The sequence below is a fragment of the Salmo trutta genome, chromosome 21, assembly GCF_901001165.1.
Source record: "Salmo trutta chromosome 21, fSalTru1.1, whole genome shotgun sequence".
NCBI lineage: Eukaryota > Metazoa > Chordata > Actinopteri > Salmoniformes > Salmonidae > Salmo > Salmo trutta.
In genome coordinates, this window is record NC_042977.1 from 32,356,731 (window position 1) to 32,616,358 (window position 259,628).

Consider the following 259,628-nt stretch of genomic DNA (forward strand, 5'->3'; position numbering starts at 1 on the left):
CAGTTCGTCTTTGTCTACATTGATGACATCCTCGTCTTCTCCCGCTCCCCCCAAGAACACGTGCTCCATGTCCGGCAGGTTTTTCAACACCTTCTGGAGAATCAGCTGTTTGTGAAGGAGGAGAAGTCGAGTTCCATCGCTCCACCATCCCCTTTCTGGGTTACATCATCTCTGCTGGGAGTGTCCAGATGGATACCGGGAAGGTGAGAGCTGTGGTGGATTGGCCTCAGCCTACGTCCAGGGTGCAGCTACAATGTTTCCTGGGGTTTGCTCCAGGCTTGCCTGCCATACGGGCTCCCGTCGGACCCTGGCCTTCGTGCGACAACGCTTTTGGTGGCCTACTATGGTTCCGGATGTCGCCGCATTTGTCGCCACCTGCACGGTCTGTGCTCAGAACAAGACTCCTCGGCAAGCTCTGGCTGGTCTTCTGCAATCACTGCCTGTCCCTCACTCTCCCTGGTCCCACGTATCCCTGGATTTTGTCATGTCAGTGTTGCCCGTCTGAGGGCAACACTGTCATCCTGACTGGGGTCCACCGGTTTTCCAAAGCCACCGACTTCATTCCTCTCCTCAAACTACCCTCGGCCATGGAGACGGCCCAGCTCAGGGTGCAGCACATCTCCCGGATCCATGGACTGCCCGTGGACATGGTCTCTGACCGGGGTCCTCAATTCTCGTCCCGGTTGTGGAAGGCGTTCTGCACCCTCATTCGGTCATCGGCCAGCCTGTCCTCTGGGTTCCACCCCAGTCCAATGGCCTGTCAGAGCGAGCCAACCAGGACCTCAAGACCACCCTGCGCTGCCTGGTCTCCACCAACCCCACCACCTGGAGCCAGAGCTTGTGTGGGTGGAATACACCTGCAACACCCTTCCCTGCTCTGTCACGGGCCAATCGCCATTTGAGTGTTCCCTGGTGTATCAGCCCCCACTCTTCCCCGAGCAGGAAGAAGAGGTCGGCATACCTTCTGCCCAGATGTTTGTCCGCCGCTGTCGTTGTACCTGGAGGAGAGCCCAGTTGGCCCTCCTCAAGAGCACCTCCAGGTATTGACGACAAGCGGATCGCCATTGGACCCCTGCTCCTAGTATCATCTTGGGCAGAAGGTATGGCTGTCCACCGGGGATCTGCCCCTCCGGGTGGAATCCCGCAAACTCTCCCGCCAGTTTATCGGCCCGTTTCCCATCTCCAAAATGATTAGCCCCTCTGCTGTTCGTCTTCTGTTGCCCCGTACTCTTCGTATACATCCCACCTTTCATGTGTCCAGAGTTAAACCCATGTCTCACAGCCCTGCTGTCCTGTACCTTTGCCCCACCTATCTGGATTACTGACCCCTGGCTTTCCTTGACCTGTCTTTTGCCTGACCCTGTTGGATTAATAATCTGTTGTTAATTCGACGTTGTCTGCATCTGGGTCTTACCTTGAAACATGATAGTTTTAAAACATGCACTATGTAATGAGATTAATGACAATGTTTTCCCTCATTATTGATTTGAGAATGCCCACCCGCAAATTGCTCTTCCCCCAAATGAGTGCTGAAACAAACCCCTAAATAGCTAAATAACATTTCAATACATCTTAGAGATAACTGGTACTGTTTAAAACATTCCACTGACATTGCATTCCCTGACTACTGTTGCTAAGGATTAATATAGAAGCATTTGTCTACTAGATGTCCATGTCTAAATTGTGTCAGTAGTCTCTTGCAGTTGATGACTATGATTCTGATATACTCATTGTACCATTTTACCTTTATCTTATGTATGTAATGTTTTCATTTTATAGCACAATTGCGTATTCAATGCACATTAGTACCCCTTTCGGTATTCTGTAAAATGTTCTGTATTCTGGATGAAAATGAACAGGGTGCTATTCTGTTTGTACATGTGCCCTAGTGTTAGTCTTGCAAAAGGGCTGGTGATCAGGTTTGTCAAGGTGAAGGTGTGCAGTGCAGTTCTCAGTCTAAGCATCTGTCTTCCTGTAATCCTAATGCACTCTGTTTCTGGCTCCTCCATTCTGGTACAATGGCACTGCATCATTCTGGGCATAGAGGACCATCCCAGTCCCTCTATCACTGTCTGATGCCCATGCTGCTCTCAAATGTCAGATAGTTTACCCTTTTACAAAGTCACCCACTGGGCCCCATTGGAATGGGGTCTAATGCATCCTCTGAGGCTTGGGGCCTGGGCCAGCTCTCTCTGCAGTTTGATTTGGTTGGGCACAAAGTGTGTTGCTTAGCTGATCTCGAAGGCTGTGTTCAGGTGGATGAGTCAGTACATAAGTCATTATAGGGAGTCTGTTTTTGTTTAGTGTAAACATAAATGTTGAGATATTTGTGTATGATGATGAATACTGATTGATTTATTGATAGGCTTACATTGCCAACAAGAGCACCTGCTATTCATGGTTAGAGCACTGTGTTCATTACTGACCACATGCCCTGACAATAAAAAAACCTTACAAATGAGATGAGAATTCATCAGTTTCAATAAGAGTAGCATGACTAGCCCAAAAAGTAGGGGGACATAGTCATTGTTGACAGGAGCTTCTGAAGACAGGAGACGGAGCCATAATAACAACAGACACAAGCAATCTACATCAGGTTCATGAGTTTAATAACAGTATACAAAGAGGTCAGAAGGTCAGAATTAAATACTGTGGCTTGCGAAAGTATTCAACCCCTTCGGCATTTTCCCTATTTTGTTGCCTTACAACCTGGAATTAAAATGGATTTTTTGGGGGTTTGTATCATTTGATTTACACAACATGCCTACCACTTTGAAGATGGAAAATATGTTTTATTGTGAAACAAACAATAAATAAGACAAAAAAACTGAACTTGAGTGTGCATAACTATTTACCCCCCAAAGTCAATACTTTGTAGAGCCACCTTTTGCAGCAATAGCAGCCGCAAGTCTCTTGGGGTATGTTTCTATAAGCTTGGCACATCTAGCCACTGGGATTTTTGCCCATTCTTCAAGTCAAAACTGCTCCAGCACCTTCAAGTTGGATGGGTTCCGCTGGTGTACAGCGGATTCTCAATTGGAAGTCATACCACAGATTCTCAATTGGATTGAGGTCTGGGCTTTGACTAGGCATTCCAAGACATTTAAATGTTTCCCCTTAAACCACTCGAGTGTCGCTTTAGCAGTATGCTTAGGGTCATTGTCCTGCTGGAAGGTGAACCTCCATCCCAGTCTCAAATCTCTGGAAGGTTGAAACAGGTTTCCCTCCGAATTTCCCTGTATTTAGTGGCATCCATCATTCCTTCAATTCTGACCCGTTTCCCAGTCCCTGCCAATGATAAACATCCCCACAGCATGATGCTGCCACCACCATGCTTCACTGTGGCGATTGTGTTCTCGGGGTGATGAGTGGTGTTGGGTTTGCACCAGACATAGTGTTCTCTTTGATGACCAAATAGTTCAATTTTAGTCTCATCTGACCAGAGTACCTTCTTCCATATGTTTGGGGCGTCTCCCACATGCCTTTTAGTGAACACCAAACGTGTTTGCTTATTTTTTTCTTTAAGCAATGGCTTTTTTTCATGTCACTCTTCCGTAAAGCCCAGCTCTGTGGAGTGCACGGCTTAAAGTGGTCCTATGGACAGATACTCCAATATCCACTGTGGAACTTTGCAGCTCCTTCAGGGTTATCTTTGGTCTCTTTGTTGCCTCTCCGATTAATGCCCTCCATGCCTGGTTCGTGAGTTTTGGTGGGCGGCCCTCTCTTGGCAGGTTTGTTGTGGTGCCATATTCTTTCCATTTTTTAATAATGGATTTAATGGTGCTCTGTGGGATGTTCAAAGTTTCGGCTATTTTTTTATAACCCAACCCTGACCTGTTTGAAGAGCTCCTTGGTCTTCATGGTTCCGCTTGCTTAGTGGTGTTGCAGACTCTGGGGCCTTTCATAACAGGTTTATATATTGAGATCACGTGGCAGATCATGTGACACTTAGATTGCACACAGGTGGACTTTATTTAACTAATTATGTGACTTCTGAAGGTAATTGGATGCACCAGATCTTATTTAGGGGCTTCATAGCAAAGGGGGTGAATTCATATATATGCACCACTTTTCAGTTTTTTATCTTTTAGAATTTTTTTGAAACAAGTAATTTTTGTTCATTTTGCTTCACCAATTTGGACTATTTTGTGTATGTCCATTACATTAAATCCAAATAACAATCCATTTAAATTACAGGTTGTAATGCAACAAAATATGAAAAATGCCTAGGGGGATGAATACTTTTGCAAGGCACTGTAGAAATGACTGAATCGTCTGGGTGTGTTATTGGAAATGTAAAAGAGGCAATGGCATTTTATTTAATTACACGAGGAGGAATGGAATAGTTATTGGACCATCAAATGTTCTGGTGCCTAAGATTTGATTTCTTTCTCGAAGTATTCAATAGAAATTAGGAACCCAATCATTTCCTGGCCATGCTTGGCTGTTCTGGATAGCACAGATGGTGTTTCTTTGGGTAGGTTTGTGATTGAGAGGATGACTTTACAATTGCAGATACCAACAGAGCTGGCATTTGAAAAGAGCAAGAGGGATCTTTAGAAAATTCCTTGGCTGGAGAGCTTAGATTTGTACAATAGCAATCCTAAAGGACTGTAGTAGAACAATATGTAATACACCAGATGAGTACTTTAGAGATGTAGACCAGGATTCATTCATGTAGACAGGCATGAGGGGGTTGGTGTCACACTTTTGGCACAGCCCCAGCTAACACACCTGACTTCAATAATCAACCATGATCGTCAGTTTAGAATGTGATTAGTTTAATCAGCTAGGAATGGGGGAAAAAGTGTGACACCACCTCGGTCCCGGAGGACTGGAGTTTTCCTTCCCTGTTGTATATTATAAATTACAAGTTATGTTGTTTCAATGCAGTGGGCTAAATCAGGGTCACACAGAGTGTTTCTTGGTTTTAAACAAAATATACACTACCGTGCAAAAGTTTGGGGTCACTTAGAAATGTCCTTTTTTTAAAAGAAAAGCACATTTTTTGTCCATTAAAATATCATCAAATTGATCAGAAATACAGTGTAGACATTGTTAATGTTGTAAATGACTATTGTACCTGGAAATGGCTGATATTTAATGGAATATCTACATAGGCATACAGAGGCCCATTATCAGCAACCATCACTCCTGTGTTCCAATGGCACATTGTGTTAGCTAATCCAAGTTTATAATTTTAAAAGGCTAATTGATCATTAGAAAACCCTTTTGCAATTATGTTAGCACAGCTGAAAACTTGTGCTAATTAAAGAAGCAATAAAACTGGCCTTCTTTAGAGAAGCTGAGTATCTGGAGCATCAGCATTTGTGGGTTCGATTACAGGCTCAAAATGGCCAGAAACAAAGAATGATTTTCTGAAACTCGTCAGTCTATTCTTGTTCTGAGAAATGAAGGCTATTCCATGTGAGAAATTGCCAAGAAACTGAAGATCTCGTACAACGCTGTGTACTACTCCTTTCACAGAACAGCGCAAACTGGCCCTAACCAGAATAGAAAGAGGAGTGGGAGGGCCCGGTGCACAACTGAGCAAGAGGACAGGTACATTAGTGTCTAGTTTGAGAAACAGACGCCTCACAAGTCCTCAAATGTACCTGTCCTCTTGCTCAGTTGTGCACCGGGCCCTCCCACTCCTCTTTCTATTCTGGTTAGAGCCAGTTTGCGCTGTTCTGTGAAGGGAATAGCACACAGCGTTGTACGAGATCTTCAGTTTCTTGGCAATTTCTCACATAGAATAGCCTTCATTTCTCAGAACAAGAATAGACTAACGAGTTTCAGAAGTAACTTTTCACACAGAAGAAACTTTTCACACAAGAAACTTTTCTTTGTTTCTGGCCATTTTGAGCCTGTAATTGAACCCACAAATGCTCCAAAAGCTCCAGATACTCAACTACTCTAAAGAAGGCCAGTTTTATTGCTTCTTTAATCAGAACAACAGTTTTCAGCTGTGCTAACATAATTGCAAAAGGGTTTTCTAATGATCAATTAGCCTTTTAAAATTACAAACTTGAATTAGCTAACACAACGTGCCATTGGAACACAGGAGTGATGGTTGCTGATGTATGCCTATGTAGATATTCCATTAAAAATCAGCCGTTTCCAGCTACAATAGTCATTTACAACATTAACAATGTCTAACCTGTTTTCTGATGAATTTGATTATATTTTAATGGACAAAAAATGTGCTTTTCTTTCATAAACAAGGACATTTCTAAGTGACCCAGAACTTTTGAACGACAGTGTGTGTATATACATATATAAAAAAGTAAAAACTTTATTTCACTCGGCAAGTCAGTTAAGAACAAATTCTTATTTACAATGACGGCCTTCAACTCTATACACCTCGCACACGGTAAAAAAGAAGACACCCTTAACATATCAGATATAAAGTTGAAATCTATTCAATTTTGAGTTTGCATCCCATATGTATACATCACAGAAGACTGAAACATAACAAAACCGTTTGACATAGAAACACCAGATTTATATATATTTTTTTAAATAATGTTGAGTAATTATGAAATTATGAAAAATATTAATAACATTTCACCCATGAGGCCACTAGAGTGCAATTTGGTCATTTGACTGCAGGAAACGTTTCCTTCTATTGATTACACCATAGAACAAAGACATCACCTGCTACGTCCTGACTTGAGGTACTCATGTGTGATTCAAATTTCAGCACATATCTTATATTGAAAATGTCACAAGCTACAATTTATTCCTGTTGTAGGACTATCTAGGTTAACTAGCCAACAAACCTTCACCACTCCATCAGTATAAAGTCAAATAAATCATGATTTAATTTATCCCACTAGGCCCTGCAGCTATGCAGAGTACTGGACATAAATTATAAGCTGTATCATTTTAGCTGCTTCCCTTCCACTTTCCTTGAATACTGAATTGACCAAGTCAATATGAGGATGACTCTTTGCATTTACAAGCATTTCTCTGAACTAGTAGAAAATATGAAGACATTTATGTGATGCATCGTGCATCACAGTATAAAGCCTATCTTTGGTGCATTGTGCCGTATGAAGACATGTTTTTGGTGCATTGTATGTAGGAGCAGACTTTTGTTACATTTAGGTTGAGCTGTATAGCAGTCAGAGAGACATAACTGTGTCTGTATTTGCTGTAGTTAGTGACAGGCACACACATTCAAAAAGACCCACATAAAGAGAACCATTTATATATCGCTTAGGAGTGAGTGCTTCAAATGTTTCTCTTCCTATTAATATTCACTGCATTATGCCTCGCAAATCACCAGCCACTTGAAAGCCAATTACTAAGGGAAAAGTCCACCGTTTTCCCCTCTACAATCTGTAACAAGCATGAATGCAAAAACTTTAACCAGTTTGATTTTGTATAATCTGTTTGTCTACATATAATGTACTACAGTAGTACAAGTAAAATGCAAATAAGGGCATAGGCTGTAATTTTGTTAGTTATTTGCATTTCTTGAATACGTTTGTGGAGTTTAAATTATTTAGATGAAAATCTAGGCAAACATGGTGAACAAATTGCAGTTGACAACTGAGTACCTTTATTGATCAGGCCCCTATGTCAAACTTAGGCACATATTGTACGGACATGTTTATGTGGTACAAATGGGATGACACGATGGATTGTCATAATGATCACAGATTGCTTATTTAAAGCTTTTCACTAGGTCTCAAAGCCCTTTACATCAAAAGGGGGAGTAAGGGGGTGACTTCATGCAACTCCAAGGAATAGCACCCACCTAAGTGATGGGTGACAGCTATTTTGTGTCAGAACACAACACTAACAGAACATTGGCTATCACTGTGGGGAGGATTTTTGGTGTCCAAAAGTATATGAATGACTAACCAAGATGTAATTAGAATTTTAACCCACATTTTTCTTCATACTTTATACCTTTACACCCGTAGCAGGGTGATGGTTGTGTTTTCCAAAGAAAATGTCTTAACTTGTAATAAAAAACAAAAGCAGAATAAACAGAGAAATGTAGAATGTGGACATAAAACCCAAATTGTCTTATCACTCCAGGCATCATGTTGTGTCTTCCTCAGAGTGTTTTTCAAATTGCTATTTCTATTATGCCAATATCAATTTGACAAGTTGATGCATGACCGGGTATTTTCTGTATTATCTCAATAGCACGACTGATGAAGTTAGTATCGCGGATGGGTAATGGTTGGTTGCTATGCTGTGAGTGTGAGCTCTTGGTTACCAGGACATATATATTGATTTAATCCTCCAGGGTTGTGGTCATATCCTTGGTAATTCATCTATTGTTATGATAATAAGGCTTCTCAGGGTGAGCCAATGAGTGATCATCTTGTTTGCGCTTAAGAATAATGAAAGGGGTTTCTCTTTAGGACGAGATTAACTTTTAACCCCAATGAAAAGCCCAAGCCAATTATTATTGGTCAAGCCTTGAAACCCTGGACCATATTTGGAGCAATAATTATCAGGGAAAGACCCTCCGGGGGTTGATTGGTCCCCTGGCCCAAGGCGGCAACAATGAGCTCTGGGGATGTAGGACCCGTTAATACTTACCAAAGTCTAACAGAAATGAAATGGCAGCCAATGTGTTCACTGCACTATCCTATTAGAAGAAACCAAATACTCCTGAGAAAAATACTACTTTCACCATGAGAAGATCGAGGGATTCAGTTCTGCAATGTTTGGATCATTTATTTGACTTGTGTCTGTTAATATCAAATGGAGACACATGCTCTCAGCTCTTGCAACCACATCCCCTGTTACAGATAAATCATACTCTTTGTGGCTATGAATTTTACATCCATATCTACATGCAACCTGTGGAATTCCCATACATAGTAGGAGCTATCACTGGATTGCAGATGACAGACGCTGACTGTTAGAACATATTAGAAAACCATAACAATAGTGAAGTTACCGGCAGCACAGAATGAGAGACTCCTCCTGTGAGCACAGACACACAGGCAAAGCAGCCATTCGGCAGTAGGATGGATCCTGACTACTAAAGAGGTAGGGAAAGGGGGGGGAGAAAGAGTGGTGGTGGGAGGGAGCAAGAGCAGCAAGCGAGCAAGCTAGGGAGCGAAAGAGAGGGAAGAATAGAAATCTGTATGTTGAGATCAGGAGAAACGCTAATGGTGCTGAACAGGCTTTAGTGGCTCGGATGGCGAAGGTGGCCGTAAAGCATCAAGATGTGCATGGGCTTCCTTGCTAATTGTGGATGAGAGCGAAGCAAGGAAGTACATACCGTGGAGGCTACCTACCAACACTGGGCTTGTCTGTCAACCACACAGGAGAGGTGGGTTAGTGGGAGGTCTATGACCCCCCTCATCATTTTCATCTGGAGAAAAGAGAGAATAGAGTGACAGAGAGAGAAAATAAAGTAAATTAAGGTGGCAGCGAGGGATAGTGAGCCATCTCTCTCTTTATTCCTTCCCCCATTCCAAAATCCATTGCATCCCTTTATCACCGAAATGTAGTGGCGTTCATGCCGATTGGAGGAGGAAGGGTCCCATTGACTGTTGAGGCTGAACCCCTCTCTTCAGCCCTCCGCAGCCCTTTCATTACCAGTCCCCATCTCTCCCTTTCCTCTCCCTCACTTCCGACCGTTATTTTCTCCTGTTTCTTCTTTTCATTATCCTTTTCACACTGCCCAGGGTACAGAAGGCATTCCCTTTTTGGTAGAAGTGGGTGTTTCTGGAGCTGTCATTGTGCTTGGTTCTGCTACAAAAGACAGCAGAGCGGGAGAGAGAGACAGAGTGAGCGCTAGAGAGAAAGAGAATAGAAGAGGAGCTTCAAAGAAAAGGGGGGACCTGGGACTACATGGAAGAACTAAGACCCTCTGGAAGGCGAATTGTTATAAAAGAGAAATTGTAAAAGCGGCTGACAACCATTTTAAGATAGCGGTTATAATTTGCCACTTGCAGATTATCGTTGGAATAAAAGGCTCAGGTTGCCGCGCCAAAACACTGGCGACTGGTTGGTTTATGCTACGTTCTGTTGCTAAGCAAGTCTCTCGAACCTGAAGTTCTTGTTGAGGAAATACTAGTGTCTTGAGGATCACTCACCCAACCTGCAACCATGAAGGGGGACTCAGAGGAAAGCATCGAGAGCATCCGGCCCTCCAACCTGCAAGCATTCGCCAACATGTCCACTCTACATGGCATGAGCCACATATTTGCCTACGGGCACATGACGTTTCGCCGCTTCCTCTGGACACTCTCGTTCCTGGGCTCGCTGGCCTTGCTGATGCTGGTGTGCATGGACCGCGTGTCCTACTACTTTGAGTATCCTCACGTCACTAAACTGGATGAGGTGGCGGCGCCTAACCTCACCTTCCCTGCTGTGACCTTCTGCAACCTCAACGAGTTCCGCTTCTCCCAGATCACCAGGAACGACCTGTATCATGTGGGGGAGCTCTTGGCCCTCCTGAACTCCAACTATCAGATAGCCAACACTCACCTGGCCGAGCCCGAGGTGCTGGACGCCCTCAAGGATAAGGCCAACTTCCTCAACTTCAAGCCCAAGCAGTTCAACATGACAGACTTCTACAACCGCACGGGCCACGATATCAATGACATGCTGCTGCATTGCACCTTCCGGGGATCGGAGTGTTACCCATGGAACTTCACTACCGTGAGTCTCTTCAAATCATTTCTGGTTATGTGGTTTGGGGTTTGCCTCTGGGTTTGTGTTAGGTGTTCTTTTCCAGACTTAACAAAGTTTGGATTTCAACAGTTTTAGTTAAGTAGTTTCTATATTAATTGAGGCTTGAGAGGAACACCTAATATCTTGATTCAGAGAACTTGGAACTAATTCACTGTCCCCATAGAGGCAGAAGTGGACATGTTGGTTTTTGTGTAGTCCTAAGGCTCCCTCAAGATTCACATAAGGCTTCTGCTGAGGATAGAAATTGATTGTCACAGTAACTTTGGATTAAAACCAAAAGCTTTCATGCTTGTGTTGTTACAGACAAGGTACAGTTACTCACCTGAGACATGCTGTGGTGTTGCTGTGCTGAAAGTTGTACATGTTTAAAGGTGATCCATAGCCTAAAGGGAAATCCAGAATTGGACATGACGGTCACATTAATAATATTGTACACTGTCAATGTAGCCGAGCCATTGAACACTGTCAATGGCTAGCTGTAATTATATTTTTTGTAGATGGTAGTCTACTGTAAGAAAAGCATTAGTTGTGGTTCAGGCTACTCTAGTGGTCTTGGTAAAAGACGGGGGGAGCAATGAGAAACTCAGGATGCACAGTTAGAGACATGCCCTTAATTTCTCTAAGCTGTTGTTTTCGTGAAGAGAAGTAATGATACATGATTAAATCCATACATTTTAGTAGCATGGAACAGACGGTGATATACGGTAGAAGTTGGGATACTCTGCCCATGAGGTGCCATCTGCAGGTCAAATTATGATCTAATCTAGACATTCATGAACAAAAGCACAGTATTGTTCAAACATTGTGAAGGGCATATTGTTATTGGTTATACTATCTGGTTTTGGTATTGATTCAATCATACAGTAATAAAGTCACTTTACACCTACCTACCATTCAAAGGTTTGGGGTCATTTAGATATTTCCTTGTTTAAAAAAAATAAATGTGTCTATTAAAATAACATATCAGAAATACAGTGTAGATATTGTTAATGTTGTAAATGACTATTGTAGCTGGAAACGGCAGATTTTTTATGGAATATCTACATAGGCATACAGAGGCCCATTATCAGCAACCATCACTCCTGTGTTCCAATGGCACGTTGTGTTTGCTAATTCAAGTTTATAATTTTAAAAGGCTAATTGATCATTAGAAAACCCTTTTGCAATTATGTTTTCTCAGCTGAAAACTGTTGTGCTAATTAAAGAAGCAATAAAACTGGCCTTCTTTAGAGAAGTTGAGTATCTGGAGCAACAGCATTTGTGGGTTTGATTACAGGCTCGAAATGGCCAGAAACAAATAACCTTCTTCTGAAACTCGTCAGTCTATTCTTGTTCTGAGAAATGAAGGCAATTCCATGCGAGAAATTGCCAAGAAACTGAAGATCTCGTACAACGATGGGTACTACTCCCTTCACAGAACAGCGCAAACTGGCTCTAACCAGAATAGAAAGAGGAGTGGAAGGGCCCGGTGCACAACTGAGCAAGAGGACAAGTACATTAGAGTGTCTAGTTTGAGAAACAGACACCTCACAAGTCCTCAACTGGCTGCTTCATTAAATAGTACCTGTAAAACACCAGTCTCAACGTCAACAGTGAAGAGGCAACTCCGGGATGCTGGCCTTCTAGGCAAAGTTGCAAAGAAAAAGCCACATCTCTGACTGGCCAATAAAAATAAAAGATTAAGATGGGCAAAAGAACACAGACACTGGACAGAGGAACTGGTTGAGAGAATGCCAAGAGTGTGCAAAGCTGTCATCAAGGCAAAGGGTGGCTACTTTGAAAAATCTCAAATATAAAATATAATTTGATTTGTTTAACACTTTTTTGGTTACTACGTGATTCCATATGTGTTATTTCATAGTTTTGATGTCTTCACTATCATTCTACAATGTAGAAAATAGTAAAAATTAAGAAAAACCCTATAATGAGTTGGTGTGTCCAAACTTTTGACTGGTGCTGTATATAACAAAACAATTATTTTATCATGCTCTCTCTTGTCCCTCTTCAGCAGACATACTGTATAGTGAGCAATTTGTTTGGAACATCAAATCGCAATAAAATTGCAGTATCAAATCGCAATACATATAGAATCGTGAGAATCATAAGAATCGTGAAAATCGCAATGCATATCGTATCGGTACCTAAGTATCAATGATTGTATCTTGAGGTCCCTGGCAATTCTCAGCCCTAAATATAGTGTGGGGCATTAACAAAATAGGCCTACCACCATATTCAGTTAAATTCAATACAACTGTATTTATCCCCCTAGGGGTAATTACAGTTTAGGGGCAAGTTTTGAAACCTCCTGGCCAGAGTATAACAGTACTTTATGTGTACTTAAAAAAAAACGGTGTAAATCTAGTACTCATAACGATGTAGATAGTGGATTACATACTGCATGTGCCCTTGGCAGCAACTTCCAAAAGCATTACCATTGGGTATGCTGTAGTTGTGTAACCTAACCTATATTCATTGGTGTTTTATTATGTGTTTTTTGATAACTGACTATGATTCATGGAATATTTGTTTGAGAAATTCTGATGTACATTTACATTGTGACGAAGAAAACCATTATTTTATTGTGAAATGTGTTGTCAATCATGACAGCTACTCTGGTACATGTGGTACATGCTGTATGTATGAGAATAATTATTTGTGATTTGACATATTGGAAAATGTTTTTACATTTAAAATGCCTTATCAACACACTGGGCCAATTTTACATAAGGCTGTCAGATATAGCAGAATAAAAGAAAGGCCTTGGTCCTTGTGCCTTCTCACACCGCTGAGGTGTGCGGTAATTCCCTGGCAAGGCACAGTATGTCGTGTGTTAATGCATACTTATATTCATATTCCATTTAGTTATGCCGCCAACCAATAACAATAACCACGTTTTTATGCGAGTAAATCACAACAGCTGTGATTGCAACAGGAAGTTTCAGTACAATTTTGAATGCCAACAGATAATTTGTTCGTATGACATGATGGGATATTTTTGTGTCGGTAAAATAGTAATGCGAAATAGCGCAAATATTGATATAAAAAAATCACTACAACTCGGGAAACCATGCAGTTTATTAGGTTACAGATGAAATACAGTAACTTATGATGTTTACATGAAAACTTAAGCAAAAAAGTACATTTTTGTGTGCACTACGCCAGTGTTTCGCAACCCTGGTCCTCCAGTACCCCCAACAGTACACATTTTTATTGTAGCCGTTGACAAGCACACCTGATTCAACTTGTCGAACTAATCATCAAGCCCTTAATGAGTTGAATGAGGTGTCTTTGTTAAAGGCTACAATGAAACTGTGTACTGTTGGGAGAACTCGAGGACCAGGGTTGGGAAACACTGCACTACGTCATCATCAAATCAAATCAAATGTATTTATAAAGCCCTTCTTACATCAGCTGATGTCACAAAGTGCTGTACAGAAACCCAGCCTAAAACCCCAAACAGCAAACAATGCAGGTGTAGAATTTATCATGCACAGATTGTTATCTGCAACAAGTCAGTTTGGTGGAAACTCACCAATGGTGGGAAAAATGTGCATGAAAATCTATTGCCAATTGGATGGAAACCAACTACTGATTAGTATTTGTTTAAATGATGGACCAAGTTCTTCTATTGATCTCACAGTTCTCTAAGGAATTTATTTTGATCCTGTGTGAATGAGAAAAAAAGTCTTCCTCCAAATCAGTAAGCTCATTAGGTAGTGTCCTAAATCTTATACTTTGGTCAAATAAAACTGACATCTCACCAGATGAGACTTTTAGTATTCTGGTTAAATGTCACCTACGCCTATGATGTTACCATTATGGTCAGGAAATGGAGACAGCGTGTGATGATGCTATGTGTGTGATTGAAAAGGAAATTAAATGGAAACAGTTTAGCTTACAATTTGGAGCCTAAGATGGCTTCATATAATTTTATATAAAGACTGCATGTGTGCATTGCCAGGATTTAGGCTAGGCTAATCATAGTGCTACAGAAATGGAATATATTTCCTTTGCCTAATGATTTCTGTTTCAAGTTATGTGTGAGTGCTGCCCCTCCCCTGTGCACCTGAGGGATAATGAAGTGATGAGTTGAAATAGAAACCCTCTATTAGTCCAGATGATATAACAGAGCTGTAGACCCAGTACCTGTAGCTACAGTTGACTGAGTCATAGGTTCTGCTTTAAACTGACATCTACATTATTAGTACTTCAAGACATTGTGAATATGGTGGCGATATGAGGTATTGGTTCAGGGAAATTCTAATTTTCTCACCCAATAGTTTTGATCTACAGTACACTGGTAGGCTACTTTAAACTTTCAAAAGTTTGAATCTTGACTGGTTTGAATTTGATTTTGTGCCTACTCATCATCTTAAAAACCTCAGCTCTCATATTAATGGTTAAATTAATATTCTTCCAAACAAAGAACTAAGCAGGTATTATTTTCACTGGGAAAATCCTTCGGACACACTGATATCAATATCACAATCAATCTGACACAATACAGTACAGATTTTACCTAGAAAAGTGTCTGATTAAGTCAGTGCTTTACTAAAACTTTATATATTATATTTTATATACAGTATTTCTGGCAGTACTGTTGCAGCAAGCAGAAATGTCTCTCAAACCCTAAATGTGACTCTGCAGAAAGTACTGTAGACTACATTCCGAGAGGGCTCATTAGTTCTCTCACATCATGTATGTCATTCCCCTATGCCCTCTCAGGTGGAACTAGAAACACTTCGAAGCTAGTTGCAACCTTAAATTTGATCAGGTGAAATGGTTTTATTTCCATTTATTTTATTAGAATGATTCAATGATTCAACTGATTTTCCCCAGGCATGGCCCTCTTTATTGGATTGCTTTGCAACATTCTTCTGACGAACATGGCATCATATGCACCTGAAATAGCTATATAGCGCTTAGGACTGGTTTAGGATTAGTTTACAGTACTGCTGGTAACATTCCAACTCTTTATACATTTCAAGTTATGCTGCAAAATGTAACAGATAACGAAGTTAGTCAAATAGTCTTGGAGCTATTGGATTGTGGCGCAACAAAAACACATTTTAGAAGGTTTATTGGAACACTGATTCACTCATAGCATTTCTCCTCCTATCGTGAGTGCTTGGATTGGTAAATGAAGTAAATGGAATTCTCTCCCTGTTTCAAAGTAACCTGGTCCATAACGTTGTCCGTTCTTTGTTGTATTCCTCTGAGCCATGTGTATGCTAATGGTCAAAAGTATCACGGCTCAGGAGAAGACCCAGATGCAGACAGTTCGAAGTAACAAAAGTTTACTACAAAAACAGGGGGCAGGCAAACGACAGGTCAAGGGCAGGCAGAGGTCAGTGATCTATAGCAGAGTCCGAAAGGTACAGAATGGCAGGCAGGCAGGCTCAGGGTCAGGGCAGGCAGATGTCAGTAATCCAGGGCACTGTCATAAGGTACAGAACAGCAGGCAGGGTCAGGTCAGGCAGAATGGTCAAAACCGGGAATACTAGAAAACAGGGAGTAGAGAAAAACAGGAGTATGGGAAAACTGCTGGTAGGTTTGACGAGACAAGCCTGAACTGGCAACAGACAAACAAGGAACACAGGGATAAATACACTGGGGAAAATGGGGAAGATGGGCGACACCCGGAGGGGGGTGGAGACAAGCACAAAGACAGGTGAAACAGATCAGGGTGTGACAAAAAGTCAATTTGGGGTTTGACTCTCAGCAGAGACGGAGTAGACTTACTGTATCTTAAGGATTACTTTACCACCAAACCAGTGGCTAGCTTATCAGAAGAAGAAGAAGAAGCAGGTACACCAATGTGTAGGGTTCTGTTTCTATCACAGACTTTCATATTCACAGCAATAGAATCATGTAACTTCGCTTTTACAGGTTTTGGGAAGAGTAATATTTGGCCATTGACAAGTGAGTTTGTGTGAACCAACTGCATGTGGTCATTCAGAAGACATTTTGTGTCTTAAGAGTGTTAACGCTGTGCTCTCTGTAGACCTTGAAATAGGAACTTGGCACATGGCTTGGCATATCCAGTGTGGGCTTATATGATTAGACTGTGACTGTGATTTGGTATTCTGGTGAACTCTCTTGTCTAAGCAATGGGGCATTTAAACTGAAATCCCACATTGCTTGTGAAGTAGTCACAACTGTCATTTCAATTGCATGTTCCTTCTTTGTATGAAATGGAAATATCTTAATTTCCATGTTTCTTGCCAAGCAACAGTCTTTGCCTTGGAACAGCAAATCTTTCATCAGTAATTTACATTGTAATGCTTGATTGAAAACACTTGCCAGGTCAAAGACCTGGTTAAGGTAGTGCCCACTTGAGCCCATCTTTGTGAATGCACATTCCATTGGCGCTGGTGGTTGAATGCACATGTGGTCTTACACATTCCTTGTCATACACCATATCTGATAATTAAATGATTGTGTTGAAGCACTAAACATCAGTCAAACCAACAGTATCAAACACACACCAGCAATCAGGTATTGCTGTGTTTTTATGGAGTGAATGAAGCATCGCCACAATATACTACATCATGCACCCCCATGCAGAAAAGCATTTGTCACTGTTGGGCTGGATGCCAGAAGGACTACATACTACTGATCCAGAAGTGAGCTCAGTGCTACACTACATCTATCCCATTAACCCTCTTTGGGGGTAACCGCTCTGTTGAAAACCTGCTATATGGCACACTGTGATTATGCTCAGAATTGTGCATAACACATGTGAATCAGTCATGATTAATTATGACATGATTGAATTAGATTCCACCCTTACGTCATTTGATGCATTTCTTTTAATTGTGATAATGTGAATTTGTTTTTTGTTAAAAAAAAAGCAGTAGGCTTATAGACCAATATTTAGAGAAATGCCTCAGGAAACATTCAATTATTCAAATGCCCCTAGAAAGGTCTTGTGAGAGAGATTTACAATGCAAAGGATTGTGGGAGGGATGAGCTTTGACCTTGAGTAAACGAGGAAGGAATTACATTAAGTCTGGAGTGTGACACAATGGAGCTTGGAAATCATTAAAATTCACCTTAAAGTAAAAAATAAATAAAAAAAGATCACAATTTACATTTTCAATGTCATTCAAAAAATTAATTTGTAACCCCCACCACCCATCATACAAACCTGCTGTATATTCGAAAAGACACAGAAAATAAACACACAGAGTTGCCCAGACATTAGTCTTACGGTACTAGTTCCTTCATCTATCCCCATATGGTTTAGCTAATAAAATAAGCAAAATCAAAGCTGTGCTGCTCTGCAGTGCTAGTCTGGAGAAGAGAGCCTCATCAGTTCACAGGTGAAGGCTGCTGTTCACACATCGATTTGGTTTCGGCTTTGGCTTTTTGTGACCTTCCTCATTTCGCTACAATGTTATTTCTGAGTTTAATTTAAGTGTGTCCAAGAGCTGGTGTTGAATAGGTTTCAGCTAAAGACTACATTATGGGGCCTATCTTCCAGGTTCACTTGGAAATGCTCAGCAATGTATGAGTGCTTATAGTGTGGTCTAGTCCTGCAATTGTGGTCTTTGGATTTGAACACATGCCACAACATACTGCAGGAGCACTGTCAATACCACTGATTCAGTGGTAGTGGTAAAGCCAGGGCATTTCTTGGTCTGGGGGCTACAGTACTTCAGGACTCAAGAAGGCAGTAGCGTTGTTAACTTAGCCATCTGCTACACTTTCAAAGGACAAAATCCCATTGGCTGTGGAAGTGACATTTCTCTGAAGAGGTCTCTCAATACAAAATCAAAATTAGTTTTGATTTGGATCATAATTGTCATGTCCACATTGGGGCAGTGGTTTAATAGCACTGAGCCCATTGAGAGATCGAACAAATAAGAGCCAGGCCTAATTCGCACATCTATCAAGTACTTAAGAATGCTTTGCAATTGAAATATTTATTGCATAAAGCTTTCCACTTGCAAACCCCTTCATAATATTTCCTTGTAATCCTGAAATGCCCGCTAAGACATTTTCTTTTCAAGATCAGTGGGAGAGCTACACAGTAGGATTTTATTTTAATAGAATTTTATTGCAAGGCTTACCAATTTTTTACTCAGTTGAAAAAGTGGCCTATTCCATAATACTTATTTAGAAGTTTTGAATGCTTTGAGAATGCTTGTTTGGCTATAATTTGATTTAAAAATCAACTAAATATTTATGCAATGCTCTCTCACAGTTGGAGAGAAATGTTGTTTTGCCGTATCCTGGAAACCTCTGTACATAAGGTTTACTTGAATACGCCCTATGACTGTTATCTTTATTAGATTATAGGCCTATGCTAACTATTTCAAGGACAATTGTCCTACTGTGGTTTAAAGAGTATGGTGAAATGATCATGTTTTCCTGCCAAAGATGAGGCTGTTATCGATATGTATCTATTGGCTAGCCACCTTCAAGAGTCTATGCCCAGCAGAGCATGTAAATTGTTTCTCACTCTTTGATGGACTTGTCAGCTATAGTGAGCAAGAAGTTGATTATCATAAACTGATAGCACTGAGGTAATACTAGAGTCTTTATTCTTGACAGGTCATGACAAGTCCCTCTAGGGTACGCCTTACCCTGGCATTTTCTCACACATAGATCTGACTGCGAATAAACAGAATCAGTATTCATCACTGCATTTTGCTGAAGCTCAGTGTTCTTCTTTAAGACTTGAAATCGCCTTTCATCTTGAGTGTTCTCCATGACAGCAGGTGTCGAGGGAGTGAGAGACGTATCTGTGATAGGTCGCTAGCTGGTATTACTGGGGCTGATTGACATAATGCTATGTCTAATGGATTTAGCTATTACCACGGCACCCACTGAGCATGTAAATCTAAGAGCTCCTAACAAGCACTCTTTAGCACCCTATTTCCTATATAGTTACAATACTTACCTGGTCAAAGGTAGTGTGAATAGGGTTCCATTTTGGAGGCAACCATAATATCTTATAGCAGTGTTTCTCCTTCTTGGTCCTAAGGACACAAAGGGGTGCACATTTTAGTTTTTTCCCTAGCACTCACCAGATTATATTAATCAAAGGCTTGTTGGTGAGATTATTAGCTGAATCCGGTGTGTTAGTGCTAGTCTAGGGCAAAATGAAAAATGTGCACCCCTTTGGATGCCCAGGACCTGGATAAGAAACAATGTCCTATAGGATAGGGCTGCACGATTAATCAAATGTTAACCATTTTGCAAGAGGCTGCGATATTTTCAAATGTCACTTTTGTTTTACTTTTGATTTATTGCTCAAGTTCTCTCTGTTGCTCCTCTTTGGCTGCTTCCCAATCCCACACACACCAAGCCCTGCTCCCTGTCACTCAAGCAGACCAATTCCTCATGCTCGAGATTCACTCACAATGACCAAACAGCATGCAACAGATTTTTCCAAACAAGAATGACGCAGCTTTCCACTTTGCTTATTAATATGAATCCACATGTTTTTCATATAATACTATTTGTCTGTGTAACTTGCTTTCTGCAAAACACTAGCTTGTTGGTCTTAGCAAGCTGCAAAAACCCTTTTAGGTCTATGATAGCGCCGAAGGAAATGGCTGCATCGTGACTATTTCTTAAGAAACTCTGCAGTATTGTGTTTGTTTATGTAATTTTTTTTTACATTAGCTCAGGAATTGTTTTGTGTCATTACATACAGCCGGGAAGAACTATTGGATATTAGAGCGGTGGTAACTCACCAGAACTTCCAACATTACGACCAGGATTATGACTTCCCTGGAACAGAACCTTTATTCAATCTCCCCAGAGTAATTTAACTTATTTCAGAGGCTGACCCAAAACAATGCCGGCGGAGGAGAGGTACTCGGGGCGGTCTTCTGGTCTGACTTAGGAAGCGTGCATACCACCCACCTATCCTGAGTATTTTACACGCTAATGTCCAATCTCTGGATAAGAAAGTTGATGAGCTCAAGGCGAGAGTTGCTTTTCAGAGAGACACCAGTGATTGTAACATACTCTGCTTCACGGAAACATGGCTCTCTCGAGATATACTGTCTGACTCTGTAAAGCCAGTTGGGTTCTCAGTACATCACGCCGACAGTAACAAACATTTCTCCGGGAAGCAGAAGGGTGGAGGTATATGTTTTATGATTAACAACTTATGGTGTAACTGTGATAACATACAGGAACTCAAGTCCTTCTGTTCACCCAACCTAGAATATCTCACAATCAAATGCCGATCATACTATCTCCCGAGAGAATCTTCGTCAATAATAGCCACAGCGGTCTATATCCCCCTTCAAGCTGATACCACGACAGCCTTCAAAGAACTTCACCGGACTTTATGCAAACTGGAAACCACATATCCCGAGGCTGCATTTATTGTAGCTGGGGATTTAAACAAAGCAAATTTGAGGAAAAGGCTCCCGAAATTCTATCAACAAATGGATTGTTGTACTTGCACTGCTAAAACTCTCGACCATTTGTTGTACTACCTTCCAGAATGCATATAAGGCCCTCCCCCGCACTCCATTCGGCAAATCTGACCACAATTCCATCTTGCTATTCCCTTCCTACAGGCAGAAACTCAAACAGGAAGCACACGTGGTAAGGACTATTCAAAGCTGGTCTGACCAATCGGAATCCAAGCTTCAAGATGGTTTTGACTACAAGGACTGGGATATGTTCAGAGTAGCTTCAGAAAATAATATCGACACATATACCGATACGGTGAATGAGTTTATTAGGAAGTGCATAGAAGATGTTGTACCCACTGTGACTATTAAAACCTACCCCAACCTGAAACCATGGATAGATGGGAGAATTTGCGCAAAACTGAAAGCGCGAACCACCGCATTTAACCAGGGAAAGAAGACTGGGAATATGGAAGAATACAAACCTGTGTAGTCATTCCCTCTGCAAAGCAATCAAGCAGGCTAAACGTTGGTATAAAGTTGAGTCCCAGTTCAATGGCTCAGACACGAGACGTATGTGGCAGGGTCTACATACAATCATGGATTATAAAAGGAAAACCAGCTACGTCGCGGACACCGATGTCTTGCTTCCGGACAGGATGAACACCTTCTTTGCTCGCTTTGAGGATAATACAGTGACACCGACGCGGCCGACTATCAAAGAATGTGGGATCTCCTTCTCCATGGCCAATATGAGTAAGACATTTAAGTGTGTTAACCCTCACAAGGCTGCCGGCCCAGATGGTATCCCTAGCCGCGTCCTCAGAGCATGCGCAGACCAGCTGGCTGGTGTGCTTACAGATATATTAAATCTCTCCCTATCTCAGTCTGTTGTCCCCACGTGCGTCAAGATCCCTGTACCTAAGAAAGCGAAGGTAATTTGCCCCGTAGCACTCACCTCTGTCATCATGCTTTGAGAGACTAGTAAAGGATCATATCACCTCCACCTTACATGCCACCCTCGACCCACTTCAATTTGCTTACCTCCCCAATAGATCAACAGACAATGCAATTGCCACCACACTGCACAGGCATACCTATGTAAGAATGCTGTTCATTGACAATAGCTCAGCATTCAACACTCATCATCAAGCTCATCATCAAGCTTGAGGCCCTGGGTCTGAACCCCTCCCTGTGCAACTGGGTCCTGGACTTCCTGACAGGTCGCCCCCGGGTGGTGAAGGTAGGAAACAACACCTCCTCTTCACTGATCCTCAACACTGGGGCCCCACAAGGATGCGTGCTCAGCCCCCTCTTGTACTCCCTGTTCACCCATGACTGCGTGGCCAAGCACGCCTCCAACTCAATCATCAAGTTTGCAGACGACACAAGAGTAGTAGGTTTGATTACCGACAATGATGAGACAGCATACAGGGAGGATTATTATTTTCCTGGGAGTGTGGTCCCAGGAAAATAACCTCTCTCTCAACTTCAACTAAACTAAGGAGATTATCATGGACTTCAGGAAACAGCCGAGGGAGCACCCTCCTATCCACATCGATGGGACCGCATTGGAGAAGGTGAAAAGCTTTAAGTTCCTCGTCGTACACATCACAGACAAACTGAAATTGTCCACCCACACAGACAGTGTGGCGAAGAAGTTGCAACAGCCAAAACCCTCACAAACTTTTACAGATGCACAATTGAGAGCATCCTGTCAGACTGTATCACCATCTGGTACGGCAACTGCACCGCCCACAAACGCAAAGCTCTCCAGAGGGCGGTGCGGTCTGCCCAATGCATTACCAGGGGCAAACTACCCACCCTCATGGACACCTACAGCACCCGATGCCATAGGAAGGTCAAACAGATCATCAAGGACATCAACCAACCGAGCCACTGTCTGTTCACCCCCCTATCAACCAGAAGGCGAGGTCAGTACAGGTCCATCAAAGCTGGGACCAAGAGACTGAAAAACAGCTTCTATCTCGAGGGCATCAGACTGCTAAACAGCCATCACTAGCACATCAGAGGCGGCTGCCTATAGACATAGATTAGAAATCACTGACCACTTTTAGAAATGGATCACTAGCCACTTTAATAATGTTCCGTATCTATCATTACTCATCTCATATGTATAAACTGGACTCCACACTATTCTATGGTATATTAGTCACTATTAAATTGTGTTTACATATTGCATCACCCATCTCATACAGTATGTATTTACTGTATTGCATTGTATACTACACCACTGACTGTTAAACAGCCACCTCCAGCACATCAGAAGCTGCTGCCTATAGACATAGATTAAAAATCATTGGCCACTTTAAGGAAATGAAACACTAGCCACTTTAATAATGTCTCCATAACTTGCATTACACATCTCATATGTATAAACTGTACTCTATACTATTTTATGGTATTGAAGTCACTTTAATTGTGTGTAAATATTGCATCACCCATCTCATATGTATATACTGTATTCTATACTATGCCTCTGTATCTTAGTCCAATGCCGCTTTGACATATATGTATATATTCTTAATCCATTCCTTACTTAGATTTACGTGTATTTTGGGTATATGTTGCGAAACTGTTGGATATTACTTGTTAGATATTACTGCACTGTCGGAGCTAGAAGCACAAGCATTTCGCTATACACACAATACCATCTGCTAAACACGTGTATGTGACCAATACCTTTGATTTGATTTGAAATGTGCCTAAAAAATGTGTGTTAGTGCCTAATGCTAATCACTATAGCTAGCTAGCTGGGTAGCTAAAGATAAGGCAAATCTTGCTAGCAAACTGTTCCTCTATTACAGGCTGGTAGCAGTGGGGGAGTATATCAGCATTGTTTGTGCAATTAATACTCTAAAATCTTCATCTGAATGTACCTATCTATTTCAATATATATAGGGTCCCATGGGAAACACTGTCCAACACTTTGGTTCCTACTCTGCCACAACCATCTCCTCTATTAACTTTTTAATTCGTTGCCATGACAAACAAAGTTGCATTTCAAGTGCCCACTGTATTCCAACCATAAAATTAGAATGATTATTTTATGTATATGATTCCAACAGTCTATCCAAGTGTTTTGGTCTATAATTGCAGGTAAAATCACAATCGCAAGGTTTGGTTCAAAAATCGCAATACATTTATTTTGCCCATAGCGTGCAGCACTACTATAGGATTATTTAACTCCAGAGAGCAATTGATACATAAAATAAGAATGGATGATTCTGTTTTTGTAAAACAAGCACCTAGTCCTTGCTCTGGCGTAGTCGGTCGGTGGGAAACCAAGTACTAGTTTTATTTAATTTTTATTTAACCTTTATTTAAATAAAAATAAAGCCCGACTAGCATCGCTACTCTGGACGGTTCTGACCTAGAATATATGGACAACTACAAATGCCTAGGTGTCTGGTTAGACTGTAAACTCTCCTTCCAGACTCACATTAAGCATCTCCAATTCAAAATTAAATCTAGAATCGGCTTCCTATTTCGCAACAAAGCATTCTTCACTCATGCTGCCAAACATACCCTCGTAAAACTGACTATCCTACTGATCCTTGACTTCGGTGATGTCATTTACAAAATAGCCCCCAACACTCTACTCAGCAAACTGGATGCAGTCTATCACAGTGCCATCTGTTTTGTCATCAAAGCCCCATATACTACCCACCACTGCAACCTGTATGCTCTCGTTGGTTGGCCCTCACTACATATCCGTAGCCAAACCCACTGGCTCCAGGTCATCTAAAAGTCTTTGCTAGGTAAAGCCCCGCCTTATCTCAGCTCACTGGTCACCATAGCAACACCCACCCTACTTCAATTCCCGGGTATCGATTGTTGATGCAGACGGTGCACAACCCCTTTAAGTTCCCTATTCGCTCCCTCTCCCCTCCCCTCCCACACCCACACACTGAAATAAAGTTTTTTTTTTTTTTTACATAACATGGCTATTAACAAGATATCAAAGAAATAGCATGTAAACACATAAGGAAGATTTATATTATGTAGTTACAAAAACTTGACAAAATAATGTTATTGTGTACAAATCATTAAAATCCAGACAGAAAATATTTACACAAGAAGCAACCTAATATCACACAGTCAAACTCTCATTTCATTTAGTAAGTTCACCATTCTGCCATTCTCATTGTTAAACATCCATTAAACAACACCCACACGCTCCAGCAGGTATATTGCACTGGTCATCCCCAAAGCCAATACTTCCTTTGGCCGCCTTTCATTCCAGTTCTCTGCTGCCAATGACTGAAACGAATTGCAAAAATCTCTGAAGCTGGAGTCTTATATCTCCCTCTCTAACTTTAAGCATCAGCTGTCAGAGCAGCTTACCGATCACTGTACCTGTATACAGCCCATCTGTAAATAGCACACCCAACTACCTCATCCCCATATTATTACTTACCCTCTTGCTCTTTTTCACCCCAGTATCTCTACTTGCACATCATCATCTACACATCTATCAATGCAGTATTAATGCTAAATTGTAATTATTTCTCCTCTATGGCCTTTGTATTGCCTACCTCCCTACTCTTCTACATTTGCACACACTGTACATAGATTTTTCTGTTTTTCTTTTCTATTGTGTTATTGACTGTACGTTTGTTTATGTGTAACTCTGTGTTGTTGTTTTTATCGCACTGCTTTGCTTTATCTTGGCCAGGTCGCAGTTGTAAATGAGAACTTGTTCTCAACTGGCCTACCTGGTTAAATAAAGGTGAAATAAAAAATACAAATATTTTTTTAACTAGGTAAGTCAGTTAAGAACAAGTTTTTATTTACAGTGACAGCTTACCAGGGGACAGTGGGTTAACTGCCTTGTTCAGGGGCAGAATGACAGATTTTTACCTTGTCAGCTCAGGGATTTGATCCAGCAACCTTTCAGTCACTGGCCCAACACTCTAACCACTAGTCTACCTGCCACCCTAAGTATGCCCTTCCATCTGCACAAATGCTTTTTCCTATTAAACTACAGCAACAAAACAAGTGGAGCTCAAGTAAATGTCACTCTAAAAATCAATTCTGCCTCATTCCTACACGTTCTGGATGTTTATTAATCCCCTTAAATTCGTCCCGGAAAAACAAATAACTCATTGGCGCAAGAAGCTCTTAAGAGCAGCAACTTAGGCCAGTCCTCAAAATACATTATGTCAGTGTACCCTCACACATCATGACCAACCCACGCATGGTGAAACTAAACGAGTAAAAGTATTTTTACCTGCCACTGACTTGATTGCAGTCGGTCTTGCGTAGTCAAAAGGGGCGCAGCGGTTCCCGACTCATTTAAATTAATTGGCTGCAGTTAGGTTTATCTTTATGAATGGCCACAATGGTGGATTACTGAGCGTGAGGCCAAATAATTGTACAACATGTTCTACCGCACATGTCCTATTCATGAAAGAAATGAACCTAGTCTGAGGTCCATTTTTATGCAATGAGAAGCTGAATAATGTTGTTAAAAGGTTGCTTCGTCCTGTATAAGTTGGCCTTCCAGCCTCCTACTAGGAATTGCTGTGATTCAATTTTGGTCTTTCACCAGTGTGCTCTTAGGTCACCACAATGGTTCAGAAAGACCTGAGAGTTTCCAATAAAGGTAATGGGTTTTTCTTCTTCGTCATCTTTTAAAAAGCCAGCTGTCATTCTGTCAATGTTCATATGTGATCCAGTTCTGTTGTCCCACTTGACTAGCTGACTGTTTATGCTGACTATTATAATGCTGTGAGCAGCTTTGTTAGCATTTCATGACTATTTAAAACCCGTTGTCAGCTGTGAGATACAGTAGAAGACAAAGGATCAAAAGACATGTAAGAACCGGCTACAGATTTTCCGATTCTAGATGTTTAAACAACAATGCCCAAGTGTTTTTCTTAACATATGTTAGCTGTGTAATCTGAAGACTTGGAAGAACATAGGAAATGTTTTCTTCCACCAACATCTCAACAAATAGAGTTTTGATGTGGCGTCGGTTTTTCCCTAAGAACTGGATGCAAGTTTCAAAGTTATTTTTAATTTGTGGATCGTGCCTTTTCATCTTCTAGACGTGAGATAGCTTGAAGTTTGAATTCTTTTTTCTTTATGAAATTAATCTCAGAGAGAGAGAGAGAGAGAGAGATTGGTGTGTGTGTGTGTCTCTAGCTTTTCACTGGCTCAATTAACGTTTGTTCACCCCTAGAATGAATCTTGTTTGTTCTGGGTACCGACTGACTAAACGTGCTCTGTCATGCATTCTTGCCTCTGAGTTCTCCCACAAGAATCCCTGCTCAGTACTATTGTGGTTTTTAAATGATAATTAATTTGGTAATAATTGAATATTTGTTCCAGGCCTTCCCTGCTCTTTGTATCATGCCCTGGGGTGATACGCATGGCACATTGTATAACTTGCAATGCTGTTTTGTAACGTATTTTTTTTTATAACGTATACTTATATCTTACTGTATTCTGATTGTTCCATCAATAGAACCCTTGAACGCTCTGCATTATTTTTTTCATCCTATGATTCTGTTACACCAATGGAACTCAGTGGAGTCAAGGTTTGTACAACAACTGTAACTGAGAAGGCTTTCAAACTGAATTACAAATGCAGTTGCAGCAACAGCAGTCACCATGCAGTCAAAGAGCACACTGTAAGTAGGCCTGACAGACACTAGAGCTGTTAGATGAAGCGAGACGCACTAGCCTGTGACGAGAGCATGAGGTCATACACTGTATATCCAGTCAATGTTTGTGTGCACGAGGTTAACAGACCATTACAATGTTTCCATGTGAGTGTTTTTGTCCCCTTAGGTAACTTTATGGCTTACTGACAGCAGGCCTTTTCTACAGAAACCACACTGCAGCAACAACTGATGGGAGAGGCAACCAAACTATACAAAAGGAAACTCCTTTTATTATCAACTGCATTTAAATATTTAGTTTGGGTCTCCTATGACATCTTTAAAATGTGATAGATGTAGTTTGAAAAATGGAGAGAGATTTTTATTTATTTTGGGGGATTAAGATTGTGTTTATTCTCATAGATTTAATTTCTGGGCATCAAGAAAACAAATTAATGAAATACCAATAAAACAAAGAACTTGACTGACATCATTAGTAGAGTCTAATAATGGAACCAAAATGTTATATCCACACACACACACACACACACACACACACACACACACGCTTATCACAGAAAATATAAAAAAGAATTACTCCCAGAGTATAATTCATTATGACCTCCAATCAGCTGAGACAAAATTATCATCAGTCAGTGAACAGCAAAGCATGTAATCCATCATTTAATCCATCATCTATTGACCACATTTCTTATTAAACTTTAACTAAACAAATCACCTGGGAAAACATGCTGGCATCATCAGATGAGAGTATAATTCTGAAATCTTCTAACCAAACAATAATGTCAAAGCTAAAGAAAGTATAACCTGTATAAGCCACAATGTAGTGTAGAGCTTTAGATGCATATGTAGGCTATACATGTACCCTCATGTGCTGCTGTTGTACCTCGAACCCATTCATAGACATTGTATATGTAAATATTCAAGGTATTTAGCGCAATGTAAAGTGGTATGTTGGATCAGTGTAGCCGTGCATTCTATACTCTAGCAGCATGATATTGGCATGTTGGATTTTCATGAATTCAGATTTGTTCAGGGTGTTCTTTTCTCACATCTGAATTGCAGTATCTTCCCATGCTACCGCGGGCCAGTCTGTTCTGTTGCCATGGCAGTAACAGTGTCTCATCTGTGATTGCATGGCTCTTCTGGTATTATCAAAAGCAGCAGATTGGGCAACACTGGGAATACTTAAATTGCCACTGTTTTTTTCACAGCATGTAAGATTTCTAGGTATATTCAGTAGGTTCCCTCTTATATTGTCTGGTAACTTTCCTTTATTGTGTAGATTCTAAGGCCATACTGAACTGTACATGGTCCTTTCAATTCACATTGTCCTCGAGTGACATTTACGAGACAGCTGTAGTCTATTTATTCATAAATGTTTCACAGCATAATGAGGCTTGGCCCATTCACTATTGATAGACATGCAGGTTTGAAGAACATTTTAAAATACGAAGGACCACTTTTTGAGTATGTTGGGCCTGAAATCGGGACCACATTTTGTACTTTGAAAATGTGATTCAATAGTCTAGGCCCAAGGCATTCGACTAGTGGAATACTTGGAATTTTTCCCACTGGTTTCATTGTTCGTTCTATCCTCCAGAGAGACCAGTGAAAGGACAAAGGGGCATCCATTGTTTTTGTTCATGGTCCCTCAATATTTCACTCTGTTATTTCGTATGCATTTGAATTAAATCCAAAGTATATAAATGTGCATAAGGCACATTGATAAGAGCTCTTGAGTCCAACAGAGTATAGCATAATGTCAGCCCCAACATACTCCAAAAGCAGTAGTAGCCGATGATGTCAGGTTAGCAAGATGGCGCTGACAGAGACAGTACATTGTTAGCCCTGAAAATCTTGTGTTATTACATACAGCCATGAAGAACTATTGGATATAAGAGCGACGTCAGCTTACCAACATTACGACCAGGAATACGAATTTCCCAAAGAGGATCCTTTGTTCGGACCACCACCCAGGACTTTGGATCTAATCCCAGAGATCTAATCTCTGACCCAAAACAACTTCGCCGCAGAAGAGGTAGACGGAGCGGCCTCCTGGTCAGACTTCGAATGCGTGTCCACCACCCACCGCTTCCGAGTATATTACTTGCCAATGTCCAGTCTCTAGACAACAAGGTGGACAAAATTATGGCAAGGGTTGCCTTCCAGAGAGACAGAGATTGTATCAGAGAGATTGTAACATTGTCTGTTTCATGGAAACAGCTCTCTCGGGATATGTTGTCGGAGTCGGTACAGCCACCGGGTTTCTTCATGCGTCGCAGCGACAGAAATAAAAATTTCTCTGGGAAGAAGAAGGGCGGGGGTGCATGCTTCATGATTAACGACTCATGGGGTAATCACAACAACATACAGGAACTCAAGTCCTTCTGTTCACCTGACCTAGAATTCCTTAAAATCAAATGCCGTTTTATTATATTATCTCCCAAGAGAATTCTCGTCAGTTATTGTCATAGCTGTGTATATCCCCCCTCAAGCAGATACCACGACGGCCCTCAAGGAACTTCACTGGACTCTATGTAAACTGGAAACCATATATACTGAAGCTGCATTTATTATTTATTTTATTTATTTTGCTCCTTTGCACCCCATTATTTCTATTTCTACTTTGCACTTTCTTCTACTACAAATCTACCATTCCAGTGTTTTACTTGCTATATTGTATTTACTTTGCCACCATGGCCTTTTTTGCCTTTACCTCCCTTATCTCACCTCATTTGCTCATATTGTATATAGACGTATTTTTCTACTGTATTATTGACTGTATGTTTGTTTTACTCCATGTGTAACTCTGTGTTGTTGTATGTTGTCGAACTGCTTTGCTTTATCTTGGCCAGGTCGCAATTGTAAATGAAAACTTGTTCTCAACTTGCCTACCTGGTTAAATAAAGGTGAAATAAATAAATAAAATAAAATTGTGGCTGGGGATTTTAACAAAGCAAATTTGAGAACGAGGCTACCTAAATTCTATCAACATATCGATTGCAGCACTCGCGCGGACAATACACTGGACCACTGCTACTCTAACTTTCATGATGCATACAAGGCCCTCCCACTCCCCCGTTCTCAGAGCATGCGCAGACCAGCTGGCTGGTGTGTTTACGGACAAATTCAATCGCTCCATATCCCAGTCTGCTGTCCCCACATGCTTCTAGATGGCCACCATTGTTCCTGTACCCAAGAAGGCAAAGATAACTGAACTAAATGACTATCGCCCCGTAGCACTCACTTCTGTCATAATGAAGTGCTTTGAAGGCTAGTCAAGGATCATATCACCACCACCTTACCTGCCACCCTAGACCAACTTCAGTTTGTATATCGCCCCATCAGGTCAACAGACACAATGCAATCTTCATCACACTGCACACTGCCCTATCCCATCTGGACAAGAGGAATACCTATGTAAGAATGCTGTTTATTGACTACAGCTCAGCATTCAACACCATAGTACCCTCCAAGCTCACCATTAAGCTTGAGGCCCTGGGTCTCAACCCCGCCCTGTGCAATTATGTCCTGGACTTTCTGAAGGGCCGCCCCCAGGTGGTGAAGGTCGGAAACAACATCTCCACTTCGCTGATCCACAACACTGGGGCCCCACAAGGGTGCGTGCTCAGCCCCCTCCTGTACTCCCTGTTCACCCATGACTTCGGGGCCATGCATGCCTCCAACTCAATCATCAAGTTTGCAGACAACACAACAGTAGTGGGCTTGATTACCAACAAAGACGAGACAGCCTACAGGAAGGAAGTGAGCGCACTCGGAGTCTGGTGTCAGGAAAACAACCTCTCACTCAACGTCAACAAAACAAAGGAGATGATTGTGGACTTCCAGGAAACAGCAGAGGGAGCACCCCCCCTATCCACATCGACGGGACAGTAGTGGAGAAGGGGGAAAGTTTTAAGTTCCTCAGCGTACACATCACAGACAAACTGAAATTGTCCACCCACACAGAAAGTGTGGTGAAGAAGATGCAACAGTGCCTCTTCAACCTCAGGAGGCTGAAGAAATGTGGCTTGTCACCTAAAAACCTGACAAACGTTTACAGATGCACAATTGAGAGCATCCTGTCGGGCTGTATCATCGCCTGGAACGGCAACTGCACTGCTCTAAACCGCAAGGCTCTCCAGAGGGTGGTGCGGTCTGCACAACGCATCACCGGGGGCAAACTACCTGCCCTCCAGGACACCTACAGCACCCAATGCCATAGGAAGGCCAAATAGATCATCAAGGACATCAACCACCCAAGCCACTGCCTGTTCACCCCGCTATCATCCAGAATGCGAGGTCAGTGCAGGTGCATCAAAGCTGGGACCGAGAGACTGAAAAACAGCTTCTATCTCAAGGCCATCAGACTGTTAAACAGCAATCACTAACTCAGAGAGGCTGCTGTCTACATACAGACTCAAATCATTGACCACTTTAATAAATGGATCACTAGTCACTTTAAATAATGCCACTTTAACAATGTTTACATTACTCATCTCATATGTATATACTGTATCTTATACCATTTATTGCATCTTTCCTACGCCGCTCGGCCATCACTCATCCATATATTTATATTTACATGTACATATTCTTATTCCATCCGCTTAGATTTGTGTGTATTAGGTAGTTGTTGTGGAATTGTTAGATACTTGTTAGATATTACTGCACTGTCGGAACTAGAAGCACAAGCATTTCTCTACACTCGCATTAATATCTGCTAACCATGTGTATGTGACCAATAAAATGTGATTTCAATTGATGAATGTAATATGATTGGTTATGGCATCTAGCCATAACCAGCCCCACAATTAAACTGCATCTACAGTGGGGTAAAAAAGTATTTGATCCCCTGCTGATTTTGTACGTTTGCCCACTGACAAAGAAAGGATCAGTCTATAATTTTAATGGTAGGTTTATTTGAACAGTGAGAGACAGAATAACAACAAAAATATCAAGAAAAACGCATGTCAGAAATGTTATAAATTGATTTGCATTTTAATGAGGGAAATAAGTATTTGACCCCCTCTCAATCAGAAAGATTTCTGGCTCCCAGGTGTGTTTTATACAGGTAACGAGCTGAGATTAGGATCACACTCTTAAAGGGAGTGCTCCTAACTGCAGCTTGTTAACTGTAAAAAAGACACCTGTCCACAGAAGCAATCAATCAATCAGATTCCAAACTCTCCACCATGGCCAAGACCAAAGAGCTCTCCAAGGATGTCAGGGACAAGATTGTAGACCTACACAAGGCTGGAATGGGCTACAAGACCATCGCCAAGCAGCTTGGTGAGAAGGTGACAACATTTGGTGCGATTATTCGCAAATGGAAGAAACACAAAAGAACTGTCAATCTCCCACGGCCTGGGGCTTCATGCAAGATCTCACCTCGTGGAGTTGCAATGATCATGAGAACGGTGAGGGATCAGCCTAGAACTACACGGGAGGATCTTGTCAATGATCTCAAGGCAGCTGGGACCATAGTCACCAAGAAAACAATTGGTAACACACTACGCCTTGAAGGACTGAAATCCTGCAGCGCCCGCAAGGTCCCCCTGCTCAAGAATACATATACATGACCGTCTGAAGTTTGCCAATGAACATCTGAATGACTCAGAGGACAACTGGTGAAAGTGTTGTGGTCAGATGAGACCAAAATGGAGCTCTTTGACATCAACTCAACTCGCCGTGTTTGGAGGAGGAGGAATGCTGCCTATGACCCCAAGAACACCATCTCCACCGTCATACATGGAGGTGGAAACATTATGGGACATGACAACTTCACCGCATCAAAGGGACGATGGACGGGGCCATGTACCGTCAAATCTTGGGTGAGAACCTCCTTCCCTCAGCCAGGGCATTGAAAATGGGTCGTGGATGGGTATTCCAACATGACAATGACCCAAAACACACAGCCAAGGCAACAAAGGAGTGGCTCAAGAAGAAGCACATTAAGCTCCTGGAGAGGCCTAGCCAGTCTCCAGACCTTAATCCCATAGAAAATCTGTGGAGGGAGCTGAAGGTTCGAGTTGCCAAACGTCAGCCTCGAAACCTTAATGACTCGGAGAAGATCTGCAAAGAGGAGTGGGACAAAATCTCTCCTGAGATGTGTGAAAACCTGGTGGCCAACTACAAGAAACGTCTGACCTCTGTGATTGCCAACAAGGGTTTTGCCCACAAGTACTAAGTCATGTTTTGCAGAGGGGTCAAATACTTTTTTCCCTCATTAAAATGCAAATCATTTTATAACATTTTTGACATGCGGTTTTCTGGATTTTTTTGTTGTTATTCTGTCTCTCACTGTTCAAATAAACCTACCATTAAAATGATAGACTGGTCATTTCTTTGTCAGTGGGAAAACGTACAAAATCAGCAGGGGATCAAATACTTTTTTCCCCCACTGTAAATGTATTCACTGAATTCCAGTGGCAATTTGGATTTCTATTCGATAAAGTTCCATCCATCAGAATGCCTGGTACATCCCTGAATTCAAACCATTCAAGCTTCTTCATTTAGTGTACAAGAGTCACGGTAATGAACATAATTGTCGAGTGTAAATTAAATTAACTGCTGCAGACTGTGTTAAGGCAAAATAGATTGCCTTATTTACAGTATACTCAATCATGTGCATTTCATGACTGACATGTAGGCTAAAGCTACCTCAGATATGTGCCTTGTCATGTATGGAAATGTAAGCATTTTCCTTATAAAAAGGTTTAAAATTGTTAGGCCCTTCTATCCTCTATCATCCTCTATGTGATCGATTCACAGCAGGACAACTGCAACAAGTTCCATTTTATTATTGAAACCTTCTTCCGGTCTCCCTTTGTGTTTGGTGGAAGACGATGACTCTTATTAGCCAGCCCTCCCCCGAGACTCATTATGACTGAAACTGGAGGATATGAAATAATGGCTTCACAGGAGACTTTGAGCCCCTCAAACCACAGCACGTCTTTGAATTAAGAGAGTATGGTAAGCAGTTTGTCTCTGCTGTCCCTATCAAGGTGCTCTTTCTAGATCTGCTATCACAGTGTGGACACTTGATAGGCATATCTGTATGCATGGTCAAAGCCATAACACTTTACAGGCAGCCACTGCATTAGGTTACATATGGTTACGGTATGTATTGTCCGTTGGTTGGTTTGTACATCAGAATGAATACTAATGAAAATCCCCCTTCAGGATGTCAGTGGTTCAGTCAGTGTGTGTGTGTGTGTTAGAATCATGATCAGGCCTCAGGTTATTACCAGAGATGGACTAGTGTATGGTCTAAGTGTACAGAACCACGCTCGCATTATGACTCACCTTGCTTGTCTGAGACCTGAAGATTTGTGTTGTCTCCCCATGAATTAAATAGAACTCAGTGGTTTTGTTACACACCGAAAGTACATGCAGGACAACAGTGTTGTTATCTGCTATTATAATATCCTTAAACTGGAATATGTTGTTTTTACCTGTGAAGAAGGAGATAGTGTGGTGACTCATCTGTTTTCCATTGAGTTTTTGGGTTCTGTGTTGCCACTTATCTCCAAGTGTCTGAGCACTCTCGTCTGAGTGCCAGAGCGCAGAATAACTGCTGAATTTACAAACACGAAACACTGTTGAATATGGCCAGTGTCGGTAAACTTCAAGCGTAATTCAATTGATGCCAGCAGCACAGTTACAGTTACCAATGCTCTGGATAACATGAAAACAGCCTAACAAGCTCTGCAAGGGTGAGTAAAATGGTCAGTGAGGTGTTCTCTCATTTGTTTCTGGAAGTAGCTAGCAAGCTAGCCAACGTTAGCCAGTTAGCTTGGGTGCTTGACTGACTCAGATCAGATCAGATCAGCCCTACTCCTTGGCCAGAGTGTCCAGTAAGCACTCTGAATGTTCCGAGAGCGAAACGCTCTGAATTCACGATCTGACAATGCTCTGAATTTACGAACGCCCAGAGCACACTCTGAGCGCACTCTGGCACTCCAGATTGAATTTACGAACACAACCATAGAGACTCCACTTGGCTTGCTCCCTCTCTGTTTTAACCAGAGAATGTAAATGTTCTCAGAATATAATCACATATTAATTATTATTGATGTGGGCAAAATTAATTGTGCTTCCTCTTTTGTGTGCAAACTGTTCTTTCTGAATCAGTCACTCAGTTTACTGAATGCAAAATGAGTCTAACACAGAGAAAAAAGAAGGCATGTTTACCAAATCATAGTCTTCAGAACTACAGTTATAACCACATTAGGCCCAATTAGACCACTGTGCACCACCTTCATTTTTCAATAAAACACTCAATTTCCATGTGTATTGAAGTAAAACTGGGCTATTGAATAATGAATCGCTATTACAATGACATTTGGGCTGCCTGAGAATATACTGATTACTACGATAATGTAGTGCAGCACTTATCCTCTTTGCCTTGAAAGTTGAACCAACGCAGTGGTTCATATAATAAATGTACCTTAGGAATGTTCAGGGCGACCCAGTGGAATCTCTCTCCTCAGTAAAGGCTGCTCTACACGCTCCTCTTTCTGTCGCATCTTCCAATAGATAGAGCCTATTAGAGACTCTACGTCTCACAACCACAGGGTTGCACTGCTTTTTGAAGAAACTTTAGCGCCGCTGAACAGTTATTGAGGAACAAACAGTTTGGAGTGTTCTACTCAGAAAGAATCGTCTCTGAAGGAATGGGTATGCATCACGTTCCTCCAGACACTGTGTAATCACATAACGTTACTCTTTATATTTACCCTTATCATACCCGATTCTCTGTTACAAGCAGTTCTCAGTTGGCCATAATAAAGTGAAGTCAAGGCTATTCTTACCCAATTTGTGGGAGACCTACGTACGTATTGGTTCCAGTGCTAGCAGCACCAGGGTTGTCCGTTTGAATCTAGCATGTGCCACCTAGAGTGAATAAATGTGTCACTATGAACTGTAAGTCAATTTAGAAGATAAAAATATCCTCTTATTTACCACAGACTACACTATTAGCTCCTTCATCAGCTGACTACAGAATGTACAGAATGGAAGAGGTGCTGCTCTCATTTCCCCTCCAACCCACATCGATCATGGCCGTGGGAAGGTTCGCTGCAGTGTTGACAAGTCAATGTCTCTCTCCCATTCCCTCTCTCAATCTTTCTCACGCCCCTCTCTCTCTTCCTCTTCCTCTCTCCCCTTTTCTCTCTCCATACTGAGTCAGGTCCAACACGGAGAGAGATCACTCCACTGTATATAAATTAAAGGAGATAATTGTCTTGTTGCTTTATTATCTGCTAGCTCTGCTGAGTGCTATTTCAAAACTTCTCACGGTGATGTGCCAACACTCGTTTCAGGGGCTAATGATGGAAGATTTGAACTCATTCACATGTGTCATGCAGAGCAGGGGATGAGTAATGACAATGTGAAGACAGCATCTGTTTTGTTGGGCGGTGTTGCAGTAGGTGACACGACTGCTGGTGATTCATTAGGATTACACGTTGGACAGACTTGTTTCATTTTTCATTAAACAATCTTGTGTTGTTGACACTTGGAATATTCTGCACATGTACAGTACACATTGTCTTCTTTCCAATAGTAAACAATGTCTTGATGTAACGATCGTCGCCTGGTGACGAAGAAGCGGACCAAAACGCAGCTGGGAGCGAACACATGTTTATTGAACACACTGGAATTAAACATGTACACAAAATCAAGAAAACTGTCGATACGTTATGTGCTCAAAACAAAGAGACAACAACCCACAAACATCGTGGGGGAAAAGGAACTTAAATGTGATTCCCAATCAGACATAACAAGCGACAGCTGTCTGATTGGGAAATCAATCCGAGCCCAACATAGAAATAAAACACAAAGAAAGGCTATAACCAAAACATAGAAAATAAACCATAGAAATGCCACACCCTGACCAAAATAGCAGAGTTCACCTGGTCAGGGCGTGACACTTGATTCTTTGCAGCCCACACCCGTCATTAACAATTTCAAAAGATTTTCTTTTAATAATAATAATAATAATAATAATTATAATAATCAATAGATTTTTGGTAAAGATCAGTCATTATTCAGGCTAGACGTTCCCGTTTTCAGAGCTCTAACATGCATTTTCAATGGCAGCTATCTTCACTACTAGGGTGTTACATGTTGTTTACAAGATCCTGCATTTCAGTTCTCCCAGTAACTGGCTGGTATCTGTATTCTCCAATTCCATGTCTTCTCCGGGCCGATGTGTTTAGTGTTATCTGTTCAAACCATTTCCCAGACTGTGTTGGGGTCTTGCTAATCTAAATTGCTTGAGTCTAAACTTATACAGGACTTTAAGATAGTGAAATAGTCAATAGTGATGTATTCTCTATCTTAATTGAGTCATTATAGGGCTGATAATTGTCTTCCTTGGACAAAATTATTGGAAAATGTGTGTGTGAATTTTTCTGTGAATACGACAATGAGGATCCTTAATTGTTTGCTATATTTCAATAACTAAGATAATAAACACATAGTAATAATCGATTTTTATCAGAATCATTATTTTTTGTCGCAGTTATGTTGACAATGGCACAGATGTAAGGCATAAACCAATACATAGATGTGATTGTGAGTAACTATAACTTGTTACCATACTGTTTTCATAATATTTACATTTTATTCAGTGCTGTAATTTGAAGTTCCATCTAGCTGCACATAGTCTACCAAACAGCCGCACATCAATTTGGGCCCTGAGCCATGGATGCGGTGCAGAATGCCAGTTGTAATATAATATGAGGTACTGTTCTCATCATCTGTCTGTCAGACTCCCAACGTGCTGCTGTGTGGTGTAACGGAAGCAGCAGTGCCTGCTCTGCTTTCTGATGTAGTGTGTGTGTGTGTGTGTGTGTGTGGGGGGGGGTGGGGGGGTCTCTTTGGCTGATACAGACAGGTCTCTCTTAATTGGCTAGGTTAAGGCTGGCCTCATTCGGGCTTGTCACTGAAGATCGCTGCTCCAGACCCTTTAAAGAGGATTTTGACTCAAAGCTCCTTGACCCCCCGCCACCCCTAATCTCATTTACCACACCAATTTCCTCCACTTGTCTGGAAAGTGTGAAATGTTTAACGTCTTGTCTTGTCCCTGCCATGCATGTGAAAGTCAATTTCTTGTCATTTTGAATGCATAGCCTATAGGCCCAATCTATTAAGTTGGACAGAAAATTTGGACTGAGAAGCTATAAATAGTTTCTGACCAGCACCTCATCATCAGGCTCTCAGGACATGAACATAAGTACAGTAAAGTACAGGGCCTTTAAAATGCCTCAAGACCGAGTTTCATAACAATCAAAGTCGCTCTCGTCCCTCCCAGACTTGGAGAAAGGCCCACGTTGCCTAAGGCCTGTGTTTGGCAGGATGAAGGGCCTCAGCTTGTACCAGGGGGTGAGAAGCGCTCTGCTCGGCTTCCTCAGCCAGCTTCACAATGTCCTCCTCCCCTCCAGTCTCGCTGTGTTACACCCTCCCATCCAAGAGCCCCCTGCTGTACGGCCACCTGGTTCTTTGTAGAGAGCCCAGTCCCACCCACCCACCACCCACCCATCAGGGAGCTGTAGATACACCACCCATCCATCATGGAGCTGTAGATACACCACCCATCCATCAGGGAGCTGTAGATACACCACCCATCCATCATGGAGCTGTAGATACACCACCCATCCATCAGGGAGCTGTAGATACACCACCCATCCATCATGGAGCTGTAGATACACCACCAATCCATCATGGAGCTGTAGATACACCACCCATCCATCATGGAGCTGTAGATACACCACCCATCCATCATGGAGCTGTAGATACACCGCCCATCCATCATGGAGCTGTAGATACACCACCCATCCATCATGGAGCTGTAGATACACCGCCCATCCATCAGGGAGCTGTAGATACACCACCCATCCATCAGGGAGCTGTAGATACACCACCCATCCATCATGGAGCTGTAGATACACCACCCATCCATCATGGAGCTGTAGATACACCACCCATCCATCATGGAGCTGTAGATACACCACCCATCCATCATGGAGCTGTAGATACACCACCCATCCATCATGGAGCTGTAGATACACCACCCATCCATCATGGAGCTGTAGATACACCACCCATCCATCAGGGAGCTGTAGATACACCACCCATCCATCAGGGAGCTGTAGATACACCACCCATCCATCATGGAGCTGTAGATACACCACCCATCCATCAGGGATTTGTAGATACACCACCCATCCATCAGGGTGCTGTAGATACACCACCCATTCATCAGGGTGCTGTAGATACACCACCCATCCATCAGGGTGCTGTAGATACACCACCCATTCATCAGGGTGCTGTAGATACACCACCCATCTATCAGGGTGCTGTAGATACACCACCCATCCATACGGGAGCCTGGTGGTCTTATGAGGCAGTAGGACTCCCACCACTAAGCCTCAAAAGGTGCAAAAACGGACCCTGACAAGACCTCATATGCCATGGCATGACTTCACAGCAATGCAGTGCTGGGCAAAGCTAGGCTAGTGAGATAACATATTTTAAACAGTTGGGGAGGTACTACCTTAACTTGTCCAGTTAGAACACAGATTTGCATTTTCTGTTGCAAACTGTTTTGCTATGGTGTGCCTTCCCTGCTTTTTTCTGGTACACTGTAAAATCAAATTGAAGTAATGAGTGGGAAAATGATTGAACAGGTGTTTACTAGACATTCCACTGAGTGGCCATTAAAGGGTTTCGTTGACTGGAAGCAATAGCTGGTCTTTACGTCTGTCAACATTCTATGAATAGCTTCTGTTCAATTTGGTAGTGAAAATCTCAGATAATAGCTTTGGATTTAGATTTCTCTTGCACTACCTTCTTTTTAGTCAAAAATGTTAGCAGAATTACTTATAAAAGTTGGAGAATTTGAGGAGATTTCAGTTGATTTAAAGCATTTAATACTGGAGCCTAAAGCAGCAAAGAACAGTTACGGTATTTCCTCATTCAGTATGAGGAGTGTTAATGTGGATGCTGACCTTTTTAGATGGAATTTCCCCTAATTGCCAGTGATCAAATTTAAAGTCTTCATCTTGTAAATGTAAACTCAGAGCCCTTCTGTCCATCTAATTGATTCAGTAAACTTCAAGCACCAGGAATCTCGCAAGCAAATTCCCCTTGAAAGCTGCAGTCCCCACCATGCCACTTCCCAGCCTCTTCTGGGTCTCATGGATGCAGAATACTACTGATGAGTGGTATTTGTATTTAAACGGCTGTAACATTTCCTTTAGTCAAACAGTCATTGTCCCAGAGCAGGTCGGTCGGTTAGGGTTAGGGTTAGGGTCTCCCCACAGCATGTCAAAACCATGCAGATAGAATATTAGTGTTTGTGATTTGCCCTGCTGTCTATCAGGCGATTACATTTTTTTATAAAAAACCTTTTCTCACAAAAGTTGTGCACTGGGCCTTTACTAGTATTAGCGGACCTATATAGATGTCTGTAGAGCGGGCCACAACAGTTTTTCAGCATAGAAGCTTTGGCAAAAATGTAATTGTATAATTAAGAACAGTATCTTGCAGGATTCACTTGCTGGAATTGTAAGAGTTGTTGCTCTGTCCCTTTCTCTGTGATTGTCATTCTAATGGAATCCAGAAAGAACAAAACCCTGTCCTTAAATATTTACATCAAAAGGTGCAAAGTTATGGACAAAGACACAAAACATCCACAGCAAATAAAATATTTTTCTTGATCAAATAACATGAAAAACAACCCCTGTGTGCAGTATTAATTTACTATCCTTACATACCATTTAATGTAAATGTACATTACTGTATTGTACATAGGCTGGTCATCTAGGGTTGTACCTGTAGACTTTCCATCACCATGAAGAAAAACAATACAATAATTGAGTACATTGAAACATCAAGTGGTTTGTTATCATGTGATATTATGATGTGGCTCAGTTGGTAGAGCATGGTGCTTGCAATGCTAGGGTTGTGGGTTTGATTCCCACAGGGGACTAGTACAAAAATGTTTACACTCACTACTATAAGTCTCTCTAGATAAGAGCATCTACTAAAATGGAAAAGGAATGAATAGACCATTTCAGTCTTCATTTCAAAAATGAATTATTTCAAGAAACTGGAAAACATACAGATGATTATCACACTCAATTTACAAATGCTGGTAAACACTCAATTACATTTAGTTAAAAAAATATCACAAAGGTAGTGCACTGGGCCTTTATAGCGCTGGCAAAACATTTTTCTCCACCCCCCCAGCATCTCATCATCATCAGGCTCTCAGGAAATGAACATAAGTACTACTTCGGCAAAAGAATTGCAGTGTCCCCGCTGCCAAACTACTTCCCGCAGCTATGCCTGTTTGATGAGTTTACAATGTCTGGAAATGTTGCAGATTTTCTTGTATTACTTTTCCATTTTTTTATTTGTATAATTTATTTAACTTTAGTTTATTTTGTAAATATTTTCTTAATTCTATTTTACTTGAACTCTATTGTTAGTTAAGGGCTTGTAAGTAAGAATTTCACGGTAAGGTTGTATTCGGCGCATGTGACAAATCAAATTTGATTTGAGATGCTCCACTACAGACTAAAACGATGAGATAAAAAAATACCAGCTATAATTCTGATTGCTTTCGAATCAGGATCGATACCAGAACTACCGATTTTGAAATGAAGTAATTTTAAACCTCCACCATTATTGGAGATGTTTTTTTTTATTCATTGGTCTCAGTGTAATGCCTTTCACTGTAAAATATGGTAACATATGTTTTTTAGTCAGCTTAGCTATTTATTTGACCAGACCTGAGTTGAAATAGGATTTGTTTTCTTAAAAATGGCATTTGTATGAGTATGTCTGCACTAGAGTGCCTGATGTCTGTCATTCTTACAGGTTATTTTCCTATGTATTATCCCATAAGTTTGGGAGCAGCAGTGGGAAGTGATGGCGGTTCAGTAGTGCTGTCCTCTCTGTACAGTAAAAGTGCCAAGCCACGTTATGAGGTCTGATGAGTTGCACTGCTCCACATTGCGTTTAGGGTGTGTGTGTGTGTGTGTGTGTGGCGGATGGTGGGTGCAGACTCATGTCAGTGGGGGAGAGAAATAGGGGACACACTCAGTTAATTTCCCGTCGGCTGTGTGCCATGGAGGCCAGCTGTACCCGGGAGCTTCTCCTCTCGCTCGACAGACAGACAGACAGACAGACAGACAGACAGACAGACAGACAGACAGACAGACAGACAGACAGACAGACAGACAGACAGACAGACAGACAGACAGACAGACAGACAGACAGACTACATCAGAGAGCGAAAGGTGCTATCGGTCCTTTACAGCTGGATCTAAGCAGTTAAAACACACTTTAGATTGATGGCCAGTTGGATACTAAATGAAGGAAAGAACCTTAGAGTTACACTTTCAACCAAGTGCAGTCAATGAAACCATGTGGGATGGAATGAAGTTGGACTAAAGTAGGGTAGGTAACCTCACTACTCAACCTGAAATGTCTCAACCAGTGCCATCAAATTGCTAGCTTTTCAGTAGCACAGCTGGCTAAGATGTTGTCAAGAGGGTGGTCAAGTGTGTTGGCAGGATCCAAGATCAAGGACCGGTAAGGACTTGTGAGTTAGGAAGGAAGCTATACTGTTAAGCAAGCAGTGTGACATCTGCCGCAAATGTCTTATTCCTGCATTTTATGTCCTTGTATAATCTCTTGTAGAGGTGAATGTTATTCATCTAAACAGGTGTCCTATCTTCATTTGATTAGTTTCTCACAGCAGGAAAATAATCCTGCAGCAACAGGAAATATTCGTTAGGGCAAATCAAGTCTGACATTTTTAAGTGGAAATTGCAAACTTTAGAAGACTTTTAAAACCTTGAATATACTACAAGATTGCATTTTCTGCTGTGCAGGAAAATTCTGTGCAACAACAGAGTGATCACGATAGCAATTTGCAGGCATACCTCCTCGGTGCTCCTGGAACCCTTTGAGATCTATTTTTACATCCAGCCAATGTGCTCCAATGGGAAACAGACCTCACCCACTGGGTGAGGCATTTTCACAGAAAACAATAGCTGACAACATCAAAACAATGTTCCTAAAACCATGGCTATATCTTCATACAGAGAACCAAGCACCATACATCATATCTCTGTAGAGTGATGCATGGTGGTCCATCCCAGGTCACCTAATCTTCAGGAAGGGATCACTGTCATGTCTTTGGTCTTTTAGCAATGTCAGAACAGGGGAACTGAGAGGAACAGAGAGGGGAACAGAGAGGCATGGGGTGAGCAGAAGGTAACAGAGAGGGGAAGAGAGAGTGGAACAGACAGGGGGAAATGGGGTGAGCAGTGGGGAACAGATAGGGGAAGAGAGAGTGGAACAGACAGGGGGAAATGGGGTGAGCAGAGGGGAACAGAGAGGGGAACAGAGGGGGGAACAGAGTGGGGAACAGAGTGGGGAACAGAGAGGAAACCATTGGGGTGGGCAGAGGGGAACATAGAGGGGGAAATGGGGTGAGCAGAGAGGAACAGAGAGTGGAACAGAGGGGAGCATGGGGTGAGGTGATCCAGAGCCAGTACTGTAGCAGCCTAGTCTTTTCATTTTGTTCCAGTACAGGAGTAGTGTCTATAGACACAGACAGAGAGAGAATAGAGTGCCGCTGGTGGTTTCTCTCTGAGTGTCTGGCTGGCTGGTTAGTGTTCTAGCAGCGAATGGTGCTGTTATTGCAGCGTTGGTCCACAGGCTCTGAAACATCAGTAATTATCTGGTGCTCCTGTCCCTGGAATTATGAGAGGGTAAAAATAGCACAGCGATGGCAGAAGGGGAACCGAGTAGAATATATACGGTATACTCAGACACACTGTATACTCAGACACACACTGCATACTCACACAAACTGTATACTCAGACACACACGCACACACACAACCTAAGCATGGCTGTTTACATTTGGAGCTATATGTCGAATGCAGACAGTGTCTGCAGAGTGTGTGTGCTTGTGTGCCTGCGTGTGATGACGAGTAGAAATGTGAGGGCAGAATTTCTCTCTCCGTCACTACTGGCTATATGCTTTTCAATACACTCTGTCTGGCTGTTGATGCATTGTGGTGGTGTGTTTGTGATGGATTGCAGGCGGGCTGTGGCTCTGATGGCCACTGGTCTGTAAAGTCAAACTGTCTTTAGTGTCAGCTGTGTTTACAGAGGTCTTACGAGGCTATTTCAATCACAGACATGCCGCCACTCTTGTCTTCAACACCCCCATTGACCAACCCCATGTTGTCATCAGACCGCTGTTGTTTGATGTTAGGAGAAAGAAATGTGTCTGACCCATCTGAAGCTTGGATGCATCTCAGTTCTCTAAAGTGGTTTCCTCTCCTCACCTCCTTTCCTCCATCTTCACTGACTTTAAAGTTAACATTCAGGTAAATTCCTGGTAGGTATTCTTCATATTGCTTTAATAATGCCTAGGTGATCACAATTGTGTAGATGAAAGAGAGGAGATGAGAAGGGGGAGGCACAAGTATTGAAATTCAGTGTTTCCATAGCTCTGTTGTCATGGACAGCAAAGATCATATCAGGGTAAAATGGGGTTATAAACTGATGATTGGATAATGATTATAAACAGACAACTTGTTGGGGCTAGGAAGTGGTTGCCATAGCAGCATTCCTAAGTTACTCTATCCACCATAGACATTGAGACTGAATGTTTTATGCACCATTTCATGTTTGCTGCGATTTTGCCAAATTGAAAATGACTGAGTGATACAGTGGAGAGCCTTGACATGTCATGCAAATCACAGCTACTTGACAATCAAAGAGGACACCTGACTTTGATAAAGGTTTGGTTACACAGAAGAAAATACAGATGCGCAGGCATGCACCCACACACAAATACATGCATGCATACACACGCACACACACACACGCACATGCTCACACACACACACACACACACACACACACCAGGGTTGTGCTCAATTCAGAATTGAATTGAGAATGCCTCAGAAATTCCAATAAAATTATTGAATTTGAATTGAATTTGAATTTAAGTAGTAAACAAGATACAGAATTGGAATTCAAATTTGATTTAAAGGAAATATTATTTGATTCAGTGAAATTCAATGAAATTCAAATGCAAATATTTTTGATAGATTGCACCGTACTGCATGGCTGCTGTCTTGCGAACTCCGACCCAACTTGTGACATTGATCTTAACTTTTTTTTTTAAGAAAATGTATCCAATATAATTTCTTATGATCGACAAGAACTTTTGAACATCAGCTTGGCAGTTATTAACATTAGTTCCAGCTTCAACTTCAACTGCCCTGGGCTCTTTGTGTTATTCCAAACCAATTTTCAGGCTTCCCAAGAGGAACCGCCGGCATTACAGAGGCAGGAGAAGGGGCAGGCGAAGGGAGAACCTGACACCTCTTCCTTGCGTTCTGAAATTTTTAAATGTTCTTTATTTCAACAATAACAACCATCTTCCTTCCATTCTATTGGCCAAGTCACTTGATAATAAGATGGATGACCTTCGATCGCTTCGCTATCAACGGGACTCTCATAACTGCGATATTCTCTGCTTTTCTGAAACATGGCTTTCGGACTATCCATCACATGACTATCCATCTCGATGGATTCTCCATTCACTGCGTGTACAGGACATTGGAATCAGGGAAATCAAGAGGGGGAGGGGTATGCCTCTTCATCAACAGCAAATGGTGTGCTGCCTCTCACGGGCAGTGGAAGTCTCGACCCATTGTTCACTCGTCTTGGAATACTTGATGGTCAAATGCCGACCCCTCTACCTCTCGAGTTTTCAGCTGTTATCATGACTGCTGTATATATTCCACCTCAGGACAAGAAAAACAACAAGCTGCCACTTAACGAACTGTACGAGGCTATATACATGCAGGAAATCATGCACCTGGAGGCTGTTCTTGTTGCCAGTGATTTTAATTCTGCGTCATTAAGACGTGATGCCCAACTTCCATCAAATTGTCTCCTTCGTCACTAGGGGTGATAATGTTCTAGACCACTGTTACTCTACCCACAATCAAGTATACAAGGCCCTTCTCCGTCCCCCTTTCGGCAAATCAGACCATGACTCTCTCTATACTCCTGCTTACTGTCTACAAGCAGAAGTCCAACCAGGAAGTACCCCTGACATGCTCCGTCGAGAAATGGTCCTCCGAATCGGAGGCTATGCTACAGGACTGCTTTACTAGCGCTGACTGGAATATGTTCGGGGACTCTGCCCATAGCATTGACAAGCTAACCTCCTCCATCCACGGCTTCATTAGGAAGAGCATCGCCGACGTTGTCCCCACAGTGAAGGTTTGTTTTTCCCCCAATCAAAAGCCCTGTATTAACACTGAGGTTGGCGCTAAGCTAAATGACAGGGTTACTGCACATTGGGCTATCACAGCCAATCCCGAGGCTACGGCTGAGGACATGAACAAGTGCAAGAAGTCCTGCTACGATATCAGCAGAGCCATCAAGCAAGCAAAAGCCCAATATAGGAACAAGGTAGAATCCTATAACACGGCCGCCACATGTGAAGCTGCTATAGTCCATTACAAAGGAAGACCCAGCCATGACCTGACCAACGATGCCTCTCTATCAGACAAACTCAATGCTTCGACAAAAACAACAAGATGTGCAAACATGTCAAAAGTATTTGCTTTGTCATTATGGGGTATTGTGTTAGATTGATGAGGGGAAAAAAATTTGAATCCATTTTAGAATAAGGCAATAATGTAACAAAAGGTAGAAAAGTCAAGGGGTCTGAATACTTTCCAAATGCACTGTACGCTGCTACTACTCTGTTTATCATATATCCTAATGCCTAGTCACCTTACCACCATCCATATCTACCTCTATCACACCAGTATCCCTGCACATTGTAAATATGGTATTGGCACTGACCCTGTATATAGCTTACTTATGTACTTCTTATTTCTGTTTCTCATGTGTTTCTGTTCCACTTTACTTTATTTTATAATATTACTGACATCACATGAGGGTTGGTAGGGGGAACGGGCTTGTGGTAATGACTGAAGAGGAATTAGTGGAATGGTATCAAACACATGGTCACCAGGTGTTTGATGCCATTCCATTTGCTCTGTTCTGGCCATTATTATGAGCCGTTCTCCCCTCAGCAGCCTCCTGTGACTGACATTGATTACTGCATTGTTGGGAAAGAGCTTGCAAGAAAGACATGTCACTGTACTTGTGCACATGACAATAAAACTTCAAACTTCATGAATCACTTAAAGCTGCAATATGTAACTTTTTGGGCAACCATACCAAATTCACATAGAAATGATAGATATAGTTATAGATATGTCACTAATTGAAAGCAAGTCTGAGGCATTAGATTCTGTTCTATGTGCACTATTTCTATGCTTCCGTTCTTAAGTTACGTTTTTGCGTCTTTTACTTTCGGTTTTGTACACCAGCTTCAAGCAATATTTTTGGTTACGGAAATGATATTTCACAACGGTTTGGTACAATGATTCTCTAAACTAGACTTGCTTGTTTCGTCACAAACTGAATTTAAATGTAAATGTATTTTAATTTATTTAAGTTTTATTTAAATGGAAAAGTCAGTTAAGAACAAATTCTTATTTACAATGACGGCCTACCCCTGCCAAACCCTCCCCTAACCCGGATGATGCAGGGCCAATTGTGCACCGCCCTATGGGACTCCTGATTATGGCCGGTTGTGATACAGCCCGGGATCGAACCTGGGTCTGTAGTGACGCCTCTAGCACTGCCTTAGACCGCTGTGCTACTCAGGATTAGGCAAACTATTAGTGTCACACCCTGATCTGTTTCACCTGTCTTTGTGATTGTCTCCACCCCCCTCCAGGTGTTGCCCATCTTCCCCATTATCCCCTGTGTATTTATACCTGTGTTTTCTGTCTGTTTGTGCCGGTTTGTCTTGTTTATTCAAGTCAACCAGCGGTTTGTGTCTCAGCACATGCTTTGGCCAGTCTCTCTTTTCTCACCCTCCCGGTTTTGACCTTTGCCTGTCCTGACTCCAAGCCCACCTGCCTGACAACTCTGCCTGTCCCTGAGCCTGCCTGCCGACCGGTACCTCTGCCCCCCTCTGGATTACCGATCTCTACCTTACCTTGGCCGCTGTCTGGTACCATTGCCCCACCTCTGGATTTCTGACCCCTGCCTGCCTTGACCTATCTATTGCCTGTCCCTGTTTGGAACATTAAACTATTGTTTATTCGACGTGGTCTGCATCTGGGTCTTCCCTTCATACCTGATAATTAGAATTTTACCAACTAGGAAATGGCGTCGTTATTTCCGCATAGTGTACCTTTTAAATGTTGTTCAACATGAGAAAAATACTACATTTCCCAGAATGCGTAAGTTTTAACCCTCAAGTTAACCCTAACACCTTTAAAAAGAAGCCAAACAAATACAATTTTTAGAAATATAATTGCATAATCTAAGCACAAAGGTTAAAAGAGTATGTGAACATTGTTTCCAGAGAAAAGTTATATATTTTTTGATATCTGGAAGTGTGAACTGTCAGATTCAATTAAACTCATGTTCTATTGAATTGCACTGAATTAAATTCTACTTCCTGTCACTCAAATTCAAGTTCTACATTGTGTGGTAAATTCAATTTTAATTTCAACTCATAAGAGGAATGGGAGTCAATTTCTGAAATACACACACACACACACACACACACACACACACACACACACACACACACACACACACACACACACACACACACACACACACACACACACACACACACACACCTTGGCTCCTCAATACCCTCAACCTAACTTTAAAAAAACTCCAAAGCTCTGTCTTTAACTTTTATTCCTTTTAATTTCACTGCATATTAACTTATTTTATTGCTCTGTTCCAGACTCAAAGGATTATCCTTTTTATTTATACATTACTGTTATCTACTAAGCATTAATGACTATTGCTTTGCCTGTTGTTTTCATTCTGGTGGCATGTACCGCCAAGTGGCAAGGGATTATGGCTTGTTTTGCCTCAAGGATCCCTCACTTCCCCCCTTACCCATCTTCCTTGTGACTGGGGGGATTTGGGGCTGTACGTGTAAAGCAATCAAACATCTGAATTTTTTGGGACGAAGTTGACAAACACCTGCATGTTGCTATCAGTTCAAGTCATGAGGAAGGGGTGGAAGATTGTAGGTTCCTTAAAAAAAAAAAAATAATAGTGAATTTCTTTCCTTTTTAATGCGTTTGAGCCAATCAGTTGTGTTGTGACAAGGTAGGGTTGGTATACAGAAGATAGCCCTATTTGGTAAAATAGCAAGTCCATATTATGGCAAGAAAAGCTCAAATAAGCATCAGAGCGCGCAACAGAACATTGTACTGTCTACACTCAATTTGTTGTTTATATTAAAACATTTTAATGAAATTGATTTTAATCAGAACTAAAGTTTTGTTGCTAAGGATTCCACAACACGGTTAGCCTTTACGGCTGGGACTGCAAGTTTGTGTTCCTGAGGGAAATTGACGAGTACCAACAGCTTTACGCTATGGAGGAACAACATACTCCATCATGGAAAGATCTGACTAACCCAACAAAAAATAGAAAAACAGATTAATCTACAGACACGGACAATTTACTTACCATTGAAGTAGAGGCTAGTGCTCTGGCTGGAATCCATGCAACACTGGAAAAGTTGTGTGAGGAGGTAGCAGGGCTGAGGGGGAGTTTGGAGTTTAGCTAGAGTGAAATTCTCACACTCCAAGTAGAAAACAAGGCACTCACAGCCAAGGTAAAATCCACGATTCCTACATGGATTGTCTACTCAGGGAAAACAGGGTGATGAAGGAGTCGGTACTAGACATACAAAGTCATAGCATGCGTGAAAATCTATTTTTTTCTGGGATTCCTGAGGACGCATCCAATAATCCAGAGGGCGCAATCAGAGCATTCATACAATCAGCCTTGAAACTTCCTATAGAGACTGTAAACAAGGTGGCTTTCCACCGAGTACAGACTTCGAGCTCGGAGCGACAAGACCAAGGGTCCCCAACCGATTATTGTAAAACTTGAACACTACCAACAAAAGGAACTGATCAAAATCAGGGGAAGGGAGCTTAAACCTGTTGAGGACAGGCATTCCGTTAACATCCAATGGAACAGCAGGGTGCGAAATACAAAAAATCGAATCATTTCAATTTCTCAAACATACGACTATGTTACACCATTTTAAAGATACACTTCTCCTTAATGTAACCACATTGTCCGATTTCAAAAAGGCTTTACAGCGAAAGCAAAGCATTAGATTGTGTTAGGAGAGTACATAGACAAAAAGAACCACACAACCATTTTCCAAGCAAGGACATGTGTCACAAAAACCCAAAACACAGCTAAATGAAGCACTAACCTTTGACGATCTTCATCAGATGACACTCCTAGGACATCATGTTACACAATACATGTATGTTTTGTTCGATAAAGTTCGTATTTATATCCAAAAGCAGCATTTTACTTTGGCGCGTGATGTTCAGAAAATGTATTCCCACCAAAAACTTCCGGTGAATGAGCACATCAATTTACAAAAATACTCATCATAAACGTTGACAAAATACATAACAATAATAATAATTTGTGTTTGTTGTTTGTCTATATTTTTTCATGTATTTGTCTACAAGTTTATATATGTTTACAATAAGCAAGGGGAAGATATCAGAATAGCAGCATTGGGGAATAATAACATACTGTATGGAATACATTTGTACTGTAGTGAAGACGTCTCTAGAGTAATGCAAGGTCTTTTTCATGATCTTGCGAAACGTCAATTGCTATGGAAATGCTGGAATGTGTTTTTCAATTATGTAAAGGTAATTATGATGCAACTATGACGGTGATACGATATGGATTACAATTACCATCATGTATATTAAGGCTATAAGCACTACATGTTACACACATAGACACTCAACCATGCAAATTGGCAGAGTTATTATTTATTTGGACATCACACATTACAGTCTTACTCTTATACAGACATCGTACACTCACTAAATCACATCCAATATCATACACATCAACCTACTCAGATTTACTACACACATAATATCTTGTCTCAATTTTCTAACATCTGTGGAATTGGCTCACAGGCAAACAGGCAAGGGAATAAAACAAATTTTGCTAGAACCTATTTATTGAATTCTAAATATCAGACATTTGAAAGCTCTAATTTTGACTGTCATAATACCTCTGATGGCAGTAACTTTACAAGCACTAAATCATGGTAAATTTAGACAGAATAGTATCTAGTTATGGTAAGGGGTGAAATAAGTATAGCCAGTTATAATTGTAATGGTTTATCAGATTATAAAAAATAAGATCTTTACATGGCTGAAGGAAAAGCAAAATAACATATACTGTTTACAGGAAACTCACTCTACATCCTTAGATGAAGTTGTGTGGAAAAAGGAATGGGGTGGTGAAATAATTTTCTGTCATGGACAAAGGAACTCAAAAGGTGTGATGATATTAATTAACAAAAATGTCGATCTGAATGTGCAAATAGTCAGGAATTATTAGCAAGGAAGGTGGATCTTTTTGAATATGAAAGTGGACGAAAAATTGATTTGGCTCATTAATCTATATGGTCCAAATCAGGATGATCCATACTTCTTCAAAAACATTTATACCAATTTATTGAAGTTACAGGCAAGAAATTATCAAATCATTACTGTAGGAGACTATAAGACAGTGTTAAGTACCTCAATGGACCGTAAAGGTAATCACTCTATAAACTATCATCACCGTGCCCTTAAGGAAATCACAGATATTATGGACACATTAGAAATTGTGGATATTTAGAGACTAAAAAACCCCGACCTATTGAGATATACATGGAGGAGACTTAATCAAGCTAGTCGTCTTGACTACTTTCTTGTCTCTTTCTCTCTTGTATCAAAGGTTAAATTTAAAAAATATATTTAATAGGAGACAGAATGTGATCGGATCATCATATAATTGGCATTCACATAACGTTTATAGATTTTCCACGTGGATGGAAATGTTGGAAATTTAATCAACGTTTACTGGAGGACAACTTATTTTTAACAAAGACAAAATCATTTATAACTGAATTTTTCCAGTATAATATAGGTTCAGCAAATCCCCTTCTTGTTTGGGATACCTTTAAATGTACCTTCAGAGGTCATTCAATTTGATATTCATCAATAATAAAAAAGCAGTTTCTGGCTAGAGAGAAGACTAACAAGGGAAACCCATGAACTAATAGTACAGGTAGATAGCAATAAAAACGATACTACAGAGATACAAAATAAGTTAGAGGAAAAACAAAAAGAACTTGAGGAACTTATTCAAGAACGATCTAATGTAATCTATTACAAAAATAAAGCAAACTGGATGGAATATGGAGAAAAATTTACATTTACATTTACATTTTAGTCATTTAGCAGACGCTCTTATCCAGAGCAACTTACAGTAGTGAATGCATACATTTCATGCATTTAAATTTTTTTTGTAAAATGCTCCAAATGCTCCAAATTCTTCCTAAATCTGCATTACAGGAACGCTAACAAAAATAATTTGCAGAAACTTGTTACTGAAGATGGAGTCAACTATGATTCTCCGAATTATATTTTAAAAGAGGAAGCTAATTAATTTAGGCAGATGTTCTCATTTCCGTCTCATCCTCTCCCACTGAATGAAGATTACAGTAAGGAATTCTTTCCAAATAATAAAAAAAATTGAAAATTAAGAAATGTACAGAAAAATCAGTGTGAAGGCCAAATTACAGAGGAATAACTTTTTGAGGATATTAAATCCTTTCAGTCTGGAAAAACACCAACGTTTGATGGCATACCAGTAGAGGTATGTCAATCCTTTTTTGATATACTAAAAGCTTCATTGTTAGATTGTTTTAACTACTCCTATAGAAATGGTAGTCTGTCAGGTACTCAGCAGGAAGGTCTGATTTCTCTATTATTAAAACAAGACCCAGATGGCAAATATAAAGACCCAGTCTATCTAAAAAACGGGAGGCCCCTTACACTTCAATGTTGTGATGCAAAAATACTGCCGAAATGCATAGCACTCAGAATTAAAAGGGTTTTACCAGGTGTTGTTCATCCTGATGAGACAGGTTTTTTTACATGGACGATACATTGGAGATAATATTCGACAACTACTAGAAATAACAGAACATCATGAAACATCTAAGAAGCCAGGCCTGGTATTTATAGTGGATTTTGAAAAGGCATTTGATAAAGTAAGACTGGATTTTATTTATAAATGCCAGGATTTTTTCAATTTTGATAATGCTCTTATAAAATGGGTATAAATAATGTATAGCAAACTCAGGTGTAAAATAATAAATAATGGCTACTTCTCAGAGATTTTTTAATTGTCAAGAGGAGTTAAACAAGGGTGTCCGCTGTCACCATATCTATTTGTTATGGCCATCGAAACGCTAGCTATTCAAATCAGATCCAATAACAACATTAGAGGATTAGAAATCCAAGGCTTAAAAACAAAGGTGTCCATGTATACCGATGGCTCAAGTTTTATATTAAGTCCGCAAGCAAGATCCCTTCAATGTCTCATTGAAGATCTAAATAACTTGTCTGTACTCTCTCGACTAAAACCTAATTATGATAGGTGTTGTCACGGTTGTCGTCGGTTAAGGAGGACCAAAACGCAGCAGGTATGTGCAGGCTCATCTTGATGTTTATTTACTCTCAAAATGAACGTACAAAAAATAACAAAACACGAACGATCAACAAAAACAGTCTGGTAAGGCACAAGGCGAAACACAGAACAATCACCCACAAATAACAAACAAACACACCCTAATATATGGGACTCTCAATCAAAGGCAGATAGACAACACCTGCCTTCAACTGAGAGTCCCAACCCCAATTAACCAAACATAGAAACAGACATACTAGACTAAACATAGAATACCTGAAAACCAAACAGTGCCCAAAAACCCCGGAATACTTAAACCAAATGCCCCTTCAACAAAACACACCACCCCGAACCACATAAAACGAATACCCTCTGCCACGTCCTGACCAAACTACAATACTAATTAACCCTTATACTGGCCAGGACGTGACAGGTGTACAATATTATGTATTGGATCTTTAAAAAAATACAACGTTTACATTACCCTGCAGTTTACCTATAAAACGGGCTAATGATGAAGTAGACATACTTGGTATTTATATCACAAAATATATAAATAAGCTCTCCCTATATGAATTTCAATAGAAACCTTGTAAAAATAGACAAGATCCTCCAACCATGGAGAGGTAAATACCTGTCTATTTATGGAAAAATTGCCCTGATTAACTCCTTAGTCATATCTCAGTTTACGCACTTACTTATGGTGCTGCCTACACCTGATGATTCGTTTTTCAAATCATATGAGCAAAAAACATTTTGCTTTATCTGGGACGCTAAACCAGACAAAATAAAACGTGCCTGTCAATATAATGAATATGAATTTGGTGGGTTGATATTATTAAATATAAAAGGACTAAACCTCTCTCTAAAAGCTTCACTTATTCAAAAGTTTTACTTAAACCCTAAATGGTTCTCAAGTAGATTACTAAGAAAAGCTCATCCATTGTTTAAAAATGGCCTTTTTGCCTTTGTGCAGATTGCCATGTCTCATTTTCGATTAATTGAAAATTATACTTTTTTCAAAGTATCTCTCTTTTTCAAACAAGCATTGCAAAGCTGGCCACAATTTCATTTTCATCCCCCTGAAAAGATAGAACAAATATTACAACAAATATTACAACAAATATTACGGCTGAAATCAAATGTGCTGGTTGACAAAATACCTGTATTTATGGGAAAGATGTTCTTAAACGATATTGTAAATTGGAATGGTAGAGTTATAACCTTCATGGAGTTATCAGAATTGTATGGGAAGGTCTGCTCAATCCAAGAGTACAACCAATTGATTACAGCTTTACACCAAAAATGGAGGAGGCAGGTGGCAGCAGGAGGAGGTAGGGAACTGGTCTGTCTGCCCAATATAAAGGATCAAAACTGACAGAGAAATAAAAATAGCATAAATAGAAAAGTATACCAGTTTCATTTGAGGACCAGGATGTTGACAACTGTGCCATACAGATTGCAAAATAGTTGGGAAGAGATTTTTGATGTACCGATTCTATGGTACAGGGTGTATGAATTGATATATAAAACCACAGCAAGATTTAAGACTTAAAATTGTTATATAGAATTCTTGCCACCAACAAAATGTTGAGTGTTTGTCGCATAAAATCATCGAAGCTCTGCAGATTTTGTTGTGAGGATACAGAATCAATAGACCATTTATTTTGGTATTGCCCTCAGGTAGCCTGTTTCTGGTCTCAGGTTCAGGAATAGCTGAAAATGCATAGCATTGATCTAAAATTGACCCTAGAAATAGTACTGTTAGGAGATCTGGAGAGACCTGGTCAGTCAGTTACTAATATACTAATACTGTTAGTAAAAGTATTTATCTTCAACTCGCAATCTGTGGATTCTATTCGATTAGATAGATTGAAATTGAACGTTAAACATCCCAGCATAGTTGAAACATTTGTGTTGCGTAGAAACCCGAAGTGGGTGGCCAGCAGAGATAGATGGGATGGGCTGAGGGTTGGTATGTGGAATTGGAGACAAGTGGGAGTGGAGTTGCTGTGCGGGAGATAGAATGATGGTCTAAGATATAAGTTAAAAAAAGTCAAAATAAAACATAATAAAAAGTACATTTGAATGACACTAAGGGGCAGTGTTTTTACAACTAATGCCGGTTTGCCTGAGGCTGAGGATGATGCCGTGCAGGTGTTGTACACATGCATATACACACACTCTCATTCAAATAAACACATACAAGAACACACACATACATGTAATAGTGCCAGACATGCACACAAACATATACAGTTGGCATTGCTGTTATACTTTTAGTAGTCGTTGATGTCCTTTGTTTTACATTTATTTATTTATTTAATATATATTTTTGTCGCATTGTTGTTTGCTGTTTTCATCTGTCTTTTTCTTTTTTCTCTTTAGTTCATTCTCTTGGTTGTTGGTGTATTGGGGGGTTATTGGGGTGGGGAATGGAATTAATTGTATTTTTCTTCTTGGGCGGGGAGGGGTCTCGAATGGTTGAGGGACAGCTATTGGGGAACTGTGGGGGGATCTTGGAGTGCTCAGGTTCACGTTTTTGGCCTGGTGGGAGATCTGTCAATGTGCCCTTGAGCAGGGCATTGACCCTGGATGCTTCTGTGTGTCGCTCTGAATGGGAGTCTGTTGGATGACTGGTATGATGTTGTTGTTGAGCGGCTTCACTGCAAGTATATTGTATTTTTCGGATACTCAATAACAAAATAAAAAATACATTTAAAAAAAGAAGTTAGAGGTAGGTTTGCAAGTCAGTGTTAACTGGCGTTAACTAACTAGCGCTAGCTTAGCTAGGGGTTCACAAACTTTTTCACTCGGGGCCCCCTTCCAGCATTGGGGAATATCCTGCCGCCACAGCATTCTGCAGCAATATGCCATCCCATCTGATTTGTGCTTAGTGGGACTATCATTTGTTTTTCAACAGGACAATGACCCAACACACCTCCAGCATGTGTAAGGACTATTTGACTAGGAAGGAGAGTGATGGAGTGCTGCATCAGATTACCTGGCATCCACAATCAAGCGACCTCAACCCAATTGAGATGTTTTGGGATGAGTTGGACTGCAGAGAGAAGGAACAGCATTAACAAGTGCTCAGCATATGTGCGAACTCCTTCAGGACTGTTGGGGAAGCATTCAAGGTGAAACTGGTTGAGAGGATGCCAAGAGTGTGCAAAGCTGTCATCAAGGCAAAGGGTGGCTACTTTGAAGAATCTAAAATCTAAAATATATTTTGATTCGTTCAACACTTTTTTGGTTAATACATGATTCCATATGTGTTATTTCATAGTTTTGATGTCTTCACTATTATTCTAGAATGTAGAAAATAGTGAAAATAAAAAAAACCTGTCTGATTAGGATGAATAATATCCGACAATACCTTTTTAAATCAATGCGCTATGCATTTTGCTAGAACACTGAAGTGTAAGGGGCCTCCAATTGTTTAAATGGACCGCATCTTTATATTTACCACTTTGATCCTGTTTCAGTAATAATGAAATCAGACTTTCTTGTTGAGTATCTGATAATATAACATTTTTGTAGAAGTGGTTAAAACATGCTAATAACAGTCCTCTGAGTATATCAAAAAAGGTTTGGTATACCTCCCTTGGTATGCCATCCAACCCTGGAGTTTTCCCGGACTTAAAGGCTTTAATTGCATCAAGATGGTACTCCTCTGTAATTTGGCCTTCACATGGGTCTTTCTGTACAGCTGTTAATTTTACATTATTAATAGAAAAAAATCCGTACAATTATCTTTGGTTAGGGGAGATTGTAGGGTACTTGTAATAAGTGGTCTGGTTGTTTCTAGATGTGATGAAATTATCATGATTTGTAGGATGCAATTAAAGGAATAAACATGTATAGTGCCGTGAAAGAGTATTTGCCCCCTTTCTGATATTCTGTATTTTTGCATATTTTTTATACTGAATTTTATCAGATCTTCAACCAAAACCTACTATTAGATAAAGGGAACATGAGTTTACAAATAACAAAAAAATATATTCTTAATTTATGTGTTTCATTAACAAAGTTATGCCCCCTTACAATGACTGGTTGTTTCACCTTTAGCTGCAATGACTGCGACCAAATGCTTCCTGTAGTTGATCAGTCTCTCACATTGATGTGGAGGAATTTTGGCCCACTCTTGCATGCAGAACTGCTTTAACTAAGCGACATTTGTGGGTTTCAAGCATGAACTGCTCGTTTCAAGTCCTGCCACAACATCTCAATTTCGATTAGGTCTGGACTTTGACTAGGCCATTCAAAAATGAAAAATGTGTTTCTTTTTAACCATTTTCATGTAGATTTGATTGTGTGTTTTGGATCATTGTCTTGCTGCATGACCCAGCTGCTTAAGCTTCATCTCACAAATGGATGAGCTGACATTCTCCTGTAGAATTCTCTGATACAGGTCCTGAGGCAGCAAAGCATCTCCAAACCATCACACTACCATCACCATGCTTGATCGTTGGTACTAGGTTCTTACTGTGGAATGCAGTATTTGGTTTTTGCCAAACAAAATCATCCAATAACATTCAGTAGAAAAAAATATGAAAAGTAGAGAAAATTTGAAAGGCAAATACTTTTTCACAGCATCATATGCCTTTGTAGCGTTACAGTATTTTAGGCTTTCTAAAAGTAGCTGCACACACTATTCCTTTCAACGTACAGCAGGGTCATCATGCATCCCAATAATCTGAGGAGGTACAAAGTATGTGAGGATGGCTGCGGGGTGTTCCGCAGTTGGAGATTTTAGCATTTTTCAAACACCTGAAAAAGCTTTTTCCTGCAATCTAGAGCCATAATCATTATACTTAATTCTATGTCTCTTTTTCTGCATATCTAAGCACAGCTCTTGAGCTGTCTGTATCCTCCAGACTGGTGGTTATTTTTAAATAAACAAAATATGCTTCTCTGCAACTTCTCTGTGTAACAGTACTCTTCTTGCGTTGTGTTATGAATAATCATCGACAAGGACTCCAACATGTAGCACCAGTCATGGGTTTATTATCTGATAGGGAAACAGCATGGATAGCACGCCATGCAATGCAGCCATCACAGATCATTCTACTCTCCATTCATGCACCCTGGTTTGGCCCTTGTTGACTGGGGTAACCATAGCTACCAAAAATAATACAAGTTTATCACAACAGGAATACATGAAAATTACAATATACTAATAATTGTACAAATGTACTTGATAGGGAAACAGCATGGATAGCACGTCAAGCAATGCAGCCACCACAGATAATTCTACACTGCATGCACAATTGTTAGGCAAATTGTATTCCTCGGGATTAATTTTATTGTTGAACAAACACAATGCTCTCAGTCAATCCAAAATGTTATTGAACCTCAAACCTGAATGTTTAACAAAGGAAAAGTGAGTTTTGTCTTTCTCAGGGAAATATATAAGTGTGCACAATTTAGGCAACTATTAGTGTGCAGAATTATTAGGCAACTAAATTACAAAAATAATTTCTCTCAACTCACTTGTTGATTCTCAATTTTTAGAGTAAGTGTAACAGATAAGTAACACTAAATGACAATTATATAACATTTTTGGCCTTTCAAAAATATTCAGTGACCAATATAGCCACCCTTATTTTCAAGAACTGCCATGAGCCTTCCATCCATGGAGTTTGTCAGTTTCTTGAACTGTTCTCGATCAATTTTCGCTGAAGCAGCAACCACAGCCTCCCAAATGCTGTTCAAAGAGGTGTATTGTCTTCCCTCACTGTAAATCTCACGATTGAGAAGGGCCCACAAGTAGGATTTAAGTCAGGTGAGGAAGGGGGACAGGTCGTTATTCAGGCATCTTTGAGGCCCTTGCTGGCTAGCCAAGCAGTGGAGTCCTTGGATGCATGTGATGGAGCATTGTCCTGCACTCTGTTCTTCCTCTACCACTATTTGATGAAAGAATCTTCCAGAAACTGGCAGTAGGTTTGGGAGTTGAGTTTCAGTCAATCTTCAACCCGATAAGGTCCAACTACCTCATCCTCAATGATAGCAGCTCATACCAGTACCCCTCCTTCACCTTGCTGGCACCTGACTCAAAGTGGTGCTCTGTGTCCATTACTGATCCATCCATGGGCCCATCCATTTGGTCCATCAAGAGTCACTTTCATTTCATCTGTTCATAAAACCTTTGAAAAATCTGTCTTCAGGTATTTCTTTGCCCAATCTTGATGCTTCAACTTGTGAATCTTATTCAGTGGTGGTCTTGTTTCAGTCTTCTTGACCTTGGCCATGTCTCTGAGCACTTGACACCTTGTACTTTTGAACACTCCAGGTAGGTTGCAGTTCTGGAATACGGTGGCACTGGAGGATAATGGGTCCTGGTAGTTTGACGTTAAATTATTTTCAAGTCTTTTGCAGTTAATTTGCGCCTTTTCTTCCCCATGCGTTTTTTGTGCCCCAGTTGACTATTCGCAACAAAACGTTTGATTGTGGTCACGCCTCAATAGTTTAGCTATTTAAAGAGTGTCGCATCCGTCTGAAAGGCATTTTACATTTTTGGCTTTTCAGTGTCAGTTAAATCTCTATTTTGGCTCATTTTACCTGAGGTAATGAGGCTGCCTAATAATTATGCACACCTTGATATAAGGTGTTATTCACTTTCTCCACACCCTCCCTCATTACACAAATACATATCACCTGAAAATGATTAAATCCAATAAGCATTCAAGTTTATATGGTTTGGAGTTCGAAAATGTGAATAGAAATAATGATAAGATCAGAATACTCACTTGCCTAATAATTGTGCATGCAGTGTACTCTCTGCACGCGCTTTACAAAATACATAAAACACCGCCAGACACAGTGAATAACCAGTTAGCATTAGCTGAAATTATATTGGACAAAATGCACCACAAATATTTACAATGTCATGTGCAATATTATAGAAATGTTTACAAACAAATGAATATAACCTGTACATTCCATTCTGCACGTAGGAGTATAAAAATACCTTTAATTTACCGCTGGCTTGGCACTTGTTGATTGGGACGATTCTAACTCAAACACCGCCCCTCATAAGCAAGCCACTCAAACCAGCCAGTAAGATTCTATGTTGAGTAGGAATCACCAATAATAACTCTGTTATTAATCTGCTAAAATCTGAGTAAAAGATTGATTCAGTACATTTAGTCATTGATTGCTTTTCAAATGTCTACCAACCTTGCCAGCAGGCATGCCAGCTAAGATATATTTTACAGGACAAATCTGAAGGGGCACGTGCTGCTGTGCCCTCTATGGGCATGACGCCTCTGTCATACAAATATATTTTTGATATACATATATTTTTTTTATACCGTTGTAGGCAGTGGTTTGGAAGATATCAGGAAATGTACTTTTGTCTGGTGGCAACCAGATGTGTCTTGCTGTTATTCCACTATGTAGGCTGACTGACTCCTCCTCACAGATGAAACTGCTGAGCAGGCAGCTTTACATTTGGTTTGGGATTTTAGCCCAAATTTAACAGATACTGTATGCAGTGGAGATTTAGGAGTTTTTTTCTCTTTCATTCAGTCTAATTGTTTATTCCAATTTGAAGTAAGCTCACTAGGTGGCATGTGTATTGAATTGGAAACATATTCATCTCCCGCAGCGTTGTATACACTGAGTGTACAAAACATTAGGAACACCTTCCTAATATTGAGTTGCACCCCTGTTTTCCCTCAGAACAGCCTAAATTCATTGGGGCATGGACTACATTCTACAAGGTGTTGAAAGCGTTCCACATGGATGCTGGCCCATGTTGGCCCACAGTTGTGCCAAGTTGTCTGGATGTCCTTTGGGTGGTGGACCATTCTTAATACAGAGGAGAAACTGTTGAGTGCGAAAACCCCAGCAGCGTTGTAGTTCTTGACACAAACCGGTGCGCCTGGTACCTACTACCATACCCCGTTCAAAGGCACTTTATTATTTTGTCTTGCCCATTCACCGTCTGATATCGCACACATACACAATCTAAATTGTCTCAATCCTTCATCAATCTGTCTCTTCCCCTTCATCAACACTGATTGAAGTGGATTTAACTGGTGACATCAATAAGGAATCATAGCTTTCACCTGGATTCACCTGGTCAGTCTATCTCATGGAAATATGTTTTGTACACTCAGTGTAATGTTTTGTACACTCAGTGTATACCTCTTTATTTCTGCAAAAACAGGCTACAGTAGCCTTTCAACGTGTTCTTGTAAAGGACTAAAGTAAGATAATTAATTTACCTCTGACAGCTAGACATGAATGAACATATGAGGAGGATAATCAGTTTTAAGACTTTCTTTAACCTTGAAACGTGGTGTTGTTAAATCTCAGTGGGTTACAATGACAACAAAGTAATACCTATAATATGTCATCTTCATCTACTTACTGAAATGGTTGAAGACTAAGAATAATTATCCAGGCATTTTCAATTGTAACCAATCAAAGCCAACAGCAAGCAATGTACTCAAAGTCAGACAGGCAGCACGACTTTGAACTACTGCCCTCTGGGCCCAAGTACTGTACAGGGCATCTGCTTGCAGAAAAAAATGGACAATCATTTGTGCCATGAGCAATATCCATCCTTAACAACTGGGGTTGGTCTTCACATACCGCTTATTCTGTGTATCACTGTTATCAATTTGTATTGTGAGTTTGTTGTTGACTGTACAGTATGTATTGTTCTTTTTCTTTTTAACACCATTTTAAATGTGTATTCAACATTTTCCCACTGGGACAATAAAGTCAGTAAAGTAAAAGTTAAGGTTGGGGGAAACAAAGCTACAGGCCGTGAGGCACTTCCGGTATATACAATGATAGGGGAAACACTGAATATACATCACCTTCTTAATGTGCGAGATCGGTAGACAGAGCGGTTACCAAGGCAGAATGTAGAGAGCCATACACCAACCCAGACGTGGAAGGAATATTTGCAGTAATTTCATATCTCAGGGCCTGTTGCCAGCCGTCGTTGAATGTGATTTTGGTGCAACCCCGAGTGGTTGGGAATTGCATTGTCGATAAAACTGCACCATAAATCAGCCACTCCATTCAGCAAAGTTAAGATAAAGCCAAGTGGAATATTGACTGAGGCCTCCTCAAACACCACAGGTATTAAAATGCACTTGTCCACTCTAATGTCTCCTTAATGTCTCTTCTGCCATGCAGGATGGTGTTACGTTTGAACCCTAAATAGAACCAGTCGGTTCTATGAGAAGCAGTTGGTGGTTGGCTCAGCCGACTTGTCAAGAGGAAGTTGAAAAGGTCTGACCGTAGTTTGTTTACCCTGGACACTAGAATAAACAACAACAACCTCCCAGTGTACAATGAAAGAGAATGGAGCAGTGTGTAGGCCTGTCATGAATGCATACAGGATCCTGGTGTCACGACTGCCGCCGAAGTCGGTCCCTCTCCTTGTTCGGGCGACGTTCGGCGGTCGATGTCAACAGCCTTCTAGCCATCGCCCATCCACTTTCATTTTCCATTTGTTTTGTCTTTGTTTACACACCTGGTTTCAATTACATGTTCATTATTTAACCCTCTGTTTTCCCCATGGTTTTTGTGCGTGTTTGTTTTATGTATTTCGGTCCTTTTGTGTGGGCTTGGTAATTCTACATGTATTTGGTAATTTTGAGTAAAAGTTACTTTTATTACTCATCTCTGCTGTCCTGCGCCTGACTCCTCTGCACCAGCTACACCCAGACCTTTACAGAAACACGCACCTAAAAATGGAGTCAGCAGGTGCAAACAACACCCCTTTCGATGTCGAGAAGCGCGTCCAGCAGCATGCGACCATGTTACAACATCTCGGCACCGCCATGGATCGCGTGCTGCAGATGATGGACCGACATAAGAGAGGAGGAGTTCTGCCAGCGCCTCCACCGGCACCACTACAACAGCCACCACCGTTCACCCCTCCTTCACCCGGTCCCAGTGGGATTCGGCTCACGCACCCGAGGGAGTATGATGGGACAGCTGCCGGATGCCAGGGGTTCCTACTCCAGCTGGAACTCTACCTGGCGACCGTCCACCCGGCTCCTTCGGGACATGAGAGCGTGTCCGCCCTCGTCTCCTGTCTCTCAGGGAAAGCCCTGGAATGGGCCAACGCCGTATGGGCTGAAGGTGAAGCGGTGTTGGACCATTACGCGAAGTTCACCCGTCGCTTTCGAGCAGTTTTGGACCACCTACCTGAGGGTAGAGCGGCGGGTGAACGTCTGTTCCACTTGAGGCAGGGGACGAGGAGCGCACAGGAGTTCGCCTTGGACATCCAGACCCTGGCCGCCAGTGCGAGATGGAACGACAGGGCCCTGATCGATCACTACTGGTGCAGTCTGCGTGAGGACATCCGTCGGGAGTTGGCCTGCAGGGATACTACTCTGACGTTTGACCTGTCCATCCGGCTGGATAACCTGCTGGCTTCCTGAGGATGTCTGGATCGGGGCCTGTCAGTTCCATCCCCCAGCACCACCGCTCCGACGCCCATGGAGCTGGGAGATGCTGCGCTTAGGGTGACCGGAGGAGGGGCCGTTCCCTGTACCATCTGTGGCCGCAGAGGGCACACTGCTGGTCGGTGCTGGGGAGGTTCCTCTGGAAGTCGAGACGGCAGGCAGGGCACTCTCGTGTCACCCCAGGTGAGTCGGCACCAGGCTCACTCAGAGACCCCTGTTGCTCACATGTTTTTGTTTATACATTTTCCAGAGTTTTCCCCGCATTCCCAGCATAAGATGCTCGTAGATTCAGGCGCAGCTGGGAATTTTATTGACAGAGGATTTTGCCCATAGTTGAGGGATCCCCATTGTTTCTGTGGATATGCCCTTCCCTGTGCACACCCTAGATAGTCGACCATTAGGGTCAGGGCTAATTAGGGAGGCCACCGCTCCACTGGGCATGGTTACGCAGGAGGGTCACAAGGAGAGAATTTGTTTTTTCCTTATTGATTCTCCTGCGTTTCCCGTGGTGCTGGGCATACCCTGGTTGGCCTGTCATGACCCCACTATTTCGTGGCAACAGAGGGCTCTCAAGGGCTGTTACGAAAGTGCTCGGGGAGGTGTTTAGGGGTTTCCGTCGGTGCTACTACGGTGGAAAGTCCAGACCAGGTCTCCACCGTGCACATCCCCTCTGAATATGCCGATTTGGCTCTCACCTTCTGTAAGAAGAAGGCGACTCAATTACAGCCCCATCGATGGGGGTATTGTGCAATAAATCTCCAGGTAGACGCTGCACTTCCCAGGAGTCACGTGTATCCCCTGTCACAGGAGGAGACGGCGGCTATGGAAACATATGTCTCCGAATCCCTGGGACAGGGGTACATTCGGCCTTCCACTTCACCTGCCTCTTCAAGTTTCTTTTTTGTGAAGAAGAAGGATGGAGGTCTGCACCCGTGCATTGACTATCGAGGTATCAACCAAATCACTGTGGGGTACAACTAACCGCTGCCTCTCATAGCCAGAGTGATAGAGTCAATGCACGGGCGCGCTTCTTCACAAAATTGGATCTCAGGAGCGCTTACAACCTGGTGTGTATCCGGGAGGGGGACGAGTGGAAGACGGCATTTAGTACCACCTCAGGGCACGATGAATACCTCGTCATGCCCGTTTTGTTTTCACCCTGTCCTACAAACCAGGTTCCCAGAATATGAAGGCAGACACACTGTCCCGGCTGTATGACACAGAGGAGCGGCCCATGGATCAGACTCCCATACTCCCGGTCTCCTGCCTGGTAGCGCCGGTCGTGTCGGAGCTGGACGCGGACATTGAGCAGGCGTTGCGTACAGAGCCCGCTCCCCTCCAGTGTCCCGTCGGGCATCTGTACGTTCCGTCTGCTGTCCGTGACCAGTTGATCTATTGGCCCCACACGTCACCCTCCTCTGGTCATCCGGGGATCAGTCGGACGGTGCGCTGTCTGACTGTGAAGTACTGGTGGCCCATCTTGGCTAAGGACGTGAGGGTTTCTGTTTCCACCTGCTCGGTGTGCACCCAGTGCAAGGCTCCTAGGCACCTGCCCAGAGGTAAGTTACAACCCTTACCCGTTCCACAACGGCCTTGGTTGCATCTGTCTGTAGATTTCCTGACCGATCTTCCTCCCTCACAGGGTAACACTGCGATCCTGGTCATTGTGGATCGTTTTTCTAAGTCCTGTCGTCTCCTCCCTTTGTCCGGTTTCCCTACGGCCCGACAGACTGCGGAGGCCTTGTTTACACACGTCTTCCAGCACTACGGGGTGCCTGAGGATATAGTGTCTGATCGGGGTCCCCAGTTCACGTCGAGGGTCTGGAAGGTGTTCATGGAACATCTGGGGGTCTCGGTCAGCCTTACTTCAGGTTTTCACCCCGAGAGTAACGGGCAGGTGGAGAGAGTAAACCAGGATGTGGATAGGTTTCTGAAGTCCTATTGCGAGGACTGGCCGGGGGAGTGGGCAGCATTTGGGCAGAGATGGCCCAGAACTCGCTCCGCCACTCCTCCACTAACCTCACCCCCTTCCAGTGTGTATTGGGGTATCAGCCGGTTCTGGCTCCTTGGCATCAGAGTCAGACCGAGGCTCCTGCGGTGGACGACATGTTCCGGCACGCGGAGGAAACATGGGACACCGACCATGTCCACCTTCAGCGCGCCGTGCTGCGCCAGAAAGTGGGCGCAGACGTCACCGCAGTGAGGCCCTGGTGGGCCCGGGTTTAGCTCTCGACCCGAAACCTGCCCCTCCGCCTGCCCTGCCGGAAGCTGGGCCTGCGGTTTGTGGGGCCATTCAAAGTCCTGAGGAGAGTGAACGAGGTGTGTTACAGGTTACAGCTTCCCCCCGATTACCGTATTAACCCCTCGTTCCATGTGTCTCTCCTCAGGCCGGTGGCGGTTGGTCCGCTCCAGGAATCTGAGGTACGGGAGGTTCCTCCGCCCCTTCTGGACATCGAGGGGGCCCCGGCGTACTCTGTTCATTCCAACCTGGATTCGAGGCGTCGGGCGGGGGGCCTTCAGTACCTCGTGGAGTGGGAGGGGTACGGTCCAGAGGAGAGGTGCTGGGTTCCGGTGGCGGATGTGTTGGACCCTGAACTGCTGCGGGAGTTCCACCGTCGCTGGCCGGATCACCCTGCGCCTCGCCCACCGGGTCGTCCCCAAGGCCGGTGTCGGCGCGCCGCTGGAGCCGCGCGTCAAGGGGAGGTGGGTACTGTCACGACCTCCGCGGAAGTTGGCTCCTCTCCTTGTTCAGGCAGCGTTCGGCGGTCGACGTCACCGGCTTTCTAGCCATCGCCGCTCCATTTTTCCATTGTTCCATTTGTTTTGTCTTGTTCCCTGCACACCTGGTTTACATTCCCTAATCACACTGCATGTATTTATTCCTCTGTTCCCCCCCATGTCTTTGTGTAAAATTGTTTTGTTACGTGTTTAGTTATGCGCCAGACTGGTTTTTCCCCCGGTATCGTATTTTGACCCGTTGTATGTATTTGTCATACATTTCTATATTTGTGAGTGTTTTCGCGCTTAATTACTTTTACCTGTGGCTGGAGGATTTTGGACGCAGTTGTGTCTGTCTTTTGTGCTTCTGCCAAATAAAGTGCGCCTGATCACAACTCACTGCTCTTCTGCACCTGACTTCGTACCAGTAGCGCACAACCTTGACAACATCTTCAATTTAAGCCTACTAGAACGTGTGTCATCCCGCTACCTAAGAATAGTAAAACACACTTTACTGGCTCAAATAGCCGACCAATGAGCCTGTTACCAACCCATAGTAAACCTTTGGAAAAAATTGTGTTTGACCAGATACAATGCTATTTTACAGTAAACAAATTGACAACAAACTTTCACAATGGTTATAGAGAAGGACATTCAACAAGCACAGCACTTACACAAATGACTGATGATTGGCTTATAGAAATGGAGGATAAAAAGATTGTGGGGGCTGTTTTGTTAGACTTCAGTGCAGCTTTTGGCATTATCGATCATAGTCTGCTGATGGCAAAACGTATGTGTTATGGCTTTACACCCCCTGCTATATTGTGGATAAAGAGTTACATGTCTAACAGAACACAGAGGGTGTTCTTTAATGCAAGCCTCTCCAACATAATCCAGGTAGAATCAGGAATTCCCCAAGGCAGCTGTCTAAGCCCAATTCAATCTTTACTAATGAATTGCCACTGGCTTTGAGGAAAGCCAGAGTGTTTATGTATGCGGATGACTCAACACTATACATGTCAGCTACTACAGCGACTGAAATGACTGCAACACTTAACAAAGAGTTGCAGTTCGTTTCAGAGTGGGTGGCAAGGAATAGGTTAGTCCTAAATATTTCTAAAACTAAAAGCATTGTATTTGGGACAAATCATTCACTAAACTTTAAATCTCCACTAAATCTGGTCATAAATAATGTGGAAATTGAGCAAGTTGAGGTGACTAAACTGCTCGGAGTTACCATGGATTGTAAACCGTCATGGTCAAAACAACAGTACCTAAAATGGGGAGAAGTCTGTCCATGATAAGGCGCTGCTCTACCTTCTTGACAGCACTGTCAACAAGGCAGGTCCTACAGGCCCTAGTTTTGTCACACCTGGACTACTGTTCAGTCATGTGGTCAGGTGCCACAAAAAGGACTTAGGAAAATTGCAATTGGTTCAGAACAGGGCAGCACGGCTGGCCCTTGGATGTATACAGAGAGCTAATATTAATAATATGCATGTCAATCTCTCCTGGCTCAAAGTGGAGGAGAGATTGACTTCATCGCTGCTTGTATTTATGAGAGGTATTGACATGTTGAATGCACTGAGCTGTTTGTTTTAAATACTTGCGCACAGCTCGGACACACATGCATACCCCACAAGACATGCCACAAGAGGTCTCTTCACAGTCCCCAAGTCCAGAACAGACTATGGAAGGCACACAGTACTACATAGAGTCATGACTACATGGAACTCTATTCCACATCAAGTAACTGATACAAGCAGTAAAAAAATAGATAAAAATACACCTTAAGGAACAGCAGGGACTGTGAAACAACACAAACATAGGTACAGACACATGCATACACACACACACACACACGCACACATGGATTTTGTACAGTTTATACAGTATGTGGTGGGGGTGGAGTAGGGGCCTGAGGGCACACAGTCTGTGAATGTATTGTTATGAGTACACAAGGTATGAAATTGAGCACTTAACCACCGCTAACCAAACACAGGTTGACTCACTTAGAGAAGGGAGGATTATGCCTTGTCTTCTTTGTAGAATGGTGGTCAGGTTCAGACGGAGGGCTAGGGTTTTGACAAGAATGAAATTAAACAGTCAAATTCAATCATACTTCACCATAGCATCACTGGAAAGTTAGTTAGTTTCCCTCAGAAAACTTTCACAGTGCAAGAGGTTAACTAATAAAAAAATTTGACACAAGAAGTTAGAAGCAAGGAAGACCACTCAAGGGAGCATGAGAGACAAGCTGAGAGAGTTGATCAGCGTCAGAACTTTCATCTGTTTGAAGCTGGGGACTAAAATATGTGGAAAGGTCACACTCCAGACTCTGAGAAAAGACCTGTGAGACCCCACCCCCACACACACACACACACACACACAACCGTAACCACATTGTGTTAAATGTTAAAAGCGTTTATGTTAAAAGCCAACCTGTCTTTTAAGACTGCATCAGAAGCTCTTTGAAGCATTTGCTCTGTTCCCTCCATAGAGTTTAAAGAAAGCAGCTGGTCTCAGACACAATGAAAGAGAGAAAAATAGATGTTTTGTGCCTATACTGTATTTTGATGTAGCAGCTACAGTATGCAGTGACTTGATTTAGGTACAGTAGTGTGGTATCATTTCAAGTTGCATACAAATAGATTTTTATTCAACCCAAGGCTGATAGTTGCATGTCATTTGTCTTGTCAACACTGCACCTGCTATTATTACTTCATTTTGCAATTGATGTTCAAATGTTATGTTGTTAATTGATGTTATTTATGTGGTTTAGATGTGGTTTAAATGTCTCACATTTGTTGAAACGTGTCTTACTTCACAAGGGACTGATGGGCATCAATTTCTGGCATTAGATGACCTAAAAAAGAAATCAAATTTAAATGTGATTCTCTAATTCAGTTGAGTAATCAATAATGATAACTTAAACCTGGTAATTTGACAGAGTAATAACATCTTTCCAGTAATCATCTGCAAACATAAGAGATTTGCGTCTTGGGGGTCTGGTTTGATGTTGGTGTGTTATGTTCGCTATATTATATTCAGGCAGTTACGGTTGTTTGTTCCTCTTCACTCACCAAATTTGAGTTGTCTTAAACATTCTGAGCCACCATACTATCTTTGACTTTGGCTAAAGGAATGATAGTTGTCTTTGTGATGCTAACGTTAACTGACAAATGTGTGGATGTTTGAGTTGGATAAAAGCCCAGTCTCGTTCTTTCAACATAACATTGGCGATGATGTATTGTATCTATGTCTCGTTTGTGGTCTCATGTCAGTCAAACAAGTCCAGAGGTGTTGTGTGCTAATGACTCAATTGGGTTGTTCTGCTGTCTGTAAAGAAATGGGTGGGCTTTAGGTTGATTCTGCTCCTACGATTGGATAGCGTGCGGCTGTGCAGCATGCTCAGATGTTCTGGGTCCCCGTGGGCATGTGGGCATGATTGAAATCTAAACCCAAACCTAAATTATTCTATGAAATTGGTGACATCCTCGATTCCATTTCACAAAACACAGTTACTGATTTTATGACCAAAGATTTCCTTACTTACACTTTTTAGTCAAATTTGGAACTATATTTTATGTTAATGACTACTTTTGATGCCACATAGTCCCTGTTCAACAAAATAAGTCTTATTTTGTAGGTTCAGCTTCTCTTTAAGATATTTGTCACAAACATGCATCACCAAACCTGTTAATTCTCTCCATTTATTTTGGTCATGGCCACATGAATGGTCCCCTTCTACGCTACTGTCTCTCTCAATCTGATTGGCCAATGATTTATCCTTTGTCTATACAATTGGTTTGTTATTTGTGTTCTGATTTGACAGCATGGGTTCAGAGCCTCAGATTACTCTCTTCCCATTCGCTAAAGCCCTGTGTCATCCCAGCTCAACTCGTTTTTGTGGCCGAGGAGAACACAGAACAGCGCAGATTCTCGATCTGTTATCTCTGTTTAGCAGGAATGTCTCCTAATCAAGCAGTATGTAGCCGGGACAGGTCCACATAAATCATCTTAATTCAACTGCTCCACTGAAGCCTGCTGGAACCAGAGCTGAGCAAAGCAGACCAGGGCTCCACTGTTGCGTTGAGATGTGTTATGCATACTCTCCTCTTCCTTAATTTCCAAAAATGGATTGCTATCTTTTTTATAGTTAATATTCCACAGCACCATTCATATTGTTCTCTGGCTCAGTTCGGCTGCCACAGTTCGAAAAAAAGTTGTATTGTGTTGAATCCTCTCATTTCCTTTCCTTCATTTAAAAAAATATCATTTTTCTACATTTCATATTGCACAGAACCATTAGTATTGTCAATTCTATGTTAGCCTGTAACAGTTGTAAAGAAACAACGAAAAGTTTACATTAATCCTTATCAGCAGTTTTTATTTCACGCCAGATTTCTGTTTCTAACTCAAACAGCTGCAATCCATGACTCATGTTGATATTTTGTCACGTTTGTTTCACACCGACTGTCTTCAAAGTTCTCCCTTAGGGGCTACAAAGCTAGATATGTGGTTCTTCATGGTTCTGGTTTGATTGATGAAGCTACCCTCCTGCTGTGTCTCCATGCTTCTGTGTGTGTGTGGCGTGTTCACAGTGGTGATGGAGTGAAAGGGCACCCCTGTGCAGGTTCCTGTTGAAAGCTGATCACAGTGACTTTCCTGCAGTTGTTCCTCCTCCTCACCCCCTTTTCCTATCCTCCTTTTCCTTCCCCACGAGTACTCTCTGGTGTTGTATATGTGGTTTGTTGGTATAAAGGGCCAAATCGTGGGGTCGCTTTAATCAATCCCCATGTATCATATTTCTCTCTGTGTTTCTCCTAAGACATAGAAGTATACATCTGGGACATAAAGACAGATGTACAGTCAGGTCCAGAATTATTGGCACTGTACAGACTGTATAAAATAATAATCTAAATACTGAGCTATATTGTACACTAATAGATTTGCTCAGAGAAAGACATTTTGTTTTTGATAGGATAACGACACTAAGCCTTTTTCTAAAATGTTTTATGAGATTGGAGAACACATGGGGAGAGATCTTCGACCATTCCTTCACATCTTTCCAGATCCTTGATATCATTCGTCTGCTCTTATGGACTGCCCTCAAATTCAAACCACGGGTTTTAATGGGGTTCAAGTCCGGACACTGAGATGGCCGTTTTAAAATGTTGATTTTGTGGTCAATTAACAATTTCTTTCTGGATTTTGATGTGTGCTTGTAGTTATTGTCTTGCTGGAAGATTCACTTGCATTCAAGTTTCAGACCACTGGCTGAAGCAACCAGGTTGGTGTGCGTGGCCAAAGAGCTCTATTTTCATGTCATCTGACCATAGCACCGCCTGGAGTTTGCTGAACAACATTGGTACTTGGATTGGAACGTGTGCTATGGTTATGCACACCAATGGTTTGGTGGGTGGTTTGGGCCTTTCTTTGTATTATTTATTTTATACAGTCATTGCTCACCTTTATCAAGGGCGTCAATTATTTCGGCCCCCACTGTAAATGGGAAAATATCCATAGAACATTCCACAGAGGTCAATCTCCTGTTGATTAATGTGAATGAATAGGGGTGGAAATTATTACCATTGGACAGATATAACGAACACCACATGGTTTACTGTCCCAGGTGGACATGATCTGGGCTTGTGGGTTAATGTAGACCAGCTGTACCTGTACGTAGTCTCCTCTGAGCCACTAACAAGCTGGTGGATGTTATGTCTCCTGTCTATGGCACTGAAGCACAGGAATACCTGCTGTTGGCTATTGCTGTAGGAGCTATGCCCTTACAGTGAGGGGTAAGGGGATTCCCCAGTGTCATTTGGCACATACTGAAGTGCCTACACAGATGGATCAAAGGCAAGGCCAACATGAAGTACATTGCATAAAGTGTGAATGACTACTGTACATTATGCCCCCTGCTGTGACACAGTAGGGCTGCTTGGATTTCACACTGGCCGTTCAGCATTCTAACATTCTATATTTCTGATCCCAAAGAAAGCGTTCACATTGTGCAACTACTGCTATTGACAATTCGGGGATGTCATGAAGTCTCAGGGTTCCATGGTTGTGAAGTTAACTGACTGAAAAATAACGTGTTGTTTTTCATCCTTCGTTTACTGTCTCTAGCTGGCGGAACATTGCAATGTGAGGAATGGGAGATAGAACTCACAGACCTAATAGAACAGGATAAAGGGCTTCCGAGCGATTCCAAGAAATGGTAGAACATTCAGTGAAAACCCAACTCTATTATGGAACTTCAAATTCAGATTCATGGTGCAATACACAATGTTCTGTCTCCTTATTTGTATGTGTAATGTATTCCTCCTAGGTATTGTCTAGACCTGTATACCCGTATTGGGATGCATCATCACACCTGAGAATGCTTTGAATCATTCTCTTCTTCAGCAAATATATTATCCTTCAGAAAATACACTGAGTGTACAAAACATTAAGAACACCTTGATAATATTGAGTTTTGCCCTCAGAACAGCCTAAATTTGTCGGGGCATGTACTCTACAAGGCATCGAAGACATTCCACAGGAATGCTGGCCCATGTTGACTCCAATGCTTCCCTCAGTTATGTCAAGTTGTCTGGATGTCCTTTGGGTGATGGATCGTTCTTGATAGACGCGGGAAACTGTTGAGGGTGAAAAACCCAGCAGCGTTGCAGTTCTTGAAACAAACCGGTGCCTGGCACCTACTACCGTACCCCGTTCAAAGGTACTTAAATATTTTTTGTCTTGCCCATACACTCTCTGAATGGCACTCATACACAGTCCATGTCTCAATTGTCTCTAGGCTTAAAAAAAAAGTTTTTTACCTAGTCTCCTCACCGTCAACTATAGTGATTGGCGTGGATTTAACAAGTGACATCAATAAGGGATAATAGCTTTCTCCTGGATTCACCTGGTCAATCTATGTCATGGATAAACAGTGGTGTAAAGTACTTAAGTAAAAAATACTTTCAAGTACCACTTGAGTCGTTTTTTGGGGTATCTGTACTTTACTATTTATATTTTTGACAACTTTTGCTTTTACTTCACTACAGTGAGGGAAAAAAGTATTTGATCCCCTGTTGATTTTGTACATTTGCCCACTGACAAAGAAATGATCAGTCTATCATTTTAATGGTAGGTTTATTTGAACAGTGAGAGACAGAATAACAACAAAAAAATCCAGAAAAACGCATGTCAAAAAAATGATTTGCATTTTATTGAGGGAAATAAGTATTTGACCCCTCTGCAAAACATGACTTAGTACTTGGTGGCAAAACCCTTGTTGGCAATCACAGAGGTCAGACGTTTCTTTGTAGTTGGCCACCAGGTTTGCACACATCTCAGGAGGGATTTTGTCCCACTCCTCTTTGCAGATCTTCTCCAAGTCATTAAGGTTTCGAGGCTGACATTTGGCAACTCAAACCTTCAGCTCCCTCCACAGATTTTCTATGGGATTAAGGTCTGGAGACTGGCTAGGCCACTCCAGGACCTTCATGTGCTTCTTCTTGAGCCACTCATTTGTTGCCTTGGCCGTGTGTTTTGGGTCATTGTCATGCTGGAATACCCATCCACGACCCATTTTCAATGCCCTGGCTGAGGTTCTCACCCAAGATTTGACGGTACGTGGCCCGTCCATCGTCCCTTTGATGCGGTGAAGTTGTCCTGTCCCCTTAGCAGAAAAACACCCCCAAAGCATAATGTTTCCACCTCCATGTTTGACGGTGGGGATGGTGTTCTTGGGGTCATAGGCAGCATTCCTCCTCCTCCAAACACGTCGAGTTGAGTTGATGCCAAAGAGCTCCATTTTGGTCTCATCTGACCACAACACTTTCACCCAGTTGTCCTCTGAATCGTTCAGATGTTCATTGGCAAACTTTAGACGGGCATGTATATGTGCTTTCTTGAGCAAGGGGACCTTGCAGGTGCTGCAGGATTTCAGTCCTTCACAGCAGTGTGTTACCAATTGTTTTCTTGGTGACTATGGTCCCAGCTGCCTTGAGATCATTGACAAGATCCTCCCGTGTAGTTCTGGGCTGATTCCTCACTGTTCTCATGATCATTGCAACTCCACGAGGTGAGATCTTGCATGGAGCCCCAGGCCGAGGGAGATTGACAGTTCTTTTGTGTTTCTTCTATTTGCGGATAATCTCACCAACTGTTGTCACCTTCTCACCAAGCTGCTTGGCGATGGTCTTGTAGCCCATTCCAGCCTTGTGTAGGTCTACAATCTTGTCCCTGACATCCTTGGAGAGCTCTTTGTTCTTGGCCATGGTGGAGAGTTTGGAATCTGATTGATTGATTGCTTCTGTGGACAGGTGTCTTTTATACAGGTAACAAGCTGAGATTAGGAGAACTCCCTTTAAGAGTGTGCTTCTAATCTCAGCTCGTTACCTGTATAAAAGACACCTGGGAGACAGAAATCTTTCTGATTGAGAGGGGGTCAAATACTTATTTCCCTCATTAAAATGCAAATCAATTTATAAAGATGTTGACATGCGTTTTTCTGGATTTTTTTGTTGTTATTCTGTCTCTCACTGTTCAAATAAACCTACCATTAAAATTATAGACTGATAATTTCTTTGTCAGTGGGCAAACGTACAAAATCAGCAGGGGATCAAATACTTTTTTCCCTCACTGTACATACCTAAAGAAAATGATGTACTTTTTACTCCATACATTTTCCCTGACACCCAAAAGTACTCGTTACACTTTGAATGCTTTGCAGGACAGGAAAAGTCCAATTCACACACTTGTCAACCGAACATCCCTGGTCAACCATACTGCCTCTGATCTGGCGGACTCACTAAACACACTTGCTTCATTTATAAATTATGTCTGAATGTTGGAGTGTGCCCCTGGCTTTCCGTAAATAAAAAAGAAATAAAAAAGAAAATGGTGCCATCTGGACTTTGAAATTATTTATACTTTTACTTTTGGTACTTAAGTATATTTTAGCAATTACATTTACTTTTGATACTTAAGTATATTTTAAACCAAATACTTTCAGACTTTTACTCAAGTAGAATTTTTCTGGTGATTTTTACTTTTATTTGAGTCATTTTCTATTAAGGTATCTTTACTTTTACTCAAGTATGACAGTTGGGTACTTTTTCCACCACTGAGCACTGGGTGTTCATAATGTTTTGTACACTCGGTGTATATTATATTTTCCTAGCTGATTTTAACTCGTAAACAGACTCAAATATCTTACAATTTTAGAGATACAGATAGCTATGTTAGCATATGACAAATCAAATGGCCAATCTATAAACACAGTTACCAACAGCTAGGTCTATGTGATAAATTAATTCACTTTCATGTGACTATATGATAATCTGAGCTGTTTGTAGAATTGTTCTCTTTTAATACAGTCGTAGGCCTATCAACCTTCTGCCTGTAGCAGCCTGGTTCTGAAAGCAGTGTATGAACGCTTGTCATGGTCAATCTGGAATCTTTTGAACTCTTTATTTTTTCCCCTCGTGAGAAATGTGCACACCATCCATTCTTATTGACTTGTGGTTGTACATTAAATCACTTTGCGGAGAGCTTTGCATTTAATTAAGAGAGAGTGAAGGCGGTGGGAAAAAAAATCCATATGTTTATCTCTGCAGCAAGCTTGAAGGCAAAGGAATTTCCTGTTTTAAGATTTCTGCTCCATTGAAGCACACCTTTTTTCCCTTTTCTCGCCTATATACACACCTTAAATACATGTTAGTATCCCACACAGCTACAAATGAAATATGTTCCTTACTTTGACTGCGACTGTAAAATGTTTCATTCAAACATTTAATTACTATAAAGCGATTAAGCCAGTGCTCTCCCTCAATGTCAGGGAGTAAATGGGGGCGCCATATTAGGTTGTATCAGAAAATGAGCTTCTTTTCATTCCCCCACCTTCAATCATGAATGTTGGGTGAACCGTCGTGACGAGACCTGTGTGGATAATTAGGAGCAGCTCAAGAAACCATAACGGTGACATCATTATTCTAAAAAATACCTAAATAACAATGATGTCGTGCTTATTATTTTTGATAAATATGGCCTACATAGGCCTGCTACAATTGTTTTTATATATATTCTAATCTGGGTGTATACTTTTAATATCTGCAGTGTGTAGTGGCCCAAGTTATTACAATTCTGTGTAGATCATGCCTTTGGTCACAGTGCTTGCTTTGGCTCTCAGCTTTTATCAAATGATTTCTTAGATGGTTTTGTTGATGATAGAGAAGTCCTAGATATTTAATTCACCCAAAGGGTCCTAGGGCATACACTTCATTCATTCTATTGATTGTTGCCTTTGATTGTAGAAAGAAAGCTTTGAATGTTTTTTCTTCCTAGATTCGTTTTTTTGTCTATTCAGTTCTATTATTAGACTATTGACAAAATTAAAAGTAAAGTAGCTCAGCTCTGATAATTGTGTATAAGCTTAATATTATACAGATGCAGCACAGTAATCATGATTGCATTAGACTAGAGAGATTAACGACTACTGCTAGATTACATAGAGAAAGTGTTTCAGCTTCTTGTGACTGTTTGTGGCTCTGTGCATATAAAAACATAGACAAGGACATGTACAGACAATACAGGTAGAAAAAGCAGTTAATGAATGATCAATGATCGTCTGGACACTATATACACTATACACAACATAACATTCTGTCATCTACAATGTCAACTGTAGGCCAGCCTGCTGGTCCTACTAGTGGTTGTCAATATTCAGGAGCCTTACTGCCACTGGGACAAATTATTGTTTGGTCCTATTCCATTTATGCCCTGTTGCCCTGGTAACAACCAAGGGGAATATCTCAAACTCCTGGTAAAGAACATTTCTGGTGTCCATCAGTACTTTGTGGGCTTTAGTGAGGGCTCTTTAATCATAACTCCAGACTCATCTGCTTGACCCCCAGCACCTTACTTGCAGAGCTAGCAATTTTTCTTAAGACATTTTACATTTTAGTCATTTAACAGACATTCTTATCCAGAGCAATTGGGGTTAAGTGCCTTGTTCAAGGGTACATCAACAGATTTTTCACCTAGTCAGGCTGGAGATTCAAACCAGTGACCTTTCGGGTACTGGGCCAACGCTCTTAACCACCAGACTACCAGCAGATGATATGTTAAGACACTCTCAATTAATGACTTGTAGAACAGCGATAATAAAACACGATTAAAAGAGCTTAGCTTCCCTAAAAAATAGAAACTTTGCTGTTATTTGTTATAAATCTGCTCTCATTTAACCATTGTAGCTTGTGGTCAAGTATGACACCCAAGTACACTGCATCTACAATAATGTGGACACCACTTAAAATTAGTGGATTGGACTATTTCAGCCACACCTGTTGCTGTACATAAAATCGAGCACACAGCCAATGCAATCGCCATAGAGAAACATTGGCAGTAGAATGGCCTTGGTGAAGAGTTCAGTGACTTTCAACGTGGCACCGTCATAGGATGTCACCTTTCCAACAAGTCAGTTCAACAAATTTATGCTCTGCTAGAGCTGCCCCGGTCAACTGTAAGTGCTGTTATTGTGAAGTGGAAATGTCTACGAGTAACAACGCCTCAGCCGTGAAGTGGTAGGCCACAACCTCACAGAACGGCACCAGCGAGTGCTGAAGCACGTAGCGTGGAAAAATTGTCTGTTTTTGGTTGCAGCACTCACTACCGACTTCCAAACTGCCACTGAAAGCAACGTCAGCACAATAGCTATTAGTGAGGAGCTTCATGGAATGGGTTTCCATGGCCGAGCAGCAAGCCTTAGATCACCGTGCTCAATGCCAAACATTGGCTGGAGTGGTGTACTGCTCGCCGCCATTGGACCATGTAGCAGTTGAAACGCATTCTCTAGAGTGATGAATTAAGCTTGACCATCTGGCAGTCTGACGGACAAATCTGGGTTTGGCGGATGCCAGGAGAACGCTACCTGCCCGAATGAATAGTACCAACTGTAAAGTTTCGTGGAGGAGGAAGAATGGTCTGGGGCTGTTTTTCATGGTTCAGGCCCCTTAGTTCCAGTGAAGGGAAATCTTAACACTACAGCATACAATGACATTCTAGACGATTCTGTGCTTCCAACTTTGAGGCAACAGTTGGGGAAGTCCCTTTCCTGTTTCAGCATGACAGTGCCCCCATGCACAAAGCGAGGTCAATACAGAAATGGTTTGTCGAGATCGGCGTAAAAATACTTGACTGGGCTGCACAGAGCCCTGACTGAAAACCCCTTCAAACACCTATGGGATGAATTGGAACACCGACAGCAAGCCAGGCCTAATCACCCAACATCAGTGCCCGACCTCACTTATGCTCTTGTGGCTGAATGGAAGAAAGTCCCTGCAGCAATATTCCAACATCTAGTGGAAAGCCTTCCTAGAAGAGTGGAGGCTTTTATAGCAGCAAAAGTGGTACCAACTCCATATTAATGGCCATGATTTTGGAATTAGATTTTTGATGAGCAGGTGTCCACATACTTTTGGTCATATAGTCTATTTATACTCTTTCACTACCTCTATGTCTCTTAACAACAGTCAGTGGGGGGGCTGTTACATTTTTCCTAAAGTCAATGTGCATCTTTTTGGTCTTCCTTGTGTTGATCACTAAGTGAGAGTCTTCGCACCACTTCAGAAAGTCCTCCAAGACTGGGCCATGCTCCTCCTCCTCATCCTAGAGTAGACTGGCTAGGGTTGTGTCGTCTGCAAACTTTGCCAGGTGTCTACCAGGGTAGAAGCTTTTACAGTCATTGGTGTACACAGAGACGGTTGCAGGCATAAGCGACATAAGCGGTCGCTTAGGGCCCCTAGCCGTTAGGGGGAACTCAGTCCGGGTCTCAACTTACTATTGAGAGCAAGAATAGTAGATACACCAGGCATAATTTAGAAATGTGGTTGTGCATCAGCAGTTTTTCTCTTGTTATATCAGTCACTGACAGTCACTCAATTAGCCATGTCAGCTAACCATTTTTAGATTAACTACCTATCTAGCCAGCTATCTAAATTTGTAGTAATCATTTAAGTGACAATGCCAGAGAAGCCGGTGTTTGGAGGATATATTGGCATGGGTGTTGTTCGTCGATGGCCAGCAAACCATGCCAATTTATCCTACAAACCCCGACTTTGCGGTCATTATCACTTTTATACAATGGGTTGCCAACATATTCAAATAATGATTGACATATTTTCATAAAAAAACATTATTTTTATGAGTTTATTAATACTATTTCATCCTTCCACAAGATATAGTATAGTCACAAAACAAATCTAGGGTTGCTACCCAAGCCAGCTGTCACGACTTCCGCCGAAGTTGGTGCCTCTCCTTGTTCGGGCGGCGTTCGGTGGGCATCGTCACCGGCTTTCTAGCTGCCACCGATCCATGTTTCTTTGTCCATTTGTTGTGTCTTGATTGTTCACACCTGGTTCCCATTTCGTCGTGATTACTTCCCTATTTAAACCCTCTGATATTCATGATGTTTTGTGCATTATTGTTTTACTGTTGGTCGTGTTCGTCATATGTATAGTTATTGTTTTATCCCTGCGTGGATTTTGTATGATGAACTTTTCTTAGAGTAAAATACGTATGTTTTACTCAGTTTGGTGTCCTGCAACTGACTATTTCTCATCTCCTATACACTGACACCAGCTGGTCGTTCGTTCTATTCTTTCGGGAGCCAGAGACGCGACCCAGTCTTTTAGTCTTTTTGTTCTGTATCTACAGATGCAACCCAGTGGTTCGTTCTAAATGTTCCATTGCCAAACAGTGCAGACAGAATAACAACATTAGTTGCATTTGTTTAAGCTGTTTGCTAGTGAATTTTTTTGGATACATCCATAACAATGAGCTAATGAGGCACGATTTCGCCTGGCATAGAAAATGTTCTCTCTCGTCAGGACACTGTTCAGAGGAGCTAGCCAACAACACAGCTAACACAATCGCATCAAACTGAAGCTGGAAAGACTGCAAACTAGCTGCACTTCGCTTTGTTTTAACTTTTTTCAATTGACATTTCTTTGTGTATATATATATATTGTCACGTCCTGGCCAGTATATAAGGTTAATTGTTTTGTAGTTTGGTCAGGGCGTGACAGAGGGTATTTGTTTTATGTGGTTCAGGGTGGTGTGTTTGATTTAGTATTTCCGGGGTTTTGGTTTATAGTCTATGTGTATGTATTTCTATGTCTAGTCTGGTGAGTGTGTTTCTATGTTGGTTAATTGGGGTTGGGACTCTCAGTTGAAGGCAGGTGTTGTCTATCTGCCTTTGATTGTTCTGTGTTCAGCCCTAGGCTTTGCCAGACTGTTTTGTTGTTCGTTCGTTTTCGTGGTTTGTTTGTTTTGGAGTGTTCTTTTGATTGTTAAATAAAAGTCAAAATGAGCATACACGTACCTGCTGCGTATTGGTCTACCTTTTCCGACGATGATTTCGTTATATCGTCAGAAGACGAAGACGACAACCGTGATATATATATATATATATATATATATATATATATATATATATATATATATATATCCATAAAAATGATGCCAGCTGATTCATGATTTCGACTGGCTGATAAACGCTGCCTGCCTCTCTCGTCCCGACTCCCGACCCTTACACGTTCATAACTATGGGACAGTTGGAGATTGAATTTGAATATTGAAACAATGTTGCAAATGTCGGAGAGACAGACAGCAAGGTTTATACAAATCGCTGTTGAAAACTAAATGTTAATCTAAAAGAAATGTGAGATTATATCTAGATGCTTTTATAGTGGAGATCAAGTTTATAACTTCCCTGCCTGGGATGATGAGACAGTGGATTGCGCAGTCACATGGAACAGAGTAAATAGGCATTTTAACATCGTAGATTTAGCCAGTGGTAACTTGTGGAATAGACACCAGCTGGAATGCCCTTTTTTTGTACCTTTATTCAACTAGTCAAGCTTTGAGAGGTGGCCTGTCCTCTTCTGGCTGTGCCGGGTGGAGATTATAAAAGTACATGGCCAGTAAGGCCGGATTGTTCTTCAAGACGTTAAAATGTTCATAGATGACCAGCAGGGTCAAATAATAATCACAGTGGTTGTAGTGGGTGCAACAGGTCAGCACCTCAGGAGTAAATGTCAGTTGGCTTTTCATAGCCGAGCATGATATATATTAACATGGCAAAAGTAATTATAAAATGTGTAGAATTTCAGAAAAATTGCTTTAAAACGGCAACATTTTCTCTATTGCCCATGGAAAAATGTGGAGAATTGCAGGAAATTAACCTCCTCCGTCAAGACAGGGGCCACTAAAATGTTTTGCTGCGAGGCTGCCCACCGGCTAGAGCCGACTCTGGGTATAAAAGATGTACAACAGAAGAGAAAGCACATAGTCTTGAGGAGAGATCATGCTAGTGGTGCGCTTGTCCGAAATCCACTGTGCCACGTTGACCTCCTGTGTTCTGATGCTCAAGAACTTAAGGATCCTCAGCACCAGGCTTTGTCCATAAGTCTCTGAGCCAAGGTGGAGGGCAGGATTGTATGAAACGTTGAAGAGAAATCAACAAATAAGTCATGAGCATGGTATTTGGCTCCCTCTAGGTCATTGATTCCCAAACTTTTTATAGTCCTGTACCCCTTCAAACATTCAGCCTCCAGCTGCGTGCCCCCTCTAACACCAGGGTCTGCGCACTCTCAAATGTAGTTTTGCCATCATTGTAAGCCTGCCACACACACACACACTATATGATATGTTTAATAAATGTAAGAATGAGTGTAAGTTTGTCACAACCCGGCTCGTGGGAAGTGACAAAGAGCTCTTTTAGGACCAGGGCACAAATAATAACATAATAATCAATAATTTGGCTCAATATTTAACCGTCTTACATATAAAACCTTATTTGTTCATCCGAAATTGTGAATAACTCACCACAGGTTAATAGGCGTACCACTTGCGCCCAGCCTCGACAACATCCGATGAAATAGCAGAGCGTGAAATTCAAAATACAAAATTTGTAATATTAAACATTCATGAAAATACAAGTGTCTTACATTGTTTAAAAGCTTAACTTCTTGTTAATCCAGCCGCTTTGTCAGATTTCAAAAAGGCTTTACGGCGAAAGCACACCATGCGATTATCTGAGGACAGCGCCCCGCACACAAAAGCATTACATACATTTTCCAACCAAGCAGAGGCGTCACAAAAGTCAGAAAAATAGATAAAATAAATCACTTACCTTTGAAGATCTTCATCTGGTTGCAATCACAAGGGTCCCAGCTACATAACAAATGGTCCTTTTGTTCGATAAAGTCCTTCTTCATATCCCAAATAAGTCAGTTTAGTTGGCACGCTTGACTCAGTAATCCACCCGTTTCCTTCGTTCAAAATGCATACAAATGAATCCCGAAAGTTACCAATACACTTCGTCCAAACAAGTCAAACAACATTTCTAATCAATCCTCAGGTACCCTAATATGTAAATAAATGATCAAATTTAAGACAGAGAATAATATTTTCATTACCGAAGATAAATAACGAAGTGCGCGCCTTCAACGGAGCACGCTACAAACACTACAGCCAACATGGGAGCCACTTACAAAAACTACAAATTCTAGCTCATTTTTCAAAAAAATAAGCCTGAAACTCTTTCTAAAGACTGTTGATCTACTGGAAGCCCTGGGAACTGCAATCTGGGAGGTATTCCTTTTATATTCCCATAGACAGCCAATGTAATTAGTGTTTAGCCCAACAAATATTTTCCTAGATGGATTCTCCTTGGGTTTTTGCCTGCTATATTAGTTCTGTTAAACTCAGACATGATTTTAACAGTTTTGGTAACTTTAGAGTGTTTTCTATCCAATACTACAAATTATATGCATATCCTAGCTTCTGGGCCTGAGTAACAGGCAGTTTACTTTGGGCACCTCATTCATCCAAACTTCCGAATACTGCCCCCTAGCCCGAAGAAGTTAACAGCACGATTTGCCAAAGCAGGACACTCTGAGCGCAGCCAAATCCAGAAATATGTCAGTGGCTTCTGATTAAATTAAATTTTCATAGAACCGCTTGTTGCAATTTCGATGAGGCTCTCTTGTTCAAATATCGGTAAGTGGACTGGAGGCAGGGCGTGAAAGGGATAACAAATCCAGTTGTTTGTGTCATCCGTTTCGGGAAAGTACCTGCGTAAATGCGCACCCAACTCCACTCACTCACTCAACTCACTCAGGTGCTATCCCTTTTGACATTGTCCATAAGCTTGAGTTCATTTGCACACAAAAAAAATCATACAATGATGGAAAGACCTGTGTGTTGTCCTTGTTAATGCAGACAGAGAAGAGCTCCAATTTCTTAATCATAGCCTCAATTTTGTCCCGCACATTGAATATAGTTGCAGAGAGTCCCTGTAATCCTTGACTCAGATTATTCAGGCAAGAAAAAACATCACCCAGATAGGACAGTCGTGTGAGAAACTCATCATCATGCAGCAGTCAGACAAGTGAACATTATGGTCAGTAAAGAAAACTTTAAGCTCGTCTCTCAATTCAAAAAAATGTGTCAATACTTTGCCCCTTGATAAACTGCACGTTGTAAAAGCGTTACATGGCCACTGCCCATATCATTGCATAATGCAGAAAATACACAAGAGTTCAGGGGCCTTGATTTAACAAAGTTAACCATTTTCACTGTAGTGGCCAAAACGTCTTTCAAGCTGTCATGCATTCACTTGGCAGCAAGAGCCTCTCGGTGGATTCTGCGGTGTACGCAAGTGGCGTCGGGAGCAACTGCTTGCACGCGCATTACCACTCCACTATGTCTCCCTGTCATGGCTTTTGCACCATCAGTACAGCTACCAACACATCTTGGCCACCAAAGTCCATTTGATATCACAAAGCTGTCCACTACTTAAAAAAATATATTCTCCTGTTGTCCTGGTTTCCAGTGGTTTGCAGAAGAGGATGTCTTCCTTAATTGACCCCCCATAAATGTAACAGACATATACCAGGAGCTGTGCCAGGCCCACCACGTCTGTTGACTCATCCAGCAGTAATGCATAGAATTCACTGGCTTGTATGGGAAGCAGTAACTGTTTCAAAACATCTCCTGCCATGTCACTGATGCGTCGTGAAACAGTGTTGTTTGATGAATACTTTGGCTGTATAGTTTTTTGGGGATTTTCCCCCAGTATTGTTCCAGCCATATCTGCGGAAGCAGGAATAATTAAGTCCTCCACAATAGTATGGGGCTTGCCTGTCCTAGCCACCCGGTAGCTCACCATATAAGATGCTTCTAGCCCCTTCTTATTAATGTTATCTGTTGCTGTTATACATGTCTTCCTACTCGAAAGTTGTCTTAATTCTCGCTCCAAAAACTCCCGTGGCTTATTTTTCAAATTGGCATGTTTTGTTTCTAAATGTCTGCACAAGAGTGAAGGTTTAATCTAGTTGTGAGATAGTACTTTGCACATAACACACTGTGGCTGAGGAAAGGCACTACTCCCAAAATAAGTGAACCCCAAATCAATGTACAGTAGTCTTGCATCATATTTGCGCCTCTACGATGGTCCAACATCTCTGTCTGTTGTTCGGTGCTTTCCCGGGTAAGGGGGCAGTAGCTCTTCGGCTGCATCAGATTCACAACTGTCAGTGTCCATGCTAGCTGGGCTAGCAACAAATGTACAATTACTGATGTTAGCATTGGATGGGCTCGTGGAAGCAGAACAACTTGTGTCGTCGACAGGTGCAGGTGTAGTACTGCTGGTAGTATTAGTACTACCAGTAGAGCTGGTATGTATCTCTATGGACGCAAGCCTTACTTTTTTTTAGCCATTTATCTGTTTTCAAGCAAACGGAATGAGCAGCAGCTACGTTTGGCTACATACGGACCGTTAGTCAAATTCCACTAACGGTTAATGTGATTGACGAGGCTACCTGTATTTGACATTGTGTTGTTATTTCACTGAACACTAGATGGCCACATTTTTGGCAGTGAAACGAGGCTACTCAGGCCAGAAAAAAACCTCACCCAAATGTGTAGCCCTGTTGGAAAATATAAATGGACTGAGTGTAACAGTGCTGGTTCCATCCCTCTCTTCGCCCCAACCTGGGCTCGAACCAGGGACCCTTGCACACATCAACAACTGACACCTACGAAGCATCGTTACCCATCGCGCCACAAAAGCCATGGCCCTTGCAACGCAAGGGGAACAACCACTTCAGGTCTCAGAGCGAGTGACGTCACTGATTGAAACGCTATTAGTGCGCACCACCGCTAACTAACTAGCCATTTCACATCGGTTACATGAGTAGCCTCGTACCCCCGACGGCATTGCCCCGACAGCATTTGCTTACCTCCCTGGGGGTAAGCAAAGCTATCCTTTTGGATCAAGTAGACTGGTTGTTGTTTGTTTGTTGGACTCTGCTGAGTTAACATATGGAATTGTTTTAACATAGTCATACCATGGGTCATTTAGCCATTTTATTTTGAATTGTAGGACCCCTTTAGGTATATAAAAAGCCCATTGGAATGTACTGAATAACACATCCATAAATGGCAAAAAATATAAATAAATCATAAGGAATACGATTTTGAAGTCTGTCTTATATCTAGGAGATGTAGGACAGCTCAGGAAAAAAGATTTGGACACACATTTAACCCTTTATTTTAGTTGGCACAAAACTACCTCCACACTTCCATTAATTTGTATGGGTTACCTTCAGATGGGTCCCGTGACAATTGCAGTGGTGGAAAAAGTACCCAATTGTCATACCTGAGTAAAAGTAAAGATACCTTAATAGAAAATGACTGAAGTAAAAGTGAAAGTAACCCAGTAAAATACTACTTGAGTATAAGTCTAAAAGTATTGGTTTTAAATATACTTAAGTATCAAAAGTAAACGTAATTGCAAAAATATACTTAAGTACTGAATCAAAAGTAAAAGTATAATTAATTAGAAATTGCTTATATTAAGCACACCAAACGGCACAATTTTCTTATTTTTGCATTTTATTTATAGATAGCCGGGGCCCACTCCAACACTCAGACATAATTTACAAACACAGCATTTCTGTTTAGTGAGTCCACCAGATCACAGGCAGTAGGAAAGACCAGGGATGTTCTCTTGATAAGTGGGTGAATTGGACCATTTTCCTGCCCTGCTAAGCCTTCAAAATGTAATGACTACTTTTGGGTGTCAGGGAAAATGTATGGAGTAAAAAGTATATCATTTTCTTTAGGTATGTAGTGAAGTAAAAGCAAAAGTTGTCAAAAAATATAAATAGCAAAGTACAGATACCCCCAGAAACTACTTAAGTAGTACTTTAAAGCAGTTTTAATAAGCACTTTACACCACTGGAACATTGTTGGGGTCATAGAGCAAAACGGAGAACATCATCGTGTTTGAGAGATTCTCCCCTTTCCACAGTGGAAAGTTTGTAGCCCAAATGTTCGAATGCTACAGACAGAAGTTGGCACATCAGCGTTACCGACGTCAGACGAGTCACGTGGGGGTTGTAGAGCAACGAGGGTTGTAGAGCAAAACGGAGAACACCATCGTGTTTGTGAGATGACCGATTTTTGGGATGTCTCATGGTCTGACAAACACCGCAGTAGCTCAGCCACCATCCACCGCAGATGCGGAATGCCGATATGGTAGATTGAGACGCAGCCCATGCAGATATCTCTAGCTTAATAGGCTAAATTACACATTCTGTAAAAAATTCTTAAGAGTCTATTGACGCACCTGTGCATTAATCTAAGTAACATATTAAAAAAATCCCCATCAAAATCCATCAGTTTAAACACACAAACTATGTTTCAAATGAGAATTAGGCAGGTCTGATGTCGAGAAAGAAAGCACATTCTTGTCTACTTTACTCATACTTTATTTTCTTTTTGCAAAAACAATTGTGAGTACTTTCAGTAGTTAGCTACACCACTACATGGGAAAAAAACTAGTGAAAACACCACCTAGATTTGAACTACCACCAAGCTACAGCAAAATGTAGTTTAATTACTAATTGAACCACGCGCTGTTCACGTAATATCCAACCCTAAACACTTGAGGAAAACATTCTCTCAGCTCCAGGAACTGAAAACAATGTCATGTTTTGCTGTGACCTTGTCGGAATGTCTCTGGAACATTATGTTTGACTACACCCATTCAAATAGCGTTTCGAGAACCCCCATTTATTTATTACCTCAATGTAATGAGCTTCATTGTTGCTCAGATCGTTTTCAGATACTACAGTGTCAATGTTGTACTACGTACACACGAACAGACATCAAAATATACTGTAACATGGGAATTAAGATTGGCTGCTTTGAGATTGCCATCCGATGCATGTTAAACAGGCGCTAACCCGGGTAGTTTCACCTTGATAAGTTATCACAGATAGGAGAAGGTGGAAATGAAAAGGGGTTGTTTGTGAAAACAATGTTAGCAAAGATGAATGCACATTGTTTAATTGAGATGAGTGTCAATTTAATGAATCATAAATTCTGCATAATGGCAAAGTTTTGGAAGGATTAGCAGCAGGGAAGTGTTGGGGAATATGGTTCTCTGTGTAAAACTAATTGAGCTTTTATTGTGAGGATTAGTAGGTTATAGACTGAATAATTACCGAATATGTTGGAAAAGTGAAATAGGAAATGATGAAAAGGAACTGAAGTTAGGGTTGAGCTATTTACTGTTTATTGTCTTGTTATTCTCTGTTCCCATGTTGGAGATTAGAGTCTTCTTATCACATGTAGTAACCTGTAGCTTAACAAACTATTAGACATTTGAATTATGGTAATAATAACGTAAATGACGACTAAGCAAAATAACTGACTGATTTGCAGCTCCATTCATTGCGGCATTCAACATCAGTTACCACTCTCTCACACATACCTTCTCCTCAATACCTACATTATTCACCACCATACTTTCCATTTACATCTAATATGACTGACGCAGCAGAACTGCTCTCCCCGTCTCCCTCTCTGCAGCAGAGAAATTCCATTGGAACCATGGCATAAATATTAGCTTCAACAAAACGACAAACTAACCTTATGTACCAGACTCATCCATTACTGCTTTGTCAGCATTTTTTCATTCAGTTGCGTTTGGAGAAGACATTCGAGAATTTCCGAAGATTGCCCACTCAAAGACAATCGTCGATAACGGTCTTCTAGCTACTTGCCAATAGAAGATGCTAGATTCATCTTCCTTATTACATTTTAATGTAACAAAGGATAATGTTGGGTAACAAACCAAATGCAACACCTTCGTAATTAATTCTCATGCAGCCAACCTAGTTAGTTAAAAAAGCCTGGCTATGATAACATTTGATCTCCAAGAGCAATCACAATTGAGACGTGTTCAATACTTGGTTGTATTATATTGATTTGGGGGAAATCAAGAGGCATCCATTGGGTGGGCTGGGGTTAGGGGGAGGGGAAACACCCACTGACTCATGGGGTATTCACTTCTAGCAGACAAAGCTAACAGAAACTGTTCATTTAACCACTTCCTTAAAGCTGTAATGTAATTATTAAGTCAGTTAAGAACAAATTCTGATTTTCAGTGACGGCCTAGGAACAGTGGGTTAACTGCCTTGTTCAGCGGCAGAATGACAGATGTTTTCCTTGTCAGCCTGGGGATTCGATCTTTCAACCATTCGATCTTGCAACCTCCAACGCTCTAACCACTAGGCTACCTGCCGCCGGTAATTGTACGTGCGATACCTTGAATACGCGATGCTCCCCACCTCTGGTTGTCAACAAAACAAAAACAATAACAACATTCGTGAGGCGAACAGTGGTGCTGTTTCCCAATACTGCGGATTCAATCTTTAACCAGTGAAGAGCATTGTGCTAGAGTCAGCTTCACATAGGAATATGGAACGTCTGTCCCCATTTAGAGGAAATCCAACACCTATTTTATCACTGAAACACTGACATGTTTGGAAGCATCAAGATCACCAGAATGGGAGTTTCCTTTATATCATTAAAACTGTCAAAAGGACTTCAGATTGGAAGCCATCATTCATTTGAATACATTGTCAATGTATCAACAACCACCCTGTCTCCACTGGCAGGCAGTTCTATTGAATCCTAATCCGCAGGCTATGGCTTACATCTATCTGAGTAGGTGGTGTGTTTTAGTTAGAGCACTTCAGCACACAATACCCATAGGTGTTATTATGAGGATTTGGGTGGGTGCTACACATTGATAGTGGATGAGGTGAGATACCCTCATACAATGTAGCCTACACTAAAGAGCTTCAAACTCATGAAAAAAAATGCTGCTGTGTGAATCAAATCCATTATGCCAATGATTGCCCTACTGGGGATGATAGTGTGACTCAGAAATGCCCATGATAAGTTATGCAGAGTAAAGTAAACTCAGTTTAGTCATGCTAACACATTTCCTTAGGTGTTGAGCAACCCTGAATGACGCACCATTTAAAGAGTGCAACAGGAAGGAAAGAGACTCGAGGTTACAGCACCACACGTCTATTTTTACCCCGCCAGGCAAATCCAGCTCAGATGTGTACCACTGTTTATGTATATGCATCTACTTGACATAGTGACTGCAGCACTATAAAAGACCCCGGTTCAACACTTAAAGCCCACACACCTTGCTGCAAGCGTAGGAGTGGGATCCAATGACAAATACAGGATAAATCAGCTTGTACTTCTTAGAAAATCTGGTTGGTTGGTATTCTTCCTCTGCAATGTATACAGTCACATTTGTACAGCATTAATAAACTATGTATGTGCATAGAATATATTATATGAATGTATAGAATGTTGTTATATTGTGTGTGGAATTGTTTAGCGGTCTGAAACCAAGGAATGAATAGCTGCTAGATAGATCAGGGGCTTTACTTCTGTTGCGTCACTTTGATCTCTCTCTCTTCTCCAGAGCCACAAGCAAGAGAGCGTTCTCCGTTAAAGATCTCGCACAAATTAAAAAGCTTCAGCCCTGAAACCAAATCCATCCAATCTCCCATCCATCAGCGCTTGGCCCATCAGTGGTCCATCTTTATTAAAGGTAAACTCCTTGTTTGGAAAAACGACAAAACGTCAGCCCCACCATGCTATTGTTCTTTTTTTGATGCTCTTTAGTTACTTGTTACTTTTATTGCTTATTCCAATTTTTTTTAACTCCATTGTTGGTTAGGGGCTCGTAAGTAAGTATTTCACTGTTGTATTTGGCGCATGTGACTAATACAATTTGATTTGATATAAAGCTGAGGAATAGGGCTGGAGAAATGGAGACAATGTCAAATTCATAGATGGAACTATGTATCTAATGATGGGTACATATCATTCATTTGAATGATCCAAAATGGTTGTGAATAACACAGATTGGGCCTTTAAAACAGGGCTAGTAATCCTGTGTATTCCCTATCTGACAACCAACAGCTGCAGCCTCACACATGATTGGTGTAAAGACAAAGAGATCAAAAGGCCAATTGATCATGAACTTGAACAGGCATGGTTGAAAATGTATGTCATCTTTGACATTTACAGTGTGTATATGATGAAAGGCTCTATTTATATATGCACATACACTAGGGAGCGACCAAGATATTGATATTAAATTCTATTCTCTCTCCTTGACAGTGACATGGACATAAGAGAAGATGGTGATAGCCCCTCAAATTGCCTGCAGTGTTTATGTGGAGGCAGTAAATGGCTTTTCTGTCAGACAGACAGGCACATTCACAGTTTTTCCCTGATAGCATTTATCAATGCTGGACAGGCTTGTTTTCCAGCTTTTCTGGTATTGGTCATGGAGGCTTGAGAGCAGGCGGGGTATGCATGGCGAAGGTAAACTTCTAATGCAATGCATCTTTTATGCATCTAGACCTCAAAATTGGACCCTTTGTGTTAATACAAGCATACAGGGAAAAGGCATTACGAGTAAGACTGGGGGAAAATAGAGCATCTACACACTTGTTTGTTCTGACATGGGCATATCCTGTGTTGGGAGGATAGATAGCTTGTTTGTGAATGCTAACAGAATGATTTGTGGCTCAATAGTTGCACTATGATGGAATACTTTGGTATTTGTCCTAGAGCCATGGTTTATTAGTGAATAAAGTCGGGGCTGGCATCATGTCCATCTAGCCCATGCATTTGTCATCTATTGCCTGTGTAATGTTTTAGATGTGTGCATTTCCATTATGAATGAAAAAACACCATATTTTTATAAACGTCATCTACTTCGACTAAATCAAGGATAAGACCACCTGTGAGGTGTTTAAAGCTTATTATAAACTGGGTGGTTCGAGCACTGAATGCTGATTGGCTAACAGCCATGGTACATCAGACCGTATACCATGGGTATGACAAAACATTTCTTTATACTGCTCTTATTACATTGGTAACCAGTTTATAATAGCAATAAGGAACCTCAGGGATTTGTGGTATATGGCCAATATACCACGGCTAAGAGCTTTATCCAGGACCTCTGCATTGCCTCGTGCTTAAGAACAGCCCTTAGCCGTGGTATATTGGCCAAATACCACACCCCTTATTGCTTAAATAAGGCAACTCTTGAGATTCAGACCAGCCTAGATGGAAGATGGAAAGGCCGGCCGCTGTCGAATCGATCAGCATACAATTTAAAATGAACTACTTATAGAACACCTTGTGGGTGTGGGAAATGTCACTGTCATCTTGACTTGAATAGCCTTCTACAGCTGCAGTGTTTCCAATGTCGATAACGTTGATCTGGCAAAATATGCCAAATGTTTTGTTTTTATATACATTTTTATATCAATTAGTCATAGCACGACTCCTGTAGGAGTGTCTCAATGTCTGTCTATTCATCAAGCCAGAAACAAAGCGAGGACAGTTCCACTGTCTGTGTCCCCTCACTAAATAAACATTGCCACCTGCTGCCAGACTCTATTAATTCAGGTTTGGGCACAAAATAATTGCTTTTTGATTCTGCTACAGAGATGTAGTGAACGACAGCCATCCTCTCTTCCCATCGTCCATGGATTAACTCGACAGGCTTATTCAGTGGATACAAATGTCAAGCTAGTAACCCTGCTAATGCTCATGTAAATCCTATTAATGTATGTGTGTATAAAGAATGGTAAAGATTTAGTAACTTAGCCCCAGGACATATGAGTTGTACATATCATGCTAAATACTGTAATGTGTTTGAATGCCAATAGTATCAGTCCCTGTAGGAGACTTAGGGTTGGAGTGGGTGGCTGTTGAGAATGTTAGGCTATTTACTGGGGAGTAGAGAAGGAGCGTGTGTGTGTGTTTGTGTGCGTCTCTGTGTGTCAGTGTGTGTGCGTGCGTGTCTTAGGTCTTGTGTGGAAGACAGAATTGGATTGAGATACTGTCAGTATGTACTTGGTGGATGTTCAGTGAAGAAGCAGGATATCTGTTAGGCTCACTAGAGAGCTTGTTAAGGAGGCAGCTCTTGGAAGGAGAACGAGTTGATGCCTCTCTCTCTCTCTGCACTGTCTGTCTTCTGAGGGGTCCAGCACAACACAGCTGATCAGCCCACATGCACCCAATACAACGAAGACCGGTGTGAACTAAGGCCAACCAAGCAACGGCAAAATGTTTTCCTGAACAGTGTGACCACGTCTGAAGTAATGAGTTGCCTTTGTGTTCGTAACTGTCCTCAGTGACGTTACAGCACCTGGACTGTGACGAGAGAAAAGTTGTGGGGCAACAAGAAGGGAAACATCTGATAGTACCTCCTCATAAATAATATTACTGTAGATGTCCTTTACTGTAGGACACTTTGTGGGTGTGGGAGAAAAATAATTTACAAGAATGGACTCTACCCACGTGTCTATTTATCCTACTGTTTTAACCAAAATGATGTCCATTATTGGGGGGGTGAAATCTTCCAATCCACAGAGAACATTTTCAGATTATGGTTTTACTGTTTTACTAATATAAACGCAACATGTAAAGCGTAGGTCCCATGTTTCATGAGCTCAAATAAAAGATCCCAAAAAAAGCTTATTTCTCTCAAATTTTGTTCACACATTTGTTTACATCCCTGTTCACGAGCATTTCTCCTTTGCCAAGATAATCCATCCACCTGACAGGTGTGGTATATCAAGAAACTGATTAAACAGCATGATCATTACATAGGTGCACCTTGTGGTGGGGACAATAAAAGGCCACTCTAAAATGTGCAGTTTTGTCACACAACACAATGCCACAGGAATGTCTTACTGCAGGAATGTCCCCCAGAGCTGTTGCCAGATAATTTAATGTTAATTTCTTTACCATAAGAGAATTCTAGAGCATTTGGCGGTACACCCAACTGGACTCACAACCACAGACCCCGTGTAACCAGTCCAGCCCAGGATCTCCAAATTTTTTCACTTCATTGTCTGAGACCAGCCACCCGGATAGCTGATGAATGCTCGTTGGCCTCACCAGGGTCTTCACCTGACTGCAGTTTGTTGTCATAACCAACTCCAATGGGCAAATGCTCACCTTTGATGGCCACTGGCAAGCTGGAGAAGTGTGCTCTTCACGGATGAATCCCGGTTTCAACTGTAAGGGTAGATGGCAGACAGGGTACATGGTGTCGTGGGTGAGCAGTTTGCTGATGTCAACATTGTGAACAGAGTGCCCCATGGTGGCGGTGGGGTTATGGTATAGGTAGGCAAAAGCTACGGACAACGAACACAATTGCATTTTATCGAGAGCAATTTGAATGCACAGAGATACCGTGACGAGATCCTGAGGCCTATTGTCGTGCCATTCATCAGCCGCCATCACCTCATGGTTCAGCCTGATAATACGCAGCCTCATGTCGCAAGGATCTGTACACAATTCCTGGAAGCTGAAAATGTCCCAGTTCTTCCATGGCCTGTATACTCACCAGACATGTCACCCATTGAACCTGTTTGGGATGATTTGGATCGACTTGTACGACAGCGTGTTCCAGTTCCCAACCAATATCCAGAAACTTCCCACAGCCATTGAAGAGGAGTGTGACAACATTCTACAGGCCACAGTCAACAGTCTGATAAACTCTATGTGAAGGAGTTGTGTCATGCTGAGTGAGGCAAATGGTTGTGACACTGACTGGTTTTGTAATCCACGCCCCTAACTTTTTTAAAAGGTGTCTGTGACCAACAGATGCATATCTGTATTCCCAGTCATGTGAAATCCATAGATTATGGCCTAGTTCATTTATTTCAATTGACTGATTTCCTTATATGAACTGTAACTCAGTAACATCTTTGAAATTGTGGCATGTTGCGTTTATATTTTTGTTCTGTGTATATTTACATGGTTTCAAAGTACTGTAGTTGTTATTGCAAGATACTGTACAGTGGGGGAAAAAAGTATTTGATCCCCTGCTGATTTTGTACGTTTGCCCACTTACAAAGAAAGGATCAGTCTATAATTTTAATGGTAGGTTTATTTGGACCGTGAGAGACAGAGTAACAAAAAAATCCAGAAAAACGCATGTCAAAAATGTTACAATTATTTGCATTTTGATGAGGGAAATAAGTATTTGACCCCTCTGCAAAACATTACTTTGTACTTGGTGGCAAAACCCTTGTTGGCAATCAGAGGTCAGACGTTTCTTGTAGTTGGCCACCAGGTTTGCACACATCTCAGGAGGGATTTTGTCCCACTCCTCTTTGCAGATCTTCTCCAAGTCATTAAGGTTTCGAGGCTGACGTTTGGCAACTCGAACCTTGAGCTCCCTCAACAGATTTTCTATGGGATTAAGATCTGGAGACTGGCTAGGCCACTCCAGGACCTTAATGTGCTTCTTCTTGAGCCACTCCTTTGTTGCCTTGGCCGTGTGTTTTGGGTCATTGTCATGCTGGAATACCCATCCACGACCCATTTTCAATGCCCTGGCTGAGGGAAGGAGGTTCTCACCCAAGATTTGACAGTACATGGCCCCGTCAAATGATGCGGTGAAGTTGTCCTGTCCCCTTAGCAGAAAAACTCCCCCAAAGCATAATGTTTTCACCTCCATGTTTGACGGTGGAGATGGTGTTCTTGGGGTCATAGGCAGCATTCCTCCTCCTCCAAACACGGCAAGTTGAGTTGATGCCAAAGAGCTCCATTTTGGTCTGATCTGACCACAACACTTTCACCCAGTTGTTCTCTGAATCCTTCAGATGATCATTGGCAAACTTCAGACGGGCATGTATATGTATTCTTGAGCAGGGGGACCTTGCAGGTGCTGCAGGATTTCAGCCCTTCACGGCGTAGTGTGTTACCAATTGTTTTCTTGGTGACTATGGTCCCAGCTGCCTTGAGATCATTGACAAGATCCTCCCGTGTAGTTCTGGGCTGATTCCTCACCGTTCTCATGATCATTGCAACCCCACGAGGTGAGATCTTGCATGGAGCCCCAGGTCGAGGGAGATTGACAGTTATTTTGTGTTTCTTCCATTTGCGAATAATCGCACCAACTGTTGTAACCTTCTCACCAAGCTGCTTGGCGATGGTCTTGTAGCCCATTCCAGCCTTGTGTAGGTCTACAGTCTTGTCCCTGACATCCTTGGAGAGCTCTTTGGTCTTGGCCATGGTGGAGAGTTTGGAATCTGATTGATTGATTGCTTCTGTGGACAGGTGTCTTTTTTACAGGTAACAAGCTGCGGTTAAGAGCATTCCCTTTAAGAGTGTGCTCCTAATATCAGCTCGCTGCCTGTATAAAAGACAGCTGGGAGACAGACATTTTTTTGATTGAGAGGGGGTCAAATACTTATTTCCCTCATTAAAATGCAAATCAATTTATAATATTTTTGACATGCGTTTTTCTGGATATTTTTGTTGTTATTCTGTCTCTCACTGTTCAAATAAACCTACCATTAAAATTATAGACTGATCCTTTCTTTATCAGTGGGCAAACGTACAAAATCAGCAGGGGATCAAATACATTTTTCCCCCACTGTAGATAAGCCCACAATCCTGATGATACCAACACTCTAAACCACTGAGCAACCGGAACCACAGTAAGTAATGTAGTTAGCTAAAAGAGTGACTTTTGTAATTGGAAGGGGGAATAAGAGAAGCAAGGTCTATCAGTGTTCACATGAGTGGATGTCACAGGTTATACGAGAGGATGTTTACTGGGGCTCTTTAATTTAATTGCTCATGCATTTGAACATACCCATTACAGGATGAAGTGGGCCTAATAAGTTAACTGAAGTCTGTAGCAGTAGCCTGATGACAGTTACACCAAGCCAATTTACTATGTAATTGGAAAAGAGTCCCCCGGACAGTCAGTATAAAAACACTGCTTTCAATACCATTGATTGGGAGGGTGATGTAAAGTGAAAGGAAAGAGTCAAGGTTTAGGAGCACTTCTTCCAATTCTAATTTTGTCAGAATAAAATACTGTATCATCCCCTTAAGTGGGGATGAAAAGTCACCTTTTATTTTCATATTATGCTTGCTGTCTGTTCTAGTTAATTGGTTTCTCTGACTGGGAGGAATTTCTTTTGGAGAGGGACCTTTGAAGTAACCACATTGAAGCCTTTGCTTGCCTCTGTTTGAGTACTTTAGCAGCTTTATGAAGTCTCCTGTGGCCCTCTGATGAATGACTTCCAATGCAGATTTAAAGCATTACATCATTCTGGGCAAGGAATGCTCTTATTACTATAACGTACTAACACAGAGGGATGGTGGAATCAAGCAACTGTAGCTCCTAGTAAAGCAAATCTATATAAAGATACACAGACACACTTAGCTCAGTCTCTTCTATGGACATACTGTACTATGATAATGAGTCAATTTGTGTTCACCATTTATTTTCCCATCCAACCTCAAGAGATACTACTAGCTACAGTGTCTTCAGAAAGTATTCACACTCATTGAGTTTTTCCACGTTTTGTTGTGTTACAGCCTGAATTTAAAATACAATACAGTGAGATTTTGTAACTGGCCTACACGCAATACCACATCATGTCAAAATATAATTTTTACAAATTAGTTACAAATGAATAGCTGAAAGGTCTTGAGTCAATAAGTATTCAAACCCTTTGTTATGGCAAACCTAAACAAGTTCAGGAGTGAAAATGTGCTTAACAAGTCACATAATAAGTTGCATGGACTCACTCTGTGCAATAATAGTGTTTAACATGATTTTTTAATGACTACCTCATCTCTGTACCCCACACATACAATTATCTGTAGGGTCCCTTAGTCGAGCAGTGAATTTCAAACACAGATTCAACCACAAAGACCAGGGAGGTTTTCCAATGCACACATTAAATAAAAAAAAGCATACATTAAATATCCCTTAGAGCATGGTGACGTTATTAATTACACTTTGGATGGTGTATCAATGCATCCAGTCACTACAAAGATACAGGCGTCCTTCCTAACTCAGTTGTCGGAGAGGAAGGAATCCGCTCAGGGATTTCACCATGAGGCCAATGTTGACTTTAAAACAGAGTTTAATGCTGTGATAGGAGAAAACTGAGGATAGATCAACAACATTGTAGTTACTTGACAATACTAACCTAATTGACAGAGTGAAAAGAAGGAAGCCTGTACAGTCAAAACAAAAATCCTGAACAAGCATCTGGTTTGCAACAAGGGACTAAAGTAATACTGCAAACAATGTGGTAAAGCAATTCACTTTTTGTCCTCAATTCAAAGTGTTATGTGTTGCATTGGATTTGCCACAACATTACCGAGTACTATTCTCCATGTTTTCAATCATAGTGGTGGCGGCATCATGTTATGGGTATGCTTGTAATAGTTAACTCCCCAGTCCTTTTCAGGAGAAAAAATTATAAAATAAATCACCCGTATGGAGCTAAGCACAGGCAAAATCCTAGAGGAAAACCTGGTTCAGCTGCTTTCTACCAGACACTGGGAGATGAATTCACCTTTCAGCAGGACAATAACCTAAAACACAAGGCCAAGTCTACACTGGAATTGCTTACCAAGAAGACAGTGAATGTTCCTGAGTGGCCGAGTTACAGTTTAAAATCTGCTTGAAAATCTATGGCATGACTTGAAAATGCTTGTCTAGCAATGATCAACAACCAATTTGATAAAGATTGAAGAATTTTGAAAACAATAATGGGCAAATGTTGCACAATCCAGGTGTTGATAGCTCTTAGAGGCTTACCCAGAAAGACTCTCAGCTGTAATCGCTGCCAAAGGTGATTCTAACATGTATTGGCTCAGGGGGTTGAATACTTACTCTATGTAATACATTTTTCTTCCACTTTGACATTAAAGTACTTTGTGTAGATCGTTGACAAAAAATTACAATTAAATACATTTTAATCCCATTTTGTAACAATGAAATGTGGAAAAATAAAGGGGTGTGAATACTTTCTGAAGGCACTGTATCTTCCGTCCTCCTACACTGAAATCCCAAAGGCCCTGCAATTTGGGTGTGATCACAAATAATTGCCATTTAGAGTCCTGACAGGAAGTGGCTTGAACCTTTAAAAGATAAAGAAAATACCTCAACTTATTCAGTAGAGGTGTCATCTGAACATGAAAGAAGGAGATATTAGCAGATGCTTGCTGACGTATAGGTATCCAGTGGGAGGGTCGATCACTCGCTGAGCTCTGTCTTTATTTTCATCTTGCCTTATTGGCTCTTCTAATTTGTTGTTTTGCATATTTGTTCATAATTTTCTCAATAAGATTCAAGGGTGTGAAAAGTGTATTATCATATTTATCAGCACTTTTTAATTCAGCTAATTTACCCTGCTTTGACTTTAGCAGCACATCTGAGAACAGGGATTTTATACTGTAGGTGAGTAGTTCATGATTATACGTTTTTTTAAATGCATACTCAAGGTTTATAGTCAGTAAACTCTTAAAAAAAAGGGTTCCAAAAGGGTTCTTCGGGTGTCCCCATAGGATAACCTTTTTTGGTTCAATGTAGAACCCTTTTGGGTTCCATGTGGAGCCGTTTGTACAGGGGGTTCTACATGGAAAGGGTTCTACCTGGAACCGAAAAGGGTTTTCAAATGGTTATCCTATGGGGACAGCTGATTTGATCTATCTAGAACCTAAAAGGTTTCTCACCTTTTAGGTTCTAGATAGATCAAATCAAATTTTATTAGTCACATGCGCCGAATACAACAGGTGTTGTGTTGTAGTGAAATGCTTACGAGTGTAACGTTCGGCGTGAGGAATGGACCAAGGTGCAGCGGGTTGAGTGCTCATAATTAAACTTTGAATGTGAACACTTATAACCAACAAAACAATGACCGCCGAAACCCAGTCTTGAACGCAACATACAGCAATACAAGAACAACCTCTCACAAACTACAACCACAAACACATACCTATTTATAGGACTCTCAATCAGAGGCAACTAGAAAACACCTGCCTCCAATTGAGAGTCCACACCCCAATTACCTACACATAGAAATAGACTAAACTAGATAGAACATAGAAATACATAAACATAGAACAGTGACCAAAAACCCCGGAACACATAAATCAACTACCCCTCTACATAGACACACACCCCGAACCACATAAACCAAATACCCCCTGCCACGTCCTGACCAAACTACAATAACAAATAACCCCTATACTGGTCAGGACGTGACAACGAGCCCCTAACCGACAGTGCAGTTTCAAAAAATACAGATAAGAATAAGAGGTAAAAGTAACAAGTAACAGGAATAGCAGTAAAAAAATAACAGGGGGGTGCCGGTACAGAGTCAATGTGTGGGGGTACCGGTTAGTTGAGGTAGTATGTACATGTAGGTAGAGTTAATTAAAGTGACTATGCATAGATGACAACAGAGAGTGGCAGTGGTGTGGAGAGGGGAGGGGGGGCAATGTGAATAGTCTGGGTAGCCATTTGACTAGATGTTCAGGAGTCTTATGGCTTGGGATTAGAACCTGTTTAGAAGCCTCTTGGTCCTAGACTTGGCACTCCGGTACCGCTCGCCGTGTGGTAGCAGAGAGAACAGTCTATGACTAGAGTGGCTGGAATCTCTGACAATTTTCATGGCCTTCCTCTGACACCGCCTGATATAGAGGTCCTGGATGACAGGAAGCTTGGCCCCAGTGATGTACTGGGCCGTTAGCACTACCCTCTGAAGTGCCTTGCAGTAGGAGGCCGAGCAGTTTCCATACCAGGCAGTGTTGCAACCAGTCAGGGTGCTCTTGATGGTGTAGCTGTAGAACCTTCTGAAGATCTGAGGACCCATGCCAAATCTTTTCAGTCTCCTGAGGGGGAATAGGTTTTGTCGTGACCACTTCACTGTCATGGTGTGCTTGGACCATGTTAGTTTGTTGGTGATGTGGAAGCTCTCAACCTGCTCCACTGCAGCCGCGTCGATGAGAATGGGGGCGTGCTCGTTCCTCTTTTTCCTGTAGTCCACAATAATCTCCTTTGTCTTGATCACGTTGAGGGAGAGGTTGTTGTCCTGGCACCACACGGCCAGGTCTCTGACCTCCTCCCTATAGGCTGTCAGTGATTTAATGCAAATTTAATGATGGTGTTGGAGTCGTGCCTGGCTGTGTAGTCATGAGTGAACAGGGAGTACAGGAGGGGCCCCTGTGTTGAGGATCAGCATGGCAGATGTGTTGCTACCTACCCTTACCACCTGGGGGCGGCCCGTCCGGAAGTCCAGGATCGAGTTGCAGAGGGAGGTGTTTAGTCCCAGGGTCCTTAGCTTATTGATGAGCTTTGAGGGCACTATGGTGTTGAATGCTGAGCTGGAGTCAATGAATAGCATTCTCACATAGGTGTTCCTTCTGTCCAGGTGGGAAAGAGCAGTGTGGAGTGCAATAGAGACTGCATCATCTGTGGATCTGTTGGGGCGGTATGCAAATTGGAGTGGGTCTAGGGTTTCTGGGATGATGGTGTTGATGTAAGCCATGACCAGCCTTTCAAAGCACTTCATGGCTACAGACATGAGTGCTATGGGTCAGTAGTCATTTAGGCAGGTTACCTTAGTGTTCTTGGGCACAGGCACTATGGTGGTCTGCTTAAAACATGTTGATATTACAGACTCGGACAGGGTGAAGTTGAAAATGTCAGTGAAGACACTAGTTGGTTAGCGCATGCTCACAGTACATGTCCTGGTAATCCGTCTGGCCCTGCGGCCTTGTGAATGTCGACCTGTCTAAAGGTCTTACTCACATCAGCTGCGGAGAGCGTGAACATAGAGTCTTCCGGTACAGCTGGTGCTCTCATGCATGTTTCAGTGTTATTTGCCTCAAAGCGAGCGTAGAAGTAGTTTAGCTCGTCCGGTAGGCTCGTGTCACTGGGCAGCTCTCGGCTGTGCTTCCCTTTGTAGTCTGTAATGGTTTACAGGCCCTGTCACATCCGACGAGTGTCAGAGCCAGTGTAGTATGACTCGATCTTAGTCCTGTATTGACGCTTTACCTGTTTGATGGTTCGTCGGAGGGCATAGCGGGATTTCTTGTAAGTTTCTTATAAGCTTATAAATTAGTGTCCAGCTCCTTGAAAGCGGCAGCTCTAGCCTTTAGCTCAGTGCGGATGCTGCCTGTAATCCATGGTTTCTGGATGGGATATGTATGTACGGTCACTGTGGGGATGATGTCATCAATGCACTTATTGATGAAGCCAATGACTGATGTGGTGTACTCCTCAATGCCATTGGAGGAATCCCGGAACATATTTCAGTCTGTGCTAGCAAAACAGTCCTGTAGCTTAGCATCTGCTTCATCTGACCACTTTTTATTGATCTAGTCACTGGTGCTTCCTGCTTTAATTTTTGCTTGTAAGCAGGAATCAGGAAGATATCAAAATCAAATGTATTTATATAGCCCTTCTTACATCAGCTGATATATCAAAGTGCTGTACAGAAACCCAGCCTAAAACCCCAAACAGCAAGCAATGCAGGTGTAGAAGCACGGTGGCTAGGAAAAACTCCCTAGAAAGGCCAAAACCTAGGAAGAAACCTAGAGAGGAACCAGGCTATGAGAGGTGGCCAGTCCTCTTCTGGCTGTGCCGGGTGGAGATTATAACAGAACATGGCCAAGATGTTCAAATGTTCATAAATGACCAGCATGCTCAAAAAATAGTAATCATAGTGAACAGGTCAGGGTTCCATAGCCGCAGGCAGAACAGTTGAAACTGGAGCAGCAGCACGGCCAGGTGGACTGGGGAAAACAAGGGGTCCTCATGCCAGGTAGTTCTGAGGCATGGTCCTAGGGCTCAGGTCCTCCGAGAGAGAAAAAGAAAGAAAGAGAGAATTTGAGAGAGCGTACTTAAATTCACACAGGACACCGGATAAGACAGAAGAAATACTCCAGATATAACAGACTGACCCTAGCCCCCCGACACATAAACTACTGCAGCATAAATACTAGAGGCTGAGACAGGAGGGGGCAGGAGACACTGTGGCCCCATCCGATGATACCCCCGGACAGGGCCAAACAGGCAGGATATAACCCCAGGATATAACCCCAGATATAATTATGGTCAGATTTGCCAAATGGAGGGCGAGAGAGATCTTTGTATGTATCTGTGTGTGTGGAGTATAGGTGGTCCAGAGTTCTTTTCCCTCTGGTTGCACATTTAACATTTTGATAGAAATTAGGTCAAACTGATTTAAGTTTCCCTGCATTAAAGTCCCCGGCTACTAGGAGCGCCAGCTCTGGGTGAGCATTTTCTTGTTTGCTTATGGAGGAATACAGCTCATTCAATGCTATCTTGGTGCCAGCCTCTGACTGTGGTGGTATGTAAACAGCTACAAAGAATATAGATGAGAACTCTCTCGGTAGGTAATGTGGTCTGCAGCTTATCATGAGAAACTCTACCTCAGGCGAGCAATGGTTCGAGACTTCCTTAGATATCGTGCACCAGCTGTTGTTTACAAAGATACATAGACTGCTGCCCCTTGTCCTCCCAGACGCCGCTGTTCTATCCTGCCGGTACATCGTATAACCAGCCAGCTGTATGTTGATATTGTTGTCGTTCAGCAATGACTCCGTGAAGCATAAGATGTTACAGTTGTTAATGTCCCGTTGGTAGTTCAATCTTCCCAATAACTTGTCCATTTTATTGTCCAAAGATTGCATGTTTGGAGCAGAACTGAGGGGAGTGGGGGTTTATTCGATCGCCTCTTACTCCTCAGAAGGCAGCCTGCCCTCCGGCCTCTCTTTCTCCGACCTCCTCTTCACGCAGATCTCTGGGGTCGGGGCCTGTTCCCGGGGGAGCCGTATATCGGCTCGTCAGAATCGTAAAAGTCTGTGGTGAGTAATCACAGTCCTGATGTCTAGAAGTTATTTTCAGTCATAGGAGATGGTAGCAGCAACATTATGTACAAAAATAGTAAAGAAATAAGTTACAAACATTGCAGATAAACGAACAAAAAACACAATCTGTTGGGGGCACGGTTGGGGACACATAGTTTCTAAGGTGTTTCTCCAGATGATGATGATGATGGGGTCTTGTACAAAACAGGTGAGAAAGTAATTATCATGTAAAGAATAGAGAGAAAGAACATCTCCCTCAATGCTGCTTATTCAAATGCCCTTTCAGCATTATGAAAATGGCAGCCTTGTAGTTTGCTTATAGCATGTGCTCAGCCAGTTATAGATACACTACACCAGATCTCCCTGACATTCCCATCGCATGGCTGGGCCGGGATACAAAGTGGATGATGAGAAGGGGCACTTAGTCTCCGAAGAGATCAGTAATCTCCACACGTGTGAATGCAGCTCTGCTCCAGCTTCTCTCGCCCCACTGTAGGGAAGAAGATAAAAAAAGAGTTTGGCCGGCCAGCCCTGCTGCAAAAAAGTCCTAATCTACTGATGTGATGATGTTTGGAGGCAGGGTATTAACCATGCACCTATAGCTAACTTCCAGCGTGTGAAAAACTCTTGGTGCCCTATCGATCACAGAGTCCCAGGGACTTGTACTCTACTCAGGGTGCAGAGGTTAATTACTGAAATGTGCTTTCACATCACCACAAACTCAGGATTAGGCCTCCCATGGGTGACGTTTGCTCTCATAATTGCAAAGATAGTATTCTGGAGACACACAGTAGTGTTGCCCCATTTGGAGTAAGTATGTGGTGTGTGTTTGCTGTTTAAACGGATCTACACTGAACAGAAAATATAAACGCATGCAACATGCAACAATTTCAACGATTTTACAGAGTTACAGTTCATATAAGGAAAACAGTCCATTGAAATAAATAAATTAGGCCCTAATCTATGGATTTCACATACAGTTGAAGTCATACATTTACAAACACTTAGGTTGGAGTCATTACATCTCGTTTTTCAACCACTCCACAAATTTCTTGTTAACAAACTATAGTTTTGGCAAGTCGGTTAGGACATCTACTTTGTGCATGACACAAGAAATTTTTCCAACAATTATTTACAGACAGATTATTTTACTTACAATTCACTGTATCACAATTCCAGTGGGTCAGAAGTTTAAATACACTAAGTTGATTGTGCCTTTAAACATCTTGGAAAAGCTGAAAATGATTCCAGAAAATGATGTCATGGTTTTAGAAGCTTCTGATATGCTAATTGACATAATTTGAGTCAATTGGAGGTGCACCAGTGGATTTGTAGACCTCAACAAGTCTGGTTCATCCATGGGAGCAATTTCCAAACACCTGAATGTACCACGTTCATCTGTACAAACAATCGTACGCAAGTATAAACACCATGGGACCACGCAGCCGTCATACGCTCAGGAAGGAGACACGTTCTGTCTCCTAGACATACTTTGGTGCGAAAAGTGCAAATCAATCCCAGAACAACAGCAAAGGACCTTGTGAAGATGCTGGAGGAAACAGGTACAAAAGTATCTATAGCCACAGTAAAACGAGTCCTATATTGACCTAACCTGAAGCAAGGAAGAAGCCACTGCTCCAAAACTGCCATAAAAAAGCCAGACTACGATTTACAACTGCACGTGGAGACAAAGATTGTACTTTTTGGAGAAATGTCCTCTGGTCTGATGAAACAAAAATAGAACTGTTTGGCCATAATGACCATCGTTATGTTTGTAGGAAAAAGGGGGAGGCTTGCAAGCCGAAGAACATCATCCCAACCGTGGAGCACGGGGTGGTAGCATCATGTTGTGGGGGTGCTTTGCCGCAGGAGGGACTGGTGCACTTCACAAAATAGATGGCATCATGAGGAAGGACAACTATGTGGATATAATTAATGCAACATCCCAAGACATCAGTCAGGAAGTTAAAGCTTGGTCGCAAATGGGTCTTCCAAATGGACAATGACCCCAAGCATACTTCCAAAGTTGTGACAAAATAGCTTAAGGACAACAAAGTCAAGGTATTGGAGTGGCCGTCACAAAGCCCTGACCTCAATCCCATTGAAAATTTGTTGGCAGAGCTGAAAAAGCGTGTGTGAGCAAGGAGGCCTACAAACCTGACTCAGTTACACCAGCTCTGTCAGGAGGAATGGGCCAAAATTCACCCAACTTATTGTGGGAAGCTTGTGGAAGGCTACCCAAAACATTTGACCCAAGATAAACAATTTAAAGGCAATGCTACCAAAAACTAATTGAGTGTATGTAAACCTCTGACCCACTGGGAATGTGATGAAAGAAATTAAAGCTGAAATAAATAATTCTGTCTACTATTATTCTGGCATTTCACATTCTTAAAATAAAGTGGAGATCCTAACTGACCTAAGAGTGAGAATTTTTACTGGGATTAAATGTATTTGGCTAAGGTGTATGTAAACTTCCAACTTCAACTGTAACTGGAAATACAGATATGCACTTGTCGTTCAAAGATAACTTTAAAAAAAGGTAGGGGCGTGGATCAGAAAACCAGTCAGTATCTGGTGTGACCAACATTGGCCTCATGCAGCGCGACACATCTCCTTCGCATAGAATTGATCAGGCTGTTGATTGTGTGCTGTTCATTGTTGTCCCACTCCTCTTCAATGGCTGTGGGAAGTTGCTGGAAATTCGTAGGAACTGGAACATGCTGTAGTACATGTCGATCCAGAGCATGCCAAAAAATGCTCAATGGGTGACATGTCTGGTGAATATGCAGGCCATGGAAGAACTGGGACATACACGCTGTCTGCCATCTGCCTGGTACAGTTGAAACCAGGATTCATCCGTGAAGGGCACACTTCTCCAGCATGCCAGTGGCCATCAAAGGTGAGCATTTGCCCACTGAAGTTGGTTATGACGCCAAACTACAGTCAGGTCAAGACCCTTGTGAGGACAACAAGCACTCAGATGAGCTTCCCTGAGACTGTTTCTGACAGTTTGTGCAGAAATGATTTGGTTGTGCAAACCCACAGTTTCATCAGCTATCCGGGTGGCTGGCCTCAGGTGATCCCACAGGTGAAGAAGCTGGATGTGGAGGTCCTGGGCTGGTATGGTTACACATGGTCTGCGGTTGTGTGCCCGGTTGGACATACTACCAAATTCTCTAAAACAACGTTTGTAGAGAAATTAATATTGCATTCTCTGGCAACAGCTCTGGTGGACATTAATGCAGTCATTATGCCAATTGCACGATCCCTCATAACTTGTGACTTCTGTGGCATTGCTCTGTGTGACAAAACCGCACATTTTATAGTGACCTTTTATTGTCCCCAGCACAAGGTGCACCTGTGTAATGATCATGCTGTTTAATCAGCTTCTTGATATGCCACACCTGTCAGGTGGATGGAAATGCTCACTAAAAGGGATGTAAACAGATTTGTGCACAACATTTGAGAGAAATGAACTTTTTGTGCATCTGGAACATTTCTGGGATCTTTTATTTCAACCAACGAAACATGTGACCAACACTTTACATGTTGCGTTTATATTTCTGTTCATTGTACTTACTGTTGTATAGGCCAGCTTCACTGTTATGTTTTTACTAGAGTATTTACAGCGTTATTACACAGGTATAAGAGCAACTCAATGTAAACATGTCACCCAAAATCATATACTATAATTTATGGGTTCACAACAGCATTCTGATTGGAACCCTGATAACCCTCACCTAAACCTTAATTCAGTTACAACCACTTTTCATACAAACTCTATGGTCTGTGCTGCCAGCCCAAGGTGGAATGGGATTTATTTTCTGACTATTGTAAAGATAGTGTTCACAGCCACCCTCCTGCACAGTCCTGTCTGTTCCCTGCGTTGGGACAAAGGGAACAGAGATTATTCTAAGCCCTTTCCCACTGTTGAAATTCTCCACAGGAAATTCACTTCACCACAGTGGCTGTAAAACCAACTCAAACATTAGCTCTTCAAATACAAGAGTATATTTGATACAGTTCACCAAGGTCTTTGACCAAATTCTCTTGCCCACCTACGATCTACATCACACTGAATTACAATTATAAACATAATAATAATAATAAAGATTGAACATGTCTATATATAGTTATGTTTGGTAAAACATAAAGCTCATAAACAATTTGAAAGAGCTCCTCAGTAACCTCGACATTTCTTTAACCTGAATATCTGCCCTAGGATGTCTGCACCAAATCAAATTTTGAATGGGAATAGATGCCTATAATAATGGCCTTAGCCAGGCTTGCATCACATCGGCCTAGTCCCCATTATACCTTACCTTCGTCTGTAGCAGGGAGGGAGGTTCATTAATTATGTATGTTGTAGGGAGACTGCAGAATAAGACACGCTGTAAACTGCTGAGCAAAGTTAAGAGTCCAGCTCCCTCTAGTTGACGTTTTGGTTTTGGAGAAGCATACAGGCGATGCAGACATGTTTTTTTCATTAGATTGTGGAACAGCCTTAAAGTCATTGGATGGAACTGGTTTGCTAGATGAGTCAGGCCAGACAGATGACTTGTTAAAATCATTGAAGTAGCAAAAAATAAAAAAATATCTAAATGATACATTTATTCAAATATTGATACCTAACTTCTCCTGTATTCTGTAGCATAGTACCGTTATGCTGCCAGTGAAAATATGAATTCCAGTGTCTGTCTATTCAATAACATAACTCCATGTTGATCATGGCCTTGTAGCCACATCATGCAGAGAACATTGAGATCCAAAGACGTTTCTTTACGTTTCTTCTAGGCATATAGTACTTTCTTATATGTGCCGCCTGTGAATTTCTAGTCCCGTATCTCCTATAATTCAATTCAATGTGCGTCATTGCTGTGGAGTCTGTGTCTCTGATTGAACCCTCTGCCCCACCCAGCCCTATGTCTCATATCCTAATGAAACTCTATCTCCTGCTCTTCAATGTGACCTCTAAGATCTCGCAAAGGATTGGCTGATTCAGCAATCCATTTCTCCTTTCCTGCTTCTGATGATAACCCACCCCTTGTCCTCCCTTGGGTGCTGTGGAAACTGGACCCTTCCTGGTTCTATTGCCTTCGCCCCTTTTACTTTTGGACAACCTCCCTGCCATCAACGGTCTCTCTGAGCTTCACAGGAGCACCAGGAGTTTGTGTACAGTAGCAGAAGTTGTGGTTGAATGGAACTGTCTTTTAGAGCTTTCCCAGGCCAACAGAGCAGACATTGTGGTTGTGAAGGAACTCCTACATTCAAATCAAAAATCAAATCAAATTCGCTACTTGATTTAGGAGGATGGGTTCCCCGACAGAGGAAGAAGAGCAGCCCCGGGGGCCCTCTGACATCACGGTGTTCGGGGCCAACTGCACCCTCCACGGCCTCAGCCACATCTTCCTTCCCGGCGGGGTGACCATCCGGCGTCTTCTCTGGTCCGTCGCGTTCACCAGCTCCCTGTCTTCCTTCCTCTACCAGGTGGCAGGAATGGTGATGCTGTACTACCAGTACCCCCACGTCACCATCCTGGATGAGATGGACAGCCCTGTTATGCCCTTCCCAGCCATTACTCTCTGTAACTATAACAGCTTCCGTAAGTCCCAGATGACGAGGAACGACCTGTTCTGGATGGCCGGGATGCTCGGCGTGGAGCAGGGAGACTTTGATGACTTCCTGGCTGCACTGGGGAAGCCCACAGACAACAGTAAGTTCTTCCCCAGCAAGACATTCAACATGCTGGAGTTTGTGCAGCGGACGAGTCACAACATAGACGAGATGCTGCTCGACTGCAAATACAGAGGGAGGGAGTGCGGTCCGGAGAACTTTACAACGGTAAGAATGGATGGATGGGGCAGTCTCAGAGGCAGTCTAGGGGTATCAGCGGCTTTAACTGAAGGGGATCTGTCAGAGTAAAGTAGTAAGCACTGATCCACGGAGGACTTTTGATCTTTCCGAGTCTCCAGAATTCCAGATAGAAAGAGCTACATAACATTTCCAACAATGTTATAATATATCTAAATCAGGGATCTAATTGGGTACACTCAGTTATGAAATATATTAAAACCAGACAGATGCTGTCAATGAGTTGAAGAATTAAAGCCTTACCGAGCTTAAGCACCCAGGCGATGGATTGTTGTAATTAATTCTTTGAAAGAGGATCCTGTCTCTTGCTTAAGTTATGAATAAATTTGAATATAAGGTAATATAATTGTGTTGGCACTTTTAAAGTCTGTAGGGGGTCTTTTTGTTTAATTGTAGTAATTCAAGTAGTTTGTTGCTTCAAGAGATGGTTTTGAAGATATACCAGATGGTGAGTTTAATTATAATTTAATTTATGTTTATGGATGATGTTTATGAATGTCAGGAGATTTAAATTAGGAGATTTATTGTGGCCAAGATGAATTTTGTTCTACGTCATTCCAGCTGTGTCCAAAGCGGTCATGAGAAGAGATGCCCACCACACCTTAAGTTCAAGTTCAAGTTTATTCTCGCACAGGATACATCTGGTATACACAGTGCAACAAAATGTTTACTTGTGGGTTCCCTCTCAATAACGCTTCAACAATAAGAAAATATGAGAATAAAAAAAGTAAATGAGCTCAGTAGATGCAGACTACGTATTTTACAGTACAGTAATACCTTTTGGGGTAAATATGACTTAAACATTCAAAATATGTTAACAAATAGGTTAACAAATATGTTAAATATGTCTTCCTTTTCAAATTGTGGAGTAGATGATTAAAATTCACAAGCTGCTCATTAGGATTAAGCATTTGGCATTGTTGGAAAGCATTCCTGGCATGTTGATTAAAGGAATATTGTACGTAGCTCTGGGGTGATTAAAATTCAGGTACGAGACAAAGTGTGCATTTTTCTGTCTCAGGCGTGATTATTATCCCTAGTAGGCAATGCCAGTTCCTACGGTGTGATGCCATTCCCTATATGGTGCAATGCCAAACCACTTTTTTAAACAGTTGCCACAAGTTTTTGTCCCTCATTTTATGGTCATTTTTTCTTAACAGTTGGGAATACTAGCTATTTCTAAAATTGTATCTGCTCTGAAATGTAAACTGTTAAGGTGTCAGATGGCCGGACCAAATCTCTTCTGAGCCCATTCATCATGCATTATGAAGCAAACATATGCTGATTTCCAGTACAGTAGAGGTTTCAATATATCACTGTTATTCTTTTGAAAAAGCCCATGGAAATCTTTTAATCATCTCAAAGGCTTTGTCAGCAGTAACTAAGACAAGCAATCAGATATTTAAACTACTGTATCTTAGGAACTTAAAACATTTCAGGTACATTTTATTTTCTTTTACAACACAGCATTTTGATTTACAGTAAGCTGAGGAACATTTATTTTCTCCAACATTTCACCTGTCATTTCTGTCTGGTTCAGGTTTTTTCTTTACCCACAACCCCCTGCAGAGGAGATAAAATCATGTCAGCAGAATTTGAATGGAACTTAATCGTCCTGCTGCGGAGACAGGGGAAGGATTGTATTTCGATGAAATGGGCCATTGATTTGAGTGATGAAAGCCTAGAACCAGGAGGAGTTTGTCATGCAGTGCAGTGTCTTTGTACAGCAGCAGAAGTGAAACTGAGAGGCAAATGACTTATCATAATTACATAGACGCCTCACCGTGGCCATTAAGGTTCTGTGTGGGGAGACAAAGGTCTAAATTGAAAAATGATTCCCCACTTTTAAACGCGTGCCGACACAGACTCCTCTAGTGTTCCATGCATTGTCACCATTCACATAGAAATAATAGGCAAGTATTTGAATCCGTGTATAGTAAGTCCATTAAGACAGACAATTAAAAATTGGGTTTTGTAGGTATTGTAATGGAGCATTATTCTTTTCACTTCCAGAACTCTAAAAATAACTATAATGCTGTTTGCTGTTGAGCTAAATGAAGTGAGATAAATACAGCACTTACAGTACTAAGCTAACTGAGGCATATAGATGGGTCAGAAGAAGCAGGTTTTTATGTCTGTGGTTAGTCAGTGTGCTGACCTTGGCTTATCACGTCCTCACAATATGAAGAGCAGATTTCATCTAAATGTCCGAAACTGGAGAAGCTGAGAAGGCCTAAGTATAGAGGAGCCTGATTAAAGATTCATGAAGATCTCCTCTCTCTGTCTCAGCCAGGTTCTGGCTGCATGAATCCTCTCCTCCTCCTCCTCCTCCTCTCCTTCTTCTCCTCCTTCTCCCACTTCTCCTCTCCTTCCTCCTTCCCTTCTCCTCTCCTCCTCCCCTCTTCCTTCTCTTCTCCACCTACTCCTCTTTCTCCTCCATCTCCTCTCCTACTCATTTTTCCTCCTCTCCTCTATCTCATCTCTCCTCCTCCTCATCCTCTCCTACTCCTTTCTCATCCTCTCCTTCTCCTTCTCTCCTTCTCATTTCTCATCTTCTCCTCCTCCTCCTCCTCCTCTCCTCTGCCTGATGATCTGACAGTGGTGAGGAGATACAGTAAGAGGTGAATGAATTCAGATGACTCGTCTAACGTGCATCATGGAGCTAAGGTTAAAGGGACAATTCATCTTAGCTCTGCCACTGTATACAGTCATTATTATATTAACAACATTATGTTTTGTCATAAACATTAAAAATCTCCTCAACCCAACCTAGAACAAGCGCATTTCACTGGTAGAATCAGGAAGTTTCAACTTCCTGTTTATTTGTCTGCTCATAGTGTAACACAAGGTTCCGGCATTCATTGTGAATGGACAATGCACGATGAGGCCAGAGCAGGAATCACCCCCCACATGTCACCGTTTAGACCAATATGATTTTAAGACTGAAACCGAGCTCATTATTTATCTTATGTGCATATCTGTTGTATGGTTGTCACTGTTTTTAATATTGTTTTTATTGCTGAAACGTGACTGCACAACAAAGTTCCAAATTGGGACAATAAAGATTGATTGATTGATTGATATACATTGCCATTCAAAAGTTTGGACACCGACTCATGACTATTGGGACTATTTTCTACATTGTAGAATAATAGTGAAGACATCAAAACTATTAAAAAAGTGTTAAACAAATCAAAATATATTTTATATTTGAGATTCTTCAAAGTAGCCACCTTTTGCCTTGATGACATAGAGTCCTGGGGTGGCAGGGTAGCCTAGTGGTTAGCGCGTTGGACTAGTAACCGAAAGGTTGCAAGTTCAAATCCCTGAGCTGACAAGGTACAAATCTGTCATTCTGCTCCTGAACAGGCAGTTAACCCACTGTTCCTAGGCTGTCATTGAAAATAACTGACTTGCCTAACTGACTTGCTGACTTGCCTTAACTGACTTGCCTAGTTAAATAAAGGTACAAATACATGACTTCTTGGCATTCTCTCAATGCTTTTCCAACAGTCTTGAAGGAGTTCCCACATATGCAGAACACTTGTTGGCTGCTTCCCTTCACTCTGCGGTCCATCTCGTCCCAAACCATCTCAATTGGGTTAAGTTCGGGTGATTGTGGAGGCCAGGTCATCTTATGCAATACTCCATCACTCTCCTTCTTGGTCAAATAGCCCAGGAGGTGTGTTGGATAATTGTCCTGTTGAAAAACAAATGATAGTGCAACTAAGTTGGATTGGATGGCGTATTGCTGCAGAATGCTGTGGCAGAATGCTGGTTCTGTGTGCCTTGAAATCTAAATAAATCTGTCACCAGCAAAGCACCCCCACACCATCACACCTCCTCCTCCATGCTTCACGGTGGGAACCACACACGGGGAGATCATCAGTTCACCTACTCTGCGTCTCACAAAGACACAAAAAAATCTTACATTTGGAATCATCAGAACAAAGGACATATTTCCACCGGTCACTGTTCATTGTTCGTGTTTCTTGGCCTAAGCAAGTATATTCTTCTTATTGGTGCCATTTAGTAGTGGTTTCTCTGCAGTAATTTGACCATGAAGGCCTGATTCACACAGTCTCCTCTGAATCGTTGATGTTGAGATGTGTCTGTTACTTGAACTCTGTGAAGCATTTATTTGGGCTGCAATTTCTGAGGCTGGTAACTCTAATGAACGTATCCTCTGCAGCAAAGGAAACTCTGGGTCTTCCTTTCCTGTGGCAGTCCTCATGAGAGCCAATTTCATCATAGCGCATGATGGTTTTTGCGACTGCACTTGAAGAAACTTTAAAAGTGTCACAACACATCTGATTGGCTCAAAGGCATTAAGAAGGAAAGAAATTCTGCAGATTAACTTTTAACAAGCTATACCTGTTAATTGAAATACATTCCAGGTGACTACCTCATGAAGCTGGTTGAGAGAATGCCAAGAGTGTGCAAAGCTGTCATCAAGGCAAAGGCTACTTTGAATAATCTCAAATCTAAAATATATTTAAATTTGTTTAAAACTTTTTTGGTTACTACATGATTCCATATGTGTTATTTCATAGTTGTGATGTATTCACTATTATTCTACAATGTAGAAAATAGTAAAAATAAAGAAAAACCCTTGACTGAGTAGGTGTATCCAAACGTTTGACTGGTACTGTACATTGAACAAAAACATAAACGCAACACGTAGTGCTGGTCCCATATTTCAAGAGCTGAAATAAAATATCCCAGAAATGTTGTATATTTACAAAAAGGTAATTTCTCTCAAATTGTGTGTACAACTGTGTTTACATCTCTGTAAGTGAACATTTCTCTTTTGCCAAGATAATCCATCCACTTGACAGGTGTGGTATATCAAGTATCTGATTAAACAGGATAATCATTACACAGGTGCACCTCGTGCAGGGGACAATAAAAGGCCACTCTAAAATGTGCAGTTTTGTCACACAACACAATGCCACAGATCTTTCAGGTTGAGGGTGCATGCAATTGGCATGCTGACTGTAGGATTGTCCACCAGAGCTGTTGCCAGAGAATTTAATATTAATTTCTCTACCATAAGCCGCCTCTGACGTCGTTTTAGAATTTGTCACTACGTCCAACCGGCCTGCTGATGTCAACCATTATGAACAGAGTGCTCCTTGGTGGCGGTGGGGTTATGGTGTGGGCAAGCATGAGCTACGGAAAACAAACATAATTCCATTTTATCGATGGCAATTTGAATGCACAGAGATACCGTGACGGGATTATTGTGAGCGGGTGTGGGTGAACAAACAGCTGACCCACTTCCACTACACACCACCCCATCTGTCATGTCTGACCTGATGCACCTATTCAGATGTGCCTTTTGTTCAAGACATCATCCAGCGATTTTTGTATAAATAAATAGTCAAGTACACACACTAAAGGGTACATTTTTTGTTTTGTTTTTTAGACAACCGCAGACTTCAAGAAGTAGGGAATTCAAGGGGTTGCTTGAGGAACAATAGAGGAGCAATATAGAACAAAAGAGGAAAGGACCACCCCCCTACTTGAACCATGTCATGACTTACCTGGACCACCTATTGAGATGTGCCTTTTGTTAAGTAAATCAGCTGTTAAATTACTTGAAAAGGAGACTGGAGTGCCACTTTAAGTAAAATGAGATGTAAAGGAGCCTGGAGGAGGACAAATCAAACTAGTCAAATCAAACTAGGAGGAACATGGAGGGAGACTTTCAGGGCCTAGTTTTAGGGACTGTGTGATATTGTATGAATGTGGGACTTTGATTAATGGGAGACTGTTTATGTTGTGGAACCGCTTACATTTCTGGTTTCTATAATATAGAATACATATTGATTATATTTATAGCCTCCCACACCTCTTTCTATTCTGGTTAGAGCCAGTTTGCTGTTCTGTGAAGGGATTAGTACACAGCGATGTACGAGATCTTCAGTTTCTTGACAATTTCTTTTATGGAATAGCTTTCATTTCTCAGAACAAGAATAGCCTGACGAGTTTCAGAAGAAATGTCTTTGTTTCTGGCCATTTTGAGCCTGAAATCGAACCCACAAATGCTGATGCTCCAGATACTGAACTAGTCTAAAGAAGGCCAGTTTTAATGCTCCTTTAATCAGGACAACAGTTTTCAACTGTGCTAACATAATTGCAAAAGGGTTTCTAATGATCACTTAGCCTTTTAAAATGATAAACTTGGATTAGCTAACACAACGTGCCATTGGAACACAGGAGTGAGGGTTGCTGATAATGAGCCTCTGTACTCCTATGTAGATATTCCATTAAAAATCTGCTGTTTCCAGCTACAGTAGTCATTTGCAACATTAACAATGTCTACACTGTTTTTCTGATCAATTTGATGTTATTGCTTTTCTTTCAAAAACAAGGACATTTCTAAGTGACCCCAAACTTTTGAATGGTAGTGTACATACAGTATATAGTACCAGTCAAAAGTTTGGACACACCTACTCATTCAAGGGTTTTTCTTAATTTTCACTATTTTCTATATTATGGAATAATAGTGAACACATAGCTATGAAATAATACATTTGGAATCATGTAGTAACCAAAAAGTGTTAAACAAATCAAAATATATTCAATATTTGCGATACTTCAAAGTATCCACCCTTTGCCTTGATGACAGCTTTGCACACTCTTGGTATTCTCTCAACCAGCTTCATGAGGTATTCACCTGGAATGCATTTTAACAAGCTGTGCCTTGTTAAAAGTTAATTTGTGCAATAGGGGTGGTATACAGGGTGGTATACAGAAGATAGCTCAAATACTGTAAGTAAAGAGAAACGACAGTCCATCATTACTTTAAGGTCAATCAATACGGAACATTTCAAGAACTTTGAATGTTTCTTCAAGTGCAGTCGGAAAAACCATCAGGCGCTATGTTGAAACTGGATCTCATGAGGAAAGGTAGACCCAGAATTACCTCTGCTTCAGAGGATGTTAATTAGAGTTACCAGCCTCAGAAATTGACCCCAAATAAATGTTTCACAGACACATCTCAACATCAACGGTTCAGAGGAGACTTCGTGAATCAGGCCTTCATGGTCGAATTGCTTCAAAGAAACCACTAGTAAAGGACACCAATAAGAAGAAGAGACTTGCTTGGGCCAAGAAACACAAGCAATGGATATTAGACCGGTGTGTGCTAAGGACCTCAGACTGGGGTGAAGGTTCACCTTCCAACAGGACAACGACCCTAAGCACACAGCCAAGACAACGCAGGTGTGGCCTCTGAATGTCCTTGAGTGGCCAAGCCAGAGCCCGGAATTGAACCCAATCAAATATCTCTGGAAAGACCTGGAAATAGCTGTGCAGCATGATGCTGCCACCACCATGCTTCATAGAGCTTGAGAGTAACTGCAGAGATGAATGGGAGAAACTCCCCAAATACAGATGTGCCAAGCTTATAGTGCCATACCCAAGAAGACTCAAGGCTGTAATTGCTGCCAAAGGTGCTTCAACGAAGTACTGAGTAAGGGGTCTGAATACTTACGTAAATGTGATATTTCTGTTTTTTATTTTTAATAAATTAGCAAACATTTCTACCAACCTGTTTTTGTTTTGTCATTATGGTATATTGTGTGAAGATTGTTTAGGGAAAAATAACAATTTAATCCATTTTAGAATAAGGCTGTAATGTAACAAAATGTGGAAAAAGTCAAGTGGTCTGAATACTTTCCAAATGCACTGTATAGTGTGATCAGTATAACATAGAGGCTTTGCAAAAAGACAGAAAAGCAGGACTACATTCATTTTCAGATCTTGTCCACCCTGTCAGTACACCGGATGCGGTCATCGGGTGTACCATTGAGCACCGGAAGCCCAGACCCGCAATCATTATGGCCAATTATGTGTGAAACACATCTCACTGACCTAGAGGACACCTAGAGGGCCAGAAAAGTAATGTTTGGGAAAGATTTGTGAAGTGGTAAAAGAGGATGATAGCAGTGCTGGCTGTGTGTGTGATGATTGTGAGGTGCCATACAAATTCAAAAGTCACAAGACACTCTTCAAATTGGCTTTTGGCATGTCAAGGGAACTGTTGCCTAGGTCTACTGTTCAGATGTGTTAAATGGAAAATGAAATCTGGACACCAATTGTAATTCCTCTCACATAGCCTTAATATGAACTTCTGCAGAATAAATAATTTCTTGCAGTAACATTCTACACCAAATGTACATTTTGACTCAGGAACAGCAGTGGAGAAAAATGATTTCTTTCTTTCAGCATCTTGAGAGAATGTGAATGCACAGAACATCTGTAGAAGTGCTATCATTATCAGCATCATAAAAGCTGACAGTATTTCAATAAAATATGCATCCAAGCCAAACTAAAATCTTATCAGAAACATGTCTGGTCATTTTCACGGGTTTCTATTTACTTAGAACCAGTCAAACTGATGTCCTTTAGAAATGTTTCTTTTTTTTTTTTATTATTGGCTTTTTCCTCGGTCCTTAAACGAAAGAAGCAGAGATGACAGAGAACTTGACTGATGTCAACTAGATTGAAGCATTCTATTGATTTATGACATTATTCTGGATGAGCAAGTGTTTATTTAGTCTTATACTGCAACAAGTAATGACCGAAGAGACGCTGCATGTATCTAATTATAGACAAGTTGACTAACAAATAGCCTACTGAAATGTTGGAAAGTATAAGCAGACCATATCTAAATTGGGCCCCCAAAAATATTTCTGCCGTCTCTGACTGTAGCATACAGCGCATTTTCTATATTTCCAGGTTAGGGTCGGGTGTGAGCTTCAGATTTTCACTTTATCACCTATATTAGGGCGGTTGCGGATGGGTTATTAGCAATTGTGAGCGGGTGTGGGTGAACAAACAGCTGACCCACTTCCACTACACACCACCCCATCTGTCATGTCTGACCTGATGCACCCATTCAGATGTGCCTTTTGTTCAAGACATCATCCAGCGATTTTTGTATAAATAAATAGTCAAGTACACACACTAAAGGGTACATTTTTTGTTTTGTTTTTTAGACAACCGCAGACTTCAAGGAGTAGGGAATTCAAGGGGTTGCTTGAGGAACAATAGAGGAGCAATATAGAACAAAAGAGGAAAGGACCACCCCCCTACTTGAACCATGTCATGACTTACCTGGACCACCTATTGAGATGTGCCTTTTGTTAAGTAAATCAGCTGTTAAATTACTTGAAAAGGAGACTGGAGTGCCACTTTAAGTAAAATGAGATGTAAAGGAGCCTGGAGGAGGACAAATCAAACTAGTCAAATCAAACTAGGAGGAACATGGAGGGAGACTTTCAGGGCCTAGTTTTAGGGACTGTGTGATATTGTATGAATGTGGGACTTTGATTAATGGGAGACTGTTTATGTTGTGGAACCGCTTACATTTCTGGTTTCTATAATATAGAATACATATTGATTATATTTATAGCCTCCCACACCTCTTTCTATTCTGGTTAGAGCCAGTTTGCTGTTCTGTGAAGGGATTAGTACACAGCGATGTACGAGATCTTCAGTTTCTTGACAATTTATTTTATGGAATAGCTTTCATTTCTCAGAACAAGAATAGCCTGACGAGTTTCAGAAGAAATGTCTTTGTTTCTGGCCATTTTGAGCCTGAAATCGAACCCACAAATGCTGATGCTCCAGATACTGAACTAGTCTAAAGAAGGCCAGTTTTAATGCTTCTTTAATCAGGACAACAGTTTTCAACTGTGCTAACATAATTGCAAAAGGGCTTCTAATGATCACTTAGCCTTTTAAAATGATAAACTTGGATTAGCTAACACAACGTGCCATTGGAACACAGGAGTGAGGGTTGCTGATAATGAGCCTCTGTACTCCTATGTAGATATTCCATTAAAAATCTGCTGTTTCCAGCTACAGTAGTCATTTGCAACATTAACAATGTCTACACTGTTTTTCTGATCAATTTGATGTTATTGCTTTTCTTTCAAAAACAAGGACATTTCTAAGTGACCCCAAACTTTTGAATGGTAGTGTACATACAGTATATAGTACCAGTCAAAAGTTTGGACACACCTACTCATTCAAGGGTTTTTCTTAATTTTCACTATTTTCTATATTATGGAATAATAGTGAACACATAGCTATGAAATAATACATTTGGAATCATGTAGTAACCAAAAAGTGTTAAACAAATCAAAATATATTCAATATTTGCGATACTTCAAAGTATCCACCCTTTGCCTTGATGACAGCTTTGCACACTCTTGGTATTCTCTCAACCAGCTTCATGAGGTATTCACCTGGAATGCATTTTAACAAGCTGTGCCTTGTTAAAAGTTAATTTGTGCAATAGGGGTGGTATACAGGGTGGTATACAGAAGATAGCTCAAATACTGTAAGTAAAGAGAAACGACAGTCCATCATTACTTTAAGGTCAATCAATACGGAACATTTCAAGAACTTTGAATGTTTCTTCAAGTGCAGTCGCAAAAATCATCAGGCGCTATGTTGAAACTGGATCTCATGAGGAAAGGTAGACCCAGAATTACCTCTGCTTCAGAGGATGTTAATTAGAGTTACCAGCCTCAGAAATTGACCCCAAATAAATGTTTCACAGACACATCTCAACATCAACGGTTCAGAGGAGACTTCGTGAATCAGGCCTTCATGGTCGAATTGCTTCAAAGAAACCACTAGTAAAGGACACCAATAAGAAGAAGAGACTTGCTTGGGCCAAGAAACACGAGCAATGGATATTAGACCGGTGGAAATCTGTCCTTAGGTCTGATGAGTCTAAATTTGAGATTTTTGGTTCCAACTGCCGTATCTTTGTGAGACGCAAAGTAGGTGAATGGATGATCTCCGCATGTGTGGTTCCCATCGTGAAGCATGGAGGAGGAGGTGTGATGGTGTGGGGGTGCTTTGTTGGTGACACTGTTAGTGATTTATTTAAAATTCAAGGCACACTTAACCAGCATGGCTACCACAGCATTCTGCAGCAATACGCCATCCCATCTGGTTTGCGCTTAGTGGGACTGTCATTTTTTTCCAACAGGATAATCAATGACCAAAAAAACACCTCCAGGCTGTGTAAAGGCTATTTGACCAGAAGGAGAGTGATGGAGTGCTGCATAAGATGACCTGGCCTCCACAATCACCGACCTCAACCCAATTGAGATGTTTTGGGATGTGTTGGACCGCAGCTTGAAGGAAAAGCAGCCAACAAGTGCTCAGCATATGTGGGAAGTCCTTCAAGACTGTTGGAAAAGCATTCCAGGTGAAGCTGGTTCAAAGAATGCCAAGAGTGTGCAAAGCTGTCATCGAGGCAAAGGGTGGCTACTTTGAAGAACCTAAAATATAAAATATAGATTGATTTATTTTTTGGTTACTACATGATTCCATATGTGTTATTTACAGTTTACAGTTTAGTCATTTAGCAGACGCTCTTATGCAGAGCGACTTACAATAGTGTGTCCAAACTTTTGACTGGTACTGTATATGTGTATATTTATATATTCACACACACACACTCGGAATACAACATTGCTTGTCCTAATATTGCTATATTTCTTTTTTCCATTCTTTTGCTTATAAGATTTGTGTGTTTTTTTGTGTATTGTTAGATATTACTGCCCTGTTGGAGCTAGGCACCCAAGCATTTCTCGACACCAGCAATAACATATGCTAAATATGTGTATGCAACCAATAAAATGTGATAACATGTGCATGCATACATTTTCACATTATTTAAAAATATATGTTTCATCTTTAACTCTGCTATGTTGGAAAAGAACCCGTAAGTAAACATTTCACTGTTGTTTACGAAGCATGTGACAAATACATTTGATTTGTGTGTGGTCGCGTTTGTGTGTGTGTGTGTGTGTGTGTGTGTGTGTGTGTGTGTGTGTGTGTGTGTGTGTGTGTGTGTGTGTGAGAGAGAGAGAGAGAGAGAGAGATAGAGAGGAAGCATGAGCCATGTCACAGCATGACTACAGCAGTTGGGAAAACGGCAGATGTTTCCGTTAATGAGTTAGATATTGGTGCGATAATATTGAGGAGTCTGGGAGAGATATATCAGGGCACCAGGAATAATTATTTCCTCTGCAAGTAGTGAAGGAATGTTTCTGGGTGCAGGAATTCACTGGAGAAGAAACAGTATCAAGTAGAAAGATGCTGGCAGATGGCAGAGATGTATCTCAGCCAAGAGCTAAATATAAATGTGTTACCGTATTAAGTACAAACGCTTCAATGATATTGTCTCTCCCTGGACACTGTTGTAGTCATTATTAGAGAAACTAAAATATATCCTACTGCCTGGTTTTACAAATGTGAATCTGTGACTTATTTTTGGTGTCATGTACATTTTACTGTAATGCCACAGTAAGCATTTTATATCTGCAGCAAAGGTGTGTGTGTGTTTTGTACAGTACGTGTGTGCGCGTGTGTGTGTGTGTGTGTGTGTGTGCGCGTTCGGGTGTGTACATGCCCTTTCTGATAGGTCTTATGAAGTATTCCATCTTAAATTAAGCAAAAAGATTGCATGAGTCTCCAAACATTTAAACAGAGATGTTTGTTGATCGGCCCAAAGTAAATTTCCTAACCCCTTGTTTAATTATCAAAGTGAACCTATCTCACACTGCCCAATCATTGTATCACACAGCGGCTGTCTTCCAGACCTGGGTTCAAATACTATTTGAAGCAATTTCAAATACTTTATCAGGGCATGATTTAGCTTGGCTGGCGCAATGGATCCAATAGAATATTCACAACACAATAAATCCCTCCCATCTGGCCCTCTAGGCAGATGGGAGGGATTTCAAATAGTATTTAAACCCAGATCTGCTGTCTTCTGAGGTGGAGTTTGATGGATAGGCTCATTAATACTCAGAGGCATCTGTGTTCGGCTCAACCTGACTCACAGGTCTGAAGCAGAGAGCGAGAACCCTGATCACATAAATCAGCCTGGCTGTCAGTGAATACATGCTGTGATCAGGCTGAAGTTGGAGTTGCGTAATGTCATCGCTATCAAACGTTGGGTTTGCGCATCAGTGTACCAACGATGTGCCAAGATGGTGGGTAAATACACTAACGCATTTATCTGTTATCGATTATTTATTATATTATTATACAGACACTAAACAGAAAACAAGATCCCACAAAAACCAAAAGGAAAATGACAACTTATATATGATCCCCAATCAGAGACAACGATAGACAGCTGCCTCTGATTGGGAACCACACTCGGCCAAAAACAAAGAAATAGAAAACATAGACTTTCCCACCCGAGTCACCCACTGACCTAACCAAACATAGAGAATAATAAGGATCTCTAAGGTCAGGGTGTGACAGTACCCCCCCCCCCCCCCCCCAAAGGTGCGGACTCCGGCCGCAAACCTGAACCTATAGGGGAGGGTCCGGGTGGGCATCTACTCTCGGTGGAGGCTCCGGTGCGGGACGCAGACCCCGCTCCGCTTGAGGCTCCCCCCACTTCGATGGCGCATCTGGTGCAGGGATCGTCGCCGGGACCTCCGGACCATAGATCGTCGTCGGGGACTCCAGGCTAGGAACCCCCCCTGTAAGCTCCGGACTGGAGACCCTCGCTGGAGGCTCTGGACTGGGAACCGTCGCTGCAGGCTCCGGACTGGGGACCGTCGCTGGAGGTTCTGGACTGTGAAACGTCGCCGGAAGCTCTGGACTGGGAACTGTCGCCAGAAGCTCTGGACTGGGTACTGTCGCCGGAAGCTCTGGACTGGGAAGGCGCACTGGAGGCCTAATGCGTGGAGCTGGCACAGGGCTTACCAGGCTGGGGAGACGCACTGGAGACTGGGTGCGTGGAGCAGGCACAGGGCGTACCAGGCTGGAGAGACGCACTGGAGGCCGAGTGCGTGGAGCAGGCACAAGATGTACTGGGCTGGGGAGATGCACTGGAGACCGGGTGCGCGGAGCTGGCACAGGATATACTGGACCGTGGAGGCGAACTGGAGGTCTGGAGCGTAGGGCTGGCACAACCCTTCCTGGCTGGATGCTCACTTTAGTCCGGCAAGTGCGGGGCACTGGCACAGGACGCACTGGGCTGTGAAGGCACACTGGCGACACAGTGCGTAGAGCCGGCGCAGGATATCCTGGACTGACGAGGTGTACTGGAGACCAGGAGCGCTGAGCCAGCACAACCCGTCCTGGCTGAATGCCCACTCTAGCCCGGCAAATGCGGGGAGCCGGCAACGAGCGCACCGGGCTGTGAATGTGCACTGGAGATACAATGCGCATCACCGCATAACACGGTGCCTGACCGGTTACACGCTCCCCACGGTAAGCACGGGGAGTTGGCTCAGGTCTAAACCCTGACTCCGCCAATCTCCCTGTGTGCCCCCCCAAAAAAAAATATTTGGGGGAGCTGCCTCTCGGGCTTCCGTTGTTCTAATTCCTCGTATCGTCGCCGTTCATCTCTTGCTGCCTCCATCTCCTCCCTTGAACGACGATACTCTCCAATCCGTGTCCAGGGCCCTTCTCCATTCAGGATTTTCTCCCATGTCCACTCATCCTGGCCACGCTGCTTGGTCTGTTTTTGGTGGGATCTTCTGTAACGGCTCTCATTGGTGGTAGAAGTAGACCAAGGCGCAGTGTGGTAAGTGTTCATGATTCGTTTATTCAAAAAACACTAAAACAAAATAACTACAGCAACAAAACGAAAGTGAACAGTTCTGTCAGGCACAGATACTAAACAGAAAACAAGATCCCCCAAAAACCAAAAGGAAAATGACAACTTATATATGATCCCCAATCAGAGACAACGATAGACAGCTGCCTCTGATTGGGAACCACACTCGGCCAAAAACAAAGAAATAGAAAACATAGACTTTCCCACCCGAGTCACCCCCTGACCTAACCAAACATAGAGAATAATAAGGATCTCTAACATCAGGGCGTGACAAACAATGACAAATTGTTTGATGAAGAACGCAAAAACCTAAGAAAGAAATTGGGAAACCTATCCAACCAAAAACATAGAGACCCAGAAAACCTGAGCCTACGCCTTTACTATGGTGAATCACTAAAACAATACAGAAATACACTACAGAAAAAGAAGGAACAGCACGTCAGAAATCAGCTGAAGAAGAAGAATCCATAGACTCTAACCACTTCTGGAAAAGATTTAGCTATCCAAAATGGAGATGTATGGATAAATCACTTCTCCAATCTTTTTGGCACCATAACAAAGAACAAACAGCAAAAACATAAACATGATCAAATACAAATCTTAGAATGAACTATTTAAGACTACCAGAACCCACTGGATTCTCCAATTACGTTGAATGAACTACAAGACAAAATGCAAAAACTACAACCCAAAAAGGCCTGTGGTGTTGATGGTATCCTAAATGAAATGGTAAAATATACAGACCTCAAATTCCAATTGGCTATACTTAAGCTCTTTTACATCATCCTCAGCTCTGGCATCTTCCCCAATATTTGGAACTAAGGACTGATCACCCCAACCCACAAAAGTGGAGACAAATTTGACCCCAATAACTACTGTGGGATATGTGTCAACAGCAACCTTGGGAAAATCCTCTGCCTTATCATTAGCACGCTCATACACTCAAACAATGTACTGAGCAAATGTCAAATTGGCATTTTACCAAGTTAGCGTACGACAGACCACGTATTCACCCTGCAAACCCTAATTGACAAACAAACAAACCAAAACAAAGGCAGTCTTCTCATGCTTTGCTTATTTCAAAAAGCTTTTGACTCAATTTGGCATGTGTGTCTACTATACAAATGGATGCAAAGTGTTGTTGGGGGAAAAACATTATAAAATCCATATACACAAATCAAATCAAATTATATTGGTCACATACACATGTTTAGCAGATGTTATTGTGGGTTTAACAAAATGCTTGTGATTCTAGCTCTGATAGTGCAGTGATATCTAACAAGTAATATCTAACAATTTCACAACATATACCCAGAGCACTGGGCCAGTAACCAAAAGGCTGCTGGATCGAATCCCCAAGCCAGTAAGGTAACAATCTGTCGTTTTGCCCCTGAGCAAGGCACTGTTCCCCGGGACCCAAAGACGTGAATGTCGATTAAGGCAGCCCCCCGCACCTCTCTGATTCAGAGGGGTTGGGTTAAATGCGGAAGACACATTTCAGTTGAAGGCATTCAGTTGTACAACTGACTAGGTACCCCCTTTCCCTTTCCCTTCCAATACACACAATCTAAGTAAATGAATGGAATTAAGAATATATAAATATATGGACGAGCAATGTCAGAGCGGCATAGACTAAGATACAGTAGAATTGAATAGATTACAGTATGAGGTGAGTAATGCAAAATATGTAAACATAATTAAAGTGACTAGTGTTCCATTTAAAGTGGCCAGTGATTTCAAGTCTATGTATATAGGTTATTTAACAGTCTGATGGCCTTGAGATAGAAGCTGTTTTTCAGTCTCTCTGTCCTAGCTTTGATGCACCTGTAATGACCTTGCCTTCTGGATGATAGCGGGGTGAACAGGCAGTGGCTCGGGTGGTTGTTGTCCTTGATGATCTTTTTGGCCTTCCTGTGACATCGGATGCTGTAGGTGTCCTGGAGGGTAGGTGTTTGCCCCCGGTGCTGCGTTGGGCAGACCGCACCACCCACTGGAGAGCCCTGCAGTTGCAGGCGGTGCAGTTGCCGTACCAGGCGGTGATAGAGACTGACAGGATGCTCTCAATTGTGCATCTGTAATGGTTTGTGAGGGTTTTAGGTGTCAAGACAAATTTCTTCAGCCTCCTGAGGTTGAAGAGGCGCTGTTGCGCCTTCTTCACCACACTGTCTGTGTGGGTGGACCATTTCAGTTTGTCAGTGATGTGTACGCCATGGAACTTCAAGCTTTCCACTTTCTCCACAGCGATCCCATCGATGTGGATATGGGGGTGCTTCTTCTGCTCTTTCCTGAAGTCCACAATCATCTTCTTTGTTTTGTTGATGTTGAGTAAGAGGTTATTTTCCTGGCACCACACAGTCATGGGTGAACAGGGAGTGCAGGAGGGGGCTGAGCATGCACCCTTGTTGGGCCCCAGTGTTGAGGATCAGCGAAGTGGAGGTGTTGTTTTTTACCTACACCACCTGGGGGGGCGGCCCATCAGGAATTCCAGGACCCAGTTGCACAGGGTGGGGTTCAGACCCAGGGCCTCGAGCTTAATGATGAGCTTGGAAGGTACTATGGTGTTGAATGATGAGCTATAGTCAATGAACAGCATTCTTACTTAGGTATTCCTCTTGTCCAGATGGGATAGGGCAGTGTGCAGTGTGATGGCGATTGCATCGTCTGTGGATCTGTTGGAGTGGTAAGCAAATTGAAGAGGGTCTAGGGTGGCAGGTAAGGTAGAGGTGATATGATCCTTGACTCTCAAAGCACTTCATGATGACAGAAGTGAGTGCTAAGGGGCGATAGTAATTTGGTTCAGTTACCTTTGCTTTCTTGGGTACAGGAACAATGGTGGCCATCTTGAAGCAAAGGATGTGGCTAGGGTTGCTGTTTGGGCCGGCAGCCTTGCGAGGGTTAACATGCTTAAACATCTTACTCACGTCGGCCACGGAGAATGAGAGCCCACAGTCCTTGGTAGCAGACCGTGTCGATGGCATTGTGTTATCCGTAAAGCAGGCGAAGAAGGAGGTTTAGCTTGTCCGGACGCAAGACGTCGGTGTCCTCGACATGGCTGGTTTTCCTTTAGTAGTCCGTGATTGTCTGTAGACCCTGACACATACGTCTCATTTCTAAGCTGTTGAATTGTGACCCCAATTTGTCTCTATACTGACATTTTGCCTGTTTGATTGCCTTGCGGAGGGAATAACTACACTGTTTGTATTCTGCCATATTCCGAGTCACCTTGCCATGGTTAAATGAGGTGGTTTGCGCTTTCAGTTTTGTGTGAATGCTACCATCTATCCACGGTTTCTGGTTAGGGTAGGTTTTAATAGTCACAGTGGGTACAACATCTCCTATACACTTCCTGATACACTCAGTCACCGTATCAGTATAATCGTCAATGTTATTATCGGAGGCTACATGGAACATATCCCAGTCTGCATGATCAAAACAATCTTGAAGCGTGGATTCCGATTGGTCAGACCACCGTTGGATAGTCCTTAGCACGGGTACTTCCTGTTTGCGTTTCTGCCTATAAAAAGGGAGGAGAAAAATGGAGTTGTGGTCAGATTTGACGAAAGGAGGTTTGGGGGAAGGCCTTGTAGGCATCTCAGAAGTTGGAGTAGCAGTGATCGAGTGTTTTAGCAACACGAGTACTCAGTCAATGTGTTGATAGAACTTCAGCAGCCTTTTTCTCAAATTTGCTTTGTTAAAATCCCCAGCTACAATAAATGTGGCCTCAGGATATGTGGTTTCCAGTTTTCATAAAGTCCAGTGAAGTTCTTGGAGGGCCATCGTGGTATCTGCTTGAGGGGGGATATACACGGCTGTAACTATAACTGAAGAGAATTATCTTGGGAGATAATACAGTCGGCATTTGATTGTGAGGTATTCTATGTCGGGTGAACAAAAGGACTTGAGTTCCTGTATGTTATCACAATCACACCATGAGTCGTTAATCATGAAACATACACCCCCGGCCTTCCTCTTCCCGGAGAGATATTTATTCCTGTCTGTGCGATAAACTGAGAACCGAACTGGCTGGACGTACTCAGACAGTATATCCCGAGAGAGCCATGTTTCCGTGAAACAGAGTATGTCAACTTTAAGCTTGTCAACTTTATTATCCAGAGGCTGAACATTAGCGAGTAATATACTTGAAAGTGGTGGGTGGTGTGCGCGCCTCCTAAGTCGGACCAGAAGACCACTCTGAGTACCTCACACACAAGTGTGCAGTTAAAATGTGCAAAAAACACACACATTTCTTTCCACAGGCCCAGCTTAAGCCCCACTCTCTTCAACATATATATCAACAAATTGGCGAGGGCACTAGAACACTCTGCAGCACCCGGCCTCACCCTACTAGAATCTGAAGTCAAATGTCTACTGTTTTCTGATGACCTGGTGCTTCTGTCCCCAACCAAGGAGGGCCTACAGCAGCACCTAGATCTTCTGCACAGATTCTGTCAGACCTGGGCCCTGACAGTAAATCTCAGTAAGACAAAACTAATGGTGTTCCAAAAAAGGTCCAGTTGTCAGGACCACAAATACAAATTCCATCTAGACATCGTTGCCCTAGAGCACACAAAAACCTATACATACCTCAGCCTAAACATCAGGGCGTAGGTAACTTCCACGAAGATGTGAACGATCTGAGAGACAAGGCAGAAGGGCCTTCTATGCCATCAAAAGGTGCATAAAATTCAACATACTAATTAGGATCTGGCAAAAAATGCTTGAATCAGTTATAGAACCCATTGCCCTTTATGGTTGTGAGGTCTGGGGTCCGCTCACCAACTAAGAATTCACAAAATGGGACAAACACCAAATTGTACAGTGTAAAACACCAAATAATGCATGCAGAGTAGAATTAGGCCAATAACCGCTAATTATCAAAATCCAGAAATTGACCATTAAATTCTACAACCACCTTTTTATTTATTTATTTTACCGTTATTTTACCAGGTAAGTTGACTGAGAACACATTCTCATTTACAGCAACGACCTGGGGAATAGTTTCAGGGGAGAGGAGGGGGATGAATGAGCCAATTGTAAGCTGGGGATGATTAGACAGCCGTGATGGTATGAGTGCCAGATTGGGAATTTAGCCAGGACACCGGGGTTAACACCCCTACTCTTACGATAAGTGCAATGGGATCTTTAATGACCTCAGAGAGTCAGGACACCCGTTTAACGTCCCATCCGAAAGACGGCACCCTACACAGGGCAGTGTCCCCAATCACTGCCCTGGGGCATTGGGATATTTTTTAGACCAGAGGAAAGAGAGCCTCCTACTGGCCCTCCAATACCACTTCCAGCAGCATCTGGTCCCCCATCCAGGGACTGACCAGGACCAACCAAAGCAATTCCCAAACATTCCATAACAAAGCCATCACCTACAGAGAGATGGACTTGGAGAAGAGTCCCCTAAGAAAGCTGGTCCTGGGGCTCTGTTCACAAACACAAACAGACCGGGCAGAGCCCCATGACAGCAACACAATTAGACACAACCAAATCATGAGATAAAAAGATACTTGACACATTGGAAGGAATCAACAAAAAAATTGCGCAAACTAGAAGCTATTTGGCCCTAAACAGATAGTACACAGTGGCAGAATACCTGACCACTGTGACTGACCCAAACTTAAGGAAAGCTTTGACTATGTACAGACTCAGCGAGCATAGCCTTGCTATTGAGAAAGGCCGCCGTAGGCAGACCTGGCTCTCAAGAGAAGGCAGGCTATGTGCACACTGCCCACAAAACTGAGCTGCACTTCCCAACCTCCTGCCCAATGTATGACCATGTTAGAGAAACATATTTCCATCAGATTACACAGACCCACAAAGAATATGAAAACAAACCCAATTTTGATAAACTCCCATATCTATTGGGTGAAATACCATAGTGTGCCATCACAGCAGAAAGATTTATTTTCCCTTTTGTATTTTAACTATTTGCACATAATCTGACATTTGAAATGTCTTTATCACTTTTGTTTATTATCTAATTAACTTGCTTTGGCAATGTAAATACATGTTCCCATGCCAATAAATCCCTTAAATTGAAAATTGAATTGAGAGAGAGAGAGAGAGAGAGAGAAAGAGAGAGCGAGAGAGAGAGAGAGAGAGAGAGAGGGAGAGAGATGGAGAGAGAGAGAGAGAGAGACACACACACAGAGAGACACACACACACACACACAGAGACACACACACACACAGACACACAAACACAGACACACACACACACACACACACAGAGAGAGAGAGAGAGAGACACACAGAGACACACACACAGAGACACACACACAGAGAGACACACACACACACACAGAGAGAGAGAGAGAGAGAGACACAGAGATACACACACAGAGACACACACACACACAGAGAGACACACACACACACAGAGACACACACACACAGAGAGACACACACACACACACACACAGAGACACACACACACACACACAGAGACACACACACACACACAGAGAGACAGACACACAGAGACACACACACAGAGACACACACACACAGAGACACACACACACAGACACACACACACACACACACACACACACACACACACACACACAGAGACACAGACCCAGTGAGAGAAGTGGGACGGAGGCTTAGGCCTGACAGGCACATGGTGACTCAGCAATGCTGGCAGCTCAGCCAGCAGCCCAGCCGTCCAGGGAACTACAAACAACTGGAAACAGGCATTAAGTGAGATGAAGGACAGAATAGAGTGAAGGAGTCTAAGGATTATAAGGTTGTGATGTCTACAGCATACGAGAAGGAGAACTGGATGGGTACAAGCTGACAGGACTCAACAGAGATAGAATGAAGACAAAGCCATAGAACTAGTGAGCTATGGTTACTCTTAGTGTAAGTGCAATGACTATGAGAGTGAGAGAGAGAGAGAGAGACAGAGACATCGAACAGAGGTCAGACTGTGGAAGAGCTAAGTGACAAGACCATTTAACCTCATTATGTTGTAAGGTTGAGACATTAGACCCAAGCATGAGTACGTTCATCCACAACAAATAGCAGTCACACCACTATTTTATCATATTAGATAGATTATAGTTTTTATAAAGTTGGCTCAATATCCACTGTCTACCTTGAACATAATGTTTTCCTCAGATTACCATTGGGCAGAATCACTAGACTGGAGTCTTCCTCATCATTTGATATCAAATCACCTTTGATATAGAGTTACCTCTGTTATCACTTCAGGTCAATATTTGGCTTTGGTTTCCCTCTAATGGAATCGCCGATCCATGCACAGCCCTCTCAGCCAATAAGAAAGCCTTGTAGCACCTTCCGTGGTATTGTGTATCTACTTCCCTGTAAATTGAGATTCCCCAAGGGGTTCCATGGCCTTGTACTGTGGGGAAGTGGGAGATGAGACAATGAGCAGAAAGTTCACATTATTCCGAACCCACTTCCCCTAGTTTGGTAGCATTGACTGATGAGGTACTTATAGTAACTGATGCTCTTTCAAATGCTTTACATTTAGATTAGGCAATGAAATATTGTTAATACGCAGGTTTTGTGGCTACAAGTGCCTGTCAAATCATAACTGTATATTATTGGATTTTAAATAGCTACAGCATACTATGCACAAGGCAAGTGCTTAGTCCACTTGATTTTGTGTAGAATGAGCAAACTAGTTTTCAAAGTCAGATCTCAAGAAGAAACCTCAAAAGTTGAATGTGAACAACCCAAACCCAATGCATGGGGATATCTGAAAGCACTACCGCACTACCACACCAGAAGGGGCTTGATCCATGTAATAGATGATGTGTTGGAGAGGATGAGAGAATTCAAGGAATGAGGAATCTTTCAAAGTGTGACTGCAGGCTATGGACTAGAAGTCTTTGACAGACAGAACACTTTCCACTGGTGAAAAAAACCCTGGTTGAATCAATGTTGTGATGCCGTTGAATCAACATGTCTTATTTTTTTTTACCCAACTTTTAACCTAAATCCAATGACATGGTGAAATATTTTGTTGATTTCACGTTGAATTCAGGTTTGTTGACAACTCAATCAAATGTAAATCAAACTAGATGTTGAACTGATGTCTGTGCCCAGTGGGTTATGTTTCCTTTAGATGAATGCTGCCTGCTGGGTGTGTGAAGGCAACTGCATCTGGTATTTATTGATATAGACTGCCTCTGCTCTGCTCTGCTCGGGGCTCAGGCTCAGTTCACCCAGGGAATACACACAACACCCACTCAGGCAGAGATGTTGGCAATTTGATTTCAAATAAGTAACGCTGCTGGCTGCTGACTCCTGGCCTCTTCTTACCTGAAAAAACCTCTCTCTGTCTGGGAGAGAGATCATTTTAGACTTGAGAGCAACATAGTAATTATTTTGAATTTAGACCCAGTTCCCCACTGAATAACTAAATAGGAGCCTTTTCAAAGATGACAGTTTTTGTTGTCTTCAAGAAGCTTTTAACAAATATGTTCTGCACTGTAGATAGCTTCAAGTGAATCTTTCAAATAGCAACAGTTCCAAATAAATGTTCTGTGCGGTTGCATAATATCCCCAACAATGTCAAATGTCCTCTTCCTTGAAATGTACTTGATTTTTCTGAGGTAGGATGGTTCAATATTCACCCTAACTGTACATTTTACATAAATAACATTACAGCAGGAAGTAGTCTTTGAAGTGAATTTATTATTTGTTTCCCTGCGTTCCATCTGTAGAGTGTAGAGTGGATGTGTTGATCCCTCTCTTGGCCAGAGGAGGTTAGGTTAATTTAAAAACAGGCCACAAGATGTCCCTCTTCGACAAAAGAAGAGGCCAGAGTCACAATCTGCTAGAATGAATTGACAGGTTGATGGTACATGATGCACTTTCACAGTTTTTTGTTTTCTCTTTTTAATTGTATGTGATGTATTGGAACTCTATAAATCCCAGTAGTTAGGACCACATGTGAGATGTTTTTCTTTCTAGGTTTGCAGATTAATTTCCAAGAATATTTGTATTGAGGTTCAGACAGCAGACTATCATCAGAGAATGAATGAGTCCTAAACCATTTCTAGCAACATGACTGCATTCTCCACACTTCACCTCCTCCATCTCCCTCCCTCCTTTCTCCATCCCCCTCTCTCTCTCTCCCCCCTACCCCCCTCTCTCTGTATTTCTGAGGTGGTCTAATTGGTGCCAGCTAGGGAAGGATGTGTGAAGCAACTAGCATTCCTTCTCACTGGCCCTTGAAGGAGCTAGCTCTCTCCTCTCCATACAGTACAAACCATGTTCTGCTCCTCTGGCCTTTTAATGAGTCCTCTGGGTCTTCAAACCAACTGTGCATGATCAGGGAGGATTCTGTCTGACACACAGAACAGGTATGGTTGAGGTTGAGTTACTCTCAAGGTGTGGACACAGTACTGGAATTTAAATCACGCTGCTACTGTAGAAGAAATGGTGCTAGATAGAACAAAGAAGGGTTCTATGGCTTGATTGGCTTCATATATGGCCCTAAATGCGCCCTTACCTTTAGCATTGCAGACTTCAATGGTGTTTAATTTCTAAGGATTCTTTCCTTTTGCCTGTGTTTTAAACAACAATCAAGACAGTTGATTATGCATTGATGATGGTAAATCGGTTTACAAGATAGTCTTCAAATTATGCATACTGTGTAAATGTTTAATTAAATGGTAATTTATTGTTAGACCCACTTTGAAAAATGACAATGCAAATGTTTAGGCAATAGAAATGTATTTTCAATAGCTGGGGTAGCGGTTCAAATTTTAAAGAGCAGAAAACTCATTAACGATTGCCCTTGAGCTGGTAATATTCCTGAATAAATTGAACGCTGCCTTTGAGAAGATCTCATAACAGAAAAATCTCAGTTTGGATGACAGTCTCATCCGTAAAAATGATTTTCGAACATAAACACAGAATACAGTAAGTGTTTGGACCAATTTTGACCAATCCACTTGCCAGTTATGGATAACAAACTCTTAACACATGATTTATAGTTAGAGTTAGATTAAGCTATGAAGACAATAGTCAATTGTTGTCTGAAGAAAATGCAGAAATGGAAGTTGTGAAATCTTTATGGTATTTCAAGCATGTGGGAAAAGACAGGTATAAACATTTTGCAGATTATTAATGAAAGCAGTTGTTCACTGTTATTTCATTTTTTTTTTAAGATTCACCATAAAAACTGCAACTTGCAAAAGAAAAGGCATCATGGAGGGTGGGAGCACCCTGTGAATCGATCCATCTTCCACACTCAGTTTTATGCTACAGCCTGGATGTCTTTTTCCACAGTGAGGCTGAGGCAAGTGTCATTAAATGATATCACTGGAAAAAAAGACCCTTCTGGAAATGTCAAAAAAATAGCTGCTGGGAGTTTGTAGCTTGAGATGTGGAAAGTTAAAATCCACTTGAATATCTGTTAAAATTTTGAGATGCCACTTTGCTTATTAAGAAGTGCCTTGGCTTTGTGTGTTGGGCTGAGCTGCAGGAATTTCACAACAATTGTCTGTCTCAGTTGTGCTTAGTCCCCTCCTATACTCTCTGTTCACCCACGACTGCGTGGCCAAGCAAGACTCCAACACCATTATTAAGTTTGCTGACGACACAACGGAGGTAGGCCTGATCACCGACGTTGATGAGACAGCCTATGGGGAGGAGGTCAGAGACTTGGCAGTGTGGTGCAAGGACAACAACCTCTCCCTTAATGTGAGTAAGACAAAGAAGATGATTGTGGACTACAGGAAAAGGAGGGCCGAATACGCCCCCATTCACATCGGCAGGGCTGTAGTGGAGCGGGTCGAGAGTTTCTTGGTGTCCACATCACCAACGAACTATCATGGTCCAAACACACCAAGAAAGTCATGACGAAGGCACGACAATGCCTTTTCCACCTCCTGAGACTGAAAAGATTTGGCATGGGTCCCCAGATCCTCAAAAAGTTCTACAGCTGCCCCATTAAGAGCATCCTTACCGGTTGCATCACCGCCTGGTATGGCAACTCCTTGGCATCTGTATATATATTTTTATATTGTGTTATTGACTGTATGTTTGTTTATCCCATGTGGAACCATGTGTTGTTTGTGTCGCACTGCTTTGCTTTATCTTGGCCAGGTCGCAGTTGTAAATGAGAACTTGTTTTCAACTAGCCTACCTGGTTAAATAAAGGTGAAATAAAAGTAAATAAAAATCAGATCGCAAGGCGCTACAGAGGGTAGCGCATACGGCCTAGTACATCACTGGGGCCAAGCTTCCTGCCATCAAGAACCTATACACTAGATGGTGTCAGAGGAAGGCCCCAAAAAATGGTCAAAGACTCCAGTCCTCTCTGCTACCACACGGCAAGCGGTATCGGAGCTCCAAGTCTTGGTCCAAAAGGCTCCTTAACAGCTTCTACCCCTATGCCAAAAGACTGCTGAACAATTAATTAAATGGCCACATGGACTATTTGCATTGACCACCCCTTTGTTTTTATACTGCTGCTGCTCGCTGTTTATTATCTACAGTTTATTTAGTAAATATTTTCTTAACTCATTTCTTAAAACTGGGGCTTGGTTAAGGGCTTGTAAGTAAGTTATATTCGGCGAGCGTGACAAATAAAATTAGATTTGACTTGATCAGTGCAGAAAATGATTGAAAGATGTGATTATATACAGTTATGAGTAGATGACTGGGAATGTTGGAATAGATTAACTGGATTTAATCCTTCTCGTTGTAAAGTGTATTGGTACCATGAGTACCAACTTGGATAGTGAAGCACTAGCTTGGATTTTAAGCTTGTTTTTCTGCTAAGGGGACAGGACAACTTCACCGCATCAAAGGGACGATGGACGAGGCCATGTACTGTCAAATCTTGGGTGAGAACCTCCTTCCCTCAGCCAGGGCTTTGAAAATGGGTCGTTGATGGGTATTCCAGCATGACAATAACCCAAAACACACGGCCAAGGCAACAAAGGAGTGGCTCAAGAAGAAGCACATGAAGGTCCTGGAGTGGCCTAGCCAGTCTCCAGACCTTAATCCCATAGAAAATCTGTGGAGGGAGCTGAAGGTTCGAGTTGCCAAACGTCAGCCTCGAAACCTTAATGACTTGGAGAAGATCTGCAAAGAGGAGTGGGACAAAATCCCTCCTGAGATGTGTGCAAACCTGGTGGCCAACTACAAGAAACGTCTGACCTCTGTGATTGCCAACAAGGGTTTTGCCACCAAGTACTAAGTCATGTTTTGCAGAGGGGTCAAATACTTATTTCCCTCATTAAAATGCAAATAAATTTATAACATTTTTTACATGCGTTTTTCTGGATTTTTTTGTTGTTATTCTGTCTCTCACTGTTCAAATAAACCTACCATTAAAATTATAGACTGATCATTTCTTTGTCAGTGGGCAAACGTACAAAATCAGCAGGGGATGAAATACTTTCTTCCCTCACTGTATTATAAAGGTGCATTTTTATGGTGACAATTATCTTCCCCTAACTTGAAACTCACGCCCTGCTTATATATGCCAGTTAGGCTCTACACCCCTTGTAAAGCAGATTAATGTGCCTAATTTTAAGAAGTTATTTGGCCACCTTAGTTGTGATACAAAACTCATTAGAACATTTAGGCCTATGGGCTACGCAACATGATGTGTGCGACTATGATTCGAACAAGTCGCAAAAAAATCTTGTATCTTGTGCTGGGCATCATTCACAAGTGATAATATATTAGCCTGAGCACTTATCACAAGATTTTTTTGCGACTTGTTTGAATCATAGTCGCACACATCATGTTGCCTAGCCCATAGGCCTATATGTTCTAATGAGTTGTGAATGATGCCCAGCACAATATTTTTTTGCGACTTGTTCGAATCATAGACAATTCTTGATTTAATATTGTATTTTATATACTAAATAATATATGTGTGACATTTGTTTTGATTTAGAATGTACCATTATCCTGCAACTGTATGGAAACAGGGGCAGCGGGAAGAAATACATGTCATTTATGCACTTAAATAGCGAAAGTAGGACGCTTTTCTCAGTGGTTTATTTTCATGCCAGCCAGGTAGGCTATACTCCTGCTGTAAAGAGAAGCAATGAGCTTAATATTAGGAAAGCTGAGAAATAAATATAGTAGGCTTAGCCTATAGAAAGCTGATGGGATCCTCGTCTCTTATTAGCGTCTTCACTCTGTTTTCTCCTGCAAATGCATAGCCCAGAGGTTCCCAAACTTTTTATAGTCCCGTAACCCTTCAAATATTCAACCTCCAGCTGCGTACAGCCTCTAGCACAAGGGTCAGTGCGCTCTCAAATGTAGTTTTTTGCCATCATTGTAAGCCTACCGCACGCACACACACCATACGATACATTTATTAAACATAAGAATGAATGTGAGTTTTTGTCACAACCCGGCTCGTGGGAAGTGATAAAGAGCTCTTATAAGACCACAGCACAAATAATAATATAATTATAATCAATCATTTTGCTCTTTATTTAGCCATCTTACATATAAAACCTTATTTGTTCATCGAAAATTGTGAATAACTCACCACAGGTTAATGAGAAGGGTGTGCTTGAAAGGATGCACATAACTCTGCAATGCAGGAAACTCTGAGCGCAGCCCTATCCAGAAATCTGGCAGTGGCTTTTGATTACCGTAATTTCCGGACTATTAAGCGCACCTGAATATAAGCCGCACCCACTGAATTTAAAAATAAATATTATTTTGAACGTAAATAAGCAGCACATGTCTATAAGCCGCAGGTGCCTACCGGTACATTGAAACAAATTAACTTTACACAGGCTTTAACAAAACACAGCTTGTAACAAAAAAGAAAAAATTTGCAGTAAGCTTTAGTTGTCTTTTTGCACTGAGTCAATTCTTCACGCTGCTGTTTCCAACGTCTTATCATCAACTCATTACGACCAAGCTCCCGTGCAGCAGCTCTATTTCCTTTTCCTACAGCCAGATCAATCGCCTTCAACTTGAAAGCTGCAACATATGCATTTCTCCGTGTCTTTGGCATGATGAGGGTGACAAAATGACTACCGTAATCAGAATGATGGGAAGTTTGAGAGCGCTCGATTTAATCTAAACAGTAAACAAACAAGTTGTTTGACCTTAACCCGTTCGGCAATTTCATTGGTCTAATGAAATCGTCATGCCGCCCAAAAACTAAGCACGTCACAGAAAGTGTTTTTTTGGGAGAAAAAAAATTGAAAGCGGGAAAAATCCATATATTAGCCGCGTCATTGTTTAAGCCGCGAGATTCAAAGCCTGGGAAAAAAGTTGCGGCTTATTGTCCGGAATTTACTGTAAATTAAATGTTCACAGAGGCAGGGCATGAAACGAATAACAAATCCAGTTGTTTGTATTGTCCGTTTCGGGAAAGTACCTGCACCCAGCTCACTCAGGTGCTTCGCTATATCACATTCGACATTGACATTGTAAGCTTGAGTTCATTTGCACACAAAAAAATCATACAATGATGGAAATACCTGTGTGTTGTCCATGTTAATGCCAGGCCCGCCATGTCTGTTGACTCATCCAGCTGTAATGCATAGAATTCACTGGCTTGTATGTGAAGCAGTAATTGTTTCAAAACATCTGCCATGTCACTGATTTTGTCGTGAAAAATTGTTGTTTGATGAAAACGTCTGTATATATTTTCTTTTGCCTTTTCACCCAACATTGTCCCAGCCATATCCGCGGCAGCAGGAAGAAGTAAGTCCTCCACAATAGTATGGGGCTTGTCTGTCCTAGCCACTCAGTAGCTCACCATATAAGACGCTTCTAGACCCTTCTTATTAATGGTATATGTTGCTGTTATACATGTCTTACTACTCCAAAGTCCTCTTAATTCTTGTTAAAAAAAACTGGCTTATTTTTCAAATTGGCATGTTTCTGCGCATGAGTGATGGTTTCGGCGAGATGTGAGAAAGTACTTTTGCACATATAACACACTATGGCTGAGGAAAGGCACTACTCCCAATATAAGTGAACCCCAAATCAATTTAGTTATCATCATATTTGTGCCTCTTCGATGGTCCAATGTCCCTGTCTGTTGTTCGGCGCTGTCCCGGGTAAGGGGGCAGTAGCTCTTCGGCTGCATCAGATTCACAACTGTCAGTGTCCATGCTAGCTGGGTTAACAACAAATGTAGAATTACTGATGCTAGCATTGGATGTGCTCATGGAAGCAGAACAACTTGTGTCGTCGACAGGTGCAGGTGTCGTACTGCTGGTAGGATTAATACTACCAGTAGAGCTGGTATGTATCTCTATGGACGCGGGCCTTACTTTTTTCCCCGTATTTATCTATTTTTGAGAAAACGGAATGAGCAGCAGCTACGTTTGGCTACATATGGACCATTAGTGGAATTCCCGTGAGAGAGTAACGGTTAATGTGATTGGATGTTAATTATTTGACTAGGCTACCTGTATTTGAAATTGTGTTGTTATTTGGCTGAACACAAGATGGTTTAATTTTATTTTAGGCAGAGACGAGGCTACTCAGGCGAGAAAAAAATGTTTGAAAATGTGAATCACATTTTTATTTGGCGCACCCCTGACGGCATTGCACGGATCCCAGTTTGGGAATAACCGGCATAGCCAATAGAAATGTTGCGCAACATGAGCTCATGAGCCCTCATGAAGTGTTTGATTCAATTTTCAAATACATTTGCATTGATGTCAGAGTGATTAGAGGGACCAGGCAGTTAGCAAGTTTGGTAGGCTACTAATGACCAGCAGCAGCATCAGAGCTTGGAGAAGCCAAATTACTGTGACTAAAAGGTCATGTGGAATTTGACTGCCTTCATGACTCGCAACCATGGGGTGGCGATAATACGGTCACCGCATCAGCCCCCATCTACAGATGTTTTCATGCCATTCATTTTTATTCAAATTGTTTTTAGACAAAATTATCAGAGAAAAAAATGTAATCTGGGCTCGTTAAATATTCAAGTGTACTTTTTTCTTGTAGCAAAAAGAACGGGGAGGGAAAGCATAATTAAAAAGCTGGTTAGACAAGACCACAGGCAGGCATTTAATGATCAGATAAGAAATTGTGTTTGTTAAGAACTCTATTGGACTGTGCAAGAAAAGGGTGATTGAAGCTAAAGATTTAGGCAGTGCTTCAAATCGCTTATGGTTTTATAGCTCTAACAAATATTTATTGTAAGCCCTCGAACTCCAGTCAACTCTTCACCCAGTCTTCCCCTCCTAACCAGGAGAGATTTTATCATATCCTGTTTAATATTCAGGACTATGGACTGACACAGCCTTTTTGCTTTATGAGATTTGTGGAATCCACAAAGTATGGTTTAAAGAATTAGTCTTGCCTGTTTATGAATATAGGAGATGGGCATCTTTTACTATTAAATGGATGCTTTATTTCAGTAGTACACTCACCACAGGGATGATCAGCTCAACATTACAAACACAGACAGACACCTGGTTCCAAGGAGATTTGGCAGGAAGAAAGTCACAGAAGTATATCCAATGATTATTTGCTGTGGGGGAGAGTGGGGTATGTTGAGCCATTTTTTACATTCAGCATCACTACATCAAGGGAAATATGGTATTTTTTCTAACAGATATATCTACATATATTTCAGGATAATGTGTATCTCTGGAAATAATCAGAATTCATGTAAATTTAACAGTTTTGAAAACATACACTCTTAGAAAGAAAGGTGCTATCTAGATCCAAAAAGGGTTCTTCAACTGTCCCCATAGCATAACCTTTTGAAAACCCTGTTATGGTTCCAGGTAGAACCCTTCTTGGTTCCACGTAGGACCCTTTCCACAGAGGGTTCGACATGGAACTGAAAAGGCTACTACGTGGAACCAAAAAGGGTTCTCCTATGGGTACAACCAAAGAACCGTTTTGGAACTATTTTTTCTAAGACTGTAGCTTGTTGGTTTGTTGGCACCATTTACCCTGGGAATGGGTTAAGTTGAGCATAGGGACAGGGTAAGTTGAGCCGCCTTGGTGTATGTGCAACAGTGGGTGATGGTAAATCAAAGTTTAATTCATAGAATGGGAGTGTGGTATATTGTACTGTATATCTTAAATGTATGCCTACATTCAGATATACAGTTGAAGTCGGGAGTTTACATACACCTTAGCCAAATACATTTAAACTCAGTTTTTCACAATTACTGACGTTTAATCCTAGTAAACATTCCCTGTCTTAGGTCAGTTAGGATCACCACTTTATTTTAAGAATGTGAAATGTCAGAATAATAGTAGAGAGAATAATTTATTTAAGCTTTTATTTCTTTCATCACATTCCTAGTGGGTCAGAAGTTTACATACACTCAATTAGTATTTGGTAGCATTGCCTTTAAATTGTTTATCTTGGGTCAAACGTTTTGGGTAGCCTTCCACAAGATTCCCACAATAAGTTGGGTGAATTTTGGCCCATTCCTCCTGACAGAGTTGGTGTAACTGAGTCAGGTTTGTAGGCCTCCTTGCTCGCACATGCTTTTTCAGTTCTTCCCACACATTTTCTATAGGACTGAGGTCAGGGCTTTGTGATGGCCACTCCAATACCTTGACTTTGTTGTCCTTAAGCCATTTTGTCACAAGTTTGGAAGCATGCTTGGGGTCATTGTCCATTTGGAAGACCCATTTGCGACCAAGCTTTAACTTCCTGACTGATGTCTTGAGATGTTGCTTCAATATATCCACATAATTTTCCTCCCTCATGATGCCATCTATTTTGTGAAGTGCACCAGTCCCTCCTGCAGCAAAGCACCCCCACAACATGATGCTGCCACGGTTGGGATGGTGTTCTTAGGCTTGCAAGCCTCCCCCTTTTTCCCTACAAACATAATGATGGTCATTATGGCCAAACAGTTCTATTTTTGTTTCATCAAACCAGAGGACATTTCTCCAAGAAGTACGATCTTTGTCCCCATGTGCAGTTGCAAACCGTAGTCTGGCTTTGTTATGGCTATTTTGGAGCAGTGGCTTCTTCCTTGCTGAGCGGCCTTTCAGGTTATGTCGATATTGATCTCGTTTTACTGTGGATATAGATCATTTTGTACCTGTTTTCTCCAGCATCTTCACAAGGTCCTTTGCTGTTGTTCTGGGATTGATTTGCACTTTTCGCACCAAAGTACATTCATCGCTAGGAGACAGAATGCGTCTCTTTCCTCAGCGGTATGACGGCTGTGTGGTCCCATGGTGTTTATACTTGCGTACTATTGTTTGTACAGATGAACGTGGTACCTTCAGTCATTTGGAAATTGCTCCCACGGATGAACCAGACTTGTGGAGGTCTGCAAACAATTTTATGAGGTCTTGGCTGATTTCTTTTGATTTTCCCATGATGTCAAACGAAAAGGAACTGAGTTTGAAGGTAGGCCTTGAAATACATCCACAGGTACACCTCCAATTGACTCAAATGATGTCAATTAGCCTATCAGAAGCTTCTAAAGCCATGACATCATTTTCTGGAATTTTCCAAGCTGATTAAAGGCACAGTCAACTTAGAGTATGTACACTTCTGACCCACTGGAAGTGAAATAATCTGTCTGTAAACAATTGTTGAAAAAATTACTTGTGTCGTGCACAAAGTAGATGTCCTAACCGACTTGCCAAAACTATAGTTTGTTAACAATAAATTAGTGGAGTGGTTGAAAAACAACAGTTTGACTATATTAGCCCACACAGCTACAAGGATGCACTTTCATGCTTGGTTTAGGACCTCATATTGTGAATTTTAGAGAGCCCAAATCATGTATAAAACTACTGTGTATTTACTTTGGTTTGGAAACAAGCATCATGAAACCTTTAAAAAACTACATTCATTTGACTTTGTGAAAATGTGTTTTTTAAACCTAAATTGCGTACCACTTTGTCCATGTAGTTTCTTCCTTCACAGACTCCATATAATGTTTGGTCACATGATTGATTTTGTGTATGGTTTCCTAGAAACAAGGTGTGGCTCAACTAACCCTTTGACTCACTCTCCACTACCCTAAACTTGATTTAAAATTGATAAAAATATGTTTGAACCATTGCAGTAACAAATGCATGACATACTCCCAACTTGTAACCGCTTAGATACAGGTGACTGGGTAGTTCAAGAGAGTTTTTGCTGCAGTCTTTGAACATCTGTCTCAGTGTTTTGAGCCCTCAATAAATATCTTCTACAAATACTGTAGGACATTTCCCAATTAACAGAATATTATGTCTATTATACTCCAGTGGGGAAAAACTTGTACCACGCATGTTGTGCTGATTATGTCGTAAAATGACATGAATCTCAATACTCTTGGGTCCAATTTCCTCTGCCTGACTGGCTCTCGAGGTTCTGAGAGGCTCTGATTCAATGAACAGAAAGCTGCTTCTTTCATATCTGTTAATTGTGTAGGAGCTCCTTGGCTGCATTGCACTTTATTTGTGAAACTAACATGTAGAACTGTCTAAGACCCAAAGAATCACAAACAAGAAGTAAAAGTGACATTTGATACTGCCTGATTACGGTAAAAGCCCTTTGTGACTGATATATCAAAGTTTATAAATGCATTTTATTGATTTTCAACTAGAATTCTGAGGGTGTAATTTGAGTTCATGATTATTGGCTAGTATCTGATTTACTGTTCTCTGGTTTATCAATAATACAGTTGTCATGGATCCCAGTAAACAAGCTGCTACTGTTGCAGCACCACTGTAGCAGAGTGTAGGTAGCAGTAGATGGAAATGGAACCAAGGCATTCCCTGTTGCAGTAGGACTTTTTGCTGTATTTTTGCTTGTATTTTCGAGTTCTCTTAATATTTATGCGTGGGGTAGAAATACCGTTCCCCTTCCCCTCCTCACATCTGTGCCTATTCTATCACTGGAGGAAAACAATTTCACTCAGTGGCTCCACCTCATTCCCATTCGACTGTAGAGAAAAGAGAGTGAGGGGGGAAAGTAGCTCTATATTCCTGCTGCAAGTCCACAGACAAAAAGCATCTCTTCCAGCTGAGCAGAAGGGAGGAGTTGATAGCTTTCTAGGAAGCTTATGCACAAAAGGCACAAACCACTGAAAACTGGGAGAACTATTGTCTCATTATGGAGTTGAAGAGGAAGGTGATGAGAAAAAAGAGAGACAACATCTGAGCAACAGGGGTACGTCTTTACACATTTCCTAAATGACTGATTGCTTAAGGAATGGAACTACATGCCTGCACCTGCAACAAAGTATTATCACACCCATCTGTTGATGAGAGACTGGTGTTGGTTATCTTCTCTTAAAAAATTGTAATTACGTTTAGTTTTTTTATTAAATCGTGAAGTTAACAAGCCTGTGTACTGGACAGCTGAGTCTATCTGGAGCATCGAAAAGGATATTATTTTTCACTTTTTCCTGGAATTGATGACACCAATTCAACCAGAAAACCCATTATGATTTTCCAGGAAGCCACTGTATGCAAAATGAAAACCCTAAAGCTTGACTAAGAAGACTGTATTTTGGCTTGAACCTTACAGGTCGCCTTTGGACAGAGATCATTATGTTAACTGCCCCCACATCAGAATTAAACAGCCCGGGGTCTCTACCTAACGATGCCCAGGAAAACACTAGCCAGAACAAAACAGGAAGGAGGAAGAAGAGCATGCTGAAACAGTCATGGATGGAGATCACCATAGCCTTCATGAGGAGGACCAAGGTCCACGGGCTGAAGTTTGTCTTCTCCCGAGACAAGACCTTACCCCAGCGGGTCCTCTGGCTCCTGGCCTTCTTTGTGTGCATGGGTCTCCTGTTCACCTGGTCCTGGAACCGCATCCTCTACCTGATGTCCTACCCGGCCGTCACAAAGATCAAGATGGTGTGGGCTCACAACATGTCCTTCCCGGCCGTGACCTTCTGCAACCACAACCTGTTCCGGGTGTCCAGTCTGACCAAGGCTGATCTATACCACAGCGGCTACTGGATGGACCTGATGCACCAGAACCACACGGTCATGGAGAAGAGCCTGGCTCTTCTGATGGACAACCACAAGTACAGCCTCCTCAACCTGCTGGACTTCAATGGCTACACCCCGTCTCCACATTACCATGTCAACACAACTGAGATGATTGGCAGGCTGGGCCACCAACTGGAGGACATGTTGCTGGAATGCAGGTTCCGGGGGGGGAACTGCACCCACCAGAACTTCACCACTGTATGTAAAGTAACGTAGTCTAGAGATATAGAGACCAATGTTTGAGAGGTGTTGTTGATGGCATTTTGTGTACATGGTAATAATAATTAATTCAAGGGTGTTTTTGAATGATATTCACTCTAGCAGGTACTCTCTAGGAAGGAGGATTGAAGGTATTGAAGTTAAGGCTAGCTACTGGTATGAAGTCAGATGATTTGTCTGGTCCTTGGTAAACATGCCATGTCTTTTTGGTAACACTTTATTTGAAGGGTCCGTAATATAACATTTATAAGGCATTTATAAAGTGTGTGTTCACTATTTATTAAGCATTAGTAAAGTATTTTTGCAGCCCCTAGTCTAAAGTGAGCGCTATTTATGCTTTATAAATACTTTATAAATGTTTGGAGTGTCCAGTGTTATTTCTCACAAGACGATTGCATGCCATTGGTAGACATTCCAGCAGTACCTGGTAAAAGAATAGGCACACAATAGAGGATATTTAAGGATATATATATATATATATATATATATATATATATATATATATATACATTTGTGAATAATTAGCTTACTTAGATTTTCAAATGTGGGAGTAATGATTAATAAACGGTGCGCAAACTGTTTGTAAATGTTTTAGAAATGCCTTGTAAAAGGTTTATTACGGACCCTTCACATAAAGTATTGCAGTCTTTTCTTTAGCCTATAAAACATAATAGTTGTTCATTTAATTGTAAGAATCCAAATAATCCAAATACAGTTTAGAGAAGGTTATTGATCCATTTCTTTACATATTGTTAACACGCTAGATGATTTTAGAGCCGTAGTGGTACAGTATAACAAAGTCAATCCTATCACATTCACATTGCCTCCATCTCCAAACATGATCCTTTTAGTAACTGCTATTCAAACCACAGTGGCAGCTTCAGGGAAGACTAATGAAGGCATCAATAATTCAACCATTATAAATGTACAAAATTAAAGTTTCCGCATCTCATATTAAACATCTGGAAGTTTATTGACTGTGTGCATCCATTTCATGAGCTTATTCCTCAGAGAGGTGGATTGCTTTAGGCTTATCAGTGGAAATAAGCCCCTGAGTGCACCAGTCTATAATTATAACAGTCAGCTACTCTCAATCATTTCACTTCAAAGCTATTAGCACTCTTCAAACAGATTGCTGCTAAATTTTACATGAAAAGAAAATGGATGTCATTGTTAGTCACATTCAAGTGCTTAGTAGACATGACCAATTTATCAATAGCACAGGTTCAGAAAAAATATGAATAGACAATTTGGGATTTGCGTTTAAGTAGCTGACAGATCCAGAGATTTTTATCGTCTGTCATTTCAAGTTTTATCGGATTAAATGAGATTCCATCTAAAGGAGGACTTTTCTCTTTAGGTTCTGTCTTTTGACAGCTTTGACAAAGAGATTTTCCACAAAGATTTGGTACTTCATTGTGAGGCATTGTAAAGCTTCATCCTAGGGATTATTTTATATTAAACCTGCACATTTTCAAAGGTCAAACTTTAAAAAAATTGAATTCCAGTTGCCATTTTGTGCAGGGGCCAGTTGCTCCGAGGGCCTCATTATGGACAGGAGGAGAGAGGAAACTGAAGCCTTGTCATGTTCGTCTGAGCCGATGTGGGTCTATCTAAGATGGGACATGGAAGCCTGACTGATATCTAGAGAGAGGCTTTGTTATGCTGTCAGAGTCATCTCTCTCTTCCCCATCATCCCTCTCCCTAAAACGTTCACCACAATGGAAGGGTGAAAGGGAAATCTGTAGCCCACGTTTACAGAGTACTGGGCTACCTGTTTCTCTTCTAATGTATATCTGTGGGACCAGAGTATTGAGCCAGGTGGTAATTAATTCAGCAACAGGGCTTGTCTTGACCATGCTAGTATCTGTTAGTGGCTATTAAATACTGGCATATTATGCCCCAGCTCAAATCAAATGGTAGTTGGCAGTGTGAAAGGATTAAATAGTGGGGATTTATCCATCATAAGGCCTTATTAGTTTGATGAGACAAAATACTCCCAACAAACAGGTGTACCTTTTACATGGTAGTTGAGAAAGCAGGCAGAGGCAAGAAGGTCTCGTGCCATGATCTTGGATGTGCAATATTCCCATGTGTATGAACACTGTCATGGATAACTGTGCCTATACCTTACTGATGTATCACCTGTCCTGTGGTTATGAATATACATGTTGGTGATAACTGTATGACAGTATAGATAAAACCCTTAGAGCACTGCATGACCAATCAATTCCACCTTGGTGAAATTAAATCACTTACACAGCAAAATGCATAGAGAATTTAAAGCCATTATCGCCTTTATCTATTTTAACTTTTGGGTTTAAGTTATAGCTCACCAGCCATGTGTGTCAGTTATGCAAAATCAGATGCAGCATTCTAAAATGCTTTATTTCTGCTCTGCTGGCACACATGAAAACAAAGTCGCCCATCTCAGAGAGAATTTGTACAAAACAAAAATGCATGAAACGTCAATATGAAATGTGTGAGAGATGGTGCTAAAAGAACACGGTGGTGCTATACTGGAATATCAGCACTGTATATCTCTGAATCAGTTAAACCAGCTGGCTATTTGCTGCAGGCAACATTTCCTGTGCACCAATACTTAATAGTACAGATGTAGGATCTTAATTTGAGCCAGTTTGCTACAGCAATCTGAAGCAGTGGAATGTCTGCTGAATTCTGTGCTGCTCTTGGGAGCCAATTCTTAATACACCTAAATCACGGCTGGTAATTCACAAAGCTTAATTATTTATTTTGTTCTCTCTTACTCAGAGTCTGCTACAATTGCCTTTCTGTTACACCACAAAACATTATTTTCACACTCAAAGGAAATGGATTTACTTTTATACAAAAAGAAGTTGACAACAGCTTGCCATTGTTCTTCGTATTTTATGAAAAGCCAACCAGTCAATGTTATTTTTCTCTCTATATAGTGTTATTATGCATTACTGAATCCAATTTATGTACAGATGTAGAATCTTTATTTGAGCCAGTTTGTACAGCAGGAAAACAATCCTGCAGCAACAGGAAATGTGAATTATTATGTGGATTATAATTAATTAACATTTTTGTAGGGGTTGATACATTTTCTTCAGGGAAAGTCAAGTCGAAAATTTCAAAATGGAAATTACATGCTTCAGAAGCCTTTTAAAACATTAACTCTACTGGAAGTTGTACATTTCCTGGAAAAGTTATCCTGCAAAAGGGTGATCCAATTAAGATTCTACATCTATAGATTACCATTGAGCTGCATTGGCACAAGTTAATGCTTTCGAAGGGGTCTATAAGACACTTCCTAATATAAATTGTATTTGAACAATCTAATTTAGTGTTTTGTGGGATGGTAGAGGTTGGGTTTTGGCTATATTTGCTTTGGATTAACTAGAGCTTTCAGTTTTAATGGAAAATACATCCTAAAGAAGTATCTAAATTACTCAGGGGAAATAAAAAAATGGGTCTCGGTAAAGATTGCCAGTTGCCACAGTAGAGGTGTTAATTTATTTATTCATTCATCATTCTAGTATCTTGTTTGGTTCAGTGTTTTCTCAGATAATTACCTGCAAAGCTTTCCTCCCCAGCAACCCTATCCCCAACCGCAGTTTAAATTGGTCTACACAGAGAGCAACCATTGCTCAAAGTGACTGTGCTGTTTACTGTCTGTGATGTCGCTATGTCAAAACAATGTTGTTGCATTGAGTTAATGTCATGTACCTTCTTCTTCTTCTTGCAGATTTACACGCGGTACGGAAAATGCTACACGTTCAACTCTGGTTTGGATGGCAACCCGATGTTGACAACGTTAAAAGGCGGGACAGGAAATGGGCTGGAGATCATGTTAGATATCCAACAAGACGAATACTTACCTGTTTGGGGAGAGACAGGTGAGTACCCAGTGGTATGACTCCACTTAGTTAGTACCACAATAACTGATCTGTCCATAAATACAATAATGACTTTGGATTTTGGGACATTGGTAGAATGAACTTTATCAACCAGCCAACTGACATTCATTCAAGGTTCCTTCCTCGCTCTGAATTTGACCTGTACACTATTACAACAACATATAGTTCAAAACTTATCCAACACAACATTTATTGTCTCCGTCCTGGGAAAAATAATTAATTCTTAGCACTGCATTTTCAACACGTGGCTTTATCACAGCAGATGTCCCATATCCAGTTAAAACACATATCTCATTCCCAACACAACAAGCAATGTCTCTGACCAGGAAACACAGATGAGCAGAGGTTTCTGTTGTTACATTCTCTGGCCTGCTGTTGTATGTATCCACAGATGAGACCTCGTACGAAGCAGGCATCAAGGTTCAGATTCACAGCCAGGATGAACCTCCCTTCATTGACCAGCTGGGATTTGGTGTGGCCCCTGGTTTTCAAACTTTTGTGTCATGTCAGCAGCAACTGGTACCTACTGCTTAGCCTTTTGCACAAACACCCTTCCTTCCTTCCTTCCTTCCTTCCTTCCTTTTTTTCTACTTCAATCCTCCTCCCGCTCTGCTTTTGTCTGTGTTTTTATCCAAACCCCCAACCCTTTTTCCTTCTCCTGTCATTGGCTATACATCTGTGTCTCAGAGCCCGGAGAAAAATATATTCTGTTTATCTTATTGTATAATGCATGTAATAACATGCGACCAGCACAATCGCTAAATCTGAACAGAAACCGTCTAATGATTCTGAACTCAAGTAGTAACAATATTATATTTGCTACCCAGTATGTATCCAACAAGGAATACAGAGGGAGAGACAGATTGGATGTACCAAGCAGAAATTGTCTGTAAATGTATTTACACTGTTATTGGTGGCCAGAGCGACAGTACCCCAGGCAGTTCACACGCAATCTCTGACAGCTCAAAAGTATATTTTCCATATAATCTTGCTGTTGCTGATACCACTTGGATAGAGAACAATAGCATAATATTTGCTACAGATATAAGATCTTAATTTGATCACCCTGTTGCATGAAGACGTTCCTACAATGCAGGCTTCTGAGGTTTGTCATTTTTGATTTTCCCTTATGAAAAATGTATAAATTAATTATAATCCACATTTCCTGTTGATGCAGGATTATTTTCCTGCTGTAGCGAACTGGCTCAAATTAAGATCCTACATGTGTACATAAATTGGATTTAGTCATGCATAATAACACTATGTAGAGAGAAGAATAACATTCGGGAGACATTGGTTTGCTTTTCATAAAATACAAAGAACGATAGAGTTACATTTTGTTGTGTAACGAAAAGGCAATGGTATCACAATTATCATGGCTTTGAGAAAGAGAGGACCAACAAAATCATTAAGCTTTGTGAATTACCGGCTGTGACTGAAGTGTAGTCAGAAATGCCTCCCAAGATTAGCACAGAATTCAGCAGAAATTCCATTGCTTCAGATGCTCTCTCTCTTGTTCAAATCAATTCCACATGCTAAATAAATACATATCATGAATGATGGAGCATCTGGTACATTGAATCAAAAATATTTCCTGAGGATTTCATTTACATTGTATGGATACATTTCAGATGAAAAAAAAGACCTAGATATAGGCTACAGACAGTGCCTGTAACCACAGTCCTATACAGTAGCCTATATCTATTGGGCACTGTGACCAGTCGTAACAGAGCAGCAACATCTACACTGAACAAAAATATAAACGCCACAAGTAAAGTGTTGGTACAATGTTTCATGAGTTGAAATAAAAGATCCTACAAATTTTCCATAAGCGCAAAAGCTTATTTCTCTCAAATTTCTAGCACAAATTCGTTTACATCCCTGATAGTGAGAATTTTTCCTTTGCAAAGATAGTACATCCCCCTGACAGGTGTGGCATATCAAGCAGCTAATTAAACAGTATGATCATTACAGTGAGGGGGAACAATAAAAGGCAACTCTAAAATGTGCAATTTTGTCACACAGCCCAATGCCACAGATTTCAAAAGTTTTGAGGGAGCGTGCAATTGGCACGTTTTAATTTAAAGGAAATATTTAACGAGGCAAGTCAGTTAAGAACAAATTCTTATTTACAATGACGGCCTACCCCGGCGACACTGGGCCAATTGTTCGCCACCCCCTATGGGACTACCAATCACTCCCAAGCCTCTTGCACTGAGATGCAGTGCCTTAGACCACTGCGCCACTCGGGAGCACTGCAGGAATGTTAACTGCAGGAATGTCCTCCAGTGCTGTTTCCAGAGATATTAATGTTAATTTCTCTACCATAAGCCGCCTCCATTGTTTTAGAGAATTTGGCAGTATGTACAACCGGTCTCACAACCGCAGACCACGTGTATGGTGTTGTGTGCAAGCGGTTTGCTGATATCAACGTTGTGAAAAAAGTGCCCCAAGGTGGCAGTGAGGTTATCGTATAGGCAGGAATGAGCTAAGGACAATGAACACAATTACATTTTATCGATGGCAATTTGAATACACAGAGAAACTGTGACGAGATCCTGAGGCCCATTATCTTGCCATTCATCCGCCACCATCACCTCATGGCCTTATGTAGCAAGGATCTGTACACAATTCCTGGAAGCTGAAAATGTCCCAGTTCTTCCACGGCCTGCATACTCACCAGACATGTCACTCATTGAGCCTGTTGGAATGCTCTGGACCGACATGTATGACAGTGTGTTCCAGTTCCCGCCAATATCCAACAACTTCGCACAGCCATTGAAGACGAGTGGGACAGCAATCCACAGGCCACAATCAACAGAATGATCAACTCTATCTGAAAGAGATGTGTTGCGCTGCATGAGGAAAATGGTGGTCACACCAGATACTTACTAGTTTTCTGATCCGCGCCCCTACCTTTTTTTAAGGTATCTGTGACTAACAGATACGTATCTGTATTCCCATTCATGTGAAATCCATAGATTAGGGCCTAATTAATATATTTAAATTGACTGATTTCTTATATAAACTTTAACTCAGTAAAATCTTTGAAGTTGTTGCATGTTGCGTTTATATTTTTGTTCAGTATAGTATCCATTATCCAGTTGTCAGACACGAAAATTAAAATCAATGTAATCTTCCATTAGGGCAGATGTCAGGACCATGGGAGTCATTTTAATACTGAACTAAAATGTCTCTAATAAGTCTGGATTCCACGTGGTCTGTTTGCCAGATCCATAGGTAATCTATTTCACAGGCCTGTCATTGTCACTAACTGTAACCATATCCAGGGTTAAATCAGTGAACATCAAACATACATTAATAGACCCTCTTAGCAGTGTTCTTTCGAGGTGTGCACCCAACAGTTCCTTCAATAATAGAACAGGAGCATGTCCATAATACCCACATTGTTTTTCACATCAAAACCCAGACAAATCAAAATGTGTCATAAGAATATGTTTTCTACTACGGCATAATCATTTAAAGAGGATAGAAAACAGTATTACAAACAGTGCAACAGCGTCGATTCCAGGCATAAGCGACATAGACGTCTCAATTGACTCTATTGAGAGTAAGAATAGTAGAATACACCAGGTGTACCTTCAGAATTTGTTTGTGCATTAGCAGTTTTCCTCTTGTTATGTCTGTCACTGACAGTCACACAATTAGCCATGTTTGCGAACAACTTTTAGATTGGTAGTTAGTCTAGCCAGCTATCTAAACATGCAGTAATCATGGCCAAATACTGACCGGGCACACAGGGCACATGCCTAGGGGCCCTGACCTCCAGGGGCCCCCATAGATTTATTTTTTGTCATTCTCACTCAGATATCATATTAACATGGCATAGGAAATGACAAAATGTGTTGTATTGCAGGAAATGTGCTTTAAAACTGCAAAAATGTCTCTCAAACCCATGTCAAAATCAGTAGAAATTCAGGAAATTTGCTCTAAAACTGCAAAATAATTTTCTTTGCCCCATGGCATAATGAGTAGAATTGAATGAAATGTTATAATATTGCAGTTTTCTCTCCCCATTGCAAAATGTAGAGAATAGCAGAAAACTTGCTTTAAAACTACAACATTTTCTCTATGGCTGTCCCGTCCTGACCAGTAAAAGGGGTTATTTGTTATTGTAGTTTGGTCAGGGCGTGGCAGGGGTGTGTTTGTTTAGTGTGTTTCGGGGTTTTTGGTTTATGTTTTATGTTTTCTATTTCTATGTGGGTTTTCTAGTTTTTCTATTTCTATGTTAGTTTTGGGAACGACCTCCAATTAGAAGCAGCTGGTTGTCGTTGCTTCTAATTGTAGGCCATATTTAAGTGGGTTTATTTTCTCTTGTGTTTGTGGGTAGTTGTTTTTCGTATAGTCCTTGTGTCCTTACGGAACTGTTGGTTTACGGCTATTTATTTTGTTTAAGTGTTCACTTATATAAATAAAAGAAGATGAGCATGATACCCGCTGCACCTTGGTCCACTTTCTACGACGCACCTGACAGAACTACCCACCAAACCAGGACCAAGCAGCGGGGATTGGAGCACCGAAAAAAAGGATGGACGTGGGAGGATGAACAACGATTCTGGGAGGACAAACTAAGGGAGCTAGAGGAGACCGAGAGGCATCCCCCAAAAATATTTGGGGGGGGCACACGGGGAGTTGGGCAGAGTCAGGATGGAGACCTGAGCCAACTCCCCGTGCTTATTACAGGGAGCGACGGATCAAGAAAGCACCGAGCTATGCGGAAATGTGCACCCAGACGCATTCAAAGGCCGGTGCCATCGGTAAAAGCTCCTCAGTATGGCCAGGATATGTTGAGCACTCAGCCAGGAAGGGCTGTGCAGGCTGTATGCTCCAGACCTCCAGTGCATCTCCAGGGTCCAGTTTACCCTGTTCCTGCTCCTCGCACTAGCCCTGAGGTGCGTTTTACTAGGCTGGCGCCTCCAGAGCCAGCCCCACGCATCAGGCCTCTAGTGCGCCTGCCCAGTCCAGTACGTCCTGTTCCTGCCCCTCGCACTAGCCCTGAGGTGTGTTTTACTAGGCTGGTGCCTCCAAAGCCAGCCCCACGCATCAGGCCTCTAGTGCGCCTGCCCAGTCCAGTACGTCCTGTTCCTGCTCCTCGCACTAGCCTTGAGGTGCGTGTCGCCAGTCCGGCGCTGCCAGAGTCGCCCGCCAGTCCGGCGCTGCCAGAGTCGCTCCTCAGCCCAGAGCCTTCAGCGGTGGGCTACAACCCTGAGCCTTCAGCGGGGGTGGACAGGTTTGAATGGGGACTAAGGCCGGAGCCAGAGCCACCTCCATAGTTGTAGGATTGGGGAGGGGGGTGTAGCACGGTAGGCGCCCTCCCTTCCCTCCCTTTAATTTTGGGGTTATTGTTTTGTTAGTTTTTTGTTTCAGGTGCATCCGGGGTCTGCACCTTTGGGGGGGTACTGTCATGTCCTGACCAGTAAAAGGGGGTTATTTGTTATTGTAGTTTGGTCAGGGCGTGGCAGGGGTGTGTTTGTTTAGTGTGTTTCGGGGTTTTTGGCTTATGTTCTATGTTTTCTATGTGGGTTTTCTAGTTTTTCTATTTCTATGTTAGTTTTGGGAACGATCTCCAATTAGAAGCAGCTGGTTGTCGTTGCTTCTAATTGGAGGCCATATTTAAGTGGGTTTATTTTCTCTTGTGTTTGTGGGTAGTTGTTTTTCGTATAGTCCTTGTGTCCTTACGGAACTGTTGGTTTACATCTTTTTATTTTGTTTAAGTGTTCACTTATATAAATAAAAGAAGATGAGCACGATACCCGATGCGCCTTGGTCCACATTCTACGACGCATATGGCAAAATGTGGAGAATTGCAATTTTCTCTCCACCGTCAAGAGGGGGGCCACTAAAATGCTTTTCCACAAGGTGGGGGGCCCCCCAACAAAACCTGCTTAGGGCCCCCAAAAGGCTAGAGCTGGCCCTGCATTGCACATTGTTTTTTTTGTCCATAAAATAAAGTCTAATAAAATCTATTGCAATAACATGCCACTCAGGCTGCAGCTTGTGAAATCCTGTGGTTTGAAAACAGTGACAGGACGGTGAAATACAGCTGTGATCTTTTGATAGATATTTTCTTTGGCAACCATTTTTTATTGTAAAGGACCTCAACAAAGTGTCACTGATGTCACAATGTCACGTTTTCTACACCCATTGAAGATACAAATCTCATTAGGTGTCAGAACTCAGTTTCTCTTGAGTAGGGGTTTGTAGCACTTTTCCTACTGAATGAGTTACAAACTCATCAGAAATTAATTATAATACCTAGAATTACACCTTGAACCACAAGTTATTCAAAAATGCCTTTGATCCCAGAGAAGATATTATTTGGTACAAGTCACAAGTCTCTTCAAAATCCCTCTCGCCATATCAACAGAATAACACAGGGTTATCGGTGCAGTGCATCTCTAAACAGACAATTAGACACAGCAATCCAAACAACACTGAATTCAATCAACTTCCCTTGTAAAGTAGCTATGAGTAGATATAAAGGTGATATGTAAATTCATCTGCTCTTATGACTAGAGCAATTCATTTATAAAAGTTGTACTGAATTGATTAGTGTGCCATTTAAATCTGATAGGAATCATCTATCATAGGCTCCTGAGTGGCGCAGCAGTCTAAGGCACTGCATCTCAGTGCTAGGGGCATCACTTCAGACCATGGTTCAATCCCTGGTTCAATCTCAGGCTGTATCACAACCGGCCATGATCAAGAGTCCTATAAGGTGGCACACAATTGACCCAGCGTTGTCCGGGTTAGGGCCGTGGTAGGCCGTCATTGTAAATAAGATTTTTTTCGTAACTGACTTGCCTAGTTAAATAAAGGTTCAAAAAAATATAATACTGTAATTTCCGGACTATAAGCCACAACTTTTAAACAATGACGCGGCTAATATATGGATTTTTCCCGCTTTCAATTTTTTTTTCTCCAAAAAAACACATTCTGTGACGTGCTCAGTTTTTTGCCGGCATGAAGCTTTCATTAGACCAATGAAATTGCCGAACGGGTTAAGGTCAAACAACTTTTTAGTTTACTGTTTAGATTAAATCGAGCGCTCTCAAACTTCCCATCATTCTGATTACGGTAGTCATTTTGTCACCCTCATCATGCCAAAGACACGGAGAAATGCATATGTTGCAGCTTTCAAGTTGAAGGCGATTGATCTGGCTGTTGGAAAAGGAAATAGAGCTGCTGCACGGGAGCTTGGTCTTAATGAGTTGATGATAAGACTTTGGAAACAGCAGCGTGAGGAACTGACTCAGTGCAAAAAGACAACTAAAGCTTACTGCTAATTTTTATGTTGTTGTTGTTACAAGCCGTGTTTCGTTAAAGCCTATTTATTTTTGTTACAAGCCGTGTTTCGTTAAAGCCTATTTATTTTTGTTACAAGCCGTGTTTCGTTAAAGCCTGTGTAAAGTTCATTTGTTTCAATGTACCGGTAGGCACCTGCGGATTATAGACATGTGTGGCTTATTTATGTTCCAAATAAAAAATACAAATTAATTCAGTGGGTGCGGCTTATATTCAGGTGCGCTCAATAGTCCGGAAATTATGGTAATCATACTAGTAACACCATCTCAAATTAATCCAAATTGATTGCTAAAATGTTTTAACCCCATATCCTTTTGATTATTTAATGCTTTTCAAACCCTTTTCGGAGGGATTGATCAATATATCAATATATGATTATACTTCCATTCACCAGAACCACTCAAATCTGCCTCACTTCAACCACATGATACAAACAGGTCTCCCAATCTCAATGAAAGAAATGTCTGAACTAAATCCAGTCTTTAAAGGACAACTTCATTCTGCAGCAAGCAAATATAGTAACTTGGGGTGGAAATTTGGAACACTATTTTTTACCAACAATCGAGCTTCAAGTGGCCGAGATCAATTATTGAGAGATGGCTGAATGACAAGAAATGTACGTTTCTGAACCAGTTTTGGGTTTGAGTCCTCAGACATGGGCTCAGCTGTTTTGGGGCTCAGTAAGATGAACATCTATAGGTTGGCTGGCTGGCTGCTTACTGTATATCTGAGAGCCAAACAAAGGGCTTTGACAGATGTTGTCCGTTGCATCACTGTTGCTGCTATCTGTCAGTGGTGACGTGTTCACTGGTCCCTCCCCTAAATGAGAAGTCCTATGAGGCCTGAGTAAAGGTTCAGATTCATTAGTCAGAGCCTCCTCTCCCACATTAGATGGGCTTTGGGGTGGAAGCCCTCAGCCAACTGTAACCCCAGGCTTCCAAACGTTAGTTTCCTCCCAAGTGCAGCGGGTGGCGTACCATAGCATACCGTAGTGTACCATAGCCTACCGTAGTGTACTGTAGCTTAGCGTAGCGTACTGTAGCATACCATATGTACAGTAGCGTACATAGCAAACCTCCCAATCTCATTACCAATCAAGTCTTCATGATGGAATGGACCAATCACCTCCCTCAATGTGGCTGTAGTGACCGCATTTCAATGACTGTCCCTTCCTGGTTCATCTCTGTCTTATGTCTCTTCCTAACTACCATCACTATAGAAAATCAGCACATAATGTTATCCTTTCCAGCTAACACATTAAACACTCATTATCCAGTCTTTGACTTCATAAAAGCTGTTGTATATGGTGCAACCAATATTATTGTGCAGTTATTTTTAGTTTGTTTTGTTGTTTTTTGGCTTTGCATTTGAATGTTGTATATTGCTGGGATAATCTAAATCTAGCTAATGTCTCCTGTTAGCCAATCGTTGTGTTTAATGTTACCCTTAATGTTACCCTAATATTACCCTCCCAGAGTAAGGTCCTAGGAGACATTAACCAGATGTAGAGGATCCCAGCAGTATGCAACATTCAAATGCAAAGCACAAAAACAACAAAACAAATAAACATCCTGTAACTGCAAAATAATATTGGTTGCACCATATTCAACAGCTTGTATGACGACAAAGACTGGATAATGAGTGTTTAATGTCTAGAGGGCCTGTTATTTGCTCTGGGTTTTTATTTCCTACATGGATAATGTTTATGAGAGGCTGTAGCCTGGCAATAAAGTTCCATAAAGAATTAATCAAGTATTCCATTTCAAGTCACTTCATGACTTACTGGCACTCTGTATCTGTCACACTCAGTCTTCCAATGAATGCAGATGCAAGAGACGGTCAAGGGTAGATTTGGGGAAAATGATTGAGAAGTTCAGAAAATCTCTAAGCCACACCCAGGTCTTTTTCAGTTATCTGTTATGTCCAATGGGCCACGTGCTTCTCTGAATGTTGGTAGATACACAAATACAGTTGAAGTGGGAAGTTTACATACACCTTAGCCAACTACAATTAAACTCAGTTTCACAGTTCCTGACATTTAATCCTAGTAAAATTCCCTGTCTTAGGTCAGTCAGGATCACCACTTTATTTTAAGAATGTGAAATGTCAGAATAATAGTAGAGAGAATGATTTATTTCAGCTTTTATTTCTTTCATCACATTCCCAGTGGCTCAGAAGTTTACATACACTCAATTAGTATTTGGTAGCATTGCCTTCAAATTGTTTAACTTTTTGGGTAGCCTTCCACAAGCTTCCCACAATAAGTTGGGTGAATTTTGGCCCATTCCTCCTGACAGAGCTGGTGTAACTGAGTCAGGTTTGTAGGCCTCCTTGCTCACACATGCTTTTTCAGTTCTGCCCACAAATTTTCTATAGGACTGCGGTCAGGGCTTTGTGATGGCCACTCCAATACCTTGACTTTGTTGTCCTTAAGCCATTTTGCCACAACTTTGGAAGCATGCTTGGGGTCATTGTCCATATGGAAGACCCATTTGCGACCAAGCTTTAACTTCCTGACTGATGTCTTGAGATGTTGCTTCAATATATGCACATAATTTTCCTCCCTCATGATGCCATCTATTTTGTGAAGTGCACCAGTCCCTCCTGCAGCAAAGCACCCCCACAACAGGATGCTGCCACCCCCATGCGTCACGGTTGGGATGATGTTCTTAGGCTTGCAAGCCTCCCCCTTTTTCCTCCAAACATAACGATGGTCGTTATGGCCAAACAGTTCTATTTTTGTTTCATCAGACCACAGGACATTTCTCCAAAAGTACGATCTTTGTCCCCATGTGCAGTTGCAAACCGTAGTCTGGTTTTTTTATGGCGGTTTTGGAGCAGTGGCTTCTTCCTTGCTGAGCGGCCTTTCAGGTTATGACGATATAGGACTCGTTTTACTGTGGATATATATACTTATGTACCTGTTTCCTCCAGCATCTTCACAAGGTCCTTTGCTGTTGTTCTGGGATTGATTTGCACTTTTCGCACCAAAGTACGTTCATCTCTCGGAGACAGAATGTGTCTCCTTCCTGAGCGGTATGACGGCTGCGTGGTCCCATAGTGTTTATACTTGCGTACTACTGTTTGTACAGATGAACGTGGTACCTTCAGGCGTTTGGAAATTGATCCCAAGGATGAACCAGACTTGTGGAGGTCTACAATTATTTTCTGAGGTCTTGGCTGATTTCTTTTGATTTTCCCATGATGTCAAGCAAAGAGGCACTGAGTTTGAAGGGAGGCCTTGAAATATATCCACAGGTGCACCTCCAATTGACTCAAATTATGTCAATTAGCCTATCAGATGTTTCCAAAGCCATTACATCATTTTCTGGAATTTTCCAAGCTGTTTAAAGACACAGTCAACTTAGAGTATGTACATTTCTGACCCACTGAAATTGTGATACAGTGAACTGTCAAGTGAAATAATCTGTCTATAAACAATTGTTGGAAAAAATTACTTGTGTCATGCACAAAGTAGATGTCCTAACCGACTTGCCAAAACGATAGTTTGTTAACAAGAAATTTGTGGAGTGGTTGAAAAACGAGTTTTAATAACTCCAACGTAAGTATACGTAAACTTACGACTTCAACTGTAAGTATAAAACTTGACATAGTAAGTTAGTTATTTGTTGTTGGTGTTGGTATCCAGGTAAATTATACCTGAATGTTTGTACGGATTATCTTTTAGCAATTGTTTTGCTGAATACACAAATTGACTCCCACCCTCCATTCTGCTCTGAAAATATTGTATTTTTCTTCTGATATTGGTAGTAGGTGTCTGTTGATATACAGTTGAAGTCGGAAGTTTACATACACTTAGGTTGGAGTCATTAAAACTTGTTGGGGACAAAGATCGTACTTTTTGGAGAAATGTCCTCTGGTCTGATGAAACAAAAGTAGAACTGTTTGGCCATAATGACCAGTGTTATGTTTGGAGGAAAAAGGGGGAGGCTTGCAAGCTTAAGAACACCATCCCAACCGTGAAGCACGGGGGTGGCAGCATCATGTTGTGGGGTGCTTTGCTGTAGGAGGGACTGGTGCACTTCACAAAATAGATGGCATCATGAGGTAGGCAAATGATGTGGCTATATTGAAGCAACATCTCAAGACATCAGTCAGGAAGTTAAAACTTGGTCGCAAATGGGTCTTCCAAATGGACAATGACCCCAAGCATACTTCCAAAGTTGTGGCAAAATGGCTTAAGGACAACAAAGTCAAGGTATTGGAATGGCCATCACAAAGCCCTGACCTCAATCCTATAGAAAATGTGTGGGCAGAACTGAAAAAGCATGTGTGAGCAAGGAGGCTTACAAACCTGACTCAGTTACACCAGCTCTGTCAGGAGGAATGGGCCAAAATTCACCCAACTTATTGTGGGAAGCTTGTGGAAGGCTACCCAAAATGTTTGACCCAAGTTAAACAATTTAAAGGCAATGCTACCAAATACTAATTGAGTGTATGTAAACTTCTGACCCACTGGGAATGTGACGAACGAAATAAAAGCTGAAATAAATCATTCTCTCTACTATTATTCTGACATTTCACATTCTTAAAATAAAGTGGTGATCCTAACTGACCTAAGACAGGGACTTTTCACTAGGATTAAATGTCAGGAATTGTGAAAAACTGAGTTTAAATGTAGTTGGCTAAGGTGTATGTAAACTTCTGACTTCACCTAAAGATTGTCATAAACAATGTCTACAATTAGGAGACTAAAAGGCATGTTGGTGGTAAAAAAATTGTGAGACCAATGAGGAAAAAAAGAAAGAGGTATTTTTAAAGATCTCAAAAATACTTATTTTGCCATTTTGCTTCAAACAGCAGTTTTAAATAAAGAGTAACGTGAGTTTCAGCACTAATCCACTGGGGCTAGGAACTCAATCAAGTATTCAATTGTGATCTATTAATCTAGTCTGGAAATCGTCCTCTTTCAGCTATGTATATATGCAATGCTGCTCCGAGTCACTGAGATACTGATGAAGATAATGGTCTTCACTTTGACTAAAATGAGGCCAGAAAAGTATCTATTCTTTGTGGGAGTCTTAACAATTAACTTTAATTAGGTAGATAGAACTGGTAAATGGTATGGTAGTGTGATGAGAATAGTTTATCAGGGACAAATACCCCCTCCAACATAGTTTGAATAACATTGTGTTTTTGTTACCATTCAATACATCATAATTAGCTAAATTCATTCCTAAAATGTATGACGTCAAGGTTTGCATAAAGTCTGTCTTTTGGCATTGTTTTCATCTAAAAACCTCATAAACATATTACATACTGTAGACCTAAACAGTAGCACATTCCCTGGGAAGTTTTAAAAACAAGAATTCTCCATTAATTGGGGTGTCCTGTCTGAAGCTATATATTTACAGATTATATTTGCCCTGTCTCTATACCCTCCATGGTACTCTGTCCGTTCAGGACTAGACCTGACCTGCATTACTGATTTTCTGCATGGTGTCTGCTTGTTGCTTTCTGTGAGCTGTGTTTATCAGTTACACCGTTGTCTGAGCGGAATATTCTTATAGATGTGAACAGAATCCAGAAAACATGTCTTTATTTCATTATGTTCCCTTATTAAATGTTCAATACATATGTTTGTTTTTTTGTCTGCTTGTGTGCACTTTTATTTTGGATTTCCTGCTGGGCTTGACTAGCTGTTGTTGACAGTGGCCAATATACTGAGGGGAAATCTATGCTCTGTTCTGTCCCAGCTTCAGTACCTCCCTCCCCCTTGGGGAGACTGCAAGTCCACTCCCATCGACTCTGAGTTCTTCTCCACGTACAGCATCACAGCCTGCCGTATCGACTGTGAGACACGCTACCTGGTGGAGAACTGTAACTGCAGGATGGTCCACATGCCTGGTACTCACACACATCTTGGCTTGACCATCACATAGTTCCTCAATGGAATATGATTAATAATGTTTTCTGTGTTGTTGTTGTTATTCATAGGAATATGTAGTTATGTTAACATTACATTTTTGTTTTGTCCTCTCTCTCTCTTTCTCTCTCGCTCTCTCTGACGTGTTGAATAGGGACCGCAACGGTATGCACGCCCGAGCAGTACAAAGACTGTGCAGACCCAGCTTTAGGTAAGGCAGAAACAATGGTAATGATATAAGGATTAGGAATATGAACCAGTTATCACTGATCAGTAGATACACCAAACAACATTTTAGTTTGAGATATGAGTACGAAAGCGTTTATACAATACAGCATTTTGAAATAAGGAACTGCTGAGAAGCAAAGGTTGTTTTTGCAGCTTCTTTTGAATTGCACTACTTTTTATCATGGTGAATTGAGCCCAGGACTCCCATTCTACTGTCATCCCCCACAGACTTCTTGGTAGAGAAAGACAATGACTACTGTGTGTGTGAGACACCCTGCAGCATGACACGCTATGGCAAGGAGCTGTCCATGGTGAAAATACCCAGTAAAGCCTCTGCCAAATATCTGGCCAAGAAATTCAACAAAACTGAACAGTACATCGGGTAAGTATCTGGATAGTTACAGTGAGTTAACAACTTCAAACAAATTCAGGCTGAAATAGCCACCTGTCCCTTTTAATAGCCGGCAATGGTACACATTTCAGCAAATAAATGACTGTTTCAAATAAACGCTGGGTCTAAATGAATTGTTTCCAATTTTACCATGAATTGTTTACTAGGTTTAATGTGAGATTTGTTACATTAAATAATTAAGTAATGACTCTGAAAAAATATGGCAATCATCTGTTTTTATCGCCATTAAGAAATTGACAGCCATTGGCTGCTAACAGCTGAGATCTGCTAGCTAGCTGGCTAGCATAAAAACAGCTAACAACTTCGGGAGTACGGACCCCCAGAAATCACGCTCTAGTGGCGAAAGTAAGAACTGACGAAAATGCACAGTCAAAGAGGAGAATAATTATTCTGTCAAGGAAGTTTTATTTTATTTTAAATAGAGGTATACTTAGACAGTAGACATGTAACACAGTGTGTAAATGATAACACATTAGTCCAGGAAATAAAAAAAATATGAAAATGCTGGAAGTGGAATTAAACAATGAACGACAGTTGAAGTCGGAAGTTTACAAACACTGAGGTTGGAGTCATTAAAACTCGTTTTTCAACCACTCCACAAATGTCTTGTTAACAAACTATAGTTTTGGCAAGTCGGTTAGGACATCTACTTTCTGCATGACACAGGTCATTTTTCCAACAATTGTTTACAGACAGATTATTTCACTTACAACTGACTGTATCACAATTCCAGTGGGTCAGGAGTTTACATACTCTAAGTTGACTGTTCCTTCAATCAGCTTGGAAAATTACAGAAAATGATATCATGGGTTTAGAAGCTTCTGATAGGGTAATTGACATGATTTTAGTCAATTGGAGGTGTACCTGTGGATGTATTTCAAGGCCTACCTTCAAACTCAGTGCCTCTTTGCTTAACATCATGGGAAAATCAAAAGAAATCAGCCAAGACCTCAGAAGAGAAATTGTAGACCTCCACAAGTCTGGTTCATCCTTGGGAGCAATTTCCAAACGCCTGAAGGTACCACGTTCATCTGTACAAACAGTAGTACGCAAGTATAAACACCATGGGACCACACAGCCGTCATACCGTTCAGGAAGGAGACACGTTCTGTCTCCGAGAGATGAACGTACTTTGGTTTGAAAAGTGCAAATCAATCCCAGAACAACAGCAAAGGACCTTGTGAAGATGCTGGAGGAAACATGTAAAACGAGTCCTATATCGACATAACCTGAAAGGCCGCTCAGCAAGGAAGAAGCCACTGCTCCAAAACTGCCATAAAAAAGCCAGACTGCAGTTTGCAACTGCACATGGGGACAAAGGTCGTACTTTTTGCCCTCTGGTCTGATAGAACAAAAATAGAACTGTTTGGCCAAAATGACCATCATTATGTTTGGAGGAAAAAGGGGGAGGCTTGCAAGCCGAAGAACACCATCCCAACCGTGAAGCACGGGGGTGGCAGCATCATGTTGTGGGGGTGCTTTGCTGCAGGAAGGACTGGTGCACTTCACAAAATAGATGGCATCATGAGGAGGGAAAATGATGTGGATATATTGAAGCAACATCTCAAGACATCGGTCGCAAATGGGTCTTCCAAATGGACAATGACCAAAAGCATACTTCCAAAGTTGTGGCAAATTGGCTTAAGGACAACAAAGTCAGGGTTGGATTGGCCATCACAAAGCCCTGACCTCAGTCCAAAAGAAAATTTGTGGGCAGAACTGAAAAAGCATGTGTGAGCAAGGAGGCCTACAAACCTGACTCAGTTACACCAACTCTGTCAGGAGAAATGGGCCAAAATTCACCAAACTTATTGTGGGAAGCTTGTGGAAGGCTACCCAAAACGTTTGACCCAAGTTAAACAATTTGAAGGCAATGCTACCAAATACTAATTGAGTGAATGTAAACTTCTGACCCACTGGGAATGTGATGAAAGAAATAAAAGCTGAAATGAATAATTCTCTCTGCTATTATTCTGACATTTCACATTCTTAAAATAAAGTGGTGATCCTAACTGACCTAAAACAGGGAATTGTTACTTGGATTAAATGTCAGGAATGGTGAAAAACTGAGTATAATATATTTGGCTAAGTTGTATGTTAACTTCCGACTTCAACTGTATGCAAATGAGCAAAAGCTGTGTACATTAAGGAAACAGAAGTCTCTATCTATTAAGCGCCTGTTGTGTTCAGTGATTTAAGCAAATAATCACCCGGGCTATTAATTGAAGTTTTACGGTAAGTGACGTAACAATCAGAGGTTTGGATTTTGATTAAAATAAATCATAGTAAAAGTATGATATTGGTCTCCACTGTTCACCTTTATTGTGAATTAATGCAAAATGTCTCAGAATTAGTCAATTAAATCAATCAATTGTATCTCTAAGATGTACGTTATAAAGTAACACCTTTTCGATTTATTTGTTTTTGTCTCTAGAGAAAACTTACTAGTCCTGGACATCTTCTTTGAGGCATTGAATTATGAGAAGATTGAACAGAAGAAGGCGTATGAAATTGCAGGGTTGCTTGGTGAGCGATTGTTTCAAGTTTTCCCATCAGGTTCATGATCTGTTTTTACAGACTGAGAGGAAACGCATTAGGCCTGAACATCACATCCTCAGCAAGCACTACATGTTGTCCCATTGTGTGATCATGCCTGCTGGTCTAAACTCCTTTTGAGACTATTTTCTTTGACCCTGTAAGACTCGGTCGAATGCATTTTTAGAATGTACTTGAAAAGAGCACTCAGTCAGGAGAGGCAGATGAAAAGCAAAGTCTGGATGGACAGTTTCTGGTCTGAGTCTGACAGCTCTCATCTCACTGAGAGACAGAGTTAAAGTGAATGTTTCAGGAGTCGTTTTGTGCACTGTTTTTTAATATTTCTATTTCACCTTTATTTAACCAGGTAGACCAGTTGAGAACAAGTTCTCATTTACAACTGCGATCTGGCCAAGATAAAGCAAAGCAGTGTGACACAACAACCCAGAGTTACACATGGAATAAACAAACGTACAGTCAATAACACAATATAAAAAATTCTATCTACAGTGTGTGCAAATGATGTAAGATTAGGGAGGTTAAGCAATAAATAGGCCATAGTGGCAAAGTAATTACAATTTAGCAATTAAACACTGGAGTGATAGATGTGCAGAAGATGAATGTGCAAGTAGAGATACTGGAGTGCAAAGGAGCAAAAAAAATAAAAAATAACAATATGGGGATGAGGTAGTTGGATGGGCTATTTACAGATGGGCTATGTACAGGTGCAATGATCTGTGAGCTGCTCTGACAGCTGATGCTTAAAGTTAGTGAGGGACATATGAGTCTCCAGCTTCAGTGGTTTTTGCAATTCGTTCCAGTCATTGGCAGCAGAGAACTGGAAGGAAATGTGGCCAATTGAAGAATTGGCTTTGGGGGTGACCAGTGAAATATACCTGATGGAGCACGTGCTACGGGTGGGTGCTGCTATGGTGACCAGTGAACTGAGATAAGGCGGGGCTTTACCTAGCAAAGCCTTATAGATGACCTGGAGCCAGTAGGTTTGGCGACGAAGATGAAGCGAGGGCCAGCCAACGAGAGCATACAGGTCGCAGTGGTGGGTAGTATATGGGGCTTTGGTGACAAAACGGATGGTACTGTGATAGACTGCATCCAATTTGCTGAGTAGAGTGTTGGAGGCTATTTTGTAAATGACATCGCCGAAGTCGAGGATCGGTAGGATAGTCAGTTTTACGGGGGTATGTTTGGCAGCATGAGTGAAGAATGCTTTGTTGCGAAATAGGAAGCCGATTCTAGATTTAATTTTGGATTGGAGATGCTTAATGTGAGTCTGGAAGGAGAGTTTACAGTCTACCCAGACACCTAGGTATTTGTGATTGTCCACATATCAGAACCGTCCAGAGTAGTGATGCTGGACAGGCGGGCAGGTGCAAACAGCGATCGGTTAAAGAACATGCATTTCGTTTTACTTGCATTTAAGAGCAGTTGGAGGCCACGGAAGGAGAGTTGTATGGCATTGAAGCTCGTCTGGAGATTAGTTAACACAGTGCCCAAAGAAGGGCCAGAAGTATACAGAATGGTGTCGTCTGCGTAGAGGTGAATCAGAGAATCACCAGCAGCAAGAGCGACATCATTGATATATAGAGAGAAAAGAGTTGGCCCGAGATTTGAACCCTGTGGCATCCCCATAGAGACTGCCAGAGGCCCGGACAACAGGCCCTCCGATTTGACACAAAGAAGTAGTTGGTGAACCAGGCGAGGCAGTCATTTGAGAAACCAAGGCTGTTGAGTCTGCCGATATGAATGTGGTGATTGACAGAGTCGAAGGCCTTGGCCAGGTCGATGAATACGGCTGCACAATATTGTCTTTCATCGATGGCGGTTATGATATCGTTTAGGACCTTGAGCGTGGCTGAGGTGCACCCATGACCAGCTCGGAAACCAGATTGCATAGCAGAGAAGTTACGGTGGGATTCGAAATGGTCAGTGATCTGTTTGTTAACTTGTATTTTGAAGACCTTAGAAAGGCAGGGCAGGATAGATATAGGTCTCTAACAGTTTGGGTCTAGAGTGTCCCACTTTGAAGAGGTGGATGACAACGGCAGCTTTCCAATCTTTGGGGATCTCAGACGATACGAAAGAGAGGTTGAACAGGCTAGTAATAGGGGCTGCAACAATTGCGGTGGATAATTTTAGAAAGAGAGGGTCCAGATTGTCTAGCCCAGCTGATTTGTAGGGGTCCAGATTGTGCAACTCTTTCAGAACATCAGTTATCTGGATTTGCGTGAATGAGAAATGGGGGAGGTTTGGGCAAGTTGCTGTGGGGAGTGCAGGGCTGTTGACTGGGGTAGGGGTAGCCAGGTGGAAAGCATGGCCAGCCGTAGAAAAATGCTTATTAAAATTCTCAATTATCGTGGATTTATTGGTGGTGACAGTGTTTCCTAGCCTCAGTGCAGTGGGCAGCTGGGAGGAGGTGCTCTTATTCTCCATGGACTTTACAGTGTCCCAAAACTTTTTGCAGTTTGTGCTACAGGATGAAAATGTCTATTTGAAAAAGCTAGCCTTTGCTTTCCTAACTGCCTGTGTATATTGGTTCCTAACTTCCCTGAAAAGTTGCATATCGCGGGGGCTATTCGATGCTAATGCAGTACACCACAGGATGTTTTTGTGCTGGTCAAGGACAGTCAGGTCTGGAGTGAACCAAGGGCTATATCTGTTCCTGGTTCAAACTGTTTTGAATGGGGCATGCTTATTTAAGATTGTGAGGAAAGCACTTTTAAAGAATAACCAGGCATCCTCTACTGACAGAATGAGGTCAATATCCTTCCAGGATACCCGGGCCATGTCGATTAGAAAGGCCTGCTCGCTGAAGTGTTTTAGGGATTGTTTGACAGTGATGAGGGGTTATTATCTGTCTGACTGTGGTATTGCCTGTTTATGTCTTTTCATCTGTCATCTTCTTTTCAGGTGACATTGGTGGGCAGATGGGTCTGTTCATTGGAGCCAGTGTTTTAACTATACTGGAAATATTTGACTACTTATATGAGGTAAAGTGGAGGCATTCACATTTTTTTTATCACTTAAAAGTATTCTCAAGTAGTAGAGTTGGGGTTATATGTTGAACGTACACAATTCATTCATGATGATGAATTATTTCAATTTAATCAAAAATACGACAAACCCTTGTCTGTCTATATGGTTTTAAGTGTTTTCAACTGTTTGCACTCTCTGGTTTGTTGTGATGTTAACTAGACACTCTTGTATTTAGGTATTTAAGGATAAAGTTTTGGGTTACTTCATGCGCAAGAAACGACCGCAGCGTTGTCCAAGCGACAATCTGGTAATTTGAGTCTCCCACAATTCACTAGTTTGTAGTTCTGCACTGCACTACAAACAAAGTAATCCACTGTAATGTGTCAGAATCTCAAGCCTTTTTCATGACCAATCAATGACAGATGTGGAACGCAAATCCAAGTGAGCACTTTTTCTTTAGTTATATACAGTGCCTTCAGAAAGTATTCATACCCCTTGACTTATTCCATATTTTGTTGTGTTATAGCCTGAATTCAAAATGGATTAAAGAGATTTTTTTCTCATCCATCTACACACAATACTCCATAATGACAAAGTGAAACATTTTTTTTTGAAATTTTAGCACATTGATTGAAAATGAAATACAGAATTATCTCATTTATATACAGTACCAGTCAACATTTTGGGCACACCTACTCATTCAAGGGTTTTAAAAATGTATTATGTGACTTGTTAAGCAAACTTTTACTCCTGAACTTACTTGGGCTTACCATAACAAAGGGGTTGAATACTTATTGACTGAAGACACTTCAGGTTTTCATTTTGTTTTCATTTGTAAGAATTTCGAAAAACATAATTCTACTTTGACATTGTGTGTTGTGTGTAGAACAGTGACAATAACATCTAAATGTAATCAATTTTAAATTTAGGCTGTAAAACAAAAAATGTGGAACAACTCAAGGGGTGTGAATACTTTCTGAAGGCACTGTATATGCCCAGTTGGTTAGTCTGGTTCCAAGGTAGTGAAAAAGCCCTGGGTTTCTGTGAAGGTAGTGAAAAAGCCCTGGGTTTCTGTTTCTGCATGAGCTATCTGCATGCACGCCTGCTTCAGTCTTGGAGTTTTTCCCATAAACTGATGTGGTGGAAAAGGTTAGATAAAGATGTCCTGGCTCCACTACTGAGATAACCGTAGCTGCATGTGCCAAGGAGGTATTTCTCCTACTGATATTTTTGTAAAACCTATAAACCAAATAATAAATAAAAGAACTCTAAGACTGAATGAACAGGAAGGCTTTAAAATACACTTCTGTTGTTACTTGGCTTTCAGCTCTTTTTGCATTATGTGTAAAATAGAAAGTCCAGTTGGATACAGCCTACGGATTTGGACATGTTGACACTTGGATACAGTTTGACATACAGTATGCTAAAAAAAGCAGTTTAAAAGGTATATTGTAATTTAAACAGTTGAAAAGGTCTTTTGTAATTTAAACAGTGGAAAAGGTCTATTGTAATTTAAACCGTCAAAAAGGTATATAGTAATTTAAACAGTCGAAAAGGCAAGAGATGTTTGACAATTAATATCATAGATATGGTTCTGTGTTTTTATTTGTTTGTTGAAATGGAAATAACAGGTTTATTCAGAGCATTCTATGTGACAAAGAGGAGGGAGAAGTAAACAATTTCAACTGGATGTACCCTATGAGAGATCCGCTCCAGGCATCAAATAGTGTCTTTAGTATCACATTGTGTCAGCACTATCTCAGCTTGATACTGGTAGAACCCATCATATCTGAACAGCTAAATCTGGACACATGGAGAGAAACACTTCTCCCAAACCTGTTTTCATGCCTGTTGCCTTAACTGTTTCTTAGTGAATCAACAATACTATGCATGCCAGTCTCTCTTGGCTAAGAGTTAAGGAAATACACTTCATCACTTCTTGTTTTAGTAAGAAACATGAATGTGTTGGAAATCCCAATTTGTTTGCATAGTCAACTTACACACAGCACTGATACACACACTTACCCCACCAGACCCCACTAGGGGTCTTTTCACAGTCCCCAGGTCCAGTACAAATTCAAGGAAACACACAGTATTATACAGAGCCATGATTGCATGGAACTCCCTTCCATCTCATATAGCGCAAATGAACATCAAACCTGGTTTAAAAAAAATTAAATAAAGAAACACCTCACAGCACAAAGCCTCTCCCTCGTGTGACCCACTTTTTATGTATATGTACTGACATGTATGTGTAACTGATAGATGCACACACACACTACATGCAAATGTTTTTAAATATATGTAAATTGTAAAGTATGTTGTCTTTTTCGTTGTGTGTCGGAGCCCAGTAAGACTAGCTGTCGCCACTGGTGTAGGCTAATGGGGATCCTAGTAAAATCAAAACAGAGTAGAGTAGAGAAAAGACCTTTGTGGCATCACAACAGTTTTTCCTCAGGTTTCAGCATTATAGATGCTTTTCATCAGCAGGAACCAACAACGTTATGTAACATACCCTGACTAGAGGCACATACTGCAACATGAAACAAGGACATGGAGCTTTAGGTGGATGTAATGCTGTTCTACTATAACATTGTTTCTCCACCCATGTCATGTAATCATCCATTATTGGAGGCTTTCTTTGCATTGAAACATAATGATAAGCCATCTTTAATAGCTTTTACTGTCATGTTCCCCAATCCTCTTCTCCTTTACTTCCAACTCCATTCACCACCTCTCCTCTCTAACCACCCAATGAATCAATCTAGATGAGATCAAGACAAGTGCTATATGAAAACAGTAAAATAAGTAATGCACATGAATGTTAAACATAGTGGTATGATAGTTCTAAGACTACTGACTTTACATAGTACATTAGATGGCATGTAAGACGAATAGCGCCAATAGCAACCCTTTCATATCAAGATACAGTATATTAGTGATTTCTATTAATTTCAAGGAATGTCTACAATTTTTGAAACATTACAAAAAACATACATGGGCAGAGACTAAGAATGGTCTCTTGCTTTCTCAAATGTCTCTGATTTTGAGACTTTCATTGAAATTAAATGGCTGAATGGAGGTAGCTCTCTGTGACATTTATGTATTGGTGTGCAGCATTCTTCTCTGTACCTAATCAATTACACAGGGCTGTAGCCTAGCCATTGTGCACAGACAGACTTGCTTGGTGGGGCCACTTGTTTACTTACTTATCAGCTCTGCATTGTATTTTAATTTCATTTCAGTCACCCTCATCTTTCTTTTCATCATGTCTATTCCAGGAGTTTCCAGAGAACCCAACCAGCCCTGGTGTCACGCCTAATCATGCCCCCAGGTAGCAAACCCCATTGATAATAGATCCTCCCACCCATACTGTCCTTCTTTTTCAGACATTCTCGGAACCATTTCATACATCATTTCCATTCTGGTTAATAAGATGTTGGTTCACCTAAAGCTGGTTTGGTGGGTGATTTTGTAGAGATGTTGGTTCACCTGAAGCTGGTTTGGTGGGTGGTTTTGTAGAGATGTTGGTTCACCTAAAGCTGGTTTGGTGGGTGATTTTGTAGAGATGTTGGTTCACCTGAAGCTGGTTTGGTGGGTGATTTTGTAGAGATGTTGGTTCACCTAAAGCTGGTTTGGTGGGTGATTTTGTAGAGATCTTGGTTCACCTGAAGCTGGTTTGGTGGGTGATTTTGTAGAGATGTTGGTTCACTTGAAGCTGGTTTGGTGGGTGATTTTGTAGAGATGTTGGTTCACTTGAAGCTGGTTTGGTGGGTGATTTTGTAGAGATGTTGGTTCACCTGAAGCTGGTTTGGTGGGTGATTTTGTAGATATGTTGGTTCACCTGAAGCTGGTTTGGTGGGGGATTTTGTAGAGATGTTGGTTCACCTGAAGCTGGTTTGGTGGGTGATTTTGTAGATATGTTGGTTCACCTGAAGCTGGTTTTGTGGGTGATTTTGCAGATATGTTGGTTCACCTGAAGCTGGTTTTGTGGGTGATTTTGCAGAGATGTAAAACATACTAGTAGTGATCACTTTATACATTTGTTTTTCCAACATTGCGTTAGGTCAATCTTCCTAAATACGATATAATGTATTTTCTGTAGAGACTATTCTGAAATCAATGACTCTTAATGCCGTAAATAGGTTTGCTGTGTGGATTTTTCATTCTGAGATTATTATCGGTTTCTTATAAACAATGAATTGTTTGGATTCTCCATCTGTTAAGACAATTTGGGACTCGGCTAAAAGAAAATTAGCTTCCTTCTTATTGTTTTCACTGAATAATAAAGATGCTTTCCTTCCCTTAGGATAAAATGCAGTTTCCTGAGAAAAATATAAATGTGTATACATACATAATTTGTTGTAGATGGCACAACAAAAGCTGATCCGCAGGGGATCATCTACATATTGCTTCCCTGCAGCACCAAGGTCTATTTAAGGGGACCATTTTACTGGAACCTGTGTCCAATAACATCACTAGATGCATTCCTTTGTGATGCTATCACAGGTCTGCATGCTATGCAGTTTGCACCAAATTAAATGGTTCTTTGTCTGCTGAAATAGCTATCTACAGCTACGGTATGGCTAATGCTTCTTTTGAACCCACATATCAGCAATATATTAACTGAAACAACCGCAGTTGCACTAAACGTATGCAGACATCATGTGGATGTCGATGAACATGTAGGAATCAAGATACTAACATAGAGACAAGGACTAAAAAACTGTTTTGTTTTCTCTTTCCCTTCTTCATCCATACCATACCCCTCTTCTCTTTCTTCTCTCTACCCATACCCTGAAACATAACTGACCTACTTTAAATGTCCCCTACACTACCAATTTAATGTTCACCCATTTGTATTGTATTATTTTGTGTGTACTATGCTTTCAACCCTCTCTCTCTGTCTGATGTATCAATGATGGTTAACGTCATGTTATCTACATCTATTCTGTTTCCACTTGGTTCTGGTTATGTTAAATTGTCCCACTTTTTTCCTATTTATGTCACATCCCCTCCTATTTTTACTGTGACCTGTGTGCCTCTCGATCTCCTCTTCTCCTCCCTCATCACCCCTCCCTTAATACGGTTGAACTCCTCTTCCCTCCCTCCCTCCCTCCCTTCCCTTGTCTTACAGAGCACCTGTGACACCCTCCGGAGTCACTCGGACAGTCTCGGATTCACGCCGAACATGTTACCTCGTCACCCGACTCTAGGCAACTTTGAGGAGTTTGCTTGTTGACGACATAAAGCAGGGTGGGGGGGAAGGGGGGGGGTGGCACGTGGGATCTTCGGGGTTTGACAGAAAACTGTGAAATAACTTATGTATTATTACAAACATGGTTAGTGTAGAGTAGTAGGATCTAGCGATTGCCTGAATAGAAATAGAACACTATCATAAGAATAAAACCATTTCCAAAGCAGAACTCAGGTGACGGACATATCAAGGCGTCGACGACACTATTTATTTGATGTTCCATTCATGTTGCATTCTATTAAACAGGGTGACATTAGTGTGTTTGAATTGGTTTTAATCAGCCTAGTAATGTATAAGACTAGTAATGTAGATGGAAAGGACTTAAGAGTGGTCTCAGTTCATGTCAACTTATTTATACCATTGTAATATACTCAACAAAAATATAAACGCAACATGCAACAATTTCAAAGATTTTCCTGAGTTACAGTTCATAGGAAATCAGTCAATTGAAATATATGAATTAGGCCCTAATCTATGGATATCACATGACTGGGAATACAGATATGCACTTGTTGGTCACAGATACCTTTAAAAAAGAAGTTGGGTGTGGATTAGGAAACCAGTCAGTATCTGGTATGACCACCATTTGCCTCATGCAGCGCAAAACATTTCCTTCGCGTAGAGTTGTTCAGGCTGTTGACTGTGGCCTGTGGAATGTTGTCCCACTCCTCTTTAATGGCTGTGTGAAGTTGGTGGGAACTGGAACGCGCTGTTGTACACATCAATCCAGAGCATCCCAAACATACTCAATGGGTAACATGTCTAGTGAGTATACATGCCATGGATGAACTGGGAAATGTTCAGCTTCCAGGAACTGTGTACAGATCCTTGCAACATGGGGCCGTGTATTACCATGCTGAAACATGAGTTGATGGCGGCGGATGAATGGCACTACAATGGGCCTCAGGATCTTGTCACTGTATCTCTGTGCATTCAAATTGCCATCGTGCTCGTTGTCCTTATGCCTGCCCATACCATAACCCCACCACCACCACCATGGGGCACTCTACTCACAACATTGTCATCAGTAAACAGCTCACCCACACAACGCCATACACGTGGTCTGCGGTTGTGAGGCCGGTTGGATGTACAGCCAAATTCTCTAAAACAACTCTTATGGTAGAGAAATTAACATTCAGTTCTCTGGCAACAGCTCTGTTGAACATTCCAGCAGTCAGTATGCCAATTGCATGCTCCCTCAAAACTTGAGACATCTGTGGCATTGTGTTGTGTGACAAAACTGCACATTTTAGACTGGCCTTTTATTGTCCCCAGCAGAAGGTGCACCTGTGTAATGATCATGCTGTTTAGTCAGATAACTGATATACTACACCTGTCAGGGGGATGGATTATCTTGACAAAAGAGAAATGCTCACTAACAGGGATATAAACAAATTTGTGCACACAATTTGAGGGAAATAAGCTTTTTGTGTGTATGGAACATTTCTTGGATCTTTTATTTCAGCTCATGAAACTTGGGACCAACACTTTACATGATGCATTCATATTTTTGTTCAGTGTAGCAGTCAGTTCTAATGTGCTGAATATCAAATTGAGAGGCTAGCCATGGTTAGCATGTGTAGCATCAGCATAGCCAGGTCCATTCATTAGTAGAATCAAGAGGGGTTTTAAAGACATATTCATGTTACCACTCTTTCATTTATAACTAATTGAGAGAAAGAGAATGCAGATTTCAGTGATGCCCACTCAACTATGATCACAATGTTCAAAGGAGAACAGCAGACCTAACTTGAACCCCCCAGTAATAGACAGTTCGCAGTAATTGTGTTGCCTTCGTACTCAAATGATTCTGTTCAGAGATTGATCCTATCACTGATTTGAAACTATAAACCACCAAGTAATGAAAGCCTCTTGCGTTAGGTCCCCGGAAGAGAAACTATTGCAAGATTATTGAATGCAATTCTTTGTTTACAAGTTACATATTGGAAAGTGGAAAAAAAAGTGTTTATGTTTTCACATATGAACAATCACAACTTTTCCATAAGATTTGGGGAAAATAGGAATATTTCCCATTGTTATATATAGTGCTCCACATGCTTTCTATCTGTTTACTGCTGAAAAAATGTACATCAATGACAACATTTTCTTCTGTCGTGGTTTCCCATTGTTTCTGGGAATAGAGCTGTCGTACTGACCGTACTGTCACTGGAAAAGGACAGTCTTCACAGGAGTCTGCTGTAACTCAGCCCCCCTCTTAATCACCACTTTCAATAGAATAGACAGACAAGCAAGACAATCCACCCAAACCTAAAGTTAGTTTATGTGGGTGTTGTTCAAATGGTTTTGTTCCATGACCATGGCTTTTAACTGCTACAAAAACACTCATTAGCACAAGTCCCCTGTGATAGTAAACTATTCTCTATTGGGAACTAGTGAAGTACAGACATTGTCAAGGTGGTGTTCTAAATATTGATTGAAATGTGTAAATACCAGATCAAAATGCCATTAGGAAATTCAATCTCGCTCATGTGTTGATATGTTTATAGTATGTTAAAAAAAAGACAAAAAAATGTATCCATTACTGCTGTTGCGCCATAAGGGAATTGGAGGACAAGGGAGCTGCAGACTTGCCATACGAGCACACGATGGCCTACCCCAAGAGTTGTCCATTAGTTTGTGTTGTTATCCAAGTGGACCTCAAGTGTCTTCCAGTTTCTATTTCATTTTAGGACCGGACACAGAGTAGAATTTGTTAGATGCCAGAGACAGTTTATTACAGCGCTTCAAAACCATACATGTCCCAGGTTCCCTACTTTATTCAGTTCAGTTGGTTTAAAACACTGAAATGCATTGTATAATTGCATTGTTATATACTATTGTTATTGGAATTCCAGTACATGTAATAAGACTCAAATAACAGTCAGTTTGTGATGTGTAAATTATCAAATATAATAAAATATATATTTAACCATCCTCCTACGTACATACCTTTTTTTTGTAAATCTTTTGTGTCTATTTTCTCTCATGCTACTGTTCATGTTGATCATTGCATTAATTAGCTAACAACATAGTTTTTTATCTATGTGAAATTAGTTCTAGTCATGTTAAACTTTGTTATGTGGTCATTTTAGAGAAAAGAAACCAGAACACTTCAAAGGGACATTCAAAGGGACGTCTGTACCTTTACTTTTTTGCCTATAGAAAATGTCTAATTCTAGAAGTTATAATTCTATGCTTTTGTCTGTTTATTAGATGACTGTTGATGAGAAGCACAAAGACCTTGAGATCAGCCTTGGTTCCTGAGCCAATTACCTCCCTCTCTGATCAAGACTGGCTACCTTATTGGCATGTCTTATATCCAACTATGTATCCTGGGATAAGCCTTGTCTTGCGTGAGACTAGAACCAAGCCAAACATCACTCAGTAAGAGCCTCTTTTATGAAGTTGTAAACTTGAAGATATGGTTAATCAGTGTTTTGTTATGAGCAATAAATGCATTGGCCCCAAAATAATGTAATTGTCAAATCAATGCTATTAACACTGTTTATTTTCAAGTCTGGTCACACAGCTCCCCTACTAATGGAATTTGTGGATTTGGTATAAAGGAATTCATTTCTGTACTGGGTTACCACAACTGATGATGTGACATTGTCTTGGTGTTGACTGTGTGTCCCATTGTGGTCTGGTCTTTCATGACAATGTGGAGGTTAGTTATTAAACTCACCACCAAGGGTTTATCACCTGCCTTCCTAAAAAAAAAAAACACTAAATACTTAACAGAAATCAGAATACATTGCAACTATTTGCGTATGCTTTGTAAGCATCAATCTAATTTACATTAAATTCATTACAAATCAGATTGAAAGTAAAACAGGTGGCAAATTCAAGGGGTTAAAGTTGTATGAATACTTTGTACTACGTGCCGTACTGTGTCCCATACTAGAATCCTTATCTACCCCTGCCTTAATGCCAATCAAAGAATAGCAGAGCAGAAGCAACACAATAGTCAGTAGTCTGAAACAGAATATGGACATGGTCCTGTCATATTTAAACAATACCTCAATACTGGTTGTGCTTATTGATTCAAGTCTTTTAATGGGTATTTTATAGCATAATAAATTACAGCCAAGTAGATGACAGTGTTGTATACTTATGTCCATTAATAGTCTAAAGACCTTCATTCTTGCAGCTTAATTATGTGTATTGTTATTGCACCACACCTCTTTTCCTCCTTGCATGACCATTGTGTACTCCTCCTTGTGTATAATCAGCCACCATGTTACTTTACTATTGTGTTGGGGGCCAGATGGTTAATATCCATGTTGTGTGGTAGTGTACTGTTCAATCTTTAGAATGAAAAAAATCTTAATGAAAAACTAGGCTTAGGGTTGTGCAATATTCAGTGACCATGAAGTATTGAACATGGGGCTGAGAAGCCGGGATATGTTTTCTGACAACAACAAAAATAAATTATTGTACGTACAGTATGTGGCCACTGGCTTGTAAGGAACGTTATACTTCTGTAAGACTGGATCTTACGGAGAGTAGATTATAGTATGTCTCGCCCTGTTGGAGGCCTACAGACTGCTGTGGAACTGAACTAGGATCAACTGGCACTATGTACTGTATGTATATGATACTTCCACCATGTGATTGACCGTAAATATCCATTAAATAATGAATACCCTCTCTTAACCAAGTGTAACATTCTCAATCTTACGTGAAACATCACATGCAGAATTATCTGGAAATGTAATCAGCATTGTTTGGTCTTCTATGCATCCTCATTCATGTAATTACATGTAGATCATGTAACATCATCTTTATCTACCCTTATACAATCAATCAATCAATCAATCGTATTTATAAAGCCCTTCTTACATCAGCTGATGTAACAAAGTGCTGTACAGAAACCCAGCCTAAAACCCCAAACAGCAAGCAATGCAGGTATAGAAGCACGGTGGCAAGGAAAAACTCCCTAGAAAGGCCAAAACCTAGGAAAAAAGAGGGACCAGGCTATGTGGGGTGGCCAGTCCTCTTCTGGCTGTGCCGGGTGGAGATTATAAGAGAACATGGACAAGATGTTTAAATGTTCATAGATGACCAGCAGGGTCAAATAATAATAATCACAGTGGTTGTCGAGGGTGCAACAGGTCAGGACCTCAGGAGTAAATGTCAGTTGGCTTTTGATAGCCAATCATTCAGAGTATCTCTACCACTCCTGCTGTCTATAGAGAGTTGAAAACAGCAGGTCTGGGACAGGTTGCACGTCCGGTGAACAGGTCAGGGTTCCATAGCCGCTGGCAGAACAGTTGAAACTGGAGCAGCAACACGACCAGGTGGACTGGGGACAGCAAGGAGTCATCAGGCCAGGTAGTCCTGAGGCATGGTCCTAGGGCTCAGGTCCTCCGAGAGAAAGAACGAGAAAAAGAGAGAATTAGAGAGAGCATTCGTAAATTCACACAGGACACCAGATAAGACAGGAGAAATACTCCAGATGTAACAGACTGACTCAAGCCCCCGACACAAACTACTGCAGCATAAATACTGGAGGCTGAGACAGGAGGGGTCGGGAGACACATGATATGACATATCACTCCATGATATGGCTTCCTTCAACTATTTTAACTATTTGTGTAACTGAGGTATTCTATTTGGTAATATTTGGTGCAAAAAGTTACTTTAAAATCCTGGGTCATGGACCATGGTAACATTTACATTTACATTTAAGTCATTTAGCAGACGCTCTTATCCAGAGCGACTTACAAATTGGTGCATTCACCTTAAGATATCCAGACATCTTCACGGAAACTCACTCACGCCGGCTGGTGCATAGGGCATAAAGTTGGAACAAAGGCTCTCCACTTCTGGCGGTCGTTGGCCATCTTCTCCACCATGTCCCTGCTCTAAAATTGACGGAGCTTTGTCTTGATTTTACGGAAAAGGAAATCATTATCCAACAACAAAAGCAGAACAAAAAAAAACATTGAGTCCACTTTATTGAATACTGAACCATTGTGTTTTAAAATGTACACAAAAAGACCACTGCTGACAGCAATTGTCTAAATACTTGACCCAAGTTCTACAATAAAACAATGATAATGATAAAAGTACAAAGTCCACTCTTCTTTCAAAATAGAAATTAGTCATATTTAAACTAATAATCTACAGCAGTCTTGTCTAAAAAATAAGCACTGGAATTGCTTGTCTTTATAGATGTAGGATCTTAATTTTATCACCCTGTTGCAGGAAATTTCCTGCACGGCAGGAAATGCAAACTTGTAGTGTATTTGAGGTTTAAAAGGCTTCTAAAGCTTGTAATTTTCACTTTAAAATGTCAGACTTGATTTGCCCCATCTAAAAATGTATCAAACTCTAACAAAATGTCTTAATTATAATCCACATTTCCTGCTGTGAGAAACGGGTCAAATTAAGATCCAACATATCTGCATGTGATAATGGAATTGCATCTAAACTCAGCTGCAAACATCAATGCACACTATAAAGAGCTGTAAAAATGTCATGGATCTAAGTGTCACAAATGTCATTATTTGAATAAGAGCATATACAACTCCTGAAAGTAATTTGTTTGGTAGAAAAAAAGGACTAAATGCACACATAAGCAGACATTCAATTATCAATAAATACATGCATTCTGCTTGTCAACTTACATCATCAAAATTAAAATACATATTTTCCCTATCCATGCAAACCAATGTTTTGGTAGATTACTTATAATTGTGGCTTTCGTGGGATAAGTAGCGACTATCTGGAGTAAAATAACACAGAAAAACGTGCTAGTTCCTTGACAAAATTAAGTTACCCATCTGAGTGAACACAGCCAAAGTCAGAGTGGTGCAAAACAATCATAATGTGGTAATACAGGTATCACTGGATTTCCTCCTCTCTTCACTTTCTCTAAGCTATAAGAGATTAGGTCAATTATGAAAGATTGTACAAAGTTACAAAAATGTAACTATAAAGTAAAAGCAATGACTCAAGTTCGTATGGTCCACTGTTCATAATAAATATCAGTTGGCCCCAGCTTCGACAATACCGACTTTCAGTGTTCAACTTAACTTGATAGTGGATGAGATCTAAACTATTAAAAAAGCAACTGCCATTTACAAGGTGCACAAAAAATCTCAAACACAAAAACCTAAACAGCAAGCCTGAGAAGTAACTGATAAATATGCCTCCCCCTCCATTTGACAATCTCCTATTGTAAGTGGAATATTGTTATAACTATAATGAAGAACAAGGAAAATATGCAAGTCTGTCTCCAATCTTATTGTGACCTATTAATGCAATATTGCCAAGTTAACAGCAGGAGCACATTAAAACTATTTGAACAATGTATCCAAATACCTACATTTTTGCCAGTACATTATGCAGCACGCAACTTCAATTGTTCAAACCTCTTACTCTGCTGCGCAGCTATTGGCTCAGAAGGATTCACGGTTTCTCTGGTTAACTTTGTTACTCGCTACATGTTATATGTTTCCATATCAGTGCGCTTCAGACAAAAAGCAGACAGGTTTGCTAACAAAATCTAAAATATTGCAGAGCCCACAAGGACTTGATTCCATTAGGAGGCACAACAGGATGAACTGAAGGGAAGTGTCTTAGTTAAAACAGGTGCTGCTGAAGGATGAGCCTTGTAGGGAGTCGGGATAGACAGATCCTGTTGAGAAGAAGGGAGTGAAAGAGGATTGATTCCGATGGAGGAGGTTCAGTTGAGTGATGTGTTTGGGCACCTCATCTACGGTGGGCAGAAATCAGCAAAGTAAGGGTGCTGTAATGCCTCCTCTGCAGAGATCCTCTGGACAGGATTACACTTCAACAGATTCTAAAAGAGAGAGAGAAAAAGAATGCAAGTCAGATGTGTGTTGTTTGAAAGGCAACATTTCTTAAGTATTCAAGTGACATTTGGGAAAAGCTTTGCACTGACTCCACCTAGTGACAACGTGATATTCCTGTCTAAGCTGTCTGCCAGGTACACTACACACAACTGGTTTGTTGTAACTCCACAGCGTGGGTTTGCTCATATGTATTTGTGAAACATATGAATTCAGAGCATTACAGTGAAGGACATTGCATTGTAAGTTTATGTTAACGTCAAGGAATGATATAGCATGATAATACATTGCATACTGATTAATATATTGGTCATGGGGGGGGGGGGGGGGGCAATACTAACCTGCAGGAGATCCCGTCCTGTGCTACTGAGTTTGGGGACAACATTCACCAGTGAGGTCGTAGCTGGATACATGGGGTACGGCTGTAGGTAAAAACAAGGATAGAGAAAATGGATGTACAGTAAACATACAGCAGCGCAGAAAATATTTGTTCCATCTCTTATAGATTAATCTGATCTACAAACGTCAATTACTCTCATACCTTGTAAACCATATATTCTTATTTTCCTGAAGGCAGTAGAAAACATGAGTTTCTGTATGATCATCAGTAAATGACAACATCAGGGGGATAGCCTACCTTGTAGTCTGGAAGCTTTGTCATTGTCTGCCACTGTTCTTCAGTCGGTGTACCCAACAATGTGCCACAGCATTAAGGAAAGACTTTCACCAGTAAATAGGACTGGTCAAGTTTAGTCACTGCAATAGATTAATCTCAACAAAGTGGACCAACTTTAGTTTCTGTGTCTTTGTTTCTACATACCATACAACACAGACAGTATACTGAACCTGGTTACCATCTAAACAGCTCTGAAAGGATATCGGAAGATCCTCTTCAGCTGGTCGTCAACGTCATTACCCGGAAACAGGGGCCTTCCAGCGTTTGCCAACTCTAAATGAAAAGAAGCAAAGGTTATAGAAGATCAACAAAAAGGTAGAGGCCCTAACTTATTTACTTACTTTATTGTCCCCATGGGGAAATTTTGTTGCAGTGTCATGTACACGTTTAAAGTGGCATTTTAATACAAAACAAAATTGACAATACAACTTTCATAACAGTTACATACCAATAAAACATTTTTAATTTTTTTTTTAAAAAGACTAGCCTGGTGGCCTTAATGAGTCGATAGGAAAATTAGCCCGAGCTATTTAGGAGGGATATCACACCTGGCACAAATGATTGTCTAGTTATGTTTTTCCTGCTGAGGGGTGCCCTATACCTGCGCCCAGAGGGGAGTAGTTCAACGTCCAGGTACAGGGGGTTGCTTGGGTCTAAAATGATTTTGTGAGCCTTGCGGAGGGCCCTGACCTTAAAGATCTCATCCAGGCCTGTCCGTTTGACTCCAAGTACCTTGCTTGCTTTGGTGATAATCCTTCTCAGCATATTTCTCTGGCTGACAGTGTCATTGCCAAACCAACAAACAATTCAAAAAGTTAAAATACTCTCAATGAAAGATTTGTAAAACAGAGTCAGTATAGTACAGTCTACATTAAAAGATCCCAGCTTTTTGAGAAAGCACAGTCTCTGTTGGCTCTTTTTGTAGATCAAGTCTGTACATTTACTCCACTGAAGTTTATTGTCCAAGAGGACACCCAGGTATTTGTATTCCTCTACAATCTCTATATTCTGACCTCTGACAGACATTGCAGAGGTAGGTGTTGTACACTTCCTGAAGTCTATGCACATCTCTTTGGTATTGAGGACCAAATGTGATTCCTCACACCACCCTACAAAGTCATCTAGGACCAGGAGATGATGTTCCTCGTCATCATGCAACAGGCTGATCAAGGCAGTGTCATCAGCGAACTTAACGAGGTGTCTGTCAGGATGGGAAGTAGTACAACTATTAGTCTACAATATGTACAAGAGTGGGGATAAATCACATCCCTGAGGAGAGCCTGTGTTGGTATTGCGTATGTCCGACACGTGGGGACCCATTTTGACTCGCTATGAGCGTTGGCTCAGGAAGTCCAACAGCCACAAAACCCCCCCCATCATCTATGGAGCAGTCCCGAATGAGTCTCTGTGCCAGAATGTAGGGCTGGATTGTGTTGAAGGCAGAAGAAAAGTAAACAAACAGAACCCTAACATGGGATTTGGCATCCTCCAGATGTCTATAGACCATGTTAAGGAGGGTAAGAATGGCATCATCAACTCCTCTGCTAGGCTGATAGGCAAAATGAAATGGGTCGAGAAGCTTCTGGGTGACGCTGAGAATATAACACAGGTAAGTAGAGTGTACAATCATCCCCTTGAACTTGCTGTGCAATTTTGACCTTAAGGTTATACATACCTGCAAATATGCATCCAGCTGACCACATGTCAATAGAGGTAGAATAAAGCTTAGCACCGAAGAGCACATCTGGGGGCCTATACCACAACGTCACAACCTACAGAGAGAGAGAGAGAGAGAAGCTTGAATGTCACCAGTAATTTAGGCATTTATTTTCTTTGCTCGTATCCAAATTAATCCAATAATTGTCATATCACCTCTGCTGAGTAACATCTCACTGGGATTCCAAAGGCTCGAGCCAAGCCAAAGTCAGCCAGCTTCAATTCCCCATTCTAAAAGGAGCAAATCATTCCACATTGTAGACTATGGAAAAGGTAAATGATTTTCTCACTAACTAAGCAAGATCATTTCTATTTAAGCTAAGACACTTACTGCAGTGTGTCCTCTAACTTTCTAGAACTAGAACTTAACCAGTCAAAGGCCAACATTCCACTGACTTACCCTATTGATGAGGAGGTTCTGTGGCTTCAGGTCTCTGTGGAGAACATTCCGACTGTGGCAGAAGGCAAGCCCCTTCAACAGCTGGTACATGAACGACTGCACATACAGAAAGTAGGGGAAGACTGAGTTAAGCACAGAGATACAGAAAGACAACAAGGCAGTAATACTTCATTCTCATTATTAATGAGAGAGGACATTGGTGGTACTCTTCGGAGTTATACGATCATTTGTGTCACACAGTGGAGGCTCCTCAGAGGAGGAAGGGGAGAACCATCCTCAGTGAATTTTATAAAAATAAGGTTAAAACATTTAAAAAGTTATAATTTTTTGATAAAACTATACTAAATATAATCACGTCAACAAATAATTTAAAACACACTATTTGGAAAGAAGGTCTATAGCAGCCTTCAACATAGTAGCCTTCAATAAAGTGGACCAACAGTAGCCTTCAACAGAACTCTGTAGGGTAGCACAATGGTGTAGCCGGAGGACAGCTAGCTTCCATCCTCCTCTGGTTACATAGACTTGACAAAACCTAGGAAGCTCATGGTTCTCACCCCCTTCCATAGACTTATAGTAATTATGACAACTTTCAGACAATGTCAGAGCTCTTGCAGCATTTATTTTTTTATTTCACCTTTATTTAACCAGGTAGGTTAGTTGAGAACAAGTTCTCATTTACAACTGCAACCTGGCCAAGATAAAGCAAAGCAGTGTGACACAAACAACAACACAGAGTTACACATGGAATAAACAAACGTACAATCAATAGCATGATCTGACATGTTGTCCACCCAATCAAAGGATCAGATAATTAATATAGTACTGAAAGCTACAGCTAGCACTGCAGTGTATAAAATGTGGTTAGTAGTTGACTCAAAGAGAGAGGAAGACAATATTTGAACAGTTTTGAACAAATGAATTTCTTCCAGAATGAAGGAGAAGCAAGAGAGTATTTTTTCCACTTTCACTTACTTAGCTAGCAAATGCAGCTAGCTAGACATTGAAACACCCTGCTCAAACAGAGGGACGCTATGTTAGCTAGCTGGCTATGACTTTCCAACACAACATTGGAACTCTCAAGTCATGGTAAGCTTTTGGTATTACTAATTCATTGCCACAGGGGCCCGCCCGCGTAACTGCTTACTGACTGTACACTAACGTTACTGCATGATTGTAGCGGGTTTACAAACGCGTTAGTTCTATTAGCTACACTGACTATGACATTATTGCAAGTAAAACTAAATGCATGCTCTTCAACCGATCGCTGCCTGCACCTGCCCGCCCGTTCAGCATCACTACTTTGGACGGTTCTGACTTAGGTATTTGTTTATGTCCACATATTCTAGGTGTCTGATTAGACTGTAAACTCTCCTTCCAGACTCACATTAAGCATCTTCAATCCAAAATTAAATCTAGAATCGGCTTCCTATTCCGCAACAAAGCATTCTACACTCATGCTGCCAAACATACCCTCGTAAAACGGACCATCCTACCGATCCTCGACTTCGGCGATGCCATTTATAAAATAGCCTCCAACAGTCTACTCAATAAACTAGATGCAGTCTATCACAGTGCCATCCGTTTTGTCACCAAAGCTCCATATACTACCCATCACTGCGACCTGTACGCTCTTGTTGGCTGGCCCTCGCTTCTGGTCACCATAGCAGCACCCACCCGTAGCACGCGATCCTGCAGGTATATCTCAATGGTCACCCCCAAAGCCAATTCTTCCTTTGGCCACATCTCCTTCCAGTTCTCTGCTGCCAATGACTGGAACGAACTGCAAAAATCACTAAAGCTGGAGACTCTTACCTCCTTCACTAACTTTAAGCACCAGGTCAGAGCAGCTCACATATCACTGCACATCCAACTACCTCATCCCCATATTGTTTTTTTTATTTTTTAATTTAATTTATCTTGCTCCTTGGCACACCAGTATCTCTACTTGCACATTCATCTTCTGCACATCTACCATTCCAGTGTTTAATTGCTATATTGTAATTACTTCGCCACCATGGCCTATTTATTGCCTTACCTCCCTTATCTTACCTCATTTGCACTCACTGTATATAGACTTTTATTTTATTTTTTCTACTGTATTATTGACTGTATGTTTGTTTATTCCATGTGTAACTCTGTGTTGTTGTATGTGTCGAACTGCTGTGCTTTATCTTGGCCAGGTCGCAGTTGTAAATGAGAACTTGTTCTCAACTAGCCTACCTGGTTAAATAAAAAAAATACTTTACATAATATGGTGACAACGATGTAGGCTGTGTGTAGTGGTTTGGCTTGGAAAGTATTTTTTTCGCCTGGTCACATACAGCTGATGTGTATTGAAGTCCACAAGTGAAGGGAAGAGGTGAGAGGAGGAGAGCGCATTGATGCGAGAAGGAATACAACATGGCTGCTATGAAAGTGAACTGTGTTTACGGTGATCAGTGGTGTATTAATTCCACCGATTCTGTTCAAAAACATTTCTTAAACTGAAACAAAACCTGAATTTGTCCAATAGAAACTCTTGTTTGCAACTGTTGGACTAATGATTACACCTTATATCAGCTAGATGCAAGCAAGTGTGCAAGGCGGTATTGAATATCACTGTCTGTCACCTCAAACTTGTCTCTCGACCTGTGTGCACCTACTTTTATTCATAGGATAGATTGTAGCGACCTCATGATGGGTATAGGGGAAAATTTGAGTAACATGTAGTAGCCTAAACCTATCGCTATTACATTAAACTGGGTGAATGGAATATGAATGAGTCTCATCCAATATGCTGTAATAGAAATAAGGCTATGCTCTTAAAAAAAAAAAAAATCTTCCCTCATCTTAAACGGCACTGACCGCCACTGGTGTAACATTACATGCATTTGACTTAGTCATGGGACATATGGTGTGGTTACACAAACATGTTTCTCAGAGCCATATTCTGCCCCTTATTTGAATCTCAATGACTCACCTTGACAGTTTCTGGATCTAGGTCTCCATTGCAGCTGTCAAAGTATTTCTTTAGATCCTGTGGTTGTAAGAGTCAAGTTAAATCACTGCACCCCAGCAAAAAGAAAATCAGACATCAAATCAAACAAGTGAATCACTGGGGAGAAAACCCTTATCTTGTGGGCACTTCTACTTTAAATTGGTTTTGGTAAATTGTCATAGCTAAAGCAACAAACTCCTCTTCATACAAAAACGGCATTCACATACATCTGGCAGCACTCACCTGATCACAAAATTCAAACACCAGTGTTAACTTCTTGTCACTGTGCAGAACATCATGCAATCTAGGAAAAGCAAAATTAAATGCGAATTAAACTCTTTGCATAGCTAGATATTTAATATAATGCTAGAAATTACACTGTTGAAAAGTAATTTACTAGTCACTTAAGTTCTGATTCGGGAAGATGTCCAACTATTGTATGGCATACATAGCTAATTTATGCATTTTCAGAATTTGGCAAATTTCACATCAGACATACCTAACAATGTTTTTATGCTTCAGTTCTTTCAGGAGGCAAATTTCTCGCAGGGCAGAACTTGGGACCCCCTACAAGAAACCAGCAAGCAAAGTGAGCCGTCAACAAATATGCCATAACCTTAGCAAACTAACCAGTTGACTAACTTTAGCATAGCTATATTTGTATTCTCAATAATTCCTACCTCATCGTCGTCATCCAATCTCACTCTTTTTAAAGCCACGATTTCATGCGTTTCTCTATTTTTTGCTTTGAAAACAGTTCCATATGTACCTGCAGAAAGAAATCACAACTTTTACTAGATGGCTAGCTAGCTTGGCTGAATGGGTTGTGTTAGCTAGCAATGTAGCTAAGCAAGCTAACTTGCCCATGACTGGAATAATGACAGGCTAGCTAGCTCAAGTTAATTAGCTAACTAACTGTAATTAAATTAACAAACTAAAATTTCATTGTGGCCTAATCTTGCTGCTAGGTAGTAAAGACATTGTCAAATTAGCTAAATATTATCAAACGTGTGTAACATAATGTCAATGACTTGTCATTCAAAATCGCTAGCTGGCTAATGTTAGCGACCTAGCAATGCTAACAGAAAACAACATTATTAGATAACATTAGAGATTATCTGGGAAAGAAACAGGCACACTTACCCTCTCCAATCTTCTCAAGTTTTTCATACTTCTGCATATTTTGTCAATAAAGCTAGCCTTTAGCTAGCTAACAGCAGTGAAATGCAGCACCAGTGGAAATGTTGTTAACGAACGTTCGCTAGCCAGCTGTTATTCACAGCTACAATGTTGCCGCTACACCGGCATCTAAAGCGGTCAGATTATGAACTGCAACATGCGGGTGAATCACCACCCATTCCCTCAGTGAAACATCATTCATGTGGATAATAAACCTGTAATCACTGTCAATCTTAGAAATATTTACAAAAAATGTAACATCTCTTATGTTACCTTCTAAAGAAATCCTCAGACAGAGGTCCAATTAGACAGCCTGTTGGCGTACAATCTTGTTAAATATGTTAATAGTTTAGCTAGAACCACCATCTTCACACAGTATAATCTATTTTAGACAATGATTATCGCACACACACACACACACACACACACACACACACACACACACACACACACACACACGGGAAACATGTTTACATTGCCAAAGTAAGTGAAATAGATAATAAACAAAAGTGAAATAAACGATCAAAAATGAACAGCAGACATTACACTCAAGTTTCAAAGGAATAGGCACATTTAAAATGTCATATTATGACTATGTACATAGTTAAAATGATGTGCAAATAGTTAAAGTACAAAAGGGAAAATAAATGAACATAAATATGGGTTATATTTACAATGCTGTTTGTTCTTTACATTTAAGTCATTTAGCAGACGCTCTTATCCAGAGCGACTTACAAATTGGTGCATTCACCTTATGATATCTCCACTGGTTGCCTTTTTCTTGTGGCAACAGATCACACATCTTGCTGCTGTTATGGCACACTTTGCTATTTCACTCAATAGATATGGGAGTTTATCAAAATTTGATTTGTTTTGGTATTCTTTGTGGGTCTGTGTAATCAGAGGGAAATATGTGTCTCTAATATGGTCATACATTTGGTAGGAGGTTAGGAAGGGCAGCTCAGTTTCTACCTCATTTTTTGGGTTGTGTGCATATAGCTTGTTTTCATCAACACCACAGGCCTTTTTGGGTTGGAGGGTTTGTATTTGGTCCTGTAGTTCATTCAATGTAATTGGAGAATCCAGTGGGTTCTGGTAGTCTTTAATAGCTGATTCTAAGATTTGTAATTTATCATGTATCTGTTTTTGCTGTTTGTTCTTTGTTATAGAGCCAAAAAGATTGGAGAAGTGGTTTATCCATACATCTCCATTTTGGATAGATAACTCCGTGTTGTTGTTTATTTAGTGTGTTTGCATTTTCCCAGAAGTAGTTAGATTCCTTCCATCTATAGCATTCCTTAATATTGTGCAGTTCCTTTGGCTGACACCTCATGATTGAGTATTGCTCTGTTCAAATAGACTGTGATTGTGCTTTGATCTGATAAGGGTGTTAGTGGACTGACTGTGAACGCTCTGAGACTGGGTTGAGGTCAGTGATAAAGTACTACTGCCAAGGGATGAGCTGTAGGTGTACCTACCATAGGAGTCTCCTCGAAGCTTACCATTGACTATGTACAGACCCAGTGCGACAGAGCTGCAGGAGTTGTGACATGTTTTTATTGGTTGTTTTGTCATGGTTGTGTCTAGGGGGGCATATTTGGGAGGGAATACTGTCACCTCCAAGTGGGTGTTTGTCCCGCTGTGTGTTGAGAGTGTCAGGTTCTTGTCCAGTTCTGGCATTTAAGTCACCACAGACTAGTACATGTACCTGGGCCTGGAAATGGTTGATCTCCCCCTCAATGATGGAGAAGCTGTCATCGTTAAAGTATGAGGATTCTATTGGGGGGATATACAGTGCATTTGGAAAGTATTCAGAACAGTTTGCTTTTTCCACATTTTGTTATGTTACAGCTTCATAAAAAAAAAGAATCCTCTCCAATCTACACACAATACCCCATAATGACAAAGTGAAAACAGATTTTTAGAAAGTTTTGCAAATGTATTAAAAATAAACGTATTTACATCAGTATTCAGACCCTTTGCTATGAGACTTGAAATTGAGCTCAGGTGCATCCTGTTTCCATTGATCATCCTTGTGATGTTTCTACCACTTCATTGGAGTCCACCTGTGGTAAATTCAATTGATTGAATTTGATTTGGAAAGGCACACATCTGTCTACAGTTGACAGTGCATTTCAGAGCAAAAATCAAGCCATGAGGTTGAAGGAATTTTCCGTAGAGCTCCGAGACAGGATTGTGTCGAGGCACAGATCTTGGGAAGGGTACCAAAATATGTCTGCAGCATTGAAGTCCCCAAGAACACAGTGGCCTCCATCATTCTTAAATTGAAAAAGTTTGGAACCACCAAGACTCTTCCTAGAGCTGGTCGCCCGGCCTAACTGAGCAATGGGGGAGGGGGGTCTTGGTCAGTGAGGTGACCAGGAACCTGATGGTCACCCTGACAGAGCTCCAAAGTTCCTCTGTGGAGACGGGTGAACCATCTCTGTAGCACTCCACCAATCAGGCCTTTATGGTAGAGTGGCCAGACGGAAGGCACTCCTCAGTAAAAGGCACATGACAGGTCTCTTGGAGTTTGCCAAAAGGCACCTAAAGGACTCTGACCATGAGAAACAAGATTCTCTGGTCTAATTAAACCAAGATTGAACTCTTTGGCTTGAATGCAAAGCGTCACGCCTGGAGGAAACCTGGCATCATCCCTATGGTGAAGCATGGTGGTGGCAGCATCATGCTGTGGGGATGTTTTTCAGCGTAAGGGACTGGGAGACTAGTCAGGATCGCTGGAAAGATGAACGGAACCAAGTACAGAGAGATCCTTGATGAAAACCTACTCCAGAGTGCTCAGGCCCTCGGACTGGGATGGAGGTTCACCTTCCAACAGGACAACGACCCTAAGCACACAGCCAAGACAACACAGGAGTGGCTTCAGGACAAGTCTCTGAATGTCCTTGAGTGGCCCAGTGAGAGCCCGGACTTGAACCCGATCTAACATCTCTGGTGAGACCTGAAAATAGCTGTGCAGCGACGCTCCCCATCCAACCTGACAGAGCTTGAGAGGATTTGCAGAGAAGAATGGGAGAAACTCCCCAAATACAGGTGTGCCAAGCTTGTAGCATCATACCCAAGAAGACTCGAGGCTGTAATCGCTGCCAAAGATGCTTCAACAAAGTACTGAGTAAAGGGTCTGAATACTTATGTAAATAGTTTATTTCAGTTTTTTTATTTTTAATACATACGCATGTGAAAATCTGTTTTCACTTTGTCATTATGGGTGTGGATGAGGGAAAAAATATTTGATCCATTTTAGAAATAGGCTGTAAGGTAACAAAATGTGGAAAAAGTAAAAGGGTCTGAATACTTTCCGAATGCACTGTAGGTAGCACACAAGGTCATTTTTCTGTTTCTAGCCAGATGTATAATGTTCCTGTTTTGACTATTTTAATAGAGTGGGTTAGGTCTGCTCTGTACCAAATTAGCATTCTCTCTCTCTCTCGCTCTCTCTGAAAACAGATTAGTGGATGAATAGAATTTAATGATTAAAAGTCTTGCAAAATGTACAGACACAGGACAGGGCCAAGTAACCCTGCTAAAACCACATTCACATCCTGTACAGTTAGTATTCTCTCCCTATAAACAACACATGATTAACACTTGCAATTTCAGCAGCCTTACTTGGGCCACAATAAAATATAATCCAGTTGGTCCGCCCATACATTTGGCTTGCAAAAAATGGAATTTGACATTGGACCATTAAACTAAATCAACTTTACACCAACATAAAACAAGTGATAATAGCTATGCATCTTTTTCATTTCTTATGAAAAGGCTGTCCCTAGTTCATGATATAGGCCTACAGTTCTGTGCCATATCAAAGTAGTGTTCACTTCTCTCCCGCTGATCTCTGCCTGCGTATCAGGTCAGCATACAGCCCTCCTTTGCTCAGCAATTCCATGTGAGTTCCAGCCTAGGAAGAGACAAGACAAAAACTATACAACCAAGCTTTTGTAATTAAATTGACATACATCATTACACGTGTTGTGATGCTCTTTAAAAAACTTTGCGATTATTATTACTTTAATGACAAGAAAACGTGATTGGGATAAGTGTCCAATATCTGGGAAAAAAACACCAATGGGACAGAGGACAATAGACATCCCTCTCTTCCTTCAGTGCTTTAGCCGCTCCCTCACCTCTACGATGCGTCCGTTGCTCATGACACAGATGAGGTCTGCCCTCTGGATGGTGCTGAGTCTGTGGGCAATGATGAGCACAGTGCGTCCTGTGGTGGCCCGGTCCAGAGCCTCTTGCACCACCCGCTCTGACTCTGCGTCCAGTGCACTGGTGGCCTCGTCCAGGACCAGGATACTGGGGTTCTTGATCAGGGCACGGGCAATGGCAATACGCTGCTTCTGGCCCCCTGACATAGTCACTCCTCGCTCACCTATGTGTCCACAGAGGTACAATACTCAGTAAAAGCACTTATTGTAATGCAATTAGTACTACTTATGTTAAAAAGTACTTAAGTACATTTGATTTGAATATGTGTGTCTGGGATTTATAAGAGTGGTATAGACTAGTAATAAATCAGAGGATGTTAGAACTGGAACTTTCACAAAAAAATATATGTTTTTTTTCCTCAAATTTGTGTTGTCACTTACCAACCACAGTGTTGTATCCATCTGGAAAGCCTGTGATAAAGCGGTGGGCGTTGGCCTGCTTGGCAGCATTGATGACCTCAGCATCAGTGGCCTCCGGCTTTCCAAAGCGAATGTTCTCCATCACGGAGGAGCCAAACAGCACAGGCTCCTACACGCAGGGGTGGGTTCTGAATTGTTAATAACAAAGTAACATTGCTATCACTGTTATTATGGCAAAAATCACACAAGAAGGCTGTTTCTTACGGAGGAAAATGGCCAAATCTGAAGCAGTTCTGAAAGAAGATCCTAGAACATCCTTATGCACTAGAAAACAGAATGATTATTCTAGAACATTTACCTGATTGATAAATCCAATGACTTGTCCTCTGAGCCAGGATGGGTCCAGTGTCCGGATATCCAGGCCATCCAACATGATCACACCACTGCTGGGGTCATAGAACCGCTCCAACAAGGAGGCCACTGTGGACTTCCCTGCAGTGTAGGAGAACCATAACTGACACATCATTTTCATAAATATTTCATTATGTTTATGTAATCAGACTAATTGAGAACTTGTATCCATGGGAACGCATGGAACATTACCTCCTCCGGACTCTCCAACGATTGCAACAGTCTTACAGGGGGGGATGATGAGGTTGAAGTTCTTTAGGATCTGTTGGCCAGGTCTCGTTGGGTAACTGGAAAAACAAATTTAAAACAATTAACTTACTGATATATATCATTTGTGTGTGTTTGTGTGTGTCTTTTTGTTAATTTTGTCTTTCTGATGTGGTCATGCCTGAAAGTAATGTTCATGAAGTCCACCCGTCCTGTCAGAGATTTGTAAGGAATGCGGCCTCCACCCGAAAGTGGAATGGTAGGCTCCAAAGACAGGTACTCGAAAACACGGGCCCCAGAGCTGAGGCCTCTGACCATCTGCAAAACATGGTAGGTTCTAATTTCTTATTGCCATATCAACTGATCACCTTGTGAAACCTGAAACTCTACATTGATAGCAATGTATTTCTGACTTCTTCTATACGTCAAGTCTTTACTCACTTGGCCAAACAGGATAGAGATGCTGGCCAAAGACCTAAGAAAAATAACAGAAGGAAAGGTCAAATCCAATTTGTTATTCACCTAACGTTCATTGAACACTTCCATTTGATAATGCAAGCATTTGGCACGTTACAGTGTGAGAGTTTAGCTTAAGTGTTATCTTTGCTAACAACAAGTATTTTACCTCTGCACCGTCTGTGAAGCCACCAGGAAAGACATGAGGTCACCTGGAGACATTTCATCACCTGCCATCAATGACCCACCAGCAAAGATGGTGCCTAAAACAATGCCTGCAAGAAAAGGAACCATGTAACAGATAAGCAATGGCATACTTAAATAAATAGCAAGTTCGATCCACTATTCATGATAAAAGGAACTCACAGTTCAGGACGATATTTGACATTCCTTGGAAAACAGCTATCCTTGAGCCTAGAGATTCATTCATCTCGCATGATTTGTCCACTTCCCAGGCATATAACCTGCAAAACACAGACAAATAGTTACATTCTTTCACACAATTCCTCTAATAAGGGGTGAAATTAGGAATGCTTTGAAAGACAATTGTGACTTTATTATAGGGCAGGTCTGATAATATTGTCTGATCTGGACTATAATAGACTGTAACTCACTGCATCTCTCGCTCCTCCATGGCGAAGGCTTTCACTGTCCTCACATTGCCAAGGGCCTCATCTGCCACCCCTGTTGCTTTCGACACCTACACACCCACAACAATACTGTATATCAGTCTAGACACAGACAGACACCAATTCTCCATGCTGTAGTTCTGATAAACTCAGTAGAATGCTTTCTCAGTTGACACTTTTATCAATTTCTCTAATGTGTTTTAGATAGTGAATGAGTCAGAGTCGGAATGAGTGATGATGTCACCTGTTCCTGAGCCAATCGGGACAGCCTGCGAAGGAATGAGCCAATCAGAGCTCCTGCCCCCACCAGACAGGGAAGTATCACCACTGTCATACCAGTGAGTTTAGGGGAGATGACATAGAGGGACACGAAACAGCCAACCGTCTGTGTTACACTCCGCAGGCCCTATAGATATGAGTAATTGAGGCAATATCATTAGATATCGATCTTGTGAACTGTCTCTAGATGGGAGCAACAGCTAATGAATAAATTATACTGAAAGGTTATGGCAATATGTAATAGGGAAGTGCATAGGGGACCACAATGGAAATTAGCTTTATTGTGTTTTTATCCTAGATCATTTTGAATGTATGTTGTCTCCGGCTGGAGCAGCCTACTACTTTTAATTATCCAATAAATTCATATGTACACAGCCATACCTGAGAGACGACCAGTTTGAAGGAAGACTTGAACTCCTGAATATCAGCAGTCAAACGGTTCACCAGCATGCCAGTTTTGTTGGAATCAAAGAAGGCTACATCTTGCCTGAAACAAAAATGCCAAGTCTTGTGTTAGCAAGAGTAAAAGTGGGACAGTGGATAGAAGGTCTAGTGACATCTAGTCAGTCACTCTACTCTCTGTCTTGGAACTGGTCTATTCTACCTCTTGTTGCTTTCAATATATATTACAGCAACTGGGTTTATACCTGAGTAAAGATTGGAAAAGAGTCTTTCTCATGTCTGCTGCTACTCGCTCCCCTACCCTGGAAAGCAGGATGATGTAACCAGTCGTGAGCAAACCCTGAAGCCAAGAAAGAGATTTCATGACCATATTGTTTTTCTATGTATTCCACAGAAATAGATTTTTCAATCTACATTTAAATTAAATCATTGACAATGACTTTTTTGACAAACAACTTACTTGGAGACCATACAATCCCAGCAACTTCAGAGCAGGTCCCCTCATCTCTCTCATGTAATTCCCAGTATGTTCTCTCATGTAGCGTGCCACTATGTTCACCAGATCGCCCAACATCAGGGGAATTTGAATATTCAAGATGGCAGCACCAAAAGCAAGCTGAAAGAAAATCATGATTGGTCTGAAATCACTCAGCATTCCAATACAATTAAAACACCACTGGAGTTTAGCCAGCATGTTACTGTCTAAACAGTAGATTGTCCAGTGGTGTTAAGTTATGTTGCTCACCACGACAGCACCAAGAAGGGCAAAAAGCTGGGGTTTGACAAACTCCCACAGGATATGCCAGTCGAACTCAGGCTCAGTTTCTTTGGCTTCAAGCTCTAGCAGAACATTGTTATTCACATCTGCCTGGCAATATGCTACACTGCCAAGTAGTCGAGCAGAGATGGTGAGAACCACTGGCCCCAAGATTAACTTCAGGGCCCCCCCTGGTGGTCTTGACATCCAGCAGGCAGATTGGCGGACTGCTGCTTGAGCCAGACCCCAGATACGCCCAGCAGCATTACTTGGCTGTCCAGAGGAGTTGCCTGCATTGGCCAATTGTGTTGTGTATAGCCGTGATCTGAAACGAAAACAAAACAAACAAACAATATAACAAGCTGTACTGTTTGTAGTGTGATCTGTATTATACAAGTTTGAGAGACATGGACAACATGAGCTTAACAACTAATAATAACTATGTGGTGGGCTTTTCACTCAATGTATTGTTAAAATGGTGACAAAAAAAAGTTACAAAGGGCATATGACACTTCTGGATGGTCCATTCCATTAACGTCACTTTACTGAACAGTGAACAACACTACTTACAACTTTGGGACAGAGCTGAACTAATATTGTTTTCATAATGAATCATATTAGCTAGTGTAAAGTCTAAGGTCTGTAACTACAGTAGCTGTCTGATCAGCTGACTACCGGCATTAGCCAACTTGAACGTTGTCCTACCGTGGCTGTCTCCATAAATCTTGTGTTCTACTCAAATGCGAGTAGAGGGGGCGCAACGGTGCAGTTGTGCTGACTCTATTACAAAGTAAGTGAAACATATTTAGACGTTTTCACGGAAATCTGACAAAATTCAAAGAATCTGAGCGCTTAGCTCAGAAGGGTACAAGGAACAACATGCAGGCTGCCATGTTGACACTATCCCAGAATGCATCTCATTGGCACAGTAAATTGGATCATGTTTACTGTCAATAACAAAACAAGCATTTTGATCACTAAAAACAATGTTAAAAGATAATGAATCTTTATTCATTATCATTGGCAAGGATTATCTCTGTCATTGGGAAATTAAAAAAAGACATTCGTCTCGCGGAAGTGACGATCGTTAAAATTAAGTGACGTCAAATTGTGTTTTGTTGACATATGTTTGTGAAACACAAAACAGTGGAAGCCCACGAATGATCTCTAGCTATTTATCTGGCCAGCTACTGTTAGTTAGGTTGTTATCAACCCTTAATAGCTATTAGTTAAATATATAATATTGGTTATTCCAATAGCTCGACAAATAACCAGGCCACTTGAATTTAGAATTCTGCGAATGGACCGTGAAGGGAACAATAACGTTAATAGCATTACATCAAGGCAAGGATAAACGAGTAACGTTAACTGACTGGCAAGCAAGAAAATAAGCTGATCGAGGTAAGAACAGTTAGCTACCTTGCTAGATAGTTAGCTACTTGGTAGTTTGTTGCTGCCTTTGTTGGTGTTAGGTAACGTTAACCATTCAACGTCACATTGTAATGCTACGTATCTAACTAACGTTAACTAGCGTAATAGCTACAGTAGCAAGCTATCCCCAGCTGTCTGATTTCGCTTTAGCGAATGTTAGCTAGCTGTAAAATGACTGGTTGGTTGTTGACAACAAGTAACCAACATAACCCAATATTTAGTAAATCTAACTAACGTTAGCTATGTAACGTTATGTCTATTTCTGTTAGCTAGCCAACGTTACCTGTCACACTGTCGTGAACACGACTGCTAGCTAACGTTAGCAAGTTAGATTCCAAGAAAGGCAAGAATGCATAAAAGACCAGATATTTTAAACCTAACGTTACACTTACTTGGTTATCTAACCCTCCAGTTGAATGTTGTTGACAGCTCATCTTGCTATGAATTGTCTCACACAGCTGACATCTATGTAGTGTGTGTTCACTGTGTCTGACACTCGTCGTTGATGAATGCTGCTCTTTTCAATCCACACCACAATAACACTGTGTGTGTTCCCAACTTGCCTATTGGAGGAGGTACAGGGGAGAATGTGAAGGACAATGGCGAACTTTGAAGCTTACCAGGAGTACCAGCGGATTGATGACTTTGAGGAGGACTCACCTCCCGGGGAGGAGGACCTATTAGTGCATGTGCCAGAGGGCCTGAGTGGTACTGTACTGGTTTTATTATAACGTAATATATATTGTCCTATCAGGGATAGACATAAAGGCTATGTTATGGTATAATATGATTTGGTGTGATAATGTGATTCCTTGTAATGACACAGTACTACTATTTCCTATACGCCCAGGCTCGAGATTAACTTAGTTGTTGTTTTCTTCAAATCATACCTGATTACTACTGTTATTGCTGTTTTGTTGAACAAAAGTAATGGTTTCATTAAGTCTCAATGCTACTTTTATTCCCAACCCTAATTTGCAGACTCATGGCACCATATCAAGAATCTGGACAACTTCTTTACAAGAATATCCTTTTAAGACATTTTTGTGATAAACATGTTTCTCTGGCAATATACAGTACCAGTCAAAAGTTTGAACACCTACTCATTCAAGGGTTTTTCTTTCTTTATTTTTTTTACATTGTAGAATAATAGTGAAGAGATCAAAACACACATGGAATACTGTAGTAACCAAAAAAGTGCGAAACAAATCAAAATATATTTTAGATTCTTCAAAGTAGCCACCCTTTACCTTGATTACAGCTTTGCACACACTTGGTATTCACTCAGCCTGCTTCACCTGGAATGCTTTTCCAACGGTCTTGTTCCCACATACTTGTTGGCTGCTTTTCCTTCACTCTGCGGTCCAACTCATCCCAAACCATCTCAGTTGGGTTGAGGTCGGGTGATTGTGGAGGCCAGGTCATCTGATGCAGTGTAACAGTTTAGCTTCCATCCCTTTCCTTGCTCCTACCTGGGCTCTGCACACATCGACAACAGCCACCCTCGAAGCATCGTTACCCATCGCTCCACAAAAGCCGCGGCCCTTGCAGAGCAAGGGGAACAACTACTTCAAGGTCTCAGAGCGAGTGACATCACCAATTGAAACGCTATTAGCTCGCACCCCGCTAACTAGCTAGCCATTTCACATCGATTACACTCATCCCCCTTTTGACCTCCTCCTTTTCCGCAGCAACCAGTGTAACAGTTTTGCTTCCGTCCCTCTCCTCGCCCCTACCTGGGCTCAAACCAGGGACCCTCTGCACCCATCAACAACTGCCTCCCACGAAGCATCGTTACCCATTGCTCCACAAAAGCCGTGGCCCTTGCAGAGCAAGGGGAACAACTACTTCAAGGTCTCAGAGCGAGTGACGTCACCAATTGAAACGCTATTAGCACACCCCCCGCTAACTAGCTAGCCATTTCACATCGGTTACAGCAGCACTCCATCACTCTCCTTCTTGGTCAAATAGCCCTTACACAGCGTGGAGATGTGTTGGGTCATTGTCCTGTTAAAAAACAAATGATAGGCCTACTAAGTGTAAACCAGATGGGATGGTGTATCGCTGCAGAATGCTATGGTAGCCATGCTGGTTACGTGTGCCTTGAATTCTAAATAAGTTGCAGACAGTGTCACCAACAAAGCACCATCACACCTCCTCCTCCATGCTTCACGGTGGTAACCACACATGTGGAGATCGTCCGTTTACCTACTCTGCATCTCACAAAGACATGGCGGTTGGAACCAAAATTCTCAAATTTGGACTCATCAGACCAAAGGACAGATTTCCAATGGTCTAATGTCCATTGCTTGTGTTTCTTGGCCCAAGCAAGTCTCTTCTTCTTATTGGTGTCCTTTAGTAGTGGTTTCTTCACAGAAATTCGACCATGAAGGCCTGATTCAAGCAGTCTCCTCTGAACAGTTGATGTTGAGATGTGTCTGTTACTTGAACTTTGTCAAGCATTTATTTGGGCTGCAATTTCTGAGGCTGGTAACTCTAATGAACTTATCTTCCACAGAAGAGGTAACTCTGGGTGTTCCTTTCCTGTGGCGGTCCTCATGAGAGCCAGTTTCACAGCGCTTGATGATTTTTGCGACTGCACTTGAGACTGCACTTGAGAAACTTTGAAAGTTCTTGACATTTTACGTATTGACATACCTTCATGTCTTAAAGTAATGATGGACTGTCGTTTCTCTTTGCTTATTTGAGCTGTTCTTGCCGTAATATGGACTTGGTCTTTTACCAAATAGGGCTATCTTCTGTATAACACCCCTACCTTGTCACAATACAACTGATTGGCTCAAACACATTAAGAAGTAAAGAAATTCCACAAATTAACTTTTAACAAGGCACACCTGTTAATTGAAACGCATTCCAGGTGACTACCTCATGAAGCTGGTTGAGAGAATGCCAAGAGTGTGCAAAGCTGTCATCAAGTCAAAGGGTACTTTGAAGAATCTTAAATATAAAATATATTTAGATTTTTTTGGTTACTACATGATTCCATATATGTTATGTCATAGTTTTGATGTCTTCACTATTATTCTACAATGTAGAAAATAGTAAAATAAAGAAAAACCCTTGAATGAGTAAGTGTATCCAAACCTTTGACTGGTACTGTGTATTGTAGCTTATTGTTTTGGAAATATGCATTACTTTCAGTATGATGTTTAAAATTGCAGCTTTATCATGTCTGTTATCATTATTATCACCTAACAATCTCATTTAGAAAGGAGCAATTTTAAACACCGCTTTGACATTAATATGATTCTGACAGTACGATGTGGCTGTAAATAAATGCAGCTCATGATGCACAGTGACTTTAAATAAGAGACTTGCCTCAGGAGAACGACTTTCAATTATGTGTGTCCTTCCAGAATGTCCTCTGTACTTTAATGATATTGATGCCATACTGGTTCACTTTACGTTGCTTTGTTGTGGTTTTGTTTCTCTGTAATGGATGTATTAAGTCTACTTAAAAAAACCTACATCATGGTTATTATTTGATTAGCCATCAACGATTACTTCAAGAGTGGTTGTTTTGTAGGCTATGATAAAAAAAACACTTGACTCTGTTTTCCTTAACTCAAATTTCCACATCTATCAGTTTCATCAGAAAAATGGCTTCGCTTGTATGATGTTATCAGAGTTCTTTGAACTTTTGTAAGTATATCCATTTGTTTACAAACCTCATGTTAATGTAAGATTGTTTCAACTTTTAAGACAATATTCAAAGTTTATATCGGCTAATGTTTAACCCCAACATCTCAAACTCCTTATTGCAGTCAGTTCCTGTTTGTGGTCACTTTCACAACATTCCTCTTCAACTGTGTGGAGTATGATATACTGTTTGCCAACCGGGCAGTGAACCACACAGGACCTAGCCAGAACCCCCTGGACAGGAACAAGGTCTCTCTGCCTGATGCCATCCTACCAAGCCAGCAGTGCACTGAGAGGTAGGTCAATCAACATTGGCTTAATAGGTGGATTGGTAGCCTATATAGGCATGTGTAGTTGAGGTAGAAATAGTTGTCATTGTTGCCAGTTCAGGTTTATTGTTTTTGTACATGATCCCTCAGAAACAAATCCTTGACTGCAAAGGTAATTTTGGGTGGTTTTCTGACGTACCGCCTTGTCTTACCACTACAACGCCTCTCCCCCATGTGACCTTGTTATGTGTATTTACTGACATGTATGTGTAACTGATAGATGCACACACACACACTACTTGTTCATGTTTTTACATGTATGTCAATTGTAAAGTATTTTGTCTGTAATGTCTTATTCGTTTTATGTCGAACCCCAGTAAGACTAGCTGTCACTAATGGGGATCGCAAAATCACTGCCAATGCCAGAATGTAAATCCATCTTCATGACATTGGGTATTTTATTCTCTTGTGACTAGACAGAATTATACTAGGGTATACATCTCAGAGCCTGCAGAACTTCATCAGGCCGGAAAAGGGGATTTCCAGCTAAATGTAATGATGACCTGTAATTCTGAGGCTAATGTTTGCTTATTGGGTTATGTCAGATGAGGTTTTACTGTAAGACATGCTCACATTCATAGAGATACGCTGTGGAGCGCAGAGCTCTGGCCTACTTTCACATTGCCTGTGGGTTATACTTCCACTCAGAACATTATGATGAAGAAATCATTTTCTTGTTTATCAGAGATGCTAATTGCGATATGAGCTCTTTTGAGTGGCGAAGTCTTATCATTGTCATTTCCTATTATCTAATTGGAAATTAGATAATTAATTTGGAGTGCTATTGGCATGTACGTCTAATTGTGTACAATGGACTGAGGGAAGGCTGCTGTTTTAATGAAATTTGATCCAAAGTTATTTTAGTTAGCCTTGTGTGCTGTGAACTAGGTGAACCCTCGTGTTGAAGAGCTTAGTTAGACCTACCGAGCAAAGGCTTTGGTAGTCATGACTTCTCTGTCAAAGACAAATCTGAAATATAAATTAAGTTCCCTGCAACTACATTTGAATAGTTTATTTCAAAATACTAAATCATCCGCATAGCCTCGGCCTAAAACACTTGGAAACACGAGGCAAGTTGCAACACCGTCAGCCTGTAGTTGATGACAGGTTCTTGAAGCAGGTTATTTGTGTATCAGTGCACTGTGTTCAGAGTAATACCAGGGAAAACAATGTAATGGATAGCCCCTACATGGTAAGTCTCACACAGGGACAGCTCACTGAGTAGCTGAAAGGAGTCACTCTTGAGGTCTGGGTAGGCAGTCTGTGGACCCCATGACACACCCAAGCTCTGCTGCGAGACCCAGTCCCCTCCACCCCCACCACAGCCACATTTCTTTCCAAGATGGATAAACAAGCTTTCCTGTTTTCATATCATTAATCTGGTTCTGCACACAATCACAATCTTAGGCTGCCCCCCCCCCCCCTCTCTAAGAACCCTCCATGACTGAATGGGTGTTTAGACGGAAGATGATGACACACCACTGCTAGGAATTCTAATCGAGGAACAGTATGTCCCATCATTTAAAACCACAGACTCTCCCATCCTCCCCCTAACTCCTCCCTATTTTACCATTTGAGTTGGTCTGGAAATGAAAAGATGTCACACAAATCCGGAAGTAGCCTAACTTTGTCACGTTGTTTGTTTTTAGTTTTTTTATTTCCAAATTAAACTCCTGAATGTATTTTTATGTTCATTGTTCATTCTCCTGAATATGTTTACCAGGGTGGTTACCTAGATCAGTGGTTCCCAAACTTCCAGCATTAGGGAACACCCCCCCACTAATGATGCACTACCCAATTTTTAAATTGCACCTTGTGCATTCTACTATTTAAACTTTCAAGAGTAAGTTGAAAAGTGAACTAAGTTTCTTTAAAAAAAAAAAAAATTAAATTGGAGTTTAGGAACTACTGAGCTAGATCATAACCTGTGTGTGACTTGTTCTGTGTTTTGAAATGACATGGGATACTTAAAAGTTTACCAGCTGATTCTCAGCAGCTCTCTGATATGCAGGAGAGACAACGTTAGTTGGACATAACCAAGCCACAAACCTTAAACAGGAGTTAATTTACCTAAGATACCTCTCAGGCCCAACAACATACATTACAACATAAGGTTGGTTCAGGTCACGTGTGAGGAGTCTTAAACTAACAGATTTATAAGGCTCCTTTACTCTCATTTGTAGATAGTTAGTTATGGTCATACATCAATGGTGGATATAAATAATTTTGACCTTCTATGCATGGCCTGCATCATCATCCAAAGGGGTATAGTAGTAGGTGCCAGGTGCACCTGTTTGACTGTGTCAAGAACTGCAACGCTGCTGGGTTTTTCACGCTCAACAGTTTCCCTTGTGTATCAGGAATGGTCCATCACCCAAAGGACATCCAGCCAACTTGACACAACTGTGAGAAGCATTGGAGTCAACATGGGCCAGCATCCCTGTGGGACGCTTTCAACACCTTGTAGAGTCCATGCCCTGACGAATTGAGGCTGTTCTGAGGGCAAAGGGGGTGCAACTCAATATTAGGAAGGTGTTCCTAATGTTTTATACCCTCTATACACATGCATTTTCCATTCATTGAAATCAACCTCTAATGTCAAACAGAGACTAAAAATATGAATTATTTCATCCCTTCTTTTCCCCAGGATCCAGGAGAACAGTTGGATCATCTTCCTGCTCATCATGGCGACCATCTTCTGGGTCTACCGGATGATCAAGGTCTTCTGCAACATCCTCAGCTACTGGGAGATACGCCAGTTCTACATCAAAGCACTGAAGATCAGCATGGTAAGGCTTTTTTTATGTCCACTGGACATAAGGGGTTGACATTTTTATGTCAACCCCGACATTTTATGTCAACCCCTTAAAGGTTTCAGGGACCAGGAATAACACATTAAGGGATAATTGTATTTTACTTTTGATCCTAGAGTCTCATGAAACAGTGGTATGCCGATTTGTTTTCAGACCGTTTTAGCTTACTGTAGTTGTCAGTTTCCTTGGAATCCATTGGTTTCAAAATATATAAAGAAAAATGTTTGTTATACCCACCCAGCTTACCTGTAAGTAGGTGTCCCTCATATCAGGGTACAAAGTCTGAACACCTTTGACCTCTCCCCTTTCCAGGACGAGCTGTGTAACTTCACATGGCAGGAGGTCCAGGACCGTCTGATCAGCCTGCAGCGGGAGCAGCAGATGTGTATCCACAAGAAGGAGCTAACTGAGCTGGACATCTACCACCGCATCCTGCGATTCAAGAACTACATGGTGGCCATGGTCAATAAGTCCCTGTTACCTGTACAGCTTCAGCTCCCCCTTCTGGGAAACCTGGTGTTCCTCACCCAGGGCCTCAAGTACAACTTTGAGCTGATTCTCTTCTGGGGTCCGGGGTCGCTGTTCCAGAACAAATGGAACCTGCACCCTAAGTACAAGCGAGCAGGGAACCGTCTGGAGCTGGCTCAGCAGCTGAGCCGGGTCATTCTTCTACTAGGCGTGGCCAACCTGCTCCTCTGCCCCTTCATCCTGGTGTGGCAGGTGCTCTACGCCTTCTTCAGCTACACCGAGGTCATCAGGAGGGAGCCAGGGAGTCTGGGAGCACGCCGCTGGTCTATGTTCGGCCGCCTCTACCTGCGCCACTTCAATGAGCTGGACCACGAGCTGCACGGCAGGCTAGGCCGCGGCTACAAGCCCATCTCCAAGTACATGAACTCGTTCACCTCGCCACTCCTCACCGTGCTGGCCAAGAACGTGGCGTTCTTCTCGGGCTCGGTGCTGGCCGTGCTCATCGCACTGACCGTATATGATGAGGATGTCTTGACCGTGCAGCACATCCTGACCGCCATCACCGTGCTGGGAGTGGTTATCACCATCACCAGGTAAGCCACGGGACAGGGGGAATGGTGACCTCTCGGGACCTCTCTTGCAGTGATTTGTGGCTGTGTACCATTTGAAAAAGTCGTTCCTTACCCCTTTCCATTGCAGAGTTGGTATGCAACAGCTCCACCTAGATTCCACCATATTGTTGTCACCCCACCAGTTCTAACAGACAGTAATGAGCGAGGGAGCAGAAGGGAACGTCTTTGTTAGAGAACATTTCAGCCTATGTTAAACCCCCAGACATACCAGTCTGTCCATAATCCATATAATATGTTGTGTTAAATGTTGTGTGAAATAGAGAGATGATGTCTGTGAATATGCCCTCCTCCTAGGTCCTTCATCCCAGACGAACACATGGTGTGGTGCCCGGAGCAGCTGCTGCAGTGTGTGCTGGCTCACATCCACTACATGCCAGACCACTGGAGGGGCAACGCCAACAAGAGCGAGACCCGGGACGAGGTGGCACAGCTGTTTCAGTACAAAGCGGTGGGTGAGAAGGGCCAGACAGTAAATAGAGACTGCTCATTGGCTGCAGCTTAGATAGAATGGAACTACTGAACTATTCAGAGTGTACAAAATATTAGGAACACCTTCCTAATATTGAGTTGCACCCCTTTTGCACTCAGAACATCCTCAATTCGTCGAGGCATGGACTACAAGATGTCGAAAGCATTCCACAGGGATGCTGGCCCATGTTGACTCCAATGCTTCCCACAATTGTCAAGTTGGCTGGATGTCCTTTGGGTGGTGGACCATTTTTGGTTCACACGGGAAACTGTTGAGCGTGAAAAACCCAGCAGCGTTGCAGTTCTTGACACAAACAGGTGCCTGGCACCTACTACCATACACCGTTCAAAGGCACTTAAATATTTTGTCTTACCCATTCACCTTCTGAATGGCACTAATACACAATCCATGTCTCAATTGTCTCAATGCTTAAAAATCCTTCTTTAACCTGCCTCCTCCCTTTCATATACACTGATTGAAGTGGATTTAACAAGTAACATCTATAAGGTATCATAGCTTTTACCTGGATTCAGCTGGTCAGTGTATGACTTTATGACATACGATCTGAAATTTAAATGCTCTTGTAACTAGGGCTGTTGCGGTGGGCGTATTACCGCCACACTGGCGGTCATGAGTCATGAAGGCAGTCAAATTCCACATGACCGTTTAGTCACGGTAATGAGGCTTCTCCAAGCTCTGATTCTGCTGCTGGTCATTAGTAGCCTACCAAACTTGCTAACTGTCACTCTGACATCAATGCAAATGTAATCAAAAATCTAATCAAACACTTCATGAGAGCTCATGTTGTGCAACATTTCCATAGGCTATGCAATTGTGGAAGAAAACAGTGATGGCCGCTATTAAAAAATAGGAGGATCCTATTAGCTTTCTATAGGCTAAGCCTACTATATTTATTTCTCAACTTTCCTAATATTAAGCTCATTGCTTCTCTTTACAACTGGAGTACAGCCTACCTGGCTGGCATGAAAATAAACCATGTGAAAAAGTGTCCTCCATTCGCTATTTAAGTACGTAGATGACATGTCTTTTTTCCCGCTGCCCTGTTTCGATACAGGTGCATGATAATGGTCTGTTCTAAATCAAAACAAATGTCACACATATATTATTTAGTATACACTACTGGTCAAACATTTTAGAACACCCACTCATTCAAGGGTTTTTCTTTTTGCTATTTTCTATATTGTAGAATAATTGTAAAGACATCAAAACTATGAAATAACACATGGAATTATGTAGTAATCAAAAAAGTGTTAAACAAATCAAAATATATTTGAGATTCTTCTAGCCACCCTTTGCCTTTGACAGCTTTGCACACTCTTGGCATTCTCTCAACCAGCTTCACCTGGAATGCTTTTCCAACAGTCTTGAAGGAGTTCCCACATATGCTGAGCACTTGTTGGCTGCTTTTCCTTCACTCTGCAGTCCCACTCATCCCAAACTATTTCAATTTGGTTGAGGTCGGGGGATTGTGGAGGCCGGGTCATCTGATGCAGCACTCCATCATTCTCCTTCTTGGTAAAATAGCCTTTACACAGCCTGGAGGTGTGTTGGGTCATGGTCCTGTTGAAAAACAAGTGATAGTCCCACTATGCCCAAATCAGATGGGATGGTGTATCACTGCAGAATGCTGTGGTAGCCATGCTGGTTAACTGCCTTGAATGCTAAATAAATCAGACAGTGTCACCAGCAAAGCACCACCACACCGTAACACCTCCTCCTCCATGCTTTACAGTGGGAAATATACATGCCAAGATCGTCCATTCACCTACTCTGCGTCTCTCAAAGACACGGCGGTTGGAACCAAAATTCTCAAATTTGGACATTGGACCAAAGGAAATATTTCCACCGGTCTGCTCGTGTTTCTTGGTCCAAGCAAGTCTCTTTTTATTACTGGTGTCCTTTAGTAGTGGTTTCTTTGCAGCAATTTGACCATGAAGGCCTGATTCACACAGTCTCCTCTGAACAGTTGATGTTGAGATGTCTGTTTTTATTTAACCTTTATTTAACTAGGCAAGTCAAGTTAAGAACAAATTCTTATTTATAATGACAGCCTACACTGGCCAAACCCAGACGACGCTGGGCCAATTGTGCTCCGCCATATGGGAATCCCAATCACGGCTGGTTGTGATACAGCCTGGATTCGAACCAGGGTGTCTGTAGTGACGCCTCTAGCACTGAGATGCAGTGCCTTAGACCGCTGCGCCACTCGGGAGCTGTTACTTGTACTCTGTGAACCATTTATTGGGCTGCAAGTTCTGAGGCTGGTAACTCTAATGAACGTATTCTCTGCAGCAGAGGTAACTCTGGGTCTTCCATTCCTGTGGCGGTCCCCATGAGAGCCAGTTTCATCATAGCGCTTGATGGTTTTTGCGACTGCACTTGAGGAAACGTAAAAAATTCTATACATTTTCCCTATTGACCCTCATGTCTTAAAGTGATGTTAGTAACAATGTTAGTAACAATTGAAAAAAGTAAGGGACCTAAACAGCTACCCTGGGGAATTCCTGATTCTAACTGGATTATATTTGATAGAACACAGAGGGTTTTCTTTTATGGAAGCCTGTTAGACAAGTAACTCTTTATCCACATTATAGCAAGGGGTGTAAAGCCATAACACACGTTTTTCCAGCAGCAGACTATGATCAATAATGTCAAAAGCTGCACTGAAGTCTAACAAGACAGCCCCCACAATCAGTTTATCATCAATTTATTAACAATCAGTGAATAACATAGGCTATGTGAAAATTCAAGTTAAGGGTGCAGATATCAAGTCTGAATACCGTCAAATCCAGTATTGTCTGTCTTTGTGTCTGTGTCTCTGTGTCTGTCTGTTTAGCTGTTTATCCTGGAGGAGCTGCTTAGCCCCATCGTCACGCCCTTCATTCTCATCTTCCTCCTGAGGAACAAGTCCCTGGAGATCATTGACTTCTTCAGGAACTTCACTGTGGAGGTAGTTGGGGTCGGAGACATCTGCTCCTTCGCACAGATGGACATCCGTCGTCATGGAAACCCTCTGGTTAGTGCCTGTAATTTAGGGTATGGGAAAGGGACGTTGATATGGAAAGTATTGTCATTACTTTGTTGAAATGAAGACTCTCACTGCTGTTTTTAGGTCAGTGATCACCAGGTCATCATTATTGCATCAGAAATTAATGTGAATGCGTCCTCTCCTGATATTAGTCACTTATGCATAGTTATTTTATATATTTTTTTGTTATTTATCCCCTTTTTCTCCATCATTTCGTGATATCCAATTGCCATCCAATTACTATCTTGTCTCATCACTGCAACTCCCCAACGGGCTCCTTCAAAACATGACCCGCCAAGCTGCGCTTCTTAACACCCGCTCGCTTAACCCGGAAGCCAGCTACACCAATGTGTCAGAGGAAATGCCTTTCAACTGACGACTGAAGTAAAACTGCAGGTGCCCGGCCCGCACAAGGAGTCACTAGAGCGCAATGAGCCAAGTAAAGCCCCCCGGCCAAACCCTCCACTGACCTGGACGACGCTGGGCCAGTTGTGCGCCGTCCTATGGGACTCCCGATCACAGCCGGTTGTGACACAACCTGGGATGGAACCCCAGGCTGTTGTGACATCACAACACTGCGATGCAAAGGCTTAGACTGCTGCGCCACTCGGGAGGCCGCATAGTACATTTTTTTCAATATTGCATTGTTCCAGTGAGTAATTGTCACACATTGTCTGTTTCAGTGGATGTCTGAGGGCCAGACGGAAGCGTCTGTGTACCAGCAGGCTGAGAACGGCAAGACTGAGCTGTCCCTGATGCACTTCACCATCAAGAACCCCCGTTGGCAGCCCCCCCAGGAGAGCTCAGTGTTCATCAGCCATCTGAAGGAGAAGGTGCACCAGGACGCCCAGGGAGGACCCCCTACCCAGCTGCTGCTCTCTGAGGCCCCGCTCTGCTCCTCGCTGCTCTCCAACGGGTCCGGCAATGAAGTTAGTAACTACAGTAACTCCCCACTACACCCACATCCCCATCCAGCTAATTCATTGTCAGTCACAGTTAGTACACAGGTAGATATTTTCCTCAACACTATAATGGCAACCCGACTCTGCTAGTCATTCAACTGTTTCATCCAACAATGATGTGAATGTATTGCAATTTGTCTAAGGTTTGTTATTGGATTACAGTATGTTGAGTTATATATTGACAATTTGCTTGTATACTGACCTCTGGGTTATGTTTTCCTGTCCAGCCTGACAACCTATTGGCAAGTGTCCTGGCCCACCCTGTGCTGACCGCGTCAGGCCTACCAGGCCGAGACCGCCGCTTCGTTCCTCCCAGCACGGCTGCCTCTGCCGCCGCCAGCGTCCTGGCCTCGCTATCCAGCTCCCACTGTCAGCTCCCCCACGCCAGCCGCTCCCGCTCGCATGTCCATCTGCCTTCCACCCACCCCGACAGCACCATGTACTGCAGTGACCGCACCATCATCGACAGGTAGGTAGACCGACACCATGCTCTGCAAACACACACTCTGCAAACACAACACTGTTGTCTAGGTTCATCCATAACGCAAAAGTGTTGATTGATTTGATACAGTACCTGCTTGTCGAAGGTGCATTATTGATTGAATATGAGGTTAGTTGATAGTCTGTGAATTAAGTGATTAATAACAATGTACTTAGATGTTGTTTTTTTTTGACTTGCTGATAATAGCTTGTTTTTATTTCCTCAGCATGTCAGCCAGTGATTCTCGAATGAAGAGCACTACATTGCTTTCAGAGTTTGCCTCGGCTGAGATGAGTCTCCATGCTATTTACATGCATGAGGTAGGTAACCTCGAAGAGGTGGCCTCAGGGTCCTTCTTTTCATTTACCTTTCTACACGCACACACACACCCCCCGAGCGTGTGACGTGTGTTCCACTCTGTCCCTAGGTCCACCAACAGAACTCGCTCCCCCACCAGAGGACATTCGGCCAGTGGCAGAACCCAGTGCCAATGAGAGAGCTAAGCAGCAACGCTGGTACGAAACAGTCATTCATCTGTTTTTATTTACGTAAGATCTTGGCTAACGTCAGATGGAGCGTGTTTGGTAGTTGATAGTTTTTAGCTTATGACATCCAGTTGACCAACTGTCTATGCTCCGACCCTCTATCTACGCAATCAGGTTCTCAGACGCACAGCGTCCACACAGCAGTCAGCCTGTCTAATATGCCCACCCCGCTGCGTCTGGGAGGCTGGACGGAGGAAGAGGAGGGGGATGCAGAGGAAGAGGAAATCCTCAACAGCGGGTCGACTCCTAAACAGGACTCTAGGAGTAGCTATTGAAGTGCCTTAAATAAATGGGTTTGTTCCATCACATCTCTAGATGTACATCTCAAATGTAGAGAATTATTGTGCCATCTAAACCGCTGTGAAATAGCTTTATAACCAAAAATATGAAATAGCTTTATAACCAAAAATATTTATCTGCTGTTTCAAGCTGATGTACAAAACCAAAAGTAAAAAGAAGCAAAAATTAAACTTGTGGAGGGGAAACAGAAATATTGCACATATAATGGATCTACTGCTTATCAGACTTGCTTTCTGTGACTAAAATGTCTATTTGAAAACAGTCGGGTCATACACAATTACATTATGGACCTTTTAAAAATATATATATATCCCACAAGGGATGTGTGGCTGACTGTCTTTTCTCTTCTTTTGCAGTGTTTACACTTTCCTTTCTGGATGAACATTGTGGCCTTAGATGATCTTTTTGGAGTATAGGATAGATAGGACCTTTATGACGTCACACAGCACAGGCAGCTGGGGAACTCATTGGATAACCACTGTCTCCATGCCTCTCCTCCTATCACATCAGGAGGTGTTGTCGTCAGGGAAACCAACTGTATGTCTTCCGTCCCTCTCTCCATGTCATTGTTTTGTTATAGACTGTATTTACATAGCTCATAGGTGTGGTGTGTGTGTGTGTGTGTGTGTGTGTGTGTGTGTGTGTGTGTGTGTGTGTGTGTGTGCACGCGCGCTTTGGGACTCTGGGAAAGAGTGGCATGCACAGCTAGGACACTTGCAGGGCAGGCTTGAGCATGGTACGTAGCAAAACCTGTCACACTTTTGTTGCGTATTCATGTTTTTATATATATATAGATATATATAAGTTTGATTTGTGCATTTGGGAGGTTTACAATGTGGGTCTGGGTTCACTTTCTCATGGTGGAAATGGTGTCTTTCCTGGTGCTTAAGAGACTATGGAGTGAAGGTGTATCATACTAGCTGCCTGACCATTTTCACTATATGAGGAAAGTTAAGTGCAAAATTCTACATTGGCGTATTTGGCCCTTACTTATTGCTTGACATTTGTAAATACACTTTAGCGTCTTACCTCTATATGAATATTTAAGTTTTGTTGTTTTTAGTCCTTGGGGCAGTTTTAATCCTTGGGGGAGATGAAAAGTACTGAAAACAGTGACATGAAGCAGGATGCAACTATACTACTGCTACTACAGATAGGACCCCACAAGAAAATCTGACAAAAGCCTACAGATGGGCTAGATTAATTAACCACAATTGTAAACTGGATAAAATCTAATTAAAAGCTGCTGTCTGATTTAAATGGGCCTAATATTATTCTATTTCTTTAGAATCTTGGGTGACTCTAAGACAGGATTCAACATATAATAACTTGATTATTTTGTATCAAAGTATCTTCCATGTACAGTCTCCACTGGCAACAGGGGTGTTATACTTGACAAAGGTACATACATCAAGATTACATATTTGCCGAAGCAGTAACTACATTGTTGTGGGTAGGTATGAGAATAAGCAATGGAGGGTTGCATATTATGTACAGTAAATCAAGAAGTGTTGTTGTATACATTGATTTTGCATGTACTGCTCAACATTTTGTTTACGAAACACTTTCCCCTATGTATACACAAGTGAACTTTATTATTATTTTGCAATTTCAGCAATCAGATCTGGAGGGTTAAACCTGCTGGTTTTCTGTTCTACCTGATAGTTAATTGCACTCACTTGGTGTCCCCGGTCTAAATTAGTCCATGATTAGAGGGTACAATGAAACAATACAGTGGAACTAACTTTGAAATGCAGAGTTGAGATTGAGGGTTATAGAGGATGATGTGAGCTGGCCAATCAGCGGTCTACTCACATTAATATTTTTAATGACTTGTTATACACCCACACCATTCTGTTGTTGGGGTATGCCCACACCATTCTGTTGTTGGGGTATGCCCACACCATTCTGTGTTTGGGGTATGCCCACACCATTCCAACACAGAATAGCATTATTTTTTTTAAAGAATTTTACATACTTCATTCAAAAAATTTCACTCATATTGTAATGAATTATATGTCATATTTCATAGAAATATGGAAACTGGACCGTTACTTTAATATATTTCATTTAGTATTTATTGTTGAAAAATTATCTTTATAGTAAATACATTCATACCAAATATGATTGGGATCTAATGTTAATAACGGAATGTCTTAACAGAAATCTTGAAGGCGCCCCATGTAAATCTAACTTGTTTTCCTTAATGTATGTCTCATACAACATTGAACAAAACTGATTTTTGGAATCTTTTTGTTAAATTGCCTTTGACAAAACATATTTGGATATGCAACTTTGACATGAAACAATCCTTCATGCGTGGTTCAGCACCCCTTGCTGGTTTCATCAGTACAATACAACTCAAAGGAGAGCAAACTTGTCTGCATGTAAATCAGCCATCATCCCTAGAAATAAGTGGCATGATGTATCATTGGTACTGTAGCCAGAATGGCTTATTGAAACATTACACAAAAGCTCCATTACTGCATCCATGTCCCACTGATACAATAACCTAGTCCACACCTATATGTATATCTCTGTATCCTCCACAACATTTTAGTCATTTAGCAGCTGCTCTTATCCAGAGCGACTTACAGTAGCGAGTGCATACATTTTTGTTCTGGTCCCCCGGTGGGAATCAAACCCACAACCCTGGCATTGCAAGCACCATGCTCTACCAACTGAGCCAAACAGGACCACTATTGTAAGACTTTAGAGAGTATATGTGTTTGACGACTTTTTTTGTGTTTTGAAGTGGTGTGGATGTAGACATCAACCCCACTATGCTAAGCTAACGTTGACTCAAAAAGTTTTGCACTGATTGAAAATAAAAATTATATTGATAGAGACCTGCATCAAACTAAATTTTAGATCAAGCCGAGGTCTCAAAGGAACAGTGAGTGGAACTCCCATTCTGAATGGCCTCTCTCACTGTATATATAATAACCATATGCGGGATTGTTATCATCCATAACGTGGGCCTATCACAGACCTGATTGTTGTTACCTCTGGTCAGCAAAGGTTCACCAATTAGTGGGAAATGTCTGTCAATGTTTTAAGTGACATTATAGGCCTAGTCAATGCCACATATGGTATTGCTGTTGGTGTTCCATTTGTTTTACTGATGTAATGATTTTTAGGGGAGACATGGTAGTTCATGAGTCTTGTCAGTTTCCGTAGCTAGATTGCACTGCCTCTCCCTATCTTTTTTATTTTATTATTTTTGCTTTATTTTGAGCAGTGCCTTAGGGTTAGCTTTAGTTCTTATTAGAAACCATTGAAACCGTCAGAGCTAATTTTACTTTGTATTTTAGCAGCACATAATGTACAGTATTTCTTTTGGCAGGATTGTCATGTTTTGGCACCAAGTATACAGTGGGAATTGTATTCTAATATTGTTGGTGAGTCCTGTGTAACATTAACTACAACAGACTGATATTTGACGTCAAAGTAGTCAAATCACTTTCACCTGATGACAGAATTAATCTGATCAAAGTGTTTCATTCTGTACTGTCTGCCTCCCCAGTCCAAAATAATCAGTTGGGGAGTGGAAATGTTCTATACCCTTTTCATTTATGTTTAATTATTATTTAATTCCATCCTTGAGGCTCCCCATTCAATATCATCGCTTCTTTTCCACTACAAACCAGTCCCCCAAAAAACAAAAACATTTTGACTGGTACAAGGTGCTACGTTTTCATATTCTAGTGTTGAATAGATTTTGAGCCATCTATTCTTTGTTACTTAGGTTTGTTCTTTTTGTTTGTTTTGTTTAATTTAAGAAACACTAGCTGAGAATGAACAATGCCAAAATAACTTGTTTTCAGCAAAGCTTTATCATACACATTTTATTTGTTTTCTGTAACTGAATAGGCAAAGGAATTCTTATTGTGTGTATTTAATCATTGAAGTGTGTCCCAAGAGCTAATGTACTTGATTTGAAATAAAAAATGTAATATACATTCTGTTCTATGCATTTCTTGAGTTTCCTTGGCAATGTTTGCATAGAGATCCTTATAGAGATCTATGCACTTGCATAGAGATCCTTAGACCGCAAGTGGCAGTCTAACCAAAAGGGTTATCTTTCAGGATTTCTGAGTATTTTACATTACAGTATTTTTGTCACGACTTCCACCAAAGTCAGTCCCTCTCCTTGTTCGGGCGGTGTTCGGCAGTCGACGTCACCGACCTTCTAGCCATCGCTGATCCATTTGTCATTTTACATTGGTTTTCTCTTGTCTTCCTTCACACCTGGTTCCAATCCCATCAGTTACATGTTGAGTATTTAACCCTCTGTTTCCCCTCATGTCTTTGTTGGAGTTTGTTTAGATTGTATGTGATGTGCGACTGGTTTTGTACTCACTTTGTTATTTTGTACATTTTGGTTGTTTTGGAGTTTTGTCAGCATTTATTAAATAACTGTTTATACCAAGTTCGTTCTCCTGCGCCTGACGTCCCTGCCACCAACACGCACCCCTTATAATTTTACGCTACACGCTTGGCACACCTGTATTTGGGGAGATTCTTCTCTGCAGCTCCTCTCAAGCTCTGTCAGGTTGGATGAGGAGCATTTCTGCGCAGCTATTTTCAGGTCTCTCCAAAGATGTTCGATTGGGTTCAAGTCCGGGCTCTGGCTAGGAAACTCAAGGACATTCAGAGACTTGTCCTGAAGCCACTCCTGCGTTGTCTTGGCTGTGTGCTTATAAGGATCTCTATGCACTTTTCTCCGTTCATCTTTGCCTTGATCCTGACTAGTCTCCTAGTCCCTACTGCTGAAAAACATCCCCACAGCATGATTCCGCCACCACCATGCTTCACCGTAGGGACGGTGCCAGGTTTCCTCCTGACATGACGCTTGGCATTCAAGCCAAAGATTTCAATCTTGGTTTCATCAGACCAGAGAATCTTGTTTCTCATGGTCTGAGAGTGCTTTAGGTGCCTTTTAACAAATTCCAAGTGGGCTGTCATGTGCCTTTTCCTGAGGAGTGGCTTCTGTCTGGCCACTCTACCATAAAGACGTGATTGGTGGAGTGCTGCAGAGATGGTTGTCCTTCTGGAAGGTTCTAACATCTCCACAGAGGAACTCTAGAGCTCTGTCAGAGTGACCATCGGGTACTTCGTCACCTCCCTGACAAGGCCGTTCTCCGCGATTGCTCAGTTTGGTGGGGGGGCCAGCTCTAGGAAGAGTCTTGGTGGTTCCAAACTTCTTCCATTTATGAATGATGGAGGCCACTGTGTTCTTGGGGACCTTCAATGCTGCAGAAATGTTTTGGTACTCTTCCCCAGATCTCTGTCTCAAAAAAATCCTGTCTACGGACAATTCCTTCGACCTCAGGGCTTGGTTTTTGCTCTGACATGCACTGTCAACTGTGGGACCTTTCCAAATGATGTCCAATCAATTGAATTTACCACAGGTGGACTCCAATCAAGTTGTAGAAACATCTCAAGGATGATCAATGGAAACAGGATGCACCTGAGCTCAATTTCGAGACTCATAGCAAAGGGTCTGAATACTTAGGTAAATAAGGTATTGCTGTTTTTTATTTTTAATACATTTGCTAACATTTCAAACAAATATATATATATTTGTCATTATGGGGTATTGTGTGTAGAAAAAGGCTGTAATGTAACAAAATGTGGAAAAGTCATGGGATCTGAATACTTTCTGAAGGCACTGTATGTCTGCCATTCAGAAGGTGAATGGTCAAGACAAAAGATTTAAGTGCCTTTGAACAGGTTATGGTAGTAGGTGCCAGGCACACCGAATTTAGTGTTTCAAGAACTGCAACACTTTCCCGAGTGTATCAAGAATGGTCCACCACCCAAAGGACATCCAGCCAACTTAACACAACTGAGAGAAGCATTGGAGTCAACATGGGCCAGCCTCGATGTGGAACGCTTTTGACGCCTTATAGAGCCCATGCCCCAACAAATTGAGTCTGTTCTGAGGGCAAAAGGGGGTGCAACTCAATATTAAGAAGATGTCCCTAATGTTTTATACACATTTACACTTGCTATCTTCGAAATATGATAGGAGAGGGAAGGACGCTTTTCGATTAGTTCCTGGTTCTGAATGTCTTAACACTGAATGTTTATACAGTGGGTTTACATTTAAATGAGGCTATATTTATATTTGTTGCACTCCTGTATTGAGGCAAATCATATACATTCATGCTCGCTATTACTTTGAAATGCCCATATGTGTTTCTTCAAGAAGGAAAAAAAAACGACATTCCAAACATTATATTCCACTAACCTCTAACGGCGCACATTCAACTGCCTTCTGCAAATGGCGCTCCTCTGAATCCTGCTGACTCTTTTCTCTACCAGTGAGGGTGAGTGGATGCTGTGACACTGTTGATTAGGCCTGACACTATACAGTGTGTCCTGGACAACAACAAACATTTTTTTAAAGGAATGCTTCATTGATAATGGTTATCCAGGAGTATGCGTTATTTGGGTTATGAAACCGGTGTAATGATGCTGCGTTCATAAAAAGTGGGAAACTGAAAATAAATTGTGTGCATTCACGTGCTTTAAACTCGTTAACACCGATTGGCTAATGGCAAACAAGCGATAACCATAAACTAAAAATCAACCTCGGCTACCATCCTCGTGAACAAAAACACATATTAATCGATATAGATTTTTATAAATAATGTTTTGTTGCATTTAACTGCAAAATAATCTGCTATCGAGTTAATTTCCTTAGGTGATGTCAGAGTTCATAATGTGGGAGAAGTCGGAGCTCAAGGACGATAGATGAGTTTCTCACTAGTAATTACGAATTGGAGGAGCGTTCATCGATCTGTAAGCCACGCCCCAGTGGGGGGAGGCATGTAGCTCGTACATTCGAACACATTTTAAAACGGCGATACTGTAGGTCTCTCATTTTACGGCTCTGTGTAGTTATGCTAATATATTTCAGACAAGTTTATTGCAGTGAATTGTATGACTTAATAAGTAAGATATCTTTGAGTAGCAGTTAAGGAAACAACAAGTCCTAGTTCTCAATATAACATTTTCTGCCTAAGGGGGTGTTGTTCCTGGAAATTTCTACATTTACATTTTAGTCATTTAACAGACACTCTTATCCAGAGTGACTTACAGTAGTGAATGCATACATTTCATTTCATGCATTTTTTTTGTACTGGCCCCCCGTGGGAATCAAAGCCACAACCCTGGCGTTGCACACACCATGCTGGCGTTGCAAACACCATGCTCTACCAACTGAGCCACAGGGAATACTAGTGACCAGCTCTTGGAATAAATTGTGCTCTTTGACAAGACAGACCTCGTTGGCATTAAATTCACATTATTCTTAATGACCCTCGTCCTGTCTCTGTACATTGTGTTCAGAGACTCACTTTGAGGCACATTTCGTACTCTTCAAAGAAACCACTGGTGCCAGTTTGAAATGTTGGTGTCTCCTAGGCTTGGCCCAGTAACACACTAACTGGATGGGAAATTGATAGTTGCCCTTTACTTATTGAAATGCATGGCTGAGCGACAATTTTTTCAACGTGTCAAATTGTTTGCAATGCAAATTACAATAAAGACAGCCATTGGGAATTCATTGTATGTTTTGTACATTCTGATTTGGCCATTTTTCCCTCTAGAGCAAGTAAAATAAAGACATGTGAACTGGACATGCACACATCAACAACTGACACCCACGAAGCATCGTTACCCATCGTGCCACAAAAACCCACGAAGCATCGTTACCCATCGCGCCACAAAAACCACATCGGTTACATGTGTACAGTGTCTCTCTGAAGTGTTCAGTACATATAGGCATACAACAACACATTTTAAATCATGGTTAAACAAAGACAACATTTCGGTATAGTGTAAGTGTAACCGATGTGAAATGGCTAGTTAGTTAGCGGTGGTGCGCGCTAATAGCGTTTCAATCGGTGACGTCACTCGCTCTGAGACTTGAAGTAGGGTTTCCCCTTGCGTTGCAAGAGCCGTGGCTTTTGTGGCGCGATGGGTAACGATGCTTCCTGGGTGTCAGTTGTTGATGTGTGCAAGGGTCCCTGGTTCGAGCCCAGGTTGGGGCGAAGAGAGGGACGGAACAATAAGCGCGGAAATCGAATTTTTATAACGTTGAATTGGCCATTAAGAAGATCAAAACTTAAATATAAACTATCGCGTCTATATTGTTTTTGCAAATGCTTGTGTGTAGGCTACATGGTTAAATTTTAGCCTACTGGTTAAATTTGTGTCTTTTCGCACGAATTAAGAAGCACATAAAATTTGTGTCTTTTCTCACGAATTAAGTCACACAAAAACGCACGAAATTTGCTGTAATGAATTATGTGCATATATGCACGAATTGATTGTGAGACTGCGTTGAACCTGAAGTAGCAGGCGTAAGAGAGGAGTTCCCATATCCAGTTTTCATTGGAAGCTAGGTTGGAAATAGCTGTATCCCTGAAAACCAGAAGATCCAGGTTGTTGACAACTCCACTAAGGCTACATCTTTAGTAACCAGCATCTACGGAATTACAGTCCCATTGGCTGACCCCAACAAAGGCTAAATACTATGCCTATATGGCAACAAAACCACATGCAACGCAACTAATCCTTCCAATTGTTACATGACCTTTCTGCATCTGCATATTAGGACCATTGGGCTGAATTAAGAAAGGCAATGTTCCCACGGGTGCGCAGTAGTCCCGAGACTGGGTGCAGCTCCCCGGGACTGCACCCATGAAGAGAAGCACAAGATTGAACTTCATTTAACTTTCTAGAGTTTTCCCTGTTAACACTATCAACGTTTCCCCTTAATCAAATCAAATCAAAGTTTATTTGTCACGTGTGCTGAATACAACAGGTGTAGACCTTACAGTGAAATGCTTACTTACAGGCTCTAACCAATAGTGCAAAAAAGGTATTAGGTGAACAATTGGTAGGTAAAGAAATAAAACAACAGTAAAAAGACAGGTTAAATACAGTAGCGAGGCTATAAAAGTAGCGAGGCTACATACAGACACCGGTCTGAGAAGGAAAAAAATATTAACCTTACTGAGAGGTTTCAGAAGTGCTTGAAAATTTTTGCAACACAAAAATACATTCAACAACATATAGAATGCAGTTATATATATATATATATCATGGTCAGGCTGATTGAGGTAGTATGTACATGTAGATATGGTTAAAGTGACTATGCATATATGATGAACAGAGAGTAGCAGTAGTGTAAAAGAGGGGTTGGTGGGTGGTGGGTGGCGAGACACAATGCAGAATGCCCGGTTAGCCAATGTGCGGGAGCACTGGTTGGTCAGCCCAATTGAGGTAGTATGTACATGAATGTATAGTTAAAGTGACTATGCATATATGTTAAACAGAGAGTAGCAGCAGCGTAAAAGAGGGTTGGGTAGGGGGGCACACAATGCAAATAGTCAGGGTAGCCATTTGATTACCTGTTCAGGAGTCTTATGGCTTAGGGGTAAAAACTGTTGAGAAGCCTTTTTGTCCAAGTCTTGGCACTCTGGTACCGCTTGCCATGCGGTAGTAGAGAGAACAGTCTATGACTGGGGTGGCTGGGGTCTTTGATAATTTTTAGGGCATTCCTCTGACATCGCCTGGTGTAGAGGTCCTGGATGGCAGGCAGCTTAGCCCCAGTGATGTACTGGGCCGTACGCATTACCGTCTGTAGTGCCTGGTGGTCAGAGGCCGAGCAATTGCCGTACCAGGCAGTGATGCAACCAGTCAGGATGCTCTCGATGTTGCAGCTGTAGAACCTTTTGAGGATCTCAGGACCCATGCCAAATCATTTTAGTTTCCTGAGGGGGAATAGGCTTTGTTGTGCACTCTTCACGACTGTCTTGGTGTGTTTGGACAATTCTAGTTTGTTGTTGATGTGGACACCAAGGAACTTGAAGCTCTCAACCTGCTCCACTACACCGTCGATGAGAGTGGGGGCGTGCTCGGTCCTCCTTTTCCTGTAGTCCACAATCATCTCCTTAGTCTTGGTTACCTTGAGTGATATTCTGGCACCACCCGGCCAGGTCTCTGACTTCCTCCCTATAGGCTGTCTCATCGTTGTCGGTGATCAGGCCTACCACTGTTGTGTCGTCTGTAAACTTAATGATGGTGTTGGAGTCATGCCTGGCCATGCAGTCGTGGGTGAACAAGGAGTACAGGAGGGGACTGAGCACACACCCCTGGCGAGCTCCAGGGTTGAGGATCAGCATGGCAGATGTGTTGCTACCTACCCTCACCACCTGGGGTTGGCCCGTCAGGAAGTCCAGGATGCAGTTTCAGAGGGAGGTGTTTAGTCCCAGGATCCTTAGCTTAGTGATGAGCTTTGAGGGCACTATGGTGTTGAACGCTGAGCTGTAGTCAATGAATAGCATTCTCACATAAGTGTTCCTTTTGTCCAGGTGGGAAAGGGCAGTGTGGAGTGCAATAGAGATTGCATCATCTGTGGATCTGTTTGGGCGGTATGCAAATTGGAGTGAGTCTAGGGTTTCTGGGATAATGGTGTTGATGTGAGCAATTACCAACCTTTCAAAGCACTTCATGGCTACGGACGTGAGTGCTACGGGTCTGTAGTCATTTAGGAAGGTTGCCTTTGTGTTCTTGGGCACAGGGACTATGGTGGTCTGCTTGAAACATGTTGGTATTACAGACTTAATCAGAGACATGTTGAAAATGTCAGTGAAGACACCTGCCAGTTGGTCAGCACATGCCTGGAGCACACTTCCTGGTAATCCGTCTAGCCCCGCAGCCTTGTGTATGTTGACCTGTGTAAAGGTCTTACTCACGTTGGCTACGGAGAGCGTGATCACACAGTCGTCCGGATCAGCTGATGCTCTCATGCATGCCTCAGTGTTGCTTGCCTCGAAGCGAGCATAGAAGTGATTTAGCTTGTCTGGTAGGCTCGTGTCACTGGGCAGCTCGCGGCTGTGCTTCCCTTTGTAGCCTGTAATAGTTTGCAAGCCCTGCCACATAAGACTACCGTCAGAGCCTGTGTAGTATGATTCAATCTTAGCCCTGTGTTGACGCTGTGCCTGTTTGATGGTTGGTCGCAGGGCATAGCAGGATTTCTTGTAAGCTTCCGGGTTAGAGTCCCGCACCTGCATGCAAATGAAATACTTAACAATCATACAATGTGATTTTCTGTATTTTTGTTTTAGATTCCGTCTCTCACAGTTGAAGTGTACCTATGATAAAAATTACAGACCTCTACATGCTTTGTAAGTAGGAAAACCTGCAAAATCGGCAGTGTATCAAATACTTGTTCTCCCCACTGTATGTTGTGAAATTGTTAGATATTACATGTTAGATATTACTGCACTGTCGGAGCTAGAAACACAAGCATCTCGCTACACCCACAGTAACATCTGCTAAACACTTGTATGTGACCAATAACATTTGATTTGATGACTCAGCCTGTACTCTACACAGACCGGTGCGGCATAACCAGAGCTGCAATAGACCATTGCCAGATATGGATCTGTGCCATTTACTTTGAACTGGACTGTGTTAACAGCTGTGGTTGTGTTTTGAGATCAAAGCTAGAGCTGCATGTAGCCACATGTGCACAGTTATAGATAATTTGTAGTTAGCAATAGGGGAGTGATTGCTTCCTACAAGAGCACAAAACGTATGCATTTCTAGACATCTTTGAAAGCGAGTCAGGTAAAGAGCTTTTTTTAGTCTTACAGGGGCAGTGTTGTATTCTGAATAAGCTATGTAGCCAATATGCAGAGGGTCGCATAATTTGTCTGATTCTCTGTAATAATGGTATGGGAATAATAATGCATTTTATTTTAGAAAGTGGTTTCTTGCATAAAACAACACAACAGCATTTTCAGTCACCTCCTTGTCTGAAGGACTAGTGGATAAACAGGTTAATGTCAAGCCCTGCATGTTTTTTCCCAAAGGTCTCATGGAATGTAGGCATACATTGAGCACCACACATTGGCTGCTACCGTAGGCTGAATGATAGAACAGCTATTTCCATGGTAAAATGTTATGTGATGCATTTTCTACATTGTTTTTGAAGATAGGCCACTCTGGTAGGCCTACATAATGACCAAATAGCAACAGTAGCCTACTTGGCCACTGTTAAAACTGTAACTTAAAGCAGGTACAGTCACAGTGTTCACAGTAAACGCGCACTGGAAGTTGGTGAGAATTTTCACAATGTTCAAGTTTGCGCTCAGCAGACCAGAAATGTGTTCAGTTCCGAAAATGTTTTGAGGAAACATTGAAGAAAGGTGTCATTAAATTATTTGCAATATCTCAACATGGCTCCCTCTGTCACACAAGCACACAAAGATACACACACAGACAAAATAAAGGAAGTTAATTCAGAGTCATTTACAGGGAAAGTTACAACTACATTAATGTTAGCCATATTCTGCCATTGCAGCAGCCTGGCCCGGCCACATTTTGGCAAACTGGGGGTTAGGCTGGAAAGATATAACCACTCAAATTCATAAAACAGAATTATTGATAGTCTAAAATGAACTAATACAGCCTTAGATCTTGGATTATGATAGGCAGGGTTCAAATTATACTGCATTGCTTTGAAATGGAATTTATCTCAGCCCTGCTAGTAGTAGTAGTAGTAGTAGTAGTAGTAGTAGTAGTAGTAGTAGCAGTAGTAGTAGTAGTAGTAGTAGTAGTAGTAGTAGTAGTAGTAGTAGTAGTAGTAAAAAAAGACAGTCCAAAAATAAAGAATGTTGTTTTAGACACATATTTAACCCCTTATTTTTGTTTGCACAAAACTACCTCCATACTTCCATTCATTTGTTTGGGTTACCTTCAGACGGGTCCCGTGACACACCATCGTGTTCGTGAGAGTGCCCTTTCCATAGAGGGGTCATAATAGTTTTCGGAATGTCTCATGGCCTGACAAACAATGCTCTAGCTCTGCCACCTTTCAAAGCAGATGCGGAAGGCTGACATAGGCATACAGAGGACTGATATCTCTTGCTTAAACTGACAGATTTTGATGGAGAATCCACAGGGAAACACAGGTCAAACTAGTAGGTTTTTAACATGAATTAAAAATGTTGTTATGAGGTGTCACGCCCTGACCTGAGAGAGCCGTTTTTCTCCTTTTGGTTAGGTCAGGGTGTGATATGGGGTGGGCATTCTATGTCATTGTATTTCTTTGTTTTGGCTGAGTATGGTTTCAAATCAGAGGCAGCTGTCTATCGTTGTCTCTGATTGGGAATCATTCTTAGGCAGCCCTTTTTTCCCCTCCTTCAGTGTGGGATCTTGTTTTTGTACAGCTCAGTTTAGCCTGCAGAACGTGACGTTCGTTTTCCGTTGTTTTGATTTGATTTAGTGTTCTGAGTTAAAATAAATATTGAACATGAGCACTTACCACGCTGCACCTTGGTCTCCTTCACCTTACGGAAACCGTCACATGAGGTGTCTTCTTTTGACAAAGTACATTTTTAATATAGTTTTTAGTGAAGGGAGTCAAGATGACAATTTAGAAAAATGTGCATAGTGTAAGTGATCCATTTGATGGAATAGTAATTGGACAATTGTAGAACCCACATTGTTGCATTACATGTGCATGCTGATATGTCGTTCAGCACTCATCTTGGTCTTGCAGTTGTATAGTAGCTTAAACATGATGCCAGGTTACATTTATACTACATCTAAAACTGTCTCAACATTCTGTTCTTTCCAGCCTCTTCTCTTTCCTAAGCAGAATGCACCACTCTACCCTATAGTCTGTGGCAGGCCAAGAGACCAACCTGTCATGTTGCTTTAATACTGATCAGACCAGAGTGGAAGTGTCCTTAATATTTGTATGCACTGCAGATTAACTTTGTTTAATGTGACCCGCCGTCATGTATTGCACTGTTATATTCACGTAGCCTGTGAACCATTTAGTAAAAATATAGGCAGGATATGAATTAATGCAAATACTGCCAAAGCCTTGCGTGAGAGAATATACTGTATGTCTACATCTGAAACTGCTAACAAACTCTTCCTTTTTATCTCTCTGTATTCCCCATGCTTCACAGATGTCAGGTGGTATTACATGTAACAGACACAAACACCTAATAGGATAAAAATTGAGAAACCTCTTTCTTACAAGCATTTTCAATGATCTGGGGCCGGCAAGCCCAAGCAGGGCCTGAACCAGCACTGGCATCACTGATGATGGAGAGAGAGGGGGGAGAGAGAGAGAGAGAGAGAGAGGGGGCAGGGAGGAGAAGAGAGAGGGGGAGAGGGGGTAGTGAGAGAGTTTAACTGAATTCTAAATATGACTTGTGCAACTTTTGTGACTGTAGTTTTTCTTCAGAGGGCATGGTTGGCCTTGCTGCCCCTGTGCCTTACTGCAGAGCGTCTCCTGCAGGGGGAAGCTCAACCTTACAGTCACCTCTGACTGGTCCACATCCTCTGTATTCAACTGAGATCAGAGAGAAAACACAGTATTGTCAATTCTTTCAATGGTAATTTCCCCCCCATTGAGTCTATTTCTTTTCCATGAAAAAGTGTACATGTTGTTGCATATTAAACAGACAACTATTGCTTAACCCTCCCGTTGTCCTCCCATTCTGCCTACTCCCCGTGTCCCCGGCGGGTCACCCTGTCCCGTCTCGGCTAAAGGCCCAGAGGGCACAAGTGTGACAGTAGGCGTGCGAACAGCCTTTGCAGATGTATTTCTTACACCTGCAGCACGCCGTGTGTGTCTTGGCGTCCTTCTTGGGCGGGCAGAGCTGACACCTCTTCCTCTTACTCGCCACTAGCGGGGCGGCGTCCGGGCCAGCGGCATGCTCCCGGGCTGGCGGAGGAGCCGCGTTGCGGTCGGCACTCTGCAGGACTTTGACAAGCGCGGACGCGGCTTCGGTGCGGGGGAGACGCTGCCTTCTTTGTATCAAGGGCTTGACAAGCGCCTTTCCCAGCTGCTCCAGGAACACCCTCCTCTTGTTCCGCTTCCGAGGCATCCAGTCGGGCTTGATCTCTCGCCATATGACAAAGGCGTTGTAGGACACGTCGAGGATGTTGTGGAAGATGACCAGGGGCCAGCGGGCAGTCATCCGTCTGCAGCTGTAGGTGCCGACCACCTTGTCTAGGTTGTCCACGCCGCCCTTGTTGCGGTTGTAGTCTAGGATGAGGGCCGGCTTCCGGTCGCGGCGATCGCTAACGTCGGCCTCCGTGTGCAGCGTGCTCAGGAGTAGCACGTTCTTATTTCTCTTTGCCAGGTAGGACACCAGAGTGGCGGTGGGCGTGAAGGCAAACCTGGAGGACGAGACCTGTCTGCCCTTTGACTGGAGCAGCGCGGGAGGGAGCTCGGGCTTGTTCTTTCGCACCGTGCCGACCATGGTGAGGTTCCTCTCGAGGAGCCGCTGGCCGAGTTCGTAGGAGGTGAAGAAATTGTCGCAGGTGACGTTGTGACCAGCGGGCAGCCCCTGCGTGAGATCGAGGACGACGCGGGCGCCCTGGTTCTTCTCGGGGGCTCCGCCGGCCGCCTTACCGGTGTAGACTTGCATCTTCCAAGCGAAGCTGGACTTTGCGTCGCACGCTACCCACGACTTGATGCCGTATTTGGCCGGCTTGCTGGAGATGTACTGTCGGAAAGGACAGCGCCCTTTTGGGAGAGGGAGAGGAAGGAGATTAGCGGTGGCGGCGTCGACGACGCTGCTACTGATGCTGCTGCTGCTGACGCTGACGCTAACTCTCTATACTACCGCTGGCTCATCAAGCAGTGTCATGCTGCTGATGCTACTGCTGCTGCTGATGCTGATGCTACTGCTGCTGCTGATGATGATGAGGATGATGATGATGATGATGACGCTGACGCTACCCCTCTATACTACCGCTGGCTCATCATTGGGGGGGCGAACGGCGTTTATGTTACACGCCGCCGCTGCCGATGCTACCGCTGACGCTACCTCTCTATACTACACGTACACAGATACACAGATACATAGACAGTACCTCTGAACGGGACCAGTTGTTGGTCCACCGTCAAGTCAGACCCCGGGTTGAGAGGAAGGAGATTAGCAGCGTCATGCTGCTGATGCTACTGCAGATGCTACTACTGCTGCTGCTGATGCTACTGCTGATGCTACTGCTGATGCTGATGCTGATGCTGATGATGCTACTGCTGCTGATGCTGATGATGCTACTGCTGCTGATGCCGCTACCTCTCTATACTACCGCTGGCTCATCATTGGGGGCGCACGGCGTTTATGTTACACGCCGACGCTACCTCTCTATAATACACGTACCAGATACGCACAGATACGTGCAGACGGTACCTCTGAACGGGACCAGTTGTTCGTCCACCGTCAAGTCGGATCCCGGGTTGTAGAGGGCCAGCAGCCGCTCCTCCCACAGGTCCCAGACCTCTCTTATGGCCTCCAGTCTGTCGGCGGCGAGTCTCGCGGGTCTCGACCGGCGGTCGTCGAATCGCAGCATTCTCGATTACTTGTGAAAGACCTTGAGCGGCATGGAGGCTCGGAACACGGTCCTGCCGCTCTCCGCGTCCCACAGGCTGGCCGTGGCCTCGCCCCGGGACCTGTAGATGCCCACTAGGATTAGCAGCCCTAGGTAGGCGCGCAGGTCGACCGAGTCCATGGGTCGCCAGCCGTCGCCGTATTTTCTCACCCCCTGCAGATTCGTCATGTCCACAATGATCCTTTCTATCGCCGGCATGACAAACAGCCGGAAGGTGGACTCGATGTCGAGCGCGTGCGACGCTGCGTAGGCCGTAGGGCCAGGCTTCACCGCGGGGCCGGGGTGGCGGACGGCGCGGGGCAGGTCCGGGCCGCGATAGGCCGCGGAGGACCATTTGATTTTGCCGTTTTTTGACATCAACGTCTCCCTTCGGGCTTGGCCGGCCGCCGCCGCCGCCGTGCCCTCTCGCTCTGTCTCTGGCTCTCTGTCTCGCTCTCGGGCGGCGGCCGTGTCTCGCTCTCCCTCTCGCTCTTCCTCCTCCTCCTCCGAAGAAGAGGAGCACGACCGCAAGGCCGAGTCGTCCGCGTCACGTTCGGGGTCGTATTCCTCGCCGTCTTCGTCTTCCGAAACGTCCTCCTCTTCGGAATCGCAAAAGTCTTCTTCGTCTTCTCGGTCGACACTGGAGGCTATCTGTTCCAGGACCTGAGCCGCGCTGAAACCGGGACCGCGGCGAGGCGGTGGCGGCGGCCTCACGCTCGGCGGGGTCGTATTCCTTGCCATCGTCCTCATCGTCGTCCTCGTCGTCCTCGTCTTCTTTTTCTTCTTCTTTTTTTCTTCTTCTTCTTCTTCCTGACAATATTAGTAGCCTCTCTACGGCCGGCCGACTGCACGCTGACGCGCCCGGCCCGGGGGGTCGCTCTGACCCGGCCAATGGCAGGGGGGGTTACAACATACGCATTGCTAACACATGGCCGAGCCAGCGGGTCGCTCTGACCCGGCCTGGACAATGGGAGGGCTAACACATGGCCGGGCCCGGGTCTCTCTGACCCGGCCTAGACGCGGGGGAACGGCTCCTAACACATGGCCGAGCCAGCGGGTCGCTCTGACCCGGCCGAGACAACGGGAGGGTTAACTTGAATGAAAGAACTATTTAACAAACCATGACACGTAAACGTTGTTGTGCCCATCAGCACTGTGTAAATAAGAGGGAAACGTTCATACTGTCAGAATACTCAGTCTTGACTTCCAGCTGGTTCAGAAACGGATGGAAAGCCTGCTCTTCCACAGGAAGCAGCTGATTTAAAGCAGCTGTGATGATGTCTTCATACCTAGTCTCAGTCTGGGACTGACCTCTGACCAGCAGGCAGGCCACATTGAGCAAGAGGAGAGATCTCACCAGAGCCTTCATCTTCATGTCTGATTCCTACTCTGAGATCCACTTCTGTTTTAAAAAAATAAAAAATATATAAACAATATAATTACAGAGATAAACTCAAAATACCAACATGTGAGAAATACTGTACTTTATTAATGTTCAATGAAACCCAACAAAATCATAATTATTTAATACAAAATACATTTCACCAAAATCATACATAATACATTTCACCAAAATCAAGGTTTCATAATTATTGACACTTCCCATTTAGTTACATTACCTTAATATACTGCTCAAAAAAATAAAGGGAACACTTAAACAACACATCCTAGATCTGAATGAAAGAAATAATCTTATTAAATACTTTTTTCTTTACATAGTTGAATGTGCTGCCAACAAAATCACACAATAATAATCAATGGAAATCCAATTTATCAACCCATGGAGGTCTGGATTTGGAGTCACACTCAAAATTAAAGTGGAAAACCACACTACAGGCTGATCCAACTTTGATGTAATGTCCTTAAAACAAGTCAAAATGAGGCTCAGTAGTGTGTGTGGCCTCCACGTGTCTGTATGACCTCCCTACAACGCTTGGGCATGCTCATGATGAGGTGGCGGATGGTCTCCTGAGGGATCTCCTCCCAGACCTGGACTAAAGCATCCGCCAACTCCTGGACAGTCTGTGGTGCAACGTGGCGTTGGTGGATGGAGCGAGACATGATGTCCCAGATGTGCTCAATTGGATTCAGGTCTGGGGAACGGGCGGGCCAGTCCATAGCATCAATGCCTTCCTCTTGCAGGAACTGCTGACACACTCCAGCCACATGAGGTCTAGCATTGTCTTGCATTAGGAGGAACCCAGGGCCAACCGCACCAGCATATGGTCTCACAAAGTGTCTGAGCATCTCATCTCGGTACCTAATGGCAGTCAGGCTACCTCTGGCAAGCACATGGAGGTGTGCGGCCCCCCAAAGAAATGCCACCCCATCCCATGACTGACCCACCGCCTAACCGGTCATGCTGGAGGATGTTGCAGGCAGCAGAACGTTCTCCACGGCGTCTCCAGACTCTGTCACGTCTGTCACGTGCTCAGTGTGAACCTGCTTTCATCTGTGAAGACCACAGGGCGCCAGTGGCGAATTTGCCAATCTTGGTGTTCTCTGGCAAATGCCAAACGTCCTGCACGGTGTTGGGCTGTAAGCACAACCCCCACCTGTGGACGTCGGGCCCTCATACTACCCTCATGGAGTCTGTTTCTGACCATTTGAGCAGACACATGCACATTGTGGCCTGCTGGAGGTCATTTTGCAGGGCTCTGGCAGTGCTTCTCCTGCTCCTCCTTGCACAAAGGCGGAGGTAGCGGTCCTGCTGCTGGGTTGTTGCCCTCCTACGTTCTCCTCCACGTCTCCTGATGTACTGGCCTGTCTCCTGGTAGCGCCTCCATGCTCTGGACACTACGCTGACAGACACAGCAAACCTTCTTGCCACAGCTCCCATTGATGTGCCATCCTGGATGAGCTGCACTACCTGAGCCACTTGTGTGGGTTGTAGACTCCATCTCATGCTACCGCTAGAGTGAAAGCACCGCCAGCATTCAAAAGTGACCAAAACATCAGCCAGGAAGCATAGGAACTGAGAAGTGGTCTGTGGTCCCCACCTGCAGAACCACTCCTTTATTGGGGGTGTCTTGCTAATTGCCTATAATTTCCACCTGTTGTCTATTCCATTTGCACAACAGCATGTGAAATGTATTGTCAATCAGTGTTGCTTCCTAAGTGGACAGTTTGATTTCACAGAAGTGTGATTGACTTGGAGTTACATTGTGTTAAGTGTTCCCTTTATTTTTTTGAGCAGTGTATATTAACTAGGCAAGTCAGTTAAGAACAAATTCTTATTTTCACTGATGACCTAGGAACAGTGGGTTAACTGCCTTGTTCAGGGGCAGAACGACAGATTTTTACCTTGTCAGCTCGGGGATTTAATCTCGCAACCTTTCGGTTACTAGTCCAATGCTCTAACCACTAGGCTACTTGCCGCCTCATTTAGTACATAGTGCAACCACCTCTGACAAGGATAACAGCATGGAGTCTTTTCCTGTAATGTTTGACAATGTTAAGGAACACATCTGGAGGGATTTTGGACCATTCCTCTATGCAGATCCTTTCAAGATCCTTCACATTCTTGGGTTTGCGCTTTTCAACTGCCCTCTTTATCTCAGCCCACTGGTTTTCTATTGGATTGAGGTCCAACAACTGAGATGGCCATTGCAGAACATTGATTTTGTTGTCACAGATCCATTTCTGTCTGGATCTTGAGGTATGTTTTGGGTCATTGTCTTGTTGGAAAGTCCACATACGGCCAAGTCCCAGCCTTCTGGCAGAGGCAACCCGATTGTCAGCCAAAATTGCCTGATACTTGGTGGAATTCATTATGCCATCAATCTTAACCAGTGCCCCTGGACCTCTGGAATTAAAACAGGCCTAAAACATCACTGACCCACCACCATATTTCACTTTGGGCAGGAGGTGCCTCTCCTTGTATACATCTCTGTTTCGATGCCAATCATGCCGATGTTTCAATTTTGGTCTCATCTGACCAGAGCACCTTCTTCCAGTCATAATTTAAATTACGTTTTGCAAACTCCAAGCACTTGCGTCTATGTCTTGGGGTCAGAAAGGGCTTTCATCTGGCAACCCTTCCAAAGAGCCTTTGGTTGTGGATGTGGTGTCTGAGGGTGCTTTTTGAAACCTGGTGACCCCAAGACGCCACCAAGGCCTGCAATTCTTTTACAGTGATTCTTGCGGATTTTGTTGCTTCTCTCACGATCCTCCTCCCTATCCTGGGGGACAAAATGCATTTGCGTCCCCTACTTGTGAGGGTTTCAACTGTTCCGTATCTTTGGAATTTTTGTAATAATTGCCCTTACAGTGCTCAGTGGTAAATTCAATTGTTTGTGGATGTTCTTATTGCCATTAACAGATTTACGAAGGTCTATGGCCATCTGTCTCTTTTGAACTGCCAGTTCTTTTCTTAACTTCATGGTGTTGGATGACGAAGGGATATTGCATACGTGTTACCTCATTTTTATACCCAGTGAAACAGGAAGTGATGTAATGACTCAATATAGTTCCTTAAGACTTAGATAAACTTAAATAAGTGGAATTTAATTCCGGGTTTAATTTTGGTAGATGTTATTTACAATAATCTTAAGGCTGCCATTAATTGTGAAACCTTGATTTGGAGGACATAGATTTTTTGTTAAATCAATAAATGATTTTGGTGGGTTCCATTGTGTAAGGGAGTGCGTAACTGGCGGCAGGGAAGTCAGGCGCAGGAGAGCAAAACTGGGTAATCAACAGAGCAGTTTTATTCATAAAACCACCGGAAACCAGAACAACAAACAAATGGGTACAAAACCCATCGCACACCAGAGAAAATGTGCACATGCACTTACAATAAACAATCCCACACAGAGACATTGGGGGAACAGAGGGTTAAATATGCAACAAGTAATTGAGGGAATTGAAACCAGGTGTGAGGGAAAACAAGACAAAACACATGAAAAATGAAAAGTGGATCAATGATGACTAGACGCCGAGTGCCGAGCGCCGCCCGAACAAGGAGAGGACCCGACTTCGGCGGAAGTCGTGACACATTGAAACATTAATAAAGTACAGAATTTCTCACATGTTGGTATTTTGAGTTTATCTCCATAATTATATTGTTTATATTTTTTGTTTGTGCATTGCCAGTCAGGGGTGCCAGTAATTTTGGAGCACACTGTATGTATATGTGTGCCAGAGAGGTAAACGTTCAAATATGAGGTGAACAGAGGCTGGCTTGAACAGCGAGGAGTAACGGAACTAATATTATCACTTGTTTGTGCGCTATGACCCGATACACATAGCCACATACCCATTCAAACATCTCTGGAGAAACCCAAAATAGCGTCATTCCCCATCCAACCTGACAGAGTTTGAGAGGATCTGCAGAGAAGAATGGGAAAAACTCCCCAAATCCAGGTGTGTCAAGCTTGTACCATCATACCCAGGAAGACTCGAGGCTGTAATCACTGCAAAAAAATTGTAAGGGGAAAAATCCTGTATAAGCATTTTAAGCGTGTACAGCAGAGACAATGTAATGAAGAATTACTTGAATAGTTCTTAATGCTAAACTTTGTTATGCACATGCGCTGTATGAGCCTTAAACCTGTACATTTCCACTGTCTGTTTGAAGGTCTTTTAAGAAGAATCTGGTATTTTTCCACTCTGCCTCTGTTCAACTTGGTCACACGGCATAAGAAAAATACAGTCCACAGTGTCTCAGTTCACCCTGTTCTTCTCATATATTTCAAGGGCACAGCTATGTGGAGATATAAGGTGAACAGAGGCTGTCTTGATCAGAGAGGAGTAACGGAACTAATGTTATCACTTGTTTGTGCGCTATGAACCGATAGCCACAAGAAGAAAACAAGGTAGCTTATGATGCCCTGATATGCCGGGGAGGGATGGAACTAGCCATGACTAAGCATTTTTAGGTCTACTATATAAGACCTCAGCATTTCCTGTATTGTCAGGCTCTCAATGATTACCTAAGGGTGGTCGTTGACCAGCTCCATTATTGCAATAATTTATCGATATTGAAGTATGATTGTTTGAAGAAATAAAAAAGTCTCTACATATTGGTTAGAATTTCCACGACAAAGTGCTTCAACAAAGTACAAGTAAAGGGTTGGAATACTTATGTAAATGTGATATTTCGTTTTTTGTATTATATATATATTTTTTTATAAAAACCTGGTTTTTACTTTGTCATTATTAATAATTATTAATATTATTAATATTATTATTATTATTATTATTATCTGTCGTTCTGCCCCTGAACAAGGCAGTTAACCCACTGTTCCTAGGCCGTCATTGAAAATAAGAATTTGTTCTTAACTGACTTGCCTAGTTAAATAAAGGTAAAATAAAAATAAATAAAATAAATTATGGGGTATTGTTTGTAGATTGATGAGGAAAAAAACGATTTAATCCATTTTAGAATAAGTCTGTAATGTAACAACATTTAGAAAAGTCAAGGGGTCTGAATACTTTTCAAATGTACTGTATATATATTTTTATTGTATTTAAAACAGCATCATAAACAATCATTCTAATCACCCCCTGTCATGACTCCCACTGAAGGTGGCGCCCCCACCTGCTCGGGTGGCGCTCGGCGGTCGTCGTCACCGGCCTACTAGCTGCCACTGATTCCTTTTGTTTTCCCCCTTTCTGTTATTGTTTGCAGCTGTCCTTAATTGGGTTGATTAGCGGGGCTATATTAGCTAGTTGGCCCGCCTGCTCTTTGTGCGGGATTGTTTCTCTGTGTGTTGCTTGTTTACGAGCTGTATGTATTAGGTGCTAGTGCGTGGTTTTTCGCTCTCTGTGTTTTGTCCCCTGTGTTTGGGGCACCTTGATTTTTGTGTGTGCTCAGTTCGCTATTTGGGGTGGCTGGTGTTTTGCTGTGTCGAGCATTAAAAGCTATCACCCTTATCGCTGCTTCCTGCGTCTGATTCCTCCTCCACTACGCTCAAGCCTTACAGAATCCCGCACCAACTATGGAGTCAGCAGGAGCAGCTGCCAACCCCCTTCCCTCGATGGAGGAACGCGTGCTCCATCATACATCAGTCCTCCAGCGAATTGGATCCGCGATGGACCAGATGATGAAGAGGATGGACCGTTGGGAGAGGAGTGGTCTCCTCTCTCCACCTCCGGCTCCTTCGACGCAGCCACCTCCGCCTCCCACTGCGTCTGGCTCCGGCGCGCTTCGTCTGGCGCTCCCGAAGGAGTATGATGGAGCGGCGGCTGGGTGCCAGGGATTTCTGCTCCAGCTCAAGCTGTACCTGGCCACCGTCAGACCTGCTCCCTCAGGGGAGGAGAGTGTGAGTGCCCTCGTTTCCTGCCCGACGGGCCGAGCTCTGGAGTAGGCCAATGCAGTCTGGAACGGTCCGGACTCGGCGAGGGATCACTATCCAGAGTTCAACCGCCGCTTTCGGGCCGTGTTCGACCACCCTCCGGAAGGAAGAGCGACGGGTGAGCGGCTGTTCCACCTCAGGCAGGAGACGAGGAGCGCGCAGGACTTCGCACTGGAGTTCAGGACCTTGGCTGCTGGGGCGGGGTGGAACGACAGGGCCCTGATAGACCATTATAGGTGTAGTCTCCGGGCGGACGTCCGCAGGGAGCTAGCTTGTCGGGACACCGCTCTGTCTCTCGATGAGCTCATCGACATGCCTATCAACTGGACAATCTGCTGGCTGCCCGCGGGCGTTCGGAAAGGGTCCTGTCCGTTCCACCTCCGTGCACCCCCGCCCCTACTCCTATGGAGTTAGGGGGGGCCGTGCCGAGGGGTACCGGAGGAGGTGGCTCCTCCTGCACCAGCTGTGCTCGGAGAGGACACACGGCCGACCAGTGCTGGAGGAGTCAGTCTGGGAATCGAGAGGGCAGGCAGAACACTTCTCGGTCACCCCAGGTGAGTCAGCACCAACCTCACCCAGAACCCCCTGTTGGTCACGTGTTCTTATTAATTTTGTTTTCTGATTTTTCTCCCTCTTCCCAGCATAGGGCGCTAGTCGATACAGGCGCAGCTGGGAAATTTATGGATCGCGGACTCGCCATTAAGCTGAGCATTCAACGAGTGCCGATAGATTCCCCCTTCCCCGTGCACTCCCTAGATAGCCGGCCATTAGGGTCAGGGCTGGTCAGGGAGGCCACGGTTCCACTGGACATGGTAACGCAGGGGAATCATAAGGAATGGATTAGTTTCTTTCTTATCGATTCGCCTGCGTTTCCGGTGGTGCTGGGGGTCCCCTGGCTGGCTGATACAATCCCCGTATTTCGTGGAAACAGGGGGTTCTCCAGGGGTGGTCAGAGGAGTGTTCAGGGAGGTGTCTAGGAGTTTCCATAGGTGCCACGTCGGTGGAGAGTCCAGACCAGGTGTCCACCGTGCGCATTCCCCCTGAATACGCCCATTTGGCGATCGCCTTTTGTAAAAAGAGGGCGACCAAATTACCACCTCATCGACAGGGGGATTGTGCGATAGATCTCCAGGTTAACGCTGCGCTTCCCAAGAGTCACGTTTACCCCTTGTCACAGGAGGAGACGGTGGCTATGGAGACATATGTCACGGAATCTCTGGGACAGGGGTACATTCGGCCCTCCATCTCACCCGTCTCCTCGAGTTTCTTTTTTGTGATGAAAAGGAGGGAGGTCTGCGTCCGTGCATTGATTACAGAGGTCTAAATGCTATCACGGTGGGGTTTAGTTACCCGCTACCTCTCATCGCTACGGCGGTGGAATCATTTCACGGAGCAAGATTCTTCACAAAACTGGATCTCAGGAATGTGTATAACCTGGTGCATATTAAGGATGGAGACGAGTGAAAAACCGCATTTAATACCACATCGGGCCATTATGAGTACCTCGCCATGCCGTATGGGCTAAAGAATGCTCCAGCCGTCTTTCAATCCTTTGTAGACGAGATTCTCAGGGACCTGCACGGGCAGGGCGTGGTTGTCTATATCGATGATATTCTGATATATTCCGCCACCCGCGCCGCGCATGTGTCCCTGGTACGCAAGGTGCTTGGGAGACTGCTGGAGCATGACCTATACATCAAGGCTGAGAAGTGTGTGTTCTCCAAACGAGCCGTCTCCTTCCTGGGTTATCGCATTTCCACCACAGGGGGTGATGGAGTGTGACCACGTTAAGGCCGTGCATAATTGGCCAACTCCAACCACGGTGAAGGAGGTGCAGCGGTTCTTAGGGTTTGCCAATTACTACCGGAGGTTTATCCGGGATTTTGGCCAGGTAGCGGCTCCCATTACCTCACTGCTGAAGGGGGGGCCGGTGCGTTTGCAGTGGTCGACTGAGGCAGACGGAGCCCTCAAGAGGTTGACGGTGCTGTTCACCGAAGCACTCGTGTTGGCGCACCCGGACCCCTCTCTAGCATTCATAGTGGAGGTGGACGCATCTGAGGCTGGGGTGGGTGCCGTGCTATCACAGCACTCGGGTACGCCACCGATACTCCGCCCCTGCGCTTCCTTTTCGAAGAAGCTCTGTTCGGCGGAGCGTAACTATGATGTGGGGGACAGGGAGTTGTTAGCGGTGGTAAAAGCCTTGAGGGTGTGGCAACTCTGGCTTGAGGGGGCTAAGCACCCCTTTCTCATCTGGACCGACCATCAGAATCTGGAGTATATCCGGGCAGCTAGGAGACTGAATCCGCGTCAGGCAAGGTGGGCCATGTTCTTCACCCGTTTTAGGTTCACTATTTCCTATAGACCAGGCTCCCTGAACACGAGGGCCGACGCGCTGTCCCGTCTCTATGACACTGAGGACCGGCCCATCGATCTGACTCCCATCATTCCAGCTTCTAGGCTGGTGGCACCGGTGGTATGGGAGGTGGACTCGGACATCGAGCGGGCGTTAGTATTGGAACCTGCGCCTTCACAGTGTCCCGTGGGTTGCATGTACGTGCCGCTCGGTGTCCGTGACCAATTGATTCGGTGGGCTCACACTCTACCCTCTTCGGGTCATCCTGGTGTGAAGAGGACAGTGCGGGGTCTCAGGGGGAAGTACTGATGGCCCACCTTGGCTAAGGACGTGAGGTTCTATGTCTCTTCCTGTTCGGTGTGCGCCCAGAGTAAGGCTCCTAGGCATCTCCCGAGAGGGAAGTTACAGCCCCTCCCCGTTCCGCAACGGCCATGGTCGCACCTGTCTGTAGACTTTGTGACAGATCTTCCCCCGTCTCAGGGGAACTCTGCGATTCTGGTGGTTGTGGATCGGTTTTCAAAGTCCTGCCGTCTCCTCCCATTGCCCGGTCTCCCTACGGCCCTGCAGACTGCGGAGGCCCTATTTACCCACGTCTTCCAGCACTACGGGTTGCCGGAGGACATTGTCTCTGATCGAGGTTCCCAGTTCACATCCAGGATCTGGAAGGCGTTTATGGAGCGTCTGGGGGTCTCGGTCAGTTTGACCTCCGGTTATCACCCCGAGAGTAATGGGCAGGCGGAGAGGGTGAACCAGGAGGTGGGCAGGTTTCTGCGGTCGTATTGCCAGGACCGGCCAGGGGAGTGGGCGAGGTACATTCCTTGGGCGGAGTTAGCCCAGAACTCACTTCGTCACTCCTCTACTAACATGTCACCCTTTCAGTGTGTTTTGGGTTACCAGCCGGTCCTGGCACCATAGCACCAGATCCAGACCGAGGCTCCTGCGGTGGAGGAATGGGTACAGCACTCCAAGTAGACCTGGAGAACTGTCCAGGAATCCCTGAAGCAAGCCAGTGGACGGCAGAAGAGGAGTGCTGACCGCCACCGCAGTGAGGCCCCCGTGTTCATACCGGGGGACAGGGTCTGGCTCTCGACCCGGAACCTGTCCCTCCATTTGCCCTGCCGGAAGCTGGGGCCGCAGTGTGTGGGGCCCTTCAAAGTCCTGAGGAGGATAAACGAGGTGTGTTATAGGTTACAACTCCCTTCCTATTACCGTATTAACCCCTCGTTTCATGTGTCTCTCCTCAGGCCGGTGGTAGCTGGTCCCCTACAGGAAGGTGAGGTGCCGAAGGTCCCTCCACCCCCTCTGGACATCGGGGGGTCCCCGGCATACAGCATACGGGCCATTCTGGACTCGAGACGCCGGGTGAGGGGCCTGCAGTACCTCGTGGACTGGGAGGGGTACGGTCCGAAGGAGAGGTGCTGGATACCGGCGGAGGACGTCTTGGACCCATCCATGTTGAAGGATTTCCATCGCCTCCACCCGGATCACCCTGCGCATCGCCCCCCAGGTCGCCCTCGAGGCCGGGGGGGTACTGTCACGACTCCCACTGAAGGTGGCGCCCCCTCCTGCTCGGGTGGCGCTCGGCGGTCGTCGTCACCGGCCTACTAGCTGCCACTGATTCCTTTTGTTTTCCCCCTTTCTGTTATTGTTTGTACCTGTCCTTAGTTGGGTTGATTAGCGGGGCTATATTAGCTAGTTGGCCCGCCTGCTCTTTGTGCGGGATTGTTTCTCTGTGTGTTGCTTGTTTACGCGCTGTATGTATTAGGCGCTAGTGCGTGGTTTTTCGCTCTCTGTGTTTTGTCCCCTGTGTTTGGGGCACCTTGAATTTTGTGTGGGCTCAGTTCGCTATTTGGGGTGGCTGGTGTTTTGCTGTGTCGAGCATTAAAAGCTATCACCCTTATCGCTGCTTCCTGCGTCTGATTCCTCCTCCACTACGCTCAAGCCTTACACCCCCTCAAAAAACTTTGCAGCTGTTACTGTCCACTGTTATATTTTTTTATGAAATGCAAGCATAGCTTTTGTCCTCAAATCTATACAAAACGTTTTATCACGCCTTTTATGTTCTTAATATTACAAACATGCAAAATATTTGCATAAAATAATCGCATAATAACTTAAAAGGAAGAACATTTTCTTTCTTGAATTATGTCTCTGTCACGCCCTGACCATAGAGAGCCCTTGGTTCTCTATGGAGTTGTAGGTCAGGGCGTGACTAGGGGGTGTTGTAGTTCAATATTTCTATGTTGGTGTTTTGTATGGTTCCCAATTAGAGGCAGCTGGTAATTGTTGCCTCTAATTGGGGATCATATTTAGGTAGCCATTTTTCCCACCTGTGTTTGAGGGATATTGTTTTGTGTATGTGCACCACTGAGGGTACGTTTCATTGATTGTTTATTGTTTTATTTAAGTGAAACTTTCAAACAAAAGATGTGGAACTCAACACACGCCTTGGTCCCGTCCTTATTACGAACGTGACAGTTTCTTACATTTCCGGCCCCTAACTGGCTAGGCGGGGATCATACTAATTACTCATAATCGGTGGCAATTTTAGCCTGTAAATCTTGGTGGGCAACAAAAAAGAAAGTGGAATGCATGCCAGCAAAACCACTACACAACACAACACTAAACAATACATTAATTGGACGATAACGGTGACAAGCGGTGCCCACAAGCTGTCCCAACAGCGGTCCCAACATCTTACCACTGCTCCACCTGGATATCAACGGAGCCTTGTCTGGCAGCGAAACAGTTCATTCAGCCTCATTTACTGCCTTTAAAAAAAAAAATTGCTGATACTGTATGTCTGACTTGTTAACCTGTTGAGGATCTTATCCCGATCTTATCCCGGTATTGGGATTCATTGTCATGTGACCATGGCGGGGAATTCAAAACTGCAAGAGTAATCATTTCAAAAAATCTAATAATCAACTATTTTCCTCCATTTGAAAGATATATCTCCTAAATCTAACCACGCTGTCCGATTTTCAGAGGCATTACGGAGAATGCATAAAGTTAGGTTATGTGAGGAGAGTACATTGACAATAGCTGCGTGTAATGTTTAGCCAATTCAAAGAAGGGCATCAACAGACAGAAAACTAGCTAGAATTATGCACTTACCTTTGACAATCTGCATCAGATGACACTCATAGGACATTATGTTATACAATACATGCATTTTTAGTTCCATCAAGTTCATATTTATATCCAAAAACAGCATTTACAGTCGCGGTGAAATTCAGAATTTTTTTCGGCTCGAATGCACCCAGTGAATCCAGCATTACAAATCACGGAATTACTATTCGAAAACATTGGTAAATTATAATATTGTCATTCAAAGACTAATATATTATCATCTCGTAATTGCTACCGAATGGCCAGATCTCAAAATAACTTTACTGGGAAATCACATTTTGCATAAACTGGGTACTATGCTAACAACAATAAGCTATATGCTAAGCTAAGCTAAGCTATACCGTTAGCATTAGCATCATCTAATATCGATAATAACATTCTAAATATCCCCTTACCTTTGATTATCTCCATCAGAAGGCGCTGCCAGAGATCCCAGGTCCAGAACAAATGTGGTTTCTTTTGACAAAGTTCATAATTTATGTCCAAATAGTTAGCGTTCAGTAGGCTCCCACAAAATGAGGTGGGCAGTGTAAAGTCACGTCGAAAAGCTAAAGAAAACCTAGTAAATAATCTATTTACGTTTGTTTAAACATGTCAAACGTTGTTTAGCACTAATCTTTTGTTCCATTTTTAACGTGAAACATCAGTAAACATCAGTAATATTTTCACACAACCTATCAAGTGTCTAGAATAAACGATAATGACAAAGGCACTCTTCTCAGATTCATGCGCAGGCGCAAAAAATGAAGTGATGACGTGTCAACTTGTAAGCTTTCTAATTCGGTCTGTATTCATGACAGATGCTTCCAACAACTTTCTAAAGATCGTTGACATCTAGTGGAAGCAGTAGGAGTTGCGAACTGAATCCTTTCTCACTGTGGTATCTTTAAAACAATGACACTAAATAGTACAGTCACAAAATGGGCACATATTTCTTTCAAAATTCTCAATACTGCCCCCGTGGCCCGTAGAGGTTAAACAAATGTGGTTTCTAATGACAATTGAGATGTAAAAACTATGGCATAACGGGATGACAAGCGGATAAGAGGCAATCCGTAATTTTGATTAGGACGGATGTAACGTTAGTCAATATAACTATTTGTTCAGCAACAGAATTCAGAACATGGGCTGTTCTTACAGCATTATCCCTGTTCACCAAGTTAGAACCGTAGGATAAATAAATGGGGCATATAAGCGGATAATGAACGTTTTTACAATATTAGATGATTACATTTCTCTAAAACAGGTTATAGGCTACCTTAGAACAGTCAGAACAGTAGGCAAAATTAAGATGGGTAAATAGACCAAATTATTAGGGTGAGACAAATGTGCTACTAACATCTTACTACACAACATACACCTAGTATTGCTTTCTTAGCTACAGTATACATATCTTCCTGGCATATTACATCATTTACTAAGCAGCATACATTACATTTTATGACTCAAATTGTTGTGCTCGGCTCACTTGAACAGGAAGGTAATGCGGCGGTCCTCCAAGTTAACAGTTGTTTTGATCATCATGCTTCATTGACAGCATGGCCAATTTTGAATGTTTATCATTGTAAACTTGGAAAAGAGCCCCTTATTCCCAGATTTGTGACCACACAGCCACTGTCACTGATTCCTTCCAAACCACTCGTTGAATTTGTGATTTCCAACTTGTTGTGTAATGTTTATGTCTAACGGCCAATGAGCACCGATATGTTTTATCTATAATATAAGGATTAAAAAGGATTTGCCAGTAGATTGTCAACTTGATTCATGATGATGACTGCTAGCTAAGATTTTGAAAGTATGATGCTGACATGATCTGTCCAATCAAATCTACTGTACATATAACGTGATTTTACATAATTTTATCTGTGAACAATGACCATGGGCCTTCTTGGATGGGCACTTCTATGGCAGCAACCGAAGAGCTAGCATTTTCAATGTCTCCTCTTACACTTGGCAGTGACGTAAAGTCAGTGACAGAACACTGAGCCAATCATGGCACAACGATCCGTATTTTCTGCTGGCTTGCCCCACCACCACAAAAAGCACTGAGCTAGGCTGAAACACCTGCATTTTGGAGATGCCTTACTCAAGAAAACAGAAAAGATACCAAGTTTGTATGCGGCTTTATTATGTCAATGAAATATATATATTTTTGCATTGTTTGCAAACTGATATGTGACACGTATTAATGCCAAAATAACATGCAAAACAGGCAAATGTCTGGCTAAAAATGTGGGGTTCTGCCCCACCTGCCCTGAATGACAGGTCACCACTGCTCTTAACTGAATCTGTGTCCAGGAAACCATCCCGACATGTTTCAGAAAAGCCTAAACTGTCGGCCTAATAGAACAACAGAGTAATGATCTTTTTTTAAAGAACAATAAACACAAAAACGTGGATCTCTCAAAAACTTCCTAAACTGCCATGAAACATTAAAGAAATTACATATTTTACACACAGTGTCTTTTGAAAACTTATTTTGCAGTTTATTAGTGCAGTAAACACGAACTGGAAATAATTTTCCGTAGTTAAAATTCAAAGATTGCATATAAGAATAGGTATATTATTACACACAACGATAGCTACAAAATACAAAACAATTCAGAATGTAGACAAAAGAATCACCAGAAGCATTTTTTTAAAGAAGCTCAAGGTTGCATGTTCAATCATTAACCACAACTTTGAGTGCTTTTGAAGTTTCTTTGATTGGTGAGATATTTTGTAGTTATCCAAAGGGTGTGTTGTGCTGTTTTATGCATTGCGAGTTCCACCTTGGTCTCTTCCGCTAGCTCCAGCAATGGAGGAGCCAAACCCAGGACGAGAGCCACTCCCAGGACGACCTCTCCAACCCCCCTTGGAATCTTTACTACCCATCTTAGAGCCCCTAGAGCCTCCGCTGGGCTTGCCTCTTCTTGTCCGAATCTTCTGCTGTAATCATTAAAAATATGAATTAGAACTTTTAAAAAGGAAAAAGCAGAACCTTTTTGACCAGACTAATCGGAAAAAGTTATTATTTCAAGAGATGCATGTTTCCTTTATGAAGAAACATGAATTTGCACATTCATGAAATTCGTATGCTGCTAAGCATTTAATGCACTTTTCACATCTGCATTTTTTTTTATTGCAGATCAACTGTTCTGACACTGTTAGGCTACCATTAGCATTACGTCCTAACTAATATAGGTAGGGAGATGTTGAGAAATAACTTGCAGTGCTCAGTACTGGCATAGCATCTTCTGCCTCCATGTATTCACAAGAAATGTTGTGTTGAACACTGTGATGTTTAACAGTGAAAACGGCAGAATGGTGAACTTACTAAATGAAATGAGAGTTTGACTGTGTGATAATAGGTTGCTTCTTGTGTAAATATTTTCTGTCTGGATTTTAATGATTGTTGTGTTGAGGGTGTTGCCAGTCTCCAGAATCGGATGTCTGACCTCCATGCTGCACATCATTCGTTTCTATAGAGGAAGGAGTCATTGACAGTCTGCCATTTGTCAATCTCAGTTTATTATTGGTCTTTTCTTGCTTCCCATGACTATTATTTCACACAATACTGTAAAATCCAATTGTTCTTACCCCATTTTTCTTCAGAGGGCATGGTTGGCCTTGCTGCCCCTGTGCCTTACTGCAGAGCGTCTCCTGCAGGGGGAAGCTCAACCTTACAGTCACCTCAGACTGGTCCACATCCTCTGTATTCAACTGAGATCAGAGAGAAAACACAGTATTATCAATTCTTTCAATGGTCATTTCCCCCCCATTGAGTCTATTTCTTTTCCATTAAAAAGTATCTGAAAATGTGTACATGTTGTTGCATATTAAACAGACAAATATCGCTGAACTTGACTGGAATAAAACTATTTAACAAACCATGACACGTAAACGTTTTTGTGCCCATCAGCACTGTGTAAATAAGAGAGAAACGTTCATACTGTCAGAATACTCACAGTCTCAACTTCCAGCTGGTTCAGAAACGGATGGAAAGCCTGCTCTTCCACAGGAAGCAGCTGATTTGAAGCAGCTGTGATGATGTCTTCATACCTAGTCTCAGTCCGGGTCTGACCTCTGACCAGCAGGCTAGCCACAGCGAGCAAGAGGAGAGATCTCACCAGAGCCTTCATCTTCATGTCTGATTCCTACTCTGAGATCCCCATCTGTTTTATAGTCTTTCTTGCTCTTATAGGAAAACCCAGGGTTGAGCAATCCAGGCTTTTGGGAAACCACTGCTTGAGGGTAGTCATGCTTCTTCCAGGAGTAGGGTTAGCCTACTCTGTGTCTGAGAAAATGGCTCTACGTGTTGTCTGCCAATTAGATCAGTCAGACCATTGGCCCCTTTGCATTATATTGCTAAATTAAATACATATTTTAGTATAAACAGCGTAATGAACAATTATTCTAATTCTAATCATGTTTGTTAAGATGATGTATGCTTTGTATTCTACTTTATACATGCTAAAACAGTCATTCGTTATGGGCTAGACTATGATGATCTGTAATGTCTACTGCACTTTAAAAAAAGTTGTTGAGTGAAATTAGCACTTGTCAAACTTGGAAGTGTATTAAGTATACATGTAAAGTGGACTTAAGTGCTGAAAACCTAAACATACAAAACGTAATTGACCAGGAGAGATAGTTGACAAGCAAACATAATTGGATGGCAAGAATCATCACAGACGTCCTTGTAAAGTATTGTGTGATATGTTTCTTGTTTAATATGCAATATAGTGTAAAACTTTTTTTTATATACAGTGCCTTCAGAAAGTATTCATACCCTTTGACTTATTTCACATTTTGTGTGACAGCCTAAATTCAAAATGGATTAAATAGATCTTTTTTCACACCCATCAACACAAATTACCCTATAATGACAAAGTGAAAACATGTTTTTTTACATTTTAGCAAATGAATTGAAAATGAAAGGATTAGCACCCCTGAGTCAATACATGTTAGAATCACTTTTCTGGGTAAGTCTTAAGAGATTTGCACACCTGGATTGAACAATATTTTTTCTGACCAACTGGCAAGTGGCTTTGCTGACATTTTCAACCTCTCCCTGACTGAGTCTGTAATACCAACATGTTTCAAGCAGACCACTATAGTCCGTGTGCCCAAGAACACTAAGGTAACCTGCCTAAATGACTAGCCTACTGACCCATAGCACTCAAGTCTGCAGCCATGAAGTGCTTTGAAAGGCTGGTCATGGCTCACATTAACACCATTATCCCAGAAACCCTAGACCCACCCTAGACCCACTCGCATACCACCCAAACAGATCCACAGATGATGCAATCTCTATTGCACTCAACACTGCCCTTTCCCACCTGGACAAAAGCAACTCCTATGTGAGAATGCTATTCATTGACTACAGCTCAGCGTTCAACACCATAGTGCCCTCAAAGCTCATCACTAAGCTAAGGACCCTGGGACTTCACACCTCTCTCTGCAATTGGATCCTGGACTTCCTGACGGGCCACCCCCAGGTGGTAAGGGTAGGTAACAACACATCTGCCACGTTGATCCTTAACACGGGCGTCCCTCAGGGGTGCGTGCTCAGTCCCTTCATGTACTCCCTGTTCACTCATGACTGGCCAGGCACGACTCCAAGACTATCATCAAGTTTGCCGATAACACAACAGTGGTAGGCCTGATCACCAACAACGAGGAGACAGCCTATAGGGAGGAGGTCAGAGACCCGGCCATGTGGTGCCAGGACAACAACCTCTCCCTCAACGTGATCAAGACAAAGGAGATGATTGTGGACTACAGGAAAAGGAGGACCGAGCACGCCCCCATTCTCATCAACGGGGCTGTAGTGGAGCAGGTTGCAGTGGCAACAAACTATCATGGTCCAAACACACTAAGACAGTCGTGAAGAGGGCACGACAAAACCTATTTCCCCTCAGGAGATTGAAAAGATTTGCCATGGGTCCTCATATCCTAAGAAGGTTCTACAGCTGCACCATCCTGACTGGTTGCATCACTGCCTGGTATGGAAACTGCTCGGCCTCTGAACGCAAGGCACTACAGAGGGTAGTGCGTACGGCCCAGTACATCACTGGGGCCAAGGTTCCTGCCATCCAGGACCTCTATACCAGGCAGTGTCAGAGGAAGGCCCTAAAAATTGTCAAAGACTCCAGCCACCCTAGTTATAGACTGCTCTCTCTGCTACCGCATGGCAAGCAGTCCCGGAGCACCGAGTCTAGGTCCAAAAGACTTAATAGCTTCTTCCCCCAAGCCTTAAGACTCATGAACAGCTAATCAAAGGGCTACCCAGACCCCTCTTTTACGCTGCTGCTACTCTCTGTTTATTTTCTATGCATAGTCACTTTAACTCTCCCTCCATGTACATATTACTTCAATTACCTCGACTAACCGGTGCCACCGCACATTGACTCTGTACCGGTCCCCCTGTATATCGCCTCGCTATTGTTATTTTACTGCTACTGTTTAGTTATTTGTTACTTTAATTTTCCATTTTTTAATTATACATTTTTTACTTAACACTTATTTTTCTTAAAACTGTTGGTTAAGGACTTGTAAGTAAGCATTTCACTGTAAGGTACCTGTCATATTTGGCGAATGTGACAAATAAAATTGGATTTTATTTTATTTGATATTTGCACATGATTATTTTTGAAATTCTTCAAGCTCTGCAAATTGGTTGTTGATCGTTGCTAGACAGCCTTTTTGAAGTCTTGCCATAGATTTTCAAGACGATTTAATCCAAAGCCACTCAAGAACATTCAATCGTCTTGGTAAGAAACTCCAGTGTACAGTATATTCGGCCTTGTGTTTTAGTTTATTGTCCTGGTGAATTTGTCTCCCAGTGTCTGTTGGAAAGCAAACTGAATCAGGTTTGCCTCTAGGACTTTGCCTGTGCTTAGTTCTATTCCTTTTTTATATATATAAAAACTCCCTAATTCTTGCCAACGACAAGCAAACTTATAACATGATGCAGCCACCACCGTGATTGAAAATATGAAGAGTGGTACTCAATGATGTGTTGTGTTGAATTTGCCACAAACATATTGTTTTGTATTCAGGACATAAAGGGAATTTCTTTGCCAAATTTTTGCAGTTTTACTTTAGTGCCTTATTGCAAGAAGGATGCACATTTAGGAATATTTGTATTCTGTGCAGGCTTCCTTCTTTTCACTCTGTCATTTAGATTAGTATTGTGGAGTAACTACAATGTGTTGATCCATTCACAGTTTTCTCCTATCACGGCTATTAAACTCTGTAACTGTTTTAAAGTCACCATTGGCCTCATGGTGAAATCTTTGGTTTCGTTCCTCTCTGGCAACTAAGTTAGGAAGGACGCCAGTATCTTTGTAGTGACTGGGTGTATTGATATACCATCCGAAGCGTAATTAATAACTTCACCTTGCTCAAACTGATATTCAATGGCATTTTTTTTTTTTACACATCTGCCAATAGGTGCCCTTCTTTGCGAGGCCTCCCTGGTCTTTGTGGTTGAATCAGGGTTTGAAATTCACTGCTCGACTAAGGGACTTTACAAATAATTGTATGTGTGGGTATTGAGATGAGGTAGTCATTAAAGAATCATGCTAAACACTATTATTTCACACAGAGTTAGTACATGCAACATACAGTATTATGTGACTTGTTAAGCAAATGTTTACTCCTGAACTTATTTAGGCTTTCCATAACAAAGAGGTTGAATACTTATGGACTCAAGATATTTCAGCTGTTCATTTTAAATTAATTTGTAACATTTTCTAAAAACATGATTCCAAGGGGTGAGAATACTTTCTGAAGGCACTGTATATTACTAAATTCAATATATATATATATATATATAACGGAGTGCTGCATCAGATGACCTGGCCTCCACAATCACCCGACCTCAACCCAACTGAGATTGGTTTGGGATGAGTTGGACTGCAGAGTGAAGGAAAAGCAGCCAACAAGTCCTCAGCATATGTGGGAACTCCTTCAAGACTGTTGGAAAATCATTCCAGGTGAATCTGGTTGAGAGAATGCCAAGAGTGTGCAAAGTTGTAATCAAGGCAAAGGGTGGCTACGTTGAAGAATCAAAAATATATTTGTTTTACACTTTTTTGGTTACTACATGATTCCATATGTGTTATTTCATAGTTATTCTACAATGCAGAAAATAGTAAAAATAAAGAAAATAATTTTAAACACACAAAAAAACAGAACTTTTGCAGCTTTTTTTATCTGGTTAATCACGCCGTGAATATGCGTCAGGGATAACCTGTTGTTACTGTGATGAGAATAGGAACAAGAATAGGAACAGTATTGTTGAGGATACAGCAGATCATTGACATATGGAGGTGAGTGTTCTTTAGTGACGTATGCTTCTGAAGGTGCTGGCCAAGTAGCAGTAGGAAAGCTCAGCCCGGAAAAAAAGTGTTGTGAAACGTGACTCATGTGAAACGTGACTCATGACTCATGTTCCCCCGTCACTCAAAATGTGTGTTGCAACTCGCTTAGAACCTTTTATTTCGCAATCTGACTGCCACTATGTCAAGGCATTGTCAACTGTAAACACATATCAGAAAACTTTACAGCTACACAAAACGTTCAGTTTCTATATCTAGCATATCTGTATGCTAGATTTTATTGATTTACATCATTTGAATTGAAGAGGTGAAGAACATTAGGCTACTGATCGACTGTATGTTCTCCTTGTGGATTTGGTAATGTGGGGGAATTTAATATTCAGTTTCAATGGCATGCATTTTAAATGGTTATATATCAGTATGTGGGCAGTTATTACAATGCAGTATACTGTTCATCACAGTAGGCCTATACTGTATGCATATGTTGATACCTTTACTTTTATAGATGAACAATTATGTCCCAATTATGTCCCAAGATCCAAAAGGTTTTCACATTTGCACATTATTGCCACCCATGATGTAACTGTATCAAGTCTGCTCTCAATTGTAGATCCACTGCAGTATACACAGTAGTAATAATAATAATAATAATATTACATGGGAAATATACATATAGCGCTTTTCAAGGACTCAAAGTCACTTAAACTAGTTCTTTATTGCGTAGACTTTATTTTGCTAGCTCACCGTGTAATGCTGTCTCATTCTCGCCATCTCCTGGACATGCTGTGAAACCTCTTCTCGTTATCTTCCCAAAAACATGTGCATGTCTGAGTCACCCACATCATACGCACTTGACTGTAGACAGCAGAGAGATCACGTGAAAGACCGAAAGAGGGTCGGCTCCTCTGCAGCAAAGGCATTTCAACCGCTTTATCGCTTTGGATATATTTTTTAATCATGTTTAAAAACATAATACATTTACATTTCCAGACATTTATTTTCACACACTTTCCTATTTTGTTTCAATCTACATGAGCACATATAGAAGTGTGACTACAAATCAACTTGAATAGAGTTCAGTACTGCTGTAGTGTTGTTGTCGTAGTACTGTCTGGAGATGAGTCCCACTAAAGTATCTTCTCATTCTTGTCTATAGCAGCTGCTGTAAAAATCTCTTCATTTACACAGATGTACATGTGCAGCACTGTAAAGGGACAAATGGCACTGCTTGCTGTTAATGTCTTTTGGGTGTTTACTGAGGGGTGTGGAAAAGATTTACAACTAGCCTCTAGACCAGCTGGTTTTATATGCATGCTCTGATAATATTCTCACTCGCAACAAGATGGACTGTGAAAATTCACATGCACCAATAAAACACACACGTAGACAGTAAAACACATACAACAACAAAAAAACACACATATGATGAATGTAATACTCAGTTATAATAATGTAATTAAAATGTATCAAAAAACATATGTTGTTTATATTTTTCGCATAACTACAGTAAATTGTATGCATGACATTGAGCACTAAGTTTTAATGTTACAGTATGAAGCTGTGCACAAAGCTGGAGACATTGGAACTTGACATGCCAATACCAAGTATGGAAATTCTCTTTTGACATTGTGTCCATCATGACATTGAAGTGTCGGTCTCATTGATCAAAAATAGTACAAACATAAATAGATAGCAAAACATGGCTATATGTATTACTGTACATGTGATGATAAACCGCCTGTAATTCTAAAAGCAGATACAGTACAACTATGTATTTAGTTTATGTGATCCTATATCCAATTTGCCTATCCCCTATAAGGTACAGTTTAAGCATGAACAATTATACACCTTGCCTTGTCACTGAAACATAATATTATTAGTCTTTCCATTGTTTGTCAAAAGCATGACTGTCAGTCTACAATTAGACTGACTCTGGTTAATTACTCAACATGAGTATCACTTCTCTAGGACTCCAATTATTTTAGCCCAGGACATACAGTAACTCAGTAAAGACAAGAAGTCTGAATTCAAGTCGTCCGTGGCAATAGAGACTTAGTAATGTTAGGATTACCCTCCGCTAGAGTTTCAGAGTTTAAATAAGAGCCATGGGAGGCCTGCTGTTGTCAGTCACACAGTAAGCTAAGCAGAGCAGAGGGGGAAACTCCAGTGAGAGGACTAGGACCATGATATGGCTTGAAGGCAAACAGTCAGGCAGGGGCTGCATCAGCTCTGCACTACCTCTACATTATTCCTATAGTAAACCATATTTAATTCAGATTGCAGCTGAAGTAGACCATGCTTTGAACCAGAGCCACATAAGCTCATATTGGTCTGCTTTGAACTGTTTGCCCAGTGGCGTTGTGCAGTTTCGTGGTCCCCCCCGCAAGGTTCGAGCAAAATTGTATAGCTAATCTTATGCTATTTTACACATTATTCCATGAGGCTCAGAGAAAATAGCCCTGTTAGAGCTAATTTCCTGTAATTCAAAAAACTGATAAATCATTGCTTATGACATGATATGCTATCTGGGGAGTGGGGAGTGGGGAGCCCCCCCCCTCCCCCAGTGAGCCCCCCCCCCCCTGATATGTGATAGCTTATTCATAGGTTGCACCTCTGTCACTCATTGAGTAGAATGCTCAGTCGGGCATAAGTCCAAAACGAACCTACTTCCATCCAATGAGATGCTGTTTGTTCTGTAGTCCCATAATAGGAGGGATGATTTCTATATTGATTGTCTTTGAATTGCTCTGCTGATTGATTTGAATGAACTTTGCTAAACTGCTCCAGAAGGAGGCATAAGAACACTGAACGCTGTATGCTATCCGTAATGGCAAATTCGGAGCAACTCCATGGTAAGAAATGTGACTGTTCCTGGTGCAAAAACAATGTCCTATCCCATCCTATCTGGCCCTATGCACTCTCTAAATCATGGCATTGAATGCTTTAGCAGGATTCTCTCTCTTCACAACTGGCTACGTGATTATTGCAGCTCAATGAGTGCAACTTTTGTTGACAATTTCGATACCTTTTGGAAACAAAACACATTTTATAAGGAGGATGCGATCCACCCAAATCATTTGGGATCCTGGATCCTTTCACAGCACTATAAGGCTGCGTTGAGACAATGACTTATCAATGACCCAAGTCTAGCTCAGCTAATCCCTACCATTGTGTTGCTGAGTTTTTATAATGCTTCAGCGAATGTACATTATACCAGGGGTGTTGGTAGACACAATGTATGTAACCTAATGTATGTCCATCTAACTGCCCTGAATGCCTCTGCTGATCCTACAGCAATTGTATGCAGTAAGCATGTGCCTATGAACTGGAGGTATACTGTTAGTGTTGAGGCGGTGTGCCCTAGTAGGAAGTCCACTGTGTGCAGCTCACCCTGCACTAACATAAATAACATGAGCATGTCTACTGCTGCTAAGCTTCCCAGTAAAACTATGAAAACAATCAAATATCACAGAAAAGTTCTAAAAGTAGCCCACTTTAACATATGTAGCTTAGGAAACAAGGTTCATGAAATGAATAACTTGCTACAGTAGTAACAGATGACATTCATATACTGACAATCTCTGAAACTCATTTACATAATACCTTTGATGAAACAGTGGTAGCAAAACATGATTATAACATCTACAGAAAAGACAGAAATGCCAATGCTGGAGGTGTTGCTGTTTATATTCAGAACCACATTCTTGTAAAGCTTAGAGAGGATCTCATGTTAAATACTGTGGAAGAAATATGGGTAAAGGTTCATCTGCCTCACTTAAAGCCCATTCTGATGGGATGTTGCTATAGACCACCAAGTGCTAACAGTCAGTTTCTGGATAACATGTGTGAAATGCTTTATAATGTATATGATATCAACAGAGAGGTATATTTTCTGGGTGATTTAAATATTGACTGATATTCATTAAGCTGCCCACTTAAAAAAAGCTTCAAACTGTACCTGGTTCAGGTTATCAGTCAACCTACCAGGGTAGTTACAAACAGCACAGGAATGAAATCATAAACATGTATTGATCACATCTTTACTAATGCTGCAGAACTTTGCTTTAAGCAGTATCCAGATCCATTGGATGTAGTGATCACAATATAGTAGCAATATCTAGGAAAATCAATGTTCCAAAGGCTAAGCCTAATATAGTGTATAAGAGAAAGTGTGTGCCATCTGGTCTGGAGGGAAGCAAAAGTCATTCTGCTACCTAAGAATAGTAAAGCCCCCTTTACTGGCTCAAATAGCCTGTTACCAACCTTTAGTAATCTTTTGGAAAAAATGGTGTTCGAGCAGATACAATGCTATTTTACAGTAAACAAATTGACAATAGACTTTCAGCATGCTTATAGGAAAGGACATTCAACAAGCACAGAACTTACACAAATGACCAATAATTGACCGAGAGAAATTGATGCTAAAAAGATTGTAGGGGCTGTTTTGTTAGACTTTAGCACTGCTTTTGACATTATGATTGTAGTCTGATGTTATGGCTAGGGCTGTGGCGGTCAAGAATTTTTGTCAGCCATTATTGTCAAGCAAATAACTGCTGGTCTCACGGTAATTGACCGTTAATTAACATAAACACGTTTAGCATCTACTGTCTTCCATGCATAGCCTACAAGCCACTGATGCAGACCTTTGAAACGTCTACATTAAAAAAATCCAGCCTACAGCTTCACAATAAAACCATGATTTATTTTAGACAGGTCTCAAGAAACATGATATGAAGAAAATGTAGTCTATTTCAGAACAGAAGAGCATACTCTGAGTTGTCTTTCTGTTAGTGTAACAGTGTAGGTTCCGTCCCTCTCTTCGCCCCAACCCAGGCTCGAACCAGGGACCCTTGCACACATCAACAACCTGACACCCACCGAAGCAACGTTACCCATCGCGCCACAAGAGCCACGGCCCTTGCAACGCAAGGGGAAACCCTACTTCAAGTCTCAGAGAGAGTGACGTCACCGATTGAAACGCTATTAGCGCGCACCACCGCTAACTAACTAGCCATTTCACATCGGTTACACTCACCCCCCCTTTGACCTCCTCCTTTTCCACAGCAACCAATGATCCGGGTCAACAGCATCAATGTAACAGTGTAGGTTCCGTCCCTCTCTTCGCCCCAACCCGGGCTCGAACCAGGGACCCTTGCACACATCAACAACTGACACCCACCGAAGCATCGTTACCCATCGCGCCACAAGAGCCACGGCCCTTGCAACGCAAGGGGAAACCCTACTTCAAGTCTCAGAGAGAGTGACGTCACCGATTGAAACGCTATTAGCGCGCACCACCGCTAACTAACTAGCCATTTCACATCGGTTACATTAGGCCCTGATCTGGCTATGCCATATGGCTGTGGGCTACACTAGTTAATTTAGCAGACAAGGTTTGCTTAGAATTCCATGGCATTATTTTAGATTATTTTATAGTATGAAGAATACAATTGACCATAGCTGAATAAAATAGAAAGGGTATTTTCTCCTAAACGATTTGAGGGAGTGCACACATGCAGCTATTCTGTGTTGAGCAGTTACAAAGAAACAGGTCCTCCTATATGAGTTATTTATGTAACTTTAGTTGTGATACAAACATTGGACTGTATGTTTTGATTTTTAATACATTCGAAGGCTGTATGATGCGACTCTAATGATGATTTGAAAAAAGTTGCATGTGCCTTTGTGCCCTTGGGTTGCATATAATAATTAGTATTCCTTTCTCCCGGCTCCATGCTCCAAGGCACCTCTCACTCAAATAGGTCTCTGTCATATGATCGGGTCTTTCTCACAGGCTACAAGCAACTGTGTGCATCCTTATCCAATTCCAAGGCGCATACCAAGGCGCGTATTGAAGATATTGGAAGAACTGTCCACATTTACTTTTCGTCAGCCAACAAGATGAGTAGACCTAAGGAACAGCAAAAGCACTCACCTATGTCAATCTACTATCCCCCATAGTACAAAAGTTTACTTATTTTATTCTGTGAGAGAAATAAATATTCCAAACAAATTCTGGGACAGTTGTGGGATGGGATAGATCCCAAATTAATAAAACCATTAGCATCAAAAAAAACTTTTTAAGCAATGAGGCTGATGCAACAGATCAGAACGTTTAGCTTAAAAATCTTGTTAAACTATTAGGCTACTTCACATTATAAACACAGCAATGCGCACATGGCAGTAGACTAGAAGCGCAAATGTTTCATTAACGGGAAAACACCATTCTTAAAAGTGACTGCAAATGCGATTATGCATGTAATGTTTTTATTATAAAGGGGCATTTTTATGGTGAAAATGATCTTCCCCAAACTCATGTGCTGTGAATAGTTGCCAGTTAGACTCTAAACCCGTTGTAAAGCTGATTAATGTTCTTCATTTTAGGAAGTTATTTGGCTACTTTAGTTGTGACACTAACCTTATCAATACATATAGGCCTATGGGCTAGCCTACATGAGGTGTGCGACTATGATTTTCTTGCCTTACTGTACACAAACTTGGCATCATTCGCAACTTAAGTGGTAATATATAATTCACAAGTGATAGATTAATATTGTCACCCATCACACTATTATTGATTTAATCTTGTCTTTATATATACCAAATAAATAACATAAAGCTGTCATCAATTACGGGGGCTGAGTCAGCTGTCCCCTATTACGGGGGCTGAGTCACTGGCTTCTGGTGTTCTTCCATGCCGTCCCTGGGAGGGGTGCGTCACTTGAGTGGGTTGAGTCACTGACGTGCTCTTCCTGTCTGGGTTGGCGCCCCCCCTTGGGCTGTGCCGTGGCGGAGATCTTTGTAGGCTATACTCGGCCTTGTCCCGGGATGGTATGTTGGTGGTTGGAGATATCCCTCCAGTGGTGTGGAGGCTGTGCTTTGGCAAAGTGGGTGGGGTTATATCCTACCTGTTTGGCCCTGTCCGGGGGTTTCATCGGATGGGGCCACAGTGTCTCCTGACCCCTCCTGTCTCAGCCTCCAGTATTTATGCTACAGTAGTTTATGTATAGGGGGGCTAGGGTCAGTCACATCTGGAGTATTTCTCTTGTCTTTTCCGGTGTCCTGTGTGAATTTAAATATGCTCTCTCTAATTCTCTCTTTCTCTTTCTTTCTTTCTCTCTCTCGGGAGCCCTAGGACCATGCCTCAGGACTACCTGGCTTGATGACTCCTTGCTGTCCCCAGTTCACCTGGCCGTGCTGCTGCTCCAGTTCCAACTGCTCTGCCTGCAGCTATGGAACCCTGACCTGTTCACCGGACGTGCTACCTGTCCCAGACCTGCTGTCCCAGACCTGCTGGAACCCTGACCTATTCACCGGATGTGCTACCTGTCCCAGACCTGCTGTTTCCAACTCTCTAGAGACAGCAGGCGCGGTAGAGATACTCTCAAAGATCGGCTATGAAAAAGCCAACTGACACTTACTCTTGTGTTACTGACTTGTTGCACCCTCAACAACTACTATGATTATTATTATTTGACCATGCTGGTCATTTATGAACATTTGAACATCTTGGCCATGTGCTGTTATAATCTCCACCCAGCACAGCCAGAAGAGGACTGGCCACCCCTCATAGCCTGGTTCCTCTCTAGGTTTCTTCCTAGGTTTTGGCCTTTCTAGTGAGTTTTTCCTAGCCACCGTGCTTCTACACCTGCATTGCTTGCTGTTTGGGGTTTTAGGCTGGGTTTCTGTACAGCACTTTGAGATATCAGCTGATGTAAGAAGGGCTATATAAATACATTTGATTTGATTTGATCAAGGCAAAGGGTGGCCATTTTGAAGAATCTCAAATATAAAATATATTTTGATTTGTTTAACACTTTTTGGGTTACTACATGATTCCATATGTGTTATTTCATAGTTTTGATGTCTTCACTATTATTCTACAATATAGAAAATAGTAAAAATAAATAAAAACCTTGAATGAGCAGGTGTGTCCAAAACTTTGACTGGTACTGTATGTGTGAAATTAGTTTTGGTTTAGAATTGTATTTTATTTTTATTTAACCTTTATTTAACCAGGAAGGGCTCATTGAGATTTAAAATGTCTTTTTCAAGAGCGTCCTGGCCAAGATAGGCAGCGCCAAGTCATTACAAAAATTACAGACAAACAACATGAAAAACTACAATTAATCTAGTAAAAACCATAGAATTAACAAAGAATATAACAAAATCAAAAACAGCAAATTAAAAACATTGACATGTCAGGGAATCAGTCTCAAGATCATTCATCAGTGATTTAAAAATACCAATCGGGACAGTTTCTTCCAGTTTAAAAGTATTTTGTAAGGCATTCCAAGACGATGGCGCAGAGTACATAAAAGCCCTTTTACCAAATTCAGTTCGGACATTTGGAACAGTTAGCAGGATAAAGTCCCGCGAACGAAGAGAGTACCCACCACATTTTTGAACAATAAAAATGCCCAAATAAAAAGGTAGTAAACCCAAAATGGCTTTGTAAATAAAAGTATACCAGTGACTGAGCCTACGAGTGACTAGAGAAGGCCAGCCAACCCTGGTATACAAAGTGCAGTGGTGCGTAAGGGTTTTGCAATTTAAAATAAATCTCAAAGTGCCATGGTAAAGGGTGTCAATTCATCTCAAACACTGAGCGGAAGCAGTCATATATAAAATATCCCCATAGTCTAGTAAAGGCATAAATGTAGCTGATACTAGCCTCCTTCTGGCTTCAAAAGAAAAACAAGCCTTATTCCTAAAATAAAATCCTAATTTCAGCTTCAATTTTTTTGTAAATTGTTGAATATGCATTTTAAAAGAGAGGCCATCATCAATCAAAATTCCAAGATATTTATATGAGGTTACAACCTCAATGTCCTTGCCCTGACAGGTAGTAATAGGTGAAAGGTTCAGAGGTCTATTTCTTGCTTTAGAAAACACCAGTAGTTTAGTTTTGTCAGTATTGAGGATAAGCTTCAATTGAGACAAGGTATGTTGAACAGTATTAAAAGCAGTTTGCAAGTTCTGGAAAGCTTTTGGACCATTATGATGCATCTGTCGAAGTAGGGGGGAAAAATACAAGTAATCTATGCACTTAAATAGAGAATGGAGGACACTTTTCCCATGGTTCATGTTCATGCCAGCCAGGTAGGCTATGCTCCTGTTGTAAAGAGAAATAAGTGTGCTTAATATTAGGAAAGTTGAGAAGAAAATATAATAGGCCTAGCCTATAGAAAGCTGATGGAATCCTCCTAAAATTACAATTGGCTCATAATAGGGCAGCAGGGCTGGCCCTTAAAACTTCTTATGGCTCAAATCCCGTTAACGGGATTGATTTGACAACATCCGGTGAAATGGCAGAGCGCCAAATTAAGAAAAAATTGTTATAAATATTTAACTTTCATACAGTCACATGTGCAATACACCAAATTAAAGCTGAACTTCTTGTTAATCTAGCCACAGTGTCAGATTTCAAAAAGGCTTTACGGCAAAAGCAAACAATGCTATTATGTGAGGACAGCACCCCATCAAACAACACAGAAATAACGATATAATTCATGCCTTACCTTTGACGAGCTTCTTCTGTTGGCACTCCAATATGTCCCATAAA

General features: G+C 42.0%; 4 protein-coding genes, 1 long non-coding RNA gene and 1 pseudogene across 8 annotated transcripts; 3 read left to right on the forward strand and 3 right to left on the reverse strand.

The window, feature by feature from the left end:
• Positions 1-9,024: 9,024 nt before the first annotated feature.
• On the forward strand, positions 9,025-174,872 carry LOC115157185 (acid-sensing ion channel 1C-like). Of its 3 annotated transcripts, none has more exons than XM_029705222.1 (11): positions 9,025-10,644; positions 150,069-150,219; positions 150,632-150,759; positions 163,284-163,434; positions 163,608-163,664; positions 163,910-164,063; positions 166,528-166,619; positions 169,557-169,636; positions 169,858-169,929; positions 172,904-172,956; positions 174,760-174,872. In XM_029705222.1, the coding sequence occupies exons 1-11, from the start codon at positions 10,090-10,092 to the stop codon at positions 174,836-174,838; spliced, it is 1,572 nt and encodes a 523-aa protein (XP_029561082.1). In that variant the 5' UTR covers positions 9,025-10,089; the 3' UTR covers positions 174,839-174,872. The 3 variants fall into 3 exon arrangements, with proteins under 3 accessions (XP_029561082.1, XP_029561083.1, XP_029561081.1); XM_029705223.1 differs by lacking the exon at positions 9,025-10,644 and adding an exon at positions 109,890-110,544; XM_029705221.1 differs by lacking the exons at positions 9,025-10,644; positions 172,904-172,956 and adding an exon at positions 144,865-146,317.
• On the forward strand, positions 91,066-92,655 carry LOC115157186 (uncharacterized). The gene is made up of 3 exons (XR_003868395.1): positions 91,066-91,214; positions 91,430-91,558; positions 92,134-92,655. It is a non-coding gene; the product is annotated as an uncharacterized LOC115157186 (long non-coding RNA).
• A 5,949-nt stretch (positions 174,873-180,821) lies between the features above and the next one.
• LOC115157187 (cyclin-dependent-like kinase 5) lies at positions 180,822-189,821 on the reverse strand. Its single transcript, XM_029705225.1, has 12 exons — positions 189,615-189,821; positions 189,152-189,240; positions 188,971-189,038; positions 188,715-188,775; positions 188,454-188,510; positions 185,492-185,587; positions 185,248-185,322; positions 185,051-185,147; positions 183,579-183,648; positions 183,337-183,397; positions 183,041-183,121; positions 180,822-182,689 (listed from the first exon to the last, which is right to left on the reverse strand). The coding sequence occupies exons 1-12, from the start codon at positions 189,649-189,651 to the stop codon at positions 182,603-182,605; spliced, it is 879 nt and encodes a 292-aa protein (XP_029561085.1). The 5' UTR covers positions 189,652-189,821; the 3' UTR covers positions 180,822-182,602.
• A 3,298-nt stretch (positions 189,822-193,119) lies between these two features.
• Positions 193,120-198,405, reverse strand: abcb8 (ATP-binding cassette, sub-family B (MDR/TAP), member 8). 2 transcript variants are annotated; one of them, XM_029705227.1, is made up of 16 exons: positions 198,092-198,309; positions 197,375-197,711; positions 197,090-197,245; positions 196,875-196,969; positions 196,609-196,714; positions 196,193-196,354; positions 195,934-196,019; positions 195,686-195,783; positions 195,489-195,594; positions 195,305-195,338; positions 195,045-195,181; positions 194,849-194,943; positions 194,604-194,737; positions 194,267-194,414; positions 193,799-194,049; positions 193,120-193,572 (listed from the first exon to the last, which is right to left on the reverse strand). In XM_029705227.1, exons 1-16 carry the CDS (start codon positions 198,187-198,189, stop codon positions 193,489-193,491), a joined length of 2,127 nt encoding a protein of 708 aa, XP_029561087.1. In that variant the 5' UTR covers positions 198,190-198,309; the 3' UTR covers positions 193,120-193,488. The 2 variants fall into 2 exon arrangements, 1 of the variants encoding a protein (XP_029561087.1); XR_003868396.1 differs by lacking the exon at positions 193,120-193,572 and having other exon boundaries at positions 193,906-194,049; positions 194,267-194,433; positions 198,092-198,405.
• An 84-nt stretch (positions 198,406-198,489) lies between these two features.
• LOC115157188 (autophagy-related protein 9A) lies at positions 198,490-216,487 on the forward strand. Its single transcript, XM_029705226.1, has 15 exons — positions 198,490-198,787; positions 199,390-199,525; positions 199,799-199,842; positions 202,416-202,480; positions 202,603-202,773; positions 205,454-205,595; positions 205,932-206,680; positions 207,014-207,167; positions 210,046-210,225; positions 210,921-211,166; positions 211,427-211,668; positions 211,907-212,000; positions 212,108-212,195; positions 212,340-212,518; positions 212,882-216,487. The coding sequence occupies exons 2-14, from the start codon at positions 199,417-199,419 to the stop codon at positions 212,498-212,500; spliced, it is 2,445 nt and encodes an 814-aa protein (XP_029561086.1). The 5' UTR covers positions 198,490-198,787; positions 199,390-199,416; the 3' UTR covers positions 212,501-212,518; positions 212,882-216,487.
• Positions 216,488-227,095: 10,608 nt separating this feature from the next.
• On the reverse strand, positions 227,096-229,694 carry LOC115156433 (piggyBac transposable element-derived protein 4-like; annotated as a pseudogene).
• Between the last annotated feature and the right edge of the window lie 29,934 nt (positions 229,695-259,628).

Excerpts from the sequence above, each read along its gene's own strand:
- LOC115157185 (XM_029705221.1), top strand. The coding sequence starts at position 145,667 with ATGTTAACTGCCCCCACATCAGAATTAAACAGCCCGGGGTCTCTACCT. Across the intron at positions 150,220-150,631 it reads ACCTGTTTGGGGAGAGACAG|ATGAGACCTCGTACGAAGCA; the intron begins GTGAGTACCCAG and ends ATGTATCCACAG. Across the intron at positions 163,665-163,909 it reads CTGTGCAGACCCAGCTTTAG|ACTTCTTGGTAGAGAAAGAC; the intron begins GTAAGGCAGAAA and ends CATCCCCCACAG.
- LOC115157187 (XM_029705225.1), bottom strand. The coding sequence starts at position 189,651 with ATGCAGAAGTATGAAAAACTTGAGAAGATTGGAGAGG. Across the intron at positions 188,776-188,970 it reads AAGCATAAAAACATTGTTAG|ATTGCATGATGTTCTGCACA; the intron begins GTATGTCTGATG and ends TGCTTTTCCTAG. Across the intron at positions 185,323-185,491 it reads AGAACCTCCTCATCAATAGG|AATGGGGAATTGAAGCTGGC; the intron begins GTAAGTCAGTGG and ends TGCTCCTTTTAG.
- abcb8 (XM_029705227.1), bottom strand. The coding sequence starts at position 198,189 with ATGTTTCACTTACTTTGTAATAGAGTCAGCACAACTGCACCGTTGCGC. Across the intron at positions 196,355-196,608 it reads TCAAACTGGTCGTCTCTCAG|GGCCTGCGGAGTGTAACACA; the intron begins GTATGGCTGTGT and ends TCATATCTATAG. Across the intron at positions 194,050-194,266 it reads TGGATACAACACTGTGGTTG|GTGAGCGAGGAGTGACTATG; the intron begins GTAAGTGACAAC and ends GTGGACACATAG.
- LOC115157188 (XM_029705226.1), top strand. The coding sequence starts at position 199,417 with ATGGCGAACTTTGAAGCTTACCAGGAGTACCAGCGGATTGATGACTTT. Across the intron at positions 202,774-205,453 it reads AGCCAGCAGTGCACTGAGAG|GATCCAGGAGAACAGTTGGA; the intron begins GTAGGTCAATCA and ends TCTTTTCCCCAG. Across the intron at positions 212,001-212,107 it reads ATGCTATTTACATGCATGAG|GTCCACCAACAGAACTCGCT; the intron begins GTAGGTAACCTC and ends CTCTGTCCCTAG.